This window comes from Stegodyphus dumicola, chromosome 4, assembly GCF_044657685.1.
Source record: "Stegodyphus dumicola isolate Sdum_Otavi_A_Nest chromosome 4, ASM4465768v1".
Classification (NCBI taxonomy): Eukaryota; Metazoa; Arthropoda; class Arachnida; order Araneae; family Eresidae; genus Stegodyphus; species Stegodyphus dumicola.
Window position 1 is genome coordinate 178,664,169 of NC_140771.1, and position 288,358 is coordinate 178,952,526.

General features: G+C 31.9%; 2 protein-coding genes across 6 annotated transcripts; one reads left to right on the forward strand and one right to left on the reverse strand.

The window, feature by feature from the left end:
* Positions 1–9,441: 9,441 nt before the first annotated feature.
* Scamp (secretory carrier membrane protein) lies at positions 9,442–105,811 on the reverse strand. 3 transcript variants are annotated; one of them, XM_085815846.1, is made up of 10 exons: positions 105,538–105,811; positions 105,061–105,159; positions 83,484–83,654; positions 72,647–72,713; positions 41,658–41,786; positions 41,261–41,420; positions 28,062–28,163; positions 17,540–17,657; positions 13,547–13,697; positions 9,442–10,965 (listed from the first exon to the last, which is right to left on the reverse strand). In XM_085815846.1, exons 1-10 carry the CDS (start codon positions 105,592–105,594, stop codon positions 10,952–10,954), a joined length of 1,068 nt encoding a protein of 355 aa, XP_085671972.1. In that variant the 5' UTR covers positions 105,595–105,811; the 3' UTR covers positions 9,442–10,951. The 3 variants fall into 3 exon arrangements, with proteins under 3 accessions (XP_085671972.1, XP_085671971.1, XP_085671973.1); XM_085815845.1 differs by having other exon boundaries at positions 13,529–13,697; positions 105,538–105,810; XM_085815847.1 differs by having other exon boundaries at positions 13,529–13,697; positions 83,484–83,642; positions 105,538–105,808.
* A 332-nt stretch (positions 105,812–106,143) lies between these two features.
* On the forward strand, positions 106,144–213,273 carry rb (adaptor related protein complex 3 subunit ruby). 3 transcript variants are annotated; one of them, XM_035365860.2, is made up of 26 exons: positions 106,144–106,244; positions 111,545–111,703; positions 111,816–111,891; positions 121,661–121,735; positions 121,820–121,915; positions 126,873–127,033; positions 127,610–127,676; positions 132,138–132,320; positions 132,428–132,589; positions 139,778–139,875; positions 148,345–148,399; positions 151,012–151,083; positions 151,176–151,238; positions 151,546–151,678; positions 151,788–151,840; positions 152,428–152,595; positions 155,152–155,407; positions 160,834–161,058; positions 163,078–163,445; positions 171,305–171,374; positions 171,560–171,687; positions 184,703–184,891; positions 192,156–192,195; positions 194,949–195,131; positions 199,187–199,331; positions 208,168–213,273. In XM_035365860.2, exons 2-26 carry the CDS (start codon positions 111,579–111,581, stop codon positions 208,316–208,318), a joined length of 3,342 nt encoding a protein of 1,113 aa, XP_035221751.1. In that variant the 5' UTR covers positions 106,144–106,244; positions 111,545–111,578; the 3' UTR covers positions 208,319–213,273. The 3 variants fall into 3 exon arrangements, with proteins under 3 accessions (XP_035221751.1, XP_035221752.1, XP_035221753.1); XM_035365861.2 differs by lacking the exon at positions 106,144–106,244 and adding an exon at positions 106,257–106,739; XM_035365862.2 differs by lacking the exons at positions 106,144–106,244; positions 111,545–111,703; positions 111,816–111,891; positions 121,661–121,735; positions 121,820–121,915 and having other exon boundaries at positions 127,017–127,038.
* The last annotated feature ends 75,085 nt before the right edge of the window (positions 213,274–288,358 follow it).

Genomic DNA, 288,358 nt, shown 5'->3' on the forward strand with positions numbered 1-288,358 from the left:
AATTGTAAAGTTCCATCCCAATCTTGATGGAGCTCATCTCTGGAGATGGGTCCAAGGATCTCTCACCCTTTTACATATTAAAAGCAAACATGTTAAACTTCTTTGATTTCTTACTTCATAATTCTAAATTTAAGTTTATTGGAATGAAACGCAAACACTTTTATTGATTTAATTTTTTTATTTTTAAATATTTTTTATAAATTTGATTTATAACCTATAAAATTTTACCTTCTTAAAGTAAATGTTTTTAAGGCATATTTCCAAAAAATGAAAATTCTTTTATTAAATTTTGGAGTTATATGTAAATTTAAATATTAATAATGTTTGACAATGACAAACAAGATTGAATGTGATAGCAATGCCAAATCTGAATAGTGTTCCATTTTGCCCTGCTTTAGGTCCCTTTAACCCCTTTGCTACTCAGTGTTCTACCCAACTTGAATCGCTTCTGAACTGTTAAATTCAACCGTAAATGGATAAAAATGCCTTTATAATAAACTTTGAACTTTTTAAATGGTAGATGGCAGCATATCACAAGGAGACCCAGGGTTTTTACCTACGATGTGTTAAATTCCACTTATTTTCAACTAACATTCTCTATTTTTTGTGATACAAAAAAATTTGTTTGAAAAAAAAAATTCTGTATAATTTGAATGGCTGTACTCTATATTATTTGTTCTAAATTTTTTTAAATTGTTCATACAAAAAGCATGCAATCATCGAATAAAACAAGGTTTTCCATCTGTGGGAACACTGCGCCTTTAGCTATCTCATGCAATTATGCATCAGAACATCCATTCTTAGGACAAAATATCTGTTGTATATGTTTTCTGTTTCCATTGTTTTTTTTTTGGGGGGGGGATAAATTCAAACAAAGCAGTATTGAGGGGTGAGGTGTGGTTTGTGCTATGAAAGTCCTAATATGGGCATCTTGAAATTTTTGTGAGTAGTGCGAATCATCACAAGACAAGTTTTGTGTGCAAAACCTGCAAAGTTGGTTTGTGCTTCTATCAAAAAGGTGTGACATGCTTTGAACAATTTCACAAAGCTAAGAAATTGAAAAATTTTTAAATATTTTTTATACTTGGATTTTATATACGACTTGTGTATATACATATATTTACCTCATTTATCCATATATATTCAAGAATATTGTGTATATCCAGAAAACCATGTATACAGCCATAATACATTGTTTTTCATTACTATACAAATGCTTCTACTCATTTTCATGCTTCACTGAAATGCTCGCTTAGTCCCACTTTTTAGAGCTCTAACGGTGCAGTGTTCCACCTCATGGAACAACACAAAATTAAGACGGTAAGTGCAATTTTTACAAAACTTTGCATGTATACTGCTTTAAGCCTAAATAGACTGTGTATAACTTTTTTTTGTTGAAATTCCGACTTTAAAGTATAGTGCGTCACAAAGGGTTAACTTAAAATTTGTTTCATTCTATTTTATTTTTAGTGAAATTTAAAAAGTTATGATTAGTTTTAGTGTAATATTTTAATTTGGAAAAGTCTAATTTTTAATTTTATATTATATTTAAGAAATACATATTTCAGAAACAGTAACTGATTAAATTTGAAAGAAATTTTGTTTACTTAATTAATCCATCATCTGCATTGTATCTAGATATTTTAAGTGAGCAAGATTTTTATATTGACTTGTTTTCATATGTTTAACATTTATTTTTGTCTTTGAATAATACCTATTAAAAAGATAAAAGTAGATTAAAAAGCAAACTGGAAAATTCATAATGATTTGCAGCATTCTCAGAACTGCATGTTTTAATAAGCACCAGCACTGTAAAAAATGCCGGTGCTGGAGCATTATTCAAGTACTTTAATTATTAGCTATCATGTTGAGAAATACTGTGACAATTTTGATGGAGAGATAGCTGCAATATCATGTGCAATTGATAAATTGAAAGGGAGTCCTGATCCCAATATTGTGTTTCTCATTGATTCTCCAATGAAGATGCACATATCCATACTTATAGAGCAAGGCTGTTTAAACTTAGGTATTCTAGAGAAAACATCGCTCTCCAATGGATTCTGAGCCATTGTGGCATTTTTGGTAATGAGCAGGCTGATAGACTTGCTAAAGTTGGTTCTCAAATGACTCGGACTGATTCTTCTCTGGCTTTTCGTAACATAAAAGGATTGTAAACAATAAAATTAAGAATAATAGAATGCCGTTATACAGTGATGCAGCTGTGGGTAAGAGGTGGAACATCCTGATTAACAAAATGAATAAAATTCCCAATTCTTTGCGTTGATCTGTTGGAGTTGCTTGTTTTCGAATGCTAACTGGACGTGATTATTTAAAAAGGCATTTATGTTGTATTGGAATCATGTTATCAGGATGACATGGATGACGACCATCTTAAGAACTGCCCCATTGTTTTAAAGTTTTTAGTGACAGTTCTTTTGATGCTAGTTTTAATGCTCATTTTCATTCTTCATTTTACTGGGCTGCTTGTCATTTAATGGCAGAAATGCCGCAGACAGGCATAGGATTAAAAAAAAAGAAATTTTTTAAAATTATGTTAAATTCAGGTAAATATATTTCAATATTATACTTTCCAGTTTTTCTTTTCAAACTTTTAGTTATTATTTCACATGGAAATTTTTTTAGGCAAAACAGAAGATGCTTAAAGAATTGAAAAGTTTATCTTTTATTACTATGATGTGCTGATTATTGATGGAGTTCTATAAACCTGTAAATGAAATTATAATCTTTGAAATATGCAGAAAAGATAAATACACTGGTGTGCAAAATTAAGGACGAAGTCGAAAAATTAGCATATCAGCTGAACGAAGAGGCAGAGCGGACAGAAAGACCCATCAGGAGATTAAGTAATGTGATGTACAGTAGCACATGTACAGATATGCAGGTAGATGTAATGGGGGAGTGTCTGAGTAGTATAAAGCATGTTGTCGGTGTATGAAGATCAGTATTTCTGGCAAAGAGATTGCACGCCATATAGCAGTTAAAATCACACTGAGTTGCTGCCTTAGCAAGAAATGGCGAATAATCAATCTGTTAGACGACATCTGGATGCTTTTACCCGAGGTCAAATCCTTGGGAAGTTGGAGGAAGGCCGCAGTGTGACAAGTGTGGCTTCAGAGTTCGGAATTGCTCACAGCATCGTTTCTTGACTTTGGAGACAATTTCAAACTACAGGAACAGCTATCCGGGGGTTTAGTAGTGGTCGTCCATGAGGAACCACACCCGCAAATGACCGGTATATTGCCTTATAGGCCAGAAGAAACAGGCGGCAGACAGTGGGAGAAATCGCTAGACACACGAGACAGGCGACTGGACGACCAATATCGCGTTTTACCGTGGCCAGAAGACTGCACGGTGGTGGTCTGTTTGCACGACGCCCTGTAGTGTGTACCTCTAACGCTTGCCCATCGGAGAAGGCGTTCTCTGTGGTGCCGGAAACACCGGAATTGGAGAGACAATGAATGGGGACAAGTACTCTTTACAGATGAGAGCAGATTCAGTCTGAGTAGCGATTCTCATCACATACTCATCTGGAGAGAGCGGGGAAGCTGCAATCATCCCTCGAACATCATTGAAAGGAACAGGTATGGAGGTGGCGGTGTTCTCGTTTGGGGAGGCATCATGCTTGGTAGTCGTACAGACCTTCACATCTTCGACGCAGGTTCAGTCAACGGGACCCGTTATTGTAACGAGATTCTTCTTCCATATGTGTGTCTTTTTAGAGGTGCTATGGGTCCGCAGTTCCTATTCATGGACGACAATGCACCATGTCATCGCACAGTAGCTGCCGAACAGCTCTTAGAGAGTGAGGATATTGAACGTATGGATTGGCCGGCACGATCTCCGGATCTCAATCCCATCGAGCATATATGGGATTTTCTAGGCAGACGCTTGGCAGCTCGTACTTTACCACCAGTAACGATTCCGGAGCTTCGATTGGCGCTGCAAGACCAATGGGCAGCAATGCCTCAACAACTCATTGACACCCTCATTCTCAGCATGAGCAGACACTGTGAAACCTGCCTAGCAGTCAGGGGAGATCATATCCCCTATTAAAGACTGGATGTTTCTTGCTAGACACCCATCACAGTGATATTTCGGCCTTCAGTCGCATTGCGCTCCATGCTACTTTTTCAATAAAGCTTCTTTTTATCCCTCTGATTTCTCTTTTAGTAAGTTACTTACATTACTCATGTCCTCACGTATTGGGGATCTTACGGTATTAAATGTGTTGATTTGGAAAGCTTTTGTACAAAGTTATATTGAAAAAAACCGTTTCGTCCTTAATTTTTGCACACCAGTGTATATACATTTTTTTTTAAATGTGTGTAATATTTTCTCTGAAAATAATTCAAGACAGCAAAATATGCAGTTCCCTTCCCCAGTGTCTAAAATTGATAAAGTAAAATGTAATGCTCATGTTCTCAGGACACATACCATACCAACTAAAAGTCAATGGATTGTTAATGGATGGATAGAAATGGGAATTTCACAAGCTGATTCTGCTAGATGTTTCAATGTCTTTTGTAGTGTGGTCCACCTACTGTCAAATCGGTTTGAATTCGAGGATTCTGTATCTAGAAGACATGTTCCAGGAATACCTAGAATTACAACACCTGCAAGAGACCATTATTTAGCTTTTTTTCAGCCCAAAGGAGGAGTAACATTACTGTGCCTGAGCTCATGGCAGATCATTTAGTGGGAACAAGAATCTCAGCTACTACAGTGTGCCAGACGTCCACAAAATACAGGTCTGTATGCAAGATGACCAGATGTTTGTTTTCCCTTGACTCAAGGACACAAAAGTGCTGTTTATGTTGGGCAAGAGAACACATCTCCTGGACCAATCAACAATGGGCATCTGTTCTCTTCAGTGATGAGTCCAGGTTCACATTGAAAGTGATTTAGGTGGTCAGCTGATCTGGAGGAAACAACACACCAGATACAACCAATCTCATATTGTGGAAAGACACAGTTACAAGGCTGGTGGAATAATGGTTTGGGATCTCTCTCAGTGGTCACCCTGACCTGCATGTGTTTTGTGTTGGAACTTTGACTGGTGTGAGATAATTGAGACGAGATCCTTGATCAATATGTCCACCCATATGCCACTGCTATTGTTCTTGGATTTCTTCTGATAGATGACAAAGCTGCACCGAACTCGGGTGCTGATGAATAACTTGAGGGTCACGGTATGGAGCGAATAGAATGGCCAGCTTAATCCCCAGACCTGAATCTGATACAGCATCTTTGGGACAACCTTGGGAGATAGGTTGCTGCTTTAAGTCCTTCAAGGTTGTTAGATGAGCTTGAACATGTCTGGTTGTTGATTCCCATTTCACTGGCTTGACAGCTTAATTGATAGCATGGGACATCGCTGCTGCCAATGTATTGTAGTTAGGGGTGGACATATTCCTTATTAGAATCCATTTTCCCTCAAAAAACTGATATACTGTTTCTCCAAACTGATATACACTGAAAGTTGAATTCTCAGGTTAGGTTTGGTGTCAAAGTCTGTTGTGGTATTTATTTTTTTCTCAGTGTTCCATGTAGCTTGCAAATGGTAAAAATGCCAACACTTTATTTTTGACAAGTTATGATATGAACTAAAGCAGGGATAGAGTGACATCTTCTAGAGTGTATGAGAATCAGAGCTAGTTTTTAGTTCGGAATGTGAAAGAATGTGATTGTTGCGTTTGTCCTTGTATGTGTTTCAAAAAAGTGTTTCCATGTTTTTTAATAACTTTTGTCGTCTTGGACATTAAACAACCTGCATCATGTGCATGCAAACTTATGAATTAGGCTTTTTGTTCTGAACAAGAACATGGTACCCTCGGAGGAATAGATTTTTAGAATGTAGAATTATTTCCTGGAGATTTGAATGTGTTAAAAGAACAATGGAAAGAACTGAGAACTATTTTCAGTCTGAAGAAAACTGAAAATCAGATAGTTATAGAAATTTTAGATATAAATGAAGTTTCCATTCTCCTTATCAATAACTTGCAACTTATTGATAAGCTCTAAAGATTTTAAGTTTGTCAGTGATTACGATAAAAGTTTACTGAAGATTGTAGAAAACTGTACACCGATGATTTTGAAGAAGCTGAAACCTATTGAGACAGGTATTTAAAAATTTGCACTACACTGGAAAAGCAATTGCAAAAAACTTCTGCAGCTAGGAATGGGGGGGGGGGAATTTGAGCTAAAAAAGTTTTCAGGTGACCCAAAGGATTACTTGTTCTACAGAATGTTTCAGAAGACATGTTTTTACCTGATGAAGATAAGATGAAAGTGTAATCTGTGAAATCAAAAGCTGAGCATCTTATTCAGTTTACCAGCAACAATATTACTCAAAGGCTGTTGAACAGTTAAAAGAATTGATGAAGAAATGATTTTGCTTGTCCAGATTTACATTTGTAATTTATTACACATGGTTATGAAGAATGCAGTTACTGCATGAACCAAGGCCAATTGGCAACTTTATGTAATGAACTAGAAGCTAAACTGAGAGCTTAGGAAGAACACAAGAAAAGTCTGGATATATGCTAATTCTATTAATAGAAAGCTGCCACCTGAAAAGAATTCTCCTTACATGGGGAAGGTCTCTCTTAACTCGTTTTGATTACTGTGTGTGCGCCGCTGAGGCTAATTGCTAACTTCTTTGTCTATTAATGGGACTTCTTATTGATCTCCTTACTTCAGCCCCATTGGCTTTTCATTTTCTTTAGCGAATGCTTTCTCTTAACCAACTCGAATTTTATTAATGATGATGTGGAAGTAATGACATTTAATTGCAAAAGTATTCTGTAACAAAAACGCCTTAGTCCTTGGGGAAAAAGGAGAAATTGCTGAGTTGGGCGATTCCAAGAGTTCCTGTATAGCTGTTTAGAATAGCTTATGAATTTTCTTCATCACGATGTTCAAAGTGAAGAAATGGTGTCATTAGCAAGAACTGAGTTTGGTTCTCACCTTAATTTTAAAAAGATTCAGTTCCTAAAAAACAAAGGAAGCTGAACTTGCCAAAACCTCTGTGTTGGTAAGCCTTGATAGTAATACAGGTAAGTGACTTAATTGTATTTCTTGTGATTAATTCCATCCTAGCAAAAGATGTTTTAAAGCAAGAAAAATTACTTGTATGTCATTTAAGCAGATTTTGTAAAGTTAAAAATAGATTGAACTGTTCTCTTTATAATAATTCTTATTCTGATAATGTGTATTAACAAGGAAAAAGGAATACATGTAAAACAGAATTTCCTCTCTAAACTGCCACAGAAATTAAACTGTTTACTTGCAAACTCTTTGTGTACTCATTTAGATTGAGGGTCAAGAGCAAAAGATTCGTTCTTTGTGCGATTTGGTTAGCTAGCTACATAAACAAACAATTATGACATTACTGGATGTTCCTACACTTAAAAATGAAATTTTAATACATACACTGTTTGTGGAAGGGTGAAAAAAATGAAGGAACACACAGTACTTTTTATAGAAATCAGTGATTTAACAAAATCATTTACTTGTACTTAAATTTCTTTCAGAGAAAAAGATATGTGGATTTATTCTGAATATTAATGACTGTATATTTTTAAAGGACTTAAAATGAAATAAGAGATTTAAGATTCTTTCTGTGAAGAAAGTAAGAGTGACCTTTTGATTAAAGCTGCTATTTTGGGAAAACTGCTGACTGAAATTTAGTTTAAGTTGAATTCAATTCAGATCTAACAGCCTTGGAAACTAAACTTGGGCGGATGGCATTTGAAAACTGAATTGCATGCTCAAATGATAACATTTTAAATGCTCTGGTTATTCGTGTGAAGCATATTTTGAGCGCATTACGAGAACTTGAAATTTAAGGAATTTTTTTTTTTTTTTTTTTTTTGTCTCAACTGTTAAGAATAGCTGATTTTGAAGAAAAAAACAAAAATTCTTCCTGAAAATATAAACAGGGTTCGTGGCGGTCCTTATATTTGAAAATATATAAAGTCTCTTATAGGTGCTTACTTTTTCTTTAAAGCCCTTATTATTTTTTTTTTTTTAGTGATTTTTTTTTTTTTAATGAACGCGCTATTTTCCCGATACCAAATAAACAACTTTTCTTCCTAATATGGAATGTCAGATGGTGAATCGTACTCCCGGAAATAGCTTATCCCCTTTCTCTGCATTAACATAACCTTTGGTGTGCACGAAGAGTACAGACAGGTGCCTGTCATTCTATTGGTCAAAGAAATGCGAAAGCAGTAGAAAATTCCGGTACATTCGGCATTCTTTTTCTCCCACCCAAATACTACACACATTTAAATTTCTATCAAGATCCTAATAATTTGCATTTTCGTTCTGCTTGGTCAGTTCATATTCGTGTTTATTATGATCGTTATGCTTATATTATGAGCATATGTATGAATGTTTATAATAACATAGTTGCAGTAACTGCTGAAGTATAGTAAACTTTCAAAAATGGTTGTGTTTTAACACAGATTAGCTTTCTAAGGAATAATATTCGGAATGGCTTAAATAAAGGGAAAGTAATCGAATGGTCAAAATAATTTTGTTTTTTTGGCCAATACATTATACAGTATGAAGATTGGGAGGTTCTCCCCTTTCTCCGCTAAATCTCTAATATTGAAACTGTTACAGTTTGCTGCAAAACAAACAACGGACCTTTTTTTTTTTTTTTTGTCACTTTCCAATCTGGATTGAATAGGACTAAAAGTTCTGCGGTCTACCAACCCAAGCGAAGAATGATTCTATTCTGGAAATTTAATGCCGTCTGTTGAAAATTAGAATGAAAAACACCCCAGTTATTTGGTTCTTTATTCTCCCAATACCGGCAGCTGTTGATTCCGATTGCGTAATATCATGTAGGGAAGAATTACAGGGCACGTATTGCGCAATAACGCTTGCGATATTTTGCAGAGATAATTAAATTTGATGTTCTGTCCGAGATTTGTTTATGAACACTTAAAAGAGTTTTACTGTGCTTGCTAAGCAGAATATTTTTCAGTTACATTGGTTTATTTTTATATGATGCGCATATCGAAATGTCAAAAGCATTTATTTTTGAAAAGTGCTTATTTTTTAAACTAAAATGTGGCTATCAACCCCGTATAAACTAGAATTGCCATGGAAATGTGATTCTAAGCATTTATCTGATAATAAAAAAACTTGTTAACAGTTTTAAAAAAACAGTGTATTAATCTAATATATATATATATATATATATATATGCTATAGGAAATTATATATGCTTAGGCGAGATAAAATGCAATTTGTCAATTGGCCAACTCGAATGGGAAATACAGAACCGTCTTCCTCCCTTTAATGAAACAGGAATACCTGTTAGACAAAGGTTTTATCGCGAAAATTTAACCCAAATAAGTGAAACTACTAGGAATTTTGGAAATAAATCTTAAGGGGGAAAAAAGGAGCTTTGAAATTTATCACAATTTTTATTTTCTTAAAATGATCTTAAGATATACATACATCAAAGCTCATCAGTGGACAGACAAAACACTGCTTTCAAACACTCAACAATTGACAAGAAGAAAAATTTTAAACCTACATAAAATAATTTAATGGCTTAATAAGAAAAATAGGTAAGACAAATACAGATAAAAATAATACAATTTATTTCATCGTAAATTTGTTTACTACAAAAGGCTATAAAGTAATTAACTACCAAATAAGTAAGTTAAAGTAGCTGAATATATACACCTTGTATTTATTAGGAATATTTTAATTTTATAACAATCATTTTAAGAGCTGCCACATCATACATATGCAAGTGGGATGAAATCAAAAATCATATGAAATTAAAGTATTACATGTAAAATTACATTAGTTTCACCTGAAACAGATTAAAAAAATTTATACTTCATAAGACCAGACAAGTAGAAAGTTTAAGGAGGATTTATATAGAATATACTAAAAATGTTTCTATTAAACTATAGAAGAAATGAGGTGAATGCTTTCTTTGTATTAAAATATGTTTGATAATCTGAAAATATATTCTACTTATTCACATTAAAATACAGAATTCTGTTGTATGAAGAAGTAACTTCAATCGTACCACACTAAGATAATATAGGTCTTTCGTGCTATTATGTAATGAATCAAGGTGAAGTTATACAAAAATTTATAACTTTTTTTTTGTGTTGCATTCAAAAGTACGATTCGTTTTCTTGTAAATCTGAATAAAGCATTTATTTTTGTTTTAGTAAAACTTCAAAAGCACAATCAATGTTACTGATAAATCATCATAAACTTAGTTTATGGAAATTTTTAACATTTCGCTCAGTATTTTTACATTTCAGTACAGGTAAGAATTTTTGAAATAACTTTTTTCTTAATCACTTAAATGCTTTTCATGGAGTGATTTCAGTTATGTGATTATTACAGATTTTTAAAAATTATCTCCTTTGGATGATTGATAGCTTAAAATTATTTTATTCAGGATAGCATTATTTTATATTTTTTTAGAAGTTTTAAATATAAAGCTGCTTCTTTTCAGTTATTTCTAATACAAAATTTTGAATTTCTTAATAAACACATTTGTAAAAGTATGAAAGAATTCTATTTTATAGTAATATATTATTTACTCACTGACTGTTCCACGATGAAATGCAAATGCTCTGGCAAATCAAAATTTAAAATTAATATATATATCTGAATACTGTGAATTATTTTAATAATATATTTACTGAATGGGACAGTTTTATACATTTACCCACTCTTAAATAAGATGCAAAATAGCAAAAGCATAATGCATTAATTCAGTCCTTAACGAGAGTTTTTATGAAAGTTAGTATGAAGTCACAACAGTAGTCTTGTTTTTGGTGAGAAGATCCAAGGTAAAATGTAGTGTGCTGTACCTCCATTTAATCTCTTGCAAATAATCTTCATTTCCTCATCTGAAATTCCTTTAAAAAGTGTCATATTGTCATGGATTCCGACCTAGAAATATGCAATAATTGTCATCAGTTAAATTTAAACTCTTGAAAACTATTGAAGAAGATTAATAAAGGCCATGCAGAAAAACTACGGATTGCTAATGAATGCATGAAATTTGCCAATCAAATAACTTAACTGCCAATATGAAGAAGGGAGAACAAGTGCAAATAATTAACAAATGAATTTGTTTTTCATAAAACGTTTTTAACTTTGATATGTGAGAGTTTTATTACAATAAAGAAAGTACATTAAAGAAAGCTGATTCTGTTCTCCAAGAAGTGCAATTCTGACCTTGTTCCCCTTTTCAAATTGCCATTTTAATTAGTTTTGTTGTTTTCATCATATTTATCAGATATGTTAGCTTTTTATTATAACTATACACAAGGCTGGAAATAAATATGTATATTATTCAACAATATAAGAAATGCTTAACAGCAGAATAATTTCAAAATAAGTAATACAGTACAAAATCTGAAAGTATAATATTTAGACTCAGCAGCCCCCTCCCCCTAATTACATTGACTAATGTTAGACACTGTCACACTGTCTTTGAGTAGTTGGGAAGTATTTTTATATCTGATTTAAACAATAAGTGAAGCCATAAAACATATTTGATTGGAGGGAGATGCTGCTCATACTGGTTTTCTTTTGTTGGCATAGCAGGGAGGAAAGGAGGGGGGGGGGAGATTCCAAGAAACTTTAGTTAACATAGCAAATTGCACTCTTCTTTAACTTAGACTTGATCCAGCTTATTATTTTTTGCAATCTATTATTATTACAGCTATTTCATCAAAATTAAAGTTTGAATTTTTGATCCTATTGAGAAAAGTTTCTAATTCCAGACTTGCTTTGATGTCCATCAAGGGGGGGAAAAATGTATAAAGGCGTGTCTGTTTCAAAATTACACAAGGAGAATGGCACTGAAAAGACAGCAGAAAATGAAACTTTTTGTGGATTTTGGCTCCATACTTGCAATACATAATTAAAAAAAAAGTGACAATCATGACAGTGATGACAGTGACAGCAGATTGAATGAGCGAGAGCATACCATTGATGCATCTGATGGTAATGGCTCAAGAAAAAAATATTTCATGATATTTCACAGGTTCATTAACTAAATTTAATAATTACGGGACTAAAAATTTAAGGGGAAAATGCTTCAGCTGAACTCATTAATAATGTTATAATGATGAAAACTGTTTTTTCTAGCCATATGTACCTTGAAATACCTTGGAAACCTCTGCAGAAAAGGTTCCAACTCTTGTGAGTTTACAAATCGAGATTTAACATTTTGATATGTGCAAATGCTGGGTAACTTTTTGTAACTAGGGCTGGGAGGGGAAGAACAACCTTGGGTAATTAAAAGGAACAAATATTTTTCTCACAGTTTATGGTTCAAATAAAATACCATAGCTGACATAAATATTAATAAAAATAATGACTAGTTTATTGAAAATCATTTCACATTCGAGGCCCTGTGGGATTTGAAATCAGCTAGTTGACTGGAAGATATAAAAATTGCCCTGATTATAAAGTTTTAATATAAGATCTCTGTCTTATTCTTTCCAAGTTGTACATCCATCACTTAACCAATAGATACTGGAATGCTGTATCAAGACCATTCAAGAAAACTTTGAAATATTTAAAGTAAAATCTGCAGTATGAAGAATTGCAAAGTCATAGGAAGACACAACTGCAGATATTTTGAAAAATGCTTGCCATAATTTATGGCCAGCTATCACATTTCATGGTAGTGATGATGATACCAGTGAATTTTTAGAGGTTTTTGAGTATCATAAGCAAAGGGCAAAAAAAATTTTTTTTTTTTATAAATGGAATTTGTGGATCAGTAATAATACATGAAAATGATATAACAGAAGTTTTTAATTGCAATGACAATGCCTCACCCATCTTACGGATGGCAAAGTCAGAAGTAAGATGTTAAATTCAGAATATACAATACAATTGAAAGATTTGAATACTGGAAGATTGTAATTGGACTGTAAATATGCCTATTTATATAAAATTAAAATATCAGTACAAAACAACGCATGTTGAAAGAAATTTTTAATGACAAACAAAAAGAGACTTAAAAAAGATTTTTTTTTTTTTTTTTTTTTTGTATTCTCTTCAGGGTCAGAAATGGTTCACAATTCTAATTTATTTTTACATGTCATGTTTAATAACAAACAAAAGCTGAGCCCCTCCTTTTTTGTAAATTTTGATTCCCTCAAGGTCATAATTTCATAGTTTTCATTTTATGATTTCTACATGTAATTTTATTAGGTTTAAACTGATGATCTAAAATCTGGAAGTATCAGAAATCACTGAAATCCCAATGATACCCAATCACAGACTTTGTACTGTATCTGCAATTTTGACTATTAAAAAATATTCATAAAATTATCTTTTTTTCTAGGAACAAATTATGAAAGCAACAAATCACAGCAGTAACTAGCAGACAAAACAATAAAAGGAAAAGATGGCAGCATTAAACTATACAACCACAGTGCTTGGAATGTCTGCTGGCCTACTACAGGGCATGAGACAGAAATAACAATCATACTTTGCTAGTATCGATTACCACTAAATGATTGACTCATGGCTTGTCTTGCAGCTCCTGCAACAGCACCGGCTGCAGCATTCTGAACATGTGGATTACGAAGAACTCCGCTTGTAAATTCTTCCTGAGCCTTGGCAAAACTGTGCTCTGTACCACGGTAAATCCGATGAATCTTGAGAAAGAAAAACGTAGTTATAACATACATATTTTAGAATTGTGTTATTCTTAATCAATGCATATTATTCAACAAAATTAAATAGCATTACATTATCATGTTAAATTATTTTTGGCAAATTCAACACAGAAATTACTGTATTAATTATACACTTAATTTTTATACTGGCTTTTAAATACATACTTAAAACTAGTTTATATCATCTTCCATTTTTAAGATGATATTATAACAAGAAAAATACTACATGGCATGATATTTAATCCTCTGAGCATATGACCGGCTTTATCTGGTCATCAGAAGTTTTGCTACTTGGCATATATTAGCTTATAAGTTAAGATATTTTGCTTTCTTACTTCCTTTAATAATGTAAATATCATGTAAGTTTATGAAAATACAATCTAAAATAAGTAATTATACACACTCAATTAATAAATGCTGTTTAAATACCGATCTTCATGATGGATCTAAAATCCTGAGCCGCTCAGAGGGTTAATTAATGATTGTTGTACTACTTGAAATTTTTTGCTCTCAAAACTATTGTATAAAAAGCCAAAATCTTGCATTTACCAAACTATTCTATTACCCCAAGAGCTAAAATTATTTTATAATTTTTGTTTTGAAACTACACATGAAAGAACAGCAGTATTCAAGATATCTCCCCTTCCCCTTGCACAGTAAACACATATTAACTCTCTCAACGCTGGCCTTTTGGATCTGCCAATGAAAGCTACATTTAAAGAGCATTATTAGTTAGATTGTTATAATTACTTATTCCTCCCTCCATCACCTTTATTTAGACTACTACTGAGATTGTTAATATATACACACTGACAGAAAATCTCACAATTATATAAAAATAGTCATACCTATCAAAAGATTTACTATAATGTAAGTAATGAGACTTCATTTTTTGTTCACAGTATTTAAAACAAAAATTACATTTAAAAATAATTTATTTTTTGATTTGCCTTAATGCACAGCACATTCCCATTTAAACTTAAATACAATGACAAAATTAGTTTTCATTTATGCAGGCCTTAAGCATGAAAATTGCCACCCATACAAAAAATTCACAGCTGAAACAGAAAATGCCTATTTCTGTTTAATTAAAATTTAAACTTGTAAAAAGGATTATCTGTATTCTTGTGTGCACTACAGAAGTGCACACTTCTGTAGCCTAAGGCCTATCTTTCTATATATATACATTTACACATTAAATAAATTTGATATCTTAAAAGCATAATGATATTCTTACATTATGGGAAAATAAAAAGTAAATTAACAGCAAACTTAATTTTACCTAGAAAGAACTGATTTAGATACCTAGAATTACAAATACTGGAATTCTCATGTGTATGTATAGACTCAGTACTTAACCACTTGCCTGTCTTACCCGTGCACCATATTCTTTCAGGCCTTTACAGGTTTGCCCATATGCTGTATGGACATCTAATTTCTCGGTTGCTTTTACTATTTTGCTTAGATCTTTTCTGTTTTTAATATCAAATTAGTCATATAAATAACAGTAGATGTCCTCTAAGTCTATTTTGTTTGTTTATTCTATTTCTTAGTCCTCTAAGACCAGTTAGTTAAAAAGTGCTTGACTTTGCATGACTGGGTGAATTTCTGCCTTTCAATGGTAAGCTTTTTGTATGTATTTAACTGTTGATTTGATAACTTTATTGATGTACAAGAAGTTAAAAAGGTTTTCTTAATAATATTTGCTGATTTAGAATGCAGCTAATTTCTTGCGATTCAGACTGTGATTATGAAATGTCTGTAAATGAATCTGGGAATAGTGAAAATTTTTAAATGATTTCAATATAAAGTCAAAAGTCTTTAATTCGGACTTTTCGGGACTTTGGTGATTCCAGATTATCGGTTTTCCTGGATTATAGATCATCAATTTAAATCTGATAAAATGGCATGCAGAAATTATAAAATTAAAAATATGAAACCGTAATTTATGAAATAAAGAGTTATGATCTAAAGGGTATATATATAGAAAAAAAGAGCTTAATATTTAATAGCTTACTTTATTAAACATTTCTTTCAATGCGCGCATGCATACGTTACGCATAGTGGAGATTAGAAAATTGCAACCAGAAACTATTTGATGTGCATTCGTGATATTTATAATGACGAGGAATTTGGTTTAAATCATATCAAAGACGGAGTACATTGAGATGAAACACTACATTTAGTAAGGAATTATAAGCCGAATAAAATAAAAACATCTGCCCTGAAGATAAGGATAGTGCTGACAGATCAACTTCCAGTTCATTGCGTGCCGCGACATCCCCCCCGCAGAGCAACATGAAATTGATAAACTTCACGCTTTGTAGATCCTTTGGCAGCTCCAGAAGCGTAAATTCTTTTTGACATAATCAAAAGTTCAAGCTTACTTTTATAAAATTGTTCTAACAGTCTGCAAAAAATAATAAGCCGGATCTAATTAGAAGATTAAGGAACAATGCAATCTGCAACATTAACTGAAATAGATAATTAGATAATTTTAGCTTAGCTTATACCGTCCGTTATAAATGAAATGCGCATGCATAAAGGTATTATGCGCAGAAAGTTTGTAGCTTTGAGATCCGGATTATGGACGTCCGGATTAAAGACTTTTGACTGTATTAAAAATAAATTAAATAAACGAAAAACAAGATAATAAAAAAATTATTTGACACAAAAAACGTGGTGGTAAAAAAAATAAATTTACAGTTTTGACTGACTGAAAACATGCAAAATTAGAAGGTCTTCCTCGATGTTTACTAGCTCCACTAAAACTAGTAGAGAGTCATTTTTTAGATATGATTTTACCTATAGAAAAAGCAACAAGATCTGCAAGACAATGATAACAGTATGTTATTTGTTATTTATCAAATAACTATAACATTATTATGGAACAAAAATGACAACACCAAAAGATTTAGAAAAGAGACTCAGTACTGTGCTTCTCACTTTGTTTTGAGATTTATTATGCTAAATCTGATCTTTTGTAATTGAACGTAACTGTAAAGTAATTGTATTTGTTACATACTGTACAATCATAAATATAATTTCCCTTTTAGGTGCACACGTAGCAAAAAAAGGCTCCCATGGAAAATATTTTTATTTTATTTGAAGTATAAAAGTTGTTTTAAATGCTTAAAAATATTACAAATATAAAATGAACAAAAAGTGCAATAAAAAATTTAACATTTTGTATCATAGTAGGGGGAAAAATGAAGCAGTTAAGGGGCTAAGAAAATAAAGCAACTATCAACCTTTTTAAAATATTTTGTATACAAGGGGGGGGGGGAACAATTGAAACCAGAAATATGTTGCTTCTGGGTTTATATATATGTATATATATAATTCATTTAGAAGTTCTTGATAGCAGGGATACCAGAAAAAAATTCCATGTATCGTAAAAAGAAAAGGTTCTATAAAATTATATCAAGGGAGAAAACAAAGAACAAATAGCATGTTTTACACATTTAACATAGCTTACATGATAATACAAATGACTTTATACAATAATATACGAAGGATGACCTTCGAGTGTTAGGATTAGGGGGTGTAGCATTGGTCAAATAATTTCCAGAAACATTATGACAGTTTATAAATGAACTTTCACATTAAAGACAACTATGAACAGTTCATAAACTTTTACAGTTTCATAATTAAAATGCGGTCAAAGTAGTTACATGTTTCTAGTTATACTTATATTAAATTCTGTGAAGGAAATTTTTTCTTATTGTTTAAATTATTAATTTAAATTGAATTTTCTCATTGTTTATCAAAATAGTTGTGGGCAAATGTTAATTATACTAATTAAAAATATCAGAACTCACTTTGAGAAGTAAAAAAAGTGATGCTCCAGCAAATACAGAATGAAGTACTGCTAAAAGTAAAGCCACAGTCCCAGCCAATTTACTTTCTCCCATTGCCTTTATTCCAACAATAAAGCCACTGAGGATTTAAATAATAATAATAATAATAATAATAATAATAATAATTAAAAAAAAAGCAAATTAAGATAAAAGACAAATTTACAAAAAACTTTGTTTAATAAACAAAGTATGAAAATCATCATTCAAAACATAGACCTTTTTAAAACATGGAACAAATATTTAAAAAATATTTGAAATCTTATGAACATACTGCCTAAAAATATTATATTTTTATTATTTTATCTATTTACTAAAATTTAAAATTAGTAGCAAAACACACAGAATGAATGTACAGTTGACACCTAAAGTATTTTACGCTAAAAACAATGTTAAAATTATTTTATAATCCGTTTATTAATGTAAGGAAACTTCTCCCTTTATTCCTCAAAACTTAATGGACACAAAGTATTTATACTTTGTAGTTTCCATATAATAATTTTTCTTTTCATAATTTCATAAAATGGAAATGAATGCTTTAGCAATCTATTTTCACAACAGAAGGCACATCTGAATTTCCAGAAAACAACACCAAAAGGAAGCAGTTATGATACTCATCTTTTGTTTTCAGATGAGTATCATAACTGCCTTCCTTTTTCTTGGCACCATCTAATTTACAAGTCTATAAACATACATTTTAAGTTTTATTACAATTTAACTTAGCTCCCGTTTCATGGAAAAATATTTTCACACATCCTGTTAAAAAAATAAGCAACAAAAGCAAAACACAGACTAAAACAAAAACCATTTAATGAATATATGTGAAATTAATCCAAGAGGTTAATGTGGCATTACGAGACCAAATAGCAAACAATAAAGGAACGCTATACAAAAACACATGTATTGTGACCATGACACCCAAAAGACCAAATGGGTTGGAAGAATGTGCAATGGAAACATTACACTAATAGGTATGATACCTTCTAGCTGAAATGCATGCTTGACAATGGCAAGGCAAGCTAGCAATAGTGTCGTTGATAGTTTGTTATGGCAGCAGTGCCCATTTCTATAGTAATGCATGTTGGAGCTCGTGGTGCCTGGCAGAACACTGAGACCTGCGATTCGTTATCCAAAGATGCGCAACACAAGCTTTATGGATTCAGGTCCAGTGAACTAGCAGGTCACGGAAGGATATGGTATTGTTTCACTCTCCAGATAACTCTGCACAATTGGAGCTCTATGCAGGCGGGCATTATCATCCATAAATATTGCATCAGTATGTTGCTATCCCAGCAAGCTTCCTCCTCTGTAATAGTCTCTTTTGACAAGTTTGGCACCCAGTAGCATGTCCCTAGCTCTCTCCATATCATAGCCCTTCAGGAATCATTCTGGATGTTAAACTGAGACTTATCCATAGAAAGTACACGGCGCCACTGCTTTGTTGTCAACTGCAATGTTCATGGGCCAAATTCAAGCATGCTATGACATTTGATGGGGACAAAGGAACACAAACCAAAGGTCAGCATACAGTTCACCTTCATGAAGTTGATGTGGCACAATCTGGCAGGATATGAGCTGGCCTATAGCAGCAAAGAAATGCAACGGCAGTTATCGTGATCTTGCACGCACAACAGGAAGCGATTGTCTACCATTGCGGTAATCCTTTGGTGTCCAGACCCAGTGGCGTAGCGAGGCGGGGCAAGGGGGTGTATGATGCTCCGGGAGCCAAATGGTCTCCAAACAAGATTTTCCGGAAAATTTCAGTTTTTATTTTGATCGACTTCAGGAAAATATATTTTAAATTAATAATTATTGTAATATAATTAATTACTTATTTCTTGATTTGTCTGATAAAATGTTTGCAGTACATCAACCAAATATCTCTGCATACAAAAGGTTCTTTCTGACCACTTTATTTCTCTAGAGATAGAGATATATTTTTATTTTTTTAATACGAAATGCAGATATAGATCCCGCTTTTTATTTTAAAACTATAGCACGACCTTTACCCGAATTTTTCAAACATATCCAGTTTCCCAAAACTGATTCCATAGTCTGGAAATGACATTTTGGGAACTTTCGCTACAATGGATTGCGTTTGACTCTCCTGACGCCTGATGGCCTTTCTGGCTACCGATTAAACTAAGTCATCAGGCTGAGACATCGTATATTCACTGCTTCAAAGCATTCAACGCGTGTCAGTTGTTTTTAATCTCCTACAACAAAAGGAATGCTGCAGGTCGCTGCTTATCTAAAACGTATAGTTTTCTACATCACAGACTAAATTTGCATATTCCTAACTTGTTAAACGTTATAATTTTCCTTTATAATCTCTTCTATTTCCTTTTGTTAAAAAAGGTTGTCGATTATATGGTTATTTCATACCGAACTCACAATATCCCCTAATGGAATAACCTAAGAGTGTAGTGCGTCATTGTGAATCGAAAGTGTTGTAAAGTCAGAGATTGATCAAGAAAATAAATATCAATACTCTGTCAGGTAAGTTCCTCATAGTTTGCAATGCATAAAGTATATGATTGGCTTTGATAACGATGATAAATGTGGACGATTGCTTCAATTTTTGGCGATTTCCAAATGAGTGGCTAGTGAGATCAGGCATTCAGGAACATGGATGTCTACGCAAAAAGTTTTCATAGCCAGTCAGAGGGGGGTGCTGCCATCTTTCATAGAAAAGTGTAACTCGGGGAGATTTCGACAGCCGAGTCACGACTGTCGAGCGTGTGACTGAACGACCTTAACTATATTATTTTCTTATTACGAATATATTCTATACATTATATTATCGTAAGTGTTTATGCTCACTACACCACTGTCCAGATCCACGTTTTATACAGGGCTTTTGATCTCTTTGGTGACAATTCCACAGCCTATAGATGCACTTGCAGCTCTCTCGCAAGTTCAAATAATACATTCTTTGAGGACTTTGGAGATAAGTATCTTATAGTATGTTCAATTCTGTCTAGTGTTGAAAATACATCTCATGTACCAGAGGTAAAAGAAAAAAAAAAAAAATTCTAATCATTCAGAGATAATTAAAATGGAGGTGAAGATTCTGAGGCTCTTAAAAGTATTTATAAAGATATTTTTAATATCTGAATATTTTTTTTTTTGTTTTTTGTTTTTGTTTTGTTTTGTTGTAACAGAGTAGCAAAGTTTGTTAACAATTCAAAACATTTAATTTGAACTTAAAAAAAAATTTGTAGACAAACCACATTACCGATGGACATCAATTATTCTCAGTATTATTATTACTATCATTATTGTTACTATTTTGATTTAAATGTTAGGTAGAGTATTTATGCTTAAAATATATGGAATTATTAACCTGTTTTATGTTTATGTACCATAAAATAAAAATAAAAATGAATTCATATATGGATAAAATTAACCATAGTATATACTGTTTACTCTAATAATTTAAGAATACTTGCTTTTGCTAACAGTGCGCAGAACTAAGTATCTGCTTACAGCAATGAAGTAGAACATGTTCCTTAACGTTCATATACATCATATTTAGTATAATGTTGTAAAAACCTTAAATATCACAAGTTCCATATATAGCCTCTCCTGTTATATTGAAAATATTTTCAACAACCAGATAAAAGTCACATAGGAAAAAAAAAAAAAAAAAAAAAAAAAAAAAAAAAAAAAAAACTTAACATATACAGGGCATTATTTTACAGAAGGTTCTCAGAAAGTCCACATATTTGAAATCTGTTTGCAGAAAAAAGATGCCAGGTATCAGAAAAGAAAGAAACATTCATCTGCTATTAAACTATTAATATGATTCTGATTGTAAAATATATTTGTCTTTTAATAGATATCCTAAATTTTATGTTTTTTGACTAATTTTAATTTGTAATACACTTTTTATACTGAGAAAATCCAACTAGCAAAGCACTTGTGAATAAAATTAATAATCAACATACACAGTATTTGAGTGGATAAACTTTATAATGAACCAAACTGAAGTAAAACAAAATTAATTAAATATAAATATTAACTGATTAAACATGCTTGATTCTTCATATAAAGTTCTACAAATGTCCACAGCGATTAAGATATTTCAGAACAAATGAAATTTTAATAAGAAAAATATGATAAAAAATAATGCAATTCATCTGAAATAAAATTTAATAGGAAAAGTTATTTTGAAATTCACTTGGGGTGAGATAATGTAATTTTGTACAATTTAATTTTCACTAATTTCATTTAGTAGAGAATATTTTGCCTCGTATTCTTTAGAAAAAGGAAAAATTAAAAACTGGGAGATTCAATGATCTAACTGGAGACCAAGACATGCTGCGAATAACCAGAAGAGTTGCTACATATGGTTTACTAACTTTTTAAGTATATTATTAATTGTGAAAATGGCTTTTTTTCCCCTTCTTGCAGCTTGCATTATAGTACACTGATTTGGCACACTTGAAGTACTGAATTTCACATGCTTGCAGCACATAAGTTCTGATGACAATTTATGCTTCATAAATTATATGGAAGCAATCATATCTTATAAGCATTTACCTGACCAATTACAAAGCAAGTTTATTACTTCAGCTTTTTTTATCAATATATAAATCATGATTGATTAAACTTCCCCAGTAAAACCTGTATATTAGAATTCATTAATTTACCAAGAGCCACTATTAAATACAAGTTTAAATACAGTAAAACAGTTTTTAAATTGAAAGAAATGTTTTAAGCAATTTAGCTATGCTATTATATTGACAGTAAAGTGAGTACTTTCTTCTTCATTTTTTTTGTTATGATTAGAATTGTCAACTGATTTTAATAGCAGCAAACTGAACAAGGGGGGGGGGTACATAGCCCTCTTTACAATATTTTAAAACACTGATAATAACAATGATTTTTAAAAATACAATTAATGTTTTTATTTTTCTTCTTAAAAAAAAAAAAGTGTGGAACACTGCATTTTGCTCTTGCACTTCTTGCCACAATAAAATTTCTGGCCATAACAACACAACACAAAATGAAATTACTGATTAAAAACAGCATGGTGTGGCATGGTTGTTTCAAATTGAAATGTTATTTGAAGTTTAAAACTACTGTTTGTTACGATGCAAGCTGCAATGAAATGGCTTACCTAGGTGTAAATCATTGTACCTAGAAGGAGTGGGAAGAGCATTCTCTATCAAATTATCTCTCTCTCTCTATTTTTTTTTTTTTTTTTTTTTTTTTTTTTTGTGATTTTAGGTTTAGTACACATATAAAATCTACACAATTTGAATAGTCTAAGAGTGTAAGATAATATTTAAGCATGAATTGATACACAGACATAATTCAACTTGGAAACTGGTGACCTAAACTTAATGATATCAATGAATGCAGCAGTGCACTCTAGATGCATTTTTTTTATCTTCAAACTTTTCTCTAGTTTACAGCATATAACATATAGATCAAGTAAATTAGTTATTACTTTTCTGTTTATGCTAATAGTATGGATTAACAGATATTTCTTTTAAATATCAATAATGGCAAAAAAGAAAATTCTAGTGAAATATATGAAACAATTTATCTAACCTTCTAAATTAAAAATTCTGAACATAAATAATTATGTTCATAAAGAAACAGTAAATTATTTTTTCCCCTATAGAAAGCACAGTAAATATTTAAGTGGAAACTATTTTCGGAGAAGCTGCTCAGACAACATAGAGGTTCAGAGAGCCTAGTGCTGCTTTTGACGGGCAGGGGTTTGAATTTCAGAGAAGCATGGTTGTAACTGTCTGCCCTTTCATACAAGGCAACAGTTGCTACCTATTAAGTACCTCCACAATAAAATGGCCACCACTTCTCGCTTTAGGAGTGGCAATGCTGAATAGGCAAGTGCCCGCCATTGAATATATATATATATAGGATGATTAAAAAGCTCTAACTTTAAAAACTACTGGTCAGAATGATTTGATATTTTACTAGAATAATCGTAAGGCAATGAAATTTTGTTTGGCGAAGGAAAAAAAAAAGGTTCCAGGTCAGCCGGTAACAATTGCTGCACTTGAGCTATCTTGTACAGATAAGAGCACAAGACATTCTTTAGGACCTTATGCACCACACTGATAGGCATATCCAAAATTCGGGCAATACCCCATGAACTGCCGATTCCCACATTACCACTCATCTATTCTTGTAATGCTGTGGCATGAAACTGGTTATCGTATTGTACATCACTTCATGTCAAATGAACTGGTCTCTTCGAATTTATCATTTTCCACAGGTCATATGTGGTTATTGGGCTGGATTTTATGCCTTTTAATGTCCGAAACTTTCTGAACACTTTTAACACACAGTTACTGTTCTGATAGAAAAGCTTCACGAGTAGAGTGCGATCCTTCTTTGTCAGAGTCACGATGAATTAAGGCCAAAGTGTTACGTGCTCTGCTAGTGCTCTTCATTTTTATCACAGCTATGTCTGCGATATGCATGTCATGTCCTATTAATTTGCATACCTCCACCATAGCAATGTGAACCCTGACAGCACCATCTATAGGCATACTTTAGAAATATTTTTTTCCTTTGCCAAACAAAATTCCATTGCCCTCACAGTTGTTCTGGTAAAATATCCATTCATTCTAACCAATAGTTTTTACAGTTAAAACATTTTGAAATCACAACTTTAATTAGAATCACCCTTTATACATATATTGAAATATTGAAATTTTAATAGGAGTATTCCCCTTTCATTCTTATGATTAGGTTTAATTAAATCATTGCAGCCTAGGTGCAGGATTCTTATTAGTCCTTTCTTCCTTTTGTTACTTAATATTTTGGATTTACAAAAATGGAAAGAATTTCTACATTTTTTGTTATACAATAACTATATTAAACATTTAAAAATTCTTTACCTTCAAAAGCAAGGAAGGATTTCCAATTGGAAGTTCATATTCCACTCATATTTGTAACTTATTTCTATTTTCTAAAGAATACAAATTTCTAAAGAGCCTTTCCACTAATGATTTCCGTAAATTTGAACACACTTATAGATATATTGATGACATTATTACTTTCAACAATTTTAATCTCATCGAAAATAGCAACATCTACCCAAATTGTCTAAAACTAAATAAGACCAATAAAAATCAAACAGAAATAGTTTATCTTGATCTAAATATTCATAATCTAACAGAAATTAAACCTTTTGATAAAATAAAAGACTTAAATTTTTCTACTAATAAACTTATAAATTGGAACTTCAACATATCTAAAAAAGTTATTGCAGATACTGTTATTAACCAAATTAGCAGAATTAAAAAAGTTCACACTGAAATAAAAACACAAAAAGAAGAAATTCTAATTCTCACCAAAATTTAAAAGATAATGAAATTCCTTTAAATTTCATTAATAGTCTTTTAAAGAGATCTGGAGTAGTCTACACCCTATAATACTTCTTAAAAGTATGAATTTTTTTATCTGAAATCTCCAAAAGAGAAGGATAAAGAAGGATGTCTCAAAGGGTTTATAGTTTTTAATTTTTTAATTTTTATTTTTACTATTAATTAGTATTCTGTTACTAAACAAGAGCCATATATACTTTCAAAGTCGTGATGATTTTTATTTTAAAAAAGTCAGAATTTACTTTCTTTCAATTAATATAGCAATTTTTTTTTTTGTTGTTGTCGTCAAATTTTATACATTTTTCATTGAAAGTTTTTCTTTTGGTTTCAAAATTCCATCTTATTTTGTTCCAAATTTTAGCCTTTTCAGAGATTACTTTCTCGCCAAGGATTTTTAGTTTTGCCAAAATGGCAAACCTGTAAGTCACTACAGTTGCGATATTCCTAGATTTTACTAAGGTCTAATTGAAAGTGCTCAAGGTTTTTAATTACTTATTGCGAGTTTTAAGTAAGATTTTTCTTCACTAAAGTTTAAAATACTTTGGATTATGTGATTTATGTTTAAAGGTAAAATTTTGAATTTTTTTCAACTGAAGTATTTTAATTTTTCACTTTCGGTTTCAATTCATTAAAATAGAATTCTCTTAATTTAAGGTACAAGATTCTAATTAGAATTTTTCTCCTTGCTTTGGGGAAGGGCCAGAATTTTCGGGTAAACTATTATAATTAAAATACATTGAAATGGTTCATCGGTTAATTTTGGATACAGAAAAGCAAGGATTTTTGTAGAAGAGAGATTTCAATTGATTTCAGTGTTCTGTTCCCTTGATGAAATAAATGCCATAGAAGTTGACTCTTCTGTTGTGTTCTTTTCTAAAATTTCTTAAAATTTTTTTCTGAATTGAGGTATTGATTCTTTAAAAGTTTTGGTTTTTACATTTATTAAATTCTTTGTTGCATTTACAAGATTGTTTGAAATTTATTAATTATGAATTTCAAAAATTTTGATCTATGTGAAACATGAATCCTAAATTTCTTACTTTATGTCTTTAAAGATAATTTTCAGCAGTGTAAAGCATGACAATACTAAGCATATTTATATTTTTTAAAAATTATTTTGTAATATATATATAAACAAAATGTAAAGTAGGCTATTTTTAGAATACTGTGCTTAAGCTGCAATGACTTCAGATGAAATTCCTAGCTAAATTTGCACTTTTGACAGGAGTATTTCCATTTCATTAAATATACAGTGGCTCCCAAAAGTGTTCGTACACTTACAATTTTTATTAAAATAGGGCTCTATCCATTAAATAAAAGTAAACTTTCTCAATGAGATTTTAATAATAAGATCTATAATCTATTCGTAACAAAATTACATGAAATATTTTTAAAATCTAGTGAAACTTTATTTTTAAGAAATTAATAATAAAAAAATGACAAACATTTTATCTCACAAAAGTCTTTGTACATTGAAATATTTGTGGATAAAATCAAAATTAGAATTATCGTTTGCCACTTTTTTAAATTTTTGCATCGTGGTGGCATTTAAAAAATCGCTTGCTTTAATTTTTTACTGTTTACTTCATAATATTCTATTTATTATTGAAAAATGGATCGCAGTCGTAAAGAAATTACAAACAGCATTCGAAAATGGATAATTTTTCACCATAGTAGTGGTAAATTAATTCAAAATATCGTTAAATCAGTTAATTTATCCCATTCTACAGTGCAGCATATGATAAAATGCTTCAAAGAAGAAAATCGGACTGAAAACAAGGTACAAAATGGTTAGTTTTAGGAAAGTTAACTAAACGTGATGAGAGATTTATTATTAGAAAATTTGTGAAAAACCCACGTTTGAGTACTGTAAAAGTTTCTGCAGAATTTAATGCAAAGTTTTCTGCTTCAATTTCACCTGAAACTGTTCGACGAGTTCTCAGAAAAGCTGGATCACATGGGCATTCTCCCAGTAAAAAAAAAAATTTGTTAGTGAGAAAAACAGAAAGCTCAGGCTTTCATTCGCAAAATCAATGATAAATACACCCGAAACGTACTGGAATAATGTCCTATTTGCTGACATAAGCAAATTTAACTTTTTTGGTTCCGATGGTCGAACAACTGGATGGAGAAGAAAAAATGAGGAACTTCATTCTAAGAACTTAGTTGGAACAGTTAAGCACAGTGGTGGAGGTGCATGGCAGCATCAGAACTAGGTAATTTGGTATTTATTGATGGCATAATGAATCATTCTCTTTATTTAAATATTTTAAGAGAGGATATAAAATTATCACCCCAAAATTTGGGTATTAGAAACAACTTTATTTTTAATCATGATAACGATCCTAAGCATACGACTCCCAACGTTTGCCTGTGATGTCTCTATAATTAATTGTATGCAGGTTTTGAAAACGTTACTTCAGTCGCCAGATTTAAACCCCATAGAACACATCTGGAAAGAACTGGAGGGTATAGTATGAAAACACGACATCAAAACGAAAAGCGAACTCAAAAACAGTCATGTTGGATGAACATACAAAATTGATACATTGATACAGAAATTAGAAATAATTAAAAAAAAAATCCTACTAAATATTTATTAATTTAATGAAAATATTTACTAATATGTCAAGATTTTTTTTAAGTGTACGAAAACTTTTGTGAGATAAAATGTTTGTCATTTTTTGATTGTTGATTTCTTAAAAGTAAAGTTTCGCTATATTTTAAACATATTTCATGTAATTTTGTTACGAATAGATTATAGATCTTATTATTAAAATCTCATTCAGAAAGTTTACTTTTAATTAATGGATAGAGCCAGCCCTATTTCAATGAAAATCATAAGTGTACGATCACTTTCGGGAGCCACTGTATATGAACTATTTTTGAGGAGGGATGGGCTTTTTCAGTATACGAATGCTTTCGCAGTAACAGATTTTAAAATAGTCTTAAAGATACAATGGCATCATCACATATTTCCTTAAATATATCCCCTTTTTTAATTCTGTAATTCTCACTTTTTATAATTCAGATAATACAAAATATAGAAAAGAAACAATGTCCTGTATTTTAATGATAATAATTTATAGCAATACTTTGAACATCACTATACTTACCATGATCCAAAATCTGGAATTCCAATTGCATATATGAGGGATAAGATGAATTGAAAGAAGAAAATAAAGAAGAATACCATAAAATTAAATGAACTGTCGGACCTAAAAAAAAAAAAAAAAAAAAAAAAAGAATAGAAAACTTAGAAAGAATCCCAAATAAATAAGTGTAACACAAAATACACACTGCTCAGCTTTTCCAGCATTTCTGAACAACAAACAAATTAAAACAAAGAAAGAACATAGATTTTCATCCAAACTCAGAAACTCTTTAACTTAACTCATAAGCAAGTGCATCGTTCTTAATTCCATGCACCTCATTTTTATGGAAAAGCATTTCAAAGTTACATAAATTTTGTGAAAGATTTTACAAGATGCATTAGCTTAGATTCATGTCAACAAAGAAAACAATGTCACACCCAGAGAAAATATAATTAAACTTGGATAAACTATAAAAACAGGTAGGATGTATGCAATAGATCAATTTTAAGTGCAGTGTACATTCGGCTTATACATAAATGCTTAGTTATAAAATCAATTATTTTTATATGACTTAAGCATAACCTTTTCATCTGAAATATACTACTGCAAATAATACTTCATAATATTTTTTAGTTACTGTCATTTTCATGCATAAAAAATTAAACTCGAGCCTTTACTAAATGGGGAGGGGGGGGAGAAAGCTTTCAGATTTTATATTACACCCAAAGAGACTTTAACATTTTGTATGTTACCTTTATTTATTAAATATCATGTTATTTGCATTTAAACCACATAAAATTAATCCAACAGCAATATCACAAAATATTTAAAAAGAGTATATCTTTAGAATTTCCGATAGACAGTCTTGTGCACTGGAGATAAAAATGTTTTTTTCCGTACAGTGCAGCCATTGTTCGCTTTGAAATGGTTGAGATTGCTAATAAAAAATTTGCTAGTTTTATAAAATATGAAATAGATAACAAATTAAATTCAAAATTCGGGCTTCCAGATGCTATGTTCAGGTGGAAGAATATGTTATTCAAAATTTCATGGCTCTAGGGTACCGTCGTTTTTCACAATGTGAGAACATACATGCATTTGTGCAGATTCTTCACTATTTAATTTCTTTAATACAGGGTGATAATATTTAGTGGCAACAATTTAAAAAGTAGTTCTCTGTTTATAGATGCCACAAAATGTATCAAAATGCCATTTTGTGGCATTTTGAGACTAACAGCCCTTTGGTTTAATATTTAGTAAATTTTGAAATTAAAGGGATATAAAATTAGGGATTAACCTTGGATTATGGCAAATTACACCAGGACTTCCCCACAAAGGAAGAAGTCCACGCAGACCTTACTAAAAGATATAAAATTATGAACTTGAAAAATATTTAACCCTTTGATGCGCAGTGGTCGCACACTGAAACCACCAAGTTTTGAATTTTTTCCTCCTCTTCTTTCCAAAACTTTTGAGTGAAAAATCAATCGATTACTGATCTTTTACCTCTAAATAACACAAAATGACTGCAGAATCATACATGTTTTAAGTCTTAGTACTTCAAATCGGATGCCCTTTAAAATTCGTTTTCAATGAGACATAATAACTTTTTTTTTTATTAATATAAACAACTTTGCACGTCACGATTTCTATCATGAACAATAAAAAATTGCAATAATTAAACTGCATACATAAAAAAGCCTATCTATATTTATGGCATTTGCTTTGTGGTTTCAGGGCACGACCATTACGCCACTAGAGCATTGTGCCACAATGCTCACAATCCTCTAGAGCAGGGGTAGGCAACGCGGCACCCTCAGGCACCACTAATGTAAATGTATGATAGCCAAAGCGATTTACTTCCTCTTGTCAAACGGCGATATACAGCAAGTACTGTCTGACCACATATTCCAGATCTATGTAAACATCCGGTTTGGGGCGGAAGTGGGCACATCTATCAGTTATGTAGGGGTGAGTGCAGTAGCCCGGTAGACACTAAATGTCCCCTGACCTTCGATTTCACCCACACCCCTTCGAACTTCGAGAGGGAAAAATACCAGCGCTTTTCGCTCACACACCCCTTCAATTAAACTGACCCATCTTGGCCCTCAGCCAAACTGCTCTAGATAGCATGGTTAGACAGTAGTCTAACCATGCTAGGATTGTGAGTTTAGGATTGTGCATAGATTAGCAGTTTGCTAACCTTGAGCGTATCTAATAACACGCATGTATTTTTTGTTAGTGTGTGATCGTATTTCGAATAGACCACGCGTAGACCGTGCATTTAAAACTACCAAGTAATCCAAAATAATTCTTTTCTTTCAAAACCCTTCATGGATAAATGTAAAAGAAAAAGATCATATTATTTTAATGATGAATGGGAACATCTATATTGTTTCGTTGATTACAAAGGGAAGTGTATTTGTTTGTTGTGTAATAATAGTGTTGCGATTCCCAAGAAAAGGAATACTGAAAGGCATTTTAAGACCGTTCATACCTATTTTGATAGTGACTATCCAATGAACTCTTAAATTAGAAGAAAAAAAATTATTTCTTTAAAATCTTCAATAACTAACCAGCAAAGTTTTTTTACTAAACCATTGCAACAACATAAAGCAGCAACGATCGCGTCATATAAAATATCGCACTTGCAAGCTAAGAATAAAAAACCATTTACAGATGGAGAATTAGTGAAAGAAGCCATGTTAGAAGCTGCTGATTCACCTTTTGAAGAATTTAAAAATAAAAAGGAAATAGTTTCAGCTATAAGCACGTTGCAATTATTAGCACGAACTGTTAATAGAAGAATTGAAGTAATTGCAGAGACTTTGGAGGCAGAATTAGCAAATGATATGGAAATTTGTATTTTCTTTTTGTTACAGATGGATGAATCGGTAGACGTGACAAATATATCACAATTAGCAATTTGCGTGACGATGGTATTTTCTGATTTTACAACAAAAGAAGAATTCCTTAAAGTTCTGCCATTAAAGGGAAGCACCAGAGGAGAAGATATCTTTTCTACTTTTAAAAAGTATATAACAGATGTAAAATTACCTGTACAAAAGTTATCGTCAATTACAACAGACGGGGCACCAGCGATGACTGGTAAGAAAAAAGGATTTATTGCCTTATGTAGACAGGATTCCTTATTCCCAAAATTTATTTCTTATCATTGCCTCATACATCAGGAAATGTTATGCGCAAAAACAATCGGTTTTCAACATGTATTTATGATAGTAACAAAAATTATTAATTCCATAAGATCAGGAGCTATGCAACACAGATTGTTTAAATTACTTTTAGAAGATGAGGACGTTCAGTTCACAGATCTTCTTTTACATACTGAAGTGAGGTGGCTGAGCAGAGGTAAAATACTTGAGCGGTTTATCATGCTTTTGCCACAAATAAAGGAATTCATTGCATCAAGAGGCGAATTTTACGAGCAATTAGAAAATAAGGATTGGCTAATCGACCTCGGAATTTGACAGATATAACGGCAAAGTTGAATGAATTAAATTTAAAAATACAAGGGAAAAATCAGCATATCGCTGACATGATTAGTGCAGTAAATGCATTCAAATGCAAGTTAGTTTTGTTGAAATCCCATCTATTGAAAAAAATCATTATCACATTTCCCAAATATAAAATATACTGTTTAGAGTTTAAATTTGAATAATGAAAATTTTACTGCTACATCATATTTAGAAATTATGGATAAGCTAATAGAAGAGTTTTCTTCTAGATTTGAAGATTTTGCAGCATTAGAACCCGTTCTAAAATTTTTCATAAATCCATTCAATGTTACTGAAGATGATGTCCTTGAAATAGTTTCAGTGTATTTCGAGCTTCATAATATCGAAGACCTAGAATTAGAAATAATAAACTTGCAAAGTGATATTATTTTAAAAGAGCATAGTAATGTGTATTTCGAGCTTCATAATATCGAAGACCTAGAATTAGAAATAATAAACTTGCAAAGTGATATTATTTTAAAAGAGCATAGTAATGATAAAATGTTTTGGAACTTAGTCGATGAAAATAAGTATCCTATTTTAAGGAAATGTGCGCTAAAAATTTATTCATATTGTGCAACAACATACAATTGTGAGTCTTTGTTCTCAAATATGAAATATTTGAAATCAAAATACCGAACAAAGCTGAATGACTCACATTTAGATAATTGTTTAATACCGGGAACTTTAAATATATCCCCAATCATAAGAAAATAGCTGAAAATATGGACACCCAAGTTTCACACTGAATTACATGTATCATTATGTATGACACCAACAAAATAAAGTTATAAAAAATCTGTTTTTTTTTAATGCCTATTTATACCTGTTCATTATCTGTAAAATATGCGCCCTCGGTGATTTTCAAATTTAGTATTGCGCCCTTAAGGACAAACAGGTTGCCAACCCCTGCTCTAGAGGCTCGGTGGTCGCGCCTTGAAACCACTGCTCTTCATAATGGCGTTTGCTTGCTTTTCAAATAGGAATGTTAAAATAAGTATGAATGGGAAATGAATGATCTGTACCAAAGCCAAAAAACCAAGCCTCCCCCTCCATTAACATAAAACACAAATTTCATGTGCCAGATGAAAAGAAATTAAATAACGCAGGACACATACCAGTGAAATTTAGATCCAGGCAGTGTACATTCGGTAGCACAAGGAAGACACCCCATAAAAGAAGATACATGTGCGAAACTTGCAATGTGGGTCTATGCATGTTCCAAAGAGACAAAACATGCTTTGAACAGTGTCACCCCCCCCAAAAAAAAACACTGAGACTTTTTTTAATCTATTTAGCCAAATGTCCTTATTATGTAGGTACTTATATTTTCACTGCTATAGAAAAATTACATAAATGTTTACTTTTAAATTTTTTCTAAAGATTTACTTTGTAAAATAATGTCAAAAAATTATACATAATGCAACTTTTACATACATTTTTTTTTTAAATTTGTCAATTTCATCATTTATTGGAAACGCGCATGGAGAAAGGTAAGTTTTTTCCCCCTACTGCCTCAGTAAGTTTCAAAGTCCTAGATGAGCGGTAGTTTCACAGTGCTACCACCACCCACAGAACAATAGGCAAGAGTAGATTTTTTAAAATTCATTTGCCTCTAGGATCATAATATTCAATTTCTAAAGTTTTTAGTTAAAAAAATTATAAAAATAATATCGTGCGCTTTCAAGGGTTAACATAAATACAGCTATTGGTTCATAATACCTGAAGTGCAAATGTAAATATGCCAGCTCCTGATTAACCATGCTTCGTTTAAAAAATAAGTTATGCTTGTTTATTGCAGAATGATGGAAAAATTACTGTCACAAACCACAACATAAAAGAAAAAAAGAAAGAAAGAAAGAAAGAAAAAAAAAAAAATACACACCACTATCTACAGGAAATACAAAAGGAAAAGAAAAATGCAAAGGATTACAGGAGATGTCATAACATTTAAAAGTTATTTTAGAACTTTCTGATTATCCGATTTCTGATTATGGCCGCACCGAGTCGCAGAATTTAGGACCCACAGAGACTGCATCAGGCAGTAAGATATCTAGCGCGGCCCTCAGTAAGGCTTAAATATATGTGGGAATTTATTTATGCAGAACTCTGATAAGCCTTAAGCATGTGTAAGAAATAACTAAGTATAATAAACAATTAATACAATTCAGGCTTAAATGTCTCAATGCGCGATAGAAGCAAGATAAAATTTAACGGAACAACTTGTCATCAGACACCAAGCTCATGATGCATAGCCAAATAATCATTAACCAATTTATGAATGGCGAAATCTGTAGTATGGTTTTAGATCCAGAAAATACCATTACCGATAGTGAAGAAAGTGACAGAGAAGTTACTGAAAATGAGAAAATTTCGATCGACAAATTAGTCGGAATTCTCGAAACAGCAGTTACGACTTCAACAATGTAACTGAAAAGAAATTATGTCTGTTTACAGAATTAAAGAGAAAGTATTAACACAAAAAATGAAGCAACTTAAACAACTTTACATTGAAAGAAATGTTTAATAAGGCAAACAAATAAATATTAAGTTTTTTTTTTTTTTTTTTTTTTTTTGTAAATTTTGATATCCTTTAGATCATAAATACTTCATCATTTCATATTTTGAATTTTATAATTTCTACATACCATCTTACTAGATTTAAACTGACAATCTAATATCTGGAAAAACCCCAAATCCGGAATCGCCAAAGTCCGGATTTGTACTGTATAATCATAAATTTGCAATAAAAAAAAATTTTTTTTTAATGTCTAATTTCTGCTCCCTGATGGAATAAATTTTGAAAACATGAAGCTACTTAGCAAAATTTTGCCAATTATGCAATATCTTACTGGCCATGAAAGTTTGCAGAGATTCCACCAAAGTTGGGCCATCCAATTGTTCATGCACAATTCTGAAGGAACTGATGCCTCTTTAATTAATAAACAATCAGTACTGGACCCGCACTGTTTCAGTGCTTTGTAAAATGTGCTTTTGTTGATTTTCTATTTGGTTGTGCCTTCCCATTTTATTGTAAGCTCTGTTTAAAACACTAAGAATAGAAACTTCCCATAGGTAACTGTTCCAATCAATTACTGTTTTATTGCCCATATTCAGCTCACCACATCGTGTACATTAACATACTCTTTTTGATGGTAGCTACCCATAACTCTGAAAATAATCCACCGCCTGCTTGCTGTTCTGTAGAAGGCAGGTTCCAAATTTTCATCTTTTTGAAAATGCAATAAAAATATAGCAATAACAATTAATTTAAAAATTTGCTCACAAAACAAAAGGTGGCATATCGAGAATCAATCGAAGTTTCATCAAATGAAAACACTGATGTTATAAATGTCTCGCTATGTCATGTTATCCATAATTGGAACTAAATCATGTTGCTTGATGACAATTTCATAAATGACAGAATAAAGATGATCGTCCAAAATTTCCTGCAGTTCTCAAATTAACATATATACATATTTTAATTTTATACTTGTTCAAAGTTGCATTTCTTATTATATTATACATCTTAACTGCTTTATTACTTGAATGTATATGCTTTTATCTTTTATGTTGCCCAGATGATCATTTTACACATTTTTATTCCAAGTTTAATCCTTCACTGATCCACTGCACCATCTCATGTTGATGTTTATATATGATCTTTGGAATAAACTTCAGTGAGTGACGAATGGATGAATAATTATAGATTTTTTTAACTATTGCTGTAGTAAAGATAATATAATGAAAAACAAAGATATGGCATGGCACAAGCAACTTGCAGTATGCATAAAAAATTTATGATAAAAAAATTCTAGAATTTGCAACTCAGAAAATAAACCAATCTTAATAAAAAATCCTGGAAGATACTACATATTTTTTTTGGTATACTCGCATTATACACCCAAACCTCCCAGTTGTTAAGAATTAATTTTTTTGGCTACCTAGCATGCGAAAAACAGTAGTTATTTAAAAAAAAATGGCAGCACACTGAAAATTACATAAAACAGCAACAATTAACAAAATTAAAGATTTAAGAACATCAATAATGAAACAACAACAATTACATAAATAAGCAATAAATTAACTATACAAGGTATTTCTCCCACTTCCCTAGTGTGCCTTCGTGGTGTAACGGTAGCATGCTGGGCCGGTATTCCAGAGGTCCGTGGTTCGATTCCTGACGAAGGCAATTACTAATGTTTCATCTTGCCTGCTTCTAAAAATACCCAATGTCTCTACAAGTGGCGCCCGAACTAAAAGGGTTGTGGATAATGATTCTCCACACCCAGGATTTGGAAACTAAGGTCCCCTAAAACCCTAGTCGTCCTTTAAAAAGGAAAGTATATAAGGTATTTCTTTCACTTCCCTAACGTGCCTTTGTGGTGTAATGGTAGCACGCTGAGCGGGTATTCCAGAGGTCCGTGGTTCGATTCCCGGTTGTGTTGTATTTTATACGTGTTGAGTACGTGCTCAGTGATGATTACAAGATGTACACAAACATCGTTTATTCTACATTGCTCATCTACTATTCTATATTACAGTTATGATTAAAGATAACAGATACAGTTACAGTTACATACATAACATCTCCCTTTTTTATAAAAAATAATAATAGTAGTAAAATTAAACATATTCTTTTAAATAATAAGGTTTCTTAACAGTCCTACCAGATCGAGTAACATAGTTATGTCCATTTGAAAAATTTGATGATACTATATCTCTTTCACTATTTGGTGACACAACACTTCTGTTAGGTTTTGAAGGACTTACAGGCACATCTAAATTTGTAGTGCTTCTACTATTTTCATGTATCTCGGGTTCATCTATAACTTCATTCTCATAGTTGTTTTGTATTGCAAATTCTTCCTGATTAGTTCCTTTAAGAAGGTCTCTTCTGTTCCTTTCTACAATTCTTCCATCTGTTCTTATAATCCTATATGAACGCGGTCTTTCTGCTTCTTCTATAATTTTCCCTCTTTCATTTAGTTTTCTCCCTTTCTCTTTTATGTAAACATGATCTCCTGTTTTCAGTGGTTTTAATGGTCTTGCATTCCTATCATAATCACTTTTTTGTAAGGTTTGTCTCTTCAGTAAATGTTGTTTATGGTCTTCATATCATTTAGCTTGGACGAAATTCTCTTTTATAGGCATCAATCCATTTACTTTTCTTCCAAACATCAATTCTGAAGGTGACTTAACTTCATCTGAAATAGGAGAGTTACGATATTCCAGTAATACTAAATATGGATCCTTGTTGTCAACTACAGCTTTTTCTAACATTCGCTTGACAGTTTGAATATGTCTTTCAACCATTCCATTAGATTGTGGATAATTTGGACTTGAAGTTCTGGTTTCAAAACTCCATCTTCTTGCAAAATCTTTATATTTCCTGCAATTATATTGTGGACCATTATCCGAATATACTATTTTCGGAATACCATGTCTTGCAAAAATTGATTTCAATTGCTTTATCACTGCTACACTTGACAAATCTTCCAAATGTCCAATTTCAACATATTTGCTAAAATAATCTATAACTATTAGATAATCCCTTCCTTAAAAGTAAAAGAGATCTGTTCCCAATACTTCCCATGGACCATTAAGGATTTCATTAGATATCATCAGTTCTTTAGTATTAGCTTTTTGTAAACTTAAACATGTTTGACAATTCAGTACCAAATCTTCAATTTCTTTCGACATTCCTGGCCAATATAATATTTCTCTTGCTTTGATCTTGCATTTTACTACTCCTAAATAACCATAATGAATTCTGCTTAACATATCTTTTCATAAACTTCTTGGTACAACAACACAGGAATTTTTAAATATTAATCCATTTGCTTCTGATAGTTCTTCTTTAAAGTTAAAATATGGTTTTTCCAGTTCTGGAACCATACATTTTTCATCTGGCCATCCAGTTTTAATTAATTTTTTTAAAACTTGTAGTTCTTCATCTTTTTCTGTTTCCAGTTGAAAAACTTCCATTTTACCATTAGACATTGGTATACATTCTACAACCAGTCCCACATGAGCTTCTATATCTCCTTCAAAGAAATCAGATCCTTCATCAGTGAATGATCTTGATAATGCATCTGTTATAAAAAGTTCTTTTCCTGGTTTATATTTTATCTCAAACTGATATGGCTAAAGTTTCCTTTTCAATTTGAGCATAATTCTTCTGTGTATCTGTTAATGCCTTAGATGGATATGCCACTGGTAAATTATTCTGCAGTAAGACTGCTCCTAGTCTTTCTTGAAATGCATCTACAGATAAAACTACTGGCATCTTTATATCATAATACTGTAAAACTGGTTTATTTACTAAGACATCTTTTAGTCTTCTAAATGCTTTTTCATGTGTTGCATTCCAGTTCCAGATAACTTGTTTTTTCAACAAATCTCTTAAACATGATGTCAATTCTGATACATTAGGTATAAATCTAGAAACATATGTAATCATTCCTAGGAAAGTTTCTAATTCTTTCACATTTTTTGGTGGATTTATATCTAGAATAGCCTTGATTTTGTCCTCATCTGGTTTTAAACCATCTTTAGAAAATATATGACCCATATATTTCACTTCATTCAGCCCAAATTTACATTTATTTAAATTAAATTTAACATTCTTTTCTCTGGCTCTGTCCAACAAATTCTTTAATCTTGAATCATGTTCTTTTTTTTCTTTATCCCAAACTAATAAGTCATCTATATATATATGAACTCCTTCTAAATCACTAAAAATTTCAGAAAAACTTCTGTGGAAAACTTCTGGTGATGAACTCAGTCCGTATGGCAACCTCAAAAAACAATATCTACCAAACGGAGTGTTAAATGTAGTAAATTCACAACTTGAATCTGACAGTTTAATTTGCCAAAATGCTTTGTTTGCATCTAAAATACTAAAGACCTTTGCATTTGTCATTTGAGATGAAATTTCTTCAAAGGTTGGTATGTGATAATGTTCTCTCAGTATATTTTGGTTAAGGTGCTGAGGATCTAAACACACTCTTAAATGTCCATCATTTTTCCTTACTACCACTAATGAATTCACGAATTCTGTTGGTTGGTTAACTTTCTTTATAATACCATCTTTTTCCATTCTTGCTAATTCCTTTTTTAATGGATTTAATAAGCTAAGTGGAATTTTACCAACAGCTCCTGGTTTTAATTTAATATGATATGTATATTCAGTTAAATTCCCAGTTCCTTTAAGCAAATCTTGATATCCTTTTAAAGATTCTGGTAACTTTTCATTGGAATCAGGATTTACTGTACAAATCCTTTGTATTAGGTTTAATTTTTGCAATGTAGGTAAACCTAAAATAGCTGGAACAGTTTTATCACATGCTATTTTATCACATGCTACGACTTGAAATTCTACTTCATCCTTGTCCCCTTTCGATGTTTCACATAATAATTTACATTTTCCAACTACATCAATTGTAGTACCATTGTAATTTTTAATCCTACCGGCTGCGCCATGTGTTGTATTTTATACGTGTTGGGTACGTGCTCAGTGATGATTACAAGATGTACACAAACATCGTTTATTCTACATTGCTCATCTACTATTCTATATTACAGTTATGATTAAAGATAATAGATACAGTTACATATATAACACAGGTGAAGGCGATTGCTAATTTTTCATCTTGCCTGCTTCTAAAAATACCTAATGTCTCTACAACTAAATTAAAAAAGCAGCAAACACCCATAATAAAAGCACTTATCTTAATGTGCACAATGAACAGTTTCACCTTAAAAAAAAAAAAAAAAAAAAAAAAAAAAAAAAAAAAAAAAAAGAGGAAGAACTGCAGAATGAACAAACGAAAAAAAAAAAAAAAAATCCACACACTAATCACAACAGAAACCATAAACATGACCCTTGAATTTCAAAACTACGTGCAATATCACCAGCACCGAGATAGATGGTGGCATTACATGCTGTGCTATGCTATTAGTGGGCAGCTAGAAAAATACATTTCCATAAAATTACAGGTTGCCTACTTTGGCAACATAGCATTTTGCCTGGTTATTCTTGTCAGGGTTGGGTGGATAATGCAAGAGTATTTTTTCTATACCTTAGTGTGAATAGTCAATATATACTAGTCATCAAAATTAAAGGATAATGAGTAAAAGTATGCTCATTAAATTAAAAGTTACAACCACTGTCCAATGCTGCAATTATTTATGTTAATTAAATACAAATGAATAAAAAATTGCACTTCCACACATATGTTAGCACTGGAAATATGCGAAGTCGGTGATCGACATTGTGGTGAGCAATACATGGATGTTGGAATTCTGGTCTGTAGTGTTGTTTAAAGTGAATGTGGGTTCTGAGTGATCAGTATTCGTTAGTTATGGCTCAAGGGCATAATTTAAGTGAAGGTCAAAAGTGGGGAATAATTGGTAGAGTCGATGGAGGTCAAACCCAAATGGAGGTGGCCCAAGATTTAAATACCTCTTAAAGTGTCATATCAAGAGTTTGGAGCTACGTTATCAGTTGATAGACAGCCTGGGAAAGGGTGACCAATAGCAACAACTGCATCAGAACAAGGTTTTCTGTAATGGTCGGTTTGAAGAAATGGCGAAGCGACTACATGAGATTTGGTTTAGGTTGCCACAGGCACTCGAATTAGCTGTTCTGCTGCTGCAGGAAGGCTTAGTGATGTTGAATGTATATGACAAAATCATTGGTTTGTATCTCACTCACTCCAGTTTCCAGGGGGGCCGTTTAAACTCGTGCCGTCAACATGTTCGAAGGAGCCAAGAAAAATGGGCCGAAGTATTATTTACTCACAAGTCCAGACAAAGTCTGAACAATGATTATACACATGTTTTAATCTGGAGAAAGGAACATACAACTTGCCTTCCCTTGTCTGTGAAACATTCCATTTTCGCGACTGCGGTTTAATGGTTTGGGAAGGAATCATGACAAATGACCATACTGAACTGTATATCTTTTAAGGAAGTTCTGTCACTGCTTGGAGATACATGGACAAAATACTTTAGAACCTCAAGTTAAGACTGTTTAGGGATGCTATTGGCCCACAGTTTTCGCTAATGGATCACAATGTTTGGCCTCACCGAACATAAGTGGCATCAAAATACTTGCAAACAGAATATAACATTCAAATGGACTGGCCATCTTACTCACCCGAGTGAGCATGTGTGGGATTCCTTAGGGTGACAAATTCCTCCCTGGACTCTTCAGAAGCTGAAAAGTGAACTTTTAGAAGAGTGATGTGCTATTCCTCAAAACTTGATTAACACTTTGATATAGTCTATGAAATCAAAACGTGAGGTATGCATATCTGTCTGAGGTGACCATATTAAAGTAAAAATTTAAAATGTGAGGTATGAATATCTGTATCAGGTGACCATCAGGTAACCAAATTAAAGTAAAAATTTCTCCACAAGAGATGAATTAATTTTCCCATCATTTTCCAATTTCTATAAATTTGGTTTTAATTTTAATATTTTGCGAATAATCAACAACCAAACATAATAATTTATGTTAACTAAAGCTTTAGTACAAATTCCTATTAATATTTTTTCATTAAGTATGAGTTATTATCTTTTAATTTTGATGACAAGTGTATTATTTAAAGTATACAGAATATATATATATTCAATTAAAAAAAATTACAGTACGCTCATCATGAAATAGTAATGAACTCCAGTTTAAAAATACTTCACCTGAAAGCTTTGTAAAGAGGCCTGAACCAGCACACAAACGACAGTGGTGTAAACAACAAAAATGCCAAAAGCGCAAATCCAAATAATGTAGCAGTACCTCCACCAGAAATCAGAACAGCTAAGGCAGCTAACATATTCAGACACATAACACAAGCATAATCTAAAAAAAGAGGAACATATATGTTTATCATAATTTGTATTTAAAAGGATAATTTCAAATATATTAAATTTTACAATTCTCATTAATAATTGCAATAGAAAAATGCTTCATATTCATGTGTAATTATATCAAATATTGTCATAGATGTTAAAAAGTTAAGTAATTATATTTCAGATCAATGAAAATAAAATTTAAAGAAAAGGAGTTGAGTGAAAAAAGTGATAATAAATAACTTACAAATCCAAAGATAGTACATGGTCTTTACTAGTTTCTGAAATTCTAATGGAATATCTACAGCAATATCTTGATAAAAACAAGGCCCAACACAGAATGATTTTGGAAGAGGTGGCCAGTTGTTGGCCCTTGCTGTAACAATAAATACATCAGTTAAAATGCAACCATGTTAATTCAAGATTTTACTAATTTACCACTAATTAAAAAAATCTGATGTGGACACTATATGACTTACTTGTATGACCTTTTAAGTTATACACACTTTTTGTTGCATTTAACCTTTTGAAGACGGGATGGCCATTATAGTGGCCATAGAGTCCTCTTTTTGAAAGGACGGGGTTGTCCACTTTAGTGGCCATGTTTTTTTCCCCCATTTTCCAGGCTGAAAAGTGGGGTGAAATGTCAAATTTGACGTCCCTGGGGTTTTAACCACCTTTCTCTTTCAAAGGTCTTTCTTTTGCGACATAGATACACTCCTCTGAGAATCCATTAAACTACACACAAGAATCTGTGTTGCAAATAGGAGGTGATTTCTTAAAGGGGGGAAAGCATTCGGTTCAAGATTCCTTTGGTAGCTTTTACTGCTACCAAGCCCCGGCTTCAAAAGGTTAATTAAACTCATTTCCTCGAATGTAATCAGAGATATTCCTCATTCAATTAACTCAGTTCTCACTTCGTGGCAACGCAAAAATACATAAAACACCAAATACAGTCAAAACAGTTTTTTACAATTAAAATTAGTTTCTAAGGAAAAACAAGGAATTCAGTCAGTGGTCAAGAAGGCAGATTTTTTGGTGCAAAAACTGAAAATTTCCTTTGGTCCCACTTCGCAAAAAGGACATTGAAGGTGCAGAAACAATTCATAATTCTAATTTTCAAATGTAAACAAATGGTGGTTCATCAGGCTTAACTCAGAACTTAAACTTTTAAATTGTTGATAATTCTATAACTGTTGCAAGCAGATTAAGAAAAGGCATAAAAATCGTAACTGGAACATAAAAAACCACATAATTCAATGACTTTTAAAGCAAAAAATGCAAACTTACCAACATATAAGAATAAAAAACTAAGCTCACCGAGCCAGGTAACAGAGTGGGAATATATATATATTTAAATACGACTGGTGCAGCTGATTCCAAAGAAAAAGGGAGGTGCAAAACGACATGTTATAGCAGTTCCATATATAAAATTTAAACATTCTACACCTACTCGTTCTTGAGTTATGCGAGATACATATATACATACAGACATCACGAAAAAATCTCTTCTGAATCCATTTTACAATCCTTTTTGGAAAAAACAGTCTTTTATTCTGTTTGTGCATGCAGATATCAAGCAAAAACATCATTCAGATGGTTTTAAGAATAGTTGAAATATGATACCCAAAATGTTTCGTGATTACAATACTTCCTTTACTTCGCACCAGGAAGTAAAAAAATCCAATGATATATAAATTAAAATGTTACTTCATAATCTTATGGCTCATTTGAATAATATTAGCACACTTTTTTAGTTTAATATATACTTCAATCCTTTGGTAATTAAAAGTATAAGAACACAACCTCTTCAGCAAGCAATAGTTTATGGAAAGCATGGATACTTCTATTCATAACATTAACATACTAAACAGCACTAATATTTGACACAGTTTTTTATAGGTCTATTTATTGCTTGAGAAAAGTATATAATTTTCCACTTATTTTCTCTTCCAAAAATGTTTATTAATTTACTCTGAAATCAATCAGCGAAAACCATTCTCGTCATGAAAATGACATACAAACCTATCATCCCTGAAAAATATTTAGCTTTACATTAATGCTGTAAATATTGAACTCTTTCATAAAGACTCTCAAAAGCTTAGCTCAGAACTGCTTACATACTGGAGTTCATGCTTCAAAGGCAAAGAGCTGTCATGTTAGTCAAAAAAAAAAAAAAAAAAAAAAAAAAAAAAAAAAAAAAAACACTTTCGTTCAAAACTTTAAACATCTTTCGATTGCCACATGCAAAAAAACAAAACTTTTTTTTTTAAAAAAAAGTATATATATATATATAAAAGGAGATTAAAAAAAATCTGAAAGGTTTCAGATTTTAAATTATGTCCAAAGGGGCGTTTTTTTAATGTTTTGTGTGTTACCTTTATTTATTAAATATCATGTTCTCTGCACTTAAATCATCAAATTCAGTTCAGTAGCAATGTTGCAAAATAATTTTAAAATGAGCATATCTTTAGAATTTCCGATACACAGTTCTGTGCCCTCTGGAGATCAAAAGGTTTTTTTTTTTTATCCCACCATAGAGAGTTGCCATTGCTCAATTTTAAGTAGTTGAGTTTGTTACTCAAAAATTCGTTAACGTTTTACAAAATATGAAATCGATAATAAAAAAAATTTCAATTTTGGTCTTCCACATGCGTATATTCGTAGGAGGATTACACCATTCAAAATTCGATGACTCTATGTACCATTGTTTTATCACAATGCGAGAAATAGACATATATTTATGCAGATTTTTCATTATTTAATTTCTTCAAATATAATGCAAGAATCTAACATTTGGTGGCAACAGTTTTAAAAGCGAAACGAACATTTATAGTGATTCAACGCAAAATCGCAAAACGAAAACAATAGTCCTTCAGAAACAAAGCCCTTTCGGACAAAAAAAAAAAAAAAAAAAAAAAAAAAAAAAAAAATTTTACATATTGTTTGTTAATTATTTTGGTTCTGATGTATTATCTCGTCACCAGTCAAAGTTCATGGAGATCCTACTCAAGCTATGAGATGAGGACTGAGCAGGCATAATGTAGCCTTCTACTCTCCATACAGTTTTCAATAAAAGAGGATGCACCAACATGTCCTGCTGCTTTTGAACGATTTGTAAATACAGGACTGTAACTAACGTATTTGTGCCTATGCTAAAAAAAGGTTGTTTATACACAAACTTGTTGGTATCTCTTTTCCCAAGATTTTGGGATACATCAAGATGCCAAATCTGAGCATCATCGCGAGATGAAATTTTGAAATGCTTTTTTACCACATGGGTACTGAAATTTATCATGTGATATTTCTGAATTAGTGAGCAAACCCTGAGAGAGAAATAAGGCATACAGTACAGTTGGGCCTAAAACGAGAATATGTATCTGTCATCAAGAAAAGAAACCTGATTTGGATAATCAGTAAGAGACAAAACATTGAAATTAAAGCAAAAAGACAAGTGCTCACTCTTTAACTAAAGCGATGGCTCATAGTAATCAACACTAAGACTCTGGACTAGTGAAGTCCTCAATCTTTTGAGGCACAGACAAAGAGCATGATGATGAAAAGGATCTAGTTTTAAAGGCCATGGAGAATTACAGTCAAAAGTCTCGGACTTTTAACTGTAGTTTGGACTCGTCAAGACTTTGGCGATTCCGGATTATCATTTTTTCCAGATTATAGATCATGAGTTTAAATCTGGTAAGATGGCATGCAGAAATTATAAAATTAAAAATATTAAACCATAATTTATTAAATAAAGAGCAATTATGATCTAAAGGGTATCAAAATTGACAAAAAAAAAGAGCTTAATATTTATTTGTTTACTTTATTAAACATTTCTTTCAACATGCGCATGCGTAAAGCATACATTACGCATAGTTGAAATTAGAAAATTGCAACCAGAAAACTATTTGATGTGTATTCGTGATATTTATAATGACGAGGATTTTGATTAAATCATATCAAAGATGGAGTACATCGAGATGAAACACTAAATTTAGTAAGAAATTATAAGCCGAATAAAATAAAAACATCTGCTCTGAAGATAAGGATAGTGCTGACAGATCAACTTCCAGTTCATTGCATGCCGCAATGCTTCCCAAGCCACTGACAGTAAGGACAAGTGACCATAGTGAGGACAGCTAAGTGGCTCCCATTTCAATCTGAAGCAGACGCCAAAGCAACGTGCTGGGTACTATACCTCGACCCTCAACTACCAGGACCCTCTTTTCCAGCCGCCTTATGGGTCACAACACACAGCAAATGCGTACATAGTTTTCTTTCCACAAGAAAATAGAAATAACCAGATTAAGAGTATCTTACTTTGAACTTCCAGCTCCGAAAAGGAAAAACTGCAAAGAAGGGAAAAATATGGGAAAAGATCAGATAAACAGAATTGAGAAGAAAGCAGAAAATATCACTAGAGCTCTAGGATCATGACCTCCATCTCAGTACGAGGCGGATACCTTGAAGGGCTAGGGTACATCATCTCCGTATCTGTACTCACACATAATGAGCTCCGGAGGGGGGGGGGGGCTTAGCAAGTAATGATGATGAAAACTGGAGACTCAGTCACATAGTGATACATCAACCAGGTTGCAAGCTAAAGAATGGGAAAACTTCCTATCAGCTGGAAATACGTTTTTGTTATAAAATTTCCTATTAATAGCTAATGCAAACTCAAAATGAAACCACATAGCTATTCAAGCCATTTCAAGTACCATTACCTTTACTTCAAAGCTTTCTGAAATATAACTGTAAATTTTCAATCAGTTTTTACTTTTTTTTATCACAATCTCTTGAAATACCGTAGGAAAATTTAAAATTGTGGACTATTCTATAAAAATTCATAACCTTTTTATTTTCACATCACAATCTTAATTTCATGCTATAGAAAATCATAATAATGAATGTTAATTCATCAAAAATAAATTTTGCAATGAATTAAATTCTTTTCCTTTTAATTATAGCATACATGTAAGCTTCATACTTCAGATATTAACTAAACACTAGCGGGCAAGCCCACCAGATGAGAGGGCTGCAGCTAAAGCAAAATTTATAAGTTCTATATACCCCTGAAAAGCAAATGCATGAAAACATTTCAATATGAAAGAAATCAGTTCATTCTTTCCAAGCAACAACCAATTTGTAATAATTTTTTTTACTGCCAGACCAGGAAACAAAAACTCTTGACACTTCAGATTAATACATATGATGTTAGGATTTAAATTTAATGTAATATAAACAGCATTTTCTCAATATTAATAAATAAATTAATGTGGCAATAATATGTTGTGTCAATTATAGTAACTTGAAACAAAAAAGTTGCCAACAACAGCTACTTATTTAAAATGCTGACATTAAAGAACAATTTTCGACATACAGTGATGTCACATGGAATTGCGTGCTTTCTTCAGCATCATAATATGACCTTATATCATAATAGTTTGTTTAATGTTTGAAAATGTTACTTTTATCTAAATTTTTGTAAAACTTTGAAAATTTTTTTTAAACAAACTCTACAATTTGAAAGCGAGCAGTGCCAACACTTAAGCAGATTTTTATCATTAGCGTTTGAGACTGCTGCCACTTGGAAAGATGAGGGTGAAAATTAGTGTTTTCAGAGTTTTTTAATTATGCTCAGCTAATTAAAGTTGTATGAAGATGAGAATGGTCAAAATGGCTTCCCACGGAATTTTGGAATTCAGAGGTACCCATATCAAAATTCACCACTCTACTATTCCGGGAGAGATAATGTCACAAACAAACAGACAGACATGCACAGAATTTAATAGTATAGATAATATAGCAACTAAACATAATACTGCAAATACTTTTATAACGTACCTGAAACATACATTAAAATACATAATGTATAAAGTTATTTTAATAATTAAAAGATACATATTTAAATTTTTTTGTGCTGCTTAGAAGATAATTAAAGACAATCACAATCTTGATTCTGCCACAGATATTTTATATGGGATGAAAAACTATGATTTCTACATATACAAGTATTAGATTTGTATTAGCAGTAAGGATACAGCAGTAAATCAGGTCATTTGAAACTGTTATTAAGAGGAAATGACAGAATTTGTTTGGATGCCACAAACCAGGCACAGAACTATTTACTTATTTACGAATTAAAGTTATCAAACAGTGTTACAAGGGGAAAAAAAAATACAGGCAAAAATGACATCTTGCAGATGACTGCCATTCTATTAAACACACTTAGTAAGTCTTTCGTTAAAAGTTACCCATTAAACTCTTGTCACATGTAACAAAGCATGCGGCTGGGTAGGACATTTATTCGAAACGAGATTCTGGTAGCATTGGTTTAAACAGGAGGGTTTTGAGAAAAGTCAGCAGGACTGGGGGTGATGTTCCATCTAGCTTGAGGAAATGATGTCCTGGCTATGCGGAACATTTCGAAACTTGGCCACAAATGTTCCATTTGAAGCTGGGCCCCGCAAAGAGATCAATCAATCAGACGAAAGTTCTGCTTCTGAAGGATCACGGGTAGTTTCTGATATGGAGATGGTTGTAGTTTGATGTCATGGACCATGGAAGCCGATTTTATTGAAATTAAAAAAAAACTTGTATGCCATATTTTTATAATATATTCATCCAAGTCATTTTAAAAATATTTATATACTGATTAAATTTACAATTGTGGAAATTTCAGAGTGGGCAGTATTTTACGACATTCTTGTGCTTTTGATGATTTCAGTGCTGTGGAGTCGGTAGGGAAAATGACACACTCCGACTCCCGGAATTTTAAAGACTCTGACTCCTTTGTGTGTATATATATGTGTATATATATATATATATATATATATATATATGTGTGTGTGTGTGTGTGTGTGTATAAGCATATACAGCTTATTTTATTAATATAAAATAAGTAATAGATGCTATAGGAAAAAAATTGATGGGATAGCAAATTATTTATATTAATTAAACATTTATTATGAAATGGAAAAACTAGCATTAGTTATTTCTAAGAAACAGTATAGTTTTGGCAAGATCTTTGTTGGAGGGCCATAGATCTGATTTGACAAACTTTAGAGCTGAGAAGAGTCTTTCCACGCTAACTTGAGTAGGAGGAAGAGCTGTTACTGTTAGGGCTACTTCTTTTAACTTTTCAGGATAGATTTTTATAAGTTCTTAAAGAGGTGTCTTGAAAGCGCAATCATATTTCTCAAAGGCCATACAGAAACCTTGTTTGTATTTTTTCATTTTTATATCTAAAGGCTCTTGACTCTTTATTTTCATTCACTTTGCCTTAGCCTTTTCAATATTATCCAAAAATATTCCTTAAAATTTAACTCCTCATTGGAAGAGGATGATAGAGGTTCAATTGCAATGTCTGCAGTTTGACTGTTCTGATTCGAATTCTCCAATTGTTCTGAGAATAATTTCATTCTTAACCCATTAACGGTTTGGCCCGGATTTTCTCGTTCTTTTATGCAGGTCTCTTAACGGTTCGTTACGGATTATTGTTAGTTTAAATGTACCCTCGAAAACGGACAGTCCCGTGTTTTTGTATTATCGAAAAAACACGCTAAAAAGGACTAGCCCGTATTTTTGTATGTCTTCCAACCCCCAATGCCTAAGGGGACAAGGGTCCATGCAATTCTGACGACAATGGGTAATGGCTGTCATTAGCGTGGGGAGAAATCTTCTTGATGTTTTGGGATAAAGGCCTTACACTGACTCTAAAGAAACAAATTTATTACCAGTTACAAAGTGGATGCATATATAAAGGGATTTAAGAATTTCCGTTTTAGAGCAGTTATTGAATAAAAAATAGAATTTTTTACAAAATGAACGTTTACCTATAAGAGCATTAATGAATTAAAACGAGAAAAATAAAAGTAATAAATGCAAACATAAAAATCTGAAAATGCAAATCTTTCAGATTTTACATTAGGCCCAAAGGGCGTTTTTTTAACGGTTTGTGGGTTACCTTTATTTTTAAATATCATGTTCTTCGCACTTAAACCATAAAACTTCAGTTAAACAGCAATAACGCAAAATAAATTTTAAATGAACATATCTTTAGAATTTCCGATACACAGTCTCGCCCGTTGAAGATAATTTTTTATATTATTATTTTCATACAGTGTTGCCTTTGCTCGCTTTAAAATCGTTGAGTTTCTTAATTAAAAATTCATTGAAGTTTTACGAAATATGAAACATATAATAAAACAAATTCCAAATCTCGGCTTCGAGATGCCCATATTCGGGTGGAAATGTACGTTATTCAAAATTGGATGGGTCTAGGTACCGTTGTTTTATCACAATGCGAGAAACATACATATATTTATGCAGATTATTCATTATTTAATTTCAAGGCAGATAGCCTCGAGTGCTTTGCCGTAATCTAATAAACCAAAACCATTATTTAATTTCTTTAAATATAATACAGGGCTGTAATATGTGGTAGCAACAGTTTGAAAAGTGAACTGACATAGTTTTCAACGGAAAATGAAAAAATGAAGTTAACAGACCTTCTCGGCTAACGCTCTTTGTTTTAAAAATAATGTATCGTGTAATTTAATGGGAATACGAGATTAAATAATTCTCTTTAAGAAATTTATCTACAAATTTATATCACGAATAACAAAAACGTGAGGCTGTCTTGATAAATTTATAAATATTATGCATCTGACAATGCGATTCAATTATTTGATTTCGTAATTTAAGAACCTATGATTCTTCTTATAAAACTGTACAGGAATTTAGCAAAGAAGCTATTAAGTAATCTCTTATTACCATTAATCTATGCGATAAATTATTATTATTATTATTACTATTGGTTCAGTCTTTTACTTCCAAGTATCCTTTTACCTCAAATAATCGAAAAGATATATAAATTTAAAACAAAATTCGTCCAAAATCAGAAATTAGGTTACCAATTTCATGCAAATTTTATTTCAAAAGCTATTTTACGCTCTGTAAAATGATGCAAACTTAAAAATTTTGAGATTTTTAGTTTATTCTTAAATGAAAATATGCGCAAAAAATTTCTTCGACATTAAATTTTAAAAACTCTAAATCGAATCATTATCATCCGTAAACGGCGTGTGTACAAAATTTGAATTCAATAGCTTATCGATAAGTAGTTCAAAAATCGACGACGAGCTTTTGATTAAACACCGTGAATGAACTGAATACAATTTTTGGAACAGCTCTATTTTTAAGCACTTTGGAAAGATCGGTAAGTTGTTGATATAGCATAACCGTTATTTTTATAACATTCTTGGCATTATGAAACGTGTAAGTGACATTCATAAGCGATTCCCGACAATTCTGTTCATTTGTCAATGTGGCTGCTTTTGAAAATATTGTGAAGCTCACTCGATGTGCTCCATTATCTATGATACTCATTAAAGATATTTAATTATGTTTTATTTCTATACAGAAATACTGGTAAAATTAAGAGGTCAAATATTTAATTATTTGAGTTATATAACTTATACTGTCTCAAGAAATTTTGAGTCATTTTGTAAAAATAATCTTTTCTTTAAAATTCCTTTTTCCCCCCTACCCCCTATGCTTCATAACTTTATTACTATTCTGATGAATGGAAGGTTTGTAGAGACATTAAATTTTTTTTTAACAGCAAGAGACATGAAAAATGAGCAATGCCTTACCCGGGACGTGAACCACGGACTTCTCGAATGCACGCCGAGCGTACTGAGACCACGAAGACATGCTAAAAGGGCGGGAGAAAATACCGTATATACTCCCCCTTTTAAAGGGCGACTGGGGATTAGGGGACCGAATCGCCAAATCCTTGCAGCGGAGAATCATCATCCACCACCTTTTTTGGTTTGGGTGCCACTATAGAAACATTAGGTTATTTCGAAGCAGGACATGTGAAATAGGAGCAATGCCTTCGCCGGGACTCGAACCACCAACCTCTCGAATACACGCTGTGCGTGCTGACCATTACACCACGAAGGTATGTTAAGAAGGCGGGAGAAAATACCTTATAGGTTATGAAAACCAAAAGTTGAGTAGGTAGTCACAAATCTAACTAATAAATGCTCTACAAATACAACTTTTAATATTTTAGCAGAATTTTTTGGAAACGTATTTATATAGATTGTTGTAGAAATCGACACAGTTTGATGCCGATTTAGAGGAGGGATTGTTTATGAGCGTATTAATAATGCTTTTCCCACTCAAAATGTTAACTACTTTAAAATAATAATTCATAATCGCACTGAATCTGATGTTTACAATTATTTCCCCTGAGATTTCTTTAAAAAGAAAGAATTACAATTGTGTTTAATGCAGAAAATTTAATGGAATTGGCATCTGCGCAAGAGGACGGAAACTATCAGGGAGGACTTTCTAAGGAAAACTAGATTTCCTTCACATTGAACGTAGAAAACCTTCACCGAACAAGCGTGTTCACCAGGATTTGAACTTATGTAAGATTATGTAGAAACTTAAAAATTTTGATGTAGAAAAATAAATCTTTAAAGTACTCAGCGGTTTTAGCGCTTGGCCACTGGGGCCCGCAGACCGATTAAAAATCTTGTTTAGAAACCTTTTATCCTGATTTAGTGTGACAGGTGCCGTAGTTTGAAGGTTAGGATTACTTGAATACAGCAAAACACACAAGGACTATCTGCTTTTAAGGAAAGAGATGCCTTCGTAGAGGACTTTTTAATGAGAAAAGTCTCATATTCATGTTATACATAGGAAAAAACATGGGAAAATACCATTCAGCCATCGTATTCGTTCGTCAGGGTGTAAATCTAAGTCGAACTACCAGTATTTACCGGCCACTAATATGGCCGTATTTTAATAGGGAAAATAACTGTTGGATTGTAAGGCATCTAAATTAAGAAATAAAAAAAAATCACTTCTGAGGTAATCTTAAACCCAAATTAAGTTTTTTATTATAATTATGAAAGAGTTCAACTCATTTGTTAATTTTCAGATCGTTAAAATTAGTGTGGCTGTAATGAATGATTATTTAGACCTGTTACAGGAAACAAATACATCAAAAGTTTCCTTTAAAATATCAGGAATTATTGATAAATCTTCTGTAATTTATAAACGAGAAAACGTATTTAACCAGATTTTACATGTGTGAAAAAATAATGAATTTTGATCTCCCCTAGTACAGACATTTGTAATTATATTTCTAGTTCCAAATTCAAAGTGAAAAATCTAGGTGCCTGAAGCCAGAGAACACTATCGATTCTTCTTGGCTTCTATTTTCAGCGACGAAATAGATCCCACAAAACCGTTCCCACAAAAGCCGAACATTTGGGCAAAAACAGCCCTCCTATGATGTTAATTCCTTAGTAAAAGAGAAAGCACTGAACGGGGTAAAGTAGTAGAAATCTTGACTTTCCTTTTCACTCAAAATTCAAGCATTCCCAAAATCTACTATAAAAGATATACTCCCTAAGGTATAAAATTTTTGTGTAATGAAATTATAAAATGAAATATATATATATATATATGCATTCTAATATATACATATGCTAAAATATGAATGCATATATATATCATTGATTATATATATATATATATATATCATTGATGACATATATATATCAATTAAACCATTAGACACACTCACACACATACATATACAAATATAGAATCACATAGTATCAGTAGGTGAAAGAAGAAAATAAATCCTACTGGTGAAAGATTGCTGAAGAAATTCAAAGCATAATGAAAGTTTCTTTTATTTTGGAATCAAAGAACTTTTTTATCGCTTTAGTTTTTGGGAAACTATTAGATTAAAATGTAATAAATAAATAAGTATATGGAAGAAAAATAAATCTTTAAAGGAAGAAAAAGGAAATATAGAACCAAACAATCAAATCATTTTCAGCATTAAAACCAACTTTAAATGCGACAGTATATTTTTCTGCCGACACGAAAACTTAAGAAAATAGACAGAAATCTGCATTGTTTCACCTATCAATATACGACAAATGGAAAAACGATACAAGAAAAGTAAATTTGAAAAATTTGCGAAAGCGGAATAATTTCGAATGCTGCACAAACAGAAAGTTACCATGCAGAGACATTGGATTTTTTTCGAAGCAAGAAATGCGAAAATTCAGCAGTGCCCTCATTGTGCAACCCTAATAGGTGTGCGGAAAAAATGTCACCCGGAAAAAAGGGAAACGGAAAGAATGTCCCTGGAAAATAAGGAACGGAAAAAATGTCACTCGGAAAATAAGGAACGGAAAAAAAGGAACCCTAAAATCTCCCTAAATAATGTCGCCCATTGGAGATGGGGAAACCTGCCAAACGGGCAGGGTTATAGCAGGCTCTCTTGAGGGAGGTTTTAAGGGTAAGACGTTGAGCTGGCTGCAGCTGAGCAAGGTCATTTCGATAGCAGGTTTTTCCAACTTGCCTGCGGGAAAATCGTATGTTCTCCCCCGTGGTTTGCTTCACCCGTTTCCTTAAAGAAACCGACCCACCTCACCCGGAAGGAAAGAATTCACGGGGAGCAAATGTTTCTCCTCTGTTAAATAATGATTGCCAGTCTTTAAACTAAATTTCATCCATCCCTAACTGAAAGCTAACAGCTTGTTCACATTAAAGTGTTGATAAATGACGAATTGTCAGTAAAGACGGCACACGAAAGCTGCTAAACAGAACTATTGGCGTAGTATAGTTTGTTATATTTTATTACGGTTTAACGAATCTAGCAGTAATATTATATTATGCATTCCGTTATTATTTAATCTATCCGTAATATGAAATATAATTTTCTAAACACTAACGGTTTATCATCAGTTAATTTATAAAACGACAGATATTTTATAGTGTCATTTTTTTTCTCCACTTTAACGGTTTATCATTAGGTGTAAGAGACTTTGATCCTGGAGGACCATTCTTTTCGTGTTAGAGTCCTGCATTATATTCGAAGAAATTAAATAATGAAAAATGTGCATAAATATATGCATATTTCTCGCATTGTGATAAAACAACGGTACATAGAGCCATCGAATTTTGAATGACGTTATCCTCCTGCGAATATGGGCATCTGGAAGCCCAAATTTGAAATTTGTTTTATTATCTATTTCATATTTTGTAAAACTTTAACGAATTTTTGATTAACAAACTCAACGATTTAAAAGCGAGGAATGACAACACTATACGAAAAAAAAAAAATTATCTCCAGCGCGCGGAACTGTGTGTCGGAAATTCTTCTAAAGATATGCTTTTTTAAAATTCTTTTGCGACATTGCTATTTAAATGAATTTTATGGTTTAAGTGCAAAGAATATAATATTTAATAAATAAAGGTAGTACACAAAACGTTAAAAAAAACGCCCTCTTTGGACGTAGTTTAAAACCTGAAACCTTTGAGATTTTTTGTTTGTTATTAAGTTTTTTTTTTTTTTTTTTTTAATATGAATGATGGTCTCTCAGCCGACTTCGACTTGACCAGAAGCAGTTGTCACTTTATTATGCAGTCACCTAATAGGTGGGCCACCTTTGCCTCCTATGAAGGGACGGACCATTAGAACTATGCATTCCCCTGGATTCGAACCCAAGACGTTAGGTATCGAAGTTGGCTCCTCTAACCACTACACCGTCTGAGCGGCATTTATCATTGGTTAGTTTATAGAATATTATATTCTATACTAATTAATATAGTTATTTTAAAATAATTAGCTAAACCGGCTTGGCTAGTTCCCCTCCCCCGCCAAATACTTACTTATTCGAGGAAATAACTTAATTATACGCTTTAACGGTAACATAAATTTTACACTATATTTATTTTATATTAAAATTTTTCCTATATATAAATAGATACGGCCATACACGCAATCGAATCGGCTTAATGTACTTTCATTTATAGAATAATGCACTTCCGAATGTGAACAGTGAACTTTCTTCTGGTGATTATCTTCCTATGATGATCAGTATTTCTGAGAACTTGGACATCGGTGCTGAGAGCTATTTCTCTAATTCGCAAAAGCCCAAAATCTTATGAACCTGTGGTCATCTTAGAAAGGGTTTACTGTACTTTCTGTCTCTAACTGTGGCAATTTATTGGTATGAAAAAATTTCTTATAGTAGAATATAATCCATTCATGCAAGCCCTGTTATAAGAATAATTTAATAAAGAAGCAAAAATATCATTTTATTCAAAATTGCATTTTTCGAGCGAGGTAGTAAAGAGTTCTGACTTTCTTATCGGTTAAATGTTGCTATTTCTGACTTTTAACTTGCTAATCTAACATTTATTTATTTTTTTTTTAAGCCCAAAGGGGCGTTAGACCCAAAGAGCTATTAGTCTCAAAACGACATTTTGCGTTGATTCACTTTTCAAACTGTTGCTACAAAATATTATTGCCATGCATTATATTTAAAGAAACTAAATAATGAAGATTCTGCATGAATGCATGAATGTTTCCGCATTTTCAAAAAACAACAATACCTAGAGCCATCCAATTTTGAATAACGCAGTACTCCAACCAAACATGAGCACTTGAAATTCCGAATTTGGAATTTGTTTTATTAGCTATTCCCAATTTTGCAACACATTAACGAATTTTTTAATTAACAAACTCATCGATTTAAAAGCGTGCAACGGGAACACTGAACGAAAAAAGAAATATATCTCCAGCGCCCGAAACTGTGTATTGGAGATTCTTAAATTTTGCGCTTTTTAAATATTTTGTGATATTGCTGTGGAATTGAATTTTATGGTAAAGTGCGAAGAACATTATATCTAATAAATAAAGGTACCACACAAAATGTTAAATTAAAAAAATCCTTTTGGGCGCAATATGAAATATGAAAGCTTTCAGATTTTCCTTTAAATAATGAAAAATCTGCATAAATGTATGTATATTTCTCGCATTGTGATAAAACAACGGTACATAGAGCCATCGAATTTTGAATGACGTAATCCTTCTACGAATATGGGCATGTGGAAGACAAAATTTTAAATTTGGAATTTGATTTATTATCTATTTTATATTTTGCAAAACTTTAACGAATTTTTGAGTAACAAACTCAGCGATTTAAAAGGGAGCAATGGCAACACTCTACGGCTGGGAAAAACCTTTTTGTCTCCAGCGCGCGGAAGTGTGTATGGGAAATTCTAAAGATATGCTGCGGCATTGCTATTGAATTGAATTTTATGGTTTAAGTGCAAAGAACATGATATTTAATAAATAAAGATAACACACAAAATGTTAAAAAAACGCCCTTTGGACGTAATTGAATATCTGAAAACTCAGATTTTTTTTTTTTCCCAGTGGCGTGGTAAAATGAATCATTAAAAACGAAGCTGAGCTTCTTAATTACATTTTGCAGCTTTAGAATGATACCGCTAATTTGATTATCCAGAACTCGAAATATTGAATAAATTAGAGTTAAATAAAATTCAAAATTAATGCGAAAGAATTTGTTTTAGCAAATTTCGTGAGATAGAAGATTATGTTCTGTTGGTTTGTAATGAAGAGGTGAAAACTGTTGAAAACAGTCAATTTTCTATTTATGAGAAAACTTTATTATGACTTTTGAGATTAAAAAGTACATATAAATATTATAGTTCTCATTTTCATGTTTAAATAATTAGTAAGAAATATGGATTCTAATGCAGCAATTGTAGTGTAATTCTAAATGAACTATTTATAACATTGTTATCAATGAAGCAACAATCGTATAATTAAAAAAATGAATGCAAAATTCTATTCTTATTATTTTGAGCTCAAGTTCTATGTTTCAAGAGCTTTCAAGTCTGAATTAATTACTTTTCAGACTTAAAATTGCAGTATTTAAAATTTGTATGTAAATTTTGTATTTAAAATTTTGTTAGCAGTTCTAAAACAAATATCATGCAGAATTTTAGCAGTATTAGAAAAGGACTCAAAAAGAGCTGACAAGGAAACTTCCTATCTTTTGGCTTTTTTAATTGTTGAAGTGTATGGAGTCAAAATTAAAGCTACTAACAACCAGTTTTTAATTTAACTTTTATTTTTAGTTTAGTTTTAATTAACTTAACTAGTTTATTTTTAATTAATTAATTTTAATTTAACCAGTTTTTAACCAGTTTTTTAACCAGTTTTTAAGTTGTTATTAATTAAAACATCTGTAATTTTTAAAAATCACATGTTTATGAGGAAATGACAATTATTATCTGAATTATCGTTTCCTAGTCATTCCTAGTATCATCAGGGCCGGTGCCAGAGCATATGCAATCGGTGCGGCCGCACCGGGCGGCAGAATTGAGAGAACGCAAAATTTTTAGAACTTTGGAAAGAGCTGGGCGGCAGAATTTTGAAGTTGTAAAGCAGGCACCGTGCGGCAAAACCAAATTCTTTGGCAAAACGTCTACCGCCGGCCTTGAGCATCATTCCAAGTCTTAGTAAATCAGCTTAGAATAATTAGAACTGATTTATAGGAATTTAGCAAAACTGCGCTACAGTAACATATCATTGATAAAAGTATATCCCAGGAGAAAATATTCTTATTATTATACTATAATGTTCCCTTCAAAAGAATGTAATATTTAGCAATCATACTTAGTATTGCCGATTTTTCAAGAAAAACAAAATTCACAAGGTTTTGCAAGCGAGTACACCATTCAATACTTAACAAATGAGTCGCACTTGATCAAACAAACCATAGGTTTATACACAACCGTCCATTAGTAATTTAGTCAGGTATTTTTTAAATGTTAATATGCAAAATATAGAATTAATACTAAATATGCATAAATTTTAGACTTGAGCCTTCTTGACGTGCTTTCGTGGTGTAGTGGTCTGCACGCTGGGCGCGTATTCCAGAGATCCGCAGTTCGATTCCCGGAGACGGGGTTGCTCATTTTTCAAGTCTCCTGCTTCCATAAAATATCGAATGTCTCTGCAATCTAAGTGAAGAAATATTCGACATAACAGACATTTAACTTTTTCTTATAATATAAATTTTGCGTGGGAACAGTTTTACATTGAGCTGAAAATAAGTTTATGTATTCTGCGGTAAAAATTTACATTCATTCAATTAATTATTTATATGTACTGAAAATTGTTTTTTCATTTTATGTAAAATTTATCTGGCGAAATTGAATCTAGAAATTTTCTGCATTGGCTATAATTTTCTTCCTTCTGCAAAGAATATATACGTACGTAAACGAGACATATTTTGTCGAATGCCGTAACAGCATTGTCGTATCCTTTTGTGTTAATATATTCAAAAATTTTAAATGCTCTTACGTAAACTACAGCATTATATGTTACATGAAGGGGATTAAATTGAATCCAAATTCAAAATATTTACATGTCTTTTCACTCATATTTCTAACAATTTTATTTTCATAGGGAAAGTTACCAAACACTGATGATATAATAAAATTGACAGTCATTTGTGTTCTATATTCTTAAGCAGAATACATAATGCAGCTCATCAGCGCTCCAGCGGTCGCCAGGGCCGTAGCTAGAAAGGGGCAAAGGGGGCATCTGTCCCCGGGCGCAGAATCCAAGGGGCGCCAAAGTGATATTACAACATTGTAGAATTAATCTTCAGTTGTCCCTGGGCGCTGAAAACCCTAGCTACGACTCTGGCGGTCGCTTAACACTGACAGTTCGACAGGGGCTCAAATCCCAGCAAACAAGCTGGTTGCAAGATAATTTAGTTATTTCTTCCTGTGTAAGGTAAATACAATCAAGTTTCCCATTCTCATACTTCGTTAAGTCCTCCACGAAGGCATCCCTTCTCTTAGACAGACAGTTTCCGTGCTTTGCCATGATTCAAATAACCACCAAAGAAGAAATGAGGAGAAAATGCAGTAGATACTAGCTATTCAAGGGATAGAACAATTATTAATAGATGTAGAAGAGCATTTTTGAAATCATTTCTTGAGTACCAATTCCGGGGAGTTCTAAATCACCGAGAGTTCTTAAATGTTACATAACTTCAGTGCCTTTAATTGAGTCTGAAAATTGGATTGATGGAGTTGAATTTTTTGAATTTTAAAATTTGCAATTTGCTAGAAAAGACGAATTTTCTGCTCAAGTGCTTGCAACAATATTGAAAATTCAAAATTTGCGAATCTATGGGCGACGTACGTCATTAATTACATCAAATGCTTCTAATAACTATTTTAGAGTTTAACATAAAAACTCTAAAATTGCAGGGACTGTAAATAATCTAAAGATATTTAGAAATACAACAAGATTTGACAGTTGAGGAAAATTGAAAAATACACTAATTATCATAAAAGATGAACTGAAAATAATTATAATGTAAGAAAGAAAAATTTTCTCCTTTCTTTTTGTTTATTTTCACAATTTAAAAAAAAAAAAAAAAAAAAAAAAAAAAAAAAAAAAAAAAAAATGATATAAATCTAAAATTTGGTTACTTAGGGAAATTGCTATAAATTAAGCATAAAACAAATCAGTGCGAGAATGGTTTTGCATACGAACTGCGACTGCAACACATTTCAACCAGTTTTAACCAGCTTCAGATGTTAAAAAGTTCCAGAATTAAGACCTTCTTATTGTAAATGCACAAAGTTTAAATCTTGGCATAAAATTAAATAACTTGGGCATTTAAAGCCCGAATATTGGAAAATATCATAATTAAGAATTTTTAAATTTTTGCAATAGCATACGTACAAAATAATGATCAACAATTGATTCAAGGCTTTCGTATGAATACAATAATCCGAATGGAATGTAAAAGATTATTACTATTCTAATTTATATTGAAAGTTGTTACACGACCTTGAAAAATCAATATTATAATTTATAAGGCAGACATGTAACTGAAATTATTAAATGCCACAAAAATGCAAATATAATGAGACTTTTCTAATGTGACCACTAACAGCGGCTTCAAGCGATTTTTAAGCCACTTATATAGATGGTTGCATTAGAGAGGCAAATGTATAAAAGCCTGTTTATTTATGTTGTAGGAAACACTTTTAGAGTTCGCCATCATGAGATTCTCTGTACTTATATGTAAAATAGTTACAAATAATACGTCTTACTAAAACGATCTGACATATTTAGGCTTCTAAAATGATGTGAAAAATTTCAAAAAGGAAATCTAACAGAAAAAAATCCTGATTTGGTTAATTTAAAGCAGTTAACACAATTTATGATAAATAAAACATTAATTAAAGCATCACAGGATTCAGTATGAGAAAAAATTAGCATAATCATCAAATCAGATTATTTAGGTTATGGCAAAGTACCATAAGATTATCTGCCGAAGTGAATATGGATGCCTTCATGGAGGACTGTTTATAGCGAGTAGTTGACAAAAATTATTTCATACGTCTGATAGAAACTGACTCGTATTTATGTTACACAGGAGACCAGGAAATTTGCGTGGCGTGCCAGTCGAACTACCAATATTCAACTATTTTTACCTCTCGGCTGCTAGTGGTCAAAGGTCATTTAAGTTATTCTCTGAATTTCAAAGTTATCTGTCTATGCTTTATTACACATTTATTCATACTCAGATTTTTGGAAACAAGAGATAAATTAAAATTTGGTTCTGGAAAAGAAAAAACTGGAATTCTAGATAACCAAATTAAATAATTAAATTTATTTAATTTCCCCATTTTGATACGTTTTACGTTATGAATACGAAAAGCTCCCACGTATGACTTATTTGGAGCTCAATTTGGAGAGTAGAATAAATAAGCTTCTTTAATTTGGTTTGGTTTACTTGACTATAACAAAGCGCACGGAAGGTATCTGCCTAAGAGAATGGTTGCCTTCGTGGAGGGCTTCCTAAGGAAAACTAGCTCGTAACCACGTTATATAGGGGAAAAACCACAAAAAGCTGCTTTGCTAGGAATCGTACCCAGATATAACAACCAGGGTATTCAGCAACTTAACCGCTCGGCCGCTTTTAAGTTTTCATAAGCTCTACACGTAATTGTAATTAATATAACTACTATAAGTAAAAATCCTTTCTAAGATATCCATCAGATTTCAGCCTATCAGCGGCCGAGCGGTAAAGACGCTGAACACTGGTATTTCGGTCCGAGATTCCAATCCCGCGAACGGGCTGGCTGCATGGGCACTTTCGTGGTTTTCCCCATGTGTAATATGTATACGAGCCAGTTTCCCTTAGAAAGTTCTCCACGAAGGCATCCCTCCCTTTAGGTAGATAGCCCTCGTGCGCTTTGCCATAATTGAATAATCCTAATCCATCCATGTTTCTAGTTGATTTTTGATATCTGTGAAGATCACCACCCTAGAAAGATGATATTCAGTGCAAGTTTTTGTTTATACCTATAGAAATGCCGGTCACTTTTGGAAGTGATCGTCTTAAGGAGATGGTCGCCAATCGTTTATGGGCTACTAGATGGTCCGGCTCTGAGTAGGTTACGCATTGGTGCATTGTAAAATGCATTAAATCCTCTCTAATACGATCATCCACGTTTCTAATTATTTTGGTCTTTGGTGGAAGTGGTCATCTTAAAGAGATAATGCTCGGTACAAGTGTTAATTTCTACGCTGAGAAATTATTTTGGAAGAGGTCGCCATAAGAGGGTTCATTGCATATTAAATGTTTAAATCCAGATCGCGTGGTTATGGGATCCATTTTAATTAGATTTTAAAATTTTAGTAAAATAAAAAATCTGAAAGGTTTCAGATTTTAAATTACGTCCAAAGGGGCCTTTTTTTAACATTTTGTGTGTTACCTTTATTTATTAAATATCATATTGCTCGCACTTAAACCATAAAATTCAGTTCAAGAGCAGTATCGCAAAATAATTTTAAATTGAACACATTTTTAGAATTTCCGATTCACAGTCTCACGCGCTGGAGATAAAAATGTTTTTTCTGTACAACATTGCCATGGCTCGCTTTGAAATTCTTGAGTTTGTTAATCAAAAATTCGTTTCAAAATATAAAATCGATAATAAAACGAATTCCAAATTTCAAATTTGGGCTTCCAGTTGCCCATATTCGCAGTAGGATTAAATCATTCGAAACTCGATGGCTGTAGGTACCGTTGTTTTATCACAATATTTGGTGGCAACAATTTGAAAAGTGAAACGGACATTCAGAGTGATTCGACGCAAAATGAAAACATTAATCCCTCAGAGACTAATAATTTTGAAATAAACCACTTAATTTTAATAACTGTGGTATTCTTGTTTTCAAACTTAAGTGCAAATTTAAACAAATGTTTCCTGTGCAGATGCGTTACTTTTAATTAAAATCAAATGAGAAAAAAAAAATTATGCGAAAATTAATTAGGTAAAAAATTTAGTCCTATTCTTATCGCAAACCGTAACTTGAAATTGCATCTACAACTGTTTCTTATACCAAAGCTCAGGTTGAATTAGTTTTCTGTTGTGCGTCAATAAATGTTTCACTAAACCGCAGCTGAAGGATATAACTACATGCAGTGCGAGGAGAGTAATTACTAAAGACCTGACAATGACCGACGCTGGACAACCCGCCTTTCCCCCCTGGCGTCCATCGCGAAAGCTTCCCTCTCTAAACAACCCTCTATTTTTAACCTTAGCGAAGAAACTATGGAGGTAGGCTCCATGGAAGAAACAAGAGCCAACACGTCTTCTTGCTTCTACTCGCACATGTTTCCGGTCATCCGAAGTTACGGTTGTTGAGATAAAACTTTTATCACGCAGACTGGCGATCTTTCTAAACATGCCTTATATTTCCCATTGCAAACGAAGGGTGACATTTTTTCCGTTCCTTATTTTCCGGGGATATTCTTTCCGTTTCCCTTTTTTCCGGGTGACATTTTTTCCTACAACCTTCTAATAAGGAGGTCTTCCAAATTCTAGCTGGAAGGACTTCCATTTATAACAAGATAGTGAGAATGACATAATTCCTTTATTATTTGTTTCATTTAAAGGGCGAGAGAGAAGAAGCACGAGGCACTGTCGGAATAATTCATGTGTTAACGAATTATCGTCTGACATGTTTTCGTTGGGGTGCCATTGAAGAGACATAGCGTTTTTACGAGAAAAAAAAAACACGAAACATCCTTTATCCTATCAGCGGAATACGCACCACAGGCATTCCGACTGATAGTCCGATCTACTATCACTTACACACCGAGTTCAAATTCTAGCTGGAAGAAGCTCCATTGTGCAATTTCCAGCTCAAAGAAGAATGAGATAATTTCTCATAATCAATACGGATATATAACTGATGATTCTAAAATTTTATTATCATTAAGACTGGAAAAAATACACGATTTAATTCATTTTCATACATTTTAAAAGAAGTTAAATTTTTCAGAGAGTTACTATAAAATATTTATTAGAATGTCAAATTTAAGCATTTCAATTATTTATATAATAAAGGATAAATTTTATATTTATATAATAAAGAAAAATCGTTGATAATATCACTCTGATTTTAGTGGAGATATTTTAAGAAGTAAATAAGTGAAAGCTGGAGGAAGAAAAACTATTTCAAGTTATATGTTTATCTTAAAAGTAACGAGAGAAAAACTATGTTAAAAGAAAAGGCACGCATATCGAAATTGTTTCCTGTACTGCTGACAAATTGTTGTATGGCATGCATACTATAATGTTCATGAATAATTGATTGCTACTAGATTAATACACGCATAGCATATTTCTAGGGACTGATTTGCTGCAATTTCCAATTTGATTTTTACATACTTTTATATTTAGGACACTAATTACATCACACTGAAGATTACTCAATGCAATAATTCCATTGCAGTTTTATAAAAATTATAAAATTTTCAGTTTCAATAAACAAATATATAATATTTCGATGACTCAGCAGGTAACATACTTTATTATCTTTCAAGTTTTTTTCGAAAACACCTCGGCAGATATAGAATCAGCCGCAGACTGTACTAACTTTAACAAGCGCAGTATCTGAGTGTTCACATTTCTGTTTATAACTGCAATAAGAACAAGTATAAGTTTGAAAAGTTTACCAATGGCTATGTGGATAAAAGAGATGATCATAAGTATTTTGACCTGGTTTTGGTGTCTAGTCAATACGTTGGCTGTAAGGAAGATTTCGGGATTTTTTCATGTGAACTAGTTTTCTTTATAAATTCCTCTAAGTCTTTCGTTAAGTACATACAAAGTTGCTACATTAAATATTAGTAAGTGTTTACATAGGTAAACATTTTGAAAGCGACTAGCGTAAAGAAAGATTATTTAAATTATGTTTTTAAAATGAAAATTCAGAACACTGAAAACCAAACAGTAAACATTATAAGACTAATTTAATAATCTTTGGTTTGGTTTACTTGAAATCTTTACTTAAAAAAACGTTGAAATTTACAATGTTTACAACAAACTATTATTCTGCCATATTCATCGATTGCGTTAATCAAAATCTAAAATTATTTAACGTAAAATGTAATTATCCGAAAATTATGTAAAATGAGAATTTTTTCGCACTATATCAGTAGCTTACAATGGCTAGAAAAAAAGATAGCTCTAGATAATGAGTATTTCTACAATGAAAAAACTCTATTGACTAGAAATAGTCTTTGGAGACCTTAGTGTCAGTTAGCCTGCGGAGGTCAGGTTCCCTTCCAAGTCGTTTTCTTTTCCCAGGAGGCAGGGGTAGAAAGGATTCTTCCCGATTATTATTACTTTTAGCAAAGACGTTTACAATTATCTATTCAATCTTTGCTAATCAAACGAATTTGAGAAGAAAGGGAAAGTTGTAGATAAATTTTGCTTCTTCCAGTGCCAGTTACAAAGCGTACAGTTGTTCAATAACATTTGAACTATATCATTAACGTTGCATATTACTAAAATGTACTTGTTCTTTAAAGTCCTTGATCTGTTCTAAAAATAATAACGCAGAAGTTTCAGAAGTGAAGTACAATTTAAAGCTACTTAACATTTGTATGCATATAAAAAAGTAAAACTGTTTAAAATGCATATAGTTTAACGCTTCCTGTTTTATTTGGAATAATATTTCAAAAATAAAACTCGTGTTGGTTACGACCCAAGCAATACTTAATGGGATAAAGAGCCGTACTTTGATATTGCATTCAGTTTTCGTCGTTTTAATAAAATCCATTATGATACTTATGCTGGTAATTATAAACTGCATTTACGGATACAGAAGTATGATTAATGCACTAATATCACAGAATATACGCTTTTTATGCTCTGACAAGTTTTGTCAAGATACCAATTTTTAGTTTATATACAAGTCGTAAATTCCCTAGCCAGATTCCCTTTTTATATAAATAGATGCATAGAGCACAAAATGGAAAAGTTAATTATATTTTTTATTCTTTTACAGAATTTAATTGTTTTAGATATAATTTTTAACGGTAAACGATATTCTGCTAAGTTATAATACAAAAATTATTACTAATAATAATTTATATCCTAATATTTATATCCTAATTTAATAATATTTATATCCTCATTTATATCACTCAAAACAGAATTGGAACACTTATTCAAATCATATTTAATCAAAACATTTTACGAAGTTTTGGGAAAAAGGAATTTTGGGGATTGTTTGATTTTTAACGGTGAATTCAATCATTAAAACATTTTTACCGTGTTTCATCATTCATATAACATTAGCAAAATAATTTACTAAATAATTCTTAGATGTAATAGTATTCTTGTTTATCTTTTGTTATATGACTAAAAATAAATAAAAAAGCGGCTGGTATTCAATATTTATTTTTATTTAATTACGAATACTTGGCTATTGGTACTTAAGACACAGTCTTTCCATATTATCACTTTTCTATTCGGCCTTGAAATTATGTTAACGACCTAATAGAATTCGGAAAATCCTATGATTGCATAAAACTGCGGGAGGTGCTAATAATGACAAATTTTAAATGAAAATAGAAATTTATTTAAATAAATTTATTTAAATTCTATTTGTGCGTGTCTGCTTTATGCATTTAATCTATCAAATGCATAAAAGTGAGAAAAATCCATCCAACACAGAGAAATAATTCTTCTAGTCTGTGCTAAGATTGTATCAAATTCATTTAAACTTCCGTTTAAATTCGAAATGCGATCTCTCAAATCAACGAAGGAATACATTTTTGGCTTTAAATTCCACATTAGTAGCAACTGAATAATAGCTAAACGTGCCCAAAATATTTGTAGAAAACCGTCAAAATTCTAGAAATTGCTATAAAATCCCGAAAAATATTAGGAAGATTATTGCTTGCCATTTCCATGCGTTTACGAGGATGAGCTCGACTGTTAACGAACAACTTGTGGAAAAAATTCAACGCTAAAATATAAATACGTATGCCAAATTTTCTAAAAATTCCTGATAAATATTGTACTCTCTTCGTAAATATATATGGACTTACAATGTGATGAAAACAGTCAGTAAAAGAATGGATTAAAATTTAATTTCCAAAAATAAATTGGCCTACTAAAACTAAATAAAATAGATTAGTAAATAGTAAAAAATTGTGTAACAAAATAAATAATGATCTTTCTTAAAGTACTGCCCAATAAAACATGTCGAATAATTGAAAATTTACAAGCTTGGAAGCTAAAATTCTAAAAAGATTTCGGAAAATTCGGCCGTCACATGTTAAAAGAAACAAGTCTACAGGCTACTAGTACAAAGAAAGAGGAGGGAGACGAAACGAAACGCAAGCCATTCAATACCGGGAAGGCAATTTTATGGCTTATCCATCACACTAAGGGGAAGCAAACATACTGCCTTAGGCTGGGCCATCTTAGAGAGAATTCAGAAAACGAAAGCGATTTTTTTTGGAGGGGTTTGTTGTCTGGCAACGCGGCCGTTTTCAAAGCATTTCGTTCCGAGAGGCGGGCTCGTTGATGGGTTAATATTAGTTCATAGATCGCTTTCTTTGTGGTTTTAATTTGTTCATTATCTAAGAAAATTCGGTGTTTCGGATCTACATATATTGAACACAGCAAGATCTATTGTCTAGCAAACTAGTTTCTCTTTTCTTCATTGAAGAAATGATTCCTTCTGCAATAAGCCCTCCATTTCAGGAAGAACAAACATTAGGGTTATCTACATATTCTAAAAAAGTTCTTAATTCTAACAACCTCTCCATCATCAAATATGTACTTCCTTATCGCGCTGCTTGATCAATAATTGCTCCTTTTCCTGCTTGCTTCCTAAGAATGGCATCAATTTTGGGAGTTCTTGCTGCTTACCTAAATTTACCAGTGAGACATTCTAACTAAATGTATCAGTTTAATCACTAATGGCAAATATCACATCCATCCTCCTCCCTTATATTTATTTATTAATATGTCAATAAAATAGAAAATAACTATTTATTAATGTATATAGTTCATAAATAAAAATAATAACTCAGCTTATCATTTTTTTTCAGTTAATTTAAATTTCATTTCAAATTCAAACTTTCCAACAAAAACATGAGTCGGAGTCGACCTGTTTTTAGCGACTCCAGCTCTGACTCCTTTTACACCAAAATCTGCCCGACTCCACAGCCCTGGATGATTTGTTTACACATTTTTCATCGTCAAAAGTTCACCAAATTTGTCAGACGTATAGTGCACCATGCTGAAATATTATCATTGCTATATAGTAATAGAACTTAAAAAAAAATCTGTTTATATACACGATTTTACTAATTATTTATCATTTAAATTTTTACTGCATAATCAGCGACATACTATAAATAACATAAAAGGTGCATAAAAAGGAAAGCACAGCTTATGTTATAGTGACAATACTCATTAAATTTGTATGCTCTAATTTTTATGTTATTAAAGAAATGACTTTTAGATTATAAATACATTATAATCTATACTTTTATTGAAAATGCTACATATTGAAATATTTGAAATTTAGGATATTTTCCTATGCAAGGCGAAAAACATTTATATACACATTCATTAATATAAATCTTATTCATTATATTAATACTAATAAACTTTCATTAACAATTTCTAAACCATCACATTTCTCTATGTATATGCAAATATATGACTTATTAGAAGTCGGTCGAATTTCCTGTACCGCCATTAGAGGCTTAACAGGGCTTAGTGGAGCTATTTAACTAAAGAAACATTGAGATCTAAAACAAGGCCTAAATCAGGCCCATTAAGCAGTAGAACTACTACCATATTACCTGAAATAACTTTAAATAGAATAAACAACTAAAATATGAACTTAAAGTCTAGGACCTGGTGAGATTTACCAGCTACACCAACAAAAGCACATTATTACATACTTTGTAAAATATAACACGTTACTTACATGCATAAAAATATGTTACTTACATATACAAAGAAATAAAACAACAGAATATCATAAATATCCTAGTTTTCTTTAAAACAGATAGGAAAATTTTAAACACAATCAATATATAAATTCATTTCATTTACAGATACATATTTTATGAAATTTGACAATTTCAATTTAGTCACAGAATTTTTACTTAGATCCTTTAGAGTATTAAATTTAGCAATATTTGGAATAAATATTAGAACAATATTTTTCATAGAAGAGCATCTAAACAACAGGTGCTCAATATCGACCTTACTCATGCCACATGGATAGGCACAATTTTTAATTGAAAACCTATTATAATAAAAGGGAAAGTGTCCATGATTAGTTAAAGCTTGGTTTAGATACTTGTCACTTAGGCATCTTCTCTCACTTACAGTTAAGATTAAATTATATGCGAATCTTCCTTAAGAAGCTGGGTCGTTCCACTTTGCTTGCCATAGAGTCAAACTTTTTCTTTTCAACAAGGATTTCAAACTGTCAAAGGAAGTCTTTACTTCAAAATCAATAATTTGATTTTCAGTGGCAGCCTTTGCCAATTTATCTGCTAACTCATTACCAATAGTACCAATTTGACTCTTCGTCCAAAAGAGTTTAATATCTCTAAAAGTGCTAAGAAAAATGAGCATGTCTTTCATCTGTTTAATTAAATCATTATTTGGACAAACATACATAATTGAAACAATTGTGCTTTCACAGTCACTATAGATTTCTACAGGATCTATCGCAGAATTAGAAATAAGCCAATACAAAGCCTCTCTCAGGGACACTAACTCTGCCTGATAGACAGAGGCATTGACAGAAAGTCTACATTTCCTTTGTAAGATTAGTTTCTCATCTAAGAACACACAAAAGGCTGCCCCCACATGACCATTTAATTTACATCCATCTGTAAAAACTGCGTAGCCTGTCATATTGGGGAGGCCTTTATGCCAATTCAACAATTTCAACAAAGCTGGATGAATGTCTAAACCTTTCTCAATCAAAATCTCTAGCTCAGAAGATCTCATTGAAACAATCGAAAGTTTTATTACCAGCTTAATAATTTTAAGATAGCATATTCTTTTTCCGCTAAAATATCGATTGGAGGACATCCAGCCAAAATCTGAAGAGCTACTGTGGAAATAGTTCTAAAACTGTAATCCCCAATAAAGCGATTCTTTGAATTTGCAAAATTTTTTTATGTATTCGGATTGTTCCAATCCACCATGCACCACATGCATACAAGATCCTTCTCTCAATAGCTCTTTTATATAAACTCTTAAGAACATTACCTTGGAGATTTATTTTATTAAGTCTATTAAGAATATGGGTGCATCAGATCTTTATTTGATCTAGGTGAGGTATAAAAGTGAGCTTTTCATCAATCGTAATGCCCAAGTATTTGGTTGTCTTAGAAACTCTTAATTGGTTATCCATACAGTTTGCACCTAAGATGTATTGATATAGTATTAGTTTTGGCAATACCCAAAAGAAAGCTCTTCTTTGGACCAAATTTAAGTTTAATATGGAAAGACCACTTCTCCAATTCTTGAGAGACGAACTTAAAAGCTTTATCAATAGTATGGCGACCACTTCCCGTGGCCAATAAAACAAAATCGTTATTAGTCTACTTCTAATAATCATCAGCATAAGCTGACGATTATTAGAAGTGTATATGTATATGTGAATATAAAAATCAATATTGCCAAAAAGTTTATTTGAAGTCATTTCTAATTCATATAATGATCATGTAATTGACAGCACCTGTACTCAGTTGTATATTATCTTGGTTAGGGAATACACATTCGAAAAATAAATGGTGAGCATGGACATTAATAAATAACTGGTGAGCATGCATTAATTATATGTGAATATAAAAATGAATATTGCCAAAAAGTTTATTTGAAGTCACTTCTAATTCATATAATGATCCTGTAATTGATAGCACCTGTACTCATTTGCATATTATCCTGGTTATGGAATACACATTTGAAAAATAACTGGTAAGCATGGGCATTAATAAATAACTGGTGAGCATGCATTAATGAATAATAATAATGCATATGCATTAATTATATGTGAATATAAAAATGAAGCATGGACATTAATGAATGCACAATTTTTGTTTTGGGGATAATAGATAATTATATTCTATGCATGATTTACACAGTTTAAAAGCATGACTTATGAATAACAGGAACATTAACAGCTATACATTTATAAAATATATAACTTAAAATATACAGTACACAACTGAATATCACTTTAACGTGTGTTTACTTAAGGGATTACATGATGTTTTCTCATTATGTGCATTTCCTGATTTCAAGATTCGGTAAAATCAATGCGTTTTGGGTATATTATCGAGTGTTATATGGGACGGTAACTAACTCATACATGCTTGAGTACCCATACATTTATATGCTTTATTTAGTCTTCATTTTGCTGAATAGTATCTGCTGGCTGTGAGCATGTAAATAACATCTGCCATATACAATATTGTAATTTTTTTTTAAATGCTTTCCATCACCTTTCTATTATTTTCTACAGTTAACAAACAAGTTTAAAATGAAAAGAGAGCGAGGGATAGAACACGCAATTTGAAAACAAATTTCTTTTTCGCCAATCTGAGCAATAATCGATTACTGTTTGGCTTGTTTACTAAGTCAAGATGGTAATCCAGCCATGAAGGTTTCGTGGAAATGGAGTTTCTGAAAAATGTCTCTTTTGAAGCAGTGTCCTGGGAAGGAATAGTAGATGTGATAGCGGTTTTACTTTTTGCCACAACTTCTTTCTGAATATGACATTTCAGTTCTGAAGCATTGTGAGCTTTGAAGATATTGGGATTTCATATATCACTAAAGAAAAAACGTCACACAAAAAGAGATCGGGTGATCTGGCAGGCCAACGGATGTTCCCAAAGTCTAGAGATAACACGGTTTGGAAACAGGTTCTTCAAAACTGCTGTGGAAGCACATGTGATGCAGCTTGTAGCTCCATCTTGAAGGAAAAATATTTTGTTGATGATTGGAGGCACAAGTCCGTTTTCTAACATGTGAAAATAAAGTAGTCCCATAACAGTGACAACCATTTCATTCTCATCATAAAAAATATAGCTCAATAACTCCAAGAGAAGAGATTGCACACCACAATCTCACTACTCTGGCCCTGTGCCATGGCTATTGATGAAGTTCTAGTGATATTAGAAGACCAGTATCGGAAATTTTGCTCATTCACAAATCCTGTAAAAGGCAAGTGAGCCTCATCACTCATCGGTAAATTATCCATAAATTCTTTTTTTTAATTAATTAATGACAGCATTAGTTTCACAGAAATTAATCCCATTGTTATAACCATGTTCACCTATTGCATTGGTGATTTAAATTTATATGGATGAAACTTCAGATCATTGTGCAAAATTTTGCAGTATGAGGGTCTGAATGATACAGAATGGCACTGAGCAAATCGTTGCGGGCTTCACTCAAACACAACTCTCACCTTTGCATTATTCTCAGCGTATATGCTGTTTTTGCACTGCAATCTTTTTTCCTGAGCATATTTCTGAAGCCTCAAGGTTTCAAATTCTTGTCTTGATGACATGATGGTGAGAAAACAGCATGACTGCAATCAACTTCATAATGCCTTTGAAATTCACACTGAGCAATTATGTAACTGTCATCATTTTTGTTTGTTTTCAAAGGTACCCTGTTCTCTGATTCATTGTTCCACTTCAACTACCTTTTTTTTAGGGCATTCATGGTATAAGATGGCAGGAGACTGATTTTGATGCTGGCACTGGTGGCTTGCAGAACTGTCTCTAGAGGCTGCTATCCGTTAGCTTAGTGGCAAATTTACGTGGTACAGCTAATATACAGAAAAAAGGTAAAAGTGACATACAGACAAAATACTGTTTTTAAAATGGTCCTTTGCACTGCAACAGTCAATACATATACATACCATACCTTAAAAAATGTATGCAAAGCAAAGGAACATTTTTTATAATGGAAAAACTGTACCGTCAAAAGTTCCAGCTCTCAAAGCTTCTTCTTTTGCTTGAAGTTCAGCTTCTTTCCTTCTCAATTCCTATATATAATTAAAAATTATAATGAATAATAATTTTTTCTTGAAAATAACTTTTTGAAACAAAAGATGAATATCCACAATCAATGAAAAGCTTCAATCCAAATAATAATAATAATAATAATAATAATAATAAAAACGGAAAATATAAATGTGGGGAAAAAAAAGGAGAGGTTAAAACTTAAGTTTAGGTTACAGAAATACTGCATACTATGCAATACAAACAATATTGCTACTTGTGTATTAACTCTTTCACAACAAAATACTGCTTGGGCTGGTTGTTTTTTCCCCCCGAGTGCCTCTATAGAGCTAGAGGGTTTTACACTACTAAACCTAAATCTACAAAATTACAGAAAAATAAACACATTGTTTAATAATGTTCTGTAGAGTATATATGTGGTATATGCTTTGAAAATAAATAACTTGGCAACGATGATAGACAAAAGCATGAGACAAGTGGTATGTTTATTAAAAAAAACCACACGAATCTGATACAGTAACCTAAAAAAAATTATGAATTGTGCTGATAGATGGTGCTGCGGGTGGCATTAACATAAGTAGGCTTTCATAGTGGCTAGTGCAAACTGTTGTTGCATTCACATCAAGAGATTCGATATGTGAACCTTTAACATGACATACATGTCTGAAACAAAGAATGAAATTCTCAGTCACTCTCTGTAGTGTATCACCGGAAATTGACACACAAGCTTGACAAATAGCTTCCTCCAGCTCATCAAGTGCTAAAAGACTGTTGCGCCAAATAATGTCCTTCGGTGTGCCCCACAGAAAGTGATCACAAGGGGTGAGGTCAGGTGAATAACTCTAGCATAGACATATTCATCCAGAAAGTCAAAAACATGTTGACTACGGTATGTGCGAGCAGCAAGTTGCATGAACCATGCAGTGTCTGGTTGATCATAGAGCGCTTTTCGGGTTGCAACAAATTGTTTCAAAAGCGCAATATATCGGTCAGTCTTCACTGTTTCTCACAAGAAAAAGGGCTCAATGATGCCTTTGCAAAAGAATGCAGTCCAAACGGTAAGTTTCGGGCAATGGAGTGGTCGTGCATGTGACAAATGTGAATTTTCGGTACCCCAAAATCGCAAGTTGTGTCTGTTAACGACACAATCCAGATGAAAATGGACCTCGTCTGTACGCCATATTCAGCCGACATCTAAACCAGAAACATCAGTCATGTCGAGCATCTTGTTAGCAAAATCCTCTCTTTGTCGTTCAGCTTAAACTGGTATAGCACACCAGCATTGAATCTTGTATGGAAACATGTGTAACATCTTCCTCAGGATTCTGTAAGTGCTGGATTCAGCTGCAAGTCTGCAGACAGATTTATTCGGATAATGTTCAATAACTACAGCAAGTCAAGTTGCATTTTCAGGAGTAACGACCTGCAAAGGCTTCCTTGGGCCCTTTTCTTTGCGAGAAACGTTGACAACTAACCGATATATTGCGCTTTTGAAACAATTTGTTGCAACTTAACAAGTGCTCGATAATCAACCAGACATAGTGTGGTTCATGAAAGATGCGGCTCACCTATACTGTACACAACATGTTTTTGACTTTTTGGACAAATACTTCGAGGACAGAGTTATTGCATCAAACTATTCGACAATTAAGAGGAAAGGAATCAACTGGTCTTATTCACCTAAACTCATCCCGTGCAACCACTTTCTGTGGGGCACACTAAAGGACATAGTTTACCATAACAATCTTTTAACACTCGATGAGCTGGAGGAGGCTATTTGTCAAGCTTATGTGTCTATTTTTGGTGATACACTACAAAGTGACTGAGAATTTCATTCTTCATTTGCGACATGTGTACTGTGTGAAAGGTTCACATTTTGAATCACTTTTGATGTGAATGCCAAGAGAGTTTGTATTAGCCGCTATGCACAGCCTATTTATGTTAATGCCACCCACATCGTCATCTATCAGCACAATTTTTAACTTTGTAATTATCAGAAAATTTGTATTACTCTTTTCTTTTTAATAAACATACCATTTGATTCATGCTTTTATATATCATTGTTTCCGAGTTATTTATTTTAGTTATTTAAGTTAGGGATCCTTCATGAAACACCCTGTATTAATTACATACTTTATATGCTTTAGTTTTTTTTTAATATTTTTATTTTGTACATTTTTTTTCCTAGTATTTACTTATCCATTAGTGACTTTCAACATCTGACAAATAAACATGTTACTTAAAAATCCTTTTAGTGTGATAAACTTCAATATAAGTATCTACACACAGTCGTATGTTACAATCTTTCCACTCACAATACAGTCAAAAGTCGTTAATTCGGACACCCATAATCCGGACCTCAAAGCTACAAACTTTCTGCTGATGCATCGTGTTTACGCAAGCGCGTTTAATGTATAATGGATGGTATAAGCTAAGCTAAAATTATCTAATTCAGTTAATGTTGCAGATTGCGTTGTTTCTTAATCTTCGAATTGGATCCGGCTTATTATTTTTTGCAAATTGTTAGAGCAATTTTATAAAAGTAAGCTTGAACTTTTGACTATGTCAAATAGAATTTCCGATATATATTTACTAATATGTAAAGGATCTACAAAGCGAAAGTATGTTTTGAAGTCCATTAAACAAAAAGTGAAATTGCTTCAAAAAATGGATAAAGACATATCCTTTGTTTTTCTAACCATTCCGAAATCTGTTTATCAATTTCACTCTGCTCTGCGGCGGGAGGGGGGGGGGGATGAATTAGAAGTTGATCTGTCAGCACTATCCTTATCTTCAGGGTAGATGTTTTTATTTTATTTGGCTTATAATTCCTTACTAAATGTAGTATTTCATCTCAATGTACTATGTCTTTGATATGATTTAAATCAAATTCCTCGTCATTATAATTCACTTCCGATAGTGAAGAAAGTGACACAAAGGTTATTGAAAACAAAAAAATTTCGATTGACAAATTAGTTGGTATTCTCGACACAGCAATTATAGTACTTGAACAGCGGAACTTTGTAACTGAACAAGAAATTATGTCTGTTTATAGAATTAAAGAGAAAGTATTATCACATAAAACGAAACAACTTAAACAACTTACATTGAAAGAAATGTTTAATAAAGTAAACAAATAAATATTAAGCTTTTTTTTTTGTAAATTTTGATACCCTTTAGATCATAATTGTCCTTTATTTCATAAATTACATTTTCATATTTTTAATTTCATAATTTCTGCATGCCATGTTACCAGATTTAAACTGATAATCCGGAATCGCCGAAGTCCCGACGAGTCCGGATTAACGACTTTTGACTGTAGTTCATTTGCCTTTTTGGATGATTTTTGTGAGAGTGTGAGCAAACAAAGCATCAGTGTTACATTTCTTAAAACTTTCATTTGAATAAAGCACTTTCTGTCTATCTTTGAAAGCAGTGAAGTTTAGTTCTTTTTCTGCAAAACCAATACCTCATCAATTTTCATTTTGGACGGCAGAAAATTTTTAGACATTCTGTTCTTTATCCTCATTACAGTTTCACAAGTATTTGTTCTGAGTGTAAAGATTTCATCTGCTAATGATAGAGATGCAAAAAAATTATCAATATATAAATAGCATAATGTTCTTCAAGAAGAGATTTAAAAATTCGTTCCACATATAATCCTGAAGTTTCTTTTAACTCTTGTTTTCTTTCCATATGAAGGACAAAGTTACAGATATAACCTGATTTAGATTTCCATTACAGTTAGTAAGTAATGGGAATCTAAATCTAAGTCTGGATTAAGTCGTTAATCCAGACTCGTCAGAACTTCGGTGATTCCGGATTATAGACCATCAGTTTAAATCAGGTAAGATGGCAAGCAGAAATTATGAAATTAAAAATATGAAACCGTAATTTATGAAATAAAGAACAATTATGATCTAAAGGGTATCAAAATTTACAAAAAAAAGTTTAATATTTATTTGTTTACTTTATTAAACATTTCTTTCAATGTAAGTTGTTTAAGTTGTTTCGTTTTATGTGATAATACTTTCTCTTTAATTCTATAAAAAGACATAATTTCTTCTTCAGTTAAAAAGTTCCGCTGTTCAAGTCTTAGAATTGCTGTGTCGAGAATACCGACTAATTTGTCATTAAAAATTTTTTCGTTTTCAATAACCTCTGTGTCATTTTCTTCACTATCGGAAGCAAATTATAATGACAAGGAATTTGATTTAAATCAAAGACGGAGTACATCGAGATGAAATACTACATTTAGTAAGGAATTATAAGCCAAATAAAATAAAATTATCTGCCCTGAAGATAAGGATAGTGCCAACAGATCAACTTCCAATTCATTGCGTGCTGCTGCGTGAAATTGATAAACAGATTTCGGAATGGTTAGAGAAACGAAGGATATGCCTTTATCCATTTTTTGCAGCAATTCCACTTTTTGTTTAATGGACTTCGAAACATACTTTCGCTTTGTAGATCCTTTACATATTAGTAAATATATATCGGAAATTCTATTTGACATAATCGAAAGTTCAAGCTTACTTTGTAAAATTGCTTTAACAGTCTGCAAAAAATAATAAGCCGTATCCAATTCGAAGATTAAGGAACAACGCAATCTGCAACATTAACTGAATTAGATAATTTTAGCTTAGCTTATACCATCCGTCATACATTAAACGCACATGCGTAAATGTATTATGTGCACGCGCACACGAATATTCGCAGCCATAAAGGTCTTACGCGCATGCGTCGAAAGTTTGTAGCTTTGAGGTCCGGATTATAGATCATTCTGGATTATGGGTGTCCGAATTAACGACTTTTGACTGTATTTGTTAAAAATTTTTGATGCTTCAAAATTGAAAACCTCAAAACAGAAACATTTTACATACAAAAGATACAAAACAAAACTTTTCATAAACGAGTTTTTTAATACGAGAAAGAGATGTTGTATTTAATAGGAAATAAAAATAAGTTTGTATAAAATGATAATAGTATATTATTAATACTTTTATAGATGATCAATTTATTATTAGCATGTCTGCACTTTATGTCGTCACCCTTTCTGAGCTCATATTGCTCTATTTTCAATTTTTCAATTAAAATAATTTTTTTTATGTTGATTTGCTGCTGTCTCTAACAGCATTTTGTCTTCTTATTGCTTCTTATTCCTTACTTTTCTATGCGTTTGACAATATCGTCATTTGTTTTTGAAGAATTTGTAATGTATTTTACATTTAAATATTTGTGAAAAATAATAAAACAAACCTAGATTTTCAAAATGGAAAAATGGCTAGGACTGACTAAGGGGAAAAGGAATGATTCACAGGTGATGGATCCAGGTCAGTCTACTAGCACAAAGAATATTGAAAAGAAAAATCGTTTATAGAAAATATAATGAAAGTTATTTATCATTTCAGTATATTTGGAATGGAGATGAAATGGACCCTCAGCCTCACTGCGTTGTTTGCAGTGAACTATTGCCTAATCAAAGTATGAAACCACCATTTCTTAAAAAAAATCTTGAATCTAAGCATGCCAATTTAAAAGATAAAATCTGGAGAATATTGTTACGAATTTTGCATTTATTTAGATATTTTTAATAGAATTATAATTAAAATTAAGTTATTTCCCCGTGCAATGGAGCACAAGACATTTTAAAAGAAAGCTATGCTGGAAAAGTAAAAATATCGGAGCATGTGCATTCAACATCTAATAAATAAGTATCTCCTTTATTTATATTTAAGTTGAATAAAAGGAATTGATTACTGTGTTAATTGTAACCGTAATTCTACTCTTTTTACTTTCCAGAAATTGCTAGAAATATCTCACGTGGGAGATTTAAAAAGCTATAAAAGCTGGAAAGTAACATCTCAACTCTGTAGCTGTTTCACATAACTGTTGTTTGTTGATTGTAGGGAATTCGCGGTGAGATCAGATTAGCTTTCTCTGCGCTTTGGATTGCATTCTATTTAATGTTTTACTAGTTTAAAATATTACTAATTTAGTAGTTTAAAATAGTACTGGTTATATTGGGTGATATTGTATGAATATCTTTGAGGGAAAACCCAGCGTTTTGTTATATTGCTTGTAATAAGAATACATTTTATTAACCTTTTTATCAGACTTGAGGATTCCCGTTTTGTTATATTTCTTGAGATAAGAATAAATTTTACTGTGGTGGTACTGAAGTTTTTCAGTTTCTATTTAGATGGTATGTGTTAGTCAAAAGGTTGAGAACAGCTACTCTAGACAACAAGAATAAAAAAAAGTGACAATAAATACCACTTAAAGAAACACTTTAGTGAAAAAAAATTTTCTACAATATTTATCAATAAATTCTTACATTCATAATATGGGGGAACAATTTGCAACACAATTTCTATTGAGTTCCATTTTTTAGCTGTTTTAGAGTTAAATAGGCATGTTGATTTCAAAACTGTAGTCTGTTTTTTCCTACTACATCAAGTTTCTTCTGTAAATCTTATGTGGATGTGACCATTCTCCATGGCATTGAGCATAGATCTTAGGAAGTACTACTGCTCTACTAATGATGGCAGGTGAATGACACTGTAGGAAACCAGCAACAGGTGAATACTTGTCTAGACTTGTTCACTTACACCTGAGATATCGTAGTGAGAAATTGTGTGTCACTCTAATATAGTGAAATGCATTCCAACATGGAGCCCTAGTTCCTGTTTGTATACAAATGTTAGCAGTAGTTATTTTTATTTATGTATGAACTCTAACTATTCCTTATATCTGACTTTGCTAGTTCCCACAAGTGCTTAAACAGTCCTGATTCATTTTGTCATATATGTGGCAGTTTTACCATTCCCAGTAAAAGGACAAATATCAGTACGTTTATCAGGCAAGCCTACTTTGCTTATTTTAAAGTGAAAACCGGTAATCAAGATAAATCACAAGATCTCACTAAAAGTGTAAGCAATGCGTCAAAAGTTTACAGATGTGAATGAAGGGAACATATTATAAATTTCCATTTGATATACCTATGATTTGGTGAGAGCCTAAAGATCACTCAAGTGAGTGTTACTTTTGTACAGTAAAAACATCAGGGTATAATAAGAAAACCAAATGTAAAATACAGTATCCTAGTTTAACACAGCCTCACTCAGCTAAATTCTCAGTACAAGTTATCAAGAATTACCCTCTTTGAAAATACAGAAATACGATTCTGGCAAATACTGAATTGACTCAAATGATGAAAATTCCATTAGTAAGGGATCAGTATGAGTTGAATGTTTTGGCACGAAACTTGGGACTATCCAAAAAAGTCTTTACAGCTGTTAGCATCAAGACTGCATGTCAAAAACATGCTTGTAAAAGAAGCTCAAGTATCCTAATTTTGGTCAAGAAAAAGTACGTTTCTGCAATACTTTTGGAGTGATGATGGATTTGTGTATTGCCTTAATATAATATAAACAGTTTAATGGAACAGAGAGGAATTTCAGTCTATGATGAAATTTGGTGGTGAATGTTCAATTATAACTCAAAGCACAGCTTGAAGCGTGTCCTTCTCCACTATGGAAATTTATTTGGTGCAGTCTCAATAAGTTACTCAGTTAGTTTGTGTGAAGAATATGAAGTTAGGTGCAGCAAAATTAGCTGCCAAGATTTGACCTGAAAATTCCACTTTTGACAGCAAGACCATTATACTTCTACCTCTGCATATAAAACTGGGTCTCATGAAGGGATTTGTTAAAGCTTTGCCAATAGAAGGTGATTGTTTCAAGTATCTCATTTTGGCATTTCCTAGCCTGTTATTTAAAAAGATAACGGCCAGTCCGTTTGGTGGTCCACAGATCTGGCATCTCTTGAAGATGAACACTTCACCAGAACAATGACCAACCTAACAAACAATGCTTGGCTGGCATTCAAAAACAATGTCAAAGACCTTCTTGGAAATACATAAGCAGAGAATTACAAGGAAATTGTCCAGCAACTTTTGGACAGTTTCAAAATACTTCGTTGCAACATGAGCATAAGACTGCAATTTTGATAATTTTCTGAAAAACTTTGGTGCAGTCAGTGATTCCACCAAGATTTGAAAGTCATGGAGACACGGTAACAAGGTAGATCTGATGTAAACAAAGGTTTGAAAGTCATTGGAGGCACTGTTCCTAGGTAGATGGCTGACTATTGTTGAAGCATTATGCAAGAATGTCCACAGATTACACTCCAGGAGAAAAGGATAAGCAAAAATCTTTACCTTAATCTATTTGTTTACCATTTGGTTAAAAAAAAAAAAAAATTACAATTTGTATGAACAAAATTTAATTTGCAGTAACTATATAGCCTTTGCATGAATAAAATTATTCTTTGTGAGCAGTATAATTGGCAAGTTTTCCCTTTATTTTTGTTTACATGCATATTTCGCATGACTTTTGAGACAAAGAGAGTGTATCCTGTAGCTTAGAATGCTGACGGGACAGACAAAAACTGAGGTAATTTTTGGATTCAGAGGCCAAAAGTTGGTCAAAAGCAACTGACAGATCTAAGGCAATGAAATTGCTGTTTTTCCAATGAATTCATTCCAAGTTGCATTTTAAAGAGCCATCAGGAAGCTCACAAGATGAGAACATCCCTTTTTGCCTTATGTTAATGTAATAAAAATCCAAGTTTGTGTGAGTCATCTGTGTTTTATTTTGGGAAGAAGGTCATCTCGAGCCAAAAATATTAGTTTCTGAAACGTTCCAAAACTCTTATATGCATACACGATGGGTGGGGGTTAACAAAAAAATGCTCTGTCATGCCGGCATGCCAGCTGGAAAATGAGTGCGTTTCATGCTGGCACACATTTGTGACAGTGCAAACAATTCTAATAGCTCCTTTAACCCTTTCCATCTTGCTCCGGTCAAAATTACAGGTTGTGGTTTCACTCTCTATTTCTCAAGCCCGTGATATTTTCAGGCTGGAGTTTTCAAAAGAAACACCCTCAAAAAATTAAGAATAATTCATTTCTTAACCCAAACTGCTGTTTTATTCCCAAGAAAAATTAAATTTTCTTAAAAAAATTTCAAAAATTAAAAATGAATGTACAGGGTATTCATATCTTTATTTTTAAACAATTAAATAAGAGAAATAGGCACTTTTTTCACTGTTTCCTTAAAAATTATGTCATCTTTAATGGGTTAAATGATGAAATATATTTTTAACATGAGCAAATTGATGAAACACATTTTTCTGATTTTTGGTGCATATTATTTAGCAACTGAATTCAAAATAACATTAGATTTTTATTCTGTGCCTCCATTTGAATTCTGCTAAACAAAAAAGCAAGTGACTTCTCTCAAATTAATGCTTAGTTCTTATTCTAAAACTTTACTGGCTGCTGTTGACCTTAATTTCCATCATATATATTTCGTCATGCATAGTTTCATGTGAGAATTGGAACATGGAGTTGTTTTCGGAATAGTGAATAGCTTCTGCTTCATGGACAAATCTAGTATACACATAATACTTAATACAGTAAAAGTCAACATAAGACAAATAAACATTGTTTCATGAATTTTCTACTGAAAAAGGCTCATACAAACACAGGAATAATGCCATCCCCAAATAACCTTTCTCCCCTCCTCCCAAAATCTCATCTTTCTACAAGTATCTCAAATAGCTTCTAGAATTTCTTAATGCTAACAGGCATGAAAGTCAGAAATTGTATTTTTGGCACTGTATCGATGCATACTGGTTAACGAGACAAATACACAAGTAACAAATATTTTGTAATTGTACTTGAATTTCCAGCTTACAGTTGTTAATGTACCTGATTATTAAGAAGATATAATTCAATTTAAAAAATAAAAGCAGTGGTCTCAAATGGTTAAAGTAAAAAGAAAATCTTCAAAATTCGTGCAGAATGAAATAGCTTCTGCTTGAACCGCTTCTTAAAATACACTTGAATGCAAAGAAATTGACATTAGACTTTAACATTGAAGCGAATAGGGCCAGCACCAGAGGTGTTGCAATCAGTGCAACTGCAGGGGGCAGCAAAATTAAAAAATTTTACGGAGACACGGGGGGGAGGGGAAGCAAAATTTAGGAGCCACAAAGGGCTCCTAAATTTTTGTAGCTCCTAAAAATTTGTAGCAAACTGGGCTACAAAAAGCCTACCTCTGGCCTTGCACGCAAACTATTTCAAAATAACGTCGTAAATGCTATGTAATACAAAATTTTACAATTAAATTGTAAAAACTTTGGTAATGATTAATCTAGCATAAGTCTTTTACGCTCAGCATATAGTCTGATTTTGATTCACGAAAGTATATTTTTTCTAAAAGCAATTCCAGAAGTAACCTTCCTCTAATAAAAAATAACAAATTATTTGTAATTAAGTTTTTGATTTTAGAATAAAAATTCAATCTCAAATCTGATAACGGAAAGTATTTTATGATATAAAAATATAACATTTTTTAGACAATACAGAATGTGGATTGATGAGAAGAGGGGAAACCAGTCTGATAGTTTTAAACTAAAGAAAATAATTCCATACTTAATGACATATGACTACTATTCATTATCAACATTTTAAGACAATTTGATCTTGCTTTACATAGATAAATTTTCTTCTTCTGATCCTAAGTTTATCACAGCGCCAGATAGTTTAAATTCTTTAATTCTAAAAATTTTATCAGAAAATGAACAAACTGAATGCAAGATAAATCCGATTTTTAGAAGTGATATTAAGAGTTGCTCAAGAAAAATATCTGAAGGAGAGAGATCTAATTACAGGCAACCTATTTAGAGCTTACTTTCAATTTAAATTTTAAAGCCAGCATTTATACCTCTTCTTTTCTTTGTAGTTCAGCAGAAATCAATGGCTGAGCAGCAGTTGGACTGTATGCAGGAGGTGGTTCAGCTATAGGCTGCATTACAGCTGGTTGTGTAGATTCAGGCTTCATTTGAGGTGTACTATATTGAGGTAATGTTCCACTGGTAGTTTTCTGTAATAAAATCTGTCATTTTAATAAGTTACACATAAACACCGTTGAACATATATGCAAAAATTATAATTTCCTGAATATAAACCAAAAATGTTTAAACCTCTATCCAGTTATTTACAAAGTAAAATAACTTAAATAGATCTCCACCCCCAACAAAAAGTTTTTATATTAAAATTAAATTTTTTATAGCTATATGCTTGATTTATACATAAAATGCTTTTGTATACAAATATATACATATGCAAAATAAAAAAAGTTAACATATAAGTATATCTATCATTATAATTAGTAATTTTAAGAAAGTAATGTGCTTTCTAGATAATTTCATTTTTAATTTAAGAAATTTATAAAAATACAATTTTCTTATTTACATGCATGATTTTGTTTGAACTGGCTGATTAGCACTTCAAGAAAATTTGGTTTTGTAAACCTGTATAACATAGCCAATTATTGTGCTTCTAACAAAGAATAATAATTAAACTTGAAATAAAATGAAAACTTTGACTCCTCATTTTTCACTGCTTCATTTAAAATTATAACAAATATGTGCAGTAAAATTTATATTTATACATACGTACAAAATTTAAATATATTTCACGTTTAGCTATAAATTAAGAAAATAATGAGCATTTTGTAAAGGCAATTAAATTAAGACTGGTACCTGTCAGTTATAGCAACCTTGTCAAGAAACAAGAATTGGTGTATTTTAATCTTGGTATCAAATTGATGTGCCAAGGCCAAAAATAATTTTAAAATGGTGGTCGCTATGAATTCTGAGAAGGAACAACAGATTAATAAAATTTCAAACAGAAGAAGTAACAATTAAGAATGAAGTTTAATATAAAGTTTGATTTTGTAAATATTTAAGTATTAACAGAAACAACATTAAGTTAGATTAGAGACTTTTGAACTATTTTAAAAAAAAATTACATAAATTTATTTCAAGATGGCATATTTAGGCAAAGGTCACAAAGAAGACCTTAAAATATTAGCTTGAGAGTTTGAACTTCAAGCTACAGATAACTTAAAAGTCATACAATTGCAAGATCTGATAACAAGTTTTGAAACCTATGATGATGACTAGAAGAGAAACACGCTAATGTGACAATCAAAATCGTAAAAAACAACCTTATATTTAGCGTAGGTATAATGAAACACTCAATCGATTTCGAGGGCAGCTAAAGGTCCCTCCTCATCAGGAGAAAGAAATACATAGAAAGAAGAAAATAGGAATCACAGAAACACGTGGTGCTTATCAGCACTGCACGTGGTTATAACTAGATTATTAATCAGAGTTGCACTGGCCGCCTACTTTTACTGAGCCAGGCTGTCTGATCAAGCATAAAGAAATATTAGCGAAGTTAAAATAGGGAGCGAGGGGCAAATGCACATTACGCTCAAAATCTGAACTTCAAATAATGGAAAGCAACCACTGAACGGATTTTTATACCCTCTGGTAGTACCAAGTGTGAGGAGGTAACGCCATCTATCGGCAAAAATAATTGAATTAAGATAGTAGAATTTTAAAGGCATTAGGAAGGACTGGATTGGACTTCAAATCATTAACTAAACTTTCTAAATCTTTGTGAATGTGAAAAGCCTCAAGAAAATCCAATTTGCCTATGGAAGAAGCCTTTTGGATGATTTTTGCAGACCCAAAATCAAAATTATGGTTAAAAGTCCAGCTATGATACGCTATTGAAGACTTGTTAATTTCCCCTTTTTTTGACATAAGATTCATGTTCCTTGATACGAAACTTCAATGCTCTTTTTGTTTGGCCAATCTATCTTAAACCACACTGACATGATATACTATAAATTCCCCAAGAATTCAAGACAGAAACGCAATCTTTTAGAATCGAAGGGTGAATTTTATTAATAGGGGAGAAACCGACTTGAAAATTGAATTTCTGGAGAATCCGTGCAATTTTATAGCTAACAGAAGGATAAAATGGAAGCACGACAACGTCATTGATATTATTTCTAACAGTGGAATGTCTTCTTTGATGGGAATCTGAAAATTTTTTGACGGCTTTATCAATAATCACGGGAGAAAATCCACGGTCAATCGCAACTGCTCTCAAATAATTAAGTTCATTGGTAAGCAAAAATTCAGAGGAACAAACTTTTAGCGTGCGGAAAACATAATAGTAAAAAGACGCCATTTTTGCTTAATAGGGTGGCATGACTTGGCATGGGGTGGTAAACAAACTGCAAAGGGTTTACGGTACACAGTGGTGCTAAAATCGGTTTCATTGCGGATTATAAGTATATTGAGGAACGGGAGGGAATTGTTGGATTCAATTTCAAGAGTGACTTGGATGGCTGGATCAGTTGAATTCATAATAGATAGAATCTCGGATAAATCCTCTTTATAACCGTCAAAAAGTGCGAAAGTGTCGTCAACATACCGAATCCAAAGACGAAAAGATAATTTATCAAATAATTTCATCTCAAAATAGTGCATATAAATGTCAGCAAGTACCGAACTGAGAGGATTACTCATAGCCAATCCTTCAACTTGACGAAAATATGCATTTTGGAAAACAAAGTGGGTTTGACTTAGAGAAACTTTAGTAAGCGAAACCAACTCATTAATTTCAGTATGTGTGAAGTGAAATTCCCGAAGCCTAGTTTCAAGACAATTTAGTGCTCCTTCGACCGGAACATTAGTAAACAATGATTTGACATCAAATGAAACCATAATGGAACGAAGTGGGGAAATATTTTTAAGTTTATCGATGACTTCAACAGAATTTTTTACAGTGTGAATATTGTTATCAATTAGAGGAGAAAATCTGGAAACTAAATATTTGGCCAAAGGATATGAAGCAGTACCTATGTTGGAAACAATTGGTCGAAAAGGAATACCGGTTTTGTGGACTTTTGGAAGAGCATAAAGTCTAGCGCAATTAGTAATAGGCGGAATAAGTGATTTCTTCAACTGAGTTGGCAGAATGTGGGAAGATTTAATAGCACTTTTTACTTTCATGAGGTCCGAAGTTGAAGGATCTTTAGGGATCGAGCAGTATGGGCCTTCATTTATCAATTTAGAGACTCCAGTAATATATGTGTGTTTGTCCATAACAACGATCTGTCCGCCCTTATCAGCTTTAGAGATAATGATATTAGTATCAGAATGAATTTCACGTAAGATCTCATTTTCCTTTTTGCCAAGATTAGAACCCAAAGATTTATTGTTAAAATTAACGTTATGAGTAATTAGGTGGCGGATTGTATCCTTCTGCGTTTCCGAAATTTTGGAGAATTTAAAGGCTTTCTCTATAGGGGCAATGATTTGAGGAATTGAAGGTTTAGATGTCTTTGAAAAGTTGAAATTATATTTTACTGCTTTTAACTGATCCTCCGAAAGATTCCTATTGGAGATATTAACGATGGAGTTAACGTTTACAGTGGGAAGATCAGCTAGATAATTGGGACTATCCGACTGGTGTGTGAGTTTTTGGAATTTAGAAATGAGCACATTTTTATGCCGTTGACAAACGGTATTGGTTCTAGACCAGGATGTATGTTCAAATGAGGAAAAATTTTCAGTGGAATTAGCAATTTTTAAATGGAGGTAATATAATTCAAATTCAATTTTAGATAAACGTTTGCGTGTGTCCCTTATAATGTGACGAAGGAAATGTGTGAAATTGAATAATTTTAATTGAAGGAAATGTGTGAATTGAATAATTTATAAATTGAACAATTTTAGATAAATGTTTGCGTGTGTCCCTTATAATGTGACGAAGGATAATGTCTGAAATTGTCTTCATTATTTATTGGTGTTTTTTTCATGTTATAAGTAATTACTTGTTTGGACTTTCGGAATTACATTTCTTTTGTTCACTTGTTTCTTGCTTGTGCCCTTTTCACAATATGTCCACTGACAGGAACCGATTTTGTAAGTTACGCCTTAAGTGTACGAAATTCTTGAATCATCTACAGTTTCTACTTAAATGCAAACATCAAAATTTCATTCCCAAATTTATACATGTGAAATGTAGCCTTAAAGCTTCCGTTCACGTTTCAAAAATTTTGCATAAATTCAAATTGGCACTTCTTCGTCACATTATAAGGGACACACGCAAACGTTTATCTAAAATTGAATTTGAATTATATTACCTCCATTTAAAAATTGCTAATTCCACGGAAAATTTTTCCTCATTAAAACATACATCCTGGTCTAGAACCGATACCGTTTGTCAACGACATAAAAATGTGCTCATTTCTAAATTCCAAAAACTCACACACCAGTCGGATAGTCCCAATTATCTAGCTGATCTTCCCACTGTAAACTTTAACTCCATCGTTAATATCTCCAATAGGAATCTTTCGGAGGATCAGTTAAAAGTATTAAAATATGATTTCAACTTTTCAAAGACATCTAAACCTTCAATTCCTCAAATCATTGCCCCTATAGAGAAAGCCTTTAAATTCTCCAAAATTTCGGAAACGCAGAAGGATACAATCCGCCACCTAATTACTCATAACGTTAATTTTAACAATAAATCTTTGGGTTCTAATCTTGGCAAAAAGGAAAATGAGATCTTACGTGAAATTCATTCTGATACTAATATCATTATCTCTAAAGCTGATAAGGGCGGACAGATCGTTGTTATGGACAAACACACATATATTACTGGAGTCTCTAAATTGATAAATGAAGGCCCATACTGCTCGATCCCTAAAGATCCTTCAACTTCGGACCTCATGAAAGTAAAAAGTGCTATTAAATCTTCCCACATTCTGCCAACTCAGTTGAAGAAATCACTTATTCCGCCTATTACTAATTGCGCTAGACTTTATGCTCTTCCAAAAGTCCACAAAACCGGTATTCCTTTTCGACCAATTGTTTCCAACATAGGTACTGCTTCATATCCTTTGGCCAAATATTTAGTTTCCAGATTTTCTCCTCTAATTGATAACAATATTCACACTGTAAAAAATTCTGTTGAAGTCATCGATAAACTTAAAAATATTTCCCCACTTCGTTCCATTATGGTTTCATTTGATGTCAAATCATTGTTTACTAATGTTCCGGTCGAAGGAGCACTAAATTGTCTTGAAACTAGGCTTCGGGAATTTCACTTCACACATACTGAAATTAATGAGTTGGTTTCGCTTACTAAAGTTTCTCTAAGTCAAACCCACTTTGTTTTCCAAAATGCATATTTTCGTCAAGTTGAAGGATTGGCTATGGGTAATCCTCTCAGTCCGGTACTTGCTGACATTTATATGCACTATTTTGAGATGAAATTATTTGATAAATTATCTTTTCGTCTTTGGATTCGGTATGTTGACGACACTTTCGCACTTTTTGACGGTTATAAAGAGGATTTATCTGAGATTCTATCTATTATGAATTCAACTGATCCAGCCATCCAATTCACTCTTGAAATTGAATCCAACAATTCCCTCCCCTTCCTCGATATTCTTATAATCCGCAATGAAACCGATTTTAGCACCACTGTGTACCGTAAACCCTTTGCAGTTTGTTTACCACCCCATGCCAAGTCATGCCACCCTATTAAGCAAAAAATGGCTTCTTTTTACTATTATGTTTTCCGCGCGCTAAAAGTTTGTTCCTCTGAATCTTTGCTTACCAATGAACTTAATTATTTGAGAGCAGTTGCGATTGACCGTGGATTTTCTCCCGTGATTATTGATAAAGCCGTCAAAAAACATTTTCAGATTCCCAACAAAGAAGACATTCCACTGTTAGAAATAATATCAATGACGTTGTCGTGCTTCCATTTTATCCTTCTGTTAGCTATAAAATTGCACGGATTCTCCAGAAATTCAATTTTGAAGTCGGTTTCTCCCCTATTAATAAAATTCACCCTTCGATTCTAAAAGATTGCGTTTCTGTCTTGAATTCTTGGGGAATTTATAGTATATGATGTCAGTGTGGTTTAAGATATATTGGCCAAACAAAAAGAGCGTTGAAGTTTCGTATCAAGGAACATGAATCTTATGTCAAAAAAGGGGAAATTAACAAGTCTTCAATAGCGTATCATAGCTGGACTTTTAACCATAATTTTGATTTTGGGTCTGCAAAAATCATCCAAAAGGCTTCTTCCATAGGCGAATTGGATTTTCTTGAGGCTTTTCACATTCACAAAGATTTAGAAAGTTTAGTTAATGATTTGAAGTCCAATCCAGTCCTTCCTAATGCCTTTAAAATTCTACTATCTTAATTCAATTATTTTTGCCGATAGATGGAGTTACCTCCTCACACTTGGTACTACCAGAGGGTATAAAAATCCGTTCAGTGGTTGCTTTCCATTATTTGAAGTTCAGATTTTGAGCGTAATGTGCATTTGCCCCTCGCTCCCTATTTTAACTTCGCTAATATTTCTTTATGCTTGATCAGACAGCCTGGCTCAGTAAAAGTAGGCGGCCAGTGCAACTCTGATTAATAATCTAGTTATAACCACGTGCAGTGCTGATCAGCACCACGTGTTTCTGTGATTCCTATTTTCTTCTTTCTATGTATTTCTTTCTCCTGATGAGGAGGGACCTTTAGCTGCCCTCGAAATCGATTGAGTGTTTCATTATACCTACGCAAAATATAAGGTTGTTTTTTACGATTTTGACTATGATGATGAATTTAACCCTCTGAACATTATGACCAAGTTTAGGCGGTCAAGTAGACCTACGCCAAAATTGTTACGGACGCTTCTAGGCGGTAAAGGGAAATGTGTTTAAAAGCGTTCTTGACGGTTTTAGGCAGTCAGTGGCGAAGATATCGAAAGTGTTACGAGCGCTTTAAAGCGGCTGTGCAGATGCCTCAGTGCCCCCGTTATTTCTGGAACCCTGGAGATCTCTAAATGTCAACTCTCAGTAGGAGTCTAAAGTTGCTGTTCTTCGTTTTAGACAGCTATGTTTTACCACCAAGAAAGTGTTTAGACATACGACAAACTGACGTGAACATTCTTTGCTAAATAAATAAGCAGCATGTAAAAATTTCCCAATACTATCTTTAAACAGATAACATTCTCATAAAATATCCTTTAGATTTCAAACTAAATGTTCAGAAATATGCAAAATGCTTGTGAATTCAATTTAAAAAATAGCATTTCAAAATATTTGCATTATTTAAATAAATTTACTTATGATTATGTATATGCATAAAACTGGAAAAGTTAAAAACTTTCAATTAATTTTGCACGAACCGAATAGTACTGCATTCAATTAACCTGAATTACATGCAATTGCATATAAAGAATAACATTGTGGCTCAATGCTCCACTACATGGAACACCCAAATTGAATCGCTTCTGAAACCTTTAAATTCAACCGTAAATAGATAAAAATGTCTTTATAATATACTTTGAACTTTTCTGTTTAAACAGTAGATAGCAGCATATCACAAGGAGACACAGAATTTTCATTTATTATGTGTTATTAAAATCCACTTTTTTTTAAGTAATTTTCTCTATTTTTTTAATGATATAAAAAATTTTATTTGGAAAAAAAAATAGGCATAATTTTGCTGGCTGTACTCCAAATTATTTGTCCTATATATATATTTTTTAACCTTTCATACAAAAACCATACGCAGAATCATTGAATAAACCTGGGTGTTCCATTGGCGGGAACACTGTGCCTTTAGCAATCTCATACGGTTACGAATCAGAACATCTGTGCTTAGGAGAGAACATCCGTTGTTTACCTTTTCTGTTTCTGTTGTTTTGGGGGAGGGGGATGAATTCAAACAAAGCAGTATTGAGGGGTGAGGTGTGTTTTATGTTATGAAAGCCCTAATATTGGCATCTTGAATTTTTTGGGAGTAGTTTTTAGGAGGGAATTTTATTAGTAGCTTGACTCATCTTTATTTAGACCTGCGTGAATTTTTTGCTGTCGCTTTTTAGTCTCATTCCCGTTTATTTTCAATAATTGTGTAGATATTTTTCGTGTATGTATATATTATAGGCTTATTTTTCTTTATTGTTAATATTAATCATAGTTAATTATTTTAATCGTAGTGTGCTTCCATCAAAAAGGTGTGACTTGCTTTGAACAATTTGACAAAGCTAAGAAATAGGAAAATTTGTAAATATCTTTGTATATAAGACTTGTGTATATAGATATTTATCTCATTTATCCATATATACAGTCAAAAGTCGTTAATTCGGACACCCATAATCCGGACCTCAAAGCTAAAAACTTTCTGCGCATGCGCCGCGTTGACACATGCGCATAGGTGTTTACGTGTGCGCATAAGACTTTTTACGTCTGCACATATGCGTGTGCGCAAGTGCAGAATACGTTTTCGCGTGCACGTTTTATGTATAGCGGACGGTATAAGCTAAAATTACTTAATTGTCTATTTCAGTTAATGTTGATGATTGCGTTGTTCCTTAATTTTCGAATTGTATCTGGCTTATTATTTTTTGCAGACTGTAAGAGCAATACTATAAAAGTAAACTTGAACTTTCGATTATGTCAAAAAGAATTTTTGATTCTGGAGCTCCCAAAGGATCGTACAAAACGAAAGTATGTTTCGATGTCCATCAAACAAAAAGTGGAATTGCTGCAAAAAATGGATAAAGACATGAAGAATGTGACAGAGAGGTTAGTGAAAACGAAAAAATTTCGATTGACAAGTTAGTCGGTATTCTCGGCACAGCAATTAACGGGAGACTTGAACAGCGGAACTTTGTAACTGAACGAGAAATTATGTCTGTTTATAAAATTCAAGAGAAAGTATTATCACATAAATCGAAGCAACTTAATCAACTTACATTGAAAGAAATGTTTAATAAAGTAAACAAATAAATATTAAGCTTTTTCTTTTTGTAAATTTTGATACCCTTTAGATCATAATTGTTCTTTATTTCATAGATTACGGTTTCATATTTTTAATTTTAGAATTTCTGCATGCCATCTTACGAGATTTAAACTGATGATCTATAATCCGGAATTGCCGAAGTCCCGACGAGTCCGGATTAACGACTTTTGACTGTATTCATATATATTCAAGAACATTGTTTATATCCAGGAAACTATATATACAGCCATAATACACAGTTTTTTCATTCTTATACAAATGCTTCTACTCATTTTCATGCTTCACTGCAATGCTCGCTTAGTCGCACTTTTAAAAGCTCTGGCAGCGCAGTGTTCCACCTCATGGAACACCCACAGAATTAAAACGGTTAGTGCAATTTTTACAAAATTTTACCAGTATACTCCTTTAGTACTAAATAGACTGCATACAACTTTTTTTGTTGAAATTCCGACGTTAACGCATAGTGCGCCGCAAAGGGTTAAGCAATAAGTCAGATAAAAATAAGAAAATCAATAGTCTATTTTAATAAGTTACAATAAGCGTATTCTTGATATGGGCTTATAAAACACAAACTAATTTAATAGTAAATATAATAATGGCAAATTAATTATTCTTTTTGGAACATTACTCGTTGCTTATACTGGTTTGCTGAAGTTTTGTTCTAATGCATTTTAAATAATCCAATGCTTTTAATGTACATTGATATGAATGTGAGTGGTTTTCATTAGAAAAAATTTTAATAAGTTTGATTTTCTTGTGTGCACATGCTTTACATAATATACATTATATTACTTTGCTCAACGCAATGTAACTACAAGCAGTAACGAAGAGTTGAGTTAAAATTTCCATATTTTATTACATAAATAATTAAAATAACCTACAGCATAACATCCGAGTTTCTGAAATGTAACCCACAACTTTTCTAGGAGTTACAAATTTGAATAAAAAAAAAAAAAAAAAAAAAAAAAAAAAAAAAAAAAAAAAAAATAGCAGTAATTAAATAATAAAAACGAAATACTAATAAGAAAAGAAACACGGAAGTTTTTTTTTTTATGTTTGTTTAATTTATTTTATTGTTTTTGGATATTTATTGTTGGCGAATGGTTAAGTTGTCGTTGGCAAATGACACATAATAAAGAAGAATGATCTGTATTATTTATTATTAAAAATGCATATAAATTTGCTCTAAAATAGTATCAGTCTTACACTAAATGTTGTCTAGACAGTTGCAATGATATTTTAACTTGATTAACATATCAAATACAGTTTCCTTTTAAATAACTTCGTCAGCAATCTGAAGAACCTTTTCGAATCATCACATGATTTTGAATAAAACTTGGATTAGTCCAATTTAAAAAATATTTAGAATTACCGAAATAATAAAAGGAATCTTATTTTATTTTCTTTATCAAAGTACTACATTCTTTAGTCAGCAAGAACTGATCATAAAATTTGAGCCTTATGCCCAAGATTCATAGGTCTAAGCAGTAAAAAAGGCTTGTCCCTCTAGAGAAAATCTTCACATATTATGGAAAAGATTTTGCTAGAGATCATTATTTTAGACAAAAACATCTTTTTAAATTTAATCTCTTATATTAGAGATCAAGAATTTTACCATAATTTTATTTTCACATATGCAGATGATCACCATGTTTTTAACTTCCATAGCATAAATTAAAGAAATACACATAGCAATTTCAACCATGAACATATGACTTAAGAGAAATTTGTTTTGACATGCTACGTGAAGGAATTACTAAATATTGATTGATTTTACATTTATGTTAAATGACAGTGATTTAAAAAAAAATAGCTGTAGATGTGTAAAAAAAACTGTACTTGTAAACGAACTTCTGTATTTCTAAAGGAAAGCTTAAAATGGTTCACAATAACGGATGGCTTTGATCATTCATTAAAGTCATCGTAGGTACATTCAGTTTGCGGTTTTGAAGAACTATATTCGAAAATGATATGATAAAAAGTCGAAACTAGTCTTTTTACTGAGTACTTTTCTGAGAAAGAAAAATATCCTAAAAAAATCTGTGCTGTTAATACATTTTGGGATAACTTCCTGAGAGGAATTCATTGATAATAATAATATATAGAATCCATTAGGTGCTTAAAGCCATGAAATGGGTAATTTTAACAACGCACTTGGCAGGATCAGTCATGGTCAGTTTGGTTTTTTAAATACGGGAAAACTATAAAGACTATCTACCCAAGAGGAGGGATTCCTTCGTGGAGGATATTCTGAAGAAAGCTAGCGTATTACACATGAGGAAAACCACGAAAACCAACCATGCAGTCAGCCCGTTCACCTGAGATCGAACTCAAACCAGGCCGAACTGCCAGTATTCAGAGGTCTTAACTGTTCAGCCTTTGGAGGCCTTGAATACAATCATGAATCTTCAAACTCATTCAGCTGGATGTGCTAATAATTCTATATATTCTCCTCTCTTAAAGACTAAACTTCGAATCATAGATCTTTCAGTTTACTAGTTGGGTCTGCTACTACTTGCACCACCAGAGAACGCAAGGCAAAAACGGGTAAGTCTTTATAAATGTACCAGCACGGCAGCATTATATGATTTGTTGGACATCTTAACTTCGAAAATTATATGGAATGTATTTCCAAATGGATATTATGTTTGATTATTTTTTAACTTGTTGATCTGAACTGATCATCGCCTTTTCAATCCAAAAAAAAAAATTTGCATTATATCTAGATGCTATATAAATCATTTTATCTACATACACTAAGTTATGAAATTTAACTTTTACATTAGTCCTACAGCAAGAAATTTCAAAACAGAAAGTGTTCTTCGACTGCAAAACAGTGGTATGAATATAATAAGTTTCGGAAACTGTATTTACTTATGATTTAGAGCTTTAAAATTGTAATATTTATGAATATATATTTTAATATTTCAGAAGGCATCTTGGCATTGAAATAATGGAATACTAATCCTGAATTCTTAAAAAGTCCTCCAACGAAGGCATCCCTCCTTTTAGGCAGTTAGCTTTAGTATGCTTTGCATTAATCAAATAAGCCAAAGCATACTGTTGTTGTAAAAAAATATTGTACTTATCTTTATTTTTTGTAAAATTCTGAATGCTTGAATTTTTATAATACATAGAAATAGAGATAAGAAACTAAAAAAATATTCATAATTTACTAGGATATATAAACAATATAATCATCGTTAAATAGATTTTTAATAAGAATATTTTGGAAAAAATAAATGACTAATGTATACTTCTACGTCGTACTTCCTAAGAAGCCTGTTTGTTTTAATTGAAAATGATGAAACATTCTTGAATCATCTGACTAAGAAGTGGAATGCTTTCGTGGAAGATTTTGAAAGGAAACTTGGCTCATAATTGTATTTCACATAGAGAAATCCTAAAACGTTCCTATGTAGCCAGGCTGTACACCATGATTCGAATCCGTATCGAAGGATCAGATTTTGTGGTCTTATTCAGTTGGCCATCAGAAGACCCAGTTTTGTAGAAAACTACAAGAATCGAGTCATTAAAGAATTTGCTATTACATTGCATCGGCTAAATAATTTTCCTGTCACATAGATTTAAAACTTCTAACATAGCATGCAAAGTCATATTTTCCTAAATAGATATGGGCTAGCCAATGGTCGAGTGGTAATATTGTTGAACACTGTAGTTCGACTGAGACTCAAGTTCTGGCAAACAGGTTGACTGCATGGACGCTTCGGTGGTTTTCCTTCTGTGTAACGTCAATATCAGTCAATTTCCCTTGGGCATCCTACGTGGTGTAATGGTAGCACTCTCAGCGCATATTCGAGAGATCCAGGTTCGAATCCCGGCGAGGGCATTGCTCATTTTGCATGTCCTTAGCATAAAAGAACTTAATCACTCTACAAATTGTCTTTCTAAAAACAATATCTGTTTTCATATATAATATTTTACAAAGGGGATTTAAAGAAAATTTAATCAGTTATTCTTTAAATTTTGCTTTAAAAAAGGTGTATATAATGTGTTTCTCTTCAAGGTATGCTATTTAGATTACTTCTTATCTTTCTTGTAAAATAATTACAAATAAAACTCATATATTTAAGATTGTTTGATATTCAAATCATATATTTATTTATTTTGAGACATCTTAAAAAATCTGATGCATACACCACATGACTTCCTTGCATGCCAAATGAATTAAACGTAATTTTTGCTAAACTTCATTTAAACCTATTTCATTTGAAAATGAGATATGATCTTCCATTTCAAAATGCCCCTTTGGCACTGCCGATCACAATAAAAAAGGGAGGTGCACAATTAGATATTATACCAATCCCATACAGAAACTTTCAACATTCTATGGTTAACAATTTTTTAATTATGCGATATACATGCATACATACGTACTAAAATATGTGCACTAAACTAGTCATAAGTCCCAAATATAAAATTTCAACATTTTTTGGTGAAGTTATGCAATATACATACGTGTAAATGTCATGATGGAACTAATAAAAATGGAAATTTTCTTTGAAATATGAAAAATTGAAATTTTTTGTGATTACAATACTTTAATTATTTCTCACAAGTCAAAACGGTGTCATAACTAACTACTAATAAATTTATGATGCAATCTAAAGAATTATTTAAATCTAATACATTAAACCGGAATAAACTTAAAATATTTGAAAATTAAATATAAACATAATATTGAAATTAGTTGCGAATAATTTGTATTCGAAGAATTGGAACACGAGAGAAAAAAAAAAAATCTCACAAATTCCCTTTGTATATTAGAAAGTATTTTCTCAGAAAATAACAGTGAAAATGCAAGATTAATTTTTTACCATTATCGAAGCAATTACTTAAAGAAACTGGAAATTTAAAGCATTTTACATAGTTTCTCTTACTGACGTATATTGACTAATTTTCTGTATTCGGCACATATCTTGATTAAGGTACGAGTCATATACAGCATATGTGCTAGTATGCAAATTATAAAGTAGCCAAATGGGAGATAAATTAGCATTTTAGCAACCAGTCCTGTGACGAAGATACCACAGGGAGAAAAACTAATTTCACTCGCCAAATTCAACGGAGAGGAGAATTAGCTTAATTATATCCACATGGTAAAGGGGGGGCCCACTCTTGAAGTAGTTTGAGAAGCTCTAGAAGTACTTGCCGTTTTTGTGACAGACTTGGTGAGTACACACAATTATTTTTTATGCCGTTTCCTGAAAAAGGCAGCTCGCAGGGTTAAAAAGAATACGTTAAATAACATTACTGATGAATGCCATAACAACCGAAAAAGAAGTGGAAAGTTGAACAAAACGCAGCTGAGGATATTTCTGAAAAAGAAGCAGAAGAAAGATTAGCAAATGACGATTCTAAAGATTAACCAAAAACAACAAATACACTTTTAAAACGATAAAGACGTATAACTGATATATTTTGACATATGTTTTCTCAACACAGAAAATCTGCAGAAATTACATCGAAAAATTTAAAATGAAATCTTATTTTGAAGGATGGTTTAATGAATTAAATATCCCTAGTTTTGAACAATTACAACACTTGATCATTGCAGGCCAGCTAAAGAAAAAAACACCTCCTGAAGTGAAAGAACATTTTATCAGAAATAAATAATCTGTTGCAGCTTGCCAAAAAGTGCAATTATTTTGAAAATGTGAGACTTGGCATGAAGAAAATGGACTTTCTATTGGAAGAGGGGGAACATACTTTAAACATGTTAAATTTGTTCCAGAAAGAAAATTTAAACTTCTCAGTCTTAGAAACATTATCCAGATTAAAAATAGAAACTTTGACAATTCTAGATTTACTAATTCCAGACAAGCAAGAAAAATTTCTATTCATTGTTACAGTTGTGGATATCTAGGTTTCATGCAAACAAAGTGCCCTAAGTGTAATAAGTTAAAAGAAGAAATACAACGCTCGTGAAATGTGTAAAATTGTACGCAACTGAATCATCGAATCTACTGACAAGCTCCATTTTTTTTAACTGTCTATGGAGAAAGCAAGGTTTTGCACCGATACAGGAGCATAATTTCGTGTTAAGGAACATGAGGCATATGTTAGCAAAAAAGAAACACAGACGTCTTCTGCTGCCCAACATTTTTGGTCCGAAAATCACACCTTCAATTTTTCTGCTGCCAAAATTATTCAAAAAAATCTTCCATCAGTGAACTGGATTTTCTAGAGGCATTTCACATTAAAAAAAATCTTTCTGTTTTAGTTAACGATCAAACTAAATTTCTTGATGGTACTTTTTATTAATTTTGGCATGTAATTGTTTAATGTAAGATTTGTATTTTAATTAAATTCATTTTGTTAAATGTACAAAGTTTATTTTCAAATTTAAATTTCGTGAGTTACTGTATATTTCGGCACATAAAATTTCATACTACATTTTAAAATTTTTAAGTACATTCGCCGAATAACACGCACCCTTTTCTTTAACAAGAAATATGAAAGATACATGTGCAACGCTCTTATTTTTTGAAGTCGTTCTTTCGAAGATTTTCCCCAGGCTTTCAGACTATGGTATACTGAATTAACAAGTGATAAAGGGGAAAATAACAAAAGCACAAAAAATGGTTTACATAAAACAAGAAGTCATCAAAAATCTCACCTCAGCATAGTGCTTTCCCACTTAGCGGACAGCATAACAATTAAAGCCCCTGGTTAATTTTAGAAGAAAGAAGGTGGGACAGAGCCAAAATATAATTTTCCAAATGGTGTTTTCATTCGTGTTCACGAAAAACGAGAGATGGATGAAAACGCTGTGAAATTATGGATAAGAAATGTTTGGCAAAAGCAACCTGTTGCCTTAAAGACTCCAGAAAGATTTAGTTATGGACATGTTCATATCCCACCTAGTGGCTAATACAAATAAATTGCTGAAAGAGTGCAATACAGACATTGCTGTTATCCCAGACAGATTAATGCCATTAGTTCAGCCTTTAGATGTGTGTATAAATAAAACATTCAAAGAAAATTTAAAATGGTAGTGAAATGCATGGATGTTAGAAGGGGAAAAAGCATTTAAAAAGGAGGCCAAGTAATTAAAATGTAGTATAGCTAACAATACAGATATGGCAAAAGATGGTTATTTATTTATGGATTAGAATAACAGTGCTGGTGTAGAAGAAATGGAATTTGTTGATATATTGGAAGACAAATACAACAAACTTTTTATGTTGCCCCATAACGAAAATTTTTAAATTCATAAGCTGTCATTTCTTTCAAAACTTCTGTACATGTAGAAATCTAATTTTTTCATTCTTATCTTTTCCTTATTTTTAAATCTATAATTTCTATAACCAGTGTATAACGAAGAGACGTAAATTTTGGTCACATTTCTTAAAAGAATTAATAAAATTCCTTTCTTCTTCACTTTTTCTTGCATTAAAAGTGCATGTTATACGGCAAAATATTCACTACTTAAAATTTTCGGCCAGCTGGTAAAAAAAATGCTTTATATTTTGCACACTGAATGTTTTGTTTAAAATCAACATTTCTAATAAGCAGAATTCTAGACGAAACATTAAGATCTCACTATTATAATCTACCATTATGTACTGACTAAAAACTTTTCTTATGATAATTTATGGTTCTTTAATATTTTTTGTTACCAAACAAATTTGTAGTATGTCTTTATAACAATAGATGGTGCTCTTGCCTCATGATTCAATTATGGTTGTTATGGTAACAAAATTTTCAAACGTGTGAGTTATGCGTTCTTTCTTTTTCGTTTTTTATTGCTTCAGTGCTTGGAGTGATGTGTGCATAAATGCAGTGTCATCACATAGACAGCATTTCTTCTATTTCAAAGTGTTGTGTAAAATAAATGATACAGTTTGCTTTGTTTTTGTGAACTTATTCTTAAACATTTTTGGTATGTGTGACCACAGAAGTGAATCAGCAAGCCGGATATCTGTGATTTATTTAAATTAGCTTCCAATTCGTTTCTGTTTGAGGTGGCGACATCGAAACCAGCAATGTGTTGGATTAATAATCTGCATAGTGCACTTTTGATTCGATTTGTGGATTATGGGTGTGTCATGGTGTAGTGTAGAAACCTCAGCATTGGGGTGAGTACATTCCAATTTCCCCCTCTTCTTTGCTAAAGTTAGTATAATATTTATTGTTATTCATAATGGCTGATTTGAAACCAGTTTTAACTAAAAAGAAAGTTCTAAATAACAACGTTTGAAGGCAAGGTAAATTCGAATCTGGAACAAGAACAAATTTTAGAGGTAAAATTGTTCGAAAGGAAACTAAATGCTTTTAACAGTGAACTTTGTTCTATCTTTGAGGAAATATTTTTGTTGTTTCCTGAAAGATTGTGATACATTCTTTATGGGACAACAAACAATACAAGAAACTTTAGATGAATTATGGATAACTATAAACAAAAAGTTAACAAGTAGTGTAGCAAAAGTAAATTCGTTTGATGTTCAATTACCAAAATTAGAACTTTCTTCGGCTGATCTTTGGAATATGGTAACAGGTAGTTTGGCGACATTTTGGAGGGGATAAAGGTTACTACCTAAGACTTTGGTAATAATGTGAGAAGCACTCAGTTCCGATTACGCATTATTTTGTGTGAGGGAAATGAGAGATCATGAGATATGTCATGTGACATTAATGGACGAATTACAGTTCTTTAATCGGAATAGGGGGTAAATTTGGAAAAATTATTTTGTGTTAAGCTTCATTGTGTGTTGCGTGAAATAGTGTTGATTAATTTTCGGATTGCATGGCGCTATGTAAAGTGGATTCTAAATTTTTAATACATAAAAATTAATAATAAGTTGACTACTGGATTTCGGATTTAGAAATTAGCAGTAGTACTGCAGCTGATTGGAACTCTTTCTGTAGGGAAGTGTGCTTGCCACATAATGAAGATGATTAGGTAAGTTAGTATTTTTAATCATTTGAGGATATTATTTTTATGCATTGTTTTAAATGTAAGGAGTAAATAAATTTAAATGGTATTATTGGAAAATTGTTATTAGCAATGATTTAGTTAGTAGTAATTAGGATTGTAATCTAATTTTTATTAATTTAATGTATGTGCTTATTTTAAGTAGTGTTTTTTAATTTAGTTATATTTTAATTTAATGATCGTGATTTTGTGAGTTATATGTTTGTAGTATTTTGGAATACGTTTGAGTATTTTCATGCATTTTCGTGAAATTTTTCTAATTTATGAGAAAAAAGCAGTATACATGGATAGAGAGAAGAGTGTGCGCAATGCCATTTTTGTGCAATTCTGGGATGTTCTTTTAAGTAAAAATAAGTCGACGTGTACATGTTTTAGTGATATTTTAATTAAATGATAGTTATTTTGTGAATTTTATGTTTGTAGGAATTTGGTATACGTTTCAGTTGAAGTAAACGTGTATGGAAATAATTTAAATATTTGACACTAAGTATTTGTAACTATTTTTAATGTTTGCGTATAAATTCGTTGCTGACGTTTATAATATAATAGATAATTTAGAGGTAAAAGTTTTTGGATATTTTATTTATTTTATACTTGGAAATGTTCATTCTTGGAAAGGGTATATCCTTTTTCGCGATCAGGTAATTTCATATATGTTCTTTTTACCGGACTTAAAGATTCGCAAAATCTTAATGCATTTTCGTGAAATTTTTCTAATTTATGAGAAAAAAGCAGTGTACATGGATATAGTGAAGAGTGTGCGCAATGCCATTTTTGTGCAATTCTGGGATTTTTTTTTAAGTAAAAAGAAGTCGACGTGTACATGGTTTAGTGATATTTTAATTAAATGATAGTTATTTTGTGAATTTTATGTTTGTAGGAATTTGGTATACGTTTCAGTTGAAGTAAACGTGTATGGAAATAATTTAAATATTTGACACTAAGTATTCGTAACTATTTTTAATGTTTGCGTATAAATTCGTTGGTGACGTTTATAATATAATAGATAATTTAGAGGTAAAAGCTTTTGGATATTTTATTTATTTTATATGTGGAAATGTTCATCCTTTGAAAGGGTATATACTTTTTTGTGATCAGGTAATTTCATATATGTGCTTTTTACCAAGTTTAAAGATTAAGAAAATTTTCCTGCATTTTCGTGCAAATTTTTGTAATTTATGAGAAAATAGCAGTGTAGATGGATAAAGTTAAGAGTGTGTGCAATGCCATTTTTGTGCAATTCTGGAATGTTTTTTTAAGTAAAAATAAGTCGACGTGTAAATGGTTTATGTGTATGTGCTATTCTGAAAAACGTGCAAGGAGTTTGCGATTGTGCACTTTTTCCCATAGACCTGTTATATACTAGACGGAGCATCGCCATTAAAAACCGGGTGAAAAAGCGGCACAGGAATGAGCTGCAGGAGTTTGGGCATGAAATGGAACTGAACCCAGACTTTGGCGTACTATCGCCATGGTTGGTGATTTTTCCCCCTCTTTTCTTTCAGTTCGAAATGCGAACTTGGAAAGATGTCATTTCGCATTGTCATTGCCGCTGAATTTGCAGAAGAGGTTAGATCGATAAATACCAGCCAAAATTAATAATTTCCCTAAAATTGGACGCTTTATTTTAAAATTTAAGCCAGACAAATAATCATACTAGCTTAGCAGCACAAAGGTAGACAAAGAGAAAAAAGACAAAAACAGAATGAGACGAAGCAGTGTGCAATAAATACAACATATCGGAAAAATGGTAATAGGAATAAATAATGTACAAATAAAATAAATATAAAAAAAGATTTTTTTCATTTAAAAATAAATAAATAAATAAAAAGTGATTTAGGCAAAGTATTAATACATACTAAAGATAGTGGATGAAAAATAAAATAATTAAAAACTTAAAAATAAATAAAATTCATATATATATATATACTTATTGTAATGCATAAACAAGGAGCAAAGATAATTTAAGAAATGATTTTGAATGAAAAAGAGATTAAAATAAAACAGGAAAATTATAAACCTAAAATGAAAAAAAATAAATAAAAAAGGTTTTTTTTTTTACATCCATATATTACATCCATATACGGAGCACAAAAGTACCATTTTTGAAGTCCGAAACAATGCGCGTACACGCAAAACACTTGCTTCTCACAAATTCTCCATAGAACTGTAATGGTAAGGAAGATCCGCGGGAAATATGATTTGGGAAATGTTCCAAATGTCACGTGGTTCCCATTCCTGTTCCCCTTCAGGGTTGCCGTTTCTCTCTCCAGTACATTACAGCTCTATGCTTTTTCCCAATTTTGCAGTTAATATTTGTCATGATTAGGCAGTTTTGTTACATAAAATTTCTATCATAAGTGTAATTCGACTAGTAGATTGTTGGAAAAAGTGTTGAGTAAATAAAAAGAAAAGAAATATGTCTTTACTTCGTGAAGACAAAATGGCCGCGAAAAAAAAAAGTAGAGTGTTGCTGTAGCAGAGTTGGTCGCCAAAAAATTGCAAGTTACCATAATCCAAAGATCAACCCTTTCTTCCTTTACAGAGGAAAATATAGAAGAATGGATTAGTTTTTATGATTCACACAATTACATTTTAAAATGCAAGTGACGTACATTATGAAATTTTTTATTTAAAGAAGTAAAAGAAATTCAATTAAAAGAGTCTTTAAAAAAATTAAGGGTAAAAGCTTACAATTGGATGCCCCTTGTTTTTTGGCGATTCTTTTTTGATAGCAAGATCGGTGCCAGGAAGCCACAATTTCAAAATACCAAAATAAGAAGTCAAAGAATTGCACAAACTTTGTGTCCATGTACATATCGATCTGTTCCCACTTAAAAAAACATCCTAGAATAGCACAAACTAGGCTTTGCACACTGCCTTAAATTTGTCCATGTACACATCAATCTATTTTTATTTAAATAAAATCAGGAAGCTAAAACAAAGTTAAAAACTATCATGGGAACCAGAAGTGAGGTTTCATCGCCAAAATTAAAAGAAAATTGTCGCTAATCGAAGGGGCTCCCAATTCTACACTAGAGCCAAACTGAGTTACCAAAAAATAATCTATTGTGGGTGAAAGTGTAGAATTACCCACTGCTTGGCACGATTTTAAGAATTGCACATACTCGGTATCCATGTACACGTCAACCTATTTTCATTAAAAAAAAATCCCAGAATTGCACAAAAATGGCATTGCGCATCGCCTTGACTTTATCCATGTACACATCAACCTATTTTCACTTAAAGAGTCAAGCAAAATTGACAAAAATCCAATTCTTCTTACTCTTGTAAAAAGTGCCAAATAAATAAGTGTGCGATTCTGCACTTTACCCCTATTGTGATTTAATATAATAATGTCTTCAGAAAACCATAACTGAAAATGTGCTGCTTTATTGATATTTAAATTTTAATTCAAAATCTACAATTCATTACATTTAAAATATCATTCTAATTACAAAAATCAATAAAACACTGCCTATTTAAAACTAAAGGAAGAATAAATTCAGATGAATTTAATATGATATGCTTAAATAATTCAGATTCGTTTTGTTTATCATTAATAAGATTATAGCAATTAAGACATTAATAAACATTTAATAAAAGAATAAATTAAAATCTGATGTACAATCAAATAAGAAAATCAAAGGTCTGTTTACATTTTGTTGGGACTGCTGTTGATCTGCGAAAGGATTATAGTCATCCAAACCTGTTTGGTTGACATTTGTTTGATTCGTCACTCTAGTAACAGCAGGATCCTAAAGAGAAAAAAATGCACTTTATTAAAAGATGCCTTTACGCATACTTGATGAAAAAAGCCTTGAAAGTAATATCTTTAAATTGGTACAATGAATGACTTCCGAGAATTGTCAGTATTTGATATCGCGCACAGACAGAAGGAAATAACTGGTTAAGTTGTTTTTCTTTCGTTCATACAAAAATTAGTTTGCATTTCACATATTTCCAAACTATAAATAAGCATACTTATTAAACAAATTAAACAGATTCTTTACATACAGTCAAGTTTACCTGTTAAGTAACAAATGATGAAAAAAACACAATCGTAAAATAATTATCAGAAAGAAAATTATATAAAAACTAATAATCTGAATTCGTTACATATAAATAATACTTACTGAAAAGGGGCTGCTAGCAAAAGGATCCGCGAAAGGATTAGCGTCAAAGCCTGACATATTTGTTATATTAATTTTAAGAAAAAAGTACAAGAATACCGATTCAGATTTTTATATATTATTGGGGACTTTGTTCCTGTCTAGTCCGATTATCGCTGTTTTCAGTGACTCACAAACGCACGAAATTTGATTTACACACTCATTATGAACATCTGCTATCACTTAGATTCAGCGCAATGCCTACAGACAAAAAGAAGTGTTGTATGCGCAAAATCTTTCACATTATCTTTCTCTCAACATACTTTGCTCTCTCACCCAATGATGCCCGATTGTTTTTTAAAAGGACAGTAAATAGTTAAATTTTAAAAACTGTTTAATAGAACGGTAAGAGGAGTTTAAATATTATAAATTCATCACTTTTTAATTCACATATAATACTCAGCATTATATTAAATAATTATTTTTTAACTTCCAACAATAAGCCCTCTTAATGAAAAAATGTGAGCGTATTCCATTTTTATTAAAAACTGTTCTATGTATATTAAATATTATAAATTTTTTTGCGTAAATTTTCCTGATGCATATCAGAAAATTTAATCTTGATAAAAAGTACATCTCAACTTATCCTTGTTGTTCATGTGTGACTTCGTAGAGATGAATTGATATGGCCCGGTGAAGTGTAAATTTTGCTTATCGGATGATTAATAGCAGTAAGCTTACGTTTTCAGTTTTCTTGCGTGAAATTACCGAATTTTTATAGTCTAAAAAACACAGAAAACAATCATAATGCTGGATAACTGTCTTAAACGTTTTCGGATAGAATTGTAGCCAACATATAGTTGACATATTTTAAATAGCCAACATGTAGTTGACATATTTTAATGTGCTAACATTTTCTTTTGGCTGCATTTTAAAAAAATCTATGATTATGAGTAATTAAAAAACTGTAGTTTTTTATTTATAGATTATTTTCGAAAGGGCAAAAAAGGATGCAAATTCAAGTTTTGTTTTAAGAATCTGATGGCAGGTGTATAAAACGCATTTCATGTTACTGATTTCGAAATTTAAAATCGTTTATCTCGTTCCTTATTAGTTCTTCTACAGACTGTGAAGTAAAACAATGTATGTAAAAAAAGAATTTTAAGAACTATAGGATTATACTGGAACTTTTATGCGTTAGAGTTACATTTCAAGGAGATATATTTGTAAGTCATAAAATCTCTGGTATATTATGCTTTTTCTATTGGATAATTTGAAAGCTGTGGCTGAAAATTTATCAGTAGTGAGAATTTATTGTGCTTCTTCAAGAGAGCCATAAATTAATTCTTCTGTATTTTCTTGGTCATCAAAATAGGTTAGAAAGATAAAGTTTGGTACTATTCCGTTACAGCATCATCAGTTAAAATGTGCCCCCCCCTTTTTTTTGCCAACATTTGTTGCCAAGTTAACTTGGCAACAAATGTTGGCAATAATAATAGAGTTCAAAAGATTAAAAAAAAATTAGTTTTGTAAAAAATAAATTTTTCTTTTTATCTAGAATACTCTACAATAAATAAAAAATAAAACGAAATTCAATGTAAACAGATGGCATAAAGTTACAAGTATCATTCAGTATCATAGAAAAATGTTCAGTTTTTGAATGTAACTGACAGCACATAAATTCTATCAAATACAACTCTAAATGATCGCGAGCAGTGCCCTGCTGATGTTTATTTCTCAATTTAGCACTGTCCCACAATAGCTCCACAGTTTGGATATGGCATCCAGTTTTGGGGTCTATAAAATTATAATCGGGATTCAGTGAAATGTTCATATCCAGCATTTCTTAATTCTTTTTTTTTTTTTTTTTTTTTTTTATATCCTTTCCAACAATCTGAAAATATAATGCTGCCATCTGCATTGCTTTTCTGGCATAAACTCCAAATACCCATTGTTCCAAAAGAACACGTCCTTGTTTTCTTCTTTTTGTAAAAGACTTTAAAGTAGCTATTCCAATCTATTGTTGTATTATGGCTGATTTCTAACTGAAGTTTGCAAAATTCAGTTGATGTCAATTCTTGATACCAGAGACAGATAAAATGCCATTGAGGAAAGGAAGATGCAAGTCTTCAAACCATGTTTTGGTTCTCAATCCTTTTTTTTTTTTTTTTTTAACCACAGCAAGAACGTACATATCAACACCATATAGAAGCTTTGTTTGAGTCAAAAGTTGACTTCATCAAATGATTTTGATAACCGTCTTCTGGTATGAATTATTCCTTTGTCCTGAAAGAATCTTATGATAGCCATTTGGTCATTAGGTACACTGTACTAAAAATATGGCAAAAAAAAAAAAAAAAAAAAAAAAAAAATAATGAGTGATGATATTTCAAATGAGAAATAGAAATTTTGAGCCATGATATTTCAAACGTTAAATTCTCAAGCCGCGATATTTGACGTGCTGTAGCATTCTTTTCTTCTAATTTTTTCTTCATTTTTAACTGATGCCGCTTTAATGGAATAGTACCAAAAGTTTTCATTTTTGTGGCATTTAAATTTACAAATTTCTTATGTAATAGTGCATGCAGTGGTATATACAGTCACACAGTTTTCATAGTTTCATAGCTGCTTTAGGACAGCTTGATAGATTCACAATAGAAATATTTCATATTTTTGTATAGGTTAAGATGTTATAATATATATCTGGAAACTTATTTTTCATAGGGCTGTTATATCTAATTAGATGTAAACTCATTTCGCTAAGGTAAACTTTGTGTCTGTACAGGTGACGTAAATTTAGGTGTTGATGAATATAATATATTACTTTAAATGTATTTTCTCATCTTTATAATTTTCTTGGTAATAGTTCCTTATTCATAAGATACTGTAATGAAAGAACATGCATATAATACAGTATAAACGCATAAACTACAAAATCTGGGTATCCATTATCTGGAATGAACTAATCTTTGGACCACCAATCAAATAAATAAACATATTTCTAAATAAAAATAGCAAGAAAAATTATTCATGTCTCTTCTTTGCAGGCATGTAACTTTAAAATAGCTGTTAAATAGGGAGTGACACCTAGCAAATGACAATGAATTGATTGATATATTGATGTTGGCAGAATAACACTTTCCGTGTCTACATCTCATGTCATTTTACTAGATTTAATATTTTCCTATGAACTATAGACACCAATTTTTTATGTTTTAGAGTCATTTAGCTACCTTTTTTAACAGGAAAGAGCAGAATAACAAATTGACACGGTCTTACACTTCCTACTCCATATTAAGGAGTAAATCTTATAGTTTTTTTAATATTTCATAGTCATTCATAGGTTTGAATTTTCATAGTTTGTTGAATTGGTTAATCTGCGGATTATGGTAACTTGGCGATTTTTTGGCGAGAATTTGGCGACCAACCCTGCTACAGCAACCTGCTAGTTTTTTTGGTACTTACGTATTATCGCAACCAGGTTGGTGCTATTTGCAAGTTTGAGTAAAAAAGTATGAATAGAAAGAAAATGTACATTTATTAATTACAGATAATTTTTAATACAGTTTTTATATTATTTTGTTTTAAAATATAAAATAGCAATTAAACCCTTCCGGTTTCGAATTTGAATAAGTTGCAGAATTATTTTTTCGGCGGAAATCTTTTGGCTATTGCTTTTAGCACTGATTGAAAACCATATTCGCCATAACCATGTACACGTCGACTTATTTTTACTTAAAAAAACATCCCAGAATTGCACAAAAATGGCATTGTGCACACTCTTGACTTTATCCATCTACACTGCTATTTTCTCATAAATTACAAAAATTTGCACGAAAATGCAGGAAAATTTTGTGAATCTCCACATGCTCTTTTTCAAAACTACGTATAACACGTAGGGTTGCCGTAAGTAGAGTCGCCAAATTTGTCAATATATGCGAATTTCGGCCTGGTTGCGTTAATACGTAAGTACCGTTTTTTTTTTGGATGCCATTTTGTTTTCATGAAGTAAAGGCTTTTTTTTTTTTTTTTTTTTTTTACTCGGCATTTTTTTCCAACAATCTGCTAGCCGAATTACGCTTATGCTAGAACTTTTATGGAGCAAAAGTGCTTAATCATGACGAAGATTAGGTGCGAAATTGGGAGAAAGTGCAGAATTGCCCACTGCTTGCCACGTTTTTAAGAATTGCACATACACAGTATCATCTGTATACACATCGACCTATTTTCACTTAAAAAAACATCTCAGAATTGCACAAAAATGGCATTGCGCACACTCTTGACTTTATCCATGTACACTGCTAAAGTCCTAGCTAGTAACCTTTATCGCCAAACTACCTGTTACCATATTCCAAAGATTAGCCATTGAATTTTCTGGAAACACATTTGTAGTAGTCAGCCTGTGGGTCATATATGTCCCAGCCACCAGGAAAAGGTTAAACTGATGATCTGAAATCCCGAAATTTACAAAATCTGGAATGGCTGAAGTCCAGGCGATTCTGGATCTTGGTCTTTGCATTGTATGTATATATTACAGGTGCGTATCCTGGGGGGTTGTCCGGGCCACCCAGGCAACAATTGCTTCATCACTGCCTATACTTCAAAACAAAAAAAGTGCTAAATAATTTTTAATAGATAAGCCTTCAGTTTTTAAAATATTGTTTTCCTGTGCTTCTCCCAAAATTCATGTGATTAACAAGGATTGAACGGAAAGCTTACGATTTTCCATTTAGAAGTGAGATCAAGAAAAGTCATCCTTTCCCAGCAATTAAGTGGTGGGAAACTACTTCGAAGGTTATGTGACATTTTCAAGTTGTAAAGCTTTTGTTTTTTTACAGTTTTGAATAGGTCTCCATATCTGATCCCGCTTTCCCTCTAGCTGTCAAACTTAATATCACTAAAGAAGAAAAAGTCCTTTTATAGAAAAGAAAAAAAAAATAATTTGAGGTATTTAATTTTAAGATTTGCTACTTATTATTTAAATATTGTAGTAAAGAGGGAAAGAAACACAGTAAAATAATTTTGAGTGATTGTTTTATAGATTAATTTTGAATTTCAGGCCAAAGCTGGAGATACATACGTAATCACTAGCTTAATGATGCCAACTTGTGATTGATTCTAACTCAATTAATTTGAGACTTCAAATCAGTTTGTGAGTGTCTCTCCCAACATAAAGTGTAAGATTGAGGCAGGTCTTTTAAAAAAAGCTGGGTGAGAGTTGCAAATGAACCTCGTACTTATTGATTGCGAACCTCAACCATTGTAGACAAGTTAACAGTTAAGATGCAATAACACGCCGAACAAATACTAATTCAGAAGTCAAACAACAAAACAGTCACTTTGCCCTTTTGCGGCTGATGATGGTGGTTCGGTAAAACCATCGAAACTAGTCCTGTGAAAATTTGAAAATATAACGCTGATTTTTGTTGTTTGACTTCTGAATTAGTAAAGTTAACAGTTGTTCATATACTAATTTGGATAATCCTATGAGAAACTGTTAAAGAACTTAAGCATCGTCAAATTTTTATTTCTTTGTTTCACTTAAAGAATTATGAGGGGAGGTGTAAGGAGAAACTCAAGTATGATGAGCAGGTTATTAACGCTGTGTAAAATTAGGGCAATATGCAATCAAAAGATTTTCATTCGTTAAGAATTAAAAAAAATTCTTGGTACTGAAATAAGTATAGTTGTTTCATTGTACTCAAGAAATAAATTGGAAAACAGGAAACAATACATTCCTGTTTGAACATACCTAAAAATAGTCTGTTAAATATATAGCTTTTCATTAGTAATAGCATTTTATTATAATATTTGCATCTTTGATGGGAGTAATCATCCCAAAATCCTTTTTTTTTTTAAACCGATTTCAGTCATTTGTGTTTGTTTAAAAAATCTTAAGTGAATGAGAACTGATTTAGCAAATTTTTTCCCCTATAATTTTGTATTAATATTGGGATATTATTTATATTATGCAGTGATGTTTATTAAATTTTATTTATAGCTTACTTTTATTTTATTTTTATTAAAAAAGTTTTGGACTCTAATCCTGAACTTATAATTGCTGCATGTTGTTACCTAACACTATGTCTGGGACAGTTTATGCTGGTGATCGAGTGCCAAACTCAACAGAAACTGAATTTTCAAGTAATGATATTGCTTCTACAGGGATCTTTTCTACTGAATATAGAAAGTGAGTAAATTTGGATTTATTTCAGTTTTTGTGTATGATTACTAGCATTTTTTACTTAAATACTAAAGATTGGAAATATGATTTTATGTATATTCTATGCATTTTCCCACAGACATGAAGATCTCAAAAATATGCTTGATGGAAATAAAGATGTTTTGAAATTGGAAGCAATGAAAAGAATTATTGGGGTAAGTTTTAAAAGGAACTACGTGAATTTTTTAAATTATTGAATTTAAGTTATATACTAGCAAAACTGAATCTCAGAATGATTTGATTTTAAATAAATATTCAAGTCTGGTCTAAGAAGATTGAATGTTATCAAATTTTAAATTTGGCATGTTTTTGTTCACATCTATTATGAGTTGTTAAATGCTGGGTTAATCTTCGAATTATGGTAGCTTGGCGATTTTTTGGCAAAAATTTGGCGACCAACCCTGCTACAGCAACCTGCTAGTTTTTTTTTTTTTGGACACCATTTTGTTTTCACGAAGTATAAAGGCATGTTTTTTTTTTACTCATTTTTTTCCAACAATCTGTTAGCCGAATTACGCTTATGCTAGAACTTTTATAGAACAAAAGTGGTTAAACATGACAAAGATTAGGTACGAAATTGGGAGAAAGTGCAGAATTGCCCACTGCTTGCCACGTTTTTAAGAATTGCACATACACGGTATCCATGTACACGTCAACCTATTTTCACTTAAAAAAAAATCCCAGAATTGCACAAAAATGGCATTGCACACACTCGACTTTATCCATGTACACTGCTAAAGTCCTAGCTAGTAACCTTTATCGCCGTACCAAATTGTCGCCAAACTACCTGTTACCATATACCAAAGATTAGCCAAATGCTGTTGTTCTGGACTGGATTAAGACTTTTATAGGCCCTGAACCTAGGGATAGGCAAAAATTTTTAACATGGACCAAAAAGGTGTTTTGAAGAATGTATTGGGAGGAGGGGGGGGGAGGTGATACAAATTAATAAAAATTACTATTATAATTTTAAAAAATATAAATACACTGAAAATGGAATCATTTCCTAATAGTCATGAAATGACATATATACTGTTTCACTTTCAAATAAAAGTTTAGAGCTGAAATATTTTCCCTAAGCTCTCTTATTTGATTAGTCTTTTTAATCTCAACAGCATTCATATGTCATTGTTTAATTTTTAATCTCAACAGCATTCATATGTCATTGTTTAATTTTTAATTTAAATTGCTACAGATAATATAAGTCAAAAGTCGTTAATCCGGACACCCATAATCCAGAATGATCTATAATCCGGACCTCAAAGCTACAAACATTCTGCACATGCACGTAATACCTTTATGCATGCGTGTAATACGTTTATGCGTGCACGTTTAATGTATAACCGATGGTATAAGTTATACTAAAATTATCTAATTATCTATTTCAGTTAATGTTGCACATTGCGTTGTTCCTTAATCTTCGAATTGGATCCGGTTTATTATTTTTTGCAGACTGTTAGAGCAATTTTATAAAAGTAAGTTAGAACTTTCGATTATGTCAAATAGAATTTGCGAAGCTGGATCTACAAAGGGAAAGCATGTTTCGATGTCCATCAAACAAAAAGTGGAATTGCTGCAAAAAAATGGATGAAGACTCATTTGTTTCTCTAACCATTCCGAAATCCGTTTATCAATTTCACACTGCTCTGCGTGGGGGAATGGGGGGGGGGACATCGCGGCACGCAATGAACTGGAAGTTGATCTGTCAGCACTATCCTTATCTTCAGGGCAGATATTTTTATTTTATTCAGCGTATAATTCCTTACTAAATGTAGTATTTCATCTCGATGTACTCCGTCTTTGATATGATTTAAATCAAATTTCTCGTCATTATAAATATCATGAATACAAATCAAAAGTTTTCTCGTTGCAGTTTTCCAATTTCGACTATGCATAATGTATGCTTTACGCATGTGTGCGTTGAAAGAAATCTTTAATGAAGTGAACAAATAAATATTAAGCTTTTTTTTTTTGTAAATTTTGATACCCTTTAGATCATAATTGCTCTTTATTTCATAAATTACGGGTTCATATTTTTAATTTTATAATTTCTGCATGCCATCTTACCAGATTTAAAATGATGATCTATAATCCGGAATCGCCGAAGTCCCGACAAGTCCGAATTAAAGACTTTTGACTGTAATTATATTCTTTGTTATATGTACATGCTTTCTAGCATATTTAGTATTTTGAGCTTAGGGTGATTGCTAGTTTAGTCATGCATATATATATATATATATATATATATATATATATATATTATATATGCGTATACACTATAACAATAGATACACACTTTTGATTTTGGTAGTGTATACAGAAAAATCTGATAAGAAAGAGATGAAAATGTTGTCAAACAGGATTTCATAATGGGACAGATTAAGCAATTACAAGAATCACATTCGGCCCAAGACTTTTTTTTTTTTTTTGAAAAATTTGGCACCCCTATCTGAAACACTTATAAGTTTTGATGCCTCCATATACACTTACACTAGTTTTATCTCTCTTGATCTTGGTTTAGCAGCACCATTTGCTGTAAGGTAAAATCAGCAATGGGAAATTTTTGTGATGCCCCTTTTCCTTGACACTGTGAGCATTTGTTTATTTTGCTTAATGGTTAATCCTCCTCTGGTTCTGTTACTTTATTATCATTATTATTATTTATTATATTTTTTGATAATTATTCTTTTGCTATTTTTTCTTTGATTATTTATTCAGGATTAAGTAGTTACAATTGTTATCAGATAAAGTTATTTACAGATTGAAGTCTGGTGTATGAAGTTATTGCATTTCATCAAATTTTAATTGTGTGAATAATTCAAGTTATTTCTTAAGTGAAGTCTGTTTGCAGTAAAAACTAAGCAAGTAAAAATTTATTTGGCTCTACTCTTATATGCGTCCTCAGGTCGCCAAATGCAGCGATATGTGTTGTGTGCTGGTTTTTGTTTTTGGCGGGATTGCGTGTTCTGCGATGGTTTTGGGGGCGATTTGGGTTTCTGTGACAACCCTTTTTACGTGGAAATTTGGATTTTACTACTGTAGTGGTCTTAGTTGCTAGTTGGTTCGTGAGCTGTGTGGTTTTAAATGAATTTATGATGCAATCGAGGGCATATGAGCAATGAAAGACATGTTGGCAAAATTTTAGTCGTGTGGGCTGGTGCAACTATTTTTTGCGGTGGCTGGAAATTCTGCAAGTATTTAGGAGAAGATTTTGAACATTTATTTGTGAAACATAGTATCAATTTTGTGGAGTGAGTCTGGCTGCCATATATATAATAGTGATTATGTGATTTGCCGACTTATAATCGGAAATGCGATTTGGAGTTTTATTTGGTGGTTTATATATTTTCCATCATTGTTCTGAAACGGGAGAAGATGCTTTTAACAAATTTGTGATGAAATTGTTTTGGTGATTTTGAAATTGGTATTTCTGCTGTTCGAAGAAGCATTCATTCATGGTAAGTGCATTTTGTTTTATTCTTGTTCTTATTTTGTAGAAAGTTATGTTCATTGATTTTACTTCTTTGTAAGAAGTAAAAAGGAAGTATTGTAATCGCGAAAAGTTTCAGGCAGCATATTTCAACGAAAATATCCATTTTGACCGCTATCGAATGCGATTTAACGATGTTTTTGCGTGATATCTGTACATAAGGACAGAATAAAATACTCTTTTCCTTAAAAAAAATTATAAAACTGCTTTAAAATTAATTCTGAAGAGAATTTTTCGTGGCGTCTGTACGGACGTACATACGTATCTCGCATAACTCGAAAACGAGTAGCCTCAGAACTTTGAAATTGTGTATATAGGACTGTTATAACATGTAGATGTGCACCTTGTATTTTGGTTGCAATCGGCCGCACCAAACATATATAAATATATTTATATATATATCCACACTGTTACCCGGCTCAGTAATCTCAGTTTCTTTTTACTCTTATATGTTTGTAAATTGTACATTTTTTGCTTTAGAAATGATTGAATTATGTTGTACGTATCTTCCGGTTAAAGTTTTTATGCCTTTAGTAAATCTGTATGCATTATTTTTAGAATTATCGACAATTTTAAAGTTGTTTAAGGGCCGCTAGGCCTAATAATGTTTTTCGTGGCGGCCATTGCTTGTTTACATTTGAAATAGCAGAATAGTGGATTTGTTGCCAATCTAGAGAAACTTAGCTTAACAATAAAGATAACGTCTTCGTTTATTATTGCGAATTCAATCGTGCTTAATCCTTTCTGGAATTTTTTCAAGGAAATACTTGTTTAAGATTTTTAATACAGATATTTTGAGTTTTTATGTATTTTTGCCCTGTCGCGGAGTGAGAACTGAATTAATTGAATGAGATTTTACTCAATCGTCTGTGAAAAACTGTTTCTTTTTTGTTTTGTTTGCTTAATTTCTTTTATACTATTTGAATAGAATGTGGCAACGATTAGATAATTCTTTAAATGATATAAATTTTGTGCACTCTGTGTTATAATATGAAAGAGCTCCAGTCAACTGAAATGCTTGTCATAAATGGTGCCACACACCTCATTTGTTTAAAGTTTACTTATTCTAAGGATGGCGGTACAGGAGCCTCCGTCGCTAGTAATCTCCGAGTTCTAGCACAGCATGTGCACAAGTACTTCCATGTTATTGGATACAACTTGCTCGATTCCTCAAGCATTTAAAAGTCAAGTATATTGGTAAAGGCCGTTAATGGTCGATTGCCTCTTACTAAGTGATGAGACATAGACATAGTTATAATATGAACGAAATATAGTACTGTCAATTGAACCTAGCGTCAGAGTGTCCCTATGCTAAACAAATATAGTGAATTTTAAAGGGTGCGTTTATTCTGTTGTGGGTTATGCGCTGTCGGTAGTAATATGGCAGCGTTGAGTTTCTTGCCAAAAATGTTTGGTGAGAAATTTGTCGCCAACGGAGGGCGTATATGAGAGTAGTTCATTATATTTTCATTATTATTATTATTTCATTCGTATATGAGAGTAGTTATATATATATATATATAATGTTTTTGGTATTTACATACCGTTTTTTTTCCCTCTCTTTTACTAATTCACTTTTTAGTTTAAATATCATAATTGAATCCCCTCCTTACAGAACTCTGTTACCAGTGATGTAATTATTAATGATCATTTTCATTTCACCATGCCATTTGCTCATCTCTTCTTTGTGTGAATTTGGTTCTGAAATCATTGGCATAGCTCAAACATTTGCCACCCGGGGCGGTTCCTGAATTTGCTGATACTCTTGTTACACTAACGAATAACTATAAAAATGTGAAAATGGTGCATCGGGAAATAAAACTTTGTATTTATTTCTGAAGAAAAACTTTAATTTGAGAATTTTAAAATTATTATTTCTGTTCATGAAACTATTGGTGTCATGGCTACAATTCATTGGCTTCTGTTTGAAGAAGCTGTTAGTGTCATAGTCTGCTGCATTGCTTCTGTTGCTGTTATGTAGACAGTTTAGAGAGTTTTTTTATACATTATTCTCTATAGAATATACATTTGTAGTTATGTAAATAATTTTTATTTAGAAAACGCTTCTCACAACTAGCAACTTTTGCAGCAATTGAGAGGGCAGTTTGCACTAGTATTGCAGTATTTGGAATTTTGTCCTGGAGATTATATTTTAGAATAAACTGCAAAAATTCAAAATGACTACCTTCCAAGTTCCTGTTTCAATTTTTCTAGCAATGAAGAAAATAAAACTGTGAAATATGTTTTTCTTATCCATGAATTTCCGTATCAATGTAATGTTTCCATATCAATGGAATCTTTAATTTTCCTTCATGATCATAATTTAATTTATATTTCTAACTGTATTTTGTCTAATTGTATTTGGCAGATTGAAAAATGTGTAACAAAAAATACGTAGCTGTTGAAATCATGCAGTGATTTCTTTGAATACTTTATCTAGAGCAGGGTTTCTTAAACATTTTTCAGCCGCAACCCCTTTTTATCACTGAGATTTTTTCATGACCCCCAGGACCCCATAATATTTGCGAAAATTTTGTGGGACCTCATAAGCATTGTGCAAATCCGACACACATGTGTGTGAAACTGTCAATTTTTTTTTTACTTGAACTGTAATATACTATTGCAGTTTTAGATCATTAACTTTAATTTCTAATTTTAAGACATAGAGCAATGGGAAAATTAAAAAAAAGTAACAGACGAAATGACAGCATCACGTGCAAAGCAAGTAAAATGAACGTTTCTGTTATAAAAAGAATGCGTCGAAACGTTTTGCTTTTTTCTTTGTCTATATTGTCGTATCTTTTTCTATTTTCAGATACATTGTGTAAAAATATTTGGGAATTGTAAAATTATTATAATAAGTTAAAGAAATATCAAAACTGCTAAATATTTGGCGACTTCCTGCTGCAGGTCCTGCGACCCACAGTTTAAGAACCACTGATGTAGAGTAAAAATTTTTTCTCTTAATTTAAATAACAGTTTAGAATCTTAATTTTCTTCACTAGCCTCAACAGTCCATCTGACTGACACCTATAAAGTAATGTTCTACACAAAAAATGTCACCCTTAACCCATAACAGGGGAGGTCAAATATTGAGACGTAACTGGGGACGTGCGGTCACAGAGACCGCATCTCCTTATGATTTAAATACGAAGTTTTATTCCAAATATTAAAATTTTATTTTACCCATATGTTCTCACTTATCTTCAAACAGGAAAAAAAAAAAAAAAAAAAAAAAAAAAAAAGTACGAAGAAATCAATTAGCACAAGGAACGTCTTTCCTGCAACATGAGCGTCTTTTTAGAAAAACCTTTTGCAAATGTAAATTATGCAAAACAAACCAGAATAACTATTTTTATGAATAATTATTATTTTCCATTAATTTACCATATGATAGATATAGTCAGATGAAAAATATAAATATTGTTTGAAACATAAAAAAAAAAAAAAAAATGACAATACCTTAACTATCAGTAATATCATTGTGTTCTTGCAAAAAATATCAATTTACTTAGTATATTCTTGTGCACATTCATGACATAATTTTTGTGCACATACTAAACAAACTGCCATTTTACAACTTGCACATAAATACAAAGGTTTCAGTTCTTTTCTCTAATATTTTGTTTGTGAAAAAGAGTTCCTAAATGCTTTTAGGATCCGTATTTTCACCCAATTTTCCATATACTCATAATCTTGGAAGATGAACTATATTATACGCGGGAGTTCTCACATTTCGTTGAGGTTCAATAGATGACCACTTGAAGCAGTTTTTCTTATAATAATATTTTTTAGATGAAATGGTTTTAGTCTCTGGTTCAGTGATTCATTGTTAGATTCAGAAAGTTCTGATATCGTGGAATACGAACTTTCATTTGCAAAATTTTCTTGGCATTCATCTTCATTGCTAAATTTACTTCCTACTTCATCAAGAGTTCTTTGCAGCTCTTCTGCATAACGCGAATCAGAAGGATATATGATATTTCTCAGACCGAGTCTCAGAGCCATGTTTCCACCTGGGACAGAAATCATAACACTGAGAAGGAGGTTTGGTCTGACATACCGCTCTCAGACAAAGGACTAGAATTTCACAATGATGCGGGTGCAAAAAATGTTAGCTAATGGGTGAAAATTATCAAGGTCACAAAAGAAGAGGCTAGCAGGAGAATCCACTCAATCAGACTGAGTATAGAGTAGGAGTGATAGGAACAACATCTGTAGCGGTATCTGAGACCACACCTCCCCTGTTACGTGTTAAAAATGTGCCATCTGGGGCAGACACCACCTTGGCCCGCTCTAGCTGTGCCACTGTCTCAGATGCGTGAACCAAATCATAAATTCTTACAGAAGACTCAGAAGAGTGCTATTCATCATGGACATTTTCTTGTCCTCCTTTGAAACAGTCTTTTCAATTTTTGGTTTTTATTGTTGCACTGTATTGTTACTGTGCACTTCACATATTTGGTAATGAATATCTGCAGCTTGCTGTTAAGAATTGGGTGACTTAATGTATTTTATATTTGGCATGGCATTCAACTTTCTCAAACATTCTGTTTTCACATTACGAAACATACAAACTAATGTTGTGAATGCAGATTGTGTCGGCTTCTATGCAAAGAATGCTGAGAACTTACGTTCATACACTTTGTCATGTATGCATGGCATTTCATATGGTACGTAAATATGGACCATATTTAAAAAACAACTTATGTATGATGTAATATTGAGTGGACTGTTTCTGAACTTTTCTGTTTTCATAAGGAGGAAAGACTTGCTTATTATCCTATAAATGTCAATTACTCTATATGTACTAATTTTACAATGTACTTTACAAGATCACAATATTGGCAAATGTAATGTTAAATTAATTGTGATTAATGCAAATCCAAAGATCAAATGGGGTGGGAACCTGTTGATTTTTTATAACTATAAATAGAATAGTACTTACGCTGTAAAATATAGTTCCATTATTTTTATTGATCTCTCTCTCTCTCTCCCTCTTTTTTTTTTTTTTTTTTTTTTTTTTTTTTTAAGTAAGCAATGAAATATGCTCTATTCATGTAAAATTCGTGTATTGTGGAAAAAAGTCAACATTTTTGGTTTCCAGGATTGCAAATCAGTACGAATCTTCACTTTTATTTCTACGAGTATGAAATAAAGCTGTAAAAGACAACTGATGACAGGATCACCCAATGACACATGGATTTTTCCCTTCTTTGGTTGTAACTTCCCTCTTTCTGCTGAAGAGTAAATTCTCACATGAGTCCCTCATCATGGTGACTTGTAATTAACCCTTTCAGAACAGTTCCAGATGTTTTGATAGAATGCCAGCCAAGGTTGCTTTTGTCATGGTTGAACACTGTGTCCTGAATGAAGAATGTATATGCTTTAAAAATTTTTCCTTTCATCAGCTAAATTGTTTGTGTTTTTACCTATTAACAAGCATGTTATTTATATGTGTTTTTTTAAACTGTGCGGAGTGGTATTGTAAAATTAAAATTTGACATTTTACTTGATTGAGATATATCATGAAATATTTCCATATTATAAAATATATGCAACTTGAGATTATTTTTTGCAAAGAAATTTTGAGTTAGATATTTAAATGATGATTCATTAAACTGAATGGGTCTTTGGATAGTAAAATTTTCCTTAGATATATTGTAAATATAAAGAAATAATAGGTACTATTTGCAAGTAAGTCAGTGAGATTTTTGTTTGTAACTGATTGGGGGGGGGAATGAAGTAAAGATTCAAAAATATATACAATTAAAGTAAACATCTGATGAAAACTACAGTTATCACATAAGACAAATTTTTGTAAACAAAGAAGTGTAAATTTTTGTGAATAAAATGTTATAATAATTTATCTTTCGTTAATGATGTATTGTTTAATTTTTATAGTTGCCCTAAAGTTTATTGGTATGTTAAATAATAGTTTGTGTATATGAATTCTAATTTTTTATAATACAGTTTTAATTAGCTGTTTAATAGTGATCAGGTGTGATAAACATATAACGTAATTCATTTAGCAATTTTTTTTATTTTCAGCTTAAAAATACAAGAAGCTCACTAATATAATTTTTGGGATAATTGATCTTTTTTATACATTTTCAAACAGTGGAAAGTACACAGTACTTGAAATAAAGCTTCTTTGTTAAAATGCTCTGCATTTATTATTTTTGATGAGCATGCACAAGTGAATTTAATTTTATGAATTAAATTTTTGTATTTTTTGTGCTTGCAATAAAATTTCTATGCATTTAATAGTATAAATTTTATGAATTGATTTCTGTTGGATCGTTTTCATTTTACTATTTTATACTATTGGAAGGTATAGTTTTTGCTATAATTTTATTGAAGATTATAATATCTGAGATACTTTTGTTTTTTATTGTGTGTAATAATATTCCTTTAATTCTTTTTTCTTGCAGATGATAGCAAAAGGAAAAGATGCATCAGATCTTTTTCCAGCTGTTGTAAAAAATGTTGTTTCTAAAAACATTGAGGTGAGATTATAAATGAAAATTATTCTATACAGAAGCTATTTATTTTCCTTTCTGAAATCGTTCATTGAAGTTTTCATTTTTCAGGTTAAGAAACTTGTGTATGTATATCTTGTGAGGTATGCAGAAGAGCAGCAAGATTTAGCTTTGTTATCCATAAGTACATTTCAGAGAGCTTTGAAGGTGTGAAGGGTATTTTGTTTAAATTATGCATCTGTTGTTTATGATAAATATATGCTCTTTTTAACTTTGTTTATTGAGATGTACTTAATAATTAATTTTTACTTCTTTGTATGAAGTAAAGGAAGTTTTGTAATCTCGTAAAATTTCATGTGTATGTATTTATGTATCTTGCATAACTAAAAAATGATTAGCTATAAAACATTACAATTTTGTATTTGGGACTGCTATAACATCTGGTTGTGTATCTTTGTTTTTTATTGCAATCAGTTCTAAACATATATATATATTTAAGAAATATTTTACAAAGAGCCAACTGTAAAGACATATTAACCACTTAAATGTTTTGCTCGAACAATGTTCGGGTGTTGCGAAAGGGACATTTTTGATTTGTCCTTATACCACTCGGGCAGTGTATTTTGCTACACTAATCTGTTAATTTTCCTGGCTTTTTCACATTTTTTACTTTGCAGTGTTTCTAATTGATGTCTCTAGTGGTCCAGGAGAGATTGGATTGTAAAACAAGTTCAGAGATTGGTTTTGCTGCTTTTCATTATGTAAAGAAATTCAACGAGTTTGTTTGCAGGGTATTAGGCTTTGTGAATAGTATTTCTTCCCAATTTTGTCACAAAATAAAAGAAAAATGGATAACAGTAAGTGGCTCATAACAGAATATAATTCTGATACTGGATCAGGTAGGGAATCTGAATGTTCTATTCTTCTTCATTACCATCAAAAAGTGCGAAAGTGTCGTCCACATACCAAATCCAGAGACAAAACGATAGTTTATCAAATAATTTCACCTCAAAATAATGTATATAAATGTCAGCAAGTACAGGACTGAGAGGATTACCTGTAGGCAATTCTTCAATTTGACAAAAATATTCATTTTGGAAAACAAAGTGGGTTTGAATCAGAGAGACTTTAGTAAGCGAAACCAACTCGTCAATTTCAGTATGTGTGAAATGGAATTCCCGAAGCCTAGTTTCAAGACATTTTAGTGCTCCTTTGATGGGAACATTAGTAAACAGTGATTTGACATCAAATGACACCATAATGAAATGCAGTGGAGAAATACCTTTAAGTTTATTGATGACTTCCAAAGAATTTTTTACTGTGTGAATATTGTTATCAAGTAAAGGAAATATCTGGAAACTAAATATTTGGTTAAAGGATATGATGCTGTACCTATGTTGGAAACAATTTGTCAAAAAGGAATACCAGTTTTGTGGACTTTTGGGAGAGCATAAAGCCTAGCACAGTTAGTAATAGGTGGGATAAGTGATTTCTTCAACTGCATTCTCAGTATATGAGAAGATTTAATGTGCATTATTCCTGGCACAAATTGAAAAAATTAACCAAGATGAATTTTTTAATTTCTCCCTAAATTTTGCAGCAAATTTTACAGAATTTAATATTTAGGCATAATTTCAGCTGTAGAAGTGAATTATGGGGGAAAAAAAAAAAATGGCATGTCATGTCATTTCAGAAAAACTTGATTTTGTGTCAAAATACCTATATTAGAACAATGCTATATATAAATCTAGTACATATTCTAAGTTGCTTTTTGAGACATGAAACATGCAATTTGAATTTCATCAATTGGCCCAGTAGAACAAGAACTGTTTCCCCTTTTTTTTCGCAGTGTACCTTAATACCCTAAACAGTTTTTCCTATGGAAGGGTAATCTTAATTTAGAAGTTAAACAACAAAAATCACTGAACCATTATCCTCAGCTGCAAAAGCACGAGGGTAATCTTTTTAATAAAAATATTTTTACTAATTTCTTATAATAATTACTTGATATATATACTATATATGCATGTAAGAAAAATAATATGTAAAAGATTAAATTAGCAGCATAAATTAATTTCCCTTATCTATTCTAAAAATAGTAACCACTCTCTGCACTGCGTCATTTCAAGAAAAATGTATGTCATATGACTCTTACGTAATTATGATGATGTAAATGGAACTAAAATTCAACCAGCCAATAATAATTTTCAGGAATATTAACTAGCCAATCAGAATGCTTTGAGAATCAAAACTAACTCAGTTTGACTTCAGATTTCATCCTGAACATTACGTACTTGCTTTCCACGCTTTGGCCTATCTATACTGCTGTCTGTCTTCTGCTGCTTTCTTGCTACAAAATTATCAAAAATGTAAGCGTTTTGGAACAGGCACATTTAATGTGCCGACTTGTGTGTAGCCGCAACATGTTGCCGAAAATAAAACTGAAGATTTAACCTGCATTCGCCTTCAATTTCCTAGTCATTATGGATCAACACCTCTACGCATCAAAATTTCTCCTCCTGCTCCTGGTCATTGCTTCTGAGTTTGAATATATCACATGTAACACCCACCCACCCTATACCCATCCTTTATTTTCACAATTGTTGGTCGTAGTCATATGCTTTTTGTTACAGAAGTGTTATAAATGATAAAAATATTCATGTTTTGGTGATGTCAAATTTAAAAAAATTACTTTAGCACAAATAACGAAATCTAACTTTTAATACGTTGCGATTTTTATATTTTTGAAAGTTTTATGCTTTTTATAAAAAAAATAAAATCATAAGAAGTTTGACTTTAGTATGCCAAAAATCTATTGGGATATTTAATTATAAAATTTGCAGTTTTTATGTCATTTTCAACTTGCCTTAAGATATCAGTTTATTAATTAGAATAATTCAAGGAAATAAGTTTAAATAAAGTGCAGCAAAAATGTGTATAATTAAATAGTAATTAAATAGGCTATACAAGAAAGTCCTGGTGTCCAAATCAGATTTTTTGGATATTAATATATGATATCTGCAGAAATTGCTGAACATGTTACAAAAAAGTGTATCAGAATTAGTTAAATCTGAAATTAGAGACCCATCTGCATTTAATTATTAATTTATTTAATATTAATGTTTTTTTTTCCTGTTAAAATTGTTTAATAATTCACATTTAGAAAAATGATTTAGAATTTTATATTTGTAGTTAGAATTTCATGTTTCAGTGAATAATTTGAGGAAAATATAAAAACAATTTTATTTTGAAACAAAAGTAAAATGCTGGCATTTTTTACTTAACAGATTTATCTTAATGCATTTGATCACATAGGACACAATAATAATAATTTTATTTTGATTCTCAAAATTTTTTCCAGTTTTAGGCAAAAGACCTAAAAAATCTCAAAATGTGCTTTTATGTAGATTTATTTGGAATGTAATATTGATTTAGTTATATCATCAACTTAATAAATGTTTTATCAGTTCAAGATGGGAATACCAAATAGTATGGCATTAGTGATAAAATAAATGATCATGTTTGTATTATTAAAATTTCTTATTTAAATTTTTAACATTTTAATTTTACAGTATCATATAGTATTTATATACTGGTGGACAATTGCTAAGGGGGACTGCTAGGGATGACAGCAGCGATAGCAACTGCAAAATGGAAGGTATGAAAATGTGAAAATTAATAGAAGTGTGAGATGCAGGAAGACATGTTGTGTGTAAGCAAATTTTGGGTTGACGAAGTTGTTCCTTACGTGATGCGCTGATAAAAGATTTGACATGTATTGACCTGTGTTGTTCAAAAGCAAACTTTATCAGGAAAGAATGAATTGACAAACTTGCAATTTTTGATATATCTTCCCAGCATCACTTAAATGATTTGACCTGTGGCTGTATTATTGGCAAGATTGAAGAACAAAAAATAACTGATGCTGCTAGGGAGTTTGACGTTAGCCACAATGCTATTTCAGAGCTTTGGAAAACATTTGAAACAAATGTAATATGCAGCAAAATGTTATGGGGAAGGTCATGTTTTGCAGTATGCTGCCTGCAGAAGATAGGTATATAGTGTTATCGACGAAAAGAACTGGAGCAGCACAGTTATTGATGTAGCAGATCATTTACTTGCTGCTACTGGCAATCGAATCTTCTGAAAAACTGTAGTCATATGTTTGCATCAAGGAGGAGTATACAGCCGCCATCCTGTTGTGTGCATTTTATTGTCCAGATAGCAATGTACTGCCCATTTGCTATGGTATCACGAGCATTGTAACTGGACACAGTAGACCTGGGCTTGTGTACTATTCTTAGATAAGAGTAGGATTAGTGTGTTATCTAATTATAGATGTCGACTGATCTGACAAGAGAGTAGAAAATATCCAGGACTTTCTTTTCGTCCAGAAAATATCCAGAAAAGAAACAGTATCCGAGATGCAGTATCATAGTACGGGCTGATACCATGATCAATGGCTGCACGCCTCTACATGTGGTTGCAACTGGGACTATTATTGGCCAATGATATATTAATGATGTTCTGCTGCCTCTTTTTTCATGTTCCATGGTGAAAAATTCAGTGATAAATTTGTTTTCATGGATGGCAACATACCATCAAACAGTCGCTGCCCATCGAGGGTATTCAATGCCTTGGATGGTCAGCACATTCTCCAGATCTGAATCCCATTGGAAATGTAAGATGCTTTGGGGAGGAGTCTTGCTGGTCAACAATGCCTTCCAATAAACAAGGTCACCTTCATTGCTGCACTGACAGAGAAATGAGATAAATTACCCAAACAGCTGTTGAATAATGTTGTGCAAAGTATGACACAGTGTGTGGAATCTTACATTACCCTCCATGATGACCATATCCCAAATTGACATTTTATGCCAGAATGCCTGTGAATGGTTTTGAATTGAATTTTTTTTATTTTTACATATTCAGCACAATATGACCATTTTGTCCTTTGAAAACTTTTCAAAACCTTCTAGATTTCAGAGCACAATAAATTATCTTTGTTTTTTCCTAGTATTCTTTCATTATTTTATTTCCCGTGGCATCCAAACACCCTTACTTTTTAACGCACTGTATAGCTGTTTATGATTTACCTGTAGCAATTATCTACCACTGTATATCTTAACTCTAAGTTACTGAAGTCTTTTTTTTTTCCTTTCAGGATCCAAATCAGTTAATTAGAGCTAGTGCACTGAGAGTTTTATCTAGCATCAGAGTTCCAGTCATAGTGCCAATAATGATGTTGGCCATCCGTGATGCTGTGAATGATATGTCTCCATATGTAAGGAAAACAGCTGCCCATGCTATCCCTAAGTTGTACAGGTTAGGTAATACTTCTGATCCCTTGTATTGCTTATAATCTTTACAACCTTTTTTTTTTTCTTTGAAGATTTTATTCTAAAAAGTCAGAGATAATGTCATAAAGTAATGTTATATACTGTATTAAAAATAAAGTGTTCTATAACTATGCTTATAATACAGTTAATTGTTTAAGATATTTTTAAGTTAGTTTCAGGAAAGGTAAAATAATGAAAGTTTGTAATTTAGTATAAAAAGGGCATAGAGGCATGGGTCTTGTATTTAATGAAAGTAGAGTAAAACAAAGTCTGAATTTAACATTATCAGATAACATTGATAGTTGCAAATTAAAGCTACTGGTAAATCATCTGATATTATTCCATCTTACATAAATTGAAGAATTAGCTGTAGAATATTCCCTTATTTGCAGAACTTGCTGATGAGCAAATTATCTTACCTCCTTTTCCCTAGTAATGTTCTGTATACTTTGCTGATAATATTATTGTTTAGACAATATTTTTATGTCACTTACATATTTTAAAATGATGATTTTTAAATAATGATTAATAATTAACATATATGTATTTTTTTAATGTGTAGCTTAGATCCAGAGCAGAAAGATCAACTGATTGAAGTTTTAGAAAAGTTGTTATCAGATAAAACAACTGTAAGTTTATTTTCCCATTTTTTATCCATGCATTTTTGCAAACAAAAATGTTCACCTCTTGTTACTGAATTTTTTATTCTTTCATTTTAAACTTTTCTGTTCCCATGTTATTTTTTAAAATTTATCATTGTCATTTGTGGTGATTAATTTCATGATCATGAACGTCTTTGAATTTTTTTTACATGTTATTTAATTTTTAGTGTTTTCAGTCAATACTTATGAAGTTTTGATAGATGTGTACATGAACATACTGGTGCTAATTTTTCATGTATATATGTTTATATATAGACAAAGGGAGAACAAAATTGGAAATTATTTCATTAACAACTATCAAAGTCATGCAGAATACTAATAATTAATATGAATAAAATAGGAAAATTTTAATCAACTCAGTAATAGTGAGGTACCTAGCAAGAAAGCAAACATAAGAAATTAATCCTGAAATCAATAGCAGATTAAATCATTAACAAAAAATTCAGTTTGAGGTGATAATTCTTTTTGTCTTTTTCAATGAACATCAACAGAGCTGCTGTTCTGGTTTATCTGAATGAATTGCTAAACTTTAATTGTAAATATGCTCTGATGAGACTTCGATGAAAATATGTTTGTATATTTTACAGTTATATATAAACAGAAAAGGGGAAAAGAAATTCAGAATTTTAAATATCGCACACATAGCTATTAATTAAAAAATTATGAACTAAAATATAAGTTGATTTTGATTGTAGCTTAGCTAAATTGTTTATCTGAATGCTAAAGTTTTCAAAAATTTACTTTTTAAATTACCAAAGGATTTAAAACAAATCATTATAAATATATCATACATTTCCAACAAATTCGTAGCTTCTTTACTGTGGTTTATTAGAAGAAAAAGGAGATATTGCAGTTTGTGGCTATAATATGTAAGTGTGTGAGCTTTCAAATACTGAGATTTTAGTAACTCGGTTTTTTGAAGTTTTTTTTATTACATTTGGAATGTTTCGTTTGTTCAGTAGCTGCCACAGTATTTATAATACCATTTGCCTGCATGGCCAGCTGCCTGAAATATTAATTATAAGAACAAAAATATATATAATGATTTAATAAGTACAACTAGTGTAATATCATGGCTTCAGGTAGTATTTCATAATAATAAGACATGAAGAACTTGGCTATTGCTTTTGTTAATCAATAATAAGCATATTGTTGGAGAAAAAAGATTTTACTGTTTGCAAACACATTGGCCTGTGGAAGATAGAAATATTTGATTTCAGGCAGTGATGGTACATTTTTTTTAAATAACTGAGTTTACTGATTAAATTCATAAGAGAAATAAATAAATATCTTATACTTTGCTGAGTGGAAACACATTTCTTTTAAATTGCTGAGTTTTCTGATTAAATTCAAAACTCGAGTATTTTACACTTTGCAGAGGAGTAACTTATTGTTTTTAAGTCACCGAGTTTGTTAATCTAAATTTCATTAAGCTCCCGCTAAATATAAATTAACTCAAAGAGAATACATGAAATTCAAAATTTGGACTTCTAAGTGCAAGTGTTCTGGTGAGGGATTACATGAGTTGATAATTTCGTAGCTCTAGGTAGTGCCATTTTTCAGCTGCAGTTCTGATACAGTATGGGAGCATACATACAATACATGTATATTCTTCATTATTTGATAACAGAAATTTTGAAAGATTAGTATATAAAATAAAAATGGAAGGGTGGTTATTAGTGATTTGAAGTAAATTTGAATTATAACAATTTTTGAACTTATTATCCTTTTGAAAATAGACTTTTTAGATATTTTTTATTCAGTCTATATATTTATGAAATTATTTTAAAAATACAGTTATTTCTGTAAGGAGGAATTTTGTCATTCAATTGTGAGATGTTTCCCATTATGGGAAAACACATACCAAACAATTTCATTCTGCAAGATATATGTGCCAATGCTGTCTGCTAAGTTAAATATATCTCTTATCTTATCTTTTTTGAGAGCAGTTCTATTTTCCAAAGAAAAAGTTTTTCTATTTTGTTCTTAATTAATTGAAATGATCAACCTAGGAGATCTACCGTATTTGGCGGCATATAAAACACACTGGCATATAAGGCGCACCCTTATTCAGAAGGCCACACACAAGGAATAAAAGTCTGAATAGTCCCTGCGAAGGCGCGTTATCACAATTACTTAAAATGTGGTTTCTTTTAGTTCTCACGTTTCGTAAAACCAAATAAACAATCATTGAATGCAATTACCAAACATATTTTTATTAAGGAAAATTAACAAAAGGCAAGCTATTTTGAACATGATATGTAAATTTCAATAATGAATAAACGGCAAGCAATCAAACATAATACAAAACAAAGCACAAACAAACAAAAAAAAAAAAAAAAAAAAAGATTCAAGGAAAACGTTGCCTATTATGAAATTAGACTTAAATCACTTTCAAAACCATAAAAATCCTTTTCACTATCATCATCATCGAAAATGAGAATATCGTCATCACTACTGTTTCCATCATCGCTAGCATCACCTTCTTCGAATAATGCATCGTCTTCTATTCCGTCAAGAGCATTACTGATTCTGCATTTCTTAAAGGACTTAACAATTACTTCAGCCTTTACGTCCTCCCAAGATCTTTTTACCCACTTGTGAAATACAGGGCCGCTTCATTCTACCTGAGCCTGTGAGGGCGTGATGTGTCTCTCCTATCCACTTGTTCCATCGTTCTCGCACTTTTTCCATAAATGGCTTATTCACCAATACATCTAAAGGCTGCAATTGGCTAGTCAGTCCACCAGGAATGGCAGCTATCTGGGTTTTTAATTCCCTCACTTTATTCTTTATGGTTTCAGTTCTGTGGGCGCTAAACTGATCCAAAACCAAAAGACAGGGTTTTCTTAAGAGTCCACCAGGTCACCTCGCCCATATGTTCTGTAACCACAGTTTCATTACAGCTTCGTCCATCCAGCCTTTTGGATGAACATGAATAATTACACCCGCTGGAAGTTTTTCTTTCGGATGAGTTTTTCTTTTGAATATGAAAAACAGTGGTAGTTTTGTGCCATCAGCACAACATGTTAGAACTACCGTATAACGGATTTTTTCATGACCTATGGTTTTTATGGTTATTGATTTAGACCTTTAATACTCACAGTCTTGTTGGATGGTACATCAAATGTGAGGGGAATTTCATCCATATTTCCTTTTTGACAGAGCTCAAAAGAAGTTTTCTTGCGTGCATTTTTAACAAACGTATGAAATGCTAGTATTTTGTCTTCATAATCTGCTGGCATTTTTTGTGCAATAGTTGTTTTTTGTGCACATTGATAAGCTTTGCCTTTTCATGAACCTGTAGCACCAGCCCTCAGACCCTGAAAAGTTCTGATTCCCATGTTTTTCTGCAAATCCTTTGGCCTTATTGATTATCATTTTGGTTGAAACACTTATCCCAGATTTCCTCTTATCTATAACCCATGTTTTTACGGCATTTTCAAGTTCAGGCCAAGATGGAGCTGGGCATCGAAGGTTATGTTTTTGTTTTTAGCAGTCTTCAGTTGATCTTCCTGCAGTCGCCAAGTACGTATCATTTTTTCGGTAGGTGGTGGACCAGAATGCCTTGCTGCTGCTCTGTTTCCATGCACTTTGGCGTAGTTTAACATTCCTAGTTTATACTGAATCGTATTGTTTAATATCCTGTTTCCTGTAGTCATATTTTTCAGGGTATTTTTTTAAACAAGCACCGATACCGACACGTTTATACAGAGTAGCACCGATACCGACACGTGTGTCGGCTGAGTCAAAGAAATTCTATGTAAAGAAGAAAAGGCTCCGTAGACGTAATGTGACCGTCGAAACTGTTTGAACTTCGACATCAGCTTCGAGCTTTGGCGCTTTTCGGCGACAGATATTTCACGCATGCGCAAAATAATTATGGCAGATGTAGAAAAAGTTATGTGTGTCTAGACCTTTATCTGGGCTAAAAGTAACATTCAGTATTGAAAGTTAACCTGTGTCTTTCACGTTTAAGACACAGGTAACTTTTTTGAGACCAAATTTAAGAAAAAAAGCGTGTCTTATATGCCGCCAAATACGGTATTTCTTTTATTTAAAAAGTTGTTTAATTGTAGTTGAAATGAACTGATGGCAAGAAATGTTTTCATGCTGTAAGTATCAAGTTGGTGCATATACTTCTTTAGAGAAAATTATTTAGTATAGATTTTCCTATAATGGAAAATATTCCAAATTTATATTTATGTAATAAATGCTAAATGAAACATTACGAAGTTGAAAAATATAAATTATTCAGGCTATAAAAATCTAGAATTATTGATTTTTATTGATCCCATGAAATACTTTAATTCTAATACTTATTTAAATTTGATTTAATTCTTCACAAATATTTAATATTTTAAACTTAATAATTGTAAATAAAATTACGTATTCATAGACATTTAAAATTCTTTTCATTTTTTACAGCTTGTCATGGGCAGTGCAGTTATGGCATTTGAAGAAGTGTGCCCAGAACGGATTGATTTGATTCATAAAAATTATAGGAAGCTATGCAACCTGTTGGTTGATGTGGAAGAATGGGGTCAGGTTGTTATTATGAATATGCTGATACGTTATGCACGGACACAGTTTACAGATCCAAATAAATATGTAAGTATTTTTATTGTTTGTATATAGTAATGAGACAATTACTGCAATTTTAGTCTGGGCATTGTGGAGTAATGGTAATTGTTTTCATAATTTTTGACTGTTTGCAGGATGATGGTAAAGAAGGAGAGGAAAAACCTTTTTATGAATCTGATAATTCTCACAGTAAGGATGATGATGAAATTAAGGATAAGAAAGCTTATGTTATGGATCCAGATCATCGATTATTACTGAGAAATTGTAAGCCTTTACTTCAAAGTAGGAATTCTGCCGTAAGTTTGTTTTGATGGCTTTTGGATGTGTTTAAAATTGTTGTTTTGATTTTTTTGAAAAGTTGGCTTTTGTATGTTAATTTATACCTGGTATTGCCAAAAATATCATTTCTAACTCTAATTCCTTTAAGCATTTGGCAAACATAGAATTTTTCCAGATTCTTCTAGAAAGACGAGATTTTGGGCGGGGTGGGGGATAAGGGAAGTCTGGATGGCTTTTTTTTTTTTTTTTTGTTCAACATTAATTTCAGATCGATTAGAGCTTAGGCATAATAGCGTTGCATCATATTTTTCTCACCATTTCCCTGCAGGAAAATTCTCAGAACAACACTTTTTTATCTTGTGCTTTGCATAATACATTTACAGTGATCCCTAGTTTTTCGCGGTTAATGGGGACCAGAACCTTCCGCGAAAGCTGAAAAACCAAGAAGTAGGATTTGCTCCTATGAATTTTTGTGTATGCAGATACAAGAATGTTTTAAATATGTAAACAGTATTTTATACATTTAAGACAAAAATTACAACATTATACGTATTTACTTAAAAGTGTCAGTGCTAATTAATAAGGTTAATTACAAAACCTTATACAGTAATAGACATTAATCAACATTGCTTTCTGAGAGAGGCGAAGAGTCTTGTGTTGGTGGTGGAGGAGAGGCTCCCACTTGACTCGTGGAAGCTTTAGGCACACTTGGAGACGCTTCTGCTGGAGGCACTTTTACCTTGGAGAGAAACATGGTGATGCATAGTTGTCTTTGTTTTTTCTTTTCCACAAAATTCCCCTGTACAAGGACATAACCCCGTCAACACGATTGCTGAACTCGACAGCTCGAACCATATTGTCGTCAATGTCTTGTGCAAATTGTTGCGTCACTCTTGCCATGTGTTGCAGATTTTCCAGAGTGAGGCCACGCTTTTAAGTTTCTTTTTATTCCTCTTCGTTTTCTTCCTCACTTGCAGACTTTGTCACCTCAAGGAGGTCTTCATCGGTCAGTGGGTCCGAGTGGCAATCTATAAGGGCGCTGATGTCTTCTTTTGTCATGTTGACAAATTCTTCATTCCTTATGATGTGAGCCAGCCTCACTGCCTTCTTCCTCGCTGAGTGATGAAAAACATGCACAATTTACAAACATATAAGAATAAAGAAACTGAGATTACTGAGCCAAGTAACAGAGTGGAATTTTTTAATTATTTTAACTTTTTTTTTATTATTTTAACTTTAAATTTACTTTTTTACGTATATACATGTTTGTTTAAATCTATAAATACACATATATTTATATACTTTTGGTGTGGCCGATTGCAATCAAAATATGAGGTGCATATCTAATCATTATAGCAATCCTATATACAAAATTTCAACTTTCTGAGGCTACTCTTTTTTCAGTTATACGAGATACGCACGTACACACAGACACCATGAAAAGTTCTCTTCAGAATTAATTTTAAATCAGTTTTATAATTTTTTTGAAGGAAAAGAGTATTTTATTCTGTCCTTACATACAGATAAAACGCAAAAACATCATTAAATTGCATTCGATAGCGGTCAAAATGGATATTTTCATTGAAATATGCTGCCTGAAACTTTTCGTGATTAATTCAATTAATTCAGTTCTCACTTCGCGAGAAGGCAAAAATACATAAAAACTCAAAATATCTATATTAAAAATTACGAAGTAAATCTTAAACACTTATTTCCTCGAAAAAATTCCAGAAAGAATTAAGCATGTTTTAATTGGTAATAATAAATGAATGCATTATCTTTGTTGTTGCGAAGCTAAGTTTCTCTAGATTGGCAACAAATCCACTAGTCTCCTGTTTCAAATGTAAGCATCAATGGCCGCCATTAAAAAAAGGCTTAGCGGCACTTAGACAACTTTAAAATTGTTGATAATTCTAAAAATATTGCATACAGATTTTATTACAGGCATAAAAACCTTAACCGGAAGATAAAAACAACATAATACAATCATTTTTAAAGCAAAAAATGTACAATTTACAAACATATAAGAGTAAAGAAACTGAGATCACTGAGCCGGGTAACAGAGTGGATGTTTGGTTCGGTCAATTGCAACCAAACTACGAGGTGCACATACATGTTATATCAGTCTTATATACAAAATTTCAACGTTCTGAGGCTACTCGTTTTTGAGTTATGCGAGATACGTATGTACATACGTTCGTACAGACGCCACAAAAAATTCTCTTCAGAATTAATTTTAAAGCAGTTTTATAATTTTTTTGAAGGAAAAGAGTCTTTTATCCTCCCTGTATGTATAGATGTCACATTAAAAACATCGTTAAATTGCATTCGATAGCGGTCAAAATGGATATTTTCACTGAAATATGATACCTGAAATTTTTCGCCATCATAATACTTCTTCTTCACTTCATACATGGAAGTAAAAAGGTGACTTTTGTTTGTGAAATGCAAAGAGAGAGTAAGACGCATCGAGTGTCAGGAGTGTCTGTTGTCTTTCCCATTCTGTAATAATGCTTATTTTAGAAGTTACAGCATTACTTATTTTAATTGACCAAGATGTTAAGTTTTTAAATAAATCTAAAATGGCAACCTGTCGTAGTTTTTCCATCATGTTACAATATCTCTTAAATGTTACAATATTCGTATTGTTTTATGATGAGCTGGACAAGAACAGCAAAACAGTGCATTTGAAGGATTAATAATTTTCTGTGACCATATGTTGCTGGAAGCAATCAATTGGTAGAAACTTTCTTCGATACCCTGCGTAAAAGTACTTAGAGGTGTATTTTAGCTGCTCCTGAATTCTTTGAATCAAAGTTAACTATATAGCAATGTCTTCAGGAGGGAGACCTTCTTGTGAGGAAGTCCATGATGTATGTTCAGTTTATGGTATTTGAAGAAAGTATATCTGAATTTTTATGAAAAATATTAGTTGACATAACACAATGGCACACAATAGGGAACTCTTTGTTGCATTTAATAACTGAACATGTATCAGTCCTGAAGAGAAGCAGGAACTCAAAATCCTTCTGCTAACATTAGGGACTGTGAGTAATAAATCCATAGGAAATATAATACAGTCAAAAGTCGTTAATCCGGACTCGTCAGGACTTCAGCAATTCCGGATTATCGATTTTTCTGGATTATAGATCATCAGTTTAAATCTGGTAAGATGGCATGCAGAAATTATAAAATTAAAAATATGAAACCGTAATTTATGAAATAAAGAACAATTATGATCTAAAGGGTATCAAAATTTACAAAAAAAAAAAAAAAAAAAAAAAAAAAAAAAGCTTAATATTTATTTGTTTACTTTATTAAACATTTCTTTCAATGTAAGTTGTTTAAGTTGCTTCGTTTTATGTGATAATACTTTCTCTTTAATTCTATAAACAGACAAAATTTCTTCTTCAGTTACAAAGTTCCGCTGTTAAAGTCCTATAATTGCTGTGTCGAGAATACCGACTAATTTGTCAATCAAAATTTTTTCGTTTTCAATAACCTCTGTATCACTTTTTTCTTTATTGGAAGCAAATTATAATGACGAGGAATTTGATTTAAATCATATCAAAGACGGAGTACATTGAGATGAAATACCACATTTAGTAAGGAATTATAAGCGAAATAAAATAAAAACATCTGCACGAAGATAAGGATAGTGCTGACAGATTAACTTCCAATTCATTGAGCGCCGCGGCGTTTCGGCGTTTTCCCCCCAGGCCGCAGAGCAGCGTGGCCGCAGAGCAGCGTGAAATTGATAAACAGATTTCGGAATGATTTGAGAAACGAAGGATATGCCTTTATCCATTTTTTGCAGCAATTCCACTTTTTGTTTAATGGACTTCTAAACATACTTTCGCTTTGTAGATCCTTTACATATTAGTAAATATATATCGGAAATTCTATTTGACATAATTGAAAGTTCAAGCTTACTTTTATAAAATTGCTCTTACAGTCTGCAAAAAATAATAAGCCGGATCCAATTTGAAGATTCAGGAACAACACAATCTGCAACATTAACTGAATTAGATAATTTTAGCTTAGCTTATACCATCCGTTATACATTAAACGCGCAAGCGTAAATGTATTACGCGCATGCGCACATGCATATTCGCAGAGGTAAAAGTCTTGCGTCAACGCGACGCATGCGCAGAAAGTTTATTGCTTTGAGGTCCGGATTATAGGTCATTCCGGATTATGGGTGTCCGAATTAACGACTTTTGACTGTATTGAAGACATCATGATATCCAAATTTATTTCCCAGCATGTGTGATAAACATGTGTAATTAAAGGCATACTAACTGCAAGAAATATTAAGATGAAATCTTAGAACCCTGCATAAAAGTACTTAGAGGTGTATTTGTTTATTTTTATGATTGATAATAAATATACTAAACTTAAAGCTGAAATATGAATGAATTCCTTGAAAGTCAGAGGCTAAGGAGGCCAGCCAGATCTCTAAATTTAAACCTGAAAGAAAATTCTGGATGTACTACACATGGTAATTTCAAAGCATGCATGTTTTTAAAGAATCCATTGACTTAACAAATGCTTTAGAGCAGGAATGGGACCCATCACTTCAAGTTATAGTTATCACATAACATTTTGGCATTTATGATTTAAGTTTTATCAACATAGTTTCATGTTAATACTTTCCTTTGTCTGTTTTCTTCTCATAAAACTCACTAAAATCAAAATTTTATACAAATTTTATGGTAAGTAGCATAGTTTAAAGCTAGGACATAATTTTTACAAGCAGCTCAGTGGAATTAGTTCCAGATTACTGCCATCGTATTGAAGAAATACTCGTATATTAGGAATTTAGAACTACTAAATGTTTGGTGAAATTCAGTAAATGTTAGAAAGTTATATATTGATATAATGTGATGTAGATCTTAGTCGATTTTTGTTGTTGCAGTCACATCTTAATGTTAACATACCAACAAAGTAGCTATAGTTGTCTGTTGATAAGAAATAGTAAAGTTTAGTGTGTTTTTATTTTTAATTGTGTTATCTGACGTCATAGCTAATAAAATTTGGTGCTTACTTATTAATGCAGTCACCTTCTAATCAAGCTTTTCAGAATGTTCCGAACTGTGTCAACTTGTATAAACAGCAATCTTAAGCGTTAGAAGGAATGCTACTACACTGGTGTGCAAAAATTAAGGACGAAGTCGAAAAATTAGCATATCAGCTGAACGAAGAGGCAGAGCAGACAGAAAGACCAATCAGGAGATTAAGTAAGGTGATGTACGGTAGCACATGCGCAGATATGCAGGTAGACGTAATGGGGGAGTGTCTGAGTAGTATAAAGCATGTTGTCAGTGTAAGATCAGTATTTCTGGCAAAGAGATTGCACGCCGTATAGCAGTTAATCATCCCTCGAATATCATTGAAAGGGACAGGTATGGAGGTGGCGGTGTTCTCGTTTGGGGAGGCATCATGCTTGGTAGTCGTACAGACCTTCACATCTTCGACGCAGGTTCAGTCAACGGGACCCGTTATTATAACGAGATTCTTCTTCTATATGTGCGTCTTTTTAGAGGCGCTATGGATCCGCAGTTCCTTTTCATGGACGACAATGTATCATGTCATCGCACAGTAGCTGCCGAACAGCTCTTAGAGAGTGAGGATATTGAACGTATGGATTGGCCGGCATGATCTCCGGATCTCAATCCCATCAAGCATATATGGGATTTTCTAGGCAGACGCTTGGCAGCTCGTACCTTACCACCAGTAACGATTCCGGAGCTTCGATTGGCGCTGCAAGACGAATGGGCAGCAGTGCCTCAACAACTCATTGACACCCTCATTCTCAGCGTGGGCAGACGCTGTGAAACCTGCCTAGCAGTCAGGGGAGATCATATCCCCTATTAAAGACCGGATGTTTCTTGCTGGACACCCATCACAGGGATGTTTCGGCCTTCAGTCGCTTTGCGCTCCATGCTACTTTTTCAATAAAGCTTCTTTTTATCCCTCTGATTTCTCTTTTAGTAAGTGTTGCTTACATTACTCATGTCCTTACATATTGGGGATCTTACGGTATTAAATGTGTTGATTTGGAAAGCTTTCGTACAAAGTTATATGAAAAAACCGTCTCGTCCTTAATTTTTGCTCACCAGTGTATTTTTATATGTGATCTGTTAGTTATATTCTAAGTTCCAATGAGTTTTACCAACAATGTGTGATATTTTTGTCTTAAAATCAATTTTAAAATATACATTTGTGGGATTTGCTATGAATGTAAAATTTCTGTAGGAATACAATTGCTGCAAAATTGGGAAAGAGAACAATTTTTTTGGATCTGTTATTAAATAAATCCCCCAAGAAGAAATTTTCACCAGAACAATAAAAAAATAGAGAAGGGGGTGAAAGGAAAATGATTGTCAACCAGCCAGTAAATAAATATAAAGTAAAATATGTTGGTAATAATATGCATATATGTAGTAAATAATACTTTCCAAATAAGTCATGATTTTTTCTTCTGTAAAAACTGCTAAACTATGCCAGTTTGGTTGCACTAATATGTAATTACTTAAAGTTTGGTGTTAGTTTTTTACTTTTAGTTAAACAATAACAAATATGATAACTTGCTAACCAAGCATAACTTTTTATGGTCAGCCAATTAGGTTTGAGGACAAGCAGTATCTTTTTATGCCTTAAAAATTATGTTGTTAGTTAAAACTTGAAATAACAACTTTTGTCCCCCTTTTCCTTCTATTCTCTGTTTAGCACAAAATCCTTTAGTGACGTTTTTGCTAGAATTAAACATAATTGCTTACCTATTAAACTCAAAATTTTAGCTTTAAATCATACAAATTTCTTTCTCACTTACTTTCTTCAGTATTTTACCAAGTAATTTATTTAAAAATTTCTTGGTTAGACTAATTCCTGATTTTAAAACAATATATGTAAGTATTTATGTTATTTAGCCAAATTGCATTCACTTTCATTGAATTATGTTTGAAAGTGTAAACATAATCTGTCCAAGAAAATTGGCTTTCAGTGGGGTGTAAAAGTAATTTTGGACCCCAGCAATAAGAGAAAGGAAAGTGTTTGAAAGAAGGGCTGCATTAGCTATCATTACTGGAAAAATTATTATTCCAATTGTGCAAAATTATCAGCTAAAATTTGTATAAATTATTAAGGATTCCTTAATTATTCTGCTTAATTTTTGTTAACCATTTGCATATATTTTTAAATAGGTTGTCATGGGTGTAGTTCAGTTATATTATTACCTTGCTCCTCGTACTGAAGTAAATATTGTTGCCAAAGCTTTAATCAGGTTAACTCATAGTCACAGGTTAGTATTTGTATTAGTATGTATAAGCAATGAAAATATTATTGTCTCTTGTATTCTTTATTTAATCGTTCTTTTATATAATATGTTTAAACATGGTGGATATGTTCATACTGTTTTATATAATTTATTAATAATGTGATTTTTTAAATAATGAAATATAGCCACAAATTATATTAGCCTATAAAATTTTAACTTTTTGCTTCTTAAATGGAAAGGCTAAGATGATTTTGATTGACTTTTCACTTCAAATTTGTTTATAAAACTTTTCTGTCGCCTAGCGTGTTTTAGTAATTACTTGAGAAAAAGCGACAATGATTAGTCAGTGTGAGGAAAAGTTAATTAATGTTGCAAAAACACTGGTGATATAGAAAAAAAAATCTCATTTAGTTTTTATAATCAGCATACAAAAATGCATGAGAATGAGCATACATTATGCATTTAACAAAATCATCTTTGGTCAGTGTAATTATTAACTAGTTTTGATTAAGAGCACATGGTAATAAGATTTTAGACTTAAATTGAAATTTGAAAAATTGAAATTGAAAAGTTGGCTTTTATTGGACAAATAGAGTGCCTGTGCCTAAGAATGCTTTTACTCAAGAGGGGGGGGGGACTTTTTTTAATGGTTTTGCCAATCAAATAGTTCTTCATTTATTTTAGATATAATTTTACTGTTACTCAAGTGATTCCATTTCTTCTTTTGTGGAGGACTTCAACCATAGTTCCTTTTCTTTAGTTGGAAACGTTTGCAGTTCTTGCAGAAATTTTGATTTCTTTGCCATGTTTGAGTATCTGTTTGGTGAGATTTTTTTAGTTGTTCTTTGGGATCTTCTCGGTAATAGGGAAGTTTCCTCTGTTTTGATTTCTCCTTTTGTTGTAGCATCTGGTCATGATTCTCTCCATTCATTTTCTTTAAAAGGTCATTGCATTTCCTCATTCTGATTAGTTATTTGATGAGTATTGCTTCCATTTAGTTTTCGTTGAATATTACACTTTTTTATGACGATGTTGTTTGCATGTGGCATATAAATTAATATAGCATTTAGTATGATCATTGCCCCCTCCATTAAGAATAAGTTAAGAATTCATTTTTTACAAAATGAAGTACAAAAAAGTATAGAAATTATTTTGAAAATAGGTTAAATTAATAGCTGTTCTTACAGAATACTTTTATTAACAGGAGTAAAAAAGCTTTAACATTTTAAAATTTAACATAAATGTTGTGAACAGTTTGAAGTTTTTTCATTAAATGGCAAGTAAGCAGTCTTTGCTAACTATGATTACTTTGATTTAAAAAAAAAAAAAAAAAAAAAAATTGAATTAACATCTGACTGTTCATTCAACAGCAATCCTTAAGTGGGATAACTGGCACTGTTTGCTACATTAAATCAAAAAGAGTTTAAATAACAGGAATCAGCAGTAATTTTTATAAATTTGTATAACTAAATTTCAAGGGTTTGACAGTAAATTTCTAGCCGCAGGAATGAAAATGATGAAAGACACACTTGTGAAACCAGTGATACCAGTGAAAATAACCAGTGAAAGTGATGTGATACCACTGAAAACAACAGTCTAGAAAATTTGAGAAAGTTCCATCCAAAAAACATGAATAGGAAAAAGTCGAGCTCTCATAAACTCATTGTAAACCAGTTCACTCACCTCAGATGATTTCACATCCAAGGTAGTGTACAGTAAAGCAAATGTGCTGATTGCTTGGCAAAATTAATTCATATGGAGAAACTGTCCTATTTTAAATGCTATTGAAATACAAAGCCTAAAATCTTCAATTTAAGAATCAGTTTTTCTTGTTGTTTATTTCTTGAAATTTTTGTTCTGCATTATATTTTATATATGAGTTTTTGATTTGAAAGAAACTTTTTGTTTCCTTAGTTATTTATTTTTGTAATTAAATGTTTTGTATGTGGTTGCTATTATTTTAATATTTTTTATGTAATTATAATTTTAATTTATGTTATAAGTATCTGTGCTATACGTTTCCATAAATAAGTTAATAAATATAACATTTATTATTACTGAAAAAATAAAAAATAGTGAGAAGTAAAGGATGCAGTAAGTCTTAGTGATCACCCTCCCAAATCCTGATCACATCAGTGCTTGGGTTTAAGGGAAATGGTGAAGAATCTAACTTTTACACCTGGGCTAGCAGAGTGAAATATCAAAATGAGAGATTGGTTTAAATATTATTATCAAATATGCTCATTTCTTCAAAGATTAAGAATCAAATGTATATTTTCTCTTTGGGATTTCAGAACTTCTTATTTGTTATAAGTTGTTCTTAATAATAAGAAATAACAATTAGAATAATTTAGGGCTTTTGAAGATGTTTTCGAGGTCATTCATTGCACAAATGAATTCCATGATATTTTAATTGGGGTTATTGTTAACTATTTCAGAAATAGGCTTTAGGTTTTAAGGTAGGAGTAAATTTGGAATTGTGTCTGTTTAAAAGATGTTATGTGTCCTTATCAAGAGGAGGGTTTCTAGGATTATCCATTTTGTGACTAGCATTATTATTATGTTGAATATTCATGATTTTGATGAAGATTCATTTTTGGATATTTTGGGAAGTCACCAGCTGCTAAAATATGGCAGAGAATCTGCAAAATTTGATTTTTAGTTATTTCCAGATATTTCTAATTTTTTATTTTTATTTATTTATTATTTTTTAATTTGCCAATTTTCTGAATTATAATTTTAAAATAAAATGTTCCAATGAGAGCTAAGTTTCCACTCAGTCATTAATTGTGTGTGACTTTTTCTGGTCCTTTTTAAGAAAGAGGGGAAAAACCCACAAAACTCTAATGCCTACAGACCAATATGCCTTCTCTCCGCATGGGGAAAGGTGCTGGATAAGCTCATAACACAGCGACTCGTCCACCACCTAGAGTCAAATCATCTCCTAAAGAACGCCCAATTTGGATTTACCAAGGGCAAGAGCACGATAAATACATTAGAAAATCTCCAACAACAAATACAGATAAACAAAGCCAATGGTTTCCACACATGCGTAATTGCACTCGACGTCGCCTCGGCTTTTAACCGATTATGGTGGCCAGGTCTGAAAGAGCAACTAATAAAACTCCAATGTCTGAAGAATCTATTTTGGCTCATCAGTAGCTATCTACATGATAGGGTCATCACATACCAAAGAGATGGAGTCAACATAAGACATGAGTACCATAAAGGGGCCCACAGGGATCCAACATAGGCCCGACCCTATGGAACATCATTGCAAACACAGCCTTAGAAATAGACTTCGAAGACACTGCGCAGCTACAAGCATACGCGGATGACTTTATCCTGATTATAAAGGGAGGCAATAGACTCATAATTGAACGACAAGCGGCAAAAGCCCTGGAGAAGATCTCGGCTTGGAGTGCAAAATATAAGCTAAACTTTAGTGTGGAAAAAACAAAAATGATTACCTTTCCAAAAGGGAATAAAATAATTAACAGTCCACCCAGGATCAAATGGCATAACCTCCCCTTAAGAAACCAAAGTACGCTCAAATACCTAGGATTCCTATTAGATAATAAATTAACTTGGATTCCACACTTGGCAGAAATAAGGAATAAAACAAACAGATTAATGAACAATCTAAACCGGATCATAGACAATCAATGGAATCTAAAAGGGCGTCTCATGAAAGATCTATACACAAGAGGAGTTGAAAGGATGATCCTCTATGGGTGTCCGATTTGGATGCAAGGGACCGTCAGACAAAGACAGAAACTACAGCAAATTCAAAGGGTGGCACTCCTTAAAATCACAAAAGCGTTTACCACAACCTCCACGGCTGCCCTCCAGATTCTGGCGGGTACCCTCCCCCTAGATCTTAAGGCAGAGGAAGAACGCTTAACCTACCGCCTTCTCCACTTTAAGGAGTCAGCAATTGAAAATGGACTCACAATCCTAGAAGGTTCGGCCTTAGAGCCCCACATCAGAATCTCCTCTTCGCATCCGGCATCCTCAGTTGACATCAAATGGGACAAAAACCCGCCACTCAATACAGACTTAGAAATATTTACAGATGGATCAAAAACCGACTCAAAAGTCGGCGCCGCATTTGTAGTTTTTCACAACGCTCAAGAGATTCACCAGGAACAAATCAGATTAAGTGATCACGCGACAGTATATCAGGCGGAATCACTAGCCCTTAAGCAAGCAGCACTCTGGATAAGCAGCTCTGACTCCCCTTCCCACTCCATCTACACAGATAGTATGAGTATTCTACAAGGACTTAACAGGATAGGATCACAGCCACTACGTCTCTTCATTAAAAGAAATCCTCTCGACCTTAGCCTATACCAAGAACATCTCCTTACACTGGGTAAGAGGGCACCAAGGTACCCAAGGTAACAAAAGAGCAGACGCCCTCGCGAAAGCCGCCACAGAACTTCAGCAAATCACAAAAGAAACCCCAATCTCGCTAATAACTGCAAAAAATCGTATCCATGAACACTTCATGTCTGTCTGGCAGACAAGATGGGAGGAAGGAGACACAGGCAGGTTCACCTTTGACATTTTTCCACACGTAAGACTGAAGAGGTTATATTCCAGCCATCTCTCCTTACAAGCTCTCACTAATCACGGGAGATTTCCATCCTACCTAGAGAGGTTTCTACACAAAAACGTTAAATGCCGCTGCGGCTCTTTGGCGACAACAGCAGATGTCATTCACTATCTGTCCACATGTCTGATCACCGCACACCTGAGGACACCACAGAATACAGCTCTTCTCCAAGTCAAAGGAAAACAAGGCTACCTAACAGACTACTAGGGCCAGAAAGAAGCCAGGAGGATTCTTCACTTTCTCACTACAAATTCACGGAGCATCATCTTAGAGACATCAGACTAAAAACTCAGTCCGATGCTTTGTAAAAAGGCAGCACGCCTCTTGTAAATATAGTACAAAGTCTACTAACCTATCTTAACTAATATTCAAGATATCTTTTGTAATTTCATAATAATCATAATTGTAAGTTGGTGCAAACCACCCAAAATGTAACAACATGTTAATTTTTGTAATGTAATTAATTTTAAATGAAAGAGAGGTTGCTACGCAACGACCGGAATGATATGACTGACCTGTAGTGCCCAATGAGAGGCGAGGCAGGCTAAGGATAATTATTATTATTATCTTCCCATGTTATGAGGTAGATTTTTAACATAATGCTGGAAATTTAAAGATATTTCTAACATAAAAGGAATGCAAAGAATTCATGTTTTTGAGTTGTTCAATATAATACTCTGACGTTATTGGCAATTTTGGCTTTCATGCGTAGGTTATTTTCAAGATGACATATTTACTCCAGTAAAATTTGTCTTACACAATAGTAATTTTCAACTGAATTTTCTCTCTGCCATTGCTGTTACTTCTTCCCCTATTCATATTCTTTGGTTCTATCAAAAAATGAAAACACAGCTACTGATGCCACCTAATGATGAAATATTAAAACAACTATGAAATAATCTCTTTAAAAGCTGAGGGTAAATTCAGATTGGAATTTGAATCATTAACTAGAACCGAAAGATCTTTATGAATGTGAAACACCTGCAGAAAATCTAGTTATCCAACAGAAGATGGTTTTTGAATAATTTTGAGTAAAAAAAAAAAAAAAAAAATATGATTTTTTTGGACATACATTATTGAGCAATAGGGAATTTACGTGTTTCTTTTTTTCTAATATTTCCTAGCATAAATGAATTCACCGAAGCATGAATAAATCCTTACCTGATGTTGCAGACTCTAATGTCCCTTTCACATTGTGCAAGATTATAATCAGAACTATGATGGCACTGGAAAATCTATTTTCTTAAACTTTTTTAGTTATTGGTAATGAAATTGATTCCAAAGTTTTCAAATATTGTTAGTAAACTTGTTTCCATTTAAACATCTTTTTCAAATTTGGCAGTTTTATTTTACTTTTAGGCATTAAACTTTGGGTGCTATCAAACCATTCATTATGTATAAAATCTCTGAATTTCAATTTTGAAAGGTTTATTAATTGAGGCATGTTGTTGTAAAACTAAATTTAAGTTTGTTGGAATTACAACTATATATGTTTGCTATTTGGATAACTATCTTCACATTTCGAATTAGATGTTTCTCTCTAATATATGTAGATTTCTATATTCCATGCAGAAAAACTATTATTCCTCCAAAATGCATAGAGATAGGATGTTTCATAGGCAGTCTTTTACATATCAATTAATATCAATTACAACTATATATGTATGCTATTCTTGGATAACTATCTTCACATTTCAAATTGGATATTTCACTCTAATATATGTAGATTTCTATATTCCATGCTATTATTGTTCCTAAATGCATAGAAATGGGATTTTTATAGGCAGTCTTAACCACATTCGCTTACAATTCACAAGAGCAGCTCTGAATAGCTGCTGTGTTATTGTAATATATCTATCATATTTTTTCTAAAAAAAATCTTACCAGTTTTTTATTCACCAAGGAATTAGAAAGATGCTGTATCATTCTTCCAAGAAAGAAGCATTTTATTTCATATTCAAATGTGCAAAAATGGCCATGAAATAATGGGCTATAGTAATAAGGAAGGAACACTATGAAACACTATGTGTGACTATGTTTAGGACTGCTGATTATTTGAATAATTAATGTAATATACAATTTTTATAGCATACAAAACAATTTATCAGTAGTCTTGACACTATTTAAATCAAGGGACCATCAGAGATAGATTAAACATTAAGTAATATATGCACTTGCTTAGGGCATCAAGGAGACACCACAGAAAGATGCTTAGGGACTCGGTAAAAGGGGGCACCAGAAAAATCAGATAAAGAAGAAGGAAATGCCAAAGAATGAATTAAAAAATGATGAATGAAGAATTGGATGATCCTATAACACCAGCAGTTGTGAAACAATGGTTATGAAAAAGGTAAATTATACAAATTATTAAAAAAGGCACACAAATGTCTGATTTTGCAATGGAGATTGATTCAAGTGATGGAAAAAAGAAGACGCTTTATAAGAGCCATTGAAAAAACATTCTTAACCATGATACTTTTAGAGAGTTGCATTATTTATTGCCTCAAGCAAAAATCACCAGCTTTTTAAGGGGGGGGGGATTTATTAAATAGTTAAAAAAAAACTATCAGTTATTGTTTCCCCCCCTTTAATTTCAGTATTTAGTTTTATTTAAATCATACATGTTTTCCTATTCTGAATTAGACCTTACAATTTTTTTTTCATGGAAATTTAACTTTACAGAATGCGTTTTTTAATGTATTAATGATGTAATCAATACCTTCAGCAAGTGTTTACTGTATTCTCATTAAACAAAAGCACATGTGACTTTTTTGGATCAGAAAATCTCTATCAGGGCCTAAAGATTTTAAGAATAAGTTATTGAAGAGCTTGACAGCTTGCCTAAATTCTTTACATTTTTTGTTTCTATGAACCATTTTCTTCATACTAGCAGTGTTTCATCTCCAACACCTGTCAGTGTGTATACTTTAGGTTTTCATCTTACTAACTGAAGTTTTGCTGACTATTTCAAAATGGACCTTGCTGATCATAAATAACCTTCAATTGTTAGCAAAGAAAATTATAAACATAGCATTCTTGGAACTTAATTCTAATACCCACCCCCGAAATATTAATTTATGTTATAACGTTTTGATTTGCTAATGAAATTGTTTGAAAGTTTGTGTGTATGCATGTGTATTGCTTCATTTGTTTGAAATATGTGAAATTATGTCGGATTTTTACTTAGTTTTCAGGATTTTTGAAATGGGGTTGCAGTCATTCCTAAATATATCTGTTTAGCTTTTTTTATATGTCTTGCAAGACTATCTCATTTCATAAAATGTTTAATATTTTTTTTTTTTTTTTTGTAACCATGATAGTCTTGGAATGTATAACCCCCTTGATGCGGAGGCATTACCATATTGCTATTTAAATACTTTAATCATTTATTTCTTAAGACATTTAAAAACTATTCTTTGATATTTGAATCACATGCATTTTAAGTATTTAATTCAATTGTTCTGTAATTAGAAATGAAGGGCATTTTAAACAATAGCTTTTAAATTTAGAGGTTTTATTTTAATATCTTTTAATTTTGTATAATAATCTAATGCGATAAGTTTTGCAAAATGGAAGTTTTAAGATTTCTGCAGACATTGTTTTCATTAGTATAGAATAAATTATTACTTGAAAAAATGCCAAGTGATTTTCTTGAGTTTACACCTTTCTTGTTAAAGGAAATTAACATTGAATACTTGAAATTTATATGATTTCTTATATGATTTCATATATTATATTGGTAAAATATAAAATATTTTTGTATTTAATATATATATATATATATATACTGCAGCTTTTTCATATGCTTGTTTAATAAAGTACAGACTTTAAAATAGCGGAAATAATTTAATTTTTACATGATCACACTTTTTCAGGGAAATTCAATCTGTAGTTTTGAGTACAATTGCCACACTTACTACTAGATACAAGGTATACTTTTTCTCATCTTTTTAAATAAAATTTGTCTTCTTTTTTCAAAAATCAATAATTTTTGAAACAAATAAATGTTTTTTGTCTACTGTATTCATTATGATATATAGTGCTTTAAATAGTTCTATCTGTATTGACATTTATTTTAAAAATGCATACTACATACATTCAGATATGATTTCTCATATTTTTGCTGCTCGGACAGAATCATGTAAGTGTATATATTCATTTGCTTTATTTTATGCATTAAATTTCTGTAATTTTAAATGATTTTATGTCTTCTAGTTTTTTATTTACATACTCTTATTAGTTTGGTATATTTAATCCTTTTGCCTGTAGAGATGATACATTTTTTTAACTTTGAATTATTCTCATTATTAATTCTATCTATATTTAGTACTTTTATCTGACTTGAACATTTGCTTTGTAATTGAGAAATTTTTTCTGTCATCATGTATGCACTTTCTTCTGAAATATATAGATACTAATTGCAAAAATGCAAAAACAGTACAGGAAATTTCATGTGAAAACTCTTCTGAGAAATGCTATTGCTGTGGTAAAGAATTCTTCAGTGTTACACACTAGCTTTCATAAATAATAAACTATTATCTATTCCTAAGAAAAATCATTCAAAATGAAACATAAACTATATAAAAATATAAATAACTTTTATTCAAAAATGTGTTTATATTTCTTGTTTTGAAGTAAAGTTAGAGACTTGATCGAATTCTGCAGTGAAATTGCTCCCAAATTAAATTTCGAAAGACTTCTGAGAATATTTGAAGATAAGGTCTGTAAGCAGAATATAGAAGTTTTGGTGCATAAAAATATGTAATATTTATGTAATAAATACTTAATTTGAAATGAAAACTGAATATATATATTTAGAGGGTCTTATCTTGAAATATCTTAAGAGTCTTATGTTGAAATATCTTAAACTGCAAACTCAGTATTGTAAAAAATAAAAAACTGTAAAAAATATTGTATTTACTCTTTTATTTTTAACCTTAGTGTTTTAATGCAAGGTTCTGAAGATTTTTTAACCACTTAACACAAGTTAATTTATTTTTCATAATGTGTTCAATTTTCTTTATCCCAAGATTTGTCTAACCAATTTACATTTGGATGAAGATAAACAATTATTGTACGTAATTGAGTATACTTAAAAATAATTTGCAGGATTTTCTAGCTAATGACAGAATATTTTAGACTAGACTAATGTTCCATGCTTCACTATGGGTTAAAGGAACAATTAGTTTGTATCTCACCACCAAAGTATTTGGTGCATGAGCTGTGATTGATGAAGCAATTATAGCAAAGAGCTTCAAGAAAATAGGGATATCTAATGCTACTGAACATCTGAAGACAGACTGAATGGGGCTGAAGACGATAATGACAGCAGTAAAATTGTTTTGATGATGACAACTTGCAAACTGTAGCTGGCAACACAGTAGTTCCAGCATCAGTGAATGATCTGAGGCTTAGGAAATAGCAGTGAACAGCAATAAGAGGGCATGAGATTCAATATATCTAGTTGGATATTATAATATTAATATTACAGTATAGTCTTCTTATTAGAATATCATTTTTTTTAAAGTAAATAATAGCATGATAGGTATTAGTAGTTTATCCAAAAATATTTTTAATTTGTTATACTGTTTCTTTAACGTCTAATTTAAAAATTTGACTTTACAGAAACAGCATAACAATAAAACTTAAATTAAATTATTTGTTAAAAATTTAATTTAAATTGCTTAATTTTTCCTTCTTTATTTTTTGTATAATATAAATATTAAAAAAATACACAAGTAAGAACAATATGGAATAACTTTGTTAGATCGATGATTATGAGTTTTTTTTTTACTTTGATTTAAAGATAATCTGAACTCATACTCATCAGATTCTACCCACCTCCTGTAAAAGTCTGAAGTAGGCTGAGTAGGATTTCATTTAGAAGATACGACTTCAGATCTGTCCTCTGAATATCTTTGTTAGGAATCTATCAACGAGTTGAACATTTCGAGATTGAGTATTGCTATAGAGTAAAAAAAGGGTCGGGACAATAATTCTTTCAAAAATTCTTATTTAAAGCTATGATCTTGATACAAAAAAGTTAAGTATTTAAATGATATAAATAACTTGAATTTTATTACTTGAAGTAAATAAATAAATAAATAAATAATAATAATAATAATAATAATAATAATAAAAAAAAAAAAAAAAAAAAAAAAAAAAAAAAAAAAAAAAACTAATTTCTGCTTGATTTTTAAGAACACATTCATGAAACTCTTAGAGGAAAGTCCTCCTATAGTTTCATGAGTACCAAAATCTACAATACTCTATGGGAAACAGGCAGTTTTATAACTAATTACGTAGCATTTACATAATTAGTTATAAAACTGCCTGTTTCCCATAGAGTATTGAGAAAATTTCCATAGAGAAAACTGCCTGTTTCCCATGTACAGTGCATGCATATAATCAAATTAGTCATTATTGCATTGCAGTAATATATTTGAATAAATACCTTATTTATATTTTTCAATCTTAAGAAAAAGCAAATATTTTAAAATTGTTCAATATTTGCATTTTTATATTTGGTTCTATGTTTGTAGGGCATGTTTGAGCCATATTTGAAAAGCTTTTTTGTTCGATCAAGTGATCCAACCCACATTAAATTATTGAAGGTAAGCATATCTAATAGATGCAAATATTGTTAGAAGGCTTGTTTGTTCTATCTCAATTCGTTATGACACTGACACTTTTTTTTTTTTTTCAGTTAGAAATATTGACAAATTTGGCCACAGAAGGAAATGTATCTTTCATTTTAAGGGAATTTCAGGTATGAAAAGAAATGCATTTTAAACTAACATAATTTTAATTAGAAATGTCTTTGTTTTCAGATGGAAAAGAACCTAGATATTGTTTTTTAATGTGACTTATTAGTATGTTTTCTCAGCTATCACATTTTGTTGAATTTCAATAAAATTTGATATTTTAGAGGGTTAGGGAATATATGTTTAAAGTGCATAACATTGGTTTCACCATGGAATATTGCTATTATTGTTGGATTACTAGTGTACAAATTTTTTTATAATTTATTTTTTTATTTATTGTGTCATACTCTACAATCTCTTTTTTCTTAACAGACATATGTCTCAAGTCCAGATATGGATTTTGTCGCAGCAGCTGTGCAAGCAATTGGTCGTTGTGCTAGCTCAATATCTGAAGTGACTGACACATGCCTTAATGGACTTGTTTCTTTGTTATCAAACAGGAATGGTAAGAGAAACATGCTTATTTAATACTGTTTTTCTTTTTCTTATGATTATAATGTGCATTCGTCATTCATTATAACTGAAAAGCATTGTGATTTTTTCTCCCATTCAAGAAACTGTAGTGGCAGAAAGTGTGGTTGTTATAAAGAAGCTTTTACAAATGCAAGTAAGTACACATGCTCATAATTTCATATGTTTTTGCTTTATTAATTCATGAAATAAGAAATTTAAAATGGTTTTCTTGTTTTAGAAACAGATCATTATATAAAATTAAGATCATTTTGGAAAATATGAAATCTTTACATATGATCAACTGCATCTAGTGTATACAAAATATTCTAAAATTTTTCAGTAGTTGTTACTGCTGTTTACAGCTGTTTAAAGTATAGTAAAGTTGTATAAAGGTAGAGTTAAGTGCAATGAAAATAAAATTCACCAAAAATTTGTTTCAGTCATGAATATTCTGATTTTATTGTTATAATAAAAAAATAAAATATTATCTAAAAATAACTGGTTCTTCTATATTAACACCACTATCTCAGAAAGGTACCAGAATGTTTTGGCACACAGTTTATCTGTTAATCATTGTATAATGCTGAAAATCTTCAAAATTGAATTTGATGACTTTTTTTTTAATTGGAAACTGCATTTATTGATGTTTTATGGTTTGATGCCAAAATCTCCTGAGATGGTGTTGCTAATGGGAAGATACTGAAGACTGACGGAATATTTTTAAATAATTTTTTTTTTCAGATAACTGAACATAAAGATATAATCATCCATATGTCACGTCTAATGGACACAATAACTGTTCCAATGGCTCGAGCATCTATTCTGTGGCTTATTGGTGAATATGCTGATAAAGTCACTAAAATTGCACCAGATGTTTTACGTAAAGTAGCCAAAACATTTTCAAATGAAGTAAGTAATTGATAATTCCTTTCTTTTCATATTTTATGTTTTATATTTAAGATAGAAATGTAAACTTAAAAAATTATCATGCAAGACTGGTTTTTTGGCTGTTTGTGAAATTTCTAAAAATAATATTGCTTTTAAAAAACACTAATTCTTTTAATGGCTTGATTATTTCACTTTCCTGGTTGTTAAATAATATACATAATCAACATGTCAAAATCATGACATGTTGATTATGTATATTGTTTAACATGGTATATTAATCATGGTATATATATTATATAACATGAATCTGCTTTCCCCCCTCCCCCCCTTTTTTGTTGTTTCCTTTTACCTAAATGCATTTTCTAGATTGCTTTTCAGTGTTCTACACTTAGATATTCACGTAAGAAAATTATTATTTAAAATTTATAACCCAGTTTTCCTCAAAGTATGAAACGTTTGAATGGATTTTTCTTGAAATAGCAATTTTGCGAATTTGTAGTTTTTGGTGTAGTGCCAATGACTTGGTTTAGCATGTGGAACAAATACTGAATGTATGATAAACCCTTTGATGTGCGCGATATTATTTTTATAACTAAAAACTCTATTCACCCTTTGATGTGCGCGATATTATTTTTATAACTAAAAACTCTAGAAATTGAATATTATGATCCTATAGACAAATAATATATGAATTTAAAAACCTACTCTTGCCCATTGTTCTGTGGGTGGTGGTCGCACTGCGAAACCACCTCGCGTCTAAGACTTTGAAACTTACTGATGTAGTAGGAAAAAAAAAAAAAAAAAAAAAAAAAAACTTACCATTTTCCGCGCGTGTTTCCAATAAATGACGAAATTTACGGATTTTTTAAAAAAGTATGTAAGAATTTCATTATATATAATTTTTTACATTATTTTACAAAGTAAATCGTCAGAAAAAATTAAAAAATAAACGTTTATGTAATTTTTCTATAGCAGTGAAAATATAAGTACCTACGTAATAAGGACATTTGGATAAATGAATTAAAAAACTCAATAAAATAAGGATAAAAAAGAACTCATTTTTTTTATTTCAAAGAACAATTTCTTTTGTGACACTGTTCAAAGCATGTTTTGTCTCTTTGGTACATGCATAGACCCACATTGCATGCTTTGCAGATACATCTTGTTCTATGAGGTTTCTTCCTTGTGCTACAAAACGTACACTGCCTGGATTTAAATTTCACTGGTATATGTCCAGCGTTATTTAGTTTCTTTTCATGTGGCACATGAAATTTGTGGTTTTTTATGTTAATCGGGGGGGGGGGGCCCTTTATCTATATCTGGGTAAAAATAAACATTCCGATTTGAAAAGCAAGCGAACACCATTGAGAAGCAAACGCCAGTGGTTTCAAGGCACAACCACCGAGCCTCTAGAGCAGTGTTTCCCAACCTTTTTTGTGCCATTCCCCACCTAATCCTCTCTAAAATTCTTAAGCTCCCCCTAGCATATACATAATTTTTAATATTTAAAAATTGAAATGTTCACAAAAGGAATTTGAATGATAGCTTTCAGGAAGAAATGACTACGAAATTTTCTGAGCAAACACAGTAATTGAACTTTTAAAACATGGAGAACTGAAATTCAAGAACAAACTCATTTTAGTGGAAGTTTTTTTTTTTTTTTTTTTTCTATTATGTTAAGTATTAGTAATTTTTATTATTTAAATTTAGCGAGTTCCTTGCACTTGATACTTGCTACAAAGAAATTTTATGTCAGGTTCCAATTTAGATAACTTGAGTCTCAAGTCTCCCAGTTTCATTATACCCAACCAATTTGGGAACACTGCTCTAGAGGATTGTAAGCATTGTGACACAATGCTCTAGTGGCGCAGTGGTCACGCCCTGAAACCACATAGCAAATGCCATATATAGAGAGTTTTATTGTTTTATATATGCAGTTTAATTACTGCAATTTTTTTATTGTTTATGATAGAAATCATGATGTGCGATGACTAACTTTTGAAATTTAAAGTTGTTTATATTAATAAAAGGAAATTATTTTGTCTCATCGAAAACAAATTTTAAAAGACATCCGATCTGAAGTATTAATACCTAAAACATATATGATTCTACAGTCATTTTGTGTTATTTAGATGTAAAAGATCAGTAATCAATTCATTTTCACTCAAAAATTTCGGAAAAAAGAGGAGAAAAAAAATTCGGAAAATGGTGGTTTCAGGGCTCGACCACCGCGCGTCAAAGGGTTAAATGGGTATTTAACATTTTTGTACATCTGAATTTTGTACATTAGAAGTGTTTTCAGAAAGTTGTGCTGTTTTAGATTTCTGCTTTTTAAGCAATTTTGGATATTTTAATAAACATTAATTTAATTATTTTTATTTCGGTGATCATATTTCGTGGGTTGATAAATCTTTATGTTAATTTTTGTGTTTAAAATATTATTTATTTCAATGAGAATATTTTTGATTTTAGTGAATTTTTATAATTGTGATTTCAAATCTATGTATGGGACATACTTATTGTTAAAATGAAAATAATACATCTTTTCTTGAAATTTGATCATATTTAATATTTCAGGAGGATATTGTGAAGTTACAAGCTTTAAATTTGGCTGCAAAACTCTACTTAACCAATTCTAAACAGACAAAACTGCTTGTACAGTATGTTTTTAATCTTGCTAAGTATGATATCAATTACGATATTCGTGATCGAGCTCGGTTTTTGAGACAACTTATTATGCCTCAAGGAGAAAAGATCAGTTATTTGGCAAAACATGCTAAGAAGATACTTCTTGCTTCCAAGCCAGCTCCTGTTCTTCAATCCAGATTTAAAGGTAGTTATTTTATTATGTATTCAGTGTATAAATATTCCTATGTACTCATTTTGTATTGAAACTTTTGCTAAATTGCTTTTATACATTGTTCATTATTTTTAATACATACACTAAAGGGCCATTACATTATGACCGCCCTGTTAATAACATGTAGGATAACCTTTTATCCCTCAAAACTGCCAGCACACTACTTGGCATTGACTCCACAAGGTGCTGATAGATAGTCTGAGGTATCTGGACCAGCTAGTCCTGCAATTCCCACACATTGCGAGGGGGTAGCGTGGCAGCACAAATTTGGCTTTTCAGGTGGGCCCATAAATGCTCTATTGGATTAATGTCAGGTGAATTTGGAGGACAAAACATGACTTGAAAGTCACTGGAATATTTCTCGAACCACTTCCTGATGATTTGACTCTTATGACATGGCGCATTATCCTGTTCGTAAAAACCATCCCCTGTTGGAAATACTGTTGCCATGAATGGGTGAACCTAGTCTGCAGTGCTGTTCATGTAGCTCACAGATGTCAGGGATCGTTCTATAGGGATTATGGTCGTAATGTGCTCTATGAAGACATTGCCCACAGCGTCATATCCACACTGTTTTCTCTCTGTCCAACTGTGATTCTGGGAACCAGTGTTTCGTTTGGAAATCGGTGTATTATACACATGCCTGTCGATGTGATGGACCAGTAAATGTGATTCGTCAGACCATGCAACTTTCTTCTATCATCTTATTCAAACATGGCAATGCATTTTTTTTTGCCATAGTTAACATACTTTTGGTTTGGTGGTACCATCTATATTCGATAATCAGAACTGTCAATTGTTGGAGAAGGCTCCTTTGGATTTGTTAATGGTGATGCAAGCTCTGTGGCACTAGGGAAAGTTCATGTCCTTTGCTGTTCTGCTAGTGTGAAGGCTCAAACTGAGAATCTTTTTTGCCATAGCACAATAACTCAATTGACTAGGGAAAAATTGCACCTTAGCTGCAAGTATTATGGAAGCTGTTTTTTTTAGTGGTGAGTGAAGTTGTTTCAACCTAAAAAAATTATATTTTTAAAATTCGAAATCTCAAAATTAAGAAAAAGTGCGTATGATAATAGATTAGTAAAAATTTTTGCATAGTCAAATTTTATATTACTAGTTCAAGGTTATCAGTTAGACATTAAAGGTAATATCTTAGCTTATAAATAATGAAATTAGAAATTCTGAAGTTCTCTCTAAATTTCCTAAACTTGAGTAAGTATTGTATAGTCTTAGAAATCAAGAGAAACTAATATGACAGCAGGAGCCTAGTTGTGTAGACAGCATCAGGTACAGGTTGTTCTGTTTTTTTCTGGCCTAGTGATTCCATAGAGCTGATTGTGAAATGGTCACTTTCATATGTCATTGTGTTGTTTTAGTATTTGCCTGTCGGCACCATTGCTTATAGTATAATAAAGAATGCAAAGTCTGCACAATAACATACTGGCATAAAGTATTTTTTACTGATAAATATAGATTGGTTTTTAGAACTGATTTTGAATATTAGCTAATCTGATGAAATTTTTGCACATCATAACTCACTCTGCAAAGATTTCTGAAGCAGATCAATGTAACGGTCAAGGAATTTTGGAAATCATTGTATTGGATGTAATGAGTTGCTGCTGAAGAAAGTTACCGCTGTAGCAAGTGAATGCTACTATAATGGGATGACTTTGTCCCATATGTTTGTTCCAGGGCATCATTGGATCCAAGCTGCTCTTTATGGAGGAAAACGTTATACTGTTAGAGAAGAAATTAAAACCACTTAAATGAATTGACCTACTTGATTTCTTATTCCAAATCCCTTAGAACAAATTACTTCTGAAGAAAATTCTCATGATATTTTTAAGCATCAATAAAGTTTTAGTACTTATGTATTAGTCTGTCGAACATGAAGCTGGCCAAGATCCCACCGAAGTTGCACCAAACATTGCAGCAGAATTCTGAGCAACACTTCTGCCATCAAACAGCCATTGCTGTCAAAGTACTCATCATAATTTTTTCTTATGTTTCATAAAAAAGCATTTGTTGATTTCTGCTATTTTCTTAGGCCCTCTGATTTTACCAAAAACTGTGTTTAGAACAACACTATGAGTATAAATTTCTCGCAGGTGATTGCTCTAGTCTATAACTATTTGTCCAAGTATTGTTTCTCCGCCATTCAGCAGATGTTCTTTTTCTCAATAGCTGTAAATGAACCAGAGTGTGTCGCAAATATGATTCTACAGCCCTCAAATTATTTTAATTCAAAATGCAAAGAAAGAATATAAAAGTAACAATTACTTTATATCTTTGCTTTAAAAGCAAAAAGTGGCTTTTGGAGAATTAACCAGGGTTACATTAAATAAATGCGCAAATGTTGTGAGTGTGTTGTGATGTAACACAGTATCCTGGAAACTCCTTTTTCAGATATATATGTATATATATGTATATGTGTGCATGTGTGTATACCCACATACATATATATACATGTATACATGCATACATGAACACATCCATCCATCCACCCATCCATACATATGTGCTTACACACATTTCTGAATCAGGTCCTGATAACACAAAGAGTACCGTATACTGTAAATATGCTAAATTTGCTTACTGTAATCGCACTAGATCTTGCTGCTTAGTGACAGTTTCATGGTTAATAACATAATATGTAAGTACTGAATTCTTATTAAATAATTGTAATATAGTTTTTGAAAAATAATAATATTTCACTTTAAACAGTAATATATATGTTATATATTATATGACTTTACTGTGCATTGTAAATTTATGCAAATATTTAAAATCATTCAATTGCGCTTTTTTTTTTTTTTAATATAATGTTGTAATAGTGTGAATTGTTTTATTTGTTGCTTTTAGTTTGATCACTTTAGGGCTTGTTTTGTGTGTAACTGAGTTTTTGCATTATTCTTGTCTAGAACTGTAGACTTCTCAGTTCTGAATCCTACAACATTTTAATTATTAAAATAACTCAACTAGAGTGCAAAATCTGGCCAGATATGTTTCTGATAGGCATTGGTGAAATTTAATGATTTCTTGTGAACTTAGAGACATTTTTCTGATGTACTGGGAAAATGCATTTAAGCCCTGGGACCATTTCTTTTCAGAAGCATGTGCTACATCATATAAATACAGTTGAGAGCCAGGAGAGTCAGTTCTTAATCAGCCTGAGAGTTCATGTTTGAAAGAGAGTTAGATGAATTGTATTTATGAGTTTACTCTGTGAGTGTTATTGGAATCATATGCCATGATTTGCATAACTTCACTTGTCAGATATGGTGTGAAATTGATTATTTCGGTAAAATTTCCAAATTTTGTTTTTTTATAGAAGTAAATACTTTAGAACTCAAAAATATGTGAAATGTACATTGTCTGTTCAGAAAGTAATGAAACTGAATTTTTCACATCAAGCAGAAGGCCAAAGAGGCAGGGTTTTTGAGCGGTATGGATGGTGGGGGCTGTTTAGCTGGAATCTGGCAGAAGTCAGATGTCCTTGAGCCTTTGCAGCACATGGATCAGTTGTGAAGCAGACATGCATTTGAAAGTAGCATTAGGTTTTTTCAAAATGCAGTGGAATGTTGAGCAGTGATTTGCCATAAAATTTTCTGTAAAACTAAACAAATTGACTACTAAAATGCTTGCCATGTTACAAGAAGCTTGTCAGAAGAATTCTTTGTACAAGGATCAGGCATTTAGGTGGCACATAGCCTTCAGTGATAGAAGAGAAGTCATCAGTGGGGAACAATGCACTAGGCTTCCATCAAATTCTCAAACTTTAGACAATGTGGCTAAAATTAAAATGCTTTTGTTTTGATCGTCATATGAGTGTCCGAATGATCGCAGAGATGTTGTGACTCACAAAACCGACTGTGTATCACATTCTCAGGAAAGAACTATAAATGCAGAAAATTAGTGACAAGCTTGTTCCAAGAATTTTGGCCGACAGAAGAAAGAAAACCATGAGTCAGGTTTTGTGTGGGTTTTGTTCTGGAATATGTAACTAGTGATTAATTTTTTGAAACGAGTGATTACTGATGATAAAACATAGGTTTTTCAGTATGATCCTGAAACAAAGAGACAGAGTGTAGAGTAGCACACACCCTAATCTCATCTTCAAGAGAAGGGTTGAACGAGCGAATCAAAACTGAAGTCCATGTTCATTGCCTATTTTGACACCAAGGGAATGAATAGTGCACAAAGAGTTCATGCCACCGGGGCAAACCGTTAATGTAGATTTTTACAAGAAAGTGCTTCAGAGGTTGAGGAATCAAATCACATGCATCTGACTGGATCTTTCAAGCAGTTGGATTCTGCGCCATGATAATGCACCAGTCCACACAGCCTTCAAAATGTCTCATTTCTTGGCAAAACACAAAAGTTACAACACTGCCCCAAACACCATACAGTGCTGAACAGTTACCATCCTGCTTTTTTCCTATTCTCTTGGTTAAAATACATCTTAGAAGGTCATCATTTTGACAATTTGGAGAACTTGCAGGAAAACACAGTTGATGATGTCCAGGCAGTCATCAATGGGCAGCTGAGCCATTGGCAACAGTTATATTAATGCAGAAGGAGGCTATTTTGTAGAATATTAAGTGTCCATAAAATTATCATCAAGTAAATTAATTTTTTTTTTGGAATCGGTCTCAATACTTTCTGGACAGACCCTGCATGTTTTTACATTATCTCTGAGCTCTTTTTAAAAAAATTCACATTTGATTTTTGGATGCATGTGTTTTGTAGAATATTAAATATTCATAAAATTATCTTCAATTAAATTAATTTTTCTGAAATCAGTCTCAATATTGTCTGGACAGATGGATCAGGAACTTGTATGTTTTTACATTATCTCTGAGCATTTTTTGAAAAAGTTCACATTTGATTTTTCAATGCATGTTTAGTTCAACAAATCAATCTGCAACTGCAATTCTTATTAGAAAATTTAAGTTTTTAAAGTCACTTACATATTGCACTTTATTAATAAGTGATGTTCTGAATTGTAAAATTTATTCATAAGTTTATAAAAGTTAAAATATATTAAATATTTCGAAATGTTCTTGGTATTTGTATACCGTATTTGACGGCATATAAGACACATCCTTATTTAGAAGGCCACACACATGTAGATGTAGAAAATGTTATGTGTGTCTAGATCTTTGTCCGGGCTAAAAATGGCATTCAGTATTGAAAGTTAACCTGTTCACGTATAAGACGCAGGTAACTTTTTTGAGGCCAAATTTAGGAAAAAAAGTGCATCTTATATGTCGTCAGATACGGTAATTGAAATTGAATAAATGTATTATTGAAAAAATTGTGCTATTTATATATATTTCTTTATGAACTACTATATTTTGGAATTTATTATTGTTTATAAATGTTTTTTTAATTTTTAGACCGTGATCGTTACCAGCTTGGTTCATTAAGCCATTATATTAATGCTCGAACAATTGGTTATCATGACCTTCCTCCTTTTCCTGAGGCTGCTCCTGATCCATCTGTTAGAAATGTTGAAACTCAAGTACCTTGGCAAGAATTTAATTTTGTTAAAAAGAGTAAAAAGAAAACTGTGAAGAAAAAATCTTTTTACTCGGAAACAGAGTCAAGTTCAGCTGAAGGAGGTAAGCTGCTTTCATTATTTTTCAATAATACATTAGCATCTGAAAGTTAAGCATGCAATGGTGAAATCAACAAAAATGGAAGAGTAAAATTTTGATTAACACCAAGTCTGATTTGAAGGTAGCAAATGTGCTTATGCATGAAAGAAAACAAACATTAAATGCAAAGAGGTCGTGTTTGGGTCATCAACAAAATAAAACTGTTTTATAACTTAAATAGTTTTGGTTGTTTGTTCTATAGAAAACGAACAGAATTCTTTTGTAACTGTTGAAAATTGCAATTTGTAAAAAACAAACTGTAATTTTCTGTGTCAAAGAAAAGAGCGACTTTTCTTTGTCAAATAAGGTATATGACTTCCACGGACCTTCTGCAAACTTTAAAGTGAGTGTTGTTGCTTTCACTGAGATGATCAAACATTGCACATGCTACAACGGTTATTCCTATATTACAGCAGTTTCTAACTGTCTGAGAAATAAATATACTGTAAGAGGTGGACATGCAGAGACAGCACTTAAGGGCATCCTAAAAATTTTCAAATGTGTTAAGATACTGGGATTATGACTGTCACTCCATATGAGAAATGTCTTCAATCTCCAGGTATTCATTAACAGTGTTAGCCGAATGGGGACAGTATTATCATCTGTAAGGAGGAAATCAGGACCAACTGTTACAGCATAGAGTCCCAGTGGGATGTTGGACTTTTTCTGATACTTTCTAGCTGTCACAATACTGTCTTCAAAGCTGTGCAGCTGGGTGGAATATCCCTTTGAAATTCCAGCCCACACCATGATTATGGCATCTCTGAATGTGTGGCACTTGTTGATGTTCTGAGCCTGATTCGGAACATAAACATTTGGTACTTGAGCTTGCAGTCCCTTCATGTGAAGCCTTCGGTGCACAGTTATTGGCTGATATTATCTTACCAAGTTATGGAGATTGCATGTCGATTCCATTTGGCTACTATAACAATATACCAATATTCAGGAGTGGTAACCTTTAGTCAACTGGGTACATATCTCCAGAAAACTTGTTTGAAATTGTTTACATGTTTGAGAAATTACCGAATGATCGGTGGCAAAGAAAAGAGTAACATCTTTAATCGATTGTTCTGTTTTAATGCATCTGACATCATACCAGCAGTTGTGAACTGAAGTGAATTGAAACTGGGACAGAGTGGCATCAGCTTCTAGAATGTATGAGAATTAGTCTAGAGTTTTGGAATGTGAAAGAGTGTTTTTGTACCTGTCCTTGTATGTGTTTCATGTGCTTCAAAAATGTGTTTCATGTTTTTGGAATGAGTTTTGTCTTCCTGGATTTTCAGAGCACTCTGCATCAGGCAAAATCCTTCAGAATATTGATATGCTGAACATCTGTCTAATTAGTATATATTTGAATACTCAATCATTGGGTTACAACCAATGATTGTAACATTGGTTGTAATCATTGGTAATTTGTAAACTGTTGAATGTAACTGATTGCAGGTATACTGCATATTGTCAGACAAAATTTACTTACTTAAGCAAATGATGTAAGATTTGGTTAGACTGTTTTTATGAAAAGGCACTTGTTTATGGGTAAGCAGTACCTTGTGCATTTCATATGCCTCATGAAATAACAAGAAATGGTAAGCTTATATTGCTTTTTCTTAAATGTATGTAAGCTGTATATTTTCTGAATGTTGTCATCATATTTTTGTTTGATGCTTAGTCTAAATTAATTTAATATATTCTTAAATATGTAAATGCTGTGTATTATTCTTATATACTTATTTAAGTTTTATGAAAGCACATAAATAAATTAATAATAGATTTGATTTTATGTGACTTAGGAATAAACACATTCTATATAATTATAGGTGTATTGTATTTCACAAAATCATCTTAAGATTGCCCTCTGAAGCAAATAATTTTTATTGGTTTAGCTTCATAAAGTATATCCTATTATTTGTATTATGATTCATGCTTAGTAATTTTCATTTTATTAAAATAGAAATTATAAATTTATTTTATGTTTTGCCTTAGCTGCATCAGTGAGTTCAGCTTCTGAAGCTGGGAAGAGCGAAGCTAGCAATGAAAGTTCGGCATCTGAATCTGAATCCGAGACTTCCAGTAACAGTAAATCAGAAAGTGGTGAATCAGGTTCTGAAGCTAGTGAGAGTGAGACTGAGTTGAAGACTACAAATGAAGACTTATTAGTTCCAATAAAAAATACCATTGACTCAGATGTAAAACCCAAAGTTTTTCCTAACTCAGTGCCTAAGCCTAAAAAAGATGCTATTCCTCAAAAAGCAAAAAAAGTAGAGAAGAAAGAAAGCTCATCTGAAACAGAATCCGATTCAGAATCTGACAGTGATCAATCTGTCTCTTCAGAATCTGAAGAAGAAATAAAGGCATGTTTCTTTATTTTAGTTTGAACTAGGCTTTAGTAAATATCCAAAAGTAAAGTTCAAAATTAGCAATAGACTATACACAAACATGCATAAATGTTAATATTTAGCAAAATTTTTGTTTGACTTTGAATAATTATTCTCTGTGAAGACCACTTCCTTATTTCGTAAAATGTATTCATGTGTTTCTTTTGAAATTAGCAACAAAAGGAAGTTAAATTTTGTATTGGTGGGCAGTTCTTTTTCTGATATGCAAAATTATATTCTAATCTTTTCTCTAAGATTAAAGTATAGAAATATCTGACAAATGAGCATTTGCCAGATAAAATAAAATTGTAAATTGTATAACATGTATTTGCGAGTAGTGAAACAAACTAAATACTCTACATAGTGAAATCAAACTAAATTTCCGTATTCCATTTGAAAACTGGAAAAATTTTCTATGTGTACTGTTAAAAAAATGCTGTATTTTCTGACTGTTTGCATCCTCATTGAAAAGCTGCATAAAAGTATTCATAAGGCAAAGCATTATATTACCAAAATAGTTAAAAATTTACCAAAAAATTATACCAGGTATGCACGTAGTACTTCTCTGTTTCAGCAGTGCACAGCACTGAAGTTGTGTGGCTGCTGAGTTTATGAATTCTCAGATTTTTTTAAAAATGAAAACACATCATTTGGGGAGAGCAAAAAGCACAGCTTTCAAAAGGATTTCTCAAAAGGCAGTGTTTTATAACTGATCTTTCTTCCGTTTTAAATTATAGTGCTTGATTGCTCTTATATGGATTTCTTAATGCATCAGGTTTTAATAATGGCTATTGCCTTTTGTGTGTTTCCTTGGCAAAAAGTTAGTCACCGAAAAGTTCATAAATGTTTTCCAAAATCACTGAGTTCACTACTTTTTAATGGAATAATTAGAAAGTACCAAAAATACTTTCACCCTTTTTTTGAATACTAAATTGTTAATGTGTTAATTTAGTGGCACTTTTGTGTATACATCTATATATAAAATAGAAATGAAATTCAAAGATAAGAATGAATTTCATTAATTACATGCCAAATACTGTGTCAAATATTGAGATAAATTTAGCAAATTTATACAAAAATTCTTTTAATTCTTCATGGCTGACAGGCTTAGAAAGCAAACGGATGAAATGAGAAAACACAAAGTCATTTAACGAGTGTACATTGCAGTTAACTGAAAAACAAAGGGAACAGATCATGTAAGACTTTAAATGGAACATGTAAAACTGTTTTCTTTATCAGGTAGCAGACCAATAGTTATTTAACGTGCTCATTTTATTATTTAATTCTTTAATGTAGTTCAAATACAGCATATTTTTTTATGATTAATACAGCAATTTTTTCCAGTGTCTGGCTATTATAGCTGATTTTCTTTATTTTTTCAGGATTTTATGAGTTGACATTGTTTGTTCTGATGCCTTCAGAGCAGTTTTTGTCTGAAATGAATTTTAGTTTTATTTTAGTTATTGGCTTTAAAGGCATTCTCTAAAATCTGTAAAATTCTTCCAGAAATAAATTCAGAAAGCTGGTTGATTATATGAAGATGGGGTCAGCTCTGTAATGAAAAGCTACAGTATCTTTTTATTTTTGCATTAATTTTAATTTCTGTTTTTCTTTTTATTATTATTGTTTTATTTTGTCTTTTGCCTCCTAGGCTTGCTGTGAAGAGTAATTCCCCCCAAATAATTTTCTTGTCATACCATGAATTTTTTTGTGAAATGTTACTGTGATTTTTAGTCACATTTTGTAATGATTTCATGAGATAAAAGCTATAAATGCTATCAAGTAAACCACCAAAATACTAAATGAAATAAATAATACATTTTAAAATTCAAAAGTACATTATAAGTACAAATTATAAGTGTAGAAAGAGTTACTTTACTATATGATGCATACTTTGGACTTTCATCTCCGAGTCATGTGTGGATGGGGTAAGGATGAGGCTAATAGATCTTCACAAGGGTAAGGGTGAGTCAGTCATCATCTGGCTCACTCTCTGAAGAATCCTTATTAAGTGAAGAGGAGGAAGCTGTATGAGAAGTGGAAGATCTGGGCAGTCCCCCCTTTTGTCATAAATAAGATGATAGCATAGTATGGCACTAAAATTAGTTTTTTAAAAAAGTGAGGCCTTGTCATGCTTGGAAAATGCTCATGCCATTAATTTTGTATCAAATATTTTAAGCTTTTCCTCTCTTTTTTGATGCTTTTCAAGATGCAACACATTTTTGTAGTCAGTTCTTTTCCATTTGAGTATAGCATTTATTCAAAACCCTCTTCCTGGAAGTTTACATCAACATCAATTGTTTACCAATGTCACTGGGGCTTGTTTGGTGTCTTAAATAATGGCGCTACCTAAGGGAAGTGATGCCTCCATGGAAGGCTTTTTAAGGAAACTGGCTTATATACATGTTACACATGGGGGGGGGAGGAAGCCCATACAGACATCTCCACATATATTATGGATGTTCTGTACGCAGATATAAATATTGTAATCCTTTTAAAAATGTCATAAAGCGATATCAAGTATTTTGTCAACATTTTAATTGCTTGAGGGTATGTATGGCATGTATATATTATTTTTTAGAATTGTAGTCATCTGTGGTCCATTGTTTGTAAGATCACCATTGTATTAGGTGGTAAAAACACAACTTTGTCATTTAAACGTTAAACAATCATTTAAATATTGTATATAGCCGAGTGCATTACCTGTGTTGATGAGAATCTTGAAGGGAATCCCTTTCTTCTTGCAATGCAATTTGCCTTAGATGATGAAAGAACCATTCCTTGAACATTTCGAGCATCAATCATCCCCATTATTCATTCAGATAATAGGAAAAGAGCTTTTATTTATGTTTTTCAATACCCTGGAAACAGCAACACAGTAAGCTAATAAAGGTTTTAGTTTAAAGTAGTTTTATTTTTGACTTTAAACGAATTTCACTCTTTAAAAACAAGTTTGTTTGGATGTGCAAAAGTTTGTAAAGCAGAGAGTGTCTGCATATATATATTTAGAAATGTAGAGAATATTATTGAGTGTGCAAAGATAAAGAATACTACAGAATGTTTTATATTTTATGTTATATATTATGTTCTTTTAAGTGTTTTTGTAAATATTACAGTAACTGGTTTTATGTTCATATTTGTCTCTATTTACCATCTTGCATGAGATTTTTTTTTAAATTTTCATAGCTGCTTAGTTTAGTCAGTTCTTATGGTGTATTAATATCTAGGTAATATGTTTAACACTTCTTAATTGGTTTAGAGATAATTATATTAAGGTTATGGGTTCAAAGTGAGTGATTATGATTGAAAAGTATAAGAAGGTAGATTACTGTCTGATTACTCTCATCCTTCTAATTTCAGCATTCAGTGAAATTGCCATGTGTTTGGTGCATTTTTGAATATACATTCAGTATGGCACATTATGTACGATTATACATTATGGACACATTTTATTTTCCAAAATACGTATTAGAACCAGATTAAGACAGGATTAGTTATAGAAAGGCTTCTTAGTCGTATTCTTGCTGATATCTGTATGCATTATTATGAATTCAAATTGTTTGAAATGTTAAGCTTCCTTGTGTGATTCTGTTGTATTGACAATATCTTTATTCAATTTGATGGTGATAAAGACGATTTAAGTATTTTTAATAATAAATTCTACTGAACATGCTATTCAATTCACTTTTGAACTTTAAACGTCCAATTCCCTTCTATTCTTTGGCATCTTGGTCACATGCAGCATATCCAACTTCAGTACTGTTTTAAACCTTTTATCTGTTTGCCTTCTACAACACTTCATGTCATTCAACAAAATATAAGTTAGCTTCATTTTATTCCTATTTTCCAAGCACTTCAAGCTTGGTTTGATCAAGAATTAAACTTCTTAAAAGCAATTGCTATTGGCAGAGGCTTTTCACCTAATATTATTGACTAAGGAGTTAAAAAATTTGCATCTCAACACAGGATATTTGACAGGAACAGGAATTTGTTTTAGGAGATTATGGATTATGGAAATTCTGTTGAGATTCTTTTCTTTACATTGATTAGCTAAAAAATTGCAAGCGTTTTACAGAAATTCAACTTTCAGGTCTTTTTTTCTTTTATTAATACAATTCACGTAGTTGAGGGATCCCATTCTGGATATCTCCTGGGGTATGTACAGGATTTCTCGCTGTTGTGGTTTAATTAATATTGGTCAAATTAAAAGAGCTTCAAAGTATGTTGCTAAGGGACATGAGATATATGTTAGGAAAAAAGAAACATAATCCTCTGTTATCCAAATTTGTTAGTAAAAAACATTGCATTTTCCATTTTTCTGCAGCCAAAATTACTAATAAAAATCTTCCATTGGCAAATTAGAAATTTTAGATTCATGAATGTGCATTTCACATTAATAATAAGTCTTTCTGTTCTAGTTAATGATCCCAATGAATTCCAATCCATCTTTTCCCACAGCTAAGGTGAAGGCTTTAATTTCATACTTGTTTAAACTCTCTTAATTTCATACTCAGTTTATACTTAAATCTCAGCTTTTAAGGTTTTAATTTTATGTTTCTTTTAATTTTTTTATCAATACAGTACAAAGTCTTTAATCTGGACTCGTTGGGGCTTCGGCGATTCCGCATTAGGGGTTTTTCCGGATTATAGATCATCAATTTAAATCTGGTAAGATGGCATGTAGAAATTATAAAATTAAAATATGAAACCATAATTTATGAAATAAAAAGCAAATTATGATTTAAAGGGTATCAAAATTTACCCCCCCCCAAAAAAACCTTAATATTTATTTGTTTACTTTATTAAACATTTCTTTCAATGTAAGTTAAGTTGCTTCATTTTATGTGCTAATACTTTCTCTTTAATTCTATAAACAGACATAATTTCTTGTTCAGTTACAAAGTTCCGCTGTTTAAGTCCTGTACTTGCTGTGCCGAGAATACTGATGTAACTTATCAATCGAAATTTTTTCGTTTTCACTAATCTCTCTGTCACTTTCTTCATGCCTTTATCCATTTTTTGCAGCAATTCCACTTTTTGTTTGATGGACATCGAAACATGCTTTTGCTTTGTAGTTCCTTTGGCGGCTCCAGAATCAGAAACTCTTTTTGACATAATCGAAAGTTCAAGTTTACTTTTTATAAAATTGCTCTAACAGTCTGCAAAAAATAATAAACCGGATCCAATTAGAAGATTAAGGAACAACACAGTCTGCAACATTTACTGAAATAGATAATTGGATAATTTTAGCCTAGCTTATACTGTCCATTATACATTAAATGTGCATGCATAAACGTATTATGCACATGCATAGACGCATATGTACATGTGTAAGGTATGTACATGTGTAAGGTATGCACATGTGTAAGGTACCTTGTGTACATGCATAAACGCATTATGCATTTACGCATGCGCAGAAGTTTGTAGCTTTAAGGTCTGGATTATAGATCATTCTGGATTATGGATGTCCGGAATAAAGACTTTGTACTGTGGGTGGTGCCAATAGCTTTACCTTCATTCCTTTCATTGTTATCAGATGAGCACAGGGCTGACTCTCTTATCATTTGGGCTCCTGAAGATGAAGAACAACATTCTGTATTTAAATTGTCAAAATTAGTTCTGCAAATTATTGAATATTAGGCTGATTCTCCATAATATTTCCAATAATACACTTGGTTATAACTAACCCACACATGTGTTTGAATACTTTGCAGATTTACATACTTTATATGTAATCATAATTTTGCTGAATAGTGTCCATTAGCTGTAAAAATGTAAATATCAGCCATATAAATTTTTATTTCTTAGATCCACATGTTCCTTTTTTGTTTCATGTAAAATATTTATTTTTTATCATTAATGAACAGAACAGTCTGAGTCATGTAGGAATGTTTTTCACCAAAAGTTACCAATGAGTTGGTGACTTTTTGTGGGGTTGAATTTAATCAAAAAGTAAAATAAATTTAAAATTATTATCTTTATACATAGGAATTTTTTAAAGATACAATATGAATGAAATAAAATTTATGTCTAAAACTTCAGAATGGAGATTATACTATTTATTTATTGTGGAAAACTGTTTTTAGTTGTTGCTACTACTCTGTATTTACCATATAGGGAAGTAACTATGTAGTGAATGCTTATATTATTTTACTAGCTTTCATCGCACACACACATATACACACACACACTATGTTGCAAAAAGATACATGCACCCAGAAAAAATTGAGCCACAACTACAAAACACAGCATGCAAATGTGGTTTGGCGAGTTGTGTATGTGATTAAACTTGCAGCATCATTAAGCATTGTTGAACGATACAGCACACATCTGAAGTGGGCAGCCATTAGAATATAAAAAGGGCAGGTGTGGCAAATGATGAGCAATCACAACCACACTACTGGCTTGGATACATGACATTGTAATGAAATATTCTTTTAAGACATACTTGACAGTGTTACAGAAAATTGTCAGACTTTTCAAAGGGGTTGCATCATAGGGCTTTGTAATGAAAGATGCTTTTAAGACATACTTGACAGTGTTACAAACAATTGTCAGACTTTTGAGAGAGGTCACATCATAGGACTAGTAGAGGTTGGTTGATTAAACAGGTGGATAGGCCAGCATATTGGTTGAAGCGATGTTGCTTTTCGTCGTTAGAACCAGTGGCTGAGCATAAGGCATAGTCAACTGTCATAGTAGCTTGGGACGTTCCTAGGACATCAGTGTTCAAGAAGATATGTTTATGGAGACTGAGCAGCACCACAGCCAGAACACTGGGGAGTCTGGGTTGCAATCAGTTGGGACAGCCATTCACCATTATTTGTGCTGTGAAGTACTCATGACTGCTCACATGTACGCTGACAACATTTTGCAGCTGATCGTACTGCTTATGTTAGCAGAGTGTCCAGATTCTGTTTTCCAGCAGGGCAATGCTTGGCCACATGCGGCACAACTTTCCCAACAATGTCTTTGATGTGTTAATGTCTTTGACTGGCCTGCCAGGTCTCCAGACCTGTCACTTATTGGAAATGTTTTTGACATGTTGGGCAGGCAAATTCAGCCATGTACAAATATGTCCCAGCTCACTGACCAACTGCTCCATTCGTCGCACAGTCTATCACAGAGGGACATTGGCAACTTAATAGACCCCATGCCCAACCAAGTAGTAGCTTGTATATTTGCCAAGTGTGACTTTAACACCTACTGATTTTCACATTCTTTGTATTGCTACTTGTAAACAAATAACTTTTTGGTCCTCATATTTGTTCATCTGTTTATCTACTTGAACACTATATTACTGCTGAGTTTTGTAGTTGTGGCTCAGTTCTATCTGGATACATGTATTTGTTTTGCTACAGAGTGTATATATATATTATATATATATACATGTGTGTGTGTTTGTATTTGTCTGTTTTATTAATTGCTGCCATTAATAAATAAAAATTTTATTTTAAACCATAATTTAGGACATAAATAAATTAAGAACTTGTTTAAATGAATGTATCGGATGATATTTTAAGGAATCTAAGTATTGATTTTTAGGTTATATGTGATCAATAGCTGCAATGGCAAAATTTAGCATTTGTTTTTGGTATAATATCAATTAAAAAGAATTGAGTCAGTTTATCATGACAAAAGCAAAAGTCTGCCTTTTTAGGTGCAAATAATGATGCATTGACGAACTTAATTCTCTTTTGTCTATGATTGCTTGTGTCACTCACTGATACATCTTTTTTTGTCATAATTTTTACAACAGCTGTTGTCACTGTAATTAAATATATTGCAATATCTTTATAAATCTCTTTGTGTTCTAATTGGATTTCTTTCTGCAGGTTTCAATAAAAAAGAAGAAAGCCACTAAAGAGAAGAAAGAAGTAGACTTATTGCTTGATCTTGATGACTGTAAGTGTGTAGTTTTTATTAGTTGAATTTAAATATTACCATATAGTTATCAGCAATTATGAAATTTTGCATGTCACTTTATATGAATAGACTAATTAAACAAATTCAAATAATATTCTGTGTTTTTAACCTTTTTTTCTTATTTATTGTTTTTAATTTGGTATATTATTTGAATAATTCTGTAGTTTCAACTACAAGTCTTCCCAATCCAGTAATTCAGCCTGCTGTATTCAGTGACATGTTAACACCAACTACAGATATTTCTTTAAAACTTTCTGAGGTCCAAATGCTGGCAGCTAATAATTGTTTACAAGTAAGATGAATTTATTATATTCTTAGGCATAAAGCATATGTTCAGTTTGCTTATTCCAGAATTTTACAAGTATTATGATAAATGGATTCTCAGTCATAGGAAGATTATATTATTATCATATGATTGAAAATTGGGTTTAGGTTGTATTTGGTTGAACATTAAAATTAGATATTGAACTGATTTTTCAAACATAAAACTAAGTAAAAGGAAAAATAAACTGTGGATGAAAAATTTAAGTCATAGTTAAGTCTTAAAATATAAGAGGAAATTGTAATAAAATTGTATGTGTTTTCATATGACCATTTAACAGCATAGAATTTTTATGTATTTTTAATGCAACCAGCAAAAATATTTGCATAATTTTAAGTTAGAATGGGAATGATTATTTCACATGTACAGTAATGCATACAGTCATTATTCAAGTGTAATCTGATGTCCTTTCTGACAATACCACCCACCAACTTTTTGTCAATTTATACAAATGATGATAAATGGTTCATCAGATTTCAAAATAAAAATAAGCATTATATTATATGACATCATTTTTCAAATTTTAATATTGGCAGTATCAGTGTTTCATGTGTAGTCAGTTTTCTTGATATATAAGGTGTCAACTTGATTCAAGCATGATTGATTAAAGGATATGTAACAATGTAAGGGTGGAGTATTTGGATTCCACGGCACATTTTGTTACATTTTTCCAAATACCCACAGCAACTGGAGCTCCTGTATTGTTGCTGGCAATTGAAGCATATGAACATTGTCTCTATTTCCCCAAAAGAAAAAAAATCAGTAGGTGTAAGGTCAGGCTAAGTAATTTTCCATTGTTAACCAAGCCAAAAACATTGGAGCTCATCATTCAAGTAGTAACATGACTTTAGTATGGCGGAAAGTAGAGTCACAATTTGGTGGGATATGAAATTTTCTGAATCATCTTTAATTTAAGAAAGTAACTTTGGTTACAAGGCATTACCAAGGTATGGCATTATATATTGTATCTTAATATTTTGCATTTGTGGTTATTTTCTTTGTGTTTTGAAGAGGGGACAAAAAATGGTCTTACACTTTGTGAACTGATGTATAAGATGTGGATTTGAATAGGCTGCAGGGGATTTAAGTGTTAATAATGGGTTGTAGAGGCCTTTTTCCATCCGATGAGGATTTGTATGGTCCTTAAGAGTCTTTAAAAGTTCTTAAATTTTGTTTAATTTTTTGGTCCTTTAACCGTCTGGCTGATTATTCCGCGATTTCCACAGGCAACTCAAATGTAGGAAAATTTGCTCATCCCATGATTTCCACAGGCATATGTTTTCCTTTCATTGAGGAGTGCATCCTGTTTTTTCCCCGTTTAACCATTGAAATAAATTATATACAGTATTATGTGTTTAGTTTGCATTTTGGCCAACAGATATTTTTAGTTGTTCACTAAATTGCGGCATTTGAAGGCACATGGTATTAGCGCTCAAACTTAACTTTTTGCCACTTTTTTCTTACAGAAATGGCTGCTAGAAAATGTTCAGCTATTATCTTGATTATTTAATTATTGATTAGATTAATAATTAGCATACTTGTCAACCTATGACCCTCAAAAATCGGGAGATTTTTTTAAGAAATCAGGAGATTTTTTCGTACAAATGTTATGAACAGTGGCAGATTTTGCTTTCGTTAAGAAAGAAACTTCATAATTTTGTTCATAGCAATTGCCACGTAGGCCTGCTTTCGCTAATAAAAGTTTTTCTAATGTGTCATCCCTAATATTAGATCTAAATTTAGTCCTCGTTTTCGCAACAACACTGAAAATCCTCTCGCACTCTGCATTACTATGGGAACTGTCAAGATGACCAACATAATTCTAGACAGTTCACTATATTTTAAAATTCCATCAGCACCTTTCAGTTTTCCAATTAAACTCACTGTGTGTCAATTCTAGCTGATTTTATAACTTCATCCAAGTTTTCTAATTGTAAACTACAAAATTGCAACTTCAGTATTTTAGTAGCAACATCAATATCATCATCTTTCATGACTAAATGAAGTAACACAGGAAATCTGTTCAAAAAGTACCTTATATCAGAAAATGATGCATTTGCTAGAGCAGAAACATCACAAACTTTAGCATGCAAAATCACTTCATTCATGACTGGAAATTTATGCAATATGTAATCACGTACTCGACAGAAGTAACTTGTAACATGAAGATAAAACTTATTTTTGTCTTCTTCTGAAAGTTCTTCAACTACTTTTGTAGTTGCAGCTCCTATTACCAAATCTTGATCTTTCTTCTGATTTTCTATTTCACCATAAATCACATCATATATAGAATTACAAGACAAAACACAGACTGGTTTTACAAACTTTGATAAAATGTCTTTAAACAGATCATAAACATTGATTGCAGAACATAAATTAATGGAATTCTGCTTTGTAGAATTGTGTTAAGAACATCGAATGATGGCAAAATGAATTGTAAAAAAAAGCAAAAAGCTTTGTTAAGGTCCGAAGAAAAAAACATAAATATTCATTCTTCACAAGATAAAATTTCAGTAATCGGAAAATGTTTTGTGTGTTGAGCAATTTTTTTATTTTGAGAGAAATTTGTATCAGCTTTATGCTTATATTTTGCAGTATTATTTTGAGAACTGCCAGTTGAATTGCTGAATGATACAGAAATTACTTTATTTTTCTCAAACCTATTTTTAACAAGGGAAGTAGTAACTACATCTCCATTTACTTTAGGTATTTTATAACTTTCAATAGAGCCTTTTATCTTAACTCTTGAAGCATTTACTTCTTCTTTAAAAAATGCAAGAAGTGGGTTCCATTGATCGAGGATTCTAGATAAGCATTTCTTTAAAGACAGCCAGCATGTACACAAGTTTCAAAATTTTTCTCATTTCAGTATTCTGCAGCTCTTGGAACTGTTTCAATTTTTCCTTTCTTTTAGAACTCCTTTCAAGATAATAATAAATATCCACAATGTGTTCATCCGCATTTATTGGTAAAGAAGCTGCCCCCTTTTTAGCTGCTAAATTTAAGAGGTGACAGGTGCACCTCATAATCTGCAAATCTTAATTTGCCTTTCTTAAGATGCCTACAACACCAGTCTTTCTTCAAGCCTACCATTACTGGTGCATTATTGGCACCAAGTGCTAAGCAATTATCCAGCGGGACTGCATTTTCTTTTAAAGTTTTAATAATTAGCTGTGCTATATTAAAGCCTGTCGAATATCCTTCTAAAATGGGGACAGTAAACTGCACTCAATTTCTGAAGACTCTGGATTAAAAAAAGAAACAACAATTGGATACAGTTTTGAATCGGTATTATTGCTTCCATCCGTAGGGAGGCAGAATGGAGCTGTTTTAATGCAATCAATAACAGAAGATTTATTTTTCAAACCCATTTCTTTAACAATTGCACCTGTTTTGGTCCTTGAACTTGAGTTTTTCTTAGCGATTTCACTGTCAGGAAACATTTTTCTAAATAAAGCTGCAGCGTGATCCGATGCATTCAGTGGCAGGTTGTGCTCCAGTAAAAAGGCAAAGAACAGACATTCTGCATTACTCACTTTTTGGTCTTTTATTTCCAAAGAAAAATTTAATTTTTCGTTTTTTTCAAAACAACTCATGTTGTTCTTGTGTTTTTGTGTACACATATGTTTGAGAACATCCGCCCTTCCACCATGCGAAATCAAAAAATTGCAACGACAGATGGTACACATCGCAAATTTATTACATCCTTGAGGAAATAATGGAAGGAAAGTCAATTGTGTACGATTTTTGAAACATGGACGAGTATTTCACCTTTCTCGCAGACATAACAAAAGATGATAATTTCTAAAACTTTTTCACGAAGGCACGTGTACTCACACAACTCAGGACAAGATGAACAAAATAACGAAAGAGCATCCAAATAACTGCCTTGAGCTTGCTTTGTGCTCATTGGCTAATATATGCCAGATGACAGACACGCACTGAAGCTCGATGCCCATTGGAGAACTGGAGAACAACGTTACTGGATACGTATGCTGTCACTCACAAAGCAGAAATTCTCATCTGATTCGTAAGGTTTTGTTTTAGATATAATCTAGAGAAAATTCAGTTGCTTTCAGACGTCCAAAATCACTTTTTTTTTTTGTTCATATAACAAAGTATTAAGCCAAGTTCCATAAAAATCGTGAGAAATATTAAGAATAAGAAAAAGTTGGGAGAAATATATTGTAAATTGGGTTGGCGGGAGAGCTGTCGAAAATCGGGAGTCTCCCGCCTAAATCGGGAGAGTTAGCAACTCTGAATTAGATTGATTATTAGTTAGATTTATTAAATCTGATGCAAAGACTGCAAAGTTTGATCTGTATCATACTAAACTGCATTTTTAAGGTAATTTTCCCTCAGCGTTTTATATTTTCTTAAATTTTATACATTTTACTTTTTTATTATGGAATAAATAGAAATTAACTGTAATTCAACTAAAATTTATTTAAAAAAAGATTTTTGTTTTGTGATAACATCCGAAATTGGTTTTTCTGGCAACTTAGTTTCTCATGATAAAAATGTATATAAAAAATATTTTCTAGAAAGAAAAAGTGCATTTTTCAATTCTTCTATATATAGAGATTTAAAATATGGGGGGTGGGAGAACGCATTTTTGGAAGCAATTTCGGTCCACAAATTGAGCAGTCAGAGGGTTAAAAGTCCTTAATTTCATCCAAAATTGGCAGAATGTCCTTAATTTTAATCATCTGAAATTTCTGTCTGTTTTTACAAATGCCATTTTGAGTGTGAATTGGCATTTTGGAGGAATATTTTTGGCAATTCACTGACATATACGGTTATTTTTTCAATGGGTGAATGGGTTATAATTTGTTCCTATTTCTAATATAAATGATGGGATTCTCGAGTTTCTCAGCAAATAGTAAAAACATAAGCATTTTGAAATTATTTAATTTTTTCTAATGAAGAGCTCTTTAACAAATTTTCGCTTTTGAAGATGTGAACCCTTTTATTAAACGGTTCTGAATTTGGCGACTTTTCAACATTTTGGCAACAACTTTAAGATAACTTTCTATAGAAAAATTTTAATTGTGAGATCTGGGAATTTTTCAATGATTTTTTTTTTTAACATTGTAACATTGATAAATTTCATTAAAATAAATATAATATATTGAAATTATATTTAAAAAATAACATTAAAATAAAATATTTTTATTTTTTGCTGTCATATTATAAAGTTTTGTTTTGGCAACTTATTATACAATATTTTGAATCTTAAAAATAAACAAGATATAATGCTGTAAAGCACAATGTATAAAAAAATTCTTAGCAAAAGCAAAGTTAGTTATAATTAATTAAAATTGCATTTTTAATTTTCCATGATAAGAGGTTTTCCCATGTAATTGTCTCAAAATATGCGTCAGTTTTCTCTATAAAATTAATTTTACACTTTCCTCTCTCAGAATTTTTTCCCAAAATATTTTTGGCTTTTTGCTGTTATAGAATTTGTAAGAGTAATTTTTTCTTTAGGATTTAAGACATTGCAGCTTGGAAAGTTTAAGAGGATTTGAAGGCAAGGTTTATAGACCCACGATTCTAGAAGATTCCAGAAAAATGTGACAAAACCAAATATGCCTCCATGGTATTAACATGTAATGGATGTATTTTGCAGAAAGTTTGCGATGAATTTCTTACTTTTTGGAGAACGTCTGGAAGTACAATGAAAGCATAATATTTGAAAGTTTTACTTCTGATACTAGAAGCTTTTTCTTAACATTTTTATCTTCTCTTTATTTTCTCTACTTTTCACTAGACACAAGCATGGGAAATATCAAAAGTCTTTTAATCTTATCACATAAACTGGCAGTATAGAAAAGAATTTTTTTACATGTTAATAAAAAAATTGAAAACTGGCAATTTAAAAGATTCATCTAGTATGTCTTAAAGCAACATACACAGGGCTGGCGCTAGGCAATTTTCCACCTGATGCAATCTCTGAGGATCCTAAATTCTCCTGCCAAGTGCCTTTCTAAATTCTGCTTCCAAAGCCTGCTCTAAATTCTAAAAGTTTTGCCATTTCTAGATTTTGTTGCTTGGTGTGATACTAAACCCTAAAAATCTGCCACACCAGCTCTGTAACTGGCCCTTACCATATCTATTTCATATTTCTTCTAAATGTTCATATTACTAAAGAAATAAAATTAGCAGTTTTTTCTATACATTCTAAATGCATTTCGTTTTTTTAGAATAACAGAAATCCTTAATTAAATCCGAAAACTCTAAAATGAAAAGGAAACATGTTGAAGAAAAACTGAATACGTAAGGAAAATTATTCTTCAAAGATATACAGTTATTATTATGTAAATTACCCTGTTGTTTATAATTTCAGCCCTTACTATAATTTCCCCATTCCTGTTTCCTCATATGATAGAGTTATTGACTGAGCTTAAATTAAAATTAAATTTTTTGACCACTAGTCTTTAAATTAAATTTTTTAATTAAAATTAAAATTAAATTTTTTGACCACTAGTAGTTTTTGACCACTAGTCCACATTTATAGTTTGAATTTGATTGTTCTTGTTTAATTACATCACCATGAGCTGTAATTGATTTTGTTAGCATCAGAACATGCCTTTATGTTTTTAAGTTAAGAGGCTTATTTAAACCTTTGTCTGACTTTACTTTCATACATAGCTATAATTTGCTTCATATCTGTCTGGGGTTTTCGACTATTTGACTTTACTAGATCAAGTAAACCCTCATAGGTACATTGTGAAGAGGTTGACAAGTTAGGAGATAAAGCATGCAGAAACTAGTGAGAACACTGGTTTGTATAATGCGACAAATTTCTCATTGTTAGAAAAGATGCTTAAAGAGAAGGAAATTAATATAAATTAGCCAAAATGTTTGGAAGGCTTCAAATTAAAAAGACGCATAAATATTTTGTTGAGTGTTGTTGCTACAAATGCAGATATTTTTTGTATTTTAATGTGTAATTATCCTAATATCGTTTAAGAATCAATGTCATAAATGACATGTTTTTTAAACTGTGAAATTTTATTAAATTGGGAATTTAATAGGCTTTTTAGCAAACATTGTTAAAAAATAAATAAAATTTACTAGTGGCCATGTAAATCCATGTCTAAGGCTATCTAACTACCTAATTTAATTATTTATAACTAACTGCATACTCTTAAAAATTATCTCTGTGTATTAAAGCGAGTTATTGCCTTTTATTAATCCTTACCGTGGTCACATGATAAAGCACAAAAATGTAAAAATTCATGTAAAACGTATTCTTTGCATCTAGTGAGACTTAATACAAAACAATTTATCACCTCTGGTGCTTTAGGGGCTTATTGGAACCTTAGTGTATATTAACACCATTACAAACCACTGGAACTCTACACGTAGCTACAACACTAACTGCGTCAGACAGAGCCCAACTAACTTTCAAAACTTGCCCAACCGTGCCTACATCATGCCTTTCAGGTTTGTTGTAATTGTAACCAATAGGTCTCTCGCTAGGCAAGCAGCAGCAGTGAGAACATCCATTCTTTTATTATTTTTATTTATTAAACCTCTAGACTGAGCAAATATGTGACAAAATGAGACATAAAAGGAAAATCAAAATAACTGACTGTTAGTAAAACGTAAATAAAATGTCACGTATCACCTTTCAAATATGTTCAACTATTATAAGTGTAAAAAGTTTAATTCTACTTGATAAATTTTATAAAGTTTATTTTATTCTCAAACTTATTAATAGCTTTGTTAATTAATTCATGTTTAATAATAATGCATCATACTTACGGATTTATTTTATTTTCAGGATGGTATTACAAAAGTCAAGTTCAGGCATAGATAATAATTTTTAATTGAATTTCAGTTCCCATTTGTTCATAGGTCCTTAATTTTTTCATTAATGGTCCTTAAAAGTACTTAATTTCCATGTGCAGAAATATGCACGAACCCTTTGAAAGTCTGTTCCCTGTGCTCAGCTCTCTCCTATTCATATATATTTATAAGCCTTTGCCACTTCTCTTAGGTGTTGTTCTGTGAGTATAGTGTTCATAAGGGATTATCCTATCTTAACAAAGGGTGAGGCTAGGATACATTTTTCCAAGGGAAAAAACTTCTCCTTTTTCTACCATTGAAAGTTTCCCAGCCGAAACAGTTTCGCTAGAATGGATGTCCTGGCTAGTTACATGGAACATAATTTTCAGCTCTTATAAATATGAGTAAAGTATAAGTGAATGGATCAATTTAACTATATATATATATTACTAAGCATTATTTCAAAAAATTACTTTGCATTTACACTAAACTAAGTTACTGTGAAGTAGATGGTAAGGAAATTTTATTACTTAAAAAGTGAGTGGTGGATATAAAAAGGTTGACTGGCCCTGATCAATACCATTGCAGAATATTGTAATGCGTTTGTAGATCTATATTACACTACTTTCAAAATGCATGTAACACAGTAAAATAAACACTTGGCATGTTCTAAAACATAAAACACTTTTTCCTATAATTCACTCTTTTGAAAGTGGAACTTATGTTTGCAGCATGGTTCATGTAATTTCGGACATTCCTTCTTTTATGTGATTAGCGAGAACACATACTAAATTGGAAGTTATGCTGTTTTAAAAATTGGTGAATCATTGTAATGCTCCTTCATGTCTTGAAATCTTGTAGTAATTCAGCATATCTTGTATATTCTGAAGTATCCATAAGTAAGATACTTGATCTCCTATGTTAGATGGTCTCCTTTACTATGTATATTGATATTTTGCATAAATGTCACACAAGGAACCCAAGGTTATGAAATGACACAAGCATCTGTAAAGTAATAAAATTATTTTAGAATGCTGGGAATTTATATTGATGTATTTTAGACATAAAATAAAACCATCTTTTATTGCAAAAGGCTATGAAATTAGAGAAATGCTGCTTTAAATCATTATTATGATGAATGTGAAACACATAATGTGCTATAAAAGCTACAGTTACATGCTATAAAAATTTTTAAAAGTTATCTTAACTTCCTTACCATTTGGTATTGCTAATTCTAGGCAATAATAAGACACCTATTAAAGTAAGATGGAAAAATAAAATTTAAGTGGGTTAAGTGGCTACTTTTCAATAATTCATAATGTGAATATGTTGCCATTGTTATTACATTCTCCCCATTATATAATCAAATAATCATTTGAATGTACATCTCTCCAGACTAATGGAATACATTAGTTACTCCTGAATATATGGCATAAAAATAGACTTTTAAAAGGGAAAAGTGTACTAGATTTTATGTGGGAGACCTTTGTCTGATTTGCTCAAAACCGCTTTTCATTTAATTTCATAACATTAATGCTGAGCGGCATAAATTAAACTTAATCCTTTCTGGTTTTTTATATACTTTTATTGCACACTGTTTAATGACTTTAAATTTATTTTTTAATAAATTTGTATATACAAAATCTGTATATGATCTTGGCTTTAAAATATGTACGTTTTGAAAATATTAACCTTTCAAGAAAATGTAATGTGAAATCATGCTCAACTATTTTGATATATAATTGCAGTTGATGTGTACAGGGTTTTTTCAGAAATGTGAATAGAGGTCTGGAACATGATAACAGGCAATAATCGTACAGAAACACAGAGTCGCTTGCACAGCTGATGTGCTACATGTCCACAAAGACAGAGACAGAAAGACTCAAGACAGGTTACAAATAAGGAAGATTTATTAGACAAAAAATGGTATTCACAACAGTATTATTTGAAATGAAAGTGTTAACGCAAGTATTCAAAGTGATCTGCAGGTGCAATACATGCCTTGCAACGACGATGCATCAATGAGCAAATGTTTGCAAAAATGCCAGGTATATCAGTTGCAACACCTTTCAGCAGCAATGATGCATACCACTAGATTCACATCGAATTGTCTCAGCACCAGTATCATTCGTGTTTTGAATTGTGCTATTTTGTGCAATCGCTTATGCAGGTATCTGAACATGTCATGATGTGGGATGCATTTATTGAGAAACTGGGAATGATGCATTTTCCTAGCAGCTGCTCCACTGCAGTTAGCTGTTGTTAAATGAGGTGCGTATTTTCCATTTTACTATTTGAACAACGATTCATACTTCTACATGCTCTTCATCATGGTTAGAATTCCTCCTGACATTCACTACTAACTTCCATGTCAAAATTTCACATCAACCCTACATTTCGTCTGATTATTGCCTGTTATCATGTTCCAAATCTCCACACTCATTTCTGAACAATAGTTCTGAAATACCCTGTATGAGGCTGACTTGAACTACAGACTCAAATTAGGTAGAGAAAGTAAGTGTAGTGCAGATATAAGGACATAGGTTATGATCATAAATAGGTGAAAGCCAAAAAGAATTTGAAGTTCCTATTTTAAAGTAACAGACTATAATCAGTAATTTTCTTTTGTAGGCTGTAAGCTCATGAATTTTCTGCCATTCTGTGACATGTCACTCACATTTAATTTGGAAGACTTTGTTAGATAAAATCTAATGTTAGATTAACCCTCTGACTGCTCAATTTGTGGAACAAAATTACTTCCCCCCCAAAAAAATCCCCCCCTAATATTTTAAATCTATATATATTGGAGAATTGAAAAATGCATTTTTACTTTCTAGAAACTATTTTTTCATATAGATTTTTATCATGAGAAACTAAGTTGCCGGAAAAACAAATTTCAGATGTTATCAGCAGAAAAAAAAAAAATTTTAAATTAAATTTCAGTAGAATGACAGCTAATTTCCATTTATTTCATATGTAAAAAAGTAAAATATATAAAATTTAAGAAAATATAAAGCATTGAGGAAAAAATACCTTAGAAATGCAGTTTAGTATGATAGAGTTCAAAACAGGGTTCAAGGCAAAGTCCAACTTCACAGTCTTTGCACCAGATTCAATAATCTAATTATTAATCTAATCAATAATTCAATAATTTAATTAAATAATTAAGATAATCACTGAATGTTTTCTAGCAGCCAATTGTGTAAAGAAAAAAAACACAAAAAGTGGAGTTTGAGCGGTAATACCATGTGCCTTCAAGTACCGCAATTTAGTGAACAACTAACGCCATCTGTTGGCCAAAACATAAACCTAATACTGTATATAATTTATTTCAGTGGTTAAACGGGGAAAAACGGGATGTGCTCCTCAATAAAGGAAGAAAAAGACATGTCCGCGGAAATCACGGGATGAGCAGCCAGAGGATGAAATAACAGAAATGCCTTGTCCTTTTTGATTAAATCTGTCAGTCATATTCTTCAAAATATAGTTTTGATGAAAATAAATCATTTAAATAAACAAAATCAAAGTAGATTAGTAGTAGGAAAGGAAACAGTCATTATTGCATCATCTAGTGAATAAAATAAAAGGAATAGATTAAAAAAATTATGAGATATGGCATTTAAATAGTGGATGAAACAGGACTGGATTAACTAAAGTTGATAAACTTTTAAAAATGTAAAAGGCTTCAAGAAAATCTTAACTCACCTCCTGAAAATATATTTTAAAGAATATTTGCAGAACTAAATTTACAGAAATAGTCAACAGAGCAGCAGTGATTATCATTAAAGGATTTAATAATTTCCCTATTTCTGATATAAGATTTTAATGGCAAGTTTTAAAGCTCTCTTAATTTTCCTGATATATGTTTAACCATACTGACAAAGAATATTTTAAATTCTTAAAAAATTAAAACCTGAAATAAAATCTCTAACCCTGTGTGTAGTTTGACTACTTATATGTCTTCAATGCCACTTTTTTTTTGTACAGTTTTGTTTAAAACATTTTGCTGTTTTATTTTCTGTAATTATCTGTGCCAATGAATGGAAAGTATTGAAATTGTATGCATAAACATAAAGTTATGAAAAGAAAAGGAACAGTTAATAATTATACAGATCTATAGTAAATGCTGAGTAAATAGAGTGGTTTCTGAGTCAATAATGAAAAGATTGGTTGCTGAAGAACAAATTTTATCATAAGAAAATGAGTTTATTGTAATATCTTTTTAATTAAGAGACTATTTTTTAACACGGTAAAGATACTCTCCCCCATGATTTTATTAATATCAGAAAAGAAAAAAAAAAAAAAAAAAAAAATCTATCAGTAGCCAGAAAATTTGATGTAATAACCTAAGTCGTTATGTCAATTACATTTGAAATAATATTTTTGTTTTAATATATAGTCAATTAAATTTGTTCAGGTTATGTTTTTTAGCCTAACTTATTAATGATGTGTTTAAATTTTGTGAGGGTGGCAGTATTTTGATAGATAGTCATGTAAACATTGTTTTGTGTCACACAGGGTTATGCATACCAGGCATTACTAAATGACATAATATTTGCTGAGTACAGATAAAGCAATGTTATTTGGCATCAATTTTATTTAAGCAAAAAAATCTTTCAGCAATTGAATGCTATCCTCATCTTCCATCTGGAACTGAGGTGATAGTGTTACTCCTTGAAAGAACTGTCAATCTAAGACCAGTGGCAAATAACTTTGTTTTATGTGCACTCAGTTTTACTTGGGGTATCAGTTTTTTCCCACTCTGACTTAATATTTAGTCAAATGTTATAGGCATTTTAGTAATTGCTGCAAAATGTTGATGTATTTTACTTTATTGTACCTTGGGCAATTACATACTTTAAATTATAATTTAGATTAATAAAAATATAAAATAATAATTATAAATTAGATTAATAAAAAGTGACATTACTTGGTTTTGTTTGTATACAGATTCTTTTTAAGGTTGCTGAAAAACTGTTTTATTTTTTTTTTTTTAAATTTAGTATTTTGTATATTTCTTTGTATTGTCGATAAATTTTACTGTGCTCATACCCATAACAAGGGACTTTTCAAGGTATTTGTCTTTAATGTGAAATTTTTTTATGAAATTAAGTTTCATGAAAAGTAGTTTAAAGTTTTATTTTGTAAATTAAGATATTATCATCTAATTCTCTCCTCTCTTTTACAGACTGTTTCTGCAGCTTTCACCCCCACAAAGCAATATGAACTTTTAAATAAATATAATGGCAAAGGAGTTTGCATTACTTATCGTTTTACTAGAAGTCCTAATTTATATTCGGCAAAAATGACAACTGTAGAATTATCCATAAATAATTCCTCTGATAAAGAAATATGTGGGATTCATATTCCAACTAAGGTATTTTAAAGCTTTTATTTTTAAATCATTGTATTGGTACTGTATAATTATGTGTTGGTATTTTTGATTTTGTTTACCCTTTGTAACATTAATGTAAAATATAACAGAAATACTACTACATTACATATTTTGATTGAAGAAACTACTTTTTAACTTAACTGCTTCTGTCTCAACTTTCTTGGAAATGTAAATTGGGAATCTCAGCAAATTTTTTGCTTTAGCTTAATCCATTCTTTTAATGCTTGTTCTACTATCCTGTAATGTTAATTTTGAATTTATCTAAATAATTAATTTTAAATTTTTGTGGTATGTGTCAATAGTTTGTCTCCAACGTTTCAAATGTTGCATTCAAACTTTACACTTTATGGTTTGTTTGTTTATATTATACACAATGAGCAAGTGTTACATAGGCAGGTGACTAAGAATAAATTTTTGCAAATAGCAATTGTAAAACTTTTCTGAACCCTCCCTCAAAAAAATTAAAAATAAATAAATAAATAAAAAATAAATAAATAAAGTAAAGGTAAGGAAGAATAAAGAAATTTTCTTTTAATAAAGAAAAAAGAATTCTTTTAATTTTTTTCAGCATTATTAATCTAATGGACTGAAATTATGATGCCAGAATTTATGTAGGAATTCAAGGATATTTATTTACTTTTTCTCTCATTTAAAAGTAAAAATTATTTCAAAAGCAATTATTTTAATAGATCTGCATTTTTTTTTAACATAAAAATCTTTGATGAATTTTTGATAAAGATTTCTTTCTTCAAAATAATTCTATATTTTATATCTTGATTACACTTCCCCACTTGTATTGATGCTATTTTTTGTATATGTAATATTATTTAAAAGATATAACATTCCTCAAATCCAGTTTTATATTGAATAAATCTTGATTACATAATTTCAAAGCCATGTCTTGGTTGATTATTTATGCACAAATAATCTAGACTTAATGTTGTAATCTGGACTTAATTAGAAAGAGGCATGACCTGTGACTGAAGAAACCCTTGTTTCTAGTGTGTGCAGATTGTGTGAATTCTATTGCCTAACTTTGAAGAAAATTTAGAACCCCAGGCAACTTTATGAATAAAGGAAATGAAATATTTATTAGAAAAATTACATTCATAATTTTTTTATTGTTGTAACTCATGTTAATTAATTGCATTACTGTGCAAAATTTTAGGAGCAACACAATTTTTAATGCTACACTTTAAAATTTATACAAAACAGTGTGTAGTGATTTGCATAGCTTTGAATTTTCAGTAGAAAGGTATTTTAGTCATATCGGAGGTGACTTCATAATCCATAAATGATAAAAGCAGAAGTTTAGAAATTTTCTTCAAATTTCTAAATGATGATATTCAGTGTGTCATTCTATATTGCGTACTATAAAGTGGACCATGGGAATTTTCATAGACCCAAGGTTCATTTAATACATTTTTGACTTTGCGTCTGTAAAAATTATCCATAAACTACTTCATTTGGTGAATTGGATTTCCATGAAGTTCTTCATATTCACAAATCATTTTTTAATTAATGACATTAATTCCAGTTCAGCGCCTCCTAATATTTTAAAAATTTCTTTGCTATTATCCTGGACAGATGGCACTATACTCGTGTTTGCTTTGCTCTGCTCTTTGTTTTTGTTATAAATGTGGTTGTGGCTCCTTTCCTCTTTGCAGAATTTTTTTTTTTTTTTTTTTATTCTGACAAAGAGGGATATATACCTGTTCACCCTCGCAAGCAACAGTTTTAATTAAAATCTGTGCCACACACAATATTTGTTTGGCCTAAGTTTAACTAGCAGCAGATACACATTTTGTATATTGGGAAATCTACTTTAGGTTTTTTTCACAAGCGTTTCATAAGGTAGCTGTAATTGTGTTCTGACAACTTTAACGTCGTTTTAAAAATTTTTTAAGAATGCAATTTGTAATTGATATATCAGTATGCATTTTGAATGCAATTTATCAAAATCATGGAATGTTTATGTACGGATTTTATGTTGAAGAGTCGGAGTGTAAAGTAAACATTTTAGCTATGGCTTTTATATCTGTAAAGATAAAAGAACCACAGATGTCCCTTCATACCTCCCCGAAAAGAATTTGTTTTGTGTATGATTATGATGTGCTAAAGAATGGACATACAAGAATTATTTTTCAAAATTTCATTTTTCTGTTGAAGATTTACTGTGTGCTGGTAGACCAAGATTGATGATGATAATTTAAAAATACTTGATTGAAGCTGATTGTCTTGTACTTGAGCTTGAAGAGAGTCTAAATTCATCTTAAAACCTTTTGATGGCATTTGAAAAAATTAATTCCAAAAGTTAAAAAAAAAATTAGATTTCATGTGAATTTAAAGAAATGTGGTTACTTTCCATTAAAGCTAATTTATTATTTTAAAGGAAACTTTAGCCATGCCTTTAACTCGACACTAGATGAAGCAGAATGATCAAAACCTGCAGCAAGGAGCATTTTCTAATTTCATGAAAAAATTTTCCAAAAACCCACTGTATGGGTAACTCTTTTTTTTTTTTTTTTTTTTTGTGTGTGTGTGTGTGTGTGTGTAAATAAGCTTCATCAGTTGCAGCAATTTATTGCATTTATTGATTTTAACATTAGGATAGGAATAGGTACATACCTCCTGTTTAGTTATTCTGATCAGTCATTGTGTTGGAATTCATTTGAAACCATCTTTGGTTCACAGAATTGAATAAATGCTAACACCTAATTCCAAAAGTATTAAATGAATCATGGCAGTAACAAAAAGAATATGTGATGCAACAAACACATGTATTCTGATTTCTTTATTCTTATCAGCATAAGAAAAGACTTCGTAGCCGATTTTGACTTTTAGTCACATTTTAAATTTATTATATGGCTATTTAAACACAGACTTTTGTTATGAACAGTATTCTATGTCTTGAAAAAACAGGGTAACTGCTTCTTAAATCTCTAGGCAAATGCAAAGTCATAGAATCCATCACTGGAGAGGGGTTGGTAACTGTTTATGTGAAAAATGTCATGTGGATAGTGGCTATAAAAACCATTATCATCAGAAAAGATACCAAACAAAACTCATAAGACTTAATGCCAAGAAAATACGCCAAAGCAAAGAAGTGCCAAATAATATGGCTTCAAGTGAAAAGTACCTAAGTGAATTTAATAAAGTGTATTAAAATATGAGATTTGGTTTTGAAATAGAACCACAAAATAAATTGTTTTTGAAATGATTGATGACTGGTGATAAAAAATGGATTGTTTCTTAAATTTTTATTAAAATTTTTTTTCTCTTATTTTCTTAAACTGTGGGTCGCGGCCCCCTAAATTTTTACTAAAATTTTTTTCCCCTTATTTTCTTAAACTGTGGGTTGCGGTCCCCATGGGGTCGCCAAAAATTTTAGCAGTTTTGATATTTCTTTAACGCATTATAATAATTTTACAATTACCAAATATTTTTGCACAGTGTATCTGAAAATAGATAAAGATAAGACAATACAGACAAAGAAAAAACTAAAACATTTCGACGCATACTTTTTATAATATAAACGTTCATTTTACTTGCTTTGTATGTCACGTCATTTCGTTTGTTACTTATTTAAAATTTTCACATTGTTCTATGTCTTAGAAATTAAAAAGTTAATAGCCTAAAACTACAATAGTATATTACAGTACAAGTGAAAAAATTGACAGTTTCACTCACTTGTGTGTCAGATTTGCACAATGTTTGTGGGATCTCACAAAACTTTCGTAAATATTATGGGGTCCTAAGTTCACAGAAAAAATCTCGTTGATAAAAAAAGGTCATGACTGAAAAATGTTTAAGAAGCCCTGGTTTAGAGTATGGGTGTCTAAATATTTTTGACAATTGAACTTTCCCTTCTGTTGTATTATTAATAATAGCAGGAAGAAAACACTACTCTGATTTTTAGATTGTTTTGCAGTGTTTCAATATATCAGTTTTACAGTGCTTAAATATATATATTAGCTCAAATATATCTAATTTAGATATGTTATTTAGATTAGATATTACTACTTAATGAGGTGCTGTATAATGAAACTTTTATAAAATTAGCAGAATTGTCTGACAATACCAATGTGAAGGACATGTTTGATGACTTTTGGAAAGGTAACAATGCTTAGTGCAAGATTAGCTTTAAATCTCCAAGGAGCTACACATATCTGTCTGTATTTTGTTAAGATGAAATGAACATGGTTAAAAACAGCTCCAGCTTTTTATGAATTTTAACAAGTAGTTCTGTAAATTCATACTGTAGGTTGCAGTACAGTTGCTGTTAGAAATGGTAGCATAAACTTATCTGTATTATATTAATTTATTACATTATAATTTTAAATTTAACTCTTTTCATTGATGCTCCAAGTCCAAGTATATGATATGATAACTATTGCTCCAAGTCCATACTAAAATTTAGGTTCTTTTGTATCACACAGAGAAAAATCAGTCACATACAAAGTCTGTTTTTTGTTAATTAGGTTAATATTCTACAGATATGATTTTCTTGACATAATAATGCTGAAATTATGAAAACTTTTGATGGTGAAACCACAGACAAATAATTTCATTTTATGCACTTACTTTGCTGAATACACCTACATTAAAATTATTGGCTTTGTTAGTTTTAAAAGAAAGTGTTTGCGGATAGTCTAAGTATATGACCATATTGAAGACCCCTTATTTAGAGTTATAATGATACAAAGTATGATCTAATCCTGCTGAGCTGGCTTAAAAAATACTGAAACCTAATAATCATTAAAAGAATACAATGTTATTAGTTTGGTAGGTTTATAGTGGAAATGTTTATAAGCTGTTGCCAGGGAATGAAATGATCAATTCTAATATGTGCTATTAACGAGTAGCAAAACCGAAAACTTCTTTGCAATGGAAACATTCAAAACTGGTGAATCATAAAGGTATTATTCTTTTATGTCATTACCAAGTCAACTTGTATCTTTATTAGCAGTTTTGGAATAATGTGTTATAATATCCACCTTAGATAGCCTTGATATTTTACTATTAGTCTACTATTTGTTTCATGCTGTGCAAAGCATCAGGTAGAAGCTTTCATTTTAGATAACAGTGTCAAATCTGGCTTTAAAAAAAAAATTTTTTTTTTTTTTTTTTTTTTTTGAACCAAAAGATTAGAAGTTCTTTGGAAGTAAAATTAGGCAAAAATGCTGGGAAGATGGTTAATGAATAGTAAACACATTTCCAATTTATGTTATTTCTTTGTATAATTTTTTTTTGAAAATTTTAATTAAAAAAATAATTTCTGGACAATTCAATAAATTCTTATTATGAATAGGCATTGTTATGAATAAGTTCACAAAAAAAGGTAAGCGGACTGTAATTATCACTTGCTTATTTTACATAACACTTTGAAATAGAAGGAATACCGTCCACGTGACGACACAGCTCACATCACTCAAAGCACAGTAGCAATTAATAAGACAAAAAAGAAAAGAATACAAATCACATAAATTATGAGTTGAAAGTTCGTTACTATAGCAACCAGAATTGAATCATCAGGCAGCAACGCCATCTAATGTTGCAAAGACACACTAGTAAATCGTTTGGTAACAAAAAATACTAAACAGGCATGATATCATGAAGTTGCTACAAAGTCTGTGATAAGTGTATTAATGTTGATAGACTGTTTATTTAACAAGTAATGTGTAGTGAACCTATTTGTTGAATTAAATGTGGTAAATTATTGCAAGCTTGTTTTTAATTGGCCCTGAAAGAAGAATAAGCAATTGAGATATCTGGAGTTCTGTTTTTCTTAAATTATATTATTTTGCTAATGCTGTTATTTTTATGTAGGTAATACTAATATTGTTAAACTATATTCAGAAAGGTCTGAATTTTCTTATTTATATTAATGAGTGAAAATTGAATGTACCTAATTTAAGTGTTTTCAGATTTTTTGCTATGATTTAGAGAGGGAAGAATAGGTATTGTTGATTGAATTTCCATTCTTTTATTTGAAATAAATTGTTTTATATGATATTCATTGTGTATAGAATACTAGAGCTTACAAGTAATGGAAAACTTATCACATACATTGGAAATGTGACATAAGATGACCATATATTTGAACAGTATTTTTTAATAAATTGAAATATAAAGAAATATTTTCTTTTTTCTTTTCTTCCCCTCCTGCCCCCATGGAAAAGTGATATGTCTACCAGATTCAGGATAGGCATTTTATGAATATTTGTTTAATCGAGATGGAAAAGTTTGCCATTTGCTAGGTACTTTTCTTTTGACAACATTATCTGATTCCTTTGGTTCCTATAAATGTAGTGCTTTCTTTTTAAAACTAACAAAGCCAGTAATTTTAACATAGGTGTATTCAGCAAAGTAAGTGCATAAAATGAAATTATTTGTCTGTGGTTTGTTTCTGCATCAAAAGTTTTCATAATTTCAGCATTATTATGTCAAGAAAATAATATTTGTAGAATATTAACCTAATTAACAAAAAACAGGCTTTGTATGTGACTGATTTTTCTCTGTGTGATACAAAAGAACCTGAATTTTAGTATATTAGATAATCATTATAGTTTTATTTGAACCTATCTTACCTTTATTCTTTTACTTTAAAGATGCTATATAATATATAAAGGTGTTACCAATTAGATGTTGAGTAGTAGATTTTATGTACACCTTACAAATTCGTATTTCTTTTTAACATGTATAGTGTACCAACTTTTTTTTCTTTTGTGTTCATGATCTCTGCCGTTCAACTATTGATTATGGGATATAAAGAAGGATTACATTTATACTGTGAAAGCAAGAGATCTTAGTGACCTTTGTCGGTAAATTGTGAACATTTTTTAACCCATGGCAATCATTGTATGTATGTCATGAAGAGAAGGGGTGCATTGAAAAATGTGATGAAAATTGCATTTAGAAATATGAGATCCAGCAGGGGTGCATTGAGAAATGCAATGAAGTGAATATATTTACTAACTCAGATTGAAGGTGGTTTAGTTATTCATATGAACTGAAGTCAAGTGAAAAGGCTCTGCATATGTGCAATATCCTTCATATCATTGTCATTCATATTTTATATTGAAAATCGATTTATCTTTTAATTGGTGACATCTTTATGGCCTACTTTATATTTTGGAAAATGCTTTTTTTATTGTGATTAGTGAACAAAATACCCTATGTTTAAAAGTAATACATGCTGAAAAAAAAATTCATTTACACTCAGTTTCTGTATTTTCTATTTCAGAAAGTAGGAAGTATTGAAATCCATGGATTTCCAGAAATTCGTAAGTTTTGTATTTTTAATCATATACTTATTGTGCACCAAAGAAAGAGGGGGATGGGGGGACAGTTCTATACCTCCCAATCTATTGCACTGATAGATGAAATTCAAATTGTGTTTTTTATGTCTCGAAAGCGTGACTTAGGATATATATTAGGTTTATATATAGCATTATTCTAACATAGGTATTTTGACACAAAATCGGACTTTTTCTAAAATGACATACCAATTCTTTTCCATATTTCGATTCGACTCAAATTATGCTTAGATATTAAATTTTGTAATTTTTTGAAAAATTTGAAAATATATCTTGGTGCATTTTTTTAAGTTTGCACCAAGAATAATTCACTTGGCGAAATTCTTAATTTATAATAACCTACTTACTTTCCTTTTTTTTTTTCACTAAATGCATAAGTGGAAAAAAGGTCTATCGTTGATTCTTTCAGATAATTTTTAACAAAGTGTGTAAACCACATTTTCAGTATTATTGCATATAATAACTACGACAAAATTTCAAATCGTGCCAAAGTGTAAATTCACGTATATCTTAAAAAATTTTGAATAAAAAACTCTAATTGTTTGCAGGTATGCTTAGAAATACATCTACTTTAAGATATTAGTGAACATTTTATAAATTATAATTAAAAATGTTTTCGAAAAATTTATAAAAAATATTTAAAAATACAAATTTAAAAAATAAATCATAAAAATTGTGCAAATTATATTTAGATTTAGCCTAAATTTCAAATTCTGGAAGAAAGAATCAAGTAAGTTTAATAGAAAAGAGAAGTTAATAAACATATATCAAATTCAATTAACACTGAGGAGCTAAAATTTTGAAAGCTAATTTTTCAAAAACTACTCATGCAGTGTTTTTACAAAACTTGGTAGTTTGGCATAATTTGAGTCATAGAATTGAAATGTGGAAAAGAATTGGCATTTCATTTCATAAGAAGTCCATTTATGTGTCAAAATACCTATATTAGAACAATGCTATATATAAATCTAGTACATATCTTAAGTCGTGCTTTCGAGACATGAAAAACTCAAGTTGAATTTTGTCAATTGGCCCAATAGAATGGGAGATGCAGAACTGTCCCTTCCCTTTTTTTTTTTTTTTTTTTTTTCGTGCACAGTGTACATCTGAATGCATAGTATATTTGAAGAGAAGATATTCTATGTTTGAACTTATTTTATTTAGTTTCCTGCTTCTCCATGTAACATTCATGATAATTATTTGAATTTTTAAAATTTGAACATCACACTAAAGAATTTCATAAAGATTAATTTTGCTGGATAATATTTTCATGAATGTTATTTTTTAAAAATTTTGTGTCCATTATATTTACCTAACTTTTATTATCAAATATGATATGAAAGGAACCTTGATTGAAACATAAGCATACAAATATTCATATTTTGTAAAACCAGTTTTCTAATGGGCATTTAGGTTTCATTAAGTGGTAAATAAATAATAATAAAATTTATTATAAAAACTGTTTTGTTCTCATTCTGAAATTATTGAATTATATTTCTATTTCACATATGGAATTTTGCTAAAGAATGATTTTAAAATTTCTTATTTAATTGAATTTGCTATTAGAAATTTAAGCAAAATAATATTTTTTATTTATATTTCTTTCTGGCTGATTTATACCAGGTTAATTTATATTTCTTTCTGGCTCATTTATACTAGGTTAATTTATATTTCCTTCTAGGATTTCAAAAGTTTCTAGTACAATGATTATGATAAACACTTTGAAGATGTATATATATCATTACATAAAGAAATTTTTTTAAGTTTGCACTCATGATAGGCCATTTTATATAATCTTAGATTTAATTGCTAGTTTTCACTATTATGGAAAATTGATGTGCGCTGGTGAATATGAAATTTACTGCATCTTAAAGTTCATCTAATGTAAACTACATGTAGCAGTAAAGATTTCATATAAAATTTCAAACAAAAGAACTTATAAACCATTTGTATTTTATACCACTTCTATTAAACTGGTTGCTTGTGTGATGCAAAGTGAACAGGCTCTCTGATGGGAAACTTTGTCTGAGAATGTAAACTTCATGCAGGAAATAGTTACCAGAGATGTTGGGATGGTTTTGTTTTTAATTTAGTGCATAAGTCTCATGTTTGGTAAGTTAAACCACTGCAATGCATACATCTGGGGCATGGGACGCTTTCTTGGAGTGATACAATACATTTGTGATATTTCATCATGTAAAGTATATGAGCCATTTTTCTTTGTGCAGTGAATTTCTATGGCTGTAATGTATTTAGATGTGTTGAACAGTGGCCATAATTACAGGAAAATAACAAGGATTTTACTTTTCAACAAAATGTTGTTCTCCTTCCTATTTTTATGATTATATCTGCATTTATTTCTGTGAATTTCCTGATCACTGGATTGAGTGGTCTTTTTGAGATGACTTTCCTCATCTTCCATGGTCTCTTTGTCTACACCGCATAACTCTGTGTGATTTCTTTCCTATAAATTTATGTCAAAGATGGTGTATTTATGTCTTCTTTGCCACAGGATTTAGCCCAACTGTTAGGAAGGATGATGCGTGCATCTGCTGGTATCAGTAATGGCATGTTGGGAATGTATTGCTAACTTATTGTTATGCATTTGTGTGCTGAGTTTGTTATAGGTACTGTATTCTAAACTTTAGAACCATGAAGGGCATTGTGAATCAACCTATAATTTTTTAATGTGGTTCTTATATTTGTTATTTACTTTTCAGAAATGCTAGCTCCGAATTCCAGCATTAGAGTGACATTTGGAATTGATTATAATGAAAGCACTCAGCCTGCAAAATTTGAATTAGAAACAGCAGAAAACAGTTATACTTTGTCCATAAAAGCTCCTGTTGGTGAAATGATTCAGCCTGTTTTACTTTCTGAAGGAGAATTTAATTCATCTCAAAGTAAGTAAACTCTAGTGTAATACCTTTAAATATATGCTATTGAATGTACATTAAAATTTCTTTTAATTTGCAATGTGCATAGATGCATGCTAATATAAGCATAAGGAGATTGATTTTGTTATGAATTTTGTATATATGCAAATGATTTTAATGAAGTTATATGTAAATTGTAGTATCTCATTTATAATGTAACATGAAAAACGTCAAAAGTGGGAAGCTCTGCCAGAAAAATAAGGTTGCAGGGGCAAGTCCATTTAACATTGAGGTAAGTGGTTTGGCGATAGCTTTGGCGACTTATTTTTATCTAGGTTTGACAAATTTGGTGATAAATCATAAAAAGTCGCCAAACCTGGTGACTATTTGCCACTATTGCAGTCCAATCCCTGTGTAACTTAGAGCAGAGAGAGCGTCAGTTTAGTTTGGTTCAGATATGAGTTGTTCACTTTGTTATTTGAATTCACTTTGTTACACTTTGAGGCTTTTTTTTTTTTTTTTTTTTTTTTTTTTAAAGAAAATTGTCTTGTGTTTAATGTTCTTAGTAGTTTGAAGTGGTAACAACTGATTGTGCTCTATCACACTGATAACAGCTGTACAAATACTTTTGTGAAAGTTCAGAACAGCAAAGTGTTTCTTTTGAAAAAATAAATTTTAAAGCTATTATCAGTTCTATTTGAATTCAGTTTATAGCAAACCTGCATGCACATATCAATTTCTGGTATCAGAAGTGGGATTGAATGCTAGTGACAAGAGTGATGAAAGATGGAAACAAATTGGTGGAGATTGCCAGCTATTTAGAAGCACCATTTTTAAGCTCTTCATATTCCTGAAATGAGTGGCAGCAGTAATGTATTTTTCATCATGAGTGATATAATTGGAGTTTCTTGCAATATAACCATCTGTACAGGAGCCTATGTTACCATCATCTGATTAGATTTGGCATAATGACTGCAAGGTAAATCTGGCTGCTGCCTCGCATTAGCCTCCAGATTGTGTTCAGGAATAAAGCCAACATCAATAGAAAGTTAAATGTTAGTAACAACACTGAAGTGCCGTCTATCATCACACAGCATATATGGCAGATATTATAAGATCTTGCATTCTTGGATTAAATGTTCCAAGGTAATACAATACAAAGTCCAAGATCTGGATGTCCAATATTCTGGACCTCAAAGCCACCAACAACTTTTTATTGGTCCTGTAGATGCGTATCTGCTTGGCATACATCTCAAACCAAAACATTCTGCATAGATATATCATTGATTTTACACCAATTAATATTTTATATCCCTGACACCAACCTGACGAATCATTATTATATTTGAAATAATTTATCAATTATTATATTTTGCTGTGGTCACCGTATGTTCATCAACGCATGACAACTTGAATAATGGCTCGTATAGCGATGCCTAAACAGTTTTTTTTTTTTTTTTTTTTTTTTTGTTAGTAACTGAATAATAAAGAGTATGGTAAACTTTAATGTTGACATTACGCTTGTGATGATTACAGATTTAAGTTAAATACACTAAGAAATGTTGACGAGAAAAAATTTAATAAAAATTCTTTTCGTATGCTAAAAATAGATTTTGTTAATGATAGGTACATTTTGCAGCAAGTATTTATGTATCATGAGTATCATAGAAAATACAGGCTGCTGATGACGTGTAAAGTGTTGAGATTGTAAATTTTTTTTTAATGCTCTATGATTGTCTTGCACATTTCCACCATTAGTCGACGAGTAGCCCAATAAAATGCTGAGAGTGTAAAACAACAAGGGTAAAAATGAACCTCGATAGAGTTGTCACTGGTAAACTTTAAATAATAAAGCAATTCTTGAGGTGGTCATCATCCATATCTCCCTTATGACACAGATTGAAACAAGCTGAATTATTGACTCCAATCCAATGTAAATGTTGCTGTATATAATCATGGCTGGTTGTCAAACGAAAGCAAGCAACTCCAACAGCCGAGGTAGGGAAGTGGGGATTTTATTCCTTTTGTTGAGCAGGATATTCTACTTCTTCCATTGCTGCATGTATATGTAATGATATTCTGCTATTTTTCAATTTGTTATATATAATTCTTTTAATATTGCACAAAGGGGAATCAGGTTAAGCTATAAGGTATTTCTCCCAGTTCCCTAGCGTGCTTTCGTGGTGTAACGGTAACACGCTGGGCCGGTATTCCAGAGATCCGTGATTCGATTGCCAGCGATGGTGGTTGCATATTTTTAATCTTTTCTGCTTCCAAAAATCCTAATGACTCTACAAGTGGCGCCCAAACTATGATAAAAGGGTTGTGGATTATGATTCTCCGCACCCAGGATTTGGCGACTAGGTCTTCTAAAAACCCTAGTCGGCCTTTAAAAAGGGGAGTATATAAGGTATTTCTCTCACTTCCCTGGCGTGCCTTCGTGGTGTAACGGTAACACGCTGGGCTGGTATTCCAGAGGTCCGTGGTTCGATTCCCGGCGAAGATGGTTGCATAATTTTCATCTTTTCTGCTTCCAAAAATCCTAATGACTCTACAAAGCCATAAGGGATCCAGCCTTGGCAAGTCTATCTGCCTGCTCATTTCGAAAAATATCACAATGGCTCAGAATCTACTGAAGGACAATTTTTTTTTTTTTTTTTTTCTGTTTTCCCTTAGCTCAAAAAGTGTAGTTGTGTATGTTATAGCTGCTATCTCTGTACCAGAATTGTTACAATTCACAACAGGATAGCTAATACTAAAAAAATTACTTGAATAGGCTCCAGCACCTGCATTTTTATCACATTTTTTGCTGAACTATCTATGTAAAAATGGAATCACTTGTCTGGAAGGTACCTGCACTATATATTAGTCAGAGCAGCATTATTTGTGGTGTTTGTTGACATTTAAAATAAGATCCAAGTGTTTTTTCCAGCTTATCTAGATTTAAAATGGGATTCCATTCCAGGGAGAAAATTGATGATTGGGTGTAGGAATATCATAAGTGTCATAAACGTCATATACAGGTGAAAGATAGGATCTATGAGTCTTTAGTTTTTCACTTGCTGGTCTATAACAATTTAAAAAAAAAAAAAAAAAAAAAAAAAAAAACTTAAGTTTTTTTTTTCTGCAACATTTATAGCACTCCTTTTGCACCTTTCACTGAAAGGCTCCAAATCTGTCTGTAATTCCATAGCAACAACAAGAGTTGATTTTGCGCCACCAGTGATCAATCACATGTTGTTTTGGAAAATATCCATCTTGATTCTGACAGAATCTGAGGCAGTAATAAAAAGCTCACTACCATATTCAAATTGTAATGATTGTAAAATTTCTAATCTTATATCTTGTATACAATATCATCGTCATTAAAAAATAAAATTTAATCATTGTGATGAAATGTTTAGTGATATAAAGATTATAAGCATGTGTTATAGATGCAGTTCTATTAAAGTACTTATATTGCTGAAGATTCTATGGTAGATTTCATTTTAAAACTTCATTAACATAATAATATGCATTTTAAATATCTTGATATCATTCTATCTGTACCTTTTATGTTCCTCCTCCCATCCCACCAAAAAGCAGAAATGTATGCTGGAACTTTATTTTTTTTAAATTGAGTTATGATTTTGTTCAACAGGCAAGATTTAGTTTTCTGAGTTGAGAACAATAATTATTGCTTTCATTTAAGAACAAAAAGGAAATATTCCTATGACTTTTCATATTTTCAGTTTAAAAAAGATTAATGTTTTGATTGCATTTTATTATTATTATGTTATTACTTGGAAGTTGAGAAGGTAGTTTTCATTCTTAGCTCAGATTTTGATAGGAAAATTAGATACTTTGTTATTTTACTGTAAATTGGGTATTCTGTGATAGTAATGATAATGAAAAAAAGGTTTTCTAAACTCGATGTCAATTTTAGATGAAAAGGCTACTTTATCATAACATTTTAATTTTTTAAATCAATAGTTATTGAATTTAATCAGAGGAAAGAAGTTCCATGAATAGTACCTCTGTGAGATAGTTTCTGTTTTTTTTAATGCCCTTTTAATGATTTAATTTCTGATATCCTTTAAAAGGTAAACTGAAAGGAATGAATGAAAACAGTGGAACCATAGATTTGTCTTCTGGCCATGCTGATGAAAAAGCTGTCATTCAATATGTTTATGAAGCTGCAAATGTAATGCAAGTTCAGAATAATGACAAGGAATCTAAAATACTCAGGTACAGAATGAAGATTTTTATTATATAATTTGCTGTGGCTTATCAAAATAACATAAATATGCTCGATTATATTTCTTAAGAATTTTATCAAAGGGTAAAATAGAAATAAATTAAATAATTTTGTAATACTTTAATTAAAAGTTAAGTAAATTTTAATCAGTGCAGAATGCTGGGTTAATATCTGATCAAGTAGTAAATATAAATGTATAGTTTTAGCTCTGTGAGCTATAAAGAAATTATATACTTGTATTTTCAATACATATGATAGTATATGTTCAAATTAACTTTCCAACTATTCAGATAATTTTGATGATCGATAACAAAAATGGTAGCTTTTTGAGTTGACAATAAATAAATAAATAAAATAAAATAAAAATTAAATTCTATGAAAAAAGTTTATTATTAAATGAAAGTGTTTTTAATAGTTAATAAAAAATGCATTATGCACTTTTAACCCTCCAAAAGGTTTGTCCTCCAAAAGGTCTTGGAGTTTGTCCTCAAACTTTCAACTTTCTCAAAAGACCATGAATGAATGTAATTTTTTTAAATTATAATTCCAAAATTATCTTTATATCTTGATCCTTTTTCTTCCTATTTATACTAGTTTAATTGTCAGAATACCTTTAAGATGCTTGTTTCTGTATTTATATGCATCATGACAAATATTTTTGAGCATATGTTTATAGCTTGGGCACTTGGTTGGGTAAACAACTGCTTCAAGTCCTGAATGGTGGTATATAACTGTTGTTTCAATAAGTAAACTCAACACTCTTATTATAATAAGCTTAGAAAAACTGATGATGATTCTTAAACAAATAGTATATGTATACTATTTGTTTAAGGAATTTTTGGAATTTAATGCTGAATTCTTAAAATCCATTTTTGGAAATATTGTTTTCAGCTTAATTTGTGCTTAGTTTTTTACTATACCTCTTAAACTGTAATCACATATGCTATTTATTGCTGGAATATGACACTGAAAGAAACAGTTCTCGGAACTGCAGTTCCGCAAAGCGGATTACCATCTTTACTTGGTAAACAGGCTTGAAAGCCAAACAGGAATCGGTTCTCTCCCAGATTGGTGAAAGAGATGTTTGCTTTCAGATTCCGTGTATATGCAAAATATATTTTGTAATTATTTTAATATTGTTGGCTCAATACCTTGGCAAAATGGCATGTGTTTATTTTATAACATTAATTGTTACTTTTAAATTGTATAATTTTTAACTCTGATTTTTGTAATGATAACGATCTGTTGTATATATTAAGTAAATGCTTTTACATCGTACAATTTATTTAATAACTTTTATGTACACATTATAATGTCATTTGCTGATATATGTTTTGCAGTGACTGAAAAATATTTATTTTACCCCCAAAATGTTAAATATTTTGTAAAGGCTACTTTCTCATTTTTTTTATTTAAATACCCAAGTAAATTACAAATGCAAAGGTTGTGTGTAAATCGGTAAATTTTAATGATTAGCCGAATGCACAAAATGCACTTCAATTATTTTTCAACTGTGTATTCCATATCCATGATAATGTGCAAAGAACTGATGACTAGTTGTTGCCATTTACATGATCATTATATGAATTAGAAGTAACTTCAAATAAACTTTTTGGTAATGTTAATTTTTATATTCATTTATATATATATTCACAGAGAGAGACGCGATGGTTTAGAAGTTGTTGATGTATGTTTATTTGTATTAATGTAATCAATAACATTTATATTAATAAATGTATATACAAATGCTTTTCATCATTCATAATAATAAATCCATAAATTTCCAATGTTTTAATATGTAGCATTTGTAATAAAAATATAGTTCTTAATGTGTTTATAATCTAAAAAGCATTTCATTAATAACATGAAGATAATAGTATACAAATTTAATGTGTATCTACATTATTACATAATCTGTGTTTTAATAAAAATACATAATTGCTGATTTTAACATTATCACTGACTATGCAATTTAAATTTAAAAGTTATAAAATTAAATAGCAGAAAAATAAAGTCGCGCATATGCAAACATATTTTAAAAAATTATCCCCTTAATAAAAAAAATTCTATTATATTACAATAAGAATTTTTCCACATGATCAGCACGAAATATGACAAATTTGGTGAACTTTTGGTGAAGAATAATTTGTAAACAATTTGTCAGAAATAACACGTCATCACCAAACATGTCATAAAATACTCTCTACTCTGAAATTTCCATGATTATAAATTTAATGAATATATAAACATTTTAAAAATGACTTAGTTATACTACAACAAAACAGCAATATATATATACGGTTTTTTCCGTATTTCTTCAATTAAATTTTCTTACATTTCCACCATGTATGATTTCACAATGAGAGACATCACCATAATGAAAATTACCTGTGATCCTTCAGAAGCAGAACTCTCATCTGATTGGTGGGTGTCTACTTGGAACACGGCTCCAGATGAAACATTTTTGGGAAAGTTTCAAAATGTTTCGTATAGCTAGATGAAGCATTTCTCGGAAATGTCCCGCCTAGCCGCAGACGTCCTTATAAGTGTTGGCCCCTTTATATAATAAATTTGAGCAGTTTCCTCTTAACTGAGTTGAAGTTTCAGCATTGATCCAAAAAAAGTTTACAAGGCAAATGAAAAAGTATTTATTAACAATAGAAACAAGATACAAATAAGAATCAAGAGACACATCGGGCCTTCACTTTTCCACATAGTCGACAAACCTGTTTAGGCATTTGTCAGAACGTTCGACCAACTTGTTTATCCCGTCTTGGTAGTCATCAGGGCCCTGCTCATCGAGCCATTTCTCGGCAGCTGTTTTCACTGCATCGTCTGAGGTGAACCGTGTTCCGGATAAGTATCGCTTCAACGCCAGAAAACTGAAATAGTCATTCGGAGCCAAATCGATGCTGTAGGGGGGGTGATTCCAGACCTCCCACTTGAACCTTTGCAGCAATTACCGAGTCTGGCAAGCTGTATGGGGCCTGGCATTGTCATGCAGAAGAATGACACATTTGCTCAGTAATCCAGGCCGTTTGCGTCAGATGGCTTTACGAAATTTCGGTATGGTGGCACAATAACTATCGGCCTTAATGGTATAGCCACGCTCCAAATACTCGATTAGGATAACACCAGTCATATCCCAGAAAACGGTTGCCGTCACATCAGCGGCAGAGGGTGTGACCTTAAACTTCTTCCTCGTAGGTGATCCAGCGTGTTTCCACTCCATCGTGGCTCTTTTGGATGTGGGGGTGAAGTGATGAAGCCATGTTTCATCACCGGTAATGATGCGATCAATTAAGTGTTGGCTGTCTGAATGGTATTGCTGAAGAAATGTGAGGCTGCACATCATTCAAGTAGCCTTATGCTCCACGGACAATGCATGTGGAACCCAGCGGGCACAAACTTTGGAATATCACAACTCATCGGTTACGATACGCTGAACATTACCATAACTCATGTCCAACTCTGAGGCAATCTCACGCACGGTTACTCGTCGATCCCTTTGAATGATTTCTTCAATACGTGCCGTGTTGATATCCGTCCTTGAAGAACTTGGATGGCTGCTCGCTTCCATATTGCAGTTTTCCACATGCTCCCTGCCCGCTTGATAAAAACGACACCATTTCGCTACCTGTTGTCTACTCATTGCTTTGTCCCCGTATACCTCAACGATTTGTCTGTGGATTTCGGATGTGGCCACATTCTTGGCCCATAAGAATCGAATTACGGCTCGCACCTCCATGCGAGACCACTTTTCTAGACATCGTGCCATTACTGTCGCTCTTAAGTGTCTGCGTACTGACGCTACTTACTCGTAGAACCGCTGTAGGACAACTAGCACCATCTGTCAATCACCCTGAGTGGAAATATTTGCTCTACAATTATTACGTTTCAAATGCTTCTGCTTGTAAACTTTTTTTTTTTTTTTTGGATCAACCTATGTAGATTAGAATTTAGGTTGAGCTACCTGTGTTCTATGATCTTAACCATCTGACTACTAGTTTTAGAGTATTTGATTTACAAGCAAAATCTATAGGTCTGAATTTAGTACTTTATGTCCATTTTAGTATAAGACATATGGCATTATACAGCCTGCTCATTCTAATTTGATGCCACTTGTCGTACTGAATATAAAAATCTTCTCATTATGTAATTATCAGTTTGAATAATTCTTCATTCATAATTAAATAAAGTTAAAACCTTGTAAAATATTAATGTCATGTAAAATAATATTTATTTATTGCTTTGAATTAGAATGCAGTGTCTTATTGCTTATAAATTTTTTTACTTAGAATTATTTTTTCTGTTTCCTAATTTAAATATACTGGTAAGTAATGAGAAATATAAGTACAGGATCGTTTAAAAATCCATTAATAGTTTTTAAGGGTAGTTCAGGCATACACAAACAAGTACCGTAATTTCGCACGTATAGTCCGCACCATCGTATAGTCCACAGACACGATTTTATGTAAAAAAATTTCAAAAATCGTCAGATAGTCCGTGGACTATATGTCCAAAATTACGTTTTTTTAATACGGCAATATTCCCATGCTTTTTAAACACATCCTTTTGTTTGCACCAATTTCTCAGCGCTTTCTCGTCCACTTCAAAATAATGGGGTAAAATCCTAGTATACGGTGCAGCCTTGGCACGACTTTGAAAATTATCGCCAACACCAAAAATGATCCAAAGAACGTCTATATATATATACTATACACACATAGTATATGTATATACACATATAGTATATGTATATACACACATAGTATATGTATATACACATATAGTATATGTATATACACACATAGTATATGTATATACACACATAGTATATATACTATGTATACATAGTATATACTATGTTTAACTATATATTTTCTTTGAATGACCCGTTAACTACTCATTGTATATGTCCCGTTTTCACTGCTCATCATAAAGTCGCCAAAAGTAGCCAAATCCCATGTGCACCGGATACTAAGATTAAACCAATAACGGCCCACTTCTCTATTTCCATCTTTTTCAGCTTTCTCAACTACCTTGAGTTTAACTCAGCAGTAAAACTCCGGCGATGTTTCATCAATGTTAATCGAAGATGAAAGACAAAATACGAAAACAAAATACTGTGCAACGTGCTATCCTCGTGATAAGTGGTAATGAAACATGACCTTCGACCCTACTCACTCGGTGTTGCCAAACTGCGCTATAAGTAAACGAATCAAAATTTTTTTTCGTACTCCAGGTACTTGCTACTATGACTCCTAAAAACCGAACTGACATATCAACTACTTTTCCCCCTCCCGGCAGTTGTGCTAAAGCAGTGCGAAGGATACTGGGATACAAGACTCTGGTTGCGCTAAGTGAGTGCTCATACAAGACTTTCTTTGGCTCATATCCCGACATCGCTTGATGCGCCAGCCTGGATTTTAGGAGCTCTACTTGCCACTACTCATTCGTTCTGCACTATGCTCTATGGTTTACTATCGATACGATACATATGAATCTTTTCTTGGAATCTCGCGCTTTTTTTATATTTGATCATTGGCAGTTCACGACAGCGTGTTTTTTAAATTTCAACGATTTTAACCGTGAACAATCAGCGTATTATCCGCAGCTTCAAAAATAGCATTTTAAACACAGGTAGTCCGCGGACTATACGCGCGAAATTACGGTAATTTTTACAACAGAACCTGGGGTTGCAAATGCAGTGAACAACCACTAGGGAGACTTCTTTGCAAGCGAGTTGGGGCTTGCATTACAGAGTCGTTTGAGGCATGAATGTTATTGATATGGGCTGGAGCACTGATGTGATGCTGAGATGCATTTTATTTATAAGAAAGCAAAAGAAATGGCTCTATTTGTGTCAACAAGTCTATCCAAATGAATGGAGCCCTTTGCACCAATGGTTATGTATAAATGGGCATTTGAAGTAAACAGATGTGGTGGTCGACAGCGAATGATGCATTCACCTGTTATAGAAAAAGCAGTCAAATGTGAAAGTGAACGTGACCCCACATATCACGTCTTATTAACGTTGGCTTTTGCAATTCAGTGTGTTTTGTATATTGCACAATGAGTCCTTACACCCTTACCACATTCAGTATAGCTTTATGCTTGAAGGAGAGTACCCTTTGTGACTTGCATTTGCAATATGGATTTTCCAGTAAGCCTCGGCACAGACAAATCTGCCAGTTTGGATTTGTTTTACTGATTAAGTTGCATTTTTAAGGAATGATGTTTAACTGGCTTACATGGGTTTATTAAAACCTGCAAGCAGTCGTGCAAAATGGTGCTCAAGAGCAATTTACCATAAATATGGGCAGGAGCTGAGAACATATGGTTTGCTAAGCTTATACTACTTCTCAGTATGGCTTTCTTGAAGAATATAACGGATATTCTTGGATGATGTGTTATTAGAGCGGTCCTGACAGGCATATGCTATGCTGTAACATATAATTTCAGCATAGCTGGATGTTCACTTGAGTCAAATTTTGCAGTATTAGATCACTCTGACTTACCTGTTAAAATGGATTGGCCCCCTAGTGGCTCCATCATTCTAGGGCTTTAGCAATCTCTGGACTTGCACTCCTCCCCCACCTTGATTTCTTCCTTAAAAGTACTTGAAAATTCTTGTTTAAGAAACCCCTTTTATATCTATTGAAGACTTTACCGCAGAAGTCTTTGAAGTAGCTGCATGGATTCGTAAGCATCTTTGAAAATGCGTGATGGTCCATGCATCAGCATTGCAAAATGTGAATTGCTTTGTATGACAAGTCCTTGGAACACTTACTTTAATTACTAAAAAAGTTTCACTTGCTCAGCACCCTTCCCTGATTTCTTTCATTAAGCAAGTAAAATTTTGCAATTTAATTTTTTTTTAAATAAAATTATATACAAATAACTAACTGCTTGTTAGCACATTTTCAATTTTTATTTCCAAAAAAGTCTCCAGAAGCATTCCTTTTTAACACTCTGTCTGTTCATAAAGAAGCTTGTTTATTGCGTGAAATGCAAACAAATCAAATAAAACGTGGAGGGTAATGTCTGAAAAGTTGTGAATAAGTAGGTCATTTATAGATCTTATGTGCAAAAGTTAATTTTGAGTTATTCACGTGAATTCAGCATTAATTTTGAAAAATGATAAAATATAAACCCAAAAATAATAACTTACCTAAAACAAAAAATTTGTAGAAATTCATGATCTATATTTATTATATAAATTACATGATATATTACTGAGATGCTAAACAGCTTTGGTAATTAAATAAATTCATTTCTTCAATCTCCCTTCTATAAATACGTATTTCTTTAAAAGGTTTATCTGCATGTTTATGTAATAAAAAGTTATTATTAAATTTACTGTACTGAATTTTCTGAAAATTGAAACTTTGCATGTTTACATCCAAAAATGAGCGCAGATTGAGCAATCACAGATTATTAGAATTGTTTAATTCCTTGTACAAAGTAAAAAGGAAGTATTGTAATCCCAGAAAGTTTCAGGCAGCATATTTCAACAAAAATATCCTTTTTGATTGCTATCGAATGCAATTTAACAATGCTTTTGCATGACATTTGTACGTAAGGACAGAATAAAAGACTCTTTTCCTCCAAAAAAATTATAAAACTGCTTTAAAATAAATTCTGGAGAGAAAGTTTCGTGGTGTTTGTAAGTACGTACGTATCTCGCATAACTCAAAAACGAGTAGCCTCACAACATTGAAATTTTGTATGTAGGACTGCTATAACATGTTTTGTTTACAATCGGCCATACTAAACGTATATATATATATATATATATGTATATATATATCCACTCTGTTATCCGGCTCAGTGATCTCAGTTTCTTTACTCTTATATGTTTGTAAATTGTGCATTTTTGCTTTAGAAATGATTGAATTATGTTTTTCTTATCTTCCAGTTTTTATGCCTTTAGGAAATCTGCAAGCAATATTTGTAGAATTATCAACAATTTAAATGCTGTTTAAGTGCGTTTAAGCCTAATTTTTAAATAACATGGTGGACATATTTGTTTACATTTGAAACAGCAGAATAGTAGATTTGTTGCCAATCTAGAGTGACTAAGCTTCGCAACAACAAAGATAACGCCTTTATTTATTACTGCGAATTAAATCATGCTTAATCCTTTCCAGAATTTTTTCGAGGAAATAAGTGTTTAAGATTTACTTGGCAATTTTTAATATAGATATTTAGAGTTTTTATGTATTTTTGCCTTGTCCTGAAGTGAGAACTGTATTAATTCAATGAGAAATACTGAATCATCTGTGAAAAACTGTTTCTTTTTTGTTTTGTTTGCTTAATTTCTGTTATACATCGTTCTAGATTTATTATAGTATTTGAATAGAACATGTGGCAACGATTAGATAATTCTTCAAATGATATAAATTTTTTGCATTATGAGTTATAATATGAACGAAATATAATGTTGTTAAGTGAACCTAGCGCCAGAGTGTCGCTATGGTAAACAAATATAGTGAATTTTAAAGAGTGCATTTATTCTATTGTGGTTTATATGCTATCGACAATGTAGATTTAATTCAATCCAATAAGTTTAAATGAAATGCAAGAAAAAATGCATATAATTTAATATTCCGTACAAGGAAGTCGTGGTGTACACATCAGATTTTTTTATACTGTAATAATATAAATGTAATCTGTTTTGCAATAATGTATGTAATCTCTTTTGCAAATTTCCTTTGTGTTTATATATATAAAATTTTTTATTTTGTAATGGTTTGATCATTTTATTTTTGTAGCTGTCATTAATTTGAAAAATCTGATTATATTTCTTTTTATTACAAATAGGTTTTCTGGTGTAACACCTTCTACAAAATGTTTGGTTCTTATTTCCATCCAAGTCTTGAACAATGGTAAAGCAATTCTTACTGTGAACTGTGAAAAAATGATCATTGGATCTATGTTTTTCAAAGAACTAAAAGAGGCTTTATCGAAATGATGTTAGTGGGAACATATTAAATTTTTGTTAAACTAATATGCAAGAAAGTATTATGCGACTAAAAGCTGCTGTGTAAAAATGTACAGGAAAGAACAATATTTTCATTAGTAATTATTTCTTTAATTTTTCATCACTTCCTAAATATTCCATTTGCTGTTCTTGCTGTATTAGATGACATTCCACTTTGTACATGGCAGAAGTATTTTTATAATGGTACTATAAAAATTCTGTATTTTTTTCCCAGAAATTCTGATTTTATATGGATATAGAACTCATACTTAGGGTTCAGTTTATAAATTCCCTCACCTCCTTAATATGCATATGCCACACACATGAATTCATACACTTTCATACTCTGAAATGATTAGTGGATATATATATATATTCTGTACCTATGGATACTTTTATATATTTGTGTATATTATGCAGAAATAGAGTGCATACATTTTTGAAATCTGGTTTAAATTAATATTTCATTTTTATTTAAATGAATTGATTATGTAGAATGGAGTAAATTCTTAAGAAATTTAAAATTACATCAAAAGAATCTTAAATCGTTTGCATTTAATTTGAAATCAAAATATTTTCTCAGTTATTTAATTAAGAAAATATTAATAAGATTTTCTTAATAATTTTTTATATTCTGCTAAGTAACCTATTAAACAGTCTAAGAAAAATTTATTGTTATGGTAAAAGTGTATGCTAAGGCTGTGTTACTAAAGGAAGATTTAAGTTATATGACTTGTCACAATGCTGTTTCTGAAACAATTCTACTTATTTTAGTTTTTCTTCCCTTTCTCTCTTCCCCTCCCCCCTTTTTAAATATGTAAAAAACAGAATGTTGGATTTCTTAAACGAATGAAAATTGATTTGCTGTAAAATATATTATAGATTTTTGTTTAAAAATTATAATCAAGATCACGGATTTATGGTATATATCTTAAATTAAGTAAAAATAAAGCAAACTTTAATTTTGTTTTGTTTGTAATGCTATTAATATAAAAAGATTGAAAGTAACATAGTAAATATAAGAAATTGTGCATATTGTTCTAGTTAACATACATCCCTCTTCTAATGAAAATAGCTGAAATTAAGCTCATCACAGAAATGTATTGCTGTACCAAATTAGCAAATAAATTAAAATTATAAAAATGAAACAAAATTTTCATATATTTTTGTTTAATTTGTGTTAAGAGAAATATTTTTCAAAATTCTTTAATTAATAATTTCATTGACTAAATTGACGGAGCTGCATCCTCATCAATGGAGAAGGACAAGGTACAGTTTGCTGCTTGTGTATAACAATCACATTATCTGTTATCATTTGCACAAAATCCTTGTTGCTATCAATAAACATAACAATAAATAATGAACCAAGTTTGTCAAATTTTAAAGATTTTTATCAGCATTTGAGCAATAATAGCAAAAGCTTCATAGTTTTCAAGAAAATATTTGAACCTATTTGTGCCCTCAATCTTAGGTATCATGTAAATAATAATATTTGTGGTTATCAGCTGAGACATATGTGTATAGTTATGCGAGTTATTTTAACAGGTAATTTTTATGAAAAGTATCATTTTAACAGTTTTCTGAAACAATTGAACAGTTTCTGAAACATAGTAAATTCTTATACATCAGTGTTAACTTTTAATCCATTCAGTATTTTTCTTTATGAATTGTAATTTATTATGTACAAATGCATCTCATTTTACAAGGTTTCTGAGATTTACTGCATTAATTAAAGCCAAAATAAATAAATAATGTTAGATTCAGTTAAAAGATTTTAGGTTATCAGAACGTAATGCTAAAAACCGTTTTGCTTTGTGAAATATACGGGTTCAAAATTGCCTAATGTTAGTTATTATAATTAAAAGAAAAAAATTTTTAAAAATTTGTGAAATGCATATCTGTTGTGTTTTCTCTTAAGTTCTATGAGATCTGTAGTCTTAATTCTTTAAACCCAAACTGTTTAAAAAATTTCAAATTTTTTTTACATATATTTCAAATTAATATGCATTTAAGAATTAAATTTTTTTGAAAAATGCTTAAATGCATTAAATTTTTTTTTTTTTTTTCCATGAAAATAGATTTTCTTAAAATATTGAATTTCAGATGTTGTTATATTGAAAGCAAAATTTTGAAAACAAATTTTGATTAATTTGCAGTTACATTCCAATTTATTAAATAAAATACAAAAATTATGTACTAAAGGAAATGTACTATTACTAGCCTAAATATTCTAGGCAGTAAATTTAGTGTGACAGATCTCAAAACATGGTTCAAGGCCAAGTCCAGATGCTTTGCGCCAGATTTGAATTTCTTTGCAAGTTCTTGTCAGTTGTTTTTTTAGCATCAAATGGCATATTGTCCACAAGGCTGCTTTATATGGGGTCTGTAGGTATATGGCTTGCAGAATGACAAGATGTTAATCTCAGGATAGAGATTGGAACTAGGTATTCTAAATGTGCCACTTTCATCTCCATTTGAATATTTTTCAGTACTTTACTGAGTCATTTGTAGATGAAACTTGTTGATGATAAGCTTTATCTTTTATATAGATTTCATTGTTTATGAAGAACATAAGCTGTCCACAGCAGTTTATTCAAGAACTATCCAAAAAGATTATGCCCTATTTTCCTTGTTGTTTTCTAATAGTAGGATAATATAACATGTCTTGATAGCATGAATCAGTACCATCCGTTGTATTATTATAGTTCATAAACAACAAGTGGTTTCATAGCTGTCTTGTTAAATCTGCATTTGACTAAACCATTTCTAATTAGAGAATGTCAAAATAACAATTTAATATACTGGTTGACTTTACAAGCTTATGTGCTTGTAAAGTCAACCAGTATATTCAAATGCTAAAATTCAGTACACAACTATCATATTTTGTGGGTAAAATTTGATTCAAAATCAAAATATTACATGTAGAACATTATCACTGGTTAAACAGTGTAAAAACATTATCTGCCTTTTTTAATTAAAAGGAAAATCATCCATGCCTATGGAGATCATAAAATGAACACAGTTTATTGTATTTGCTTTGTTGATGGAAATCATGAGAGTTAATGGCTGTGCTTCATTTCCAGTTGAAGTTGTTATTTACTTAAATGGGGGGATCTGTAACCAAGTACATAATATATTGCTTCAGAAACACTTTTTATGAAGTGCACTTCTTCTGAAAATGTTCATGAAAATTATGAACTTCATGCTTGATAAATTATAGTGAATAGGTACATTATTACATTAAAGGTAAAAATTAGTAAGGAATAAGTATATCACTCAGTCTGCCCTATCTACAGTGTCGATTTAAAAAAAAAATATCTTTCGGCCCAAGATTGACAAGTATTAGAATTGGAGCTTACCAGAGAAGATAAATTGTAGATCTACAGTTACAATATTGGCTGCAGCTGTAAGAAATGGCAGCATGTCAGGCCATGTATAAGAATAATGTTTTGGTTCTATAACTTAAGTATATAAGATGAATGGAAGACTTTGAAAATTTTTCTAACATCAGAACTTTAAAGCCCTGAACCTCTTAATTTCACTGCTAATTTCTTAACATGCACTGCTGAGTGTGCTTCACTTTCCCTTGTCATTTTCTTTGGATAGCTGTTCCATTTGAAGCAATTTGTAAAGCCTTTGGAGAGTCCACCAATTTCTGCATCGTATAGCTCTTTTTCTTTTTCTTTTTTTATCATATACTCCATTATTTATGAATGAAAAAATTGTGACATGTTTGTGAAAATGTGCAATTCAATTAGGCAAAAGAGTATTGCCAACCGCTGTTTATGTAAGATTTTGACATTTTTTCCTTTTTTGAAATGCTGGAGATTGTTTTTTTATGATGCTATAGGACTTCTAAACAGGAAACTGAAATCGTATTACGTTCACCAGTATCTGATAACGCATGCAGAGTTAAGGTCTCCTTGTACTTTCTAGTTGTGATTTGTGAGAGGCACAGAAAAGAAGAAACAGATACTAAGATTTCTAGGCATATATATACATTACTACTGTGTGTGTGTGTGTGTATATATATATATATACGCACACACAGTAGTAATGTATATATATATACACATGCACACAGAGAATAGTAATGTATTTTTGTTATAATGTGTTTAATTAAAAAATTACAAATTGAGTAGAGATATTCCCTCCACCCTAAAATTAATGAATCCTAAGAAGTGTCTTCTCATTTTCTTGAATGTGAACTAAATCACCTCAAAATATTTGCTGTGCTGTTTCAAAGTTGGTACAATATATTTTATTTTTAGAAAAGTGATAGCAAAACGTAAATCTCCTATAAAATATTTTTAGGAATTTTTGTTAGATGTAAATATTCATTATGTTTGATGGAAAATGACAGGATGCTATTTAAGAAAAGAAAAGAAAAAAAGTTTTTTTTTGATATGTTAGTCAAAAACATGTGTTACAAGGTTCTTTGACATATTTAATAGATTAACCTTGTATCATAAAGTTTTATGTGGGGAAGAAAAACATATAAAATGAAAACTAAAATTATTCTATAAAATTTCACTTTGTAAATATCAGTATATATATTAATTTTTATTTTATAGAATATATTTCTATATTATATCTAATTTTATTGGTAATATTTAAAGTACATGATTCTGTTCCTAATTGTTGTAGCAAGAATATACTTTTATTTAACTGAACATTTGGTACTGAGTTGATGCTTATAAGGCATAAAACTGTATGCTTAAAACTTTTTATAATTGTCAAATTTATATGTATTTTCAATTTCGAGATATATTTTTATGTATTTTATGTTGAATATATGGTTTTTGAAATGAAATTTATGGAATACAGTGGAAATATTTATTGCTAAGCAATGTAGGTATAATAATTGAAAATATTATGGAGGAAAGTATCAATCTTTTTATTCTTGTGTGGAAATGTGTGAAATAAACTAATTTTTATTTATGAAAGTTTCAGTGAATTTGGAAATTGTGTGAAATGAAATATGGATATGAGAAAATTTTAATGATAAAGTAATGTGAAAAGAATAATGTACTTATTAAAAACAATATTTACATAGATATATGAAATAATTTGGAAGTTGTTCCCATGGAGATGCATAAAGTTATGTAAGTTGTGTAAATTGCCATTTAATATTTCTTTCTTCTTGAGAAACGTGTTCTTTGAATAACACTATGTGGCCACAATCAACATGCTCATTTTTGAACACATTTGTGACTTCTCTACATCTTTAAGAGTTAATTTTTTGGAGTAAAAAAGTAATGTAGCAAGCAGGTTGACAGGATGGAAGCAAAAGAGAAAATGTGACATGTATAAGATGAAATCCCTTTTCAAAATGATTTAATTTTACTTTATCTTGATGGATTGAGTTTCAGTGTCCTGATTTGAAATCAGTGTTGGCTGAAGTGTTATGTAAGTATCTGCATTGTGTGTGTTATTTAAGACTATCACAAGGAACATTAATTTTGGAATGATGTTGTCTACAGAGGTTTATTGTAACTTGGTTTTTATATATATATACTATATATATATATATTATAAGCAGTTTCTAGTATGAGGATGGTAAAGGAAAATGTTGAAATTAAAATAGACAATTATTGGGCTGTTGCAAATAAGAAAAATGCAGCTGGTATTATATTTATAGATTAGTTAGTTATAAATAAGTTGCAAAATAGAAGTTAGAATTTAGATTTATAATTTTTTTTTTTTTTTTTTTTTAAATCCTTTACTGAAGTTCTGCTATTTAACCATTAGTCTGTCTCTGGTAGAACAATAAAATCATAAAATCTTCTGCACAATTACTGTCTGCAACTCAATTAAGATCAAGACAATTATAAAAGTGATTGCCATCACAACAGCCAGATTATTAGTGATTTTCCAATCACCGAATCAATAGAATGGATATGTTTTTGAAAACAATCATTATCTATTTTATAGATCAAGAACAGTATGAAACTTCTAATGGAAAACATTACAAACTGAGAAGAAATATCTTTGCTGAATGCCAAATTACATTTAACTAAAGAAGCTTTATAAACTATATAAAAGTAATTTCAATAGGTTAAGATAGATATTCTATTCGTACTTCATATATGTAGAGCTTTCTTTTAGCAACGGCAGTGCTGTTAAATTCAAAACTCACTTTTTGGTCCATACTATTTCTGTGTCTGATTCACTTTTCAGATTCTTGCTATCAAATGTTATCACCATGTATTATTAAATGATAATAATAGCAATGAAGGATCCGTATGCATGTTTCTTGCATTGTGAGAAAATGATGACACCAAGAGCCACCAAATTGTTAATAAATATAGTCTTCCACCCAGTCGTGTACATCTTGAAGCCCAAATTTTGGATTTTAAATTTGTTTAACTTACTGCATATTTTGTATAAATTTACGGAATTTTTTTATAAACAAACTCAGCAGTCTGAAAGTAAGAAGGAAGTGATGAAACTATTTGAAGTAAAGCATTTTATTGTCATCATGCCTGTCTATTGCCGTTCGATAAAACATAATATTTCTATTTTAAATTTAATCAGCAAATGTGGCTCATTGAAATAAATGTGTTGCCATTGCCAGAAATAAAATCCTTTTATTTTCTATGCTTCCTGCATATTGCCAATCAGTAAAGCTATATAGCCATCAGATTTAATATGGAAGGTTATTAATGAAAAACTGAGCAATTTAAACCAATAAACATAGTTTTTGAGAATATTTTTCTCTCTCTCTTTTTTTTTTTTTTTTATTATGATTGATTTAAATAGAAATGCATTCAAATCATGCGATATATAACCAGAAGTATTAAATATTTTTAATGAATGTACACTAACTGGGCTCATTAAAATTGTTAAATACTTTTCCCTTCTTTTTTTATGATAACTATCTTAAATGTCTAGTTTTGAAAGAAATGATATTCTGAATATGAAAATGTATATGGTAACGTCTACACTTTATTGGGAAGTCTAAAGATATACTGTTTCTAAATGTTTTGTGATTTTGCTGCTGAATTTGTGGCATAAGTGTGAAGACCATGATTTTTAATAATTAAAAGTTTAACACAGAAAAAGTTTATAATAAAATGACAGGGAAAAAAAAAAGTTTTATAAGTCATCTTACTAAGAAAACTGAACTTTGATATCATGAAGAGAAAACACTAAGAAAAATATATGACAGCGCTTAACTGTAACGGGAATTCTAAACACATGTTCTTGTTGAATTCATAGCCATAACAATAATAATACATCTCTCATTGAATAATAAACCTGATTCCATCCAGAAAGTTGGCAACATCCATGAGAGGTCCAAAAAGCAGGATGGTAATTATCATAATTGTTATTTTTGTATTCAGAATATACATTGTTGTTTCAAGTCGGCATCTATGACAACATAAGTGTTTTTTAAGGCTAGCTCCAATTAAAATTACTGAAATGTGGGAAAGACATTCAATACTAATAATTCAATAAATTCCGAATAAGAAAATTTTAAACTGCCCTTGACATATGAGTCATTTAATTCCATATAGTATACAGGTATGTTAAAGCAAAATTCCAGCTTTAAAGAAAAGTTTAGATAAATGGCACTTTCTCATTATTCGAACCCCTATGAAAAATTTTAAACTTTTTACAACTTTATGAACTGGTGAGAAAGGTTTATTTGGCAAAATTTATGTCTTCTAAGTTTTATTTTGTTTATAAATAGTAAAAAAGAAGCATTTTATAAGAGAAAAGAAATTTTATGCAAAAAAAAAGAAATAAGTCTGTATGGCCAGTATTTATATTTTTACAGTCGGTAGATACTATTTAGTTAAACCCACATATGTGTACCATACACGTGAACTGAAACACGTGTACCATATATGCATGTGGGGTTGGCTGTTGTTGATAGACCATAGAGGTAAGATGGAAACTAACTCTACTGCTTCTTAACTCCATGGTGTATACTTGAAAATACATGAAAACAGAGCAGTTCTATTGAACGTCGAAATTGGGGAGCAGATAAAGTATCTATTTACTTCAATTTACTAATTTTATATGTGCACATCTATTTCAAATTTTAATATATCCAACATAATATTTAATATTTGACTTAGAATAGGGACAAAGTTGTAAAATATCATTAATAATTATCATAAATTTTTAGACTATCACTAATGAAACACTTGCTGATGATAATTACTTATGAAAAGTTTTTCTGTTTCTTTTTAAGGATGGTAGGTATGTCAGTAAACAATGCAAGATTCAACTTTTTCTTTTCTTTCCCTTTTTTAAAATCCTTTAGTCAAATGCCTGTTGATTGAGCATTTTTTTTTTTTTTTTTTTTTTTTTTGCGAAAATGACCGCCAAACTTTGGTCATTTAGCCTTCTCGTCATAAAGAAAAATGTCTACGTTTTATCGAAGGTTGTGATTAATACAGCACCTTTAAGGAAGGGATAAAACTACACTTAAGTCTTACATGAGAATCACACCACATCCTTGCTTTCAGACTAATCTTCGCTACAGCCAGCTTCAAGCATAGGGGACATAAGCAGGCCCCTAGGACACCAGCTTTGATTGTGTTCTGACAAGTGACATGTAAAGTGAGTGTACTTTATTTTGAATTTATTACCGTATTTCGTGTATTTTTCTTCTTAGCCTTTTAAGCACTAGCTTCTGAAAATTAAAAAAATATTCTCTTAATTTTCTTCTTCCTCAGTGCATTCAGAAAACAAGCTGCGCTGGATTTTAAAATGGATTCGTTCATGTATTGATTGTTTTCGCTTTATTAACAGGAAGAAACCTATGCAGGTCACGCCGAACCTTTCCCTTTTAACTATTGATATTTATACCACTCTGATACAAGATTCAAACAATTACAGAGAAGCAAACACGAACTGACATTCAGTCTATGATTTTCCTGAGTCAGCTGCACTTTCACCTTCTGTAATTATTTATGAATGATTTGAAACATAAGGAGTAGCAGAGACAGCAATAAGATCCTGCAACATTCAAGTAATAGGAAGATAAATGAAGATATTAAATATTTTAATGCTAATATTACTATGCATTCTTACTTGAATGTAAGTTTCTTTTAAAAAATAATTATATTATAATAATTATCTATAGTTTATCCATGACTGCTTTTCATTTGGTATGTTCTTACTGTAACCGTGTCATTGTGAAATTTAATCATTCGCATAATTTTCCCCTCGATTTTCGGGCAATAAAATAAATAAAAAAAGGGGGGAGACGAATACTCTAACAAATACGGTATGTAAATAGAGAAGCAGCTAGACTGACTGCTAGAGCCCAAATTCTCAATCTTTTTGAAGTCGTGAAATAATAAACTGACCATATTTTGATCCCCGCGGCACACAAATTTCTTATCCAATTGCATTGCTGTGTGTTTCATAATGCAAAATATTGTTATGAATTTTTTATGTATGTAAATAATTTTGGTGAAATTATATGTGAATTTGTAGCATCTTTTGTATAATGTAACATGAAATGACTGAAGAAGCGAAGCTCTGTCGAAAAAGTAAAGTTACAGGGGCAAGTCTAACATTTAAGGTACAGTGGGACCTCGAAATACGAGTTTAATTTGTTCCAGCATTAAGCTCGTATAGCGAATTTCTCGTACCTAGAAACATTATTCCCCATTGAAAATAATGGAAATCCAGATAATCTGTTCCGCACTCCCAAAAATATCAACATAAAAATGAATTTTTTTTCTAGTAAACAGCACTGGCAAATAATATAACCGCAATTTACCTTTATGAAGAGTCCTGACTGGTGATAGGGATGTGAGGAAGGCTCCTCTGATTCAGGAAGGCTAACTTTTATTGGGAATTTTATTCCACTGGAAGAAAGTTCTGGGTCAGAATCCTTTAACTTTCTTTTAGTTGCAGATTGCTTTACTAAAAACTTATAACGCTTTTGTCTCCTTTTTAAGATGCCTCTAAAATGCGACACTACATTGCCATTACACAAGTTCATGATGCTCCCACACACTGCTTTATTAGACTGATTTTCTCAAAAGAAAGTTTTAACTTCTTCCCACTTTGCCAACACTTCTTTAATCTTACTGGATGAGAGGGCTTTATTTCCTGTTCCCTCCTCCCCTAACAAAAGCTCTTCTATCACTTCTTGCTGCCACTCCTTGTGAAGTTCTTTAAGTTTGTCTGTTGTAAATCCTTCCCTTTGCTTCTCCACTAATTCATCCAGATCAGCATCATCCACATCCAGACCAATACTTTCCCTCAGAGATGCAATTTCTTTGACGTTTTTAACTGCACTGTGTTGTCCACAGGTTGATGATCGAAACTTAAGTCAGGAATGCTCTGAGGCCACAGTTTTTCCCATGCTTGGAAAGTTTCAGGGTCTTCACTGAGACTTCTTCGCAAGCCTTATCAGTGAGGTTTAAACAATTTAGGATGTTGAAGTGATTCTTTCAAAATTCTCTAAGGGTCAGGCTTGTAGTTTTGGTCACTTCAAAACACCTCTGAAACAAGTCCTTTGCGTATATCTTCTTAAAGTTGGAAATAACTTGCTGGTCTATAGGCTGGAGAAGTGGAGTGGTGTTGAGAGGCAGAAACTTGACTTTTATAAACTGAAATTCCTTCAGCAAATCATCTTCAAGCCCTGAAGGATGTGTTGGAGCATTATCAAGGATGAGCAAAGCCTTGAGTGGCAACTTATTTTCGTGAAGGTATTTCTTCATCTGAGGGACCAAAAATTCATTGATCCACTGGATGAAAAATTACTGTGTTACCCAGGCTTTGCTGTTCGCCCACCACATCACATTCAGTTAGTTTTTCTGCACCTTCCCGTTCTTGAAAACTCGTGGATTTTCTGAGCTGTAGATGAGCAACGGTTTGATTTTACTCTCTGTACTTGCGTCGCGCAAAATAAGAGGGTAAGCCTATTTTTCAATGGCTTGTGGCAGGCAAAGATTTCTCCTCTTGTGTGATATATATCCTCTTAGGCATTTTCTTCCCAAAAAAAAAAATGATCTGTTTCATCACAATTAAAACTTGCTGGGGATGAAACCCCTCACTAGTACTAAATTGTAGAAATTTTAGCAGCAGCAGCCGTATCAGAGTTCACAGCCTCTCCATGTCGCAAAACGCTGTGAACACTGGCTCTCTTTTTAAATTTTTCGAATCATCCACGGCTTGCCTTAAATGCCATCTCTAGTCGACGTACCAGGTGCTTTCGAAGAAGGACAAGTACAGATTCATAGCCTTAGCGCAAATGATAGCTTCCGATACCGAATCGCCTTTCAACTGCTTCTCGTTAATCCTCAACAACAACTGCTTCTCACTATCTTCTAGGCGTTTTGGACGGTGCTTGGAAGTAATGGTAAATTCTTTGGCCACATCAAGTTTCTTAATGTCTTTCTTCTTCAGAATAGTGCTGATAGTCTATGTGAACGTCGTTAAGTCTTCGCCAATTCCATCACTCTTACACCACGCTTATGTTTATCAATTATTTCTTTCTTAATTTCAATGGCCATGGCTTCCTTCTCTTTCTTTGCAGCACTATCTGAGGCAACAGTCTTCTTTAAAGTCATCGTGAAAAAATTATTTTCAAGTTAAATGCAAAAAAACAATGAACTCACAAGCACACAAACAACGTAGATCAAAGAACACTGAGTGATCTGACGAGGGTATTTCCCAAGTCGAGTCGGATCGGGAAACGCACCACGCATACAACAGCCTGGCAGACGAATTTTTTGCTATACTTTTCCTAATATCTGGAATTTCTGGTATATAGAGGTGGCCGTATCCTGAGGTTCCATTGTAAATGGCTATCTCACTAAATTAGCGATGGTTTACGTGACTAATTTTTGTTGCTATGTTTGGCGAGAAATCATTAAAAGTAGCCAAATTTGACAATCACTTGGCGAAATTTTGGTTGAGTCTCTGTATAACTGTAATTGATTACTATACGTAATTGTAACCGTATCCGGCTCTTGTATGTAACTTTAACCGTATCTGTGCTTTCCATGAATTTCGAGAAATGAAAAGTACTAGAGATTTTTCGATGGCCAGGGGAAAGCTATATAAACCCGGAAAGAGCATCAGTTCTCAGTTGTTAGTTCAGAACTGATTTCGAAGTGTTGAGATCCCCATGAGAGCTTCGCCTTTTAGATGCGCTTTGCATTGCATTGTGTTTAACGTACTTAGTTGTTTGAAGTGTATCTACTTATTATGCTCAGTGATACTGAGAAGAGCTATGTGAGAGCTTTTGTGGAAAGTTTCAGAGCTGTAAAGTATTTCTTTTGGAAATTTTATCAAGCTATTATCGGTTCTGTGTGCATTCAATCCATTATGAACGCATATGCACTCAATATTTTTCAAAATTTTCTTCTGCAGTTAAATGCTAATTAATGTGATGATGTTGTGAAATGTTGATTAATAAAGAAATAATTGGCTCGCTTGTATTTGCACAGAAGAGTACACTTCTGTGTTTTGTTCTCTTTCATAGTAGAGGTTCTTTTTTCATTCCACGTAGTTTGTCAGTTGATGTAAGAACGTTTTCGTTGTTTCCTTGCATTTTTATAGAGATAGTATTAAAAGTAAGCAGAATTATCAGTCAAATACGCCAAATTATTGCGGTCTCAGACACTTAACCGACACCAGTTAGCCGACAAAACATTTAGCCGACAGGGACACTTAGCCGACATGGACACTTAGCTGACAGGACATTTAGCCGACGCGGACAGTTAACCGACAGGACATTTAACCGACACGGACCCATAGCCTACAGGACACTTAGTCGACAAGACACTTAGCCGACAGGACACTTAGCCGACAGGACATTTAGATGACACGGACAGTTAGCCGACAGGACATTTAGCAGACACAACATTTGGCCGACACAGAGAGTTAGCAGTCAGGACATTTGGCTACGGAACACTTAATTGTCAACGCATTTAGTCAACAGGACACTAAGCCGACAATGACGTTTAGCTAATTACGTACCCAATAATTATTTAAACTTTCTATAAATTACAAAATTTCTCGATTTATCCATAAGTTCAATATTTAAGTTATTTTTTTTCACCTATCAGTAAAATTCATTTTTCGATTCTTAAAGGTCTCATATGTGCTTTAAATTCTTGTGTAATTTAGCATTGTTTGATATTTATCGTGCCGTTTGGTGTATATTGACCAAATTGAAAAAGCGCTGAAATTTCTCGTCAGGGAATATGAATTAAATTTAGAAAGGAAAAAAGAATTTTTTAGCTAAGTACGGCGGTCACTTAATTACATTTTAATATGGGATCTTCCAAAAGTATCCGTAAACCTTCTTCATTTAATCAACTGTATTCCTTTGAACACTTCCGCATCATTAACAATTTTTCTTGTTAACTTAATGATATTAGTTTTTCAATCTCGCTCTTCGAAATGCTTTCAAATTTCTAATACCTTTATGTTTCATTACTATTTTACTCAACACATCCTGTTCCATTCTTTCCCCTACAAAATCGTTTCGCTCCTCCCACTAATGAAATTTCCTTTCCCTGTCATGAAAAATCTGAATAATGCAATAAAAATTACTGTTATTCTTGAATTATACGTTTTATATAAATATATTTTGGTGAGGGTTAGTTTAGCAAATATATTTTATTTTGTTATTAAAAACAATTAAAAAAAAGAATTTTTAAGAAAAGCAAAGGTATAAATTTTTTGTGACCTCTATAATTTGCAGTTCATGCCACGATTCTTGAGATAGAAATTTTGTAACCTTTTACTGACCACGCCTCTCGCTTAAAATACTTACTTAGGTTAATGTTTACAGCACTAAATTGGTGCATAATGTTTAATTTAGAAGTAAAATATTCTTTAAGGTTTTGTTTTATTCGTAACTGAAGCTGCAGAAGGAGAAGGATTCGAAATTCGGACCGAACTGCCAGGGAACTGCAGAAAAGCTTGGCCTCTGCTGAGCCTAACAAAAAGTAGGGTGACCGTTTTACTTAATATATAACAAGTCTCTTCCAATGAAAATTGCCTTTTTTCGGCTAGAACTTTATAAATCCATTCAGAAAAATGGGTACCTAAAACTTTCCAATTACCATGTAGCTAAACCAAAAACGAGAAAGAGAAAGCATGAAAGAGGGGGAAAAAATAAAATTAATGAAAAGTGAAATGAAAATTTATACATTTTAACAGATATTGCGAAAAGTTATATTTTATAAGAACAAGGTTAATATAAGATATTATATTGAAAATTACACATCACGACTTTCAAAATATAGAGCATAATATTATGTATTTACAGGACTGATCTAGTTAAATCCAGCATAGATAGATGGCACCACATTACGGTGACTTTTCAGGATGTGACGCTTTGCTCCACCTACTTGGTTTGTGGTCCCCCCCTCTTTTTGCAGCTTCAGTTATGAATAAAACAAACCTTTAAGAATATTTTACTTCTAAATTAAACATTATGCACCAATTTAGTGCTGCAAACATTAACCTAAGTAAGTATTTTAAGCGAGAGGCGGGGTCAATAAAATGTTACAGAATTTCTATCTCAAGAATGGTCGCATGAACAGCAAATTACAGAGGTCACAAAAATTTATACCTTTGCTTGTCTTAAAAATTCACTTTTTTTAATTGTTTTTAATAAAAAAATAAAATATATTTGCTAAACCAACCCTTACCACCATATGTTTCTATAAAAAAGTATAATTCAAGAATAACAATAATTTTTATTGCATTATTTTTTCATGACAGGGAAAGGAAAAAGTCGAGAAATTTTGTAATTGATAATAAGTTTAAATAATTATTGGGTACGTAATCAGCTAAACGTCACTGTCGGCTTAGTGTCCAGTTGACTAAATGCCTTGACAGTTAAGTGTCCCGTAGCTAAATGTCCTGAGAGAGAGAGAACGGAGGACGTGGGCACTATCCCTTTATCAAACGGTTAATTAGTATAGCACCACGTCCACCACTATCTATAGCACCCCTTCAAAATACATAATGCCACCTGAAAGGTATTCAACGTGCACGACAAGACATACAATATAATATGTTACAGAGTTACAGATTAATATTCAAGATATATTACTGGTACATTACTGATACAAACATTTCAGATGCTGAACTGATAAAAGGCTGATATAATACTAATATTAACACTAATTAATACTGCTACAGTACTGATACATTGACATAACACTGAATATTATTACTGATTAAATGGGAATGATTTTGCATAAGTCGGTAAATAAATCCACGAAATAATACGTTACAGAGACTCAAAATATTGCGAATTAAAATATCACAAATGAATGTTCTACTGTTACATTTCTTGTACTATTGTACTATCTATAGCACCCCTTCAAAATACATAATGCCACCTGAAAGGTAATCAACGTGCATGACAAGACATACAATATAACATGTTACAGAGTTACAGATTAATATTCAAGATACATTTACTGGTATATTACTGATGCAAATATGACAGATGCAGAACTGACTAAAGGCTAATATAATACTGGTACTGATATTAACACTGATTAATACTGCTACATTACTGATACATTAATATAAAACTGAATATTAATACTGATGAAATGGGAATGATTTTGCACAAGTCGGTAAATAAATCCACGAAATTATACGTTACAGAGATCCCCCCCCCAAAAAAATGAGAATTAAAATATCATAGATCAATGTTCTACTGTTACATTACTTGTACATTACTGATGAAATATAACTGATACACTACTGATACAAGGCTGATATATTAATGTCCTGACGGTAACTCTATGTGTCGGCTAAATGTCCTGTCGGCTAATCCCATCACAGATGTTGCTTCATGCGATTGATCCCATGAAAGTACTAAGCATGTCATTATCGCTTCAACTAAATCCTAGCCATTTGTGCGTTCCACAAGTTCTTCATAAAAATTGATTTGGGCTAATCTTTGGAATATGGTAACACGCAGTTTGGTGACATTTTGGTAGGCGATAAAGGTTACTTACCTAGGACTTTGGCAATAATGTGAGAAGTACCCAGTTCCAATTACGGATTATTTTGTAATGAAAAATCAAGAAAGATCATGAGATATGTCATGTGACATATATGGACGAATCACAGTTCTTTAATCGTAAAAGGGGGGGGAATCTGGAAAAATATTTGCAGTACTTTATAGCATTTTGTATTTAGCTTCATTCTGTGTTGTGTGAAACAGAGTTGCTTAATTTTTGGATTCCATGGCCCTATCTAAAGTGAATTCAAAATGGGTATTTAGTGAGATTGAAAGGGGTAGTAATAAGTGTTTTTTTAAGGTTGTGTGAGATAGAAGTAAAGATTGCTTATTAAGTTTTATTAAGCAGTATATTCTACCTGGTACAATAATAATATCTGATTGCTGGAAGTCATATGTCTGTTTAGAGGGTGAAGGTTTTCAACATCTTGCTGTTAACCATAAGTATCATTTTAAATTTTAATTTTAATCCTGAAACAGGCGTACATACGAATACGATTGACATTCTGAAGAAGATTAGGTAAGTTAGTATTTTTAATCATTTGAGGATATTATTTTTATACATTGTTCTAAATATAAGGAATAAATAAATTAATATGCTATTATTGGAAAATTGTTATTAGCAATGAATTAGTTTTAAGTAATTAAGATTTTAAGATAATTTTTATTAATTTAATGTATGTGTGTTATATTTTAAGTAGGGTTTTTTTAAATTTAATTATATTTTAATTAAATGATAGTGATTTTGTGAATTATATGTTTGTAGCATTTTGGAATACGTTTCAGTAGAAATAAACATGCATGGCAATAATTTAAATATTTGACACTAAGTATTTGCAACCATTTTTAATGTTTGCGTTATAAATTGGCAGGTGACGTTTATAATAGATAATTTAGAGGGAAAAGTTTTTGGATATTTTATTTATTTTATACGTGCAAATGTTCATCCTTGGAAAGGGTATATATTTTTCGCAATCAGATAATTTCATATATGTCCTTTTTACCGACTTTAAAGATTCACAAAATTTTCCTGCATCGTGTAAATTTTTCTAATTTATGAGAAAAAAGTAGTGTACATGGATAAAGTCAAGAGTGTGCGCAATGCCATTTTTGTGCAATTCTGGGATTTTTTTTAAGTGAAAATAGGTCGACATGTACATGGTTACCGTGTATGTGCCATTCTTAAAAACGCGGCAAGGAGTTTGCGATTCTGCACTTTCTTTTAATTTAATTATATTTTAATTAAATTTAAACAAATTTAAATTCTAAACAAATACGTATAAAAGTAAAAGGTAGAAAAGCAAATTTAAATTCTAAATAAAAAAGAAAAAAGTCAAAATAATTTAAAAATATGCAAACATGTAAAAGATTTAATTCTCGAACTAATCTACAATATCATTTAAATTCAGAAGCATAAGCAAATCAAGTGTAAAATCTATCCATGAACATAAATCTACTAATTTAATAAATTAAAATTAAATTAAACAATTTTTTAAAAAAATGCATATGTGAATGATCGTAGAGTAGGCAGGAGACAGACTTATCAAGGAGAAGTTGCCTCCAAACCTAACTCTCCAATCGTTCAATTCGTGTTTCGTCATTCATGCAGGCAAGGGTAAAAGTCAAAACCAGAAGTAATTCCAATAAAGTGGTACTCTCAGAAATTAACATTTAAGTATTAACATCTAAGAATTAAAGTTCAAAAAGGAAAACACTAATTAAGTCCCCTGAGAAACAAGCAAGTAAAGTCAAGAATTAAACCCTTTCTTAAAAAATTAAATTTTTTTAAAATTAATTTTTTATAAAATAATAAAATTTAGAAACCAATGTATTTTAGAAATCCTTGTCTACAGAAACTTCCCCTACACGAATATGCATATCAATAAAAAGAAACTATAAAAGAACTATACATAATCCATATAAACCAATAAGAAATAAAAAACAAAAAGAAACAAAAAGAACCAATTTACAATTTTCAAAATAAATATACATTTAATAATAATTTCACACCTAGAAAACACAAGATACCACACAAAAAATTTTAAAAAAAAAAATACTTAAGTAAATAGTAAGTTTTAATTCTAACTTACCTACCACATGAGTGTTGGGGTCTGCAAAAGTGTTGTGAAAGAGAAGTAAGTGTGTTCTTCAAATTATATAGATGGCGCTTATGTAGGTAAAGTTGAGTGTCAAGCTGCTATCTTTGTTATAGTAAAAAATTTTTTGTAAATATTAATATTAATTAAATTAAATTAAAAATCCTAAAGGTAGTAATATCAATTATTTAGGGAGTTAAGTAACTGAGCCAATCAAGAGATGTATGTTTGCTTGAAGGAAATTAAAGTGAAGTGGTATGTGAAAAAAAATGTAAACTGTTTGTAATTTGAAATGTGTGTTCTGTTGAAAAATTGTGAAAATTGTTAAAAAAATTAAGTGAAAGATATTTTGTGTGAAAATTGCAAAAAATTAAAGTAATTAAGAAAAACTGAAATGTTTTAATATTAAAGTTTTAAAGTAAAATTTCCCAAAATTTTTTGAAATGAAGTCCTTAAAAAACCTCTAAAAATTTCCAGAAATTTCTCAAAAATTCCTTTAGGAAGTTAAATAAAACTTAAATTTGATGAAAGAAAATATAATGAACTTGATTTAATTGGTATATCAAAACTTAACTAAATACTGGCTAAAGTATGGAAAATTAGAAGAAGAAGATTAAAATCTTCACTCAATTCGGGCTTAATTTAATTTTAATTTATTAAATTAGTAGATTTATTTTCATGGATAGATTTTACACTTGATTTGCTTATGCTTCTGAATTTAAATGATATAGTAGATTAGTTCGAGAATTAAATCTTTTACATGTTTGCATATTTTTAAATTATTTTAAATTATTTTGGCTTTTTTTCTTTTTTTTAGAATTTAAATTTGCTTTTCTACCTTTTTACTTTTATACGTATTTGTTTAGAATTTAAATTTGTTTAAATTTAAATTTCATTCCTTGCAGAAATGGCGCAAAGAATATTTAATTAAATATGTAGTTAAATTTAATTTTTTTAATTAAACTCAATTTATTCTTATGAAACTATTTTAATTAAATGATAGTTATTTTGTGAATTATGTTTTTGTAGCATTTTGGAATACGTTTCAGTAGAAGTAAACGTGCATAGAAATAATTTAAATACGAGTATTTGACACTAAGTATTTGCAACCATTTTTAATGTTTGCGTTATAAATTGGCAGGTGACGTTTATAATAGATAATTTAGAGGGAAAAGTTTTTGGATATTTTATTTATTTTATACGTGCAAATGTTCATCCTTGGAAAGGGTATATACTTTTTCGCGATCAGGTAATTTCATATATGTCCTTTTTACCGACTTTAAAGATTCACAAAATTTTCCTGCATTTTCGTGCAAATTTTTCTAATTTATGAGAAAAAGCAGTGTACATGGATAAAGTCAAGAGTGTGCACAATGCAATTTTTGTGCAATTCTGTGATTTTTTTTTAAGTAAAAATAGGTCGACGTGTACATGGTTACCGTGTATGTGGCATTCTGAAAAACGCGGCAAGGAGTGTTGCATTTTCTCCCAATTTTGCAGTTAATATTCGTCATGTATAAGCACTTTTGTTCCATAAAATTTCTAGCATAAGCGTAATTCGGCTAGCAGATTGTTGGAAAAAATGTTGAGTAAATAAAATAATAATAATAATAATAATAATAATAATAATAATAATAATAATAATAATAATAATAAAAAGAAATCTGTCTTTACTTCGTGAAGACAAAATGGCGGCGGAAAAAAAAAAAAAAAAGTAGAAGGTTTCTGTAGCAGGGTTGGTTGCCAAATTTTCGCCAAAAATTGCCAAGTTACCATAATCCAGAGATTAACCATTGGTTTGTTATCTTCTGTTCATACACACTGGTTAATCTTACGTAATCGGGGTGAGCACGAAACTTGGCGAGAGTTTTTAATTTGGCTCGATTTTGATTTGGTTGTGGTTTCCGGCTGTATGTTTTCTTTCCTGCGGCAAACCTAGAGCTTGATTTCGTTGCTCGCTGAGGGCGAGTTTAGTGTAGCCAGAAGATCTTTTTAAAAATTAAATTTTGAAATACTGTATTTGTTTTTAAAAGTTTTACTGCTTAATATTTGCAGGAGGTTAAGCGTTTGTTGGTGGGAAAATGTTGGATTTCAGATGATGTGAAGTTTATAATTTATTAATGTTTTCATTTAATTTTATTTAGTTAACGTTTTCCGGATTAGTTAATTATTTTATTTTATTTATTTATTATTTTTTCCCCTTAGTTTTGTTTCTAGCATGTGGCAATCGAAAGATGTAGAATATTTAAAGTTTTGAACGAAAGTTGTTTAGTGTGTTGAATTCGACGACGATAATAACTTATATATTTTAATGGGTTTATGATGCATCCATTGTTAGTGAATTTGAATATATTTACTTGGTTGACAATTTTGGAGTCCGAGGAAAGTAATATACAATTTATTATTTTATTAATTATTATACTCTTTTATCATGAATTACATAGCTAGGACTATATTTTTACTTGCAAAGCTGATGGACTTTTTTTACTCATATAGTAGGGGAAGGTAGCTTAATTTGGACCGTAGCCTTATTTTTCCCGCTATGATATACAAAGACTGATAATATCTGCGAGATTTGAGATAGGCATTTTGTTACACGTAGATGTAGAAGAGGTTAATGCAATTGTGTTTGTAAAAAAACGCCTCGTGGTTACATTGAGAGAAGTGTTATTCGTTTGGCTAAGAAGAAAATCTGTTATTTCGACATAAGTGTGAAAGCAGTTAATTCGTCTATACGTAAGTAATTACATGTCTTATTATACCATAACAGAACTTGCTTATTTATCTACAATTTGCAATTATGATTTTGTGAGGTTATATTAGTTTGACGTTTCTGTACAATATCAAGCATCAAATATTCAAGTTTCCCAAGTTGGACCGAAAACAGTTACCGAAATTGAACCGGTCCAATTTCGGCAACGACGTTTTTTTCATGAATAATTTATAATTAATCCTAGAAAGCTACCCTTCGAAAACTTACGGGAATGGCAACCATTCGTCTCCTAGACGAAGTATGTGTAAGCGTGCTTAAAAATTATTTTAAAAGTTAATTGCAGAACCCCTGTTTCACCTTCTAGTAGTGATGATGATGAAGATAGAAGTGATAACGAAAATAAACGATTTAGGACAGTTCTTGAAAAAATATCACCGCAAACAAAGAAAAATCGAAATCCAACTGGCCTTCGTCTTTTCGCAGTGCACCAATAGCCTAGAAAGCAGTGGAAATAACAAGCAGCCCTTACAAATAGCGGTTATATATATATATATATATATTAAAAAAAAAAGTTCACCGCGGTTATATCAAAAAAAAAAAAATCAGTTCACCAAGTTTAACAAAATGCAGAAACATAAAAAAGAAACTGGTGATTCATGGTTTTGTATATTATGTGAAGAAACCAAGGAAGAAGAAATGATACAATGCATAAAATGTCACACTTGGATACATACTCGGTGTGCTGGAGATAGTGCAGCAATTAAAAAGTTCTTTTGTTGAAATTGCCGTTAAGAAAGCTTATGGTCCAATTTAGGAAACTAGCGGTACAAATAAGGAAACCGATTTCCTAAATTGAACCAATGACACGATTTTTTTAAATTCATTTTTCACCGTTATAAATAATTTTTAAAATTTAATAATAAATGGTTCTATTTTGAAGGTACACTTAGTGAGTTTATTTTCTACTACTTAATTTTTATTGGCACTCCTTCCGCCCTTCTATACAGCTGACAGGTGACAGCAGGTTATGCAGTGGCAGAACTTCCGCCTGGAACACTGTGTTTCTAGGGTTCATATGCCCTTTCCAAGTTGCTAGTACATCTCCTTTATTATATGCTACAAAAGCGCACCCCACTTCTCCATCTAATTTGGACCCGTCTGTAAATATGATTACACCTGGGCCGTGTGTGTTTGGTGTGAGAGCTGGGTCGTGGTACGTGAAGACTCCCTTCCCGTAAAGGGATGGGTGCGTATCCAGCTGAGAACTCTTAAACTCATATTCAGAGGCGTCATAAGTGGCGTCCCCGAAAGTCTTACACATTTACAGTTGGAAAAACGAATCAATTGCAGCTTCCTGCATCGCTTTAATAGGCAGTGGTATTAGTCCTGCTAGGACTGATGCGGCTGCTGTTGAAGTCGTTTGGTACGCCCTAGTTATAGCAAGAACGAAAGGTCTCTGAATGCTGTTTAGCACTTTGGCTTTTCTTGTCGTCATCGGGCAGGCCCAGATCGCCGCTCCATAAGTAATTATCTTCTCTACGACTGTAGAATAGAGAATTTTTAAGATGTGAGGGCATAACCCCCCATTTGTTCCCTGCATTCTTTTGAGGCTGTTTGTAATGCGGTGCGCTTTCTCGCGTTGCGCCCGCACGTGGGGTATCCAAGTGAAAGCCTCACAGTGAAAAATACAAAATTGGTCCAAATTAAGGCTTCTCTTCCCTATTTTATTATCTCATTTTACTATTTTGTTTACATAAAACAACGGCGTTTTACTACTGCAAAACTTAAAAGTTACTATTCTGTTTACGTTTAAAACATCTTAGTGCTCTCGTTGCCGCCAAATAAGTTTGTCAAATTTTGAAGGCCGTCTGGCGCCAACTTACCCCGCTTATGGAAGATTAGCCAACAAATCACACTAAGATATGTGCCTTGCCACTTATATCAGTTCATACGTCTACAGGCAATGCAAAGTTAAGAAGTTTACATGTGACTGTTCTTTCAGTGTTGCAGGATATGTCATTAATTCTTCTGCAGATCGTGTTATCAGATTACAGAATCTTCAAAATTTTTTTCTTCAAAGTTTTTCCACAATTATAATTTTTATTACTTCACAGCAGGCAAGTCAGATGAGATATTCTGCTGACGCTTTCATTTTTATGATAATATTTCAGCAATTTTATACAATTTGAAATTTATCCCTTACATTCATTGTTTTTAGCCCAAAGGGTCAATTTATCCTGAAGGGCTATTAATTTCGATTTGACATTTTGCGTTCGTTTTCTATAAAGAGCGTTAAAAATTTTTGTCACCAAATATTAAAGCCATGCATTAAAGAAATTAAATAATGAAGAATCCGCATGAATGCATGTATGTTTCTCGCACTCTCGAAAAAACAATGGTACCTAAGACATCAAATTTTGAATAATGTAGCCCTCCTCTCGAATATGAGCATCTGGAAGCCCAAATTTAGAATTTGTTTTATTATCTATTTCATATTTTGTAAAACTTTAACGAATTTTTGATTAACAAACTCAACGGTTTCAAAGCGAGCAACGGCAACACTGTACGAAAAAAAATCTCCAGCCTGCGGAACTGTGTATCCGAAATGCTAAAGATACGCTCTTTTAAAATTATTTTGTGATATTTCTGTTGAATTGATTTTTATGATTTACGTGCGACGATCATGATATTTAATAAATAAAGATAACACACAAAACGCTAAAAGCGCGCCCCTTTAGGCATAATATAAAATCTGAAAGCTTTCAGATTTTTTTTTCTTCAAATTGTCTTCTTTGTTTGCACAAGTGTTTTATCAACACACTTTTGGTTTGCATTTCCAAAAGCCTTTTTAACTATTCTTTATTTTTTGATGAAAGCTTTTTAACCAGTTTTTTCATGTTCAGTCGAAAAATGACGCTTTACCAGCTTTGGGAAAGACGTATGTAGATCAACACAGAACAGTTTGTTGAACCCTGTATAAAAGCTACTTAGCAGTAGATAAATGGAAATATATTGTGACCCTTGGTAAAGCATGGGTTTATCTAAATGAATGAAACAAAAAAAAAGTCTATTTATTATCGAAAATGAAAAGGGGGAAAAAATGGACAAACCTGGTGCGTCAATGTAAAGAAAGTTTAAGTAAGCCGCCCAACCGAGATAGTGCGGTTAGCGACGCTGACTGCCGTACCGAAGGACTCGGGTTCGAATTTTGGAGAACGCGTAGATGTTTTTAAACGAGCAGTGTCTGTGCGGCATAGGGGCACTCTAAATACGCAACGAGCCGAAAGTCCTCTCGAGAGGTTGTTCTTAAGGGAAGAGGGGGTGGGAGACCCTCGGACTTGTTCCCCAGGATGCTCTCCATCAAAATTTGGGACGAAACTGAGCAAAGTCGCATTGTTATCGGTATGGTGCTCATGGCTCTTGCCAGCGACAAAGCGAAATCTTGCATTCCTTGTCACGATGAATGTCCTGTGCTTGTTCTCATGTTACTGTCAGACAAGTGAGATAAGTCACAACACAACAGTAAGTTTCAGTAAGGGGTTTGTTAAGGCAGAAGTGATCTGGCAACCACGAGGAGAGAAAACAACAACGTGGATAGCTAGCGGCCATTTTGATTGATTGCGTGCTCGGAGGTGTATGTATGTGGATGGCAAGAATGTCCATCCAAACAGAAGTAAAATAAAAGAAAGCTACAGTCCATTAAATTCAGTGTTTGTATTTCATGTATGTGGTGTTTGTATTTCATCCATTAAATTCATTTTCATATTCTAATCTCGAATATTGTGGTCCGTGCAACCCGTCAGGAAGATTAGTGCCTGTGGATATAAAGTGCTGGTTAAAAAGCTTAAAGGGGAAGTGTTAAATTGATAAAACAGTGTGATAGTATGTTACTTTGCATTCGACAAGATAATTAAAAACTAGTGTGTGATTGGACTTAGAAATTTCGGTTTCATTTGGATTACCTCAAACGGAGGTAAGTGAATTTGCTTATATATGTTCGATATTATTAATTAACGTTAATTATAGAATCATTTTTAATTAAGAAAAGAATTTTAAAGTCGAGTATAACGAAAGCAACTTCAGATTTCGAAAAATATACTTGTGATGAATTTCAGTTACAGCTTTTTGAAAATAAATGTGCAAAATTTAATAATGAGTGTTCAGAGATTTTTGTTAAATTATTTGAAGTAGTTGATGAAAAAGAGTTTGACAGATATGTAACTGAACAGCTAACTGTTCAAGAGAGCATTGATACTTTGTGGGTTAAGGTTAAACGGCAAATGTCAAAATTTAGTGTTAAAGATGCAAGGGTAAAAGTATAGTTTAGGGTACCCCTTGGCGAAACATGGATACCGATTTTGTGCAATTGTTTGACTCGTTATTTTCGCTTGCGAAGCGGCGATTTTTGGCTTGCACAAACTCGGTATCCATGTACACATCGACTTATTTTCACTTCAACCCCCCCCCCCCGAATTGCACAAAAATGGCATTGCGCACTCCTTTGACTTTATCCATGTACACGTCGACCTATTTTCACTTAAAAAGAAATCCCAGAATTGCACAAACTTGCATTGCGCCACTCCCTTTACTTTGTCCATGTACACATTGATATATTTTCACTTAAAAAGTCAAAGGAGCACCAAAGTCTACAATATAGGCAAACAGAAAATACATAATCTCAATAAAATACATTTTAAACCAAACAATAAAATAAAATAAAAAAGGAAAAACATGTTATACATTTAAGCACTACCAAAAGCAAATATTTACTTACCATGGTTTTCGAGTTTGCTTCGTACACCCAGAGCCACGTAAAAATCAAAATATCAATCATACTCAAATGACTTTTTTCAAACCAGTTACTCTTTCTGATCGAACGCTTCACATAGTGACCATCTGAACCTTTCTTCCTACAAACCCATTCAAATCTATCTAGAGGGTTTTAACACACACCACACCACAAAAACGCTTACAAAACATCCTATGATTCAAAATTTCCCAGAATCATGCACCCGATTACGTCACAATAGGGTTTCCATAACGTTCAACTACTCAGGCTACCATAAATGAAACAACTTGGCGATAAATCAAACAACAACTTCGCCATAATACAAGGGGGTAGCTTAAAGTCTACTCTACCCGATGCAAGTAATGTAAAGATTGAAAATACCAGTGCACTAGGTATGAAATTACCTAAATTAAACTTGCCATCTTTTAGTGGAAATATTCAAAATTGGTTAAGCTTTCGGGATCTTTTCATTTCAAGCATTCATAATAATAATGTATTATTGGATTCCTCAAAACTCTCGTATTTGAAGTTATCTCTTCATGGCGAAGCAGCTAGGATTATTCAATCAGTCACAATCTGTGACAGTAACTATAAAATTGCTTGGGATTTTTTAGAAGAGAGATACTCCAATAAACGTGATCAGGTTTTCGCCCAGATAAAGGGTTTCATGTCAATTTCTCCCATACAAAATGAAAGCCCGTCTTCTATTTTAAAATTAGTAGACACAGTGAATGAAAGTGCAAGGTCTCTGGAAATATTAGACCAAAAAAATAGAGGGATTCGCAGAAACATTTCTTGCATATATTTTGCTGCAAAAATTGGATGTTTCTACTCGTCTTTGGTGGGAAAGAGATTCAAAAACAAGTTAGTTACCTAAATTATCTGAGCTTATTACATTTCTAAAAAATCATGCTAGAACTTTTGCAGTTGTCAAAGTCATCTAATGTGTTTAATGCAAAAAAAGGTCAACCTATTCAAAAGGTGACTGACTCCCTTGGTGTCAAATGTTAAAGGTCGAGATTTTAAATGTATTTGTTGTGAAAGTAAATATTTTCACAAGTTGTATAAATGTAATTCTTTCTTGAAAATGACTGTAAGTGAACGTCTTGAATTTGCTAAGGCACATAAATTATGTTTTAATTGCTTGGCTTTTAATCCGACTCATTCTGCAAAGAACTGTCGTTCAGAATTTAGCTGTTCAAATTGCATGAAAAAACATAGTTTACTGCATTTTCCTAATCAAGACATTTCGCAATCACCTGCTACCATAGCGAGTTGTGTGGGGAGAGAGGAAGCACCGGCTAATAATTCTGACCCCCATTTAGTAGACAACTCGAAGCTAAACACTGATGCCAGATGTTTTGAAATATTATCTAATTGCAACCAAATAAACAATTCGGAATATATTGGTTCGTCTGTAACTGCTTCACAAGTTATTTCGAAGGAAGTATTACAAGTCCAAGATGACCTATTTTATTTATTACTGCTATTATTTATGTTAAAGATTCTTGCGGGAATTTCATTGCTTGTCGAGCTTTACTTGACTGTAGAAGTCAGTGTTCGTGTTTTACCTATGATTTCGCTAATAGGCTTGGAATAAAAGGGAATAAAATTAACATATCAATTTCATGTTTAATTGGAATGGCTCTATCGGTAAAATCCAAGCTTACTGCTGTGATATCAAACAAGCGTGATTACCACCGAGCTCTTGAATTCTTTGTTGTACCTAAAATTAATGATTTAGTACCAGTGAATTATTTTAATTTTTCATTTTCACAGCTTCTGCAAAAGATCAAACTAGCGGATCCTCATTTTAACAAACCCCAGAAAATAGATGCCTTGTTAGGTGCAGAATGCTTTTATGAACTATTGAAGGCTGATCAAATTCATCCAGGAAATTCTAATTTAACTCTTCAAAATTCTGTATTTGGATACATTGCTACTGGTGTAAATGTTGGTTCAAATTCAGGCAATACGATTCAGTGCGGATTTATGAAAGTCGAAGAAGACTTAAATTCACTAATCAAGTCATTTTGGGAAATTAAGGCTGTTACAGAATCTCTCAAAATAAAAAGTAAAGAAGTAGAATGTGAGGAGCATTTTGTGAAAACCCATCAGAGGGATATTGAGGGTAGATATGTAGCGACTCTACCATTAAGGCAAGATGTTCATTTGGGTGATTCTTCGCAATTGGCCACTCAACGGTTAAATAATTTGTGGAAGAGACTAGGCAAAACCCCTGACATGTCTAGGATGTATTGTGAGTTCATGAGTGAATATGAAGCGTTAGGGCATATGCAAAAAATGCAGAGTGTATCGGAAACTCCTAAAAACATAATGCCTCATCATGGTGTTTATAAAGCAGAGAGCAGTACAACTAAGTTACGAGTGGTATTCGACACATCGGCTCCTTCATCGTCTGATTTTTCATTAAACGACTGTTTGATGAATGGAGGTGTAGTCCAAGATGACCTATTTTCTATCTTGCTACGATTTAGAAAACACAAGGTGGCTTTCACTGCTGATATATGTAAAATGTATCGGCAGATTCGTATAGATCCTGAGCAACGCAAACTTCAATGCATCCTTTGGAAAAATGCGTTGAATGATGCATCTAAACTTTATAAATTACTTACGGTAACATATGGAACAAAATCAGCGCCTTTTTTAGCAACAAGAGTGTTGAAGCAGTTAGCCATAGATGAAAAGGATAAGTATCCATTGGCTTCTAAAACGATACTCAATGATTTTTATGTTGATGACATTTTGTCTGGTGCAGAAGATATTTTGTCTGCTGTAGAATTGCAGCGGCAGTTAATAGCCATGCTCAATCTGCGAAAATGGAATTGCACAAGTGGTGCTCAAACGAAAAAATTCTTTTAGAACAAGTTCCATTCGAAAAACAAGAGTATCGTTTTGGAGAATCTTCACAAAGCACCATAAAGACCATAAAACTAAGGGTTTAAGATGGAATCTAGAAGAAGACTCTTTTAGTTTTACTGTGTCTAGTTCGTCAAAAATCTGTACAAAACGCACGGTTTTGGGCAGGCTAAATTCAAATAATTTAACAAAAATCTCTGAACACTCATTATTAAATTTTGCACATTTATTTTCAAAAAGCTGTAACTGAAATTTGATCCCTTAGGTTTCCTAGGGCCTGTAATCATGCGTGCTAAGATATTTTTGAAAAAACTGTGGCTTTTACATCTAGAGTGGGATGATCCACTTCCTTTCAAAGAGCGACAAGACTGGGAGACATTTCAAAAGGCCCTACCAGAGTTGTGACAAATCAAAGTCCCTCGTTACGCTCTATTAGAGTTAATTAAAGAAATTGAGCTCCACTGTTTTGCTGATGCTTCAAAGTTTGGGTATGGTGGAGTAATTTGCTTGCGTTGTGTCTCTGAAACTGGCGAAGTTAAGGTGACTTTACTTTTCAGCAAATCTCGAGTATCTCCTATCAAAGTAATAACCATTCCTTGTCTGGAGTTGTGTGCAGCAGAGCTCCTTTCCAAACGTGTGTGTAAGGTAATAACATCTTTGAGTTTTTACTATTTTGGCAAAGTTATTCTGTACACAGATTCAACAATTGTGTTAGCCTGAATTGCTATATGTCCTCATCTTCTAAAAGTGTTTGTGTCAAATAGAGTAGCTTGTATCCAAGAGCTAACTAAGGATTTCTGCTGGCAACATGTCAGAACCGCAGACAATTCCGCTGACCTAATTTCTCATGGTCTGAGCCCGGAAATTATTGCTGACAACTCTTTGTGGTTTCAAGGACCACCAAGTTTTTTGTGGTTTCAATATGGTAGCTTATGTGAATTTTCTACATCAACAGGTCATTAATTATAATAGTGTTAATAAAATTCAAATGAGAACTATGTGCTCAAACTGAAACTTATTTCTAATGTAAATTTGACAGTAACTGTTAAAAATTCTCTTTTGGATTATGTTTGTAGTATTACTAATTGTTATGCTAAATTAATTAATGTTTTTGCTTATGTTTTAATATTTATAAAAAATTGTGGATCCAAGGAAAAACAAGTAGGTCTTCTGATAGTAGATGAGGTTTCGTTAAGCGAAAATAAATTACTTTCCTTAGTCCAACATCCAAGCTTTCCTGAAGAATTCAAGAACTTAAGTAAGAAAAGGGAAGTATGTAAAAAAAGTCAGTTAAAATTTTTATGTCCCTTTTTGGATGAATCTCAAGTTATTAGAGTAAATGGTAGACTGCAGGAAGCTAACTTGCCCTTTAACACAAAGCACCCTGCTGTCCTGCCAAGAAATCATAAACTGACTTATTTAATTATGTTACACTACCATATTCGAAACTTTCATACTGGAGCACAAGCGCTCTTGCATAGTGTTATACAAAAATTTTGGCCGATAAGTGGACGTAATCTTTCTAGAAAGATAGTAAGAGAATGTGTTACGTGTGCCAAGGTAAAACCAGTATTACTGGATCAAAAGATGGGAAATTTACCATTAGAGAGACAAAATCCATCCTTTCCCTTTAACCCTTAACTTCCCAATTTTTTAAATTTCTATGAAAAAATTATATCAGCTACTTAAGTACTTAACTTACTTAAGTAATAATAAAAGGGAAAAATATTTTTTTTAAAAATTAAGCAGTTTTAAATTGAATTTCAGTCATTTTTTTTGTTTGTTGTAGAAGTGCAACATTGCGCAGTAGTGCTGTAAAATTACAAAACTTTTTTTATATGAGGATTTTATTATTCATTGTTATAAATTGCTTTAGACTTACATACAATGAAAATTTTTAAAGCAGTTATTGAGTTTGTTGTAAAAAGTCCCTTACTTTACACTTTTCGCACTCAGTTTGAGCGTAGCTCTTGCAGTTTGGAAACTTGCACCGTATTCTTTTCTGATCATATTGGCCAATGATTTATACCATCTCTACAAATGTCCTTATATGGAACGGATTGGGCAGTCCCTTTGCATCTTTTAGTCTGAGACATTTGTTCTATTGAAGTATTACTAGGTCTTCCTCTTTTAGCATTTCGATCGTACCCCATTTTGCATAAGCATGATGCAACTTCAGATTTGAATTTTTGTAAATTCATTAGATTTTTTATTTTTTATTTTCAGATTTCTTCATTGATTCTTTAATTCGATCAAATCCAAGCTCTTCTGACCAGTATGCTCTATAGTTTGGCAGGTGAACTAGAGATGCATAAAGGCAAATACCCAAATATTGATTTATTTCATTCTCTGATATAGTCAAAGGCTTACTTGGATTCTTTTGAATAGCATATCGTTTGCTGTCTTCATAAATGTTACTTATGATCTCTTCCGTCCATAAATATTTAAAAAATTGGTACGTAGTGTCCAAATCCGTAATTTCTCTTGGGAGCGTGTCATCTCCATGGAATTTTATTACTTCTTCAAGCAATGAAATGTTTTGATTTTTCCATAAAATATTCTTTGAAAATGTTTTATTATTCTTAACAGTTAAATTTAAAAAAAGTTCTCTGACTGAAATATACCAGCGGCCGAGCGGTAAAGTCGCTGAACACTGGTAGTTCTGTCCGAGGTTCGAATCCCGCAAACGGGGCTGGCTGCATGGTCGTTTTCCCCGTGTGTAACTTGTATAAAATCCAGTTTCCCTTAGAAAATCTTTCACGAAGACATCCCTCCCCGTAGGCAAATAGCTCTCGAGGCTTTGCTATAATCACACACACACATACTTGACTGAAATTATTTCTATCAAATTTATTATCATCATCATCGGATTTTTTTAATATTCTGAATTGTATTTTGTGAAACAACACTATTTGCACAGTCGCTATCGCTACCCGAATCATCATTAGATGATACACAATCAGGTAAAAAATGAACATCATCAGCAGAATATTCAAGACCATCCTCACTTAAATCACTTAGTTTGTCCAAATTATTCATATATCTAGCAATTTCATCTTGGGTTAGTATACGCGTTTTGGCCATGTCAAAATGGTAACCAAAGACCAATGTTGCAGACCTGCAACATATAATTAAAATCAAATTTCTTTCAAACTTTTTCCATTAGAAAATCAAAATTACTTTTAAATGAACATAAAATGTTTAAATTTCTTACCTGATAAATTTTTTCGTCAATAAACAAGAGGAAGCATAAAATATAATGGTTTCTTTTTATAGCAAAAACACAGTTCTTGAGGCAACAGAGATTTTTACAATTGCTGTGATTTCTGGAAAAGATGTACTGCTATCTAGTGACAAAATTAGCATGCATTTCGTTGCAGTAATCTTTTTTTCTTAGATAAGTGATTTGTAGGTAATTAAAAAAATATTCTGTTAAATTTAAATAAATCATATGTTGCAGAAATGCAACAGTGGGAAGTTAAGGGTTAACCACACTGGTGTTGACTTTTGTGGCCCTTTTGGTATAAAATATACAACTCAGAAGAAGAGCGTAGTGCACAAGATTTATGTTACAATTTTTGTTTGCCTCTTGACTCGTGCAGTCCACTTCGAGATCGTTTCAAATTTGTCTACAGAATCATTTATTGCAGCTTTAAAACGATTTATTTTTAGCAGAAGTAAATGCACGTTCTTATTTAGCGACAATGCTCGAAATTTTGTTGGGGCTAGCAATGAGTTGAAGCGACTCTACAATTTGTTGAAATACCCTGAAGAATTCTCAACCAAATATCTGACATCTGAAAGAATTCATTGGAAGTTTATCCCTCCCAGGGCTCCTCACTTTGGAGGTATCTGGGAGGCAGGTGTTAAGTCGTTTAAGTTTTATCTTAAGCGTGCAGTTTGGAGACTGATTTTTACATTTGAGGAGTTTCTTACAATTTTGAACCAAATTGAAGGAATTTTAAATTCGCGTCCAATATCCCCTTTGTCAAATGATACCAATGATTTAGAAGCTCTTACACCCGCACACTTTCTAGTCGGGCGACCTTTAACATCAATAACAGAGCCTGATTTAATTGATTTTTCTGATAGTTCTTTAAAGCGCTGGCAGCGCACTACTAAATTAACGCAATATTTGTGGAAAAGATGGCAGAATAATTGCATCAGTCATTTACAGCAACGATTTGAGTGGTATTTCTCTAAAGATAACGTTAAAAAGGGCACTGTAGTTTTAGTAAAGGAAGGCAACATGCCCACTTCGACTTGGTTACTGGGTAAAATAGAAGATGTAATTTATGGTAAGGATAAAAAGGTTAGAGTTTGTATTGTCAAAACAAAGTCAGGTTTTTTTAAAGAGACCAATAACTAAATTAGCTGTACTACCAGTAGATGTTACATAATTTCATGTATATTTCTTGAGTTCAAAAATTTATTATATATGCATTGTATTTTAATTTAGATGTTGCGCATTTCATGTTCTATGGTTAACTATGTTTATTGCTTTTGTTCATGTGTATCAATTTAAATTTTGTGATATATGATTTGGACTATAGGGTGATTTAAAACTGTTTAATTTTGGTCATTGTTAACTATGTAACATATGCTCAACTCGGGCGGTATGTTAAGGCAGAAGTGATCTGGCAACCACGAGGAGAGAAAACAACAACGTGGACAGCTAGCGGCCATTTTGATTGATTGCGTGCTGGGAGGTGCATGTATGTGGATGGCAAGTGTCCATCCAAACAGAAGTAAAATAAAAGAAAGCTACAGTGTTTGTATTTCATGAATAATTTCTAATCTCGAATAAGGTTTATAATTGTCACAGAATTCTCCTATAATGGCAAATTAAAAATAAGCGTCAAAATCAACTCAATATGCTATCAAGAGGAAGTTTTACATCCGATATTTACAGAAGAAATTTCCTTTCTTTTATCCCATTGACTTTCAAAGACTGAAACTTTTTTTGAGACAAAACGACAAGCCATACTTCGAAAAGTACCACTACATTCTTTGAAAAATACATATAGGTATTGAATATATACCTTTCCAACGTATTTCTGCGAAGTTCCCTGACGTTTCGCTCTGGACTATTGTGGCTTTGTTCTCTTGAAACTTACTGATGGACTCTGGAAAGTAGTGGAAGAGGAATAGAGATCAGTACCCCTGGAAACTTCACGAAAAGCCCTCCTATCCTGAAAATCACGATGCAGACTTATAGTCCAGAAAAAAAGGATATCAGATCGAAGATTTTTAAAAGATACTTTTCGCACTATAAATATTAATCAAACAGCTTCGAAATCGTTCTAAAATTGTATAAACACCCGCTGTAAGTTTACGATGCCACATATATAACTAAAACGTTTATTTTTCATTCGTGTTTACTGATTTCAATCCCATACAAAAAATTATTTTACATTGTATTGATTTTTCTTTTCCAATAATTTTAACTGTGTATTTGATTTTTTCCCCTGAAATGCTTGAAGTGGAAGAGAGCTGTCATAATACTGACTATCTTAGCCCAACATACTGTCAACATTTTATATAACTTAATTTGTCAAACAAACAAAAAAAGGGGGAATCCTCTGCTTACATATTTTTCTTTGGGAGTAAAAATTTGTATGTCTAATGGAAAGTACATAAATAAGAGCCAGTTTTATTTATGGAGTACTTCATGAAAACTTTGCTTCGCTGAAGCACATATCATATGAGCACTTCTTATGAAATGATATCTATCTATTTATTTTTAATTTCTGATTTTAATGATATATAAAATTATTCAAAATTATTGACCCAACTTCTGATGAGCATAACTTTGTAGCTTAGACTGAATTAATCTGATAAACTCAAGGAAAAAAAGAAAATCAATATTTCAGAATATCATCAAAAAGCTATTGTAGAAAATCATGTTTCTTAGCACAGTGCTCCTTCAGCCTGCGAGTTCTCTGGATAAATTGCTATATTTGATAGTATATATGATAGCGTTGTGTTTCCCAACTAGCCTTCTGGGCTACCGGATATTAGCTTATGGAATTTGAAGATTTTATATCTGTGTGACCTTTGCCCAGAAGTCTATGTGAATTCATTTGGTGCTTTGTTATTGTTGTGGAGACTGGTGATGGATACGGGAGCAAAGCTATGTCATGCATGATATCACCGGAATGGATGGAGATTGTAGAGTGGAGGCGCAGTAGATAAGGAGTATGTTAGGATTCTTCAGTTAGCTGATAAGATGACGTCACACTTTGTTAAGAGATTATCTTTCATTGATTTTCTGAAGGTTTTTGTTAATCAAATTTTAACCTTTGTATTTTTTCTTTGTGTTCCAGTTATTTTACAACGTATACAATGCTTATTTCCTATGTGCCCTTAACAGGGCTTATTTTCGAATATAATGATTGATTCAGAACGACTTAATTTTAGATATATTTTTTTTTTGTGTTTCCATATATTTTTAAGACATTTAATTCCCTGTATACTCAGAATTTTACCTTATTTCCTAAATCTTCTGTTCATAATACCAGATTTACTTTCCGTAATCTTAACTACATTACTCATTTCTAGTATTAAATTTATTCTATCCAGAATTATTTTCATGACTTCTAACCAATACTCTTAACTTACTTGTTATATTTTATTCAATGTTAGATGTAATTTTAAATTTTCGCTCTATTGAACGTTAGTGATCTTCAACATATTGTGTGTTTTAACTTATTTCATGTATTTTCTGACCTTACAGATGACCTTTACTTAATTTTAGATGAAACAGTTTTAGCTTGTTTTATACATTTTAACCGTCATAATATTTAATATACTCTAATTTTTAACCAATTTATATTTTCACACTATATACATGACTTCTTGATTTCTTTCATACATTTTAACCTTCATAATTTCCAATATAGTTCTAATTTTAACATAATTCGTATATTTTTCTACCATATACCTAATTTTTATTTAACTTTAGATGTAAATTTTAATTTCTTTTCTACTTTTTAACGTTTTTAGTTTCGAACATACTCTGAATTTTTACCTAATTTGCTAGATTTTCACATAATGCACATGTCTTTCATTTAATTTTTAACTACTTACATACGTTTTAACCTTAGTAATTTCAAACAGGCTCCTAAGTTTAGCTTAATTCCTCTATTTTCTTACCACATAAATAGGCTTTATCTAATTTTAGATGCTATTTGTAACTTGTTTCGTACATTGCAAACCTTCGTAATTTTTAAAGTACTCTAATTTTTGTTTATTGCATCTTCCTACCATATGCATGAACTTTAGTTAATTTCAGATGTAATTTTCATACTTTTCTGGCACTGGGTTTCTTTCTAGTTTCCAACATACTCTAAAGTTTAACTCTGTTTTATAATTTTTGATTGTAATTGCGCTTGTGATTTTACTATTTCAGCTAAATTAACACGCTTAAATTTCTTAAACATAGAGATTGATTTCAATTAAGCATTTTATTTTACAACCTTTAACTGTTATTCATATCCAATTCGTTGAATAGCCCTTACTTAGTCCATATTTTATAGTACTATTTTAATTTGCCAATTCTACAATTTATCATTCTGTAGTACTCTTACCATGACTTATCCTACTACTTTACTTCATTATTAACTTCATTCGCATTTTCAAACTTTAACATTTCCTGCGTATTCCGGCATTTCCTTTTAATTCTTAATACCTTTTATATCTGAATATATGTTTTTAAGCTCTTCAGTGTTACCAATGTTCAGTTTTGAATCTTGATTATCATTAAGCTAGTTTGATAGATTCCGAATTTTTAGAATGAAATCTCAACTTTCATCCATAATTTTAGACCCATATTCATTCTTTCATGTACTCATACAAAATTCTTTCTTATTATTTTGAACGCTCAGTACCTCTTAATTCAGTAATTTGTACTAATTGAATGCATTCTACATCACTTTAAATGTTTCGACTATGCAAATTTTCATTTTATTACCTTTTCCTACACTAATTATGGATATTTCTGCCTTCATGAATGATTTTCATGTGAAATTGACGATTATTTAGGTTACATATCCAAAAGAAAGTCCTAATACATTTCCAGTTTTGAATAAGAAATGAAGGACAATCGATTTTACCCATTGGCTACAATTTCATCTCTTGAAAGTTTGTTTTATTGGTATACATTTATTTCTAACACATAGTGTTAACACATTTTTTTTTTTTTTTTTTTTTTTTTTTTTTTTTTTTTTTTGTAACTTAGTCCAGTTCCAACTTAATTTCCCTAGACAATATCATATATAGTCTGTTTTTTAATTTCTTAGACTAAAATGTTCTTTTCGCAAATGTCAGTTTGCATTAATTTATTTACCAATTTATTTTCTTATGAATGAAATCTTGTAAAACACTACCATACCTTTACACAACATATATCATTACCAATATACCTATATTTACAGAAGGAACCAAAGAGAGAAAGAGTAAGAGACATTTTACGCAAATCTCCACTATAATTTCGAATATTTTAACCTTCTTCATCACAAATACAGAACTTTCTTCGTACAATGCGTATCATAGCAGTTAAACATGCCTTACTAATACACATTTGATGAGGAATAATGCCTTTTCAATTCAAAATTACACCCAAATAAGTGTTATGTTTTCTTATAATTGTACGCATATGTTTGCATTATAGGAACTTTCTATGCATTTTTGGTGTGGTGTATTTAATTATGGCAAAGCACACTAGGGCTATCTGCCTAAGGGGAGGGATGCCTTTCGTGGAGGACTTTCTAAGGGAAACTGGCTCGTATACACGTTACACATGGGGAAAACCACGAAAACACCCATGCAGCCAGCCCGTTCGCGGGATTCGAACCTCGGACCGAACTACCAGTGTTCAGCGTCTTTACCGCTCGGCCGCTGGTGAGCCTCTATGCATTTTTGAGAAATGTTATTTAATTAATGTTGCTAAATATTACTTTTTTCCAAGAGAAAAACTACAAAGGCTATTTAAATCATTCATCTTCTTCTGCAGTATTTCCTCAGCACCGAATACCTATCTTAGAACTATATTCTTAAGAATTAAATACGAAAGAAGCATTGTCCACTGTAGAATATTTACTGCTTTAATCCAAATGAGGAAAGAACCTTTACCAAATTTAAGTCTTTTTTTACCCATAATTCTAGGTTTTAGAGAATGTGCTCTAGAAAGCAACTTATTCACCTAAAAATGAGTCTTAACAGATTCTTATCGGCTTCAGATTTACTATCAGCGAGAAAAACCTGAAGTTCACTAGCCCTGTCACTATACACACAAAAACCACGAATCATTGTGTAGTACAATCAGCATTTTAGATACATTTAATACTGATTCAACTAATTTTAATTAAATTTAAATTAGAAATTTTAAAAGATAAGCAGATTTATACTACAAATTATTAGATTAGTCAAACATTATTCGGGAAAAATGAAATTAAATATACAAGACTCACATACCCACTAAGAACAATAGGAATAGTAAAACGTTATCCTTATTTCCCCAAAATGTAAAATCTTGTAATGCATTAATATAAAGCCTGAGTAATAAATTATTTCTTATAAGCAGTATACGGTTTAAAAGAGCATTCTTATGACAGCTTATCAAACCTTAAGAAATTAGGTTATGAAGAAATGTTTTTAGGAATTTTCCTTCATTTTCTAAATCTACCCTTTTATATGAAAGAGAAAATTCAATGAAACTCCCATTTTTTTCATATACAATATGAAAAATATGAATCCTTGTTTATAATATAGCGATATATTTTACATATGGGAAAAAAAGATAACCCTAGAAAACTTTTCTTATACTAAAAAGTGAGACATCAAATTATTTTAAATGTGAAGGGGTTAACACAGAGCTAAAATAATAATAATAGTAAAATAAAATAAGGCTTCTAAAGAATATTAAACTAGGCCCTAAAAATCTGAGAACTAAATTAATTTCACCTTTATAGACTAGATAAACACGTTCGGGTCAAGCCATTTAAAAAATTAGAAAATACTGCTTGTCACGATTTTAAAATTTCTGTAGCATTCTAATATATCGGCACTTGATTAAAATTTCGGCAATTAATGTTAATAATCAGCAGATTAATATCGGTCTCTGTTGTGTTCCATCTAGTCCCCACCCTACCGAAGTCACGTCTCTGTTGATTTATTTGTTACTTACCCGCAGGCTGAATGTTTCGGAAACAATGCCGTGAAATCATTCGATTATTAATTCGATGGCTACTAACTCACGATCAACAGGCTGTTCTGGAGTTCATTACGATACATTTAAGCCGTTACCGGTTAGCATCCCTCTCATCTTAATTTAATTGCCATCTGTTTTATATCAGATTCAACGGCCGTTCATCTCCCTAAGAGAATATCGAGATTTTTTTTTTTTTTTTTTTGCAACAACAAAAATTAGATTATGATATTTTTCAATAATATCGTGAATTTCATATAAAGCATGCTAGAAACCACATATAAAATTCCTGTGTCAATTATTTGCAGATCAAAATCTGCGTATCACAACCATTTTCACCAAAACAAAGTACTTCACAAAAATGTAAATAATAATAATAACAATAATATAGTAATTTTGTGCCTAAGTATATACTAGAAACAGTTCAAATAATGGGAATGAAGCATCAAACAGAGCTTAATTTGTATGTCACTAGATGGCAGCACAAATCCGTAATAAAACTGATTTTTTCTCTTCGCCCCCCTTTTTCCCCTTTTCTTTTCTTTTCTCTTTTTAGCCGAAAGAAGCGTTAGCTCAGGAGGTCTGTTTTATCATTTGCATGTCGTATCTCATTTTACATTTTTGTAAGTTTGGTTCAGTTTGCTCAATTCCTTCATGGTGCTCGTTAGAGTAGATAAATTTGTAAATTCTTGTATTACCATTAAAAACTTTTGCATAATATTCTTGATCATAAAATTAGTACTCTTTTTCTTAAAGAAAAATTATTTTTCAGCTTGGAAACTCTGGGAAGAGTAAAGGAGGACTATTACAAATTAGCTTTGGAAAATAATGAAAGTACTGACGAATTCTATCTTCAAAACTCTTCTCCTTGGTTGCGTTATGAGTGAAATATTTCAGATTTTGTTGTCAAGTTGACAGATTTCAACAAGTGATATTTACGAATCCTTTGGAAGCATTTATAAAGTTATAACAATTACCTATGTACAGTTTAATGCATTATTTCATATTAAAATAACAAAGCACACAAATGTGCAGCAATTATATGCAGTTTTATAAAAATAAAAAAGGAAATATTAGAATGAATCTTGTACATCTCAGATAAGATGCGAACAACAGAATGCTATATGCAGATTGGTAAATTTACATTTTCTACTGATTAAAACATAACTGGCCCATCATTTTTTAGCCTTTAATATACAATACTTGTAAGTCCAAATAAAGTTTGGCACATTCCTACAGCTACTTAATTTCCATTTTCACTTCTCTGTTTACAGATTTCGGATTCTCTTTCATGCTGTTAAAATAATTGCTTTTGAGTTTAGACTTCATTTCGAGGAAGAAGAAATAACCTGTAGGGGGCTAAATCTGCTGAACTAGGAGAACTTCTTATAAAGGAAATTTTATCGAATAGCCGATTTTGAATAATATTCTCCTGCGAATCTAAGAATGTATCTTTAAAAGAAAATTAGCAGTTGACTGGTCTAATGGAACTAAGACTTTCAGTGCGTTAGACAATCTGCAATAGTAATATGATTTATAATAATAATATGATTTCTTAAATTTTTTTCAAACATTTATACTTTTAAATAATGTACAGGTGAAATGATTTATGATTACTATTATATATATTATTATTCTGGGATTTCAGTAATTATTTTTAATTATAAAATACACCATCAATTTTCAATTGCTCTTCCTTTTCTTGTAATATCTGCAGATGTTTTATAATGACATCCTAAATGGAATTTACCTTTCATACAGGTCTGAAATTAATCTTTTTTACTTGAATTTAAGTTTGATATCACAGTGCTGTATCACCAATATTTAGTCCAATGATTCACTCGCTAATTATTTACCTTCAGATGAGCATATCATTAAGTTTGCTGTATGAAAGTTATCATTTCTTCTAATTTCGAGCCGAAGGAAGCATATCAACTTCACAAATAAAATGACAGTTTTTAAAGACCCAATATGGTGACACGAAATTACTGAATAATGGAACTTCAGGATAGAGTGCTGAGTACCAAGAACTTTGAGCGAAAAGGGGTTATGTTGTTTGCTATGAAAGTTAGAAATGAGATGGCAATGAAGTATAATAGCAAGGGAGAGTTTTGAAGAATCATTACACAACAAGAAATCTGAATTACATTGCTAAAAGACATTTCTAACCTCTAAAGGTTAGATTGAAACTATAACATGCTGTACGAAGCACAGCAAGACATCGCTATTCAGAACTAAATGAAATCTCTTTGCTAGATCAGATGCGAATCTTAGCCTACAACCTGATTATAATTCGAATTCCATTGCGTATGCACATCCAGGGCAATCTAAGATGTTTAGGTAGTTGAAGGAAAATTGGACAATGATTTATGATCATCATACTTCTATAGAACATGTAATTAGAAGCTGTGGGCGAAGAAACCTAACAAATCTTTGTCCTGCAGTAAAGTAAGCCGTGAAATACACATTTCTTCTTTTTCCATTTATTGTTTTATATACATAGCTGCTAGGTCATTCATTACATAATGCCAGTGACGCGTGGTCTACATAAAAAACATTTTGATCTCCATTCTAAATTCAGCCGCACCAATTACGGCCCACACACTTTTATGGGACTGCAAGTAGATTATTATTTCTTGTAAGTTATTCGTTTAAATCAGTGGTATCATTTAAATTTGAAACGTTGCTGCGCTGTCCTTAGCTGCTTAGAGATTTTGGACATTTAATAATAAAAGTTAGCTCACTTAGAAGCCCTAGAAATTAAATTATTTTTAGTTAGCTTTGTTTCCAAAATTGAGAGGCCGAAACTCACTCAATATTAAATACGAATGTAAAAAGTATGCTTTTTGATTCCCCCCTTTTATTTAGATTTCTGCAGAAAAGTAACAAACCTAAAGAAACGAAGTGAATGCGAGGAATGTTTTTGCTTCTTTCCGTGTGTTATACAATTTCAATGTATATACAGGGTGGCTTGGAAAGAAGTAATGAAAAAGAATAACACGTACACCCCAAAATCAATGTGTTTATTGCATTCTGTTTTATTCAGCTGGAAAGAACTAAAATGTTTTGTTGCCCGAGAATACTGGCACGGAGCTGTCATGACCCCTTTAGATTTCTTTATATGGCGCTTTTAGAGATATTTTTTAATGGGGGTTTGGGAATGAAAACGAGCAGCTTTAAATGCATTCGGTCAATGTTGCAAAATTTAGTGCTCAAACTAAGGAGTCGATAGGACTGGACACACTAGTGATGGTTTCGAACGTATGGAATGAGTATCGTTCAGGCATAGCCCGAGCTACAAATGAGACTCACAGAGAGGTGCACTAAAATTTTCTGAGCAATTCTATTGAGCTATGCAAACCACAGTGCAATAAATTCATTGATTTCGGATAAATGTGTCATTATTTCTTATCATTACTTTCCCAGATACACTGTTATGTACGTGCGACTAGGAGAGACAGCTTAAGAGCTACAAATTTTAGAAAAATATTAAGAACTTACTTATACATACGGTTAAAATTAAGACGTGATAATATAACAGAAAAAGTTAGAATTAAAAAAAATGTTGTTGCATTCAAAATATGTGAAAAAACCCGAACAGTCCAAGGTCCAATTTGCTAAAAGAAACATAATTTCGAAAAATAATTGCCGTGCAAGATATTCAAGAAAGTAAGTATTATCAGGAAGTGCTAAGGGAAGGCGAATTTGAACATAGAAAATTTATTTCCAATACACTCGTTGGCAAACTTTACAGTTAAGAAAAATGTATAAGATGACAAGCAGTGTTAGTCAAGATTTATTGAAACAAAACTCATCTCAAGAACAATTGTTATTAAAGAATTTACAGTATAGAAAATTTATCTAAAAGCGTGCAAAGAAGATTAGTTTAGGAACAGTTCTCAACATGCATCGCTGACAAAATTTTCAATTTGTGAAAAAATATTATGTCTCCTTTCAACAATGCCAATAAAACGTTGATTTCTTTGCAAGTAAAAGCTATTATAGAATGAAGAGCTCAGATCTGAATTGAGAAATGTTACTCCCTTTTCTATTTCCGTTTGCAGTCAATAAGAAATACTTGGAAACGAAATGTATTTTCAGTCTCTACTCTTGAGAAATGGCTATCGATCACAAAAGACTTTTGTATTACCAGCATGTAAAGAATAAAGAAATCTCACACTGTCAAAAACACCTCCAAAACGCCGCTTGCATCTCAAGAGTTGAAGCTCAATTGTTCTCCGGTTTTTTCTGCTTATTTTTTGGTCAGCATTTGTCACGGCAAAAGCACTTGTGGAACTTTTTTCTCAAGCCGTGACATTAATCCCCCCTTAACGCCTACACCTAGTTCCGTGCTCGCGGCCTGTCAGTCATGGCTTCCGAAGTGAAAGATTTGCCTTCGTTCTGTCGGCCTTGTGTTGCCATTTCTTTTGGCTAAATCTTTTTAAGAACTGATTATGTTCAGAACTTTTTTCTTTAGCATCATTCATCATTGACCTTTTCTTTCGCACATAAATGGCCGCATGGGGTTTTGAGAATCGGAAACACAGATTACGAGAGAAAGTGCAGTTTTGATTCTCAGACCGACTGAATTTGCGCACTCACTTATTCCAGTCTTAGGAATTTGCAGACATTGTGACCTGTAAAATGATTGCTTAACTAGAATTTTGTCATTTTGCTGCTATGAAGGCCAAGAACAAATTACTAGTTAAGTTTGATGTTGTTATCTTGGGCTAACGAAGATTTGATAGCACAAAGATAGTCTTCGAATCTTCCGTGCCATAAACCAGCATTATATGTATTTGATCACTCAATTTTGATGAAAATAAATTTAAATAAGCAAAATTTTGCAACAGAACTGTTTTAAAATCTTTTAAATGATATGGGTTCTTACATCGACCAGAATATATAAAATCGAATCGATGAACTTATTCTTCCATTCAGTTTGAATATTTGGAATACGAAGTACTTTAGTGTTTTTCGTCTGCGTTCTTTAATGTAGCGAATCATCCAGAAGACAGAACAAAATAATTTTTCAAAACAATCTTAAAACTGCATGTGATTAAAATAAGAAGTTGTTATAAATTCAGACAATCATTTACCTTCGGAGTTATATCAAAAGAACTATTATCATGGCAACAAATTGAACTATTTAGAAATAATATACATAATATCAACATTTTGATGTTTTTCAAAGATTACATGATTAGTGATGGAATGTTTGTCATATGGAGAGATGCTCTAATTCCAGATTCAAATTAGACAAAAATCAGACTTATACTGTGTATATTGACGATTTCCTAGGAAAAAATATTAAAGCTGTTTAAATTTCTAGGAAGGTAAGTATGAGATTATTGTTTGTTAAGAAGCAAACATATTTTACTAATGTACAGTGCTTTCCTTTTGAACCATTATCATTGTGCAGTTGAATTTTATCTGATTTTTGAATATTTGTTGTTTGAATTGAAATTATGATACATGAACAGGAGAAAGATAATCATATGACGAAAATTCACAGATTGTAAAGCTAAAGAAGAAAATCTTTGAAAGCAGAGAAAAACAAAGCATTTAAAGCAGCTAGTTGTGAAAGCACATAGAAAAAAATATATAAATACAGAACATAATGCTGAGCTGATTATTTAGCTCAAGAGCTACAAAGTGACTTATGTTACGGACACACATACACATTAATGTTCTTAAAAACGGAAAATCTAGAAGGAAAGTAATTAGAGATTTTTTTTTTTTAAATATCAAAATGTTCAACAGAGAAAAAATGAGTAGCTTTATAAGGCATTTCTTCCGCCTTTTTAGCATGCCTTCGTTTTGTAATGGTCAGCACACTCGCTGCGCATTCGAGCAGTCTGAGGTTCGAACTCCGGCGAAGGCACTACTCATTTTCCATGTAGTCCTGCTTCCAAAAATTACTGATGTCTCTACAGCTTTTCAGATGAGAGTCGAAATATATATATATATGTAAATTAAGCTTGATTTTCTTATAATATTATAAGCGAGTCACGGCAAAAGAAGAATTTCAGTCCTTATTCAGAAACGAGTAAGATAGCTTTACGTAGTTTTGCATACGTCATGTAATTCTACCAGCGACTTTGACAGAATATGCATTATAGAGACGAAAAATTTCAGTTTTTCTTCCCTGATAATGCCAAGCGAGTAGATCGGGTTACTTTTATGGTTGAAAGAGTATGCACAGAAAAGAAAAGACATTCTAGAAAGGACATAAAACGCAAGGAAAACGTTCTGGACATTGTACACAGGTAACTTTGAGAAAGGATTGTCATCTCATCAAAATAATTTTGGCTGATCGTTTTGCTTCTTCGACAGTAAAGGCACAGCAATGACAAAAAAGGCGATGCAATGGCAATCTGTTACAGTACCCTCAATTACGGACGCATCATCTGTTTCTCAAGTTACCTTGACACTTCAACAAGGTAGTGTCAAACTGCAGTGGGACATACAACATCATATATGGCAGACTGAATGGCATTACATCTTTTCCTCTCGTGGATCAGATTTCATTTGAAAGAAAATCACATTCTGATAAGTGTCTGCCTTTAAGAGATGATGAGAAGACTGTATTCGTTGCTGCAACCACTAACAAAGGAGACTGTTGTATAAGCTGCTGCTGAATTTAACAGCGATGTCATTAAAAGCTTAAGTACTGACTATGCCAGTGATATTCAACTACCAGTGCCACTCGCGTGCTTGCAAAATCTCTCCAGCATAAGTTTTCAACAGAAAAGTGGCATTTCTCATACTACGCAATGAGGCAAACTTTCTACAGAATTAATAATGTTTCACTTTTCCCATCTGATTTAGCTTCCTCCGAACGTATCTCAAAAAGCGAATGAAGAGTCTTCTAGTTCTCAAAGTGAATTTTTACGTGGGTTAAATGAGCTATTTTACAAGGTACCATTGAAATTTTATTTCAGTGCCATGGCTTGTAGAACAAATAATACAGAAGTGGACTCATGGTATGCGAATTAGATCGAAGTATATAATGCATATTGATTTGATTTATTAATCATTTCATTCCTTCGAGACTTTCTTCTTTTATTCTTTTTAAGAATAATAATGTATCTCTTTGTTTCTCCTTTCTGGAGCCCACGAGCGGCCGAGCGGTAAAGTCGCTGAACACTGGCAGTTCGGTCTGGGTACGAATCCATTGAACCGGCTGGCTCCATGGGCGTGGTTATGGTTTTCCCAATATGTAACGTGTGTACCCATGTGTACGCTATAGTCAATCTTCCTTAGAAAGACCTCTGCGATGGTATACATCCGCTTAGACAAATAGCCTTCGAGTGCTTTGTCATAATTAAATAACATACTAAACCAAATCTCTTTGTTGGAACTGTCTGCAACGTTGGAGCAATTGATGTAGAAGAATATCGTAGAAATGCAAAAGGTACATATTAACTCAGAAATACAAAGCAATTCAAAATTTCACCGAGCTATCATAATAAGACTTTTGTGCTATGTTACTATATTTGCAATACAAAGCATAAAAAGGGATTACCAAATACTATAAATCTTTACTTAATAGGATACAGGAAAAAAATGGAAAAGAATAAAAGAAATATTATAGCCTAGATGCTAAATGTAACTCAGAATTCCTCACAGTTAGTTTTAGGATTAAAATCTAAAAGACAGATTGCCACTTTAATAAAATATTCTACGTTTCCAGCCTGTGAATGTTTTTATATCTGTCCTTTTGGTTTTAATCTGCACGTTTCTTTACAATGTAACTTCTCAAACGAGCTCATCTTCATTCATAAATACAAGGGGACAAAAAATTAAGAGAAACTGAGAAAAGGAATCCATGTTTTATTAACTACCTGAAGGAACTAAAATTACAAGATTATTCTATAGATACTTACAGGTTTTATACTGCTTGCAAACTTGACACCTATGTTTTCAAAAATGGCATTTGATAATATCTGCTTCTCTGTTAACCAGGTAGAATGATATATTGAGCCATTTTACGATGGCGACATAACGCCGTGATCTGCGTATTTATTGGTTAGACTATTCACTCAATTTTGGTGTTGACGGACGCTTGCTTCCTGCAGGTGTTCGGTATCTTTTCAGGTTTTTAAGCTGTTAATTAATGGCTTTTTAGAAGACTGCAATCAGTTGTACTTCAATAACGACTTTAAGGAAACGAGATTTACGTGTCATTTTCTTTACAGCAAAATATAATTTATACATGTAAATTTCAGTAACTATGGTAAAAATTACGGCTGGATCCTAAAAATTTATGGGTAAAATTATCTTTTTGCAAATATTTTTCGATAAGTTCAAGAGAAAACATATAACAAATTATAACAATTTTTAATGCAATAAGTTCAATTTTTTTTTTTTTTTTTTTTTTTTTTTTTTTTTTTACTCCGACGAGGAAGGGAATGTGCCCGATCGCCCCCAAACTCTATATATTTGAATAAAATCTACGCCATACATAATGTTGTTGTTTTGTTTAATTTTAAAGCAATCAGCTATTCATAGAAATGATTGCTAAATTAAATTTTTAGGAGAAAATACGCTTAATGTCATCAATGAAAATGATTTCGATCATGATATACACATGATATTTTCCAGGAAAACAAATCAAACAGGGGAAAAAATTGCAATATTCTGGGTTCCTTGAAACGTACCAATTGAAGGATAATTTGAAAGGATAGCATCAAAAGCTGATAAAAAGCAGAGTATATGTTGTACCCACGTGGCCAGCTATTTCGAATAATGGGTAAACACCCCATAGAAAGTTTATCGCGTTAGGCCGAATATAAGAAGACTTGCATATAAGATAAAAATCTGCGTTTTTAAAAAAGAATTACACATGGAAAGGGGAAAAAGAGGGCTTACGTATAAAGACAGCTTTACATATATGAACTAAATATGTTATATTTTTTTTTTATTTGAAAACAATTAAGTGGTGGTCTAACGCAACGTAATTTCTTTTTTGCTTGTGCGAATCTGTCATAAATTAATAACTTGCATATTTTTCATAAAACAGAAAAGAAGATTGACTTTTATTTAAGAACAAATCGACAACAATATGTTGTTAAAAACCTTTTCAACTACTATTCAATTTTAACTGTTATACTTACTAGATGCTAGGTAAAATTTACAGCATTTAAGCATCTTATTTATTTAGTATTTTGATAAATGTCTGGTTTTCGTTGCTGCTTATTTCTAGTTGTAAATTTTTTGTTCCTGATTTAACTTAAAACTTTCTTTAATTTTACCTGTAACTCATTGTGTAGTATGTTAAAGCTGCCTACCATGAACAAATTTCACTTGATTGACCTTCTTTTACCTTCCATGAACATATAAATATAAGTAAGGAAAGTAATGTTTTCATTAGCAAAATTCGATAATTCGATAATGAGTTTTCAGTGAATTGCATTTGCATAAAAAGTTGATTAGATTTTGTGTAAAATTGGACAATTGTACTTTACTTGAAGCCCATAACCGGGGAAAAAAAAAAAAAAAAAAAAATACCACTTAATTTGAAGTTCATAACAATTTTAATGCAAAATTAAAATATAATCTAAAACGTTAAAATTGTAATATTTAAGACTTTTTTTTAATTAATCAGAACAATATATTAGATTTCGGATAAAACTGATAAACTGAAAAGGGTACTTTACCTATAACTCAGAACAGATTTTCGTGAGAAGTATATTGTTACGAATTTTGTACATAGATAGGTAATTTTAGTGAAATTATGTGTAAAATTATTGCATTTTCGCTGTAATGCAACAGGAAAATCTAAAGGAGCGAAGCTTGCCGGGGAAAGTAAGAATACAGGGGCAAGTCTATTTAACATTGAGTTCGCCATTTACTCAATATCGCCAAGCAGGCAGCATTTTTGGCGACAAATTGTTATGCTTTGTTATGTTTAACGTTCATTGTAGTTTGAAGCGTAACTACTGATTGCACTCTGTGATTACTGTGAGCATTTGCATGAGTAATTTATTTCCAGAACTCTGAAGTGTTACTTTCGATGAAATAAATTTTGAAGTGTTACTTTCGATAAAATAAATTTATCAATCTGCCATCGGACCTGTGTGCATTCAATCTATTACGAATCCGTACGCAAGCAACAGTATTATTTTATAATTTAAAATTTTCAGATTTGGTATTTAAATTTCTTATTTGAATTTATGATGCATAATCAGAGTTGAAAACGGCAGATTAGATTATGATGTATGTAATAAACCTGAAGTGGTACTTTACTTGAAACTCTGAAGAGATTTTCGTGAAAGAATTAAGAATCCTTATAACAAGCGTTTAATCTAAAATAATGTATCATATATCAAGGCTATTTCTGATATATCTAGAAATAATATTTATTTCTATAAAGACGCAGAAGAGAATGAGTTTTATAGTAGTGTTTCATTTGCAGAACTTCAAAACTCTTTTCATGGAGGCATATTACCAAAAATTTACACTTGCTGTTCTCTTGCGCTGTTGATGATGACGAGACATAACAGCAAATAGCAAATTCGGAAACGCTAATTGCTTTTCTTCTTACTCATCCCGCAATTTACAGTAGTAACTAATCAACTGTAATTCCAAAAACTAACTAGAATTGTTTACTGATATCTAAATATCGCGGTATATATATGTAGATCAAAATGAATTTAGATTTGCTGATACTGTTTATCAAAATACTTTAGAAATAACATAGAAAAAAATTACATTTTAATATTCATTTCAAAGTGTTTACTTTAAATGTATCATAAACAATTTTCTTTAATTAAGATTGATTAAATTATATGTTATTCAACTGCCCAATAAACTATATTTTAGTATCATGGGAAAAAATAAAGGAACAAGCATTTGATTATGCTGATATAAATTAAACCGGTTTTCACTCACCTAATGAAATATAATCCAAACTTTATATTATAGACTTTTTTATGTATTGGAACAGCAAATCAGAATTTACTTATAAATGATCAACTGAAAGTGCTACCTTACTTAAATCTAGTTGCTATTTAAAACATGGAAATAGCACAGGTCATGTGCTGCTCTGATTAGATATTTTTCATGTAGCATACAGAACATTTAATATTAATACTGTAGGTTAAAAAACGCAATCATATGGTAGTAAACGGAAGTAAAAGTTGCTAATTTTAAAGTTTTTAGCATTAGATTTATTGTTCCTCGTGCATAAAGTCACGCATGATATTTGAATAAGAATAACTGTCTAATCTTAAAAAAATAAATCTAATAATCAGAATTCCAAAGTAACCCGTTTTCACCGCTATTTCACTAAAGATTGACAGAACATCATTTATCCTTTCTTAAACTTCTATTAATAGAATTAGTTAAGTTTTTCATTACTGTTCGAATTATTTTTATAATGAAATTGCCAAAAATTTTGCATTCCTTCTTTGAGTAGCAATTTTGATTATTTCTGTTTCTTGAAATTTCAGCAGAAATTTGTAATAAATGGGATTTTATTTTGTTTAATTCCTTGGTTTGATTAAATTATTTAAAATTGTTAAGATAAGTTGGTATATAATCTCTGCTTGCTTCGTGTTCCGTTTTTGAGCAGCGGTAACTAGCTGTATACTTACTTATTACGTTTCTCCATGTATTAATTATTTAAATTACTAAAAATTATTTTTTCTAAAGATTAATAAAGATAATTTATAAAAATGTGTACAATATCCAGAAACTTGCGTTCCTCTCATCCAGAAAATTTCGACATATTAAAATAAGTTCTTTTAGTTAACTTTGCTTAAGCTCAGAATTTTAAACTCAAAAGCATGCGTCATTATTTTTTAGAACGATTCGCAGATAGAATATGAAAGTACAGAAGTGTTATAATATGTACTCTTTAAATCATAAGGTTTTTTGATCTTTGCTTAGAAGAACTTGTAAATGAAAGACATTATCTGAAAGACGAAACAAATCAATCAGCTTATGCATTATCCAATTATTTTCCATGCAATATCCTCATTTCCAAATCAGCGCTTTTGTGTATAAAATGATCATATAAAATGATCAAAACCCCTCGATTGGCGATTTAATTTTTAGAAACAGAAGGGTATGTAAAGTGGTACACTGTCAGTGAATATGCTGGATCACAACAAATCAATCGTTTTTGTTTATTCGTGAACTTTAAAGACACCAAACTAAGAAGGCAACTGCAATTAACTAAAACCACAAAATACTTAAAAATAATTAATTGATTGATGAGACTGATATTTTTTTTTTTTTTTTTTTTTTTTTTTTTTTTTTTTTTTTTTTTTTTTTTGGTCGGGAAATATCTATTGTGCTCTCTCTGATAATTCCAATAACTGTTCTTTTACGCAAAAATGCGCCTTTAAGTATATCATTTAGCGGGACCAGGAATTTTTGAGGTAATGATTTTAAGATGGGGAAAGAACTTTAATAACAGCTTTTATTTCATTACCATAACAATTCTTATTCCAACATTTCATAGCATAAATAAACTGTCAGGTACTTAAAAAAGAATATAGTAATAGTCCAAGGCATACACACAGTAACGGTACATTCGATAATCTAGTATCTCTTTCACTGATATTTCTATCGTAAGAACTTTCTATAGTAAGAACTTTAATAACAGCCTTTATTTCATTACCATAACAATTCTTATTCCAACATTTCATAGCATAAATAAACTGTCAGGTACTTAAAAAAGAATATAGTAATAGTCCAAGGCATACACACAGTAACGGTACATTCGATAATCTAGTATCTCTTTCACTCATATTTCTATCGTAAAATTGATTTTATTCGTCAATACGTGGAAAGCTCTGCAGTTGCTTCGCATCTTTTGTCATTTTCAGTTAGTCTTTTGTTTAAAATGTCACCCTGACATGAGATCAGGTCTCAGTTCAGTGGAGCCCATCAAAACCTGGCAACGGAACCTCACAGATTTTCATTAAAACCGTAATTCAAACTGAAACCCCAAGTGAGATAAACGTCTGCATTTTAATTTAATGTTTATTTATTTTCCAATTATTTAACTTAATTTATTATTTTTTTCATTAAATTTTTTATCGTTTAATTTTAAGTATTCTTTTTTTTATCATTTTGACTATACAGGCCCACCAGCGGCCGAGCGGTAAAGTCGCTGAACACTAGTAGTTCGGTCCGAGGTTCGAATCCCGCGAACGGGCTGGCTGCATGGGCGCTTTCGTGGTTTTCCCCGTGTGTAACGTGTATACGAGCCAGTTTCCCTTAGAAAGTCCTCCACGAAGGCATCCCTCCCCTTAGGCAGATAGCCCTCGAGGCTTTGCCATAATCACACACACACACATTTTGAATATACATTTTTATTTAATTTTCACGAAGGCCTACATATTTACCAAAAATAACCAGCTTTAAACCGTAAATGTGTTATCGCAATATATATGCCTAGATTATTATTTGATCAACAAGTTATTCGTATGAATTCTGAAAGATATTTAATGCAGTCACGAGTGCCCGTCGGAGATCGTGAAATTCCATAGTAGTTTTGAAATATGTTTGCTTTAGTAAATTCTTTTATATAATCCAGAATATTTCAGCAGCTACTCGAAAAATAAAATAATCACACATGAAAATGGTAGTTTCTTTTATTGGGGCACTATGCAGAACTAGGAAGGTTTAATTTTCTTTCCATTTTATAGTAAATAGTCTTAAGAAGAAGACACTTCTTTCCACTTTACTGTTGGATTATTCGATGGACACTTCGCAATGTCTATTTGAGGAACATTTGATTGTTGGGCACTCTCTGGAATTTATCTGATCGATTTGTGATGTTCCCACATTTTACAATATGACTTCAACATAACATCAACATAACATGTAGACACACACATACGTTCATGTATACATGCATGTATAAACACATACATTTGTACATACGTGCCTTTCTGAATCCGGTCCCGATAACAGAAGCGTATCCAGTTCATTTGCTGCATTATAACGGTGATGCACTGAAATTTTTTCTTTGTTGATGATTTCGTAGTTCTCAGATGCATGGACTAGAGCAGCTTCAGATTTTCCCTATCGACAACTTCCAGAACCAATTTTTTTTATGGAACCTTTTTTCCCATGTCGTCATAAATCCCTGTAACAAATTTGGTAGCATTCTAGCTGATAGACAGAGCTGCAGATGACTCTCAGTAGTGTCGGTTTAAGAAAAAACACTCTGTATAAAAAAAAAAGCATGAAGAAAAATTACACGTATTTCTGAAATATGATGTATAGCAAAAACGTTCGGTGAATATGCTTATAAATAAAAGATTCTTATCTAAACCATGAAAAATATTTTCCTTCTGCGTAATATAGTCATTTGCAGAGAACTTTTGACAGCCAATTGAGTACTTTCTGAAAACTGCGGGCAAAGTCCTCTTTTGATATCGCATGAAGAATTGTCTTCACATGGTTTTAAATATCTGAAATATCAGAAGAGCATTCAGTTTTCATTTCCTTTTAGGTGTGTTAACAGAAAGATCAGGGAAAGATAAGGTGAGTATGGTGTATTATCGAGATCTACAGCTTTTCTAGAGACTATAACCCGTTTTGAAGATGAAGGCAGAATATGATCGAAGATTATCAAGGAGATGGAAACAAGAACCAGCCTCGGTGTATTATGGGCCTATACAATAGATTTGTTGCAATAAACTTGCCAGAATATCCTTGTACCTGTTAGCATTTGTTGTTGTTGTTCTGATTGACATCTTCTTCAAACTTTCAATGTTTTCGTAACTATGAGACATCGCAGTTTATAACTTCGAGCGACGTTTTCCATGGTACCCCGTCCATCGTTTAAATGTTTAAACTATTCACAAAGACACTTTAAAGGTACAGCTTCATCCGTTAACTTCAGCATGCCTACTTTTTCGCAGAAGGAACATAATTTTAAATTTGCTCTATGCTCCATTTTACATTTTTACAGACACTCTTACGTCTTTGCACGGTGGAGGTTACTAGCAAAAATCCATAATACACATTCCTATTATTCTCAGACATGTTCAAATACGTTATGGAGTATCTTTTCCCCTCTTTGTTGTTCACCCACTACCGTGCTTGCGCATCCTATAATGTTATTCATTGAACTTTATTACTATATTTTGTACACTTGCAATATTACTATGTGCAAAAAAAATTTTTTTTTGCAGCATTATATAATTTCATACTTCTAATTTCTAACTCTAATAAACTTTGAATTGAAAATACTGGACATTGTATGTTTTTTACTTCCTTGTACGAAGTAAAGGAAATATTGTAATCGCGAACAATTTCGGGTATCATATTTCAGCGAAAATATCCATTTTTACTGCTCTTGAATCAATTTGTGCAATGTTTTTGAAGCAGTGTGCAGTGTTTGTGACATCTGTACGTACGGACATAATAAAGGACTCTTTTTCCCAAAAAGGATTGTAAAATAGATTCAGAAGAGATTTCTTCGTGACGTCTGTACGTATGTATGTATCTTGCATACCTAAAAAATGAGTAGCCTCAGAACGTTGAGATTTTTTACATGGGACTGCTATAGCATTCAGCTGTGCACCTCCTTTTTGATTGAAATCAGTTGCACGAAATGTATATATATATATCAAATGTTGTATGATCTTAAATTCACTTAGTGCGAAATCGATGCTTAATCGGAATGAGTTCTTTGTTTCTCTGCATTGGTTCTTAATCCCTTCTATTCACGCAAATGTTTGTCCTAGCTTGAATTGCCGGTTTGGCATCGCCTTATTGCTCGAGTAAAGGACGAAACACCTTCGTATTTATTTCTTAATTATTGTTCATTGAACGGGAGTTCGTTTGTTCCCCTTGAAAAGTCAACTAATTTCCGATCAATGGCAATGATTACTTGCATTTAATTTAATTACTTGCTTTTAATTTATTTCTTTTTACGATTGAAATTTTGTTATTCATGATTTAATTCAAGTCCCCGTTAAACATTTTTAACAATTTGCATTCAAGTTACTTTAAAACATTTTTCGAAATTGAACTTACTAACTATGGATTCACTCTTTTAAGATAATTCTACTAAAATTAATCTTAGGAGATAATATAATTAATATTTCTTTAATAAATAAATTATATATATATATATATACTCACTCTGTTACCTGGCTCGGTGAGCTCAGTATTTTATTCTTATATATTGGTAAATTATGCATTTCTTTCTTCAAACGTGGTTGAATTATACGGTTCTTATGTTCCGGTTAAAGTTTCTATGCCTCTAGTTAATATGCATGCAATAGTTGTAGAATTATCAACAAATTAAGCGGCGCTAGGCCTAACGATTTCTTTACATTTGAAAATACTGGACATTGTATGTTTTTTACTTCCTTGTACGAAGTAAAGGAAATATTGTAATCGCGAACAATTTCGGGTATCATATTTCAGCGAAAATATCCATTTTTACTGCTCTTGAATCAATTTGTGCAATGTTTTTGATGCAGTGTGCAGTGTTTGTGACATCTGTACGTACGGACATAATAAAGGACTCTTTTAGTGAATTAAGTCAATTTGAGCACCAACTTCAATGTCTTTTTGCAGAGTGGGACCAAAAGTAAACTTTGTTTTCTGCACTGAAAAATCTGTCTTCTTGTCCGCTGGTCAGACTGCTTGTTTTTGCGTAGAAAGTCTAATTTTAATTATCAAAGTTGTTTCTTTTAACTGTTTTAACTGTATTTGATGTTTTATGTTTTTCTGTATTTTACAGTTTTTAAACACGTTTTGGGTTTTTATGTATTTTTGTTTTGCTGCCAAGTGAGAATTGAATTAATTGAATGAGAAATATATCTTTAATGAAATTCGGGGAAATAAGTTTAAAATGAAATGCAGGAAAAAGTGTGTAAAATTTAATAGATCGTACTAGGAAGTCATGTGGTGTCCACATCAGATTTTTTAATAAAATCATTCTTTTTTTGTTTAATAAAATCTGTTTTAGTAAAATCTTCATTCTAGCAGAGTACTCAAGTTGCATCGCCGATGGAGCATTTGCATGTGCGTATTTTGAATTGAAAGAGTACAGTGTTCGATAAATTCTCTTCGGCTGGAAACTAGAGTGGTTTTGGAAAAATAAATTTCATCAAGATATTAGTGGTTCTCTGTATATTCAATCGATCACAAACTCTTCAGGCACTTAGCAATATTTATTACCCATTTCTTTAGTCTGCAGCAACAACATTAACTTTTTCCTTACTTTTCAACCAAGGTACTTAGTTAATAATAAATCAAAGTCATTTTATTTATTGTTATTTTAACTTGGTCTTTGATTTTCGATCTTATTTTTCATCTTCGCAGATGAATTTTGGGCACACACACGGCTAGTTTACTGAAAAAAGTCTGAGAACTTGATGCGGAGATGTTTGATATCTATGATATGGATGAATTTTATTCATTCATTTGCATTAGACACTTGGAAAATATCAAAATAACTAAATTCTAGTCGAAATAAATCTTAAATGCGTCCCTTTTATTACATTTTCAAGTAATATCCTTCATTTTCATATTTTTTAATGGTCATAGAGAAGGTACATTTTTTAAAGGTAATGGGAAGGATCTATGCTGAATGTTGTTTTCAAAAAGTGCCAATATATCGCTTGAGACTCTTTATCTTTAATCCCTGCTATTAGCTCATTAATCTTCATCTGAGCGGGAGGTTTCCTTCCCAATTAAAAGTTCCCAACAAAGGCTCTTTAGACTCATTACTCATCGCAATCTTATCGTAATTAGTTCGTTAGGTATTAATGAGCCATCCGTGATTTATCTTCACCTATCGGGAGGTCGTGAATGATTCGAACACCCGTAATTGAAGGGTGCTCCTTTACCCACCTGCCAGATTCGATACTCAGAGCAAGAAACCTATAGCTCATTCGAATCATCCCTTGTACTTCGGATTTTCTAAGAATCATTAGATATCCTCTGTGCGAATTTAGGGTTATTGTTTAGCAAGTTATTAATTCTCATTCGCTGCAATTATTTAATATGATATTTGGAGAATAAGTAAACTGTGTAGCATAAGCGAAGAAGAAATAGCGTTTAACATCCAGTTTCATAGTAATTAAATCCAAGTTTTGCAACAGCTGCTGGTAGTTTTGTAACTCTAACACAGTGTTTAAGACAATGCATCGAATAGAGCATTCATTACGCGTTTACATAATTTCTTACCAGAGAAACCTTCTTGGCTTCGTATTACCCAGAAAACTGGTTATGATAAGACCAGTTTTGTACAATTAAAGCAATATAATTACTTTTCAGTAATAAATTAGATTTATTCAATTATCTTAATGCATTTTTGGTTTTTCAATAATTTCTTTTTTCATCTCTTAAATCAGTATTACTGAATTTGGCGGAACAGTTAATAATTATATTACCTTTACTAAAAGTACAATCACTAATTTTATCAAAAATTGAATTAACTTTGCATTATCTATTAAGAGAAAACACTCAAGATTTATTTTCTGGCGGATAAAGAAAGATTTTTTTTTGCAGGGCGTTTTAGAGATACTGGCTAATTTTAGAATTTGCAAAAATTCTCTTCAAGATAACAACTTCAAAACAAATGAATGCTATAGGTTAAAATAACACTCCGGAGATTTTGTAAGGATTATTTTAAAAGGCAAACAACAAAAGGATGATGGAAGGTGGTTCGGTAGTCAAACCATGGAAACTAGTCCTGTGGAAAATTTGCAAATATAACGTTGATTAAATGAATGATAATCTGAAATGGTAGAAATGGTTGCTGGTTGACTTCATTAGCAAAAATAAAATTTTCACCAATATATTCTTCAAAATTTCTAATGATTAAAAATTTTTTAGCGAAGAATACATTTAGATCTATTTTAATAAAATAATTTTCTCTCTATTGTGTAAGATGGATTCTATCTATCTCGTGGTGTATTTCTATTAGAATTTGTATAGCCTTCAGTTTGAGTAACTTCAGTACGATCTATCAATTTTTTAAGCTTTTTTGGAGATTAAACGTAAGACGAACATTAGCCCTTTTTATCATGCATACGCTTTTAACATATTAAGTTGCATTTGAACATATTCATTTCACTTCTTTTATTTTCACAAAAAACCGGTGATCTTTATGAAGCTGGAAATAGATGGAATTTTTCTTTAGCGGCAACTCTTTTGAATGAATTTTTATCTATGTTTTTAATTTAGTATCATAAAAAACGAGTAGTTGACGATAAGTTATTTTAAGGCATTTATTATCAGTGTTACTAATGATGGAAACCGTGTACATAAAATCCTTATATGGGCCTTCTTCTTATTTATTTATATTATGGTATTTTTAAATTCAAAGAACTAAAATTTTAAAGATTTGAAATTTAGCTTTTTATACGGTTCCCTCGATATCCGTAGTTACATTAAGTAAGTTTATACTCATTCTAGAAAATGAAATAGAAAATATGCGACTTCCATATGACTACAGTAAGACACGAGTACGAACTTTCACTAAATATATTATGTGAACCAGAAGACAGTATAAAAAGTTATATTTTGTAATATTTTCTTTGAATTTAATTTTCTAGAGCATGAATTTTGGGCTTATTTATTTAAAAATTGCAAGTATATGTTTACGAAACACGGTTGCAAAGATAAAGGCATCACAAAGACTTTTGTAGGCATAGTACACCGGATGAGATATATTAAATGAGTTATCTCAACAAACAGTAACAAGGAATTCGAAAAGTCAGGGAATCATTCAAATTTGTCGGCATTTTTAAATGTGTCGTGACGGCAGGCAAGTAAAAAATAATCATACAAAAATTAAAGCGATTTTTAAATGTGTGGAATAATATTAATTTATTTCTTGTAGAGTGCTTCATACAATCCATTTCTTGTGCAGTACAACATATGATCGTTTTACAGCGCAATCATGATGGGTGGTTTTTTAATTGACAAGCTTTTAAAATGGTAGGCAGAGAAAAATACATCTCCTAACAATGTCTTCCTAATATCGCACTACTGCAAAGGCTTCAGTTAATTTTGAATGAAGACTATAAATCACCATTGTGCTGTACTTAATCATCAAAATGAGTCTCTTGATGATATTATACCTGTTCTATGATGATTCTAAACAAGATGGCGTTATGGCCGTTTTTATAAATCACGACCATTTTAACACTGTATTATTATGCTAATTTCTTAAATTTGCACAATTACGCTATAAAAGCAGTTGCTGCTGATAATTTTCAAAAAGTTATCTATGTTGTACTAAATTTGATTTTATTTACAGAAAAGTTACTGAAAAGTGTGCAAACCGTTCACCTGCCTTCGTGGTGTAACGGTAGCACACTCGTCCCGTATTCGAGAAGTCCAGGTTCGAGTCCTGGGAAGGGCATTGCATATTTTTCATGTCTCTAGCATCAAAATAACCTAACGACTCTACAATGGCTCCCGAACTAAAAGGTAGTGGATGTTGATTCTTCACCAGGATTTGGCGATTGGGTTCCCTAATCCCTAGTCGCCCTTTAAAAGGGGGAATATATATGGTATTTTCTCCCTCCTTTCTGCATGCCTTCGTGGTGCAACGATAGCACACTCGTCGCGTATTCGAGAGGTTCAATTTCGAGTCCCGGTGAGGGCACTGCACATTTTTCATGTCCCTCGTACCCAAAATACCTATTACTCTGCGTACTCACTGAGAACATGTCATAAAAGCGTAGAAAGTACCGAGACCTTTCGTATTTATTAATGAAAAACAAGGAATAAAAAAAAAGGAAGGGGATATGTATTTTAAGCAACTCAATCTCACGATCAGACTCCGTGATCGTGAGATTGAGTTGCTTAAAATACTCACGATCAGACTCCGTGATCGCAGAGCTCTATAACACAAGACAGTAGTTGCTCATTTCAATCTCTCTATTGCAAGAGTTAGTTCTAGGATTGAGCAATTTTATTAGTTGTTGATGCTGGAGCTTTTATTGTAATTTTCAACATTTAATGCTAGAATTGAAGTTCAGGGCGGAACTGGGACCTTCCAGCGGTCTTGGTCATCTTCGCACATTAACCGTCCTTTTCTCACAAGAAAAAGTATATATGAGTAGAAGCGCTATAGAGAGCGCACGCAAGGAGAGCCTAGATTGTCACTAGTTAGACACGCTGCTACCATTTATACAGCAGATTTCCATAACGTCATTTTTCAGTTCTAGGACACGTAAGAATGTATATAAAGTCTGAGCAGCATTAAAAGACAGCATATCCACTGGTATATTTTACACTATCTACAATTTTAACAGCGAAAAAAAAATATCCAACTACTAATACCTGTGTGACTGTAACTATAAGAGGTATAGTTTACAGCAACGTTAATGTAAAATTTTCTTTAAATATTTTAATGGTAAGCTGGGATGTAGCTAAACTGGAAAACATGTATCAACAACGGAAAAATACAAAATGCACTGCTCTCAAATTGAATGAATTGAAAAGTGAGCAATGATTAAAACGTTTATCTAGAAAATGAGTTAAAGATTTTACTTAGAAGAAACTGATTGGAATGATAAGTAGCATGTTGTCGGATATTTTTGTTACTGCATAGTGCATTTACAAAATTTTAGGGATAATATTTCTCACTATCAGATTATAGAAAACTTGCTAAAAGATAGATGGCAGCATTTCCTTTCTATGACACCTGATCTTAGTTTCCTTAAAATATTGTCTACTTAAGGGCCGAATTTTCTATGGAGTTAATCGCGCGCTTTGCGCCAGTGAATATCTACTGCCATAGATTCGAAAGCTGCTGAGCGAAGAATAGCAGTAAAGTTTTGCTGTGAAGGAGAAAATACAGCAAAATGTTTCAATTAAATTGGGTCTGGAGATGAAATCCTGTACTTTGTTTATGATCCTGAGACAAAGCGGCAGTCTTGTCTACTTGGGTCTGAGAGAGTTTACCTCATCTGTAGAAATTTTCATTTCAAAAATCTTGATTAAAGTCCCTATTAATGATAATTTTTTATCTGAAGCAAATAATTCTGAAAGAACGTGTTCTTGAGGGGCAAATGGCGAGCTTCGTAACTTATAAAGACGTAAAGGACAGACTTCCGAAAATAATTTAGAGCGTAAGGCTTGAAAAAGCTCAATTGCAGAACCAGTCTTTATGCTTCAAGGTAATGGCTCTTTCACATAATTCCATTTTTGTCAAGCAGTTTCTAATAAAGAAAACTGAACTGGAAAATTTCTCAGCTATCCTCTAAGATACCAGATTTAATTCCTGCACACTATTTTATCTTCTATAAACTGAAATCTTACCCAAAGGTTTATTTATTCTGAGCAGCATTGAAGTGATTAAGGAAAATGTAACTAGAGACTTAGTATTTCAAAAGGTGAGTTCTACGAAGTTATCAAGGAGCTGCACGAAAGTACCAAGGATTGTATAAACTTCTACAGACAAGCGTTGTATACTGAGGACTAGAAAATAATAATTTTATTTTCTTTAAATTTTGGTTTGGCACAATATTAATGCTAAAACTGTAGCAGAAATGTATAAGTATTAAGAAATAACCTAAAAAGACATGCCCAAGGAATACTTTATCACTAAACCAGATTTAATTAAACCTTATAAAAATTTTGTTATTTTAATACTCAGATTTTTCTAATTTTACTTGATTCTTTGCAAAGATTTGCATGCTTAATTTCTTAAATGCAGAAATAAATTTATCAACAAAATAATATTAAAGCTGGTGAAACGAAAGGACATAATGCTGTCTTTTAAGGCATGGTCAAGTGATGTGAACAATAGTTGGATTTAAAAAAATGTTAATGCCAGGCGATATCGAGCACAGCTTTTTGTGTTCATGACCAGTTACAGGTCTTAGCATTATGTACTTAGAAATAATGAAGTATGATTAAAAACACTAGAAGACAGTTTAATTAGGAGTAGATTACGTGTGTTGAATCATAGAATGAAGAAACGTGTTCCCATATCTATTTAGAATTCTATACGTACGTCGTAAGTGATGTAATTGTAGATGAGATTCAGAAATGATCATATATTCTGCACATATGTGTTGAAAAATGGGCAGATATATCGTTATTAAAACAAGGACAAAACTGAAAGGATTAAATGGTGGAAAAAGTATCCCTTTGAAGACTAATTTTGCTGGATTTCCCCCTTCCTCATCCGCCAATTGTGTCATGATATTTTAATCTAAACTACATTTCAATAGCTTCCATAAATGTTGAACATTTTCAGCTGTAACACTAATTTGCATCTACTGAAATTTTTATAAACAATTTAGAGTGAAATATGTTAAAATTTTAGCTCTTTCCCGACGTATTTTCCGTAGGTCAGTGTACTTGACGAAATTATTTTTGGATCTATCAACTATTGCTTAAAAAATGCAAAACGTTTGTTCAGATGAATCTATTAAAGCTAAGTGCATTTACTTTTATTAAGGGCTGGTATTTTACACAGATTTAGTTTTCCCACCAAAATGAATAACGAATGCAATAAAATAAACAAAATAAAAATTAAATCTGAAAGGTTTCAGATTTTAAATTACGTCCAAAGGGGCGTTTTTTTAACATTTTGTCTGTTACCTTTCTTCGCATTTAAACCATAAAATTTAGTTCAACAGCAATATCGCAAAATAGTTTTAAATTGAGCATATCCTTTAGAATTTCCGATACAGAGTCTTGCGCGCTGGAGATAAAAAATGTTTTTTTCGTACAACGTTGCCATTGCTCGCTTTGAAATCCTTGAGATTGTTATTCAAAAACTAGTTAAAGTTTTACAAAATGTGAAATCGATAATAAAACAAATTCCAAATTTGGGTTTCCAAATGCCCATATTCGCAGTAGGATTAAGTCATTCAAAATTCGATGGCTCTATGTACCGTTGTTTTAGCTCAATGCGGGAAACGTACACACATTTATGCATATTCTTAATTATTTAATTTCTTCAAATTTTAAATTACGTCCAAAGGGGTGTTTTTTCAACGTTTTGTGTGTTGCCTTTATTTATTAAATATCATGTTCTTTGCACTTAAGCCATAAAATTCAGTTCAACAGCAATGTCGCAAAATAATTTTAAATTGATCTTATCTTTAGAATTTTCGATACACAGTTCCGCGCGCTGGAGATCGAAAGTTTTTTCCCCTTTGTATAGTGTTGTTATTGCTCGCTTTTAAATCGTTTTGTTAATCAAAAATTCGTTAAAGTCTCATAAAATATGAAATCGATAATAAATTCTAAATTCCAAATTTCGGTTTTCAGATGCCCATATTCGCAGTAGGATTACGTCATTCAAAATTGGATGGCTCTAGATACCGTTGTTTTATCACAATGCGAGAAACATACATACATTTATGCAGATTCTTCATTATTTAATTTTTTTCAAATATAATACAGTACGATAGTATTTGGTGGCAACGGTTTGAAAAGTGATACAGCCTTTTAAAGTTTCCAACGTAAAATCGGAAAGCGAAAACAATAGTCCTTCAGGGACAAAGCCCCTTTGGACTACAAAAAAAAAAAAAAAAAAAAAAAAAAAAAAATAAAAAATAACCTTATAAACTTTCGTTCTACTAAAGTATTCACTAAGCTTTCTTAGTTGATGAACTGGGTTTGCTTGAAGGTTTTCACATTCACAAAAATTTACGTTTACGCAAACATTAATATAATTTTTCAGAACGGTTTCAATATCTGAGTTCAACTCTTTCATTAAGTTTTTTGAATCAGTTCGCCTTCGAAATCGATACATTTTTTATTTAAAATCTATGCTAATTTAAGGATTTTTTTTTAATGTTCTTACATTTTTCTATCGTACGAAGTGTTTCGAAAACGTTGCGAAAAACGCTTTCGAAACATGCATGAATCGCATGCTCCTGCCGTGAATACCTCTGTGCACGAGCACAGCCGTCTTGTCGAGAATGTGCAGGGTTTTTACCGGGAAGAGTATAATATTTTTGAAATACGAAATTCTTATTACATAATTAGCAAAAAACACACGAAAAGAAATAGAAATTTGTTTATATTAGATTATTCTGTTATGCTAAAATGCTCAAGAATTATTTGTCTACGAGAAAGGATACCATTATGAAGAACTATCGAGGTGAACTAGCTCATGTTTATATTAAAAGGAGAATTTGAGATTATTTGGATAGTGGCAAAGCACGCAAGATCTCTCTTGTCTAAGAGAAATGTCTTTGTATAGAACTTTTAAAAGGAACCACGAAAAATCCATGCAGTGGGTTCATTAACAATTATCAAAAGCAAGTCGAACTCTTTATATTTAAAGAAGAGGAGTTTGGAAGTGAAGTTTGTTAAAACTATAGCAGTGACTGTTAATATTTTATTTTATATTTAATCTCTGCTTGAGATACATTGGAGGCTTTATGTTGGGGGCTTTAGACAGAGTAATGGGTAACAACAGAATGTTTATATAAATGGGAGCGCCAGCTTATAACCAGTAAGAGCATACAATATAGCAGTAAGAGCATACTTATGACCATACTAGTAAGAGCATGAATGACCAGTAAGAGCATATATTATGCGAGCCTTAAAGATTTTTAAATGATCCATGTACTTGTGTTACTACTGTTTATGAATGGCTTCACTGTTTATTAGTCGATTCCGCTAGAAGGAATAATGTTCAAGAAATGGTCGCTTGACTATGGAAATAAAGGTTGTCTTGGGTTTTCTCCGAGTCTGATTTTGTGAAGATTATCAGTACAGCAAGCACTAAGAGAGATAAGAAACTAACAGAGGCAGAATTATATTTCCATGCCTCATTTAAAAATTTCCATCTCAGCAATGGACCAGACTTAAAATTATTCAAGAAAGCAACCTTTCTCTGGGGAAAGTTTTTGCTTAAAAGTGCATTGATTTCAAAGACAATCAAACACAGGTCTGTCGTTTTCAAGAAGAAACATTTTTCAAAATGGGAGAACAGATGTAGCGCCATCTTTGAAGGAAAACAGTAATGAAATGTAAAAAACAAAGTTAGTAGAATTCTGAAAGCGTGAGGAGGCTCCTATCTGAACTGATGTCATTAATTAAAATATTTTGTTCCTGAAGAAGAAGGAGATATAAATAATCGCTCTCGAAATCTATATAGTTTTATTTAAAATCTAAGGCAAACAAAGCTTGTTTTTTTGGCTTAATTTAAATATCCCATGAGAACGTTTTTTTCTCGGTGGACCTAATGTTTCAAAACTCCTTTAAATATAATGAACGTTTTGAACAGATAACTTGATAATTTTAATAATTCTTAACGCTGACTGAAAAAGGAAAAAAAATAATGTTTAATGATTTTATATTATGATTTGTTTTAGTTACTTTCCATTAAAATATGGATGAAACCAACCAGATGAAAACCAACGGGACCCACTTTTTTCCCATTTCCTTATTAAAAAAAAATATTCTGCAGCTAGAGTTCTTACTCGAAATATGGAATATCCGAAAGGATTTCCAGGCTGTCAATTATGGTATGAAGCAGAGAAAACGAAAGCGTCACATTAAAAGCGACCGTTCGTGACTATCGTAATCCCATCAGGATTCGAAATCTTCCAAGTTTCTGAAATATTCATGGAAATTGGGTGCGCAGTTTCGGAATATTCATCTTAAACTCCCATTTTATATCTGCTATTTTTTCCCCTTTCCGTCTATCCTCATTATTTCCGGAAATCGTTTACCAACTCCCAAAGGGCAAATTATTCCTTTCCCCTTCTTTTCACAGAATGGTGGCTTAGAATAATTAATTAGAAGACTGATTAGTCCTCGAATATGCGCATCTGAAGCTGCATGTTTTTCAAGGGATGATAAGCGATAATACTGCGTCAGTCGTTGAGACTGCCCTTCTTCACCTCCAGGACGGTGATGGCCGCATTAATAATTTCTGCTCATCAAAAATTCAGGAAGATTCGAGCTGAGCGAGAGTGTCATTAAGTTCGGAAAACTTACGAGATAACAATAAAAATTGAAGTTTAATTTCGTGCTTGAAAACAGATACTAGCTCACGCTATTTATAACGGAGATGGCATGACAGGGGTTGTGATAAAAAATCAAAAATGGCTATTGAAACTGATGAATTATTCTTCTATAAAAGACTCATAGGAAAATTTTAATATTGTACAGCTGATAATTCTGCTAATAACTTTGGTATACAGATAAAACCTGTCAGTAAAGAGATATTGTTTTTAAATACTTAATCCGCCGAAGTTATTAAGCATAAATTGCCATAAAATGTTTTTAGTAAATAGAAAGATCGCAAGTCGAATCCACATAGAGAAAATTCTGGAAAATTGTCTAACAATGAACTGATCATTTCGTTTCAGAGACTCACTAATTGTTAAAAATAGTCAACTTAGGTTAATTGTGTCTCGGACTTGTTAACGCTCTTACTGCGGGATCCATCTATAGCGTGTTTATCGTTTACCCTGAGCATATGTAGGAACGTTCTTATTGCGCCGGTACTTAAATTCTGCCGTCTATTAATACGGCAATTGCCCCTTCTCTGCCAATTTTTGATTGCATTTCCAATTTGCTATTTCATTTTAAGTAAATTTTGCTGAGTTTTGTACGCGCACTTAGAAGATTAAATTTTCTTTCGATTTTTCCGTGTGTAAAATAAATTATGTTAATCAGTATGTGACAATTATTTTAGGTTTACCACTGATTATCGTTTTACCTGGCTAATACAGGCAGCAAAGTCTTCGGTTAACTCAAAATCGCAAATTGATGTTATATAATATAAGTGAATATTATATTATATACCATAATTGAAAATTAATATTATAAAGTATTAATTAATTGAAAATTACTATTAACAATTTACTTGCATTTTCAAGAACTTTAAAAAGGAAGAATAAGTTAATTGAATTTGTGTTAATCAAATCAATGTTCAAAACAAAGCTAACGCATTGCAAATAACTGAAGAATAAACTTCATTCGAAAGGAAGAAACTAAAATAAATATCATTAAAGAACAATATTTTTTAAGAAACTTGAACAATGTTACTAAGTTCAAACTCAGTAAAGAAGTCGGTTAGAAAAGTTTATGTTTTACAGCACAATGTTCATATATTACGGATTATATGCAATTAAATTACGTACTATTGTAATAAAAACAGTTCCCAAATACCATATTGCTGCTGCTAACTCAAGCATTTTACTTTCCTGTATGTTGTTTTATTCTGATGATCAGAGATAGCAATTCTTCCTTCATTCCACAACAACCAAACTTAATTTTTTTTTCAACAGGTCTTGGTTTATTCGCAATCCGGTTAATCTGTTCTAGTTTAATAGGAAGTTAACTATATTAAAAGCTTAAACTAAACTCTCTTTTATCTTTCCTTTGATTCATATCACTTAAATTTGCTCAGATGAAAAGGTTATGCTAGTAAAAGACACATGCAAGAAAGCTAGAGAAATTTAACTGCAGCTCAGGCAGCTTTCTTGTGGGAAAAGTTGCCTTGCTATTCGTGATTGTTACAGTCTCTTACTTTTAAAACAGAAACTTAAGTATCATTTTCCGCCACCTGCATTGCATTGACTGTGGGAACGGAAGCCTCAGCAGATGGTTATATAGTCTCCTAATTTTTGACGAGCGGGTACGGTATTTCAAAAACCAAAAACTGTTCGTTGTATAGAATGTTCCGCTCCAATTTTTAGCATCAAAAATTAAAATTATAGGGAGCATTTATTTTCTGATCACCAAGTAACAAATATACATGAAAAATCTTAAGTTTTCCTGTGTAAGAAAATATGTTGCTTTTTCTTTTTTTTTTAATATTAGGTGCTGAAATTTAGTGAATGAAGGTTCCTAAATACTAACAATTATAATTTATTTTTTAACTTTTCCAAAATTGTATTATTACATTTTCTTGTGATGTTTAATTTTGGAAAAATTTAACACATTAAATAAATTGATAGTAAAATCTCAAGTATATTTTAGTTCTGAAAAGGTATAATATAATTTTTTATATAGTAACATTTGGAATTCTTTGCGAATTTCAACGCATAAAAAACGTACATAATATGTTAGAAAAAGTTTTCTAGTTTTTTTATTTCAGTCTTAGTGTAATTAAAGTACCGGATTTACATTCGTTTTCTACAATATTTTCTCACGAAGACTAGGTGCAATACTTTTTACAAACATATTATCCTCGTATGTGTCAAGGATTAATGCATGTAACAAATAGATGTTTAGAAAAAATATCAGTAACACAGAGTCGTAGCTAAGGTTTTCAGCGCCCAGGGACAACAGAAGATTTCGCGACCCCTACTGCTTGCCAAGGATGGAAAACATTTAGTTCTAAAATTTCGTAACATCAGTTTGGCGCCCCTTGGATTCTGCGCCCGACAGATGCCCCCCTTGCCCCCCTCTAGCTACGCCCCTGCAGTAACATAACCTGAAGCATGCAAAATGTGAAAATCTGCTATTTATTTTATATATGTGGTTCACAGTCATCTGAAAAAGAGTACTAAATATCAGTATTTTAATCTATTATGTTCTAGATGTAATTTTTAACTTGTTTCGTACGTTTTAACCCTCCTAATTTTTAACGCACTTAATTTTAATTTCTTTCCTGAATGTTTTGAGATTATACATGACCTTCATTTAATTTTAAATGTAATTTTTTATCTTCTTTCATACATTTTAACGATTATAAGTTTAAATATGTTCTGAATTTTTATTTGTTGTATTTTACGAACGAAATCATTCAGATATGCACTTTAATTAATTATGCTATTTAATTTTAGTTGTATTTTGTTTACTTTTTAAATATTTCTTTTCCTTTATAGTTTCTTATGTGCTCTTAATTTAAATTTATTTATTACTATAGGGGGATCGTGCTGGATGGGTTCATAAATGAGTCCTTTATAGAGCAACGATAATTTATTAACAGGTTTAAGTTGCACACTGACATCACATATGATTTTAAAAATATTACAGAGCAAGAGTCTGATGCAACCTAACAGGCTCATTACCTGGCCTTTACTGAAGTTTTTCTCTGGCTACTCACCAGAAGACACCCTCGTTGCTAGAATGAGTTCACCACAGTTTATTTTAAAGGATAATTTCTATTAACAGGAGCGGTTACATTACATTTTTCACCATACACAAGATCATTATTTAATTTTAGATGTATTTAAAAAACTTTTTGACACTTTTTATAGTTTCCTATGTCTACTTAATTTTAATTAATTTATTATACTTTTTGTTTATAATACCACATTTATTTTACTGTTTCACTTAATTTTATATATTGAAAATTCTTAAACAGACCAGTATTTTTTAATTAAGCGCTTTATTTCACAGCTATTAATTGCTAGTCATATACAATTTATGGAATAGTCCTTAGTCTATATTTTAGAGTTCCATTTTAATATACATGTTATATTAAATTGTTTCTCATTCTGTATTAGTCTTACCATTACTAATTCTACTATTTTACTTCTTTTAGGTGGTATTATTAACTTTACTTGCAATTTCAACCTTTATCATTTCCTCCGTATTCAGATATTTCCTCATAATTTTCAATATCATTCATATTTGAAAGAATTTTTTTAAGTTCTTCAGTGTTAGTAATGTTTAGTTTCAAGACCCAATTACTTTTAAGCCGGCTTGTGACATATTCTGAATTTTTACAATGAAATCACAGCTTTTATTTGTAATTTTAGAACCATACTTCATCCACTCATATACAAATGTTTCTTATTACATTTAACATATAATTTAGTATTGTTTGCTAGTGTTCATCTCTCATATAGCTATTTTTGCATTTTACATTTTTGCATTTTCTGCATTTTTGCATTTTGCATTTTAACTTCCCCGAATGTAAAATTTGTATCTTACTGCCTTTTTTTGAGCTGATTAGTTACGGCTATGATTACCTCTCTCGACAACTTTCAAAAGAAACTAACAATTATTGACGTCACGTATATAAAGAAATTCTTTAAAGAAATTCTTAAGACCAGCATTTTCAGTACCGAATCAAAAGAGAAGTACCAATGATTTTACCCAATCGGTTACCAATTCATATCTTTAAACTTTATTTTATTGGTATACTTTTACTTATATTAATAAAGTAATAGAATAATTAAATAATGAATAATTAAAATTTTAGTATATAACTTTAATACTTTTGTTCGGATTTAGATCAATTCCAACCTAATTCTTCAATCAATTTTACTCATAGATCTATTTTATAATATCTTTTCATGAATGCTACATTTCATTAATTTACTTGCAAAGCAGTAAATAAAATTCATATAAAGTCACATCTCATATTTATTTGTGAAAAACATTTTGTGTTATAATAAAGATACTTAAGAAGAGTAGTTTTATAATTTAGTTAGAGTACTTTTATAATTTAGAAGAGTACTTTTATAATTTAGTGAGGACATTTTTCTACTAAACAATATGAGTTAAATGATATCTTTTATTCCTTCTTGTATTAAATCATGTAATATAAACAAAGTATGTACCTCACCAAAAAAATTCGCAAAAGTTCTTGGGTAACCCTTCCGTAACGTCATTTTCCATTTCTTCGTAAAGAGGTTTGGTGAAATCCATAGAAACAGACAATTTTATTTGGCACGATTAAAAACATGTCCCTTTTGTGTATGATCAGATACCCCATAAGAAAGGTTTTTCTACAATCTGTGGATTCCGCGATAACCATTGTAAAACGATGCTGCAATTTTGGAAATTACATGACAAATTATAACAAGACGCATAAGTAATCATTTAAATGATTTTTATTTAATGAATTGAATGCATACACTAAAATGATTGATTTAAAATCATAAACATTTTTGTTGTTATATATATTTTTAGAATGATGCACTACATCCTACATTGAATATCCACGACATCTGGAATATAAGAAATAGATACAATAATATCCACATACGGCTGTTCAGTCTCCTTTGTAAAATTATAGGGTTATATTAGCATGTCTCGAGCAAAACACAAAGGACCACAAAAGTAATTGGTCATTTTTTCGTATCTATGGGATAATTGGCTAAGAGTCAGTCCAATAATAAATTGTTACTGCAGGGGACGTCCAGAGCCTCAAGAATATAGTTTACTAGTCTGCTTCCGAAGCACAAGAAAGAAATTCAAGAAGTGGGAATGTCGTTTTTGGAGCAAATCGCGATTTTACTTCTGCAGCAAAAACCTACTATCATCTTCGCAAAGTAGGAAAATTACTTTTCTTTACGTAATTTGACTCGCATCGCAAAAATAAGTACGGATTATTTTTCTTTACATAACCCATAATCTGTTAATCTTTTAGAGGATAATTATTTCAGTTTATTTTACCATTTCGGAAAGCCTTTTGAATCTTTTCAGAATGCGAAGAGTACTTTTATAATTTAGTTCACCAGGCCACCTGAATTGTTAACTTCCTCTTTTTATGTTAAATTTAATGCAAATCATTAAAAGAACTCTTTTCTACTCCATCCAATTTCCAAAATCGAAAGATTGTCATAGCGAGTTGTAAGATATCCTTTAAATAATTTTCCATTCTCAATTGACAACTTTTCTGTTTTTTCTACAGGACTGAACTGTCATAACCTTAAGTCCATCTTAGTTTTGTAAGAATCTTAAGCTTTCCTAACTTTTATTTTACTTTAAAACTTTACTATCATCTCCTATTTTCCACTTCCGGCCAGAATAAATGCGTTAAATTGTTATGCAAGTTGTACTTGCTAACGCTTGAGTACTTAAGCTGCGGCTTTTTGCCAAGAGCAGAGTTAAATGGGGAGAGAGTGAGCCTTCTTGCCACTATACTTAACGCGAGCTTGCAATCAGTTGCTATCCGCCTCTAAGGCCAGAGGTTTTAGTCCTCTTGAAAGCTAAAAACGTATTGTAGTTTTCTGCAATTTGTGTACTACATACGTATTAATTTAAAAGGCCAGTCTTAGTGTTAGTCATTTGTGTAAAGTATTCAAAGTTAACACTTATTTAAATTTAGTTAGTTAGCAGTTTTTATATTTTTACTTTCAGATCACAAGTGGTTGATCTTTGTATCCCGAAGTGCGAGAGCACCTGTAATATCGTGGAAGATAAAGGGTCATCTTGTCGTCTATTCTACACTCCACAGGACATAGTTTGTAGTCAAACTCACTGTCTAGTCATAACACGTCATGTTTGCCAAGCAGATTAGGAGGAATACAAGTCCTGATAGTTTTAGCCATAATTTTTTAGGTTAAATTTTTTAAGTCAAATGCAGTATCTACGGAGGTCAAGCAATTGCCAATATTTCAGAAGTTTCTCAGTAATCGTTTTGAATTCTTCTGGATATTTGTTTAAATAGTAACTTACGACCGCGCTGAGTAAAAATGGTTAACAAATAGCTCCAAACACCACTATGTTATGCTGATAGACTTTAATTTTATCTGCTTTTTCCCACCGTATAAAATATCAAAAATCAGTGATCTTTTTTAACTTAAATTTGGAGGAAGGCTCTTTTAATGTCGGAAACAACAGCAATAGCCTTTTCTTCAAATCTCAATAATATAGTTAGAATTCACACTGTCAAGTCTTTTGAAGTGACAGTCGTTTTGATGGTGTTCTTTGATCTTTGCATAAGGCGTCAAAAGCTGGCTGATGGAAGTAGCGATAAAGCTTAATAACTAGATCAGTGATGGCGAACCTATGGCACGCGTGCCACAGTCAGAACGCAGAGCCTTATCAGTCGGCACGCGACTAAAATATCTCTTCCTTAATCAATAATCACAATAAAATAATATTATGAAATTTAAATAAGTGTTTTAGTGTGTTCTTCAACGTTTCATTTTCTTACTAGGATTTACGCAGAATGCCATTGACATAGAGCCTAAGCTTATATATAAGATTTTCATATATCGCCACAGAAATGATATACATATTTATTTACCCAATTTATGACGTTTCAGTTGTTTGAACCAATCAAATTACTTGTTACATGGCAAAGAATACGCCAAATTTGAAGAAGTTAATGTTTGTTAAAGTCAAATTTATTGCAGACTGCCGGTGAGATTTAAGGCTTTCATTGTTAAATAGATTCCAGTTTCCAGATCTAAGCATTGAGGTAACTTATGAATAATTCTAATTTAAATCTTAAACGGAATGTACAAATATAATGTAAAAACATGCAATTTGATAATTTAGCAAAACACAAAAGCTTAGTAGAGAAACCAAGCTTATTCACATACTGTCAGTCAAAATAAGCCCAATAAAGCCGAAAAGAAGCACATGAAATCTAAAGTTAAAAGTTTAGCAAAGAGATGTCCGGGTTAACGGTTACTGCTGTTCCCTGATCATATTTGAATCTGCAGCCAAAGATTGTTGATTCGTGAAAATCTAATTCCTTACTATTGACTAATAATGTAACCTCTTTTTATTACATGCCCGATTTGTATTTAATGCTTCATTTTTAAACTTTGCGCTTTTCTATACTCCAGGTCTTGAACCCTCACAAATCACTCCAGCACAAAAGGCAAAATTAAACATTGATAGTGGAAGATTATTTCAAGAGACCTGGACAGAGTCATTTGGAGGTATTGAACACTACGAGAGCATTATGCTTTGTGTGAGTGGAAAAATGTTGTGTGTCTCACATCTAGTGTCAGACGGCACTTTAACACCAACCACAAGATTGTTGACGAACTTGATAAAGCTGAATGGTAAGATTTTTTAAGAGTTTTTAAGCGGAACTGAGGAATTATAATTACCAGAAAGTTGACTTTTGCAATTATCTTTCTAAAACAAACCATCTAACAATGACCACCTTTCAAGTTTCACTGTGCCTGGCAAAACATGGTAAACCGCTCTCCGATGGGGATTTAATCAAATAGATTTTAGGCACGCGCCCCCCCCCAAAGAAACGGTTTTGGGCACTCAGCCCCAAAAAGGTTCGCCACCATTAAATTAGATGGTGACACAATAGTGGCCTCCTACTTCTCCTAATGAAGAGCCGTGTGGACCGTCATCGAGGGCAGACGTCGTTTCGATTCGCTCCTGTATTTTTGAGATTTTTGGTGGAAAAAGTGCCGCCGGAAGTCTGTTGTTTGTTTTAAATTGTGTGTGAATATACGCTGTATCCGAGGATATATCATTTTTGCGTGTGAAGTCCCGAAATTGGGGTGTAATTTTGAAAAAATCATATCTTACCTCCAGTTGCACCTAGGCTTACCTGGTTTTCGGGAAAAGGGTATTTTTTTCATGATCTATTATTCTGTACGGTTCTTTTATTGCTAACTATTGTATCTTCGGACTTGATCTTTTAACTGAAAATTCTATTGTTCTATTAATTGGTCTGCAATCATTTTACTATGAAACCTATATTCTCAAGCTAAATATTTAATAGTGCCAAAGGGTTCGTCCTTCTGGCTTAGACTCTTTGAAATTGCAATAATTTTGACTCTGTTGAATTGCCCTATATTTCGTCGTTATTTGAACTGGATGACGAGTGTTATTACGACACTTTCACTCTGATTTCGATAAGTGTTGAATACTATCTATATGTATTATTGTAACAGTAATTAATGTTTAAACTGTTTTAAATCATTTTAATTGATGTTTTAATATACTTTATGTTTAAATATTGTTGTTATTATGCAGTATTGGTAAATTTATTTGTATTATATTATTGTGCTCTTTATACTTCTTGTTGAATTGCATAATTCTGTGGTACAATTTTATCTTTACTCATTATACAGCTGATTAATATATATGTTTAATGGTGTTTATGCTACATTACATTTTGTAAAATGTCTCGCCCTTCTGTAATACGTGTTGATAGTAATCAAACTCCTTCAATAAGTGATTTGGATCCATTTACATTGATACATTCAGACATTTCTTATCATGAAAAAATAAAGGTATTATATGAAACTATCCATACTATAGCAGTAACATATAAAGGAAGCAAATTTGTCCTTCCCTCAAATTTAAGAGAACCTCTTTGTAAATCCTTAGACGCCTTCAAACAATTAGCTGAAGAAGGCCCAGATTTTGTACCTAAGCCTCCCACAACTGATACTGGTAGCAATACCTCGACTGTTATTTGTTATGAACTTGCCCATCATAAACAGGCTTCAGATATCTCATTTCCTGTGCAAGATACAGTAAATTTGCCAACTCCACTCGCAGGCTATTCTTACGCTGCTGCAGTGCAGCATTCCATCCTTCCAGCAGCTCCTCAACCGACGTTGCTAATATATCCAAAACATACGAAAACTAGTCGTAAATTGAAGGATAAACTTGCTAAGGAGTTCCCACTTCCAAAAATTGGAGCTCAGGTAACTGCTATACGTTCAATTAAAAAGGGTGGTCTTGCTGTTGTCTGTTCAACAGAGTCAGATAAGAAGAAACTAAAAGATACCTTAACATCTGAGACAGCTTCCTCACTAGTTACTATCAAGCAACCAACATTAAAAAATCCTTTACTAGCCATTCATAACATTCCTACAGATCTTCCTCAAGAGGATTTAGGGGAAGCATTTCTTACTGAATTTGGTTTAGACACAGAGGACATAAAACCTCTTTTTCGATTAAAAGAAAAGAAAAATGTTAAGTGGATCTTCCAATGGAAGCCCGCAGCTTTCAATACAATTATGCGATACCCCAAACTCCATATTGGATGGCAGTCTCAAAATCACAGAACATTTTAACATCAAGAGATGTTATAAATGTCAGCGATTTTGACATTTGCAGCGGGAATGTCGCAGCAACTTCTACTGCACGTACTGTGCCGGTGAACATCACTCCCGAGACTGTTCCTCGGATTTTGCAGCCTGCATCAATTGTCTCGACGCAAACAAGAATTCCAGAAACCCAGTCCCAGTTGATCATACCGCCAACTCCAACGCATGCTTTTGCTATCAGAAACAAGTCGAACGAATGCGCCAGAATACCACATATGTCTAAAGGTGCGATTCATGTATCACAGAGTGCTTTGCAATCATTTAGATGCTTACAAATAAACATGCAGAGATCTCGGGCAGCTACAGCACAGACAATAGAGTTTGCATTAAGAAATCACATTGATCTCATATTGGCCCAGGAGCCGTATACTAGAGACAGTCAAGTTGCTGGTTTTCCTTTTCTTTGGACAACCTTCTCCAAGGCAGACACTTTAGCACCTCCACGTGCAGCCATTATTAACTGTAATACACAAATTTCTCCCTCAATTTTATCAATTAATAGAGATCAAGTTGCTGTAGTTTCAGAAATTCGAAATTTAATAGTTGTTATTTATTCAATTTATTCTCCTCCTATGGATGACATTACCCCAGTTATTGCCTTTTTAGAAGAGAATCTTCGCATTATTGGTAATAAACACCAAATCATCAGTGGAGACTTTAATGCCCATTCAATAGCATGGGGTTATACAACAACTGATCCTAAAGGTCGCCTATTGGAGGATTTTATATCTTCAAAAAATTATGTGCTTTTTAACTCACCAGACTCTGCGCCTACCTTTGATAGAACATATGCTATTGGATGGCCTGACTTAACTTTTACTAAAGAAAATACTGCACATTTGGTTCATAACTGGACTATTCATGATGAAATAAGTTTATCGGACCATAAATTCATTACGTTTGAAATAACCATCAATGGCTCAGTTCCTATTCTCATTAGATATAATCTCCCAGGTCGTAAATATCGTCAATTTACGACAAAAATTAGAGGAAAATTGAACCAACTGAGAAGACAACTATCTTTGCAAACAACTCCAGCTGCCTTGGAACAATTTACGGACTTGGTTTTAACTACAATCCAAGATATTTGTCAAGATCTTCTTCCAAGGAAAACAAATAAAAAACTTTCAGCTCTCCATTGGTGGAACGGTGAATTAAGAACTCAACAACAGAAATGTCGAGCGCTTAGAAGAAAATTAAAATCTGACAGTCGAAATGGTATTATCAGGGTCAATGTTCCTTCTTACCTTCTTCGGGAACATACAAGGACCTGACTCGGAACAGACAGCTTACTAAAGCTATGTTCACTAATTGTGGTAAGTAGACAGGATACACATGAAGGGTATACAAACCTTTATTTTTCTATATATACAATAACTTCCGTACTTCGGAATACACTGACCCGCTACTTGGGGTCTAACGTAAAAGTATAAAAATAAAACTAAACTCTAATTTAACTTTAGAATAATAAACGTGGAAGATTGGCCTTATATTAACACGAAGGCGTATGTAGTACAGATAACTGAGAACACTACAATACGTTTAAAAGTTATCAAGAGGATGAAAACCTCTGGCCTGGAAGGCAACAAGCAACTGCGTAACTTCTAAGGTAAGCGGCCTGCTTCGAACTCACTGCTTCCTCTCTCTCGCTTGGCAAAAAGCCACAACTTAAATACTTGGCGTTCGCCAGACAACTTTGCATAAAAAACTTAACGCTTATAATTCTGGCCGGAAGTAGAAAATAAGAAGTGATAGTAAAGATTCAAAATAAAAATAAACGTTAGTAAAACTTAAGATCCTTACATACTTCCCGCCAGAGTTAATTAGTTTGAAACTGAGGTCTAAAACGACCTTGTTGAAAACTTTTAGCTCTAGAATCTAACGCGAGGCCAATCTTTTACAAACATACTTCGCTAGAAACTAGAAATTTAAAAGAAAGAAATTTGTTTTTTTTTTTTTTACAATAGCAGCTCCCAGGATATACAACAATTTTTTTTCATCTGTACTGCATCTAAACAGGAGCTTTTATTCAATTCTGGTTCCTTCCAGAGATCTGGAAGGAAAACTAGTTTAATGAAATGTTACACAATGAAATGGCAAGTAACATATACAATTATACTTCTCTTAACATTCTTATTTCATTCATGACTATTTTAATTATCTCTCCCCGTGCTCTCTGACATGTGTTGTAAAAAGAACACCAAACACGAATGTGTTTCTGTCTACGTGTTCCACACTTCCTCCTACAATCAAAACACTAACGTGTTAAAATTCAACATAACAAGACCTCTTAACACACCCTAATTTCAACTCTAAACCCTGAGGTACTATTCTGAAAGTGGCTAACTCTAAAGTGTAGCGTCAGAGAGCCTAACTACATCATTCAACCTTTACCACATATTCGCCATGATTTAATTTTTACAGTCACACGAATAACAAATTTTTAACATTACTTTCACTTTTACCATATCACGGTATTTCTTAACATTTAAAATAACAGTTCACATGTATATAAGAACATATCAACATGCCGTTAATTTTACACATTTGAAAACATACATTAGTAGTACATTGTTAACTTCTATTCTTTTCAAAGCAAGTGCCAATTCTTTCTACATTGAAATAATACTACATTTCAAAAAGTCTTTCAGACTAAAACTTCTTTCTTGCCAGAATCTTTTAAATAAAATTTTGTACAATAACTTTTACAATATTCAAGTATTTACACATTCCTATTATATATTAATTTTAGTTTTACTCGCGAGTAATTGAAAAACATAATACCAAAATAGGTAACAACTCATTTCTCGCCCTTTTGGCGATAAAGGTAGACCTCGCATGAGGTAAAACTTCTTGAAATCTGCCACTTGCAGTAAGAATGAAAGATTAACTTAAGTTTGCAAAGTAACATAAAATTTTACTTATCTTTGTGATATTCGGACATGATTTTCTGAGCCCAGTCCTGGAAAGTAGCGTAGATTGTTGTTTGATTTATCCTCCTTCGTGTGCGGGCTCGCCCTTCAGTGGCTTCCTCTAGAAGCTTTCTTTTTTTTCCAGTTTGGTCACCCTTGAATACCTTCTTTTTCGCCTCTGCCTGTGGTCTTGGCCGTTTGATGGCAGCTGGTCTTGGCGAAACCGGGAAACTTCTTTCGTGTTCCTGCTTGGACCTCGTTGTTGGCCGTTCAAATTTTCCTTGTAACTTTTTCTCCGCCGCTGATGGCCCTTCCGCAGTTCGGCTACATTTACTGCGGAGAGTCCTGTCGGATGAGTCGATCTTCCGTTTTAGAGCCGGGTTATAGTTGCCGTCATTTCTCCTGGCTCTCTTCACATACGTCGTCCTTCTCCCTTCTTCATTCTGGGGGTGTTCGTGAACTCTCTTTTCTGGACGGTGGAACGGCTTCTTTTTCTTGTTACCTTCAATTTTCCAACTTTCTTTTCAATTGCTCCTGCCTCCTAATGGCTTGCCCTTGTGATTGTCGTTTTTCCACCTCTGGAGCTTGTGCCTGCGGTGTCTGCCGTGCCGGATCCTGCAAAAGATCTGAAAATATTTGCATTTTATTACGATCGAAGTAGGGCTTGATTTGATCAATGTTTGCGGAACAGGTTTCACCATTTCTGGCTTTTAACACTACTACAGCGTGAGTTATTTTTTCTATAACATATGGTCCTTCAAATCGTGGAAAAAATTTGGCAGTTTTAACTTCTGGTGCTGAAGAAAGTGAATGCTTAATTTTTAAAACTTCATCCCCTACTTTATAAGTTACTCCCCGTCGTTTCAAATCATAATAGAGCTTCTGTTTTCTTTGTGCTACTTCCGTATTCTTTTTTGCTTCTTTTATTAGTTTTTCTATATCACCCATTTTAAATTCTGGGGCTCTTTGTTGCACATAAAATAATTTATCTAACGTTGTTATAATCTTTCTGCCTAGAAATAACTCAGCAGGAGTTTTGCCCGTTGTATCATGTTTTGCGGTCCTAAGGGCGAAAGCAAATTCATTGACATAGTTATCCCAGCTTTTATGAAAATTTTTAATATAACTACGGATAATTTTCACTATATTTCTATTGACCCGTTCCGCTATATTTGATTGCGGCCGATACGGGACCATTTTTAAATGACGTATGCCCAGTTTTTGGGACATGTCTTCAAATATATTACTTACAAATTGAGGACCATTATCCGATATAACGTTTAGGGGCGCCCCGTATTTTAAAATATATTTATTTAAAATAGAATCAGTAACTAATTTCGCGGAGGCTCGTTTTAAGGGAACAATTTCGGTCCATTTACTAAAACGATCAACCATAACAAGGAGATAGCGACTTTTATTTAACTGACTTTTTGGGAAAGGGCCCAATAAATCGATGCCAATTATTTCATTTGGAAATTCGGATTTAATACTATTTAGAAACCCGGCCGGGCGGAAATTAATATAATTAACTGCTTGACATGTTGGGCAGGACTGGACATACGCCCTTGTTAACTTTTGCAGTTCAGGAAAGTAGACTGCCTCGCGTACGCGTTGGATAGTTTTTCGAATACCAGCATGAGAAGCTAAAGGGCTGTCATGGAGCTCCTGCAGGATATTTAATCTAAGACTATCTGGGATAACAGGTCAAAATTCGTTGTTGGAATTCGTAGTTTTTGTATAGAATAATAGACCATCTATTAGTTCGTAATGGGCCGCCCTATTTCTTATCGCCACAATAT

Bases quoted from the DNA above. Each gene is read 5' to 3' on its own strand.
- Scamp (XM_085815846.1), bottom strand. From the start codon at position 105,594: ATGTCAGGCTTTGACGCTAATCCTTTCGCGGATCCTTTTGCTAGCAGC. The intron at 72,714-83,483 runs GTATAAATGCTG...AATTATATATAG, and splicing joins AACTACAAAGAAAAGAAGAG to GAATTGAGAAGGAAAGAAGC. The intron at 13,698-17,539 runs GTGAGTTCTGAT...TTCTTTCTCAAG, and splicing joins CACTTTTTTTACTTCTCAAA to ATTCATCGGATTTACCGTGG.
- rb (XM_035365860.2), top strand. From the start codon at position 111,579: ATGTTGTTACCTAACACTATGTCTGGGACAGTTTATGCTGGTGATCGA. The intron at 161,059-163,077 runs GTAAGCTGCTTT...GTTTTGCCTTAG, and splicing joins GTCAAGTTCAGCTGAAGGAG to CTGCATCAGTGAGTTCAGCT. The intron at 195,132-199,186 runs GTAAGTAAACTC...ATCCTTTAAAAG, and splicing joins AGAATTTAATTCATCTCAAA to GTAAACTGAAAGGAATGAAT.